Source organism: Scaptodrosophila lebanonensis, unplaced genomic scaffold (assembly GCF_003285725.1).
Source record: "Scaptodrosophila lebanonensis strain 11010-0011.00,11010-0021.00 unplaced genomic scaffold, SlebRS2 tig00000294-arrow-arrow-pilon, whole genome shotgun sequence".
NCBI lineage: Eukaryota > Metazoa > Arthropoda > Insecta > Diptera > Drosophilidae > Scaptodrosophila > Scaptodrosophila lebanonensis.
In genome coordinates, this window is record NW_022060639.1 from 5,663 (window position 1) to 294,020 (window position 288,358).

Below are 288,358 nucleotides of genomic sequence, written 5' to 3' on the forward strand. Positions count from 1 at the left end.
ATCGACTCGTCTCGTCATGCTGATCAAGAATATATATACTTTGTGGGGTCTGCCACGCCTCCTTCTTCCTGTTACATTTTTCAGCTCCCGCAAACCTAATATACTTCTGTACATTTCATGTACAGAGTATAACAAGAAAGGAATGCTAAAGTCGAGCAGACTCAACTCTTAAATACCCTGTACCACCCCACAAAAAAGTAATTAAATTAATTAATAAATTTAATTAAATTAATTAACTAAATTAATTTAATTAATTAACTAAATATTAACTAATTAAATATAAAATATTCCATGCATGCATACATACATTTAGATTTACATCAGAATCGTGCCTTATGCGTGTTTGTGTATTTGTACATATGTATGTATGTGTGGATTGGGCCTGGTTATATGGCTATAACTTTCTTTCCGATCATTCTATCATAATGAAACTTGGTATACGGATATATAATTACTAACCTAATGTGACTACCAAATTTTAGTTCAAAATTCTAAGAATTACGGGAGTTATAGAAAATCGGTAATAGGGGGGAGTGGGGGGTTGGATCAGAAAAAATGAACAAACTCGTCCTTTCTCGGTCTCAGGAGAATCTGTATACCAAGTTTGGTTATTCTAGCTCTTATACTTTCGGAGATCCTTGCGTTCATACAGACAGACAGACAGACAGACAGACAGACAGGCAGATGGACAGACGGACATGGCTATATCAACTCGGCTTGTCATGCTGATCAAGAATATATATACTTTGTGGGGTCTACCAAGCTTCCTTCTGTGTGTTCCATGTGCACTCGCACAAAACTAATATACCCTTGTACCCTTTGGGTACAGGGTATAAAAATGTATTAACAAAGACAATTGCTTTTCAATAATTTATTTATTTGTATAATATAAGTTTATTTACATATACAATACATATACAATTCATATTAAATATTAAATACGATGTGCAATTTTCATCATTTTGGAGTTAAGTCAATTTTATAATGACCCCATGCTAAAGTATTTGTTGGAGCACCATGTATAGTTTTTAAGTATCTCTGTTGCGCTCTCTATCGCGCCCTTTACTGCGCTCTCTTTGTGCATTACTTTTCTTATGCCGGCCCGCTGACTTGTAGCGGCAGCAGGCAAATCACTTGCTAAGTAATACTCGCACGTTCAACATCGTTTGTACAATTTTCCAAGCCATTAAAAGCCATATTAATAATTGAAAGAATACCGCGTCTCATTTAATAACTAGTTAAATATCGTTTGTTGCAATCGCTAAAAAGCTAGCGATTTTTCATTGGCGCCCGAGCAGTGACCTCGGTTTTCTTAAGATTATTTTCTCGTTTGTTTGCGGTCTTTGTGGCTTGGTTTTTGTGCGTGGTCGTGTGATTAGTACCTCGTTTGATTTGGATCTGGTGTCGTTTGGATACCATATACATACATTTATTTGGATTTGGAGCTTGGTGCCTTTCTGGATATCATCAACTACAACTGCTCGTTTGGACTGTGGAGCTGCTGTCTGCCCTACTTGTGGTACTGTCGTTTGGCTTGGCTAATGGGTGATCGTCGCTCGGAATCCAGGGAAGTTTCGGTGGACTCTTTTGAGAGCTTGCAGGTATTCTGTGCCAACAATTGAGCATAAAGCATTAATAAGTTTAATTGTTGCAAATTCGTGCAAGTGTAAAGTGGATAAAAATCTATTTACATACATACATACGTATGTACATATAGTACGTGTGTGCTTATGCCGACTCAATTTTTGGCACTTGATTTATTTTGTGCAACAACATTACATACGCAAATACATAATCATACATACATATTCACCAATAACCACTGCATGATTATATTATATGCATACATATACACACATACACCACACCTTGCATAAATTAACATAATTATACACCCTCATAAACATAACTACTAACAAAACCTCGAGGCAAAACAAACCACAACAATTAAAAAAGGGCTACTAAGCTGATTTTTAACATAAAAAACAAATTATTTAAAGTTATTTTGTTTCTATTGTGTTGGTTTTTTGGTGAAGATTTGTTGAATCAGCTGCATACATACAAACATAGCTTTGTTGTTGCTTACGCCGCTAGCGTAGCAAAAGAATTTTGTCGCTCTCTCTTTTGTGCGTGCCTTTTTTCGGCTACACTTGTCGCTGGGCCAACGAACTTCCCCCCGCTACCCGTTTGGATTAGCGTTGCCTACAAGCGTGCTTGCGGTAATCGACGCTTATTTTCTGAGTACATCTGAGACTGCTTGCAGATTTCGTTGTTGTTTGTGCGGTCGCTTGGACTGCTACTTTGCTTGCGTGCATACTGTATTGAGTGCGTGTGTACGTAATCTGTGTGCATTTCAGTTGGTCTCTAGCTGTTAGCGCGTTGTTATTTGCGAGGGCTCCGGACATCGGCAGCCAAACCTGCTTAAGGCGATGGCGCAATGCCTCGTGTCCCAAGCACAGGTTTTGGCAGCGATGGTCCCGGGAGTACATTTTGAGCCTCCAGGTGCGAGCGAAGTGGTTCCAGGAGGAACCCAACGTCATCGTGGGACAACTCGTCGTGGTGGCCGAAGACAACGTGCCGCCACAAAAGTGGGTACTTGGCAGGGTGGCCGACGTCGCCACGAGTAGCGGCAATCTTCGAAGGGCGATTCACCGGCTGGCGCCATTGCCCGTTGAAGGAGGATGTCCCTCCAAGGGGGCCGGTGTTGGCGCAGATGCTGTTTTAGATTAGGATAGTTTAAGAGAAATATTTGAATTTTAGTTTCGGGCGAAAAGAGAGCGTGAGAGCGGCCGTTTGCGGACGTCGCCTCGCGCCCCTTTTTCGACGCCTTAGGCTTAGTTTAGCATGTAAGCCGAATTTTGAAGTTAGTTATAAAATAGAACTAAATAGAAGCACATTTTCTATATTAAAGTTAAAAGCAAGCGTCCCAATCTTTTTTCGTTTTCATACAATTTATATAAAATCATATAAATTTTCATTGGCGCCCGAGCAGGGACTTGCTTGTTTTTTTAATTAAAAACTTTAATTTGTGCGGAATCGCGTCGGTCGTGTTGTTATTTCTGCACTGGGGATTGTGTGTGTTGCTGTCACGTCAACTGGATTATTGGAGGATGAGTCAAGTCGACCAAAATGAAGTTCCTGAGCCAATGTCGACTTCACAGGTACTGTGCTAAAGTTTGAAAGTGGAATTTAACCAGCGAATTGCTTATTTCGGCCTTCAACTTTCAACCTTTGGCACATACGTGACCATAATATAATACGGTAGATAGTTGAGCATAATTAACACAAATATAAATCGCATGTCGTACTAATATTAAATAAAAGTGAACCGCTATAGGCAATTATTTAAAGTGCCAATTTATTGTCGTTTTATTTTGTTATACATACATACATACATAAATATACATACATAGCCACTTTTACATACGGCATCCCCCCACGTCAATCTCAGCCAACCGTCGGCAGTTTTCGTTTGTTGCTTGCTCTCGTTGTTCTCATCAAATTCGCCGTTGTCGTTGTTACATATGTACATATATACCGACATACTCGCATACATAACTTAGCTAATATATTGCTGTCGTATTCGCGCTTAAGCTGCTGCATCTTTTGTTTGCCTGCGCTTCGCATAATACATGCATAAGAATTAGCTGTTCTGCTAACGCACACAAGGCATTTATTATAATTATTCTTTTCGTTTGTCGCCACTTTCGCTGCTGCTCCCAAAAGTATTGCCTTCGACGGTCAGTCAACTGCAGTTCTTCTCGTTTTCGTTCGCACTGCTAGACGACCATCTGTTGCGCTCCCCTACACTTGCTGAGAACAGCATATTATTTTCGATTTCTCGTTTGTCACTCGACAATTTTCGTTCGATCAAAGTTTAAAACCTTAAACCAATATGAGTAAGGACTTGATCGAAGAAGTTAAAAGGAAGCGCGAGGACTGTATGAGGAGTATATGTCGTATGCAACGGCAATTAAAAGAAGGCTCGATTTCGGTAGAGCCAATCGAGTTAGAATGCAGGTTAGAGCTTCTAACAACTCATATAGAAACTGCAAATATATTGCAAAGCAAAATTAAAGCAAAAGATACAGAAGATGACTACCGTGAAGAGTTGGAAGAAACTTGCATTATGACCAAATCCTTATTAAAAGGCCAGCTGGAAAAACTAAGAAGAAAAAGCATCGACAATTCAAGTTCGGCAAACGGTAGTGCACCGCCTACTTCAAAAAAGCCAAGGTGTCGATTGCCAGCGGTCGCTCTTCCAACTTTTAGCGGCAAGCATTCTGAATTTAAAAATTTCATGAGTCTTTTTAAAACTTTTGTTTACAATGATGACAAACTGCATGATATTGAAAAATTCAATCACTTAATATCATGTTTAGCTGGTGACGCTTTAGGCACAGTTCGCGCCTTCCAAGTGACGGAAGACAATTATAGCAAAGCCATTGAAAGTCTAAAGCGGGTGTACGATAATGACTGCCTAATATTTTTCGATAACATATCGACACTTTTCAATCTGCAAAAGATTTCCCAGCCATCTGCGTCAGCTTTGAGAAGCCTGATCGACACAGTGTCGGCCACCTATGACTCACTTCTGTCAATTGGTGACGACAAGAAAATCGCTAATGCCATTTTAATTTATTTAGTTATGGGCAAATTCGATCCTACCACAAAAAAGAAGTGGGAAGAGCAGCTCGACTACACGAAGTGTAAGGCAAAGAAATGTAGCGTGTGCCAACTTTCTCATCACACACTGCTACATATTTATACTGCTAGCACAAATCTTGCATTAGCATCACCCTCTCAGCCACCACATCTTCAAGATAGCTCTTCCACTTCGCACGGATAGAGTGGTTCTTGCAACAGCAGTCGTGAGCGTTAAAACGAAAAGTGGCGATTTCGTTTTAGCAAGAGCATTGTTAGATTCTCGGTCATAAGTCAACTTTGTGACTGAGGATCTAGCTCAAAAGCTACAGCTCATACGAGAGGATGCGTGTATGGTCTTGCGCGGCATTGGAGGCACCAATGCGCGTGCCAAGAAAAGAATTCATACAGTGGTGAAGTCGCGTGTCAATTGTAGCGAGTTTTCCGCAGCGATTTCCGATCAAGCGGTGAACACCAGCGGGTGGAGGGTCCCCAAAAATATTCAATTGGCCGATCCTCAATTCCATAAACCGCAAAAAATTGATATGCTAATTGGAGCAGAGTCATTCTTCGACTTATTGTCGGTAGGCCAAATAAAGCAAGGCCCTGAGTCTCCCACATTACAAAAAACGCTTCTCGGCTGGATAGTGTCAGGCAGATGCTCTACTCAACCTACAACGAGTATAGAAGGAGCAGTGAATTTAAGTTGCCAAGAAGAACAATTACTTTCGATAGACTCAACGATACAAAAGTTTTGGTCCATTGAGGACTTCGAAAGTTCTCTCACCTGAGCAACAGCTTTGTGAACAACAATTTGTTGATAATACAAAAATCTTGTCGTCTGGTCGATTTCAGGTACGGTTACCTTTTAAATCTGACCCAAAAAATCTTGGCTCGTCGTATGAAATTGCGAAACGGCGTTCTTTGTCGCTTGAAAGGAGGTTGTCAAAAGACCCTCAAATGAAAAGCATGTATCTGGAATTTATGGACGAGTATGTTTCGCTCGGTCACATGTCCTCAACGGACAACAAAATTCCAGATACTCCACACTATTTTATTCCGCATCAGTGTGTCCTGCGGCCTCAAAGCACGTCGACCAAGTTGCGTGTCGTTTTCGATTGCGTTGAATGATACCTTAATGGTCGGTCCAACAATTCAGGAGGAGCTTTATTCTACGTTGCTTCGTTTTCGTTTGCGAAAGTTCGCCTTAGCGGCAGACATTAAAAAAATGTACCGTCAGGTGATGGTGCACGAAGCAGATAGAAACTATCAGCTCATAGTGTGGCGAAGAGATCCGTCTGAGTCTTTGAAAATCTTCAGGTTAAACACGGTAACATATGGCACGTCGCCAGCTCCGTTCTTGGCGGTGCGGTGTTTAACAAGGCTGAGTGAAATGGTCCGTTCCTCACATCCAACAGCTGCTGAAGTTATTCGGAGCGACTTTTATGTCGACGATATGTTAACTGGTGCTGAAAGCGTTGAACAGCTAAAAAAGCTTCGAGCAGAAGTGTCGCACGTTCTTCAAAGTGCAGGCTTCGAATTGGCAAAGTGGTTTTCGAACTGCTCGGAACTGTCCGCATTTGATAGCACAGTTATTCCAGTAGCCACAGTCGACTCAGACCCAACCAAAACGCTCGGCGTTATGTGGTTGCCGAAGGAAGATGTATTTCAGTTCCAGTTGGAAAATTCCTTCCTAGATCTCCGCTCGACAAAACGGAACATATTATCGGTGACTGACAGGCTTTTCGATCCTCTGGGCCTACTTTGCCCGCTGATCACCAAAGCAAAAATGTTGCTGCAAGATTTGTGGCTACAAAAACTAGATTGGGACGAATCCATCCCTGAGAATCTTGGGACTCATTTAAGCAGAATTTGTTGAACCTCAGCTGTATTCAAGTCCCTAGATTCGTCCATACGCAGATACGCAGTCATCCATTCAAATACATGCGTTCTCCGATGCCTCAATGCGAGCTTATGGCGCCTGTATTTATGTTCGTGTTTCGAATGCGAATGGTTGGAAAGTGTCACTTTTGACCTCAAAATCCAAAGTAGCTCCACTCAAGACGAAAACTTTGCCTCGTCTTGAGCTGTGTGCAGCTCACCTTCTCGCAGATCTTTTTCATCAAGTCCGCCCCTTGCTTAATTTTCCAATAGACAAGATAGTTATGTGGACTGACTCGGAAATAACGCTCCACTGGATCAAGTCACATCCGTCGGCATGGTCAGTTTTCGTTTCAAACAGGGTTTCTCAAATCCAAGAGTGGTCCGAGAATGCAACGTGGCGACATGTCCCAACGAAATCCAACCCAGCAGACATCGTGTCCAGAGGATGTAATGTAGACGAGTTGCATAGCTATATATATATATATATATATATATATATATATATATATATATATATATATATATATATATATATATATATATATATATATATACTGATATATATATATATATAGAAAATCGTTAATAGGGGGGGAGGGGGGGGGGGGTGGATCAGAAAAAATGAACAAACTCGTCCTTTCTCGGGCTCAGGAGAATCTGTATACCAAGTTTGGTTATTCTAGCTCTTATACTTTCGGAGATCCTTGCGTTCATACAGACAGACGGAGAGACGGACATGGCTATATCGATTCGACTTGTCATGCTGATCAAGAATATATATACTTTGTGGGGTCTACCAAACCTCCTTCTGTGTGTTCCATGTGCACTCGCACAAAACTAATATACCCTTGTACCCTTTGGGTACAGGGTATAAAAAAAAATTTGTTCCATTTTACCTTTCTCGGTATTCGAACTCGCGTAAAGGGTGTAATTGTATATTTACATAGCAGTTGCGGTTGTGTGAGTGTATGTATGCCTATGCGCATCTATTCGCGGCTGTGTAAACATGTGTGCAGTCAACCAAAGCACCAGTATCAACAACAGCCGCGGGCAGCGCTTGAGCAGCGCTGCAGCAGCAAATATTATGACTATAACTTCTTGTTAAATCGGTCTATCATAGTGAAACTTGGCATACGGACACATAATAACCAACTGGGGGTACTTTCAAAATATTTGTTCGAAATTCCAAGAATTACGGGAGTTATATTTGCGGTAGAGAAGGGGGAGGGAGGGAAATTCCAAAAGACAACCAGGGCTAGATCGACTCGTCTCGTCATGCTGATCAAGAATATATATACTTTGTGGGGTCTGCCACGCCTCCTTCTTCCTGTTACATTTTTCAGCTCCCGCAAACCTAATATACTTCTGTACATTTCATGTACAGAGTATAACAAGAAAGGAATGCTAAAGTCGAGCAGACTCAACTCTTAAATACCCTGTACCACCCCACAAAAAAGTAATTAAATTAATTAATAAATTTAATTAAATTAATTAACTAAATTAATTTAATTAATTAACTAAATATTAACTAATTAAATATAAAATATTCCATGCATGCATACATACATTTAGATTTACATCAGAATCGTGCCTTATGCGTGTTTGTGTATTTGTACATATGTATGTATGTGTGGATTGGGCCTGGTTATATGGCTATAACTTTCTTTCCGATCATTCTATCATAATGAAACTTGGTATACGGATATATAATTACTAACCTAATGTGACTACCAAATTTTAGTTCAAAATTCTAAGAATTACGGGAGTTATAGAAAATCGGTAATAGGGGGGAGTGGGGGGTTGGATCAGAAAAAATGAACAAACTCGTCCTTTCTCGGTCTCAGGAGAATCTGTATACCAAGTTTGGTTATTCTAGCTCTTATACTTTCGGAGATCCTTGCGTTCATACAGACAGACAGACAGACAGACAGACAGACAGACAGACAGACAGGCAGATGGACAGACGGACATGGCTATATCAACTCGGCTTGTCATGCTGATCAAGAATATATATACTTTGTGGGGTCTACCAAGCTTCCTTCTGTGTGTTCCATGTGCACTCGCACAAAACTAATATACCCTTGTACCCTTTGGGTACAGGGTATAAAAATGTATTAACAAAGACAATTGCTTTTCAATAATTTATTTATTTGTATAATATAAGTTTATTTACATATACAATACATATACAATTCATATTAAATATTAAATACGATGTGCAATTTTCATCATTTTGGAGTTAAGTCAATTTTATAATGACCCCATGCTAAAGTATTTGTTGGAGCACCATGTATAGTTTTTAAGTATCTCTGTTGCGCTCTCTATCGCGCCCTTTACTGCGCTCTCTTTGTGCATTACTTTTCTTATGCCGGCCCGCTGACTTGTAGCGGCAGCAGGCAAATCACTTGCTAAGTAATACTCGCACGTTCAACATCGTTTGTACAATTTTCCAAGCCATTAAAAGCCATATTAATAATTGAAAGAATACCGCGTCTCATTTAATAACTAGTTAAATATCGTTTGTTGCAATCGCTAAAAAGCTAGCGATTTTTCATTGGCGCCCGAGCAGTGACCTCGGTTTTCTTAAGATTATTTTCTCGTTTGTTTGCGGTCTTTGTGGCTTGGTTTTTGTGCGTGGTCGTGTGATTAGTACCTCGTTTGATTTGGATCTGGTGTCGTTTGGATACCATATACATACATTTATTTGGATTTGGAGCTTGGTGCCTTTCTGGATATCATCAACTACAACTGCTCGTTTGGACTGTGGAGCTGCTGTCTGCCCTACTTGTGGTACTGTCGTTTGGCTTGGCTAATGGGTGATCGTCGCTCGGAATCCAGGGAAGTTTCGGTGGACTCTTTTGAGAGCTTGCAGGTATTCTGTGCCAACAATTGAGCATAAAGCATTAATAAGTTTAATTGTTGCAAATTCGTGCAAGTGTAAAGTGGATAAAAATCTATTTACATACATACATACGTATGTACATATAGTACGTGTGTGCTTATGCCGACTCAATTTTTGGCACTTGATTTATTTTGTGCAACAACATTACATACGCAAATACATAATCATACATACATATTCACCAATAACCACTGCATGATTATATTATATGCATACATATACACACATACACCACACCTTGCATAAATTAACATAATTATACACCCTCATAAACATAACTACTAACAAAACCTCGAGGCAAAACAAACCACAACAATTAAAAAAGGGCTACTAAGCTGATTTTTAACATAAAAAACAAATATTTTAAAGTTATTTTGTTTCTATTGTGTTGGTTTTTTGGTGAAGATTTGTTGAATCAGCTGCATACATACAAACATAGCTTTGTTGTTGCTTACGCCGCTAGCGTAGCAAAAGAATTTTGTCGCTCTCTCTTTTGTGCGTGCCTTTTTTCGGCTACACTTGTCGCTGGGCCAACGAACTTCCCCCCGCTACCCGTTTGGATTAGCGTTGCCTACAAGCGTGCTTGCGGTAATCGACGCTTATTTTCTGAGTACATCTGAGACTGCTTGCAGATTTCGTTGTTGTTTGTGCGGTCGCTTGGACTGCTACTTTGCTTGCGTGCATACTGTATTGAGTGCGTGTGTACGTAATCTGTGTGCATTTCAGTTGGTCTCTAGCTGTTAGCGCGTTGTTATTTGCGAGGGCTCCGGACATCGGCAGCCAAACCTGCTTAAGGCGATGGCGCAATGCCTCGTGTCCCAAGCACAGGTTTTGGCAGCGATGGTCCCGGGAGTACATTTTGAGCCTCCAGGTGCGAGCGAAGTGGTTCCAGGAGGAACCCAACGTCGTCGTGGGACAACTCGTCGTGGTGGCCGAAGACAACGTGCCGCCACAAAAGTGGGTACTTGGCAGGGTGGCCGACGTCGCCACGAGTAGCGGCAATCTTCGAAGGGCGATTCACCGGCTGGCGCCATTGCCCGTTGAAGGAGGATGTCCCTCCAAGGGGGCCGGTGTTGGCGCAGATGCTGTTTTAGATTAGGATAGTTTAAGAGAAATATTTGAATTTTAGTTTCGGGCGAAAAGAGAGCGTGAGAGCGGCCGTTTGCGGACGTCGCCTCGCGCCCCTTTTTCGACGCCTTAGGCTTAGTTTAGCATGTAAGCCGAATTTTGAAGTTAGTTATAAAATAGAACTAAATAGAAGCACATTTTCTATATTAAAGTTAAAAGCAAGCGTCCCAATCTTTCTTCGTTTTCATACAATTTATATAAAATCATATAAATTTTCATTGGCGCCCGAGCAGGGACTTGCTTGTTTTTTTAATTAAAAACTTTAATTTGTGCGGAATCGCGTCGGTCGTGTTGTTATTTCTGCACTGGGGATTGTGTGTGTTGCTGTCACGTCAACTGGATTATTGGAGGATGAGTCAAGTCGACCAAAATGAAGTTCCTGAGCCAATGTCGACTTCACAGGTACTGTGCTAAAGTTTGAAAGTGGAATTTAACCAGCGAATTGCTTATTTCGGCCTTCAACTTTCAACCTTTGGCACATACGTGACCATAATATAATACGGTAGATAGTTGAGCATAATTAACACAAATATAAATCGCATGTCGTACTAATATTAAATAAAAGTGAACCGCTATAGGCAATTATTTAAAGTGCCAATTTATTGTCGTTTTATTTTGTTATACATACATACATACATAAATATACATACATAGCCACTTTTACATACGGCATCCCCCCACGTCAATCTCAGCCAACCGTCGGCAGTTTTCGTTTGTTGCTTGCTCTCGTTGTTCTCATCAAATTCGCCGTTGTCGTTGTTACATATGTACATATATACCGACATACTCGCATACATAACTTAGCTAATATATTGCTGTCGTATTCGCGCTTAAGCTGCTGCATCTTTTGTTTGCCTGCGCTTCGCATAATACATGCATAAGAATTAGCTGTTCTGCTAACGCACACAAGGCATTTATTATAATTATTCTTTTCGTTTGTCGCCACTTTCGCTGCTGCTCCCAAAAGTATTGCCTTCGACGGTCAGTCAACTGCAGTTCTTCTCGTTTTCGTTCGCACTGCTAGACGACCATCTGTTGCGCTCCCCTACACTTGCTGAGAACAGCATATTATTTTCGATTTCTCGTTTGTCACTCGACAATTTTCGTTCGATCAAAGTTTAAAACCTTAAACCAATATGAGTAAGGACTTGATCGAAGAAGTTAAAAGGAAGCGCGAGGACTGTATGAGGAGTATATGTCGTATGCAACGGCAATTAAAAGAAGGCTCGATTTCGGTAGAGCCAATCGAGTTAGAATGCAGGTTAGAGCTTCTAACAACTCATATAGAAACTGCAAATATATTGCAAAGCAAAATTAAAGCAAAAGATACAGAAGATGACTACCGTGAAGAGTTGGAAGAAACTTGCATTATGACCAAATCCTTATTAAAAGGCCAGCTGGAAAAACTAAGAAGAAAAAGCATCGACAATTCAAGTTCGGCAAACGGTAGTGCACCGCCTACTTCAAAAAAGCCAAGGTGTCGATTGCCAGCGGTCGCTCTTCCAACTTTTAGCGGCAAGCATTCTGAATTTAAAAATTTCATGAGTCTTTTTAAAACTTTTGTTTACAATGATGACAAACTGCATGATATTGAAAAATTCAATCACTTAATATCATGTTTAGCTGGTGACGCTTTAGGCACAGTTCGCGCCTTCCAAGTGACGGAAGACAATTATAGCAAAGCCATTGAAAGTCTAAAGCGGGTGTACGATAATGACTGCCTAATATTTTTCGATAACATATCGACACTTTTCAATCTGCAAAAGATTTCCCAGCCATCTGCGTCAGCTTTGAGAAGCCTGATCGACACAGTGTCGGCCACCTATGACTCACTTCTGTCAATTGGTGACGACAAGAAAATCGCTAATGCCATTTTAATTTATTTAGTTATGGGCAAATTCGATCCTACCACAAAAAAGAAGTGGGAAGAGCAGCTCGACTACACGAAGTGTAAGGCAAAGAAATGTAGCGTGTGCCAACTTTCTCATCACACACTGCTACATATTTATACTGCTAGCACAAATCTTGCATTAGCATCACCCTCTCAGCCACCACATCTTCAAGATAGCTCTTCCACTTCGCATGCCATGCATGCGACTGCTTCGGATAGAGTGGTTCTTGCAACAGCAGTCGTGAGCGTTAAAACGAAAAGTGGCGATTTCGTTTTAGCAAGAGCATTGTTAGATTCTCGGTCATAAGTCAACTTTGTGACTGAGGATCTAGCTCAAAAGCTACAGCTCATACGAGAGGATGCGTGTATGGTCTTGCGCGGCATTGGAGGCACCAATGCGCGTGCCAAGAAAAGAATTCATACAGTGGTGAAGTCGCGTGTCAATTGTAGCGAGTTTTCCGCAGCGATTTCCGATCAAGCGGTGAACACCAGCGGGTGGAGGGTCCCCAAAAATATTCAATTGGCCGATCCTCAATTCCATAAACCGCAAAAAATTGATATGCTAATTGGAGCAGAGTCATTCTTCGACTTATTGTCGGTAGGCCAAATAAAGCAAGGCCCTGAGTCTCCCACATTACAAAAAACGCTTCTCGGCTGGATAGTGTCAGGCAGATGCTCTACTCAACCTACAACGAGTATAGAAGGAGCAGTGAATTTAAGTTGCCAAGAAGAACAATTACTTTCGATAGACTCAACGATACAAAAGTTTTGGTCCATTGAGGACTTCGAAAGTTCTCTCACCTGAGCAACAGCTTTGTGAACAACAATTTGTTGATAATACAAAAATCTTGTCGTCTGGTCGATTTCAGGTACGGTTACCTTTTAAATCTGACCCAAAAAATCTTGGCTCGTCGTATGAAATTGCGAAACGGCGTTCTTTGTCGCTTGAAAGGAGGTTGTCAAAAGACCCTCAAATGAAAAGCATGTATCTGGAATTTATGGACGAGTATGTTTCGCTCGGTCACATGTCCTCAACGGACAACAAAATTCCAGATACTCCACACTATTTTATTCCGCATCAGTGTGTCCTGCGGCCTCAAAGCACGTCGACCAAGTTGCGTGTCGTTTTCGATTGCGTTGAATGATACCTTAATGGTCGGTCCAACAATTCAGGAGGAGCTTTATTCTACGTTGCTTCGTTTTCGTTTGCGAAAGTTCGCCTTAGCGGCAGACATTAAAAAAATGTACCGTCAGGTGATGGTGCACGAAGCAGATAGAAACTATCAGCTCATAGTGTGGCGAAGAGATCCGTCTGAGTCTTTGAAAATCTTCAGGTTAAACACGGTAACATATGGCACGTCGCCAGCTCCGTTCTTGGCGGTGCGGTGTTTAACAAGGCTGAGTGAAATGGTCCGTTCCTCACATCCAACAGCTGCTGAAGTTATTCGGAGCGACTTTTATGTCGACGATATGTTAACTGGTGCTGAAAGCGTTGAACAGCTAAAAAAGCTTCGAGCAGAAGTGTCGCACGTTCTTCAAAGTGCAGGCTTCGAATTGGCAAAGTGGTTTTCGAACTGCTCGGAACTGTCCGCATTTGATAGCACAGTTATTCCAGTAGCCACAGTCGACTCAGACCCAACCAAAACGCTCGGCGTTATGTGGTTGCCGAAGGAAGATGTATTTCAGTTCCAGTTGGAAAATTCCTTCCTAGATCTCCGCTCGACAAAACGGAACATATTATCGGTGACTGACAGGCTTTTCGATCCTCTGGGCCTACTTTGCCCGCTGATCACCAAAGCAAAAATGTTGCTGCAAGATTTGTGGCTACAAAAACTAGATTGGGACGAATCCATCCCTGAGAATCTTGGGACTCATTTAAGCAGAATTTGTTGAACCTCAGCTGTATTCAAGTCCCTAGATTCGTCCATACGCAGATACGCAGTCATCCATTCAAATACATGCGTTCTCCGATGCCTCAATGCGAGCTTATGGCGCCTGTATTTATGTTCGTGTTTCGAATGCGAATGGTTGGAAAGTGTCACTTTTGACCTCAAAATCCAAAGTAGCTCCACTCAAGACGAAAACTTTGCCTCGTCTTGAGCTGTGTGCAGCTCACCTTCTCGCAGATCTTTTTCATCAAGTCCGCCCCTTGCTTAATTTTCCAATAGACAAGATAGTTATGTGGACTGACTCGGAAATAACGCTCCACTGGATCAAGTCACATCCGTCGGCATGGTCAGTTTTCGTTTCAAACAGGGTTTCTCAAATCCAAGAGTGGTCCGAGAATGCAACGTGGCGACATGTCCCAACGAAATCCAACCCAGCAGACATCGTGTCCAGAGGATGTAATGTAGACGAGTTGCATAGCTATATATATATATATATATATATATATATATATATATATATATATATATATATATATATATATATATATATATATATATATATATATATATACTGATATATATATATATATAGAAAATCGTTAATAGGGGGGGAGTGGGGGGGTGGATCAGAAAAAATGAACAAACTCGTCCTTTCTCGGGCTCAGGAGAATCTGTATACCAAGTTTGGTTATTCTAGCTCTTATACTTTCGGAGATCCTTGCGTTCATACAGACAGACGGAGAGACGGACATGGCTATATCGATTCGACTTGTCATGCTGATCAAGAATATATATACTTTGTGGGGTCTACCAAACCTCCTTCTGTGTGTTCCATGTGCACTCGTACAAAACTAATATATAAAAACTAATATATAATTGTACCCTTTGGGTACAGGGTATAAAAAAAAATTTGTTCCATTTTACCTTTCTCGGTATTCGAACTCGCGTAAAGGGTGTAATTGCATATTTACATAGCAGTTGCGGTTGTGTGAGTGTATGTATGCCTATGCGCATCTATTCGCGGCTGTGTAAACATGTGTGCAGTCAACCAAAGCACCAGTATCAACAACAGCCGCGGGCAGCGCTTGAGCAGCGCTGCAGCAGCAAATATTATGACTATAACTTCTTGTTAAATCGGTCTATCATAGTGAAACTTGGCATACGGACACATAATAACCAACTGGGGGTACTTTCAAAATATTTGTTCGAAATTCCAAGAATTACGGGAGTTATATTTGCGGTAGAGAAGGGGGAGGGAGGGAAATTCCAAAAGACAACCAGGGCTAGATCGACTCGTCTCGTCATGCTGATCAAGAATATATATACTTTGTGGGGTCTGCCACGCCTCCTTCTTCCTGTTACATTTTTCAGCTCCCGCAAACCTAATATACTTCTGTACATTTCATGTACAGAGTATAACAAGAAAGGAATGCTAAAGTCGAGCAGACTCAACTCTTAAATACCCTGTACCACCCCACAAAAAAGTAATTAAATTAATTAATAAATTTAATTAAATTAATTAACTAAATTAATTTAATTAATTAACTAAATATTAACTAATTAAATATAAAATATTCCATGCATGCATACATACATTTAGATTTACATCAGAATCGTGCCTTATGCGTGTTTGTGTATTTGTACATATGTATGTATGTGTGGATTGGGCCTGGTTATATGGCTATAACTTTCTTTCCGATCATTCTATCATAATGAAACTTGGTATACGGATATATAATTACTAACCTAATGTGACTACCAAATTTTAGTTCAAAATTCTAAGAATTACGGGAGTTATAGAAAATCGGTAATAGGGGGGAGTGGGGGGTTGGATCAGAAAAAATGAACAAACTCGTCCTTTCTCGGTCTCAGGAGAATCTGTATACCAAGTTTGGTTATTCTAGCTCTTATACTTTCGGAGATCCTTGCGTTCATACAGACAGACAGACAGACAGACAGACAGGCAGATGGACAGACGGACATGGCTATATCAACTCGGCTTGTCATGCTGATCAAGAATATATATACTTTGTGGGGTCTACCAAGCTTCCTTCTGTGTGTTCCATGTGCACTCGCACAAAACTAATATACCCTTGTACCCTTTGGGTACAGGGTATAAAAATGTATTAACAAAGACAATTGCTTTTCAATAATTTATTTATTTGTATAATATAAGTTTATTTACATATACAATACATATACAATTCATATTAAATATTAAATACGATGTACAATTTTCATCATTTTGGAGTTAAGTCAATTTTATAATGACCCCATGCTAAAGTATTTGTTGGAGCACCATGTATAGTTTTTAAGTATCTCTGTTGCGCTCTCTATCGCGCCCTTTACTGCGCTCTCTTTGTGCATTACTTTTCTTATGCCGGCCCGCTGACTTGTAGCGGCAGCAGGCAAATCACTTGCTAAGTAATACTCGCACGTTCAACATCGTTTGTACAATTTTCCAAGCCATTAAAAGCCATATTAATAATTGAAAGAATACCGCGTCTCATTTAATAACTAGTTAAATATCGTTTGTTGCAATCGCTAAAAAGCTAGCGATTTTTCATTGGCGCCCGAGCAGGGACCTCGGTTTTCTTAAGATTATTTTCTCGTTTGTTTGCGGTCTTTGTGGCTTGGTTTTTGTGCGTGGTCGTGTGATTAGTACCTCGTTTGATTTGGATCTGGTGTCGTTTGGATACCATATACATACATTTATTTGGATTTGGAGCTTGGTGCCTTTCTGGATATCATCAACTACAACTGCTCGTTTGGACTGTGGAGCTGCTGTCTGCCCTACTTGTGGTACTGTCGTTTGGCTTGGCTAATGGGTGATCGTCGCTCGGAATCCAGGGAAGTTTCGGTGGACTCTTTTGAGAGCTTGCAGGTATTCTGTGCCAACAATTGAGCATAAAGCATTAATAAGTTTAATTGCTGCAAATTCGTACAAGTGTAAAGTGGATAAAAATCTATTTACATACATACATACGTATGTACATATAGTACGTGTGTGCTTATGCCGACTCAATTTTTGGCACTTGATTTATTTTGTGCAACAACATTACATACACAAATACATAATCATACATACATATTCACCAATAACCACTGCATGATTATATTATATGCATACATATACACACATACACCACACCTTGCATAAATTAACATAATTATACACCCTCATAAACATAACTACTAACAAAACCTCGAGGCAAAACAAACCACAACAATTAAAAAAGGGCTACTAAGCTGATTTTTAACATAAAAAACAAATATTTTAAAGTTATTTTGTTTCTATTGTGTTGGTTTTTTGGTGAAGATTTGTTGAATCAGCTGCATACATACAAACATAGCTTTGTTGTTGCTTACGCCGCTAGCGTAGCAAAAGAATTTTGTCGCTCTCTCTTTTGTGCGTGCCTTTTTTCGGCTACACTTGTCGCTGGGCCAACGAACTTCCCCCCGCTACCCGTTTGGATTAGCGTTGCCTACAAGCGTGCTTGCGGTAATCGACGCTTATTTTCTGAGTACATCTGAGACTGCTTGCAGATTTCGTTGTTGTTTGTGCGGTCGCTTGGACTGCTACTTTGCTTGCGTGCATACTGTATTGAGTGCGTGTGTACGTAATCTGTGTGCATTTCAGTTGGTCTCTAGCTGTTAGCGCGTTGTTATTTGCGAGGGCTCCGGACATCGACAGCCAAACCTGCTTAAGGCGATGGCGCAATGCCTCGTGTCCCAAGCACAGGTTTTGGCAGCGATGGTCCCGGGAGTACATTTTGAGCCTCCAGGTGCGAGCGAAGTGGTTCCAGGAGGAACCCAACGTCGTCGTGGGACAACTCGTCGTGGTGGCCGAAGACAACGTCCCGCCACAAAAGTGGGTACTTGGCAGGGTGGCCGACGTCGCCACGAGTAGCGGCAATCTTCGAAGGCGCCATTGCCCGTTGAAGGACGATGTCCCTCCAAGGGGGCCGGTGTTGGCGCAGATGCTGTTTTAGATTAGGATAGTTTAAGAGAAATATTTGAATTTTAGTTTCGGGCGAAAAGAGAGCGTGAGAGCGGCCGTTTGCGGACGTCGCCTCGCGCCCCTTTTCCGACGCCTTAGGCTTAGTTTAGCATGTAAGCCGAATTTTGAAGTTAGTTGTAAAATAGAACTAAATAGAAGCACAATCGCCACCGCATCGTTTCGTCATTTTCTATATTAAAGTTAAAAGCAAGCGTCCCAATCTTTCTTAGTTTTAATACAATTTATATAAAATCATATAAATTTTCAGGTCAATATACGGCTTTAGCCAAGGACTTTGTTTAAAAGTGAGTACTTTATGAATTTTTGTTAATTCAAGACCATTCTGGAGGCAGAACTGAAGTTGTTTAATATGAATAATATAATTTTTATAGCCTGTACCCAAAGGGTGAAAGGCTATACTAGTTTTGTGCGCATGTATGTAACACACAGAAAGAGGCATGGCAGACCCCACAAAGTATATATATTCTTGATCAGGATGAGAAGACGAGTCGATATAGCCTTGTCCGTCTGTCCGTCTGACCGTCTGTCCGTCTGTCTGTATGAGCGCAAGGATCTCAGTAAGTACAAGAGCTAGGATAACCAAAATTGGTATCAAGGTTCCTATAAGCCCTAGGCAGAACGAATTTGTTTATTTTTTCTGATACACCCCCCCACTCCCCCGCAATTCGTATTTTTTCTTATAACTTCCGTAATTCTCGGAATTTAAAAATCAATTTTGGTAGGTACATACAGTTGCCAAATTTCATCATGATAGGTCAATTCTGAAGAAAGTTATAGCCATAAGTAAAATCGCTGCTCATGCGCTGCCAGCAGCTCTGTCGGCAGCGCTGCCCGCAGCTGTTGTTGTTGTTGCTTCTTTGGTTCAACTTTATGCTGCATACATACACGCATAAGTACGTACTGTAAATGTACGCTGTTTAAACTGAACATAAACATGTATTCTAATTTAATTTAATTAATTATTTTAATTAATTAATTCATTCATTTATTTTAATAATTTAATTTTTTAACATTTTTTTTTTTAATTTTTCCTTTTTGTGGAGAGTACAGGCTATTTTACTGTCGGGCTTGCTCGACTGTAGCGTTCTATCTTGTTTTTATTAGTTAAGTCTGCTAATAATTTTTTATGTTTCCCACCAGGGGGTATCTTATTTTCTGGACAGAATGGTAAGCTATTATGTTTATCATTAACTTTTTTGGGATATTCTAAGTCCACTTCAAGTATATAACCGTTGGCTTCTTTATCGGAAAGTTTTGAAATATTTAATAATCCTATTTCATCGGTATTTAAGAAGCGAAAGTCGGAAATAGGAAGTTCTTGGGACATAGCCCATCCATATAAATTATTAGCATCAATATATGCTAAAAAAAAACCTTAGCCTGTGCTGGATTAAAATTTTTTTAAATATTCATTATTAGCAGTTACTAACCTTTGGTTACATTGGGTTAAACCACCTCGGATAGCAACTTTTAAGAAATTGTATATATTAAGATCACTGATTTGCTCTAAATTTACTTTAGTAATTTTTAACATAGCATCCCAAGAAAGTGAGGGTGCTGTTACATAATTAATTGGATCTAAATTGTATATTTGTTTACAAATATTTCTAAAATTTTCAAAAATATCTGAAAGTATTAGAACATCACTTCGCAAATACAAAAGGAGATAGTCCTTTAATGATTTACATTGAAATGTACTCCAAACTTTATGGGCAAAGCTGTAATCTTTTATTGAACATTCCTCATCAGCTAAGGAATTATAAAAATGTTCTCTACTCGGTAAACAGGTATCATTCAATTTTTCCAATGTATCAAAATAGTCATACTGAAAGACACCTTTTCTACACATTAAGTCAAACTTTTGACCCTGGAACTAATTTTTTAATAAGTAAAAGTTATCCTTATCCATATAACTTGCTAAATTTTCTAAGCTAGATTTCAAAAATCTGTTACAATCTATGAAGTTTATATTATATAAATATCTATTATCTTTTACAACTTTTTTAGTTACTGTTATATAAAACTCCCTATTGCATGGAATTGCAGTTAAGTTTTTACCTAACTGACATATAAATAAATGTATGTCATACCTAGATAAATTATGAAAAACTACAGGGAAAGCTGGAAACTTAAATTTGTATTCATTTTTACAAGTGCTATGTATAGGCCCCATATACTCGCCATTAAAATAATTATCCCATTTTTGCCTCTCACCATCAGGAATGTCTTTTTCACAGGCACAGCATTTTTCATACTCCTGTAGGATTGCATCTGTGATGTCGAGTTCCTCCAATGGCTTAGCAGGTTTTGACCAGTATAGGTCATACAGTCTATCTGTTGTAGCTTGTAAGGCTAGACAAAACATATCCATACAATCCTTTCCTGAAAATGTAAAAGGTTTCAGATATTTCAAAACTTGTTTAAAGGATAAATGGTGATATAAATTACCTTCATATTGCCATGTTTCATTTAATTCAGGTCTATATTTATGCACTACATTGAATGAAACCGCGCAAGCAGTATGCTTCTGAGCCTTTGTAGTGGACGAAACATTGGGCGAGTTTAAAGATGCGCTATATCTCTCCAATACAGCCTCAATATCCGCATAGATGGTGACAGGTGGAGATCGTTGAGCAGCTCTTACTCTTTTTCATTATGAGTTTTATGGCCTTGGGTATACTAATGAAGGCATGACTCGCAAAAAGTACCACCTGATGAGTGACTCGCTGTAAACTGTGCCTTTAGGAGTCTTTTTGTGTCCGTTATCAGTGCATAATGGTACTGATGCTTTTAATCATTATAATCATTTTTTCTGTTTCGTATGATAAGATGGTCCAACGATCTTCGAACTTCCATCAGAGCGTTTTTCCAGAACAAAGATATTAACACTGAATTTGCGATTAATTGTTTCAAAACGAGCTATATCTGTTCTATCAACAGGGAAAGTCATTCCAGTAAAATCCAACGTCTCCCGTTCATATGTTATTTTGTTTGATGATATATCGTTTATCCTATATGTTTTTGTAGCCGTTAATGAATGCAGAGGCTCTTCAGGATATTTGCGAAACCTTATTGCAGCTAAAACTGTCCATTTAAAGCAATATGCATCATTATTCTTAACATTTCTTATTGCTCCTTTGGTTCTGATATTGGATGGCAAAGGGCAGTACGATGAAGCCCGAATGTGCTCCAATTTCGTAACTACCATTTCGAAATATGTAAATTTTTCAATTGCCCATCCACTATCGTTTTCTTGAAACTCACTTGATAATAAAGCAAGATTTTCAATTGTTTTATCTAATTCAGCATCAATTTCATCGATATTATAGATGCTATTTAATGTAGTGGCAAAGTGCTTTAACGATGCAACAATTCCTTCGTCTGAATTTTTCACGTATTCACCGAACAGTTTTAAGCTGTACTTAATAGCATTGTGCTCATTGATGCTTAGTTCGAACAGAGTTTTAATATCTTGCTTCGTGTGGTTATAAAATTCTTTTGCGTCTATTATATTTTCACGTTCACCCTTAATGCGATAAATTTTGCAGGGAAAATTACTTGTTGGTAAAATTACAAGGACGTTCTTGTTGTCATCTAGTTGCTTAAAAGCAGTATTTTTATGAGCTGAGCTTCTCAAATGAATTTTATCAAATTTAGCAGAAACTTTTGTTTTGCATATCAAGCAATCTACTTCGGGCTCAGATTCTTTCATTTTCTTCGAAGGGCGTAAGCTTGCGGTTTCCTCTTCTTGCACAGAAAAGGCCCTTTTACTAATTTTAGCTGCCGCCTCCATCATTGTGATGAATGCGTTCCTTGATCCTGAACACTCGGTGTAGTGTTCCTCAAAGGCTTCAACGCCTTCAATGGTGGTTTTGCATTGATCGCAAACAACATCTAATGCCATTTTTGTATTGGTTTTTTTAGTTTTTTTACATGGTAACAATTTTAAACACAACTTTTCAATCACGTTAACGCTTCTGCAGATTTTTTTTTTGTTTTTGCTTGAACAAAATATAAGTGCACTGGAATTGCAAGAAAAATATTTTTCTTATTTATTTTTAAAACTTGAAAAAACGTTGAGTGTTGTAGCGCACTGCTTACAGTAAACTGCAAGGGAACCGGAGTCGTTCCTCGCGTTTTATTCAGTAGCAGGTAAGAAGCAATGGACTTAGAAGGGCGGTGTTCTTTTTTTCTTTCATATATATTTTTCTCTTAACTCAAAAATCATAAACTCATCATTTTATGGTCTGTCAATTTCAGAGACAGTTAAAACACTTGACCATTTTCAAATCAACCCAAAGAAAAGTCATAAATAACTCTGCAGGTATTGAAACACATTGTGTGCTCAAGCACTAAACAATAGCTAACAGCTGAAGCTCCAAGTAGTATAAATATAGGAAAGCAACCTTTAAATGCGTTAAGAAAAACTGTGAAGATTGAAATCAGGAAGCATATTTATCAGTGAGTTTAATTTTATTTATTACGTTAATAATGATTACAAAACACAAAACTCGCATCAAAAGTAGTATAGATATGGTGTAGTTAGGATAGAAAAGCCTAGAAGCCATCTCCTTAATGAACTTGGACATTGTGCAATACCACTAACCATACAACATATAGATGGGTCATTTCATACAACGAAAACGTCCCATCAAAATTGTTAGCGAAAGCTCCCATAGCTGTTCGGGTATTTGCCGAATGGGAGCTGTCGCACTTCGGCTATGAGCCGACTCGGAGCTGTCGCATTCGTGCTCTCTGTGAGCGAATTTCATTTCATTCGCAGAGAGGCAGTCAATAGAGACGGTCGGTTCACGCCGCTTATGCTCTTTGTATGTGTGCGTGCACATATATATATGTATATGTTTATATGTATTTGTGCATTTGGTCTTTTGCTGTTTGCGAGCAGCAGCTTCAATTTCGTTTTCAGATTTTACCTGCTACATAGGCATGAGAATTTCATACACTGTTGCCATATTTCTGTCGCATTGTATTTTGGGATGTGTTATGTATGTGACCGGTCAGTTCGTTCACTGTCACACGAACTGGAGTCAGTTGGTTCGTAGACGTCTGTCACTTCACATCGCCCCGCGCAGCGATCATAATCAATACATATTATACCACACAATTGTCCACCAGCTGCAATTATAATATTCAATAAACAATACTACATAAGCAATGCGCGCATATCTAAATCTGGCGACGAGGATGGGATAAAATAAAATATTTAGAGTGCGTACATTGTTTAAAAGTTATGTGTACATACGGCTGTACATACCTCAGTGCATAATTACCCAACAACCGCGTGTTCACGAAATTGGTGCGAAAGGAGAACTCGCAAAAGACATACATACATACATACTCGTTACCGAGTGAGCGAAAAGCAAGCGGGGTGAAGAGGAAAATGCCATATTGTATGCAGCGTGGTCATTGTTGTGCGTAGCCGCAAACATACCAAGAAAAGTGCAGTAATTCGGAGTAACTGTTCTGCTGATAACGCATGGCTAGTCTAGAGAACAGCGACCAAGCATCGAGTAGTAGCGACGAGGCAGTCGTTAAAAGTGAAGGTGGAGAATCACATGTTACTGATCGAGTGAGTGCAAAAATTACTCACATGGCTGGGGTTGGAAGTCTGGAGCCGTTCGACTTGGGTCATCCGCACAAATGGTCAACGTATATGGAGCGCTTTAATTTGTTCCTGCTGGCCAATGATGTTAAAGAGGAAGAGCGGAAAAAGGCGGCATTTCTTACGCTTGCCGGAGCGCCCTTGTACGACCTTTTGACATCATTGGCATCTCCTAAACAGGTCAGTGAATTGAAATTAGCCGATATTTACAAAACTCTAACCGACCATTTGTCTCCACGTCCCTCCGAAATCGCCTCATTCTACCACTTTCACAAACGAGACCAACACGTGGATGAGTCCGTTAGCAACTATATGGCAGCACTTCGTACATTAGCAGTCGATTGCAAATTTGGAGCGGCGTTAGGCTTATGAGATGAAGGTCTGCAGAAAGGGTTCTTGGCAGATAAGGATTTGACTGTGCAACGAGCCTTAGAACGCGCCATGTCTAATGAAGCAGCAGCGATCAGTGCCATGGCTATTAGACAAACTGGCGAGGCCGTTCATATTATTAAGATGAATCGTTACCGGCATTCTCAGCGCGGTACAGTCAACAACAAATACGATGGACAAGTATGTGGCGGCTGCGGAGGCCGACATTCCCGCAAGCAGTGCCCCCACCATGATACTGTGTGCCATGCCTGCGGTCATAAAGGGCATCTTAAACGAGTCTGCCGTAGCCCTGACGCAGCGAAGTCGACTAGATCTATATCAACACCCAACTCACAGCAAAGACATCGAGGGATGTCAACACACAGATCGTCTCGTGGAGAATCTGTCAACAAAATCGTGCCGTTGGTAAATCAGAAGAGGTCAATTTCTCTTGTCATCAATGGGTGCACGTGTTCTTTTGAAGTGGATTCAGGGTCGCCAGTGACCATAATGACGGAAACCACGTTCAACAATATCTGGGCTCAAGGACAGCCAGATCTCGCCAAGTGTAACTTGGACCTAACGGATTACCAACGCAACCAAATTCCGATTAAGGGTGTCATTGATGTGTCAATTCGTTACAATCGTCGTAAGATTGACAATCTGCCACTGATCATCGCCAATGCTCAAATTTGGTAGGATCAAATTTGGTAGGATGCAACTGGTTCGACGCACTGGGCATACGCATCGAAGGCGTGTTTGCAGTCAACAGTGGCGTCAACATAAAATCCGTGCTCAGTGAGTATGAGCATTTAATCGCTACAGAACTGGGGCGCCATAACGGTCCGCCAGTTACACTGCATATCGATACGAGCGTCGCCCCTGTGCGTCTGTCACCGCGCCGTATACCTTTCGCAATCAAGGGTCTGGTCGAAGAAGAGATCGAGCGATTATGCAAACAAGGCATTTTGGAGCCAGTAGAATACTCTGCCTGGGCAACACCAATCGTGCCAGTCGTCAAAAAGGATGGATCCATACGCATCTGCGGCGACTATAAATCAACATTAAATAAAGCAATCAAACCTCATTGCTATCAAATTCCAGGCGTCAATACCCTATTAGCTTCGATCGAAGGAGGATCGATTTTTGCAAAAATAGATTTAGCACAAGCTTACCAACAGCTTGTAGTCGATGACAATTCAGCATTGCTTCAAACGGTATGCACACACAAGGGAGCATACAAAGTAACACGGCTACAATTTGGCATATCATCAGCGCCAGGGATTTTCCAGAGTTTCATCGAGAATTTTCTACAAAATATCCACGGCGTTTTGCCCTATTTTGATGATATAGTCGTAATGGGAAAAACAGAAGAAGAGCTTGCGGAAAGGCTCATACAAATGTTCTCGCGTTTTGACAAGGCAGGGTTACGCCTACGCAGAGACAAATGTCAGTTTGGAGTGCCATCAATAGAATTTTTGGGCTTCAAGATCGATGCATGTGGAATTCGGCCAACTACTGACAAGGTAAAGGCAATTCACGACGCACCAGCACCCAACGACAAGAAGCAATTACAGTCATTCTTGGGACTGCTAAACTTTTACCATGCATTCTTGCCACAAAAAGCAACCGTGGCGGAACCTTTGCATCGCCTCCTAGATAAGCATGCGCGCTGGAAATGGGACGGAGAACATCAGAGAGCTTTCGAAGAACTAAAGAGTTTAGTTACATCGAGCGACGTGTTAGTACACTACAATGAGGAACTACCATTAATACTAACATGTGACGCATCGCCTTACGGACTCGGAGCAGTCCTAAGTCATAAATTACCAGACGGCACTGAGAAACCAATAGCGTTTTATTCTAGAACGTTGTCAAAAGCTGAGCGGAACTACTCGCAAATTGATAGAGAAGCCGTAGCGCTTATATCAGGAGTCAAAAAATTCCACAATTATCTGTATGGCCGTTCTTTTACGTTAGTTACAGATCATCGTCCACTATTGGGAATTTTCAACGCGTCGAAAAGAGTACCGGATGTCATTTCATCAGTTATGCTGCGAAGATCAATCTTTCTCAATGCCTATAGTTATACACTGATACATCGTGCTGGATCAAAAATTGGAAATACAGACTTCTTGAGTCGTTGTCCAGTAGCATCAGAAGTAGAAACAGCAACTAGCGAGGACGTATTAATGATTGAACTGGTAGAAAAGCCAATCGTGAGTGCTGAACTGATTGCGTCCCAAACTTCGAAAGATATCAATCTCTCGAAAGTTTTAAACTGGGTGTTAAGGGGATGGCCCAGCACCAAAATTGACCCTTCGAGCAAATTATATCCATTCTACTGCCGTCGTAATGAACTCTCTGCTAATAGAAGAGTTATTGTGTGGGGGAACCGCGCAGTGATCCCGCCACCTGCTCGAGAAGCAATTCGCCACATCCAGGCATTGTGAAAATGAAGGCATTGGCCCGCAGTTATGTATGGTGGCCAAACATTGATGCAGACATCGAGCTCGTTGTAAAAGGGTGCATGGAATGCCAGCACAATCGCAATGAAAAAAAGAAAACTGCAACTCACCACTGGGAGTCAGCCAAACGCCCCTGGTCGCGTCTTCATGTGGATTTCGCTGGACCGTTCTTGGCAAGGTATTTATTTTGGTCGTGGACTCATATTCGAAATGGCTCGAAGTCGGCGTGGTCAGCTGAACCTCAGCAGCTGCCGCCATCAAATTTCTCCGACAGCTATTTGCCACCCATGGGCTGCCAGACGAGTTGGTATCAGATAATGGAACAGCGTTCACGTCGGAAGAATTCAAATTGTTCATGGAGCACAACGTTATAAGGCACATACGCTCAGCTCCATTTCACGCCGCTTATGCTCTTTGTATGTGTGCGTGCACATATATATATGTATATGTTTATATGTATTTGTGCATTTGGTCTTTTGCTGTTTGCGAGCAGCAGCTTCAATTTCGTTTTCAGATTTTACCTGCTACATAGGCATGAGAATTTCATACACTGTTGCCATATTTCTGTCGCATTGTATTTTGGGATGTGTTATGTATGTGACCGGTCAGTTCGTTCACTGTCACACGAACTGGAGTCAGTTGGTTCGTAGACGTCTGTCACTTCACATCGCCCCGCGCAGCGATCATAATCAATACATATTATACCACACAATTGTCCACCAGCTGCAATTATAATATTCAATAAACAATACTACATAAGCAATGCGCGCATATCTAAATCTGGCGACGAGGATGGGATAAAATAAAATATTTAGAGTGCGTACATTGTTTAAAAGTTATGTGTACATACGGCTGTACATACCTCAGTGCATAATTACCCAACAACCGCGTGTTCACGAAATTGGTGCGAAAGGAGAACTCGCAAAAGACATACATACATACATACTCGTTACCGAGTGAGCGAAAAGCAAGCGGGGTGAAGAGGAAAATGCCATATTGTATGCAGCGTGGTCATTGTTGTGCGTAGCCGCAAACATACCAAGAAAAGTGCAGTAATTCGGAGTAACTGTTCTGCTGATAACGCATGGCTAGTCTAGAGAACAGCGACCAAGCATCGAGTAGTAGCGACGAGGCAGTCGTTAAAAGTGAAGGTGGAGAATCACATGTTACTGATCGAGTGAGTGCAAAAATTACTCACATGGCTGGGGTTGGAAGTCTGGAGCCGTTCGACTTGGGTCATCCGCACAAATGGTCAACGTATATGGAGCGCTTTAATTTGTTCCTGCTGGCCAATGATGTTAAAGAGGAAGAGCGGAAAAAGGCGGCATTTCTTACGCTTGCCGGAGCGCCCTTGTACGACCTTTTGACATCATTGGCATCTCCTAAACAGGTCAGTGAATTGAAATTAGCCGATATTTACAAAACTCTAACCGACCATTTGTCTCCACGTCCCTCCGAAATCGCCTCATTCTACCACTTTCACAAACGAGACCAACACGTGGATGAGTCCGTTAGCAACTATATGGCAGCACTTCGTACATTAGCAGTCGATTGCAAATTTGGAGCGGCGTTAGGCTTATGAGATGAAGGTCTGCAGAAAGGGTTCTTGGCAGATAAGGATTTGACTGTGCAACGAGCCTTAGAACGCGCCATGTCTAATGAAGCAGCAGCGATCAGTGCCATGGCTATTAGACAAACTGGCGAGGCCGTTCATATTATTAAGATGAATCGTTACCGGCATTCTCAGCGCGGTACAGTCAACAACAAATACGATGGACAAGTATGTGGCGGCTGCGGAGGCCGACATTCCCGCAAGCAGTGCCCCCACCATGATACTGTGTGCCATGCCTGCGGTCATAAAGGGCATCTTAAACGAGTCTGCCGTAGCCCTGACGCAGCGAAGTCGACTAGATCTATATCAACACCCAACTCACAGCAAAGACATCGAGGGATGTCAACACACAGATCGTCTCGTGGAGAATCTGTCAACAAAATCGTGCCGTTGGTAAATCAGAAGAGGTCAATTTCTCTTGTCATCAATGGGTGCACGTGTTCTTTTGAAGTGGATTCAGGGTCGCCAGTGACCATAATGACGGAAACCACGTTCAACAATATCTGGGCTCAAGGACAGCCAGATCTCGCCAAGTGTAACTTGGACCTAACGGATTACCAACGCAACCAAATTCCGATTAAGGGTGTCATTGATGTGTCAATTCGTTACAATCGTCGTAAGATTGACAATCTGCCACTGATCATCGCCAATGCTCAAATTTGGTAGGATCAAATTTGGTAGGATGCAACTGGTTCGACGCACTGGGCATACGCATCGAAGGCGTGTTTGCAGTCAACAGTGGCGTCAACATAAAATCCGTGCTCAGTGAGTATGAGCATTTAATCGCTACAGAACTGGGGCGCCATAACGGTCCGCCAGTTACACTGCATATCGATACGAGCGTCGCCCCTGTGCGTCTGTCACCGCGCCGTATACCTTTCGCAATCAAGGGTCTGGTCGAAGAAGAGATCGAGCGATTATGCAAACAAGGCATTTTGGAGCCAGTAGAATACTCTGCCTGGGCAACACCAATCGTGCCAGTCGTCAAAAAGGATGGATCCATACGCATCTGCGGCGACTATAAATCAACATTAAATAAAGCAATCAAACCTCATTGCTATCAAATTCCAGGCGTCAATACCCTATTAGCTTCGATCGAAGGAGGATCGATTTTTGCAAAAATAGATTTAGCACAAGCTTACCAACAGCTTGTAGTCGATGACAATTCAGCATTGCTTCAAACGGTATGCACACACAAGGGAGCATACAAAGTAACACGGCTACAATTTGGCATATCATCAGCGCCAGGGATTTTCCAGAGTTTCATCGAGAATTTTCTACAAAATATCCACGGCGTTTTGCCCTATTTTGATGATATAGTCGTAATGGGAAAAACAGAAGAAGAGCTTGCGGAAAGGCTCATACAAATGTTCTCGCGTTTTGACAAGGCAGGGTTACGCCTACGCAGAGACAAATGTCAGTTTGGAGTGCCATCAATAGAATTTTTGGGCTTCAAGATCGATGCATGTGGAATTCGGCCAACTACTGACAAGGTAAAGGCAATTCACGACGCACCAGCACCCAACGACAAGAAGCAATTACAGTCATTCTTGGGACTGCTAAACTTTTACCATGCATTCTTGCCACAAAAAGCAACCGTGGCGGAACCTTTGCATCGCCTCCTAGATAAGCATGCGCGCTGGAAATGGGACGGAGAACATCAGAGAGCTTTCGAAGAACTAAAGAGTTTAGTTACATCGAGCGACGTGTTAGTACACTACAATGAGGAACTACCATTAATACTAACATGTGACGCATCGCCTTACGGACTCGGAGCAGTCCTAAGTCATAAATTACCAGACGGCACTGAGAAACCAATAGCGTTTTATTCTAGAACGTTGTCAAAAGCTGAGCGGAACTACTCGCAAATTGATAGAGAAGCCGTAGCGCTTATATCAGGAGTCAAAAAATTCCACAATTATCTGTATGGCCGTTCTTTTACGTTAGTTACAGATCATCGTCCACTATTGGGAATTTTCAACGCGTCGAAAAGAGTACCGGATGTCATTTCATCAGTTATGCTGCGAAGATCAATCTTTCTCAATGCCTATAGTTATACACTGATACATCGTGCTGGATCAAAAATTGGAAATACAGACTTCTTGAGTCGTTGTCCAGTAGCATCAGAAGTAGAAACAGCAACTAGCGAGGACGTATTAATGATTGAACTGGTAGAAAAGCCAATCGTGAGTGCTGAACTGATTGCGTCCCAAACTTCGAAAGATATCAATCTCTCGAAAGTTTTAAACTGGGTGTTAAGGGGATGGCCCAGCACCAAAATTGACCCTTCGAGCAAATTATATCCATTCTACTGCCGTCGTAATGAACTCTCTGCTAATAGAAGAGTTATTGTGTGGGGGAACCGCGCAGTGATCCCGCCACCTGCTCGAGAAGCAATTCGCCACATCCAGGCATTGTGAAAATGAAGGCATTGGCCCGCAGTTATGTATGGTGGCCAAACATTGATGCAGACATCGAGCTCGTTGTAAAAGGGTGCATGGAATGCCAGCACAATCGCAATGAAAAAAAGAAAACTGCAACTCACCACTGGGAGTCAGCCAAACGCCCCTGGTCGCGTCTTCATGTGGATTTCGCTGGACCGTTCTTGGCAAGGTATTTATTTTGGTCGTGGACTCATATTCGAAATGGCTCGAAGTCGGCGTGGTCAGCTGAACCTCAGCAGCTGCCGCCATCAAATTTCTCCGACAGCTATTTGCCACCCATGGGCTGCCAGACGAGTTGGTATCAGATAATGGAACAGCGTTCACGTCGGAAGAATTCAAATTGTTCATGGAGCACAACGTTATAAGGCACATACGCTCAGCTCCATTTCACCCGTCTACTAACGGACAAGCAGAGCAGATGGTACAGAGTACCAAAAACTATTTGAAGAAGTTTGGAAAGGACCAAAACATTGATCTGAGCTTGGCCAGATACTTATTTAATCAGCATTCAACCCCACATGCTACTACAAATCGCTCGCCAGCAGAGCTATTATTCAATCGCGGGCTTAAGTCATACTTTGACAAGATACAGCCGCATGAAATAACCTTTGGTAAGGTCGTCGATTCCGGTAATGCTAAACCTCTCATTACAGGTAGTCCAGTTTGGGTTCGTAATTGTTCACCTGAACATAAATGGATTGAAGGCGCAGTAACCGATCAAACTGGCCCAATCTCGTACAAGGTACGCCTATCCGATTCTAGAGTCGTCCGGCGACATCAAGATCAACTTCGTAGTCGTGTCAGCCCAGCTAATGTGTCCGACTGCGAACCTAAAAACACAGAAGCAACTATTTCGTCGTCTAGTGATACCGAGCCAAATATGTCCGATGTGGAAACTCAAAATGGATCAGGAGCTTTACAGCCTGAAGTTGCAACGCCCTCATCGGCAACACCACGAAGATCTCAACGGAAGAGGCAGGCCACTCAATTCTATGCTGCCTCTGGGTGTTAAGGGGTGTTATGTATGTGACCGGTCAGTTCGTTCACTGTCACACGAACTGGAGTCAGTTGGTTCGTAGACGTCTGTCACTTCACATCGCCCCGCGCAGCGATCATAATCAATACATATTATACCACACAATTGTTCACCAGCTGCAATTATTATATTCAATAAACAATACTACATAAGCAATGTCCGCATATCTAAAAGGATGCGTATGCAAGTGAAGTTTGTCAATATTGTATGGGTTATGCCTGTAATGCCTATAAAAGCACACATACATACAATTACATACATATGTATGTGTGCAAATGTTGTGTTCATATGCAGACACTTCATATATGAACGCGTGGCAGTAGCCTTGACATTGACATGACCTGCCTCAACTTATATTAATGCACAAGCAATTTTGTTGATAGACTATTTCTTATTTTTGTTTGACTTGCATATTAATTACAAAATATTTGGTAAAAATGTCAGATGGCATTTAAATCAAATTAATTCAAAAATCTTAGTTTAAAAATATTTTATTTTATTTATGTTTGTTTGGTCATCCGGCCAAAAGCAGCCAAAACCAGCAGCACATCATAGTTAATAAGTAACGTAAATAACTCAATGCAAAGTGCTCGTTTTCTTGTCACTTGCTTTGCATAGCAAGCCGAGCACTTAACGTTTCCTTTTGTTGCTTGCCATAAATTTGCATAGGCGCAGCCGCCACCTATGTACTAGTTATTGTCGCTAACTCTGCAAGTTAAGTTCGTTTTTCGTTATCGCATCTGGTACGGAGAAGCTAAGCTTTCCGTCTACCAGCATAAACTTTGTAAATCTCGGCGATCGCTACCTATGCAAAATAAACATTTGTGCACCTCTTTTAAATTGAACAATTTCGTTTTCGCTTATTTTGCAATTATTTCGCCAACATAATTTCGCATATTTGGAATCATAAAAAAGCTTATGATTATACATTTTGGTGACCCCGACGTGATTAATAATTCCACAAAACCTTGCTTAATCGCGTTAAAAAACAAAAGCGTACATAATTGAGCTCATTGTACACAAAAAATATTCATGTACATAAGTGCAAAAATATAAGTTCATAGTGCCTACTGTACCGCCAATAAGCAGCCGTGTGAAGCGACGTTTTTGAGGGCAACGAACATCAGCAGATAAAACAGTTATTCGCGCGCGTCATTTATCTCTGCTATTTTCGGTTTTCGGTTCTCTCTCGCGTTCACAATGTCTGAGAGCGACGGTCAAATGCGCGCCCTCCAAGCTGTCGCATCAGCTGCTGCTGACGTAGCTGATGCAGCGACGCTTGCGCCAACAGCTTCGACGTCAACAGCTGTGGGCAATGCAGTGCAGGCTACGAGCAATAGTGTTGAGTTTTATAAGCGCAAGGCGCAATCATTATATGCGTGGGCGCTTTCTATTCAAAATAAAATAAACGATTGTGAAATTGACAATATTTCAGAAAGTGAGCTGCGAAAACGTGTGGAAATGCTGCAAAGTATTCAGGCCTCTTTTAATTTGGTGCATGACAAATTAGAGGAGCTGGACTTTGACGAGATTGGCAGCAGTTTGCGCTGCAACTTTGCTGAGCTGGTGGTCTGCTTGGAGGGCCGCCTGCTAAATGCAATACAAAGGATGCAATCTGGCGCGCCGCCGTGTTCGACGCTTCGGCAAGATGATCAGTCTACCATTGTGATAACCCGGTCTCGTTTGCCTGAGCTTAAGTTGCCTACATTCAGTGGTGGATATACTTAATATGCAGATTTCGCTTCGATGTTCACATCAGTGATCGCCAAGGATCCAGATCTCTCCGATGTGGAAAAGTTGCAGCATTTGAGGTCAAGCTTAAGAGGATCTGCGTTGGACACGATTCGTGCGCTTGAGATAAGTGGTGCAAACTATTCAGTGGCGTTAGACCTACTCGACAAGCGGTTTAACAATAAGCGTCTTATTTTCCAGGCACACATCTCCGAGATTTTGGGCATTAAAAAGGCTGAAACTACAAGCAAGCTGCGAGAGTTGTCCGACAAAGTCAACGCAAATATGCGTGCACTGTTGAGTTTGGGCAATATGCAAGATGTAGCTGGCAGCATCGTCGTTCAGACAATTTTGGGCAAGGTGGATGCTGCGACGCAGGCAAAGTGGGAGGAAGCCGCCCCATTAAACGTTATACCGTCATGGGAGCAATTTGCGACGTTCTTGGATAGCAGGTGCCAAAAATTGGAAAACATCGAGCATGCAATGGCATCATATTCGTCGAATTATCAGGTGGGAAAGAATAAAAACACTAACACCAAACGCTCGTTTGTCGCCACTAACCCATCCGCAAATGGTTGTCTGTTTTGTTACAATAATGCACACGAAATATACAGTTGCCCACTTTTTGGTAATTTGTCGCCTGTACTTCGTTTAAAGGAAGCGAAACGCCTCTCTCTGTGTATAAATTGTCTTAGAAAGGGACACAGAATGAGAACTTGCAATTCTGGATCGTGCAGAACCTGTGGTGCCAAACATCACAGTTTATTGCATTTTAATAACTCAGCTGCCGTAAATTTGATGCCTGAGCAATCGTCCGCTTCTGACTTACACTCGCGGCCGTCTTCATTGTTACTGCCACGTAGCGCTCTCGCAGCTGTTTCGCCATCATCGCTTGCTTCATTGCCTGCCCAAAATCTCGGCTCAGATGTTGTGCTCTTGGCCACCGCTGTCATCAGCATTCAAAATCGCGCCGGGACTTGGGTACCCTGCCGTGCACTGCTCGATTCCGGATCACAGTTGCACATTATAACTTCGCGATTCGCTCACCGGCTCCAACTTCGAAAGACCAAGTCGTCGGCCTCTGTGTCTGGTCTTGGTGACGTCAGTTTCAAGTCTGATGGTTGCACTGTGCACTTATGTTTGCAATCATTGGTCACTGACTATTCCACAAATATTACTGCTTTGGTCGCTCCTTCCATTACTGAGAACCAACCAAATTTCACGGTTGACATATCTCATTGGGATATACCAAGCAATGTCCGCTTAGCTGATCCGGCGTTCTTCAAGCCACAGCAAATTGATATGCTTATCGGTGCCAATTTATTCTACGAGTTGTTGTGCGTAGGTCAGATTAAACTGGCTGATGGCCTGCCACTTCTGCAAAAGACTCGTTTGGGCTGGATAGTTACTGGAGGTGGCTCGCAGCGTCAGAAATCTGCTTTGGTTGCATCCAAGTCTCCGTCTACACAGGATTGCAATACACGAATCGAACAGATGGTTCGCTCTTTTTGGGAACTTGAAAGTGGTGTCGATCCGACTGTAAAACTTACAAAAGAAAAGTTCGACTGCGAGGAGCATTTCAAGGCTAATTACAGGCGCCTGCGTACTGGCGAGTATTCCGTCCGATTGCCTGTAAAGCTCAGTACAGATCTGCTTGGCGATTCCTATACGCAAGCCTATCGTCGGTTCATAAACTTGGAGCGAAAGTTAGAACGCAATCCACTTCTCAAAGCACAGTACTCTGCATTCATTAAGGAGTATTTGGAGTTGGGTCATATGTCGCTTGTATCGCCAGTTTCGCTAAATTTGTGCAAGTATTTCCTGCCGCACCATTGCGTTCTGAAGGAGGACAGCACAACGACAAAGTTGAGAGTCGTGTTTGACGGTTCCGCATCCACATCCTCTGGTCATTCTTTAAATGACATCCTAATGGCTGGTCCTTCCATTCAGTCAAAGCTCGCAAACACGCTTGTTCGATTTCGCACGTTTCCTATCGCTTTAACAGGAGACATCTGCAAGATGTACCGCTGCGTGCGAGTATCAAATCCGGATAGCTATTTTCAATGCATTCTATGGCGTGACTCGCCTCAAAAGCCTATTCAAGTTTTCCGTCTTGATACCGTCACTTACGGTACAAAGCCTGCCTCGTTTCTCTCCGTTCGCACTATGCATCAGCTGGCTGAAGATGAGCATGAGCTATTTCCTATTGGCTCCGATATCTTGCGCCGCGATTTTTATGTTGATGATTTAATCACTGGTGGTGCTTCTACAAACGAAGTCATAGAAATTATGAGACAAACCACAGGGCTACTTGCCAAGGCTAATTTCAAGCTAAGGAAGTGGTGCTCCAGCAATCCTGATGTGCTCAAACAAGTTCCGGAAGAAGACAAAGAAACTCTAGTTAAGTTTGATGATGGCAGCGACATAACAAAAACTCTAGGACTGTCGTGGGATCCTGCGACGGATTTATTCATTTTCACGTTTCTGCCAGCATTGACATCTGGTCGAATTTGCAAGCGCACTGTTTTGTCAACTATTGCCAGATTTTATGATCCGCTTGGCCTTATTGGACCAGTAATCGCAAAAGCTAAGATATTCCTGCAGGCGCTTTGGAGAGAAAGGCTTGATTGGGATGAAAGCCTTTCAGCATCATTGACAACATCTTGGCATAATCTTATTGCAGATTTTGAGCGCACAAAGCAGCTGAAATTTCCAAGGCTTGCACTTTCTGCTGGTGTTTCCATTGAAGTGCATGGTTTTAGTGATGCCAGCATAGATGCCTATGGAGCTTGCGTCTACATCATTTCGACCACGCAAGGCCAATCTCGTGCGGAGCTGCTGTGTTCCAGATCTCGTGTGGCGCCGCTCAAATCGTTGACCGTGCCCCGACTAGAGTTGTGCGGAGCCGTTTTGCTGGCACAACTCATAAACGAAATATCTCGTATGGAGTTAGTCGACTGCAAGTTTTATTGTTGGTCTGATTCTGCAGTAGCGCTATCTTGGATTCGCAGCGATCCATCCAGGTTTCAAATTTTCGTTTCCAATCGCATCGCAACTATTCAAGAGTTGACCTCTGGCATGGAATGGCGATATATTCCAACCGATTTGAATCCTGCGGACATACTTTCACGTGGAGCTTTACCCAGCGAATTAGTCCAGTCCAACTTGTGGCTACATGGTCCCGCATTTCTGACGAAAGATAAATCTTCTTGGCCAGAGTCTTGCAATTCCGTCTCGTCGCTTCCTGAGCAGCGCTCTAAAGTGTTTGTAAGCACCACACTGTGCGAAGACATTGCACAGCAATGCAAATATGTTAACACATTTGGAAAGCTGCAGCGCGTGTTTGCATATGTATACAAGTTCCTGCACCGTGTACGAATTCCTGGGCTATCGGTGGACTGCATCCGTCATGGTACACTGCTGTTGATGCGCTCAATTCAAATGTCTACGCTTCGGGACGAATACAAGACCTTGCAGGCCGGACACACTTTGAAATCGTCTAGCTCCTGTCTTTCTTTATCTCCGTTTCTCGACAGCTCTGGATTGATGCGCGTTGGTGGCCGTCTAAGTAACTCTGCGCTCGACTTTGAAGCCCAGCATCCAATTATACTTCCAAGGCGTCATCCAGTCACGCGTTCAGTCATTATACACTACCATGTCCGTAATCTGCATTCTGGACCTCGTGCATTGCTGGCCTCAATTCGGTTGCAGTATTGGCCAATTGGCGGTCGGAAAACAGTGTGCAGCGTAGTCAGCAAATGCACCATTTGTTTTCGAGCCAAGCCTCGTCTTGTGAAGCATGTTATGGCTGACCTGCCAAAGGATCGAGTTGATGCTTCACATACCTTTATGGTCACTGGTGTGGATTTTTGTGGGCCGTTTTTCTACAAAAGCGAGGTCCGCAATAAGGCACCAATAAAATGCTATATTTGCATTTTCATTTGCTTCGCCACCAAAGCTGTGCATTTGGAGTTGGTGAAGGATTTAACCACCGGAGCATTCTTAAATGCACTTAAACGCTTTATTTTGACGCGCTGTCGACCTACGAGGATCTGGTCTGACAACGCTACAAATTTCGTTGGCGCACGGAACGAGATGGCTGAGCTAAAGCGTCTTTTTGAATCCAGCGAGCACCTGCAGGCTGTGCAAGAATTTTGCCTTGCTGACTGTATTGATTGGCGTTTCATTCCGCCGCGCTCGCCTCACTTTGGTGGTCTATGGGAAGCGGCTGTAAAGACTGCCAAGCATCATTTCTACAGATCCGTCGGACTATCGCTGCTCGAATTTGATGAACTGCGCACGCTTGTATGCCATATCGGGGCAATTATTAATTCTCGCCCATTGTTATCCCTTTCAGAACATCCAGCAGATCTCGATGTCTTGACTCCAGCTCATTTTCTTGGTGCTGCTCCGCTGTCAACGTACGTTGAGCCTGATCTGACGAAGCTCAATTTCAATCGGCTGGATCGATGGCAGCGCGTGACGTACTACCAGCAGATATTTTGGGCTCGCTGGCGTGAAGAATACTTGACGCTTCTTCAACAGCGCTCAAAATGGCGAGTGTCGCAGCCTGGACTCTCCATTGATGATGTCGTTCTGGTCAAGGACGAGAATTTGCCGCCCCTCAAATGGCCATTAGCAAGGGTGGTCAGCCTCATCAGCGGTGCAGATGGCGTGTCGAGAGTTGCAGAATTAAGGACTTCCACTGGAACCATTCGGCGAGCCGTTCGCAAATTATGCCCGCTGCCGAAACAAGATGTTGTTGAAGACCCTGGTTCTTCAACAGGGGGAGTATGTTTGGTCATCCGGCCAAAAGCAGCCAAAACCAGCAGCACATCATAGTTAATAAGTAACGTAAATAACTCAATGCAAAGTGCTCGTTTTCTTGTCACTTGCTTTGCATAGCAAGCCGAGCACTTAACGTTTCCTTTTGTTGCTTGCCATAAATTTGCATAGGCGCAGCCGCCACCTATGTACTAGTTATTGTCGCTAACTCTGCAAGTTAAGTTCGTTTTTCGTTATCGCATCTGGTACGGAGAAGCTAAGCTTTCCGTCTACCAGCATAAACTTTGTAAATCTCGGCGATCGCTACCTATGCAAAATAAACATTTGTGCACCTCTTTTAAATTGAACAATTTCGTTTTCGCTTATTTTGCAATTATTTCGCCAACATAATTTCGCATATTTGGAATCATAAAAAAGCTTATGATTATACAATGTTCTTGGTAAAAATGTCGGTTGGCAAATTAGCCGATATTTAATATGAAAATAAGTACATTTAAGTGTCGCAAAATGTGGTAAAATTTGTAAAACAAGTTTAATTAAATAAATAAAAATACATATATGTTTATATGTATGTATGTACATCTTTTGATAATTTAATATATATTGTTTTTTTTTTTAATTCGCCGCTCAAATTTGTTACCGATCTAATATTGTATATGAGCAAACATATTACATCGGTATCCAGGGAACACCACGTGGAGGCCATCAACATTTTAATGAGAATGCTTTGCGTTATTTTGCAGGGTATCTCTTGCATAAGCTCTTGAAGAAACACGACTGCAAAGTGTGTTCAAATCTGTTGAAACCGTCCGATGAAGTCCAATGCACTTCCGAGAATTTAATACTAAATAAAAACTTCGGTTTCGTTAATAGTAACCTTAAACTTAAAGCTCCATTCGAAGAGTTTTTTACTTTAATTAAAATACACTTTGATGTTTTTAAACGGTATTTCGAGACAAAGTCTCACAGATTCCATTTGAAAAAAACAATAGTGCGTATTCATTACATCAAAGTTAGATAAATACGCATGCTGGTTTTCAGAGTCTGGTCCGTGTTATAATCACAGAACTCTATTGCTTAATGAGTTCATTTTGATTTTAATTAGAAAAAATTGTAAATGGATAACAGATGGGATTGCTGGTAGTAAGAACTCCGGGGTAGCTTGAAATAAATTAAAAATAATTAGGCAGTATAATTTGTTCTTACTTTATGTTTAAAAATATTAAATATTAAATATTTACATTGTAACGTTGTTACTCTGCCGCGGGTATGCTCGCCGGCCAGAGTATGCTGAAATAAATTAGGCACCCCAAAGTGCCGAGGTGTCCAACAAATAAAAGAGGGCGGTATGCCAAAACTTCTCCACGTGTTTCTTTAATATAACAAAAATGATACCGAGCGCTTCAGTGCGCGTTGGGCATGAGCCAAGAACCAGAAGGGAACTAACTAAAAACGAACTTAAAATTACCCGCCTTCATGGCTTACTATTCTTACAATTACTTATTAGCTTAAAATTACTCGTAATGACGCACAGCTGGTTGCTGCGCAACGCGTCGTTACACCTCCCCCTATCCCCAAAGGGGTCGAACGGCAGATGTGTAGCAGCTGGGTGGCAGCGCTGCCACCCCTCGCGTTTGGCCACCTGTCAACGCCACCTGTACCTTCACCGACAGCTGTTCGCTCTGTCGCATTGTTGTTTTCTGCATTTCCGCCGCGTGGTGCTGACGTGTCGTCATCCTCTGGATTCTGTAATGGGTGCTGTAGTGGCTGCTGTGGGACTGGCTGCTGTTGCCGTAGCTGTTTAGGGATCGCCAATGGAATTATCATACCGCCCATCTGCTGCGTCTCTGGTATATTCGGCGCTGTGTGTGTATCTCAGGCGGTGCGGTAATCTACATCGCTTCACATGGCCTGAAACGTAACAACAAACTTCGTTTAATTATGTTTGTAGGCTTACATGGGCATCTTCTTCGGTGGTGTTGCCGTTGCTGTTGTCGGTGTGGCTGCTACGAAGCCCTGGTTGCTGTTGCTGCTGTCGTGGCTGTCGTGACCGTGGCTGCTTTTGTTGACGCTGAGGAGTGGCCTGCTGTGGCTGCTGTGAAGCTGTCGGTGGCGTGGCCCTGGTGACCATACTAACGCTGCCTCTGTCGTCGCTCCCTTCGTCGGCTTCGCTGTCTTCTGCATTCACCGCTTTTAGATCCCGCACATGTGCCGTTCTACCTCTGCCGCCCGCTACTGGTCGCACACGCACTATAACTGGGGATATGAATGCTCGCACTGTGAATGGTCCATCGAAGCGAGGCGCCAGCTTGGCCGCAAACTGCTCGGCTGCGTTGGACAGGTAATGTTGTCGCACGAGCACCTCGTCGCCCAGTTTGGGTCGCCACTCGCGTCTCCGCAGATTGTACTGGCGTGCCTGATCCTCGCTGGCCACCCCTTGGTTTCTTCTTGCTATGCGGGCAACAAACTGTAGCAGTGTCGCGTGTGTTTCTGGGCTACCTGGTGCTGCCTCAGGGGCGTCAGGATCCCTGCCGTACAGTGTGTGTGGATGCCGTGGTTCTCTCCCAAATAGGATGAAAGCCGATGAGTAGCCCGTTGCGTCTGAAATTGCTGTATTAATGGCCAATTGTGCTTCCGGCAGTTGTTCGTCCCACGTGTTGTGCTGCCCGTCCGCCAGCTGAGCAATCAATGTTTTGACCGTTCTATTGGTCCGCTCAGTGGGATTCTCCTGAGGTGTGTATGGTGCCGTCAGTTGTTGCCGTATGCCTGCCTCGGCGAGGAACTGCTTCAGCGCGCGGCTCGTAAACTGGGCTCCATTGTCTGTAATGAGTTTTCTTGGTGTGCCAAACCGTGCCAGAATCCGCTCTCGCAAGGCCAGCTTCACTACCGCTGCCGTCGCCTTGCGGATGGGGACCAGTTCTGCCCATTTACTGAACTTATCGACCAGGACCAGTAGATACGCGTTGCCCCCACAAAATCGGCGCAGACGACGTCCCACGCTGCCTCCGCTGGTTTGAAGTGCATCTTGCCTGCCGTCAGCTGTTGCTGGGCCTTATAGCGTTGGCACAACAGACACTGGTGCACATACTTCGCTACGTCGCGATACAGACCAGGCCAGTGGTATCTGTCTGCAACGCGTGCACAGGTTCGGCGTACTCCCATATGGCCCGCCGTTGCGTCGTCGTGGCATTCTCTCAACACCTCCTGTCGTAGAGGCGCGGCCACGCATAGCCTCCATGGTGACACCACATCTTCTCCTAGCACGTGAGCGATGCGGCGGTACAGCCTGTCGTTCTGTATGGCGTAATCTGGGTACTTGCTGGGACTCTCCAACACCGCTGCCGTCAGCCGCTGTAACCATTTACAAGTTGGTGCTGCCTCTGACTCCACGCGTGCACGGCCGATCACCTCGCGTGGTTGTCGTGACAGTGCGTCGGCCACCAAATTCAAGGCTGCTTTTCGGTACTGGACATCGAAGGTGTACTGCTGCAGCTCCAAAGCCCAGCGTGCGATGCGGCCGGTGGGGCTCTCAATTGAGATAAGTGGTCGGTCACGACGGTAAAGTGATAGCCCTCCAGATAGTGTCGCAGCTTTCGGATTCCCCAAACAATGGCCAGGCACTCCTTCTCCGTGGCGCTGTAGGTGACCTCTGCTTTCTGCAGTTTCCTACTGGCGTTGAAAATCACGTGCTGTCGGCCTCCATGGGGATCTGTCTACGCTTCGGGACGAATACAAGACCTTGCAGGCCGGACACACTTTGAAATCGTCTAGCTCCTGTCTTTCTTTATCTCCGTTTCTCGACAGCTCTGGATTGATGCGCGTTGGTGGCCGTCTAAGTAACTCTGCGCTCGACTTTGAAGCCCAGCATCCAATTATACTTCCAAGGCGTCATCCAGTCACGCGTTCAGTCATTATGCACTACCATGTCCGTAATCTGCATTCTGGACCTCGTGCATTGCTGGCCTCAATTCGGTTGCAGTATTGGCCAATTGGCGGTCGGAAAACAGTGTGCAGCGTAGTCAGCAAATGCACCATTTGTTTTCGAGCCAAGCCTCGTCTTGTGAAGCATGTTATGGCTGACCTGCCAAAGGATCGAGTTGATGCTTCACATACCTTTATGGTCACTGGTGTGGATTTTTGTGGGCCGTTTTTCTACAAAAGCGAGGTCCGCAATAAGGCACCAATAAAATGCTATATTTGCATTTTCATTTGCTTCGCCACCAAAGCTGTGCATTTGGAGTTGGTGAAGGATTTAACCACCGGAGCATTCTTAAATGCACTTAAACGCTTTATTTTGACGCGCTGTCGACCTACGAGGATCTGGTCTGACAACGCTACAAATTTCGTTGGCGCACGGAACGAGATGGCTGAGCTAAAGCGTCTTTTTGAATCCAGCGAGCACCTGCAGGCTGTGCAAGAATTTTGCCTTGCTGACTGTATTGATTGGCGTTTCATTCCGCCGCGCTCGCCTCACTTTGGTGGTCTATGGGAAGCGGCTGTAAAGACTGCCAAGCATCATTTCTACAGATCCGTCGGACTATCGCTGCTCGAATTTGATGAACTGCGCACGCTTGTATGCCATATCGGGGCAATTATTAATTCTCGCCCATTGTTATCCCTTTCAGAACATCCAGCAGATCTCGATGTCTTGACTCCAGCTCATTTTCTTGGTGCTGCTCCGCTGTCAACGTACGTTGAGCCTGATCTGACGAAGCTCAATTTCAATCGGCTGGATCGATGGCAGCGCGTGACGTACTACCAGCAGATATTTTGGGCTCGCTGGCGTGAAGAATACTTGACGCTTCTTCAACAGCGCTCAAAATGGCGAGTGTCGCAGCCTGGACTCTCCATTGATGATGTCGTTCTGGTCAAGGACGAGAATTTGCCGCCCCTCAAATGGCCATTAGCAAGGGTGGTCAGCCTCATCAGCGGTGCAGATGGCGTGTCGAGAGTTGCAGAATTAAGGACTTCCACTGGAACCATTCGGCGAGCCGTTCGCAAATTATGCCCGCTGCCGAAACAAGATGTTGTTGAAGACCCTGGTTCTTCAACAGGGGGAGTATGTTTGGTCATCCGGCCAAAAGCAGCCAAAACCAGCAGCACATCATAGTTAATAAGTAACGTAAATAACTCAATGCAAAGTGCTCGTTTTCTTGTCACTTGCTTTGCATAGCAAGCCGAGCACTTAACGTTTCCTTTTGTTGCTTGCCATAAATTTGCATAGGCGCAGCCGCCACCTATGTACTAGTTATTGTCGCTAACTCTGCAAGTTAAGTTCGTTTTTCGTTATCGCATCTGGTACGGAGAAGCTAAGCTTTCCGTCTACCAGCATAAACTTTGTAAATCTCGGCGATCGCTACCTATGCAAAATAAACATTTGTGCACCTCTTTTAAATTGAACAATTTCGTTTTCGCTTATTTTGCAATTATTTCGCCAACATAATTTCGCATATTTGGAATCATAAAAAAGCTTATGATTATACAATGTTCTTGGTAAAAATGTCGGTTGGCAAATTAGCCGATATTTAATATGAAAATAAGTACATTTAAGTGTCGCAAAATGTGGTAAAATTTGTAAAACAAGTTTAATTAAATAAATAAAAATACATATATGTTTATATGTATGTATGTACATCTTTTGATAATTTAATATATATTGTTTTTTTTTTTAATTCGCCGCTCAAATTTGTTACCGATCTAATATTGTATATGAGCAAACATATTACATCGGTATCCAGGGAACACCACGTGGAGGCCATCAACATTTTAATGAGAATGCTTTGCGTTATTTTGCAGGGTATCTCTTGCATAAGCTCTTGAAGAAACACGACTGCAAAGTGTGTTCAAATCTGTTGAAACCGTCCGATGAAGTCCAATGCACTTCCGAGAATTTAATACTAAATAAAAACTTCGGTTTCGTTAATAGTAACCTTAAACTTAAAGCTCCATTCGAAGAGTTTTTTACTTTAATTAAAATACACTTTGATGTTTTTAAACGGTATTTCGAGACAAAGTCTCACAGATTCCATTTGAAAAAAACAATAGTGCGTATTCATTACATCAAAGTTAGATAAATACGCATGCTGGTTTTCAGAGTCTGGTCCGTGTTATAATCACAGAACTCTATTGCTTAATGAGTTCATTTTGATTTTAATTAGAAAAAATTGTAAATGGATAACAGATGGGATTGCTGGTAGTAAGAACTCCGGGGTAGCTTGAAATAAATTAAAAATAATTAGGCAGTATAATTTGTTCTTACTTTATGTTTAAAAATATTAAATATTAAATATTTACATTGTAACGTTGTTACTCTGCCGCGGGTATGCTCGCCGGCCAGAGTATGCTGAAATAAATTAGGCACCCCAAAGTGCCGAGGTGTCCAACAAATAAAAGAGGGCGGTATGCCAAAACTTCTCCACGTGTTTCTTTAATATAACAAAAATGATACCGAGCGCTTCAGTGCGCGTTGGGCATGAGCCAAGAACCAGAAGGGAACTAACTAAAAACGAACTTAAAATTACCCGCCTTCATGGCTTACTATTCTTACAATTACTTATTAGCTTAAAATTACTCGTAATGACGCACAGCTGGTTGCTGCGCAACGCGTCGTTACACCTCCCCCTATCCCCAAAGGGGTCGAACGGCAGATGTGTAGCAGCTGGGTGGCAGCGCTGCCACCCCTCGCGTTTGGCCACCTGTCAACGCCACCTGTACCTTCACCGACAGCTGTTCGCTCTGTCGCATTGTTGTTTTCTGCATTTCCGCCGCGTGGTGCTGACGTGTCGTCATCCTCTGGATTCTGTAATGGGTGCTGTAGTGGCTGCTGTGGGACTGGCTGCTGTTGCCGTAGCTGTTTAGGGATCGCCAATGGAATTATCATACCGCCCATCTGCTGCGTCTCTGGTATATTCGGCGCTGTGTGTGTATCTCAGGCGGTGCGGTAATCTACATCGCTTCACATGGCCTGAAACGTAACAACAAACTTCGTTTAATTATGTTTGTAGGCTTACATGGGCATCTTCTTCGGTGGTGTTGCCGTTGCTGTTGTCGGTGTGGCTGCTACGAAGCCCTGGTTGCTGTTGCTGCTGTCGTGGCTGTCGTGACCGTGGCTGCTTTTGTTGACGCTGAGGAGTGGCCTGCTGTGGCTGCTGTGAAGCTGTCGGTGGCGTGGCCCTGGTGACCATACTAACGCTGCCTCTGTCGTCGCTCCCTTCGTCGGCTTCGCTGTCTTCTGCATTCACCGCTTTTAGATCCCGCACATGTGCCGTTCTACCTCTGCCGCCCGCTACTGGTCGCACACGCACTATAACTGGGGATATGAATGCTCGCACTGTGAATGGTCCATCGAAGCGAGGCGCCAGCTTGGCCGCAAACTGCTCGGCTGCGTTGGACAGGTAATGTTGTCGCACGAGCACCTCGTCGCCCAGTTTGGGTCGCCACTCGCGTCTCCGCAGATTGTACTGGCGTGCCTGATCCTCGCTGGCCACCCCTTGGTTTCTTCTTGCTATGCGGGCAACAAACTGTAGCAGTGTCGCGTGTGTTTCTGGGCTACCTGGTGCTGCCTCAGGGGCGTCAGGATCCCTGCCGTACAGTGTGTGTGGATGCCGTGGTTCTCTCCCAAATAGGATGAAAGCCGGTGAGTAGCCCGTTGCGTCTGAAATTGCTGTATTAATGGCCAATTGTGCTTCCGGCAGTTGTTCGTCCCACGTGTTGTGCTGCCCGTCCGCCAGCTGAGCAATCAATGTTTTGACCGTTCTATTGGTCCGCTCAGTGGGATTCTCCTGAGGTGTGTATGGTGCCGTCAGTTGTTGCCGTATGCCTGCCTCGGCGAGGAACTGCTTCAGCGCGCGGCTCGTAAACTGGGCTCCATTGTCTGTAATGAGTTTTCTTGGTGTGCCAAACCGTGCCAGAATCCGCTCTCGCAAGGCCAGCTTCACTACCGCTGCCGTCGCCTTGCGGATGGGGACCAGTTCTGCCCATTTACTGAACTTATCGACCAGGACCAGTAGATACGCGTTGCCCCCACAAAATCGGCGCAGACGACGTCCCACGCTGCCTCCGCTGGTTTGAAGTGCATCTTGCCTGCCGTCAGCTGTTGCTGGGCCTTATAGCGTTGGCACAACAGACACTGGTGCACATACTTCGCTACGTCGCGATACAGACCAGGCCAGTGGTATCTGTCTGCAACGCGTGCACAGGTTCGGCGTACTCCCATATGGCCCGCCGTTGCGTCGTCGTGGCATTCTCTCAACACCTCCTGTCGTAGAGGCGCGGCCACGCATAGCCTCCATGGTGACACCACATCTTCTCCTAGCACGTGAGCGATGCGGCGGTACAGCCTGTCGTTCTGTATGGCGTAATCTGGGTACTTGCTGGGACTCTCCAACACCGCTGCCGTCAGCCGCTGTAACCATTTACAAGTTGGTGCTGCCTCTGACTCCACGCGTGCACGGCCGATCACCTCGCGTGGTTGTCGTGACAGTGCGTCGGCCACCAAATTCAAGGCTGCTTTTCGGTACTGGACATCGAAGGTGTACTGCTGCAGCTCCAAAGCCCAGCGTGCGATGCGGCCGGTGGGGCTCTCAATTGAGATAAGTGGTCGGTCACGACGGTAAAGTGATAGCCCTCCAGATAGTGTCGCAGCTTTCGGATTCCCCAAACAATGGCCAGGCACTCCTTCTCCGTGGCGCTGTAGGTGACCTCTGCTTTCTGCAGTTTCCTACTGGCGTTGAAAATCACGTGCTGTCGGGCTCCATGGGGATCTGCCAATAACCGTTTCGCAAGTCGATGCTGCTGATGTACTTTGCCTGTCGTAACTGTTCGAGAATATGTTGGATCCTCGGAATGGGGTATGCGTTTGGCTCCGAGCGCTCGTTCAGCTGGCGGTAGTCGATGCACATTCGCCACGCGCCATTCTTCTTGCGTACCAGGACTATGGGCGCGCTGTACGCGCTATCGGACCGCGCTATCGGACCGCTGGCCCTTCGCCAGCAACTCGTCAACCTCGTTGTCAATTACCGCTTGCATCGCCGGATTCCTCGGATAGTAGCGCTGTTTAATGGGCCTGTCGTCTTTCACGCGGATCGTGTGTGTCGCCACCGACGATACGCCCACAATGTTCTCAAAGCGTGGTAATTCCTCCTGAAGGAACGTGGCAGCCTGAGCAGTCTGTTCATCTGTCAGCGTAGCCGCCGATGGAGCAATTGGCTCTGTGGTCATCAATGCCGCACATCGTACTCTGCGGCGCGCCTGACGCCTTCTCCGCCATCGTCGCTCACGCACATCTCGCATCTCCAGCTTGTGGCTGCCGGCGGTGAGCGTACCATAGGCCTTCCTGATGAAATCCAGCCCTAGTGAGAGCTCGTCCTCGCAGCCCGGCAGTGTTAACAGTGGTATCGAGATGCATTTGTCGTCCGCTGTTATCGCCGTCATCGTCTCCTCGCAAACAGTTTGTCGCGAGCCGTTGGCCATCGACATCGACACCTCTACACTCCGTACATTCTCCCCACCTGGCTTTCTCAAGCGTCGTGCCAGCGCCGGGCTCACGAAGCTGCGAGTGGCTCCCGTATCCACCACCGCGTCGAGGGCAAGACCACCGCAATCCACCCTCAACACCATCACTCGCGAGCGTTCCGTATTGGCTGCATGTGGCGAGCCCCCCTGGCGTTTCCCGCTCTGCGGCGACAGCATTCGTTCGTTCGAATGCCCAGCCTACCGTAATCCCAGCAGTATAGTTGTTGTTGGTTTGGGCAACATTCGTTGTTGTGCCCCGCCATACCACAGCGTTTGCAAGACCGCCCCTGGTGTACCGACGAGCTCTGCATCTCGGGCCCGGTTGCTGTTGTTCGCGCGGGTGTAGTCTGTAAAGGGACAAAGTCTCGCCTGCTTAACTCACCACCAGATATGGGCTGCGTATTCGTTGGCTCCGGACGTCGGATCGGAAGCCCCCGTGGGCCCATGAACGCTGCCTGGGATGGCCCTGCCCTAATGGTACAGGCCGGAACCAGGCCCAACTCCTCCAGCTCTGCTGCTTGCCGTTTGAATTCGGCCACAGTATGGACATCCTGATGCCGTATCCTGATGTTGATCGCTGGTCGGCTGTTGCGGTAGATGAGCCTCAGCTGATCCTCTCCGGGCATGTCTGCATCGAGCATCAATTCCAGCATCGCTTGGACGTAGGTCGCAGTGGACTCCGACTCGCCCTGAAAGCGTCGTTGCGCATTCTGTCGCCACCGCTTAATGTGAGGAGCGGCCGGGTACGCTTCTAGCAGTTCCGCGCGGAACTCTGCCCACGACTGCGTCGGGCTTCGCCTTGTGCGGTCCCACGTCAGTGCCGCGCCCTCCAGAATGTTTGGTAACATCGGCACCAAATTATCTACCGGCTCCCCACTCACTTCCGCTTTCTCTTCTAGCCTGCGCAAGAATGCCCGTGGGTCCCCGCTGCCATCGAACCGTACTCCCCACTGTGCCACCTCCGTGCTCAGGGCTCTCCGCTCCGCTCGTGACATTGTCGAGTAGGCCGAACCAGCCGCGGGTGCGGTTGACACGGCTGATGTTGGCGCCTGTGGTTCTGCCACCGCCTGCGCGCTTGCGAGCGGTGACGCTGGAGTCGGTGCTGTTGAGTCATCTTCGTCAGGCGCACTACCAGCAGGCGCGGTGGAAGCGCAGACCTGGCTCGACAGTTTCTGGAACCCATCCTCCATAGCCTGGGCCACCGGTGGGTGTACTGAGCCAACGCAACTGTCACCGAATCGGCAATCGCTTGTGTCAGGTCCGCCGTTGAGAGCACTGGAGCCACTGTTGGCGTCGCTGAGGCTGCCGTGGGCTCGGTTGTGGTAGCTCCCGGCGAGGCCGCGACCGCTACCGAAATGGTCGGCACTGTCGCAGGAGTTAGTGGTGTCGTGTTTGCCTCTGTCACGACGAGCAGCCCCTCCGGTACGTCCTCTTGTTTCGGGACTCCCAGCCGTCCGCCGGGCACCGGGCTCAACTGACCTGTCGCCGCGGTACGCGACGACATGTTCTCGTAATACGCCGCTAGTTCTTCCAGGCGGGGTCGGTACTCTTCTTGGACCGACTTCACGAACGTTGCCAGCCGCACCCGCAAAGCCTCCACGGTGCCGGTCTCCTCGATGTCTAACTCGCGCAGCACCGTGCTGAGCTCTTCCTTCCGCAGCACACGTATCCAGCTCGTTCGTAGCATCGTAGGTCCACGCTCTCTTCCCTACTTGGTCGGATCTAACCTCACACTTCTTTGGGGTCCCTGCTCGGGCGCCACTTGTAACGTTGTTACTCTGCCGCGGGTATGCTCGCCGGCCAGAGTATGCTGAAATAAATTAGGCACCCCAAAGTGCCGAGGTGTCCAACAAATAAAAGAGGGCGGTATGCCAAAACTTCTCCACGTGTTTCTTTAATATAACAAAAATGATACCGAGCGCTTCAGTGCGCGTTGGGCATGAGCCAAGAACCAGAAGTGAACTAACTAAAAACGAACTTAAAATTACCCGCCTTCATGGCTTACTATTCTTACAATTACTTATTAGCTTAAAATTACTCGTAATGACGCACAGCTGGTTGCTGCGCAACGCGTCGTTACAACATATTAGTTAATACACTAAATAAGGTAATATTAAGTGGGGAACATGGATTTGACTTAATTTCAAACACTTATAAATAGTAATTATAATGTTATGCATTTTTGAAATTAAGTCATTTCAAGTCGACTTAAAGGTCCTATTAATTTACGACCCCATTAAAATGTTGATGGCCTCCGCGTGGTGTTCCCTGGATACCGATGTAATATGGTTGCTCATCTATATATATAAAACAGTTTGTCCTGACTGACTGACTGACTGATTGGTGATCAACGCACAGCCCAGCACGGTAAAGGCTAGGAAGCTGAAATTTGGACTCAAGTATCCTTTCATAGTCTAGGTCCCCACTAAGAAGGGATTTTGGAAAACTCGAGCTCCAAAGGGGGAAAACAGGCTCCAACGTTTGTATGAAAATTCTACAGTTTTCATCTGATTAACTTTAAACTTAGTTTGTATACTCTCAGAACAATTCCAAGTTTTTCTTGGAATACTTGGAATACTTTCTTGTATACTTGGTTTTTTCATATTTTTTTTGGGGCCTAAAATATGGGAGTTTTCCTGTAAAAAAAATGTTGGGGCACAAAAGCAAACCGCGTCAACAGCCCACAGCTAGGATGCTGAAATTTGGGCACAAATATCCTATCAGGGTGTAGATGCGCACTAAGAAGGGATTTTGGAAAATTCGAGCTCCAAAGGGGGGAAAAGTAACTCCAAAGTTTGTTCGAAAAATCCGCATTTTTCAACCGATCGACTTAAAACTTAGTTTCTAAAATCAATTAAAGAATGCAAAGAAAACTGCATACTCGGTTTTTAAAATTTTTTGTTGGAGCTTGAATTATTGGGGTTTTCTTGGGGCACAAAAGCAAACCGCGTCAACAGCCCACAGCCCAAACGGTAAGAGCTAGAAAGCTGAAATTTGGGCTCAAGTATCCTATCATGGTGTAGATGCGCACTAAGAAGGATTTGTTTGTTTCAAAAATCCGCATTTTTCAACCGATCGACTTAAAACTTAGTTTATAAAATCAATTAAGGAATACCAACAAAACTGCATACTCGGGTTATCGAAATTTGTGTTGGAGCTTGAATTATTGGGGTTTTAATATTTATTCACTATTTCAAATGAAAAGTTTGTGTTATAAATTTAGTCCGATCGATTTAAAATTTGGATAATGTAATCTACGTAACTAAATCTACAACTTTGCATTCAAGGATTTTCAAAATATGCATTTTACAAAAGCAGGCAGAACAAACAATACAAAATATCAAACAGTTGGGGACAACTAAGTATGCATAAACACACACACACATGCAAGCAGCTGTTCGTGTAGTTGCGTGCATTTCAAACGATTGAAATAGCCAAAGCAAAATGTGAGACACTAATGTGTGAATGTCCATAGATACATATGTATGTGCACATCTATGTATGTACATATGTATATACATATGTATGTATGTACATTCGTCTTGCACTGACAGAGCAAGAAATTTAATTAATTGAAAATTATATAACATTTTTAAAAGTAATTTTTTCTTTGTTAAGTGCATTTGGCATTAGTGTTTTCATTAATAACTTTATGCAGCAACAACAAATATCAAATAGTTGGGGACATCACATACACACACTCACACACAACAGGCAACAGTTCGTGTCTATGTGTGCGGTTCTCTACGTACGGTTGAAAAAGTAAAGAGAAACATATGTACATATGTATGTATGCCTGTGTATGAATATAGCATGTACATATGTACATTCGTATTAATGTATACATTGGGCAATCGAACACAGTTGTTTGATTGTAAAAAAAAAATAATGCTCTAAAAACAACAACAACTGCAAGTCATTAGCTCGCTCTTCTTTCGTTTTGACCATTTAATGTTAATTGCAAAGGCACAACGCCAAAAGTTTACAGTTACCGTCGCTAGGCAACGACTGCGTAAGCGATAGTAAAGCAGAAACCGAATAACGGAGCTACGCATATTCTGCTTCGCATTGCGGGCAGATGTATGTATGTATGTATGTATATGATTTGTTCTTATTGATGTCAATAAATAATTACATCTTGTTATTTAAATATTCTGCTTACTGCATTCAAACTTCGATATTTTGATGGTATCGGTACCAGTGCTTTTTGATCGTAGCTCATCGCTGCACGGCATTGACACGAGTGCTATGTTTCATATTCCGAGTTTGTGCGTGGCCGTATTGACTCAATATGGCACGAAAAGACTCAAATGTGAATTTAAATTTGGACTCAAGTATCGTTTCATAGTATCCATCATAGTGTAGAAGCACACTAAGAAAGGCTTTTGGAAAATTCTAGCTTCAAAGGGGGGAAAACGAGCTTTAAACAAGAAAGGAATGCTAATGTCGAGCAGGCTCAACTCTTAAATACCCTGTACCACCCCACAAAAAATTAATTAAATTAATTTTATTAAATTAATTAATTAATTTAATTTATTTAATTAATTAATTTAATTTAATTAATTAACTAAATTAATTTAATTAATTAACTAAATTAAATATAAAATATTCCATGCATGCATAGACACATTTACATTTACATCAGAATCGTGCCTTATGAGTGTTTGTGTACTTGTACATATGTATGTATGTGTGCATTGGGCCTGGTTATATGGCTATAACTTTCTTTCCGATCATTCTATCATAATGAAACTTGGTATACGGATATATAATTACTAACCTAATGTGACTACCAAATTTTAGTTCAAAATTCCAAGAATTACGGGAGTTATAGAAAATCGTTAATAGGGGGGGAGTGGGGGGGTGGATCAGAAAAAGTGAACAAACTCGTCCTTTCTCTTTCTCAGGAGAATCTGTATTGGTTATTCTAGCTCTTATACTTTCGGAGATCCTTGCGTTCATACAGACAGACGGACAGACGGACATGGCTATATCGACTCGGCTTGTCATGCTGATCAAGAATATATATACTTTGTGGGGTCTACCAAGCCTCCTTCTGTGTGTTCCATGTGCACTCGCACAAAACTAATATACCCTTGTACCCTTTGGGTACAGGGTATAAAAATATTAGTTATAGTGGTCATGTTCGTTTAACGAAATAGTTTGTCAAGAACAAAAATGTAACGGACTACTGAACAATTTTTTGTCAAGAACAGAAAATGTTCATTTAAATACCTTAAATGCCTTCCTACTGGTAACCTTTAAGGTGAAAACATATGGGTAGGTTATGCACACACAAAATAAATACAATTGGAAACATATTGAGCCGGGTTAAGACGGGCAATACCTGCTAGTATACAATATTAGATCGGTAACAAATTTGAGCGGCGAATTAAAAAAAAAACAATATATATTAAATTATCGAAAGATGTACATACATACATATAAACATATATGTATTTTTATTTATTTAATTAAACTTGTTTTACAAATTTTACCACATTTTGCGACACTTAAATGTACTTATTTTCATATTAAATATCGGCTAATTTGCCAACCGACATTTTTACCAAGAACATAAATAAAATAAAATATTTTTAAACTAAGATTTTTGAATTAATTTGATTTAAATGCCAACTGACATTTTTACCAAATATTTTGTAATTAATATGCAAGTCAAACAAAAATAAGAAATAGTCTATCAACAAAATTGCTTGTGCATAAATATAAGTTGAGGCAGGTCATGTCAATGTCAAGGCTACTGCCACGCGTTCATATATGAAGTGTCTGCATATTAACACAACATTTGCACACATACATATGTATGTAATTGTATGTATTTGTGCTTTTATAGGCATTATGAGAAACCCATACACTATTGACAAACTTCACTTGCATACGCATCCCAATATACAATGCGACAGAAATATGGCAACAGTGTATGAAATTCTCATGCCCATGTAGCAGGTAAAATCTGAAAACGAAATTGAAGCTGCTGCTCGCAAACAGCAAAAGACCAAATGCACAAATACATATAAACATATACATGTATATATGTGCACGCACACATACAAAGAGCATAAGCGGCGTGAACCGACCGTCTCTATTGACTGCCTCTCTGCGAATGAAATGAAATTCGCTCACAGAGAGCACGAATGCGACAGCTCCGAGTCGGCTCATAGCCGAAGTGCGACAGCTCCCATTCGGCAAATACCCGAACAGCTATGGGAGCTTTCGCTAACAATTTTGATGGGACGTTTTCGTTGTATGAAATGACCCATCTATATGTTGTATGGTTAGTGGCAATACATTATAAATCACTAAAATTAAGAATAATTATACATACTAAAAAATACTACGTTAAATTAAAATAATGCATAAGCAAACAATATGGTAACTCCTGTAAAAAGAACATGCTGGCAACTCAAAATGATAAAGAAGGGGGGTTGAGTTTGGAAAGCAGAAGCGTACGCATGTAAAGAAGGAGAGCTGCTTACAAAAAAAAAACGGAAATTAATTAATAAACTTAAATAAAGTATAAGATAAGAAAAATCATAAAACCTAGAACCATAAAACCATAAACATAGAACCATAAGGGCAAAGCTTTTTATTCACCCTTACAATAATCAGAAGTGGTGCAGAATCAAATAAACAATCGCCTACTCAACGCTAAAACGCATTTATAAGAAGAATAGAAAGAAAATGATGAGTGACAAGGATTGTGACAAATACACCGCCGACGGCCTAATACGGTTGTTAAAAACATATAACTGTCCAACGAATGGAAATAAATCTTAATTAATTCAGAGACTGATCGATGCCCAAAAGGATGACGAAATATTGCGAAGTAAGCACAGTACTGGAGTCAACGTCAGCAAGGCAAACGCGAAGGAAGAAGTAAAAAAGCAAGAAAACGTAAGCGACAACAATGTAGTACAGCAAGCCGACGAAAGTCCCGACTACGACACAAAGCAAGATAATGAAACAAACAATGACAACATGTTTAGCGAACAAATTCTGAGTAATTACCATAGCCAAACACCGTTAAGCAAATACAATGAAACACCGAAACGAGATAATACGGAAACTACAACAAGCAACAACAAAAATAACATTGGAAAAGCGAAATCTGAAAAAGAGGATTTAATGCTAAGGGAGAAAGAGGTATTGAAACGATAACTACAAGCCACAATGCGCGAAAACGAAATATTACAATTATTGATCAACAACAGTGAAGTTCCAACATCCTGCAAAAGCATTCCGTTTACACAACTCAAGGAATTTTTCAAACAAACTTTGGAGCTACTTTTCCCCCCTGTGGAGCTCGAATTTTCCAAAAACTCTTCTTAGTGAGCACCTACATTATGACAGGATACTTGAGCCTAAATTTCAGTTTCCTTACTTTTACCGTTTGGGCTGTGGGGTGTTGATTGTGTTTCAATTTTTTTTTTTTTAGTGTCTGAATTTGATCCAATGGGAGGTGACACAGACATTCAATTGTTCAAGCAGCTGATTTTTTCGGTACGATCTATGTATGTACAATTTGGACGAAAACAACGTACGTGCACTCATCGCAAACCGTCTCAAAGGCAAAGCCGTAAAATGGTTACAAAGCCGAAACGATTTGATGACAATCCCAATCAACGAATTGATCAATGAGATGGAAACTGTTTTTCAAAACAGGGAAAGTCTCCTATCACTTAAACGTAAGTTTGAAAAGAAGACCTGGCAACTTAATGAGTCTTTCCAAGAATATTTTTACGAAAAATTAATATTATCAACTAAATTAAACGTCGACAAAATTGAGTTACTCGAGCATATAATTGATGGCATTCCAAACTACAATCTACAAAAGCATACAATTGAAACCAGATTATACACACAAGATGGATAACAAGCAGAATATCGAGCCTTCAGCCAACGCAAATAGTCGTCAAATGGTCGTCAAATGCTTCAACTGTAACTCCATAGCCCCTGAATGTCGCAAGCCCAAAAGAACACCTGGAGCGTGTTTCGTTTGCAACAAAATGGGCCATATTTCAATAAACTGGACTTGGAACTACGAGAAAATATGAAAACCAACAACCAGTATGTAAGACTTATAGAGTACTTATTTATTAACAATACTAATGACATCATGAAACACCCTTTAGAAACACTAATTGACACTGGAAGCCCTGTCAGTTTAATATGTGAGGAGAATGTACCCAAGAAACTTATTGAAGACTATTCTTTTGTTCAAAATTATTACGGAATAAATAAAAGTAAACTTATAATCATTGGAGTAATAAAATGTAAAATCAAATTTGAAGATTTAGAATATAATAAAGAACTCTTTGTAGTTCCCAATGAAACAATGCAATATTCAGCTATATTGGGAACTGATTTTCTAGAAAAAGAAGGATTTGTATTAGTAAAAGAAGACCAAATATTTAGAAGGGTAAGCATAGGAAATCAATCTAAATATGAAAAAAAATGATAATTCAACGGAAGTAGCCGAAACGATAGAGCACAAAATAAATCAAAACAAAGCGAATAAATATATCGGTTTTTATGATAAACAAACAGAAAGGGCTATAGAAAAATGTGTAACAGAAGAAATACGATCTGCTCAAGAAAAGCTCACAGCAATAGAAGAATGTAATAATTTAATGGCTATTGATATAAATAGCGATGAAAATTACCCATTGATTAACAACACTAACATACATATAAACGACAAGACAAAATTACAACAAATATTTGTTCAACATTATTTAAAAAGTATCCGTCCTGAAAATCCAGCTACCAAATGTCAGTTAAAATTAAATCTAAACAATGTAAAGCCTTTTCACTTCAAACCTAGACGCTTATCATACAAAGAAAAAGAACAAGTGCAACAAATTATAGACGAGCTATTAGAAGAGAAAATTATAAGGCCAAGTCATTCTGAATATGCGTCACTGGTTGTACTAGTAAAAAAAAGAGTGGAGACATTCGGTTATGTGTAGATTATAGGACGCTTAACAAAGTTACACCCAAAGATAATTACCCACTGCCACTAATCGAGGATCTTATTGATAACTAGCAAACAAAGAAATTTTTACATTGTTAGACTTAAAGAGCGCATTCCACCAGATAGATGTTCATGAAGATTCAGTTAAGTACACATCCTTCGTGACTCCGTTAGGCCAGTTTGAATACTCCAAAATGCCCTATGGCCTAAGAAATGCGTCAGCAAAATTCCAGCGATTTGTCAACTATGTATTCGATGATATGATTAGACTCGGAAAAGTTGTCATATACTTAGATGACATCATGATTGCGTCGAAATCAGTTGAAGAACATCTTAGTACGCTAACGGAAGTATTTAAAAAATTAACATTAAATAAATTAGAGTTGAGACTAGACAAATGTAAATTTATGGAAGATAAATGCGAATGTTTAGGCTATATAATCTCGAAAGAAGGAGTACAGCCAGATAAGAAAAATATTGAAGCCATAACTAATTTTCTAATTCCTAAAAACTCCAAAGAAATCCATAGCTTCCTAGGGCTCTGTTCCTATTTTAGAAAATTTATCAAAGAATTCTCTATACAGGCCAAACCACTGTATAACCGTATTAAAAAGAATTCCAAATTTCAATTCAATGAAGAAGAAATACAGTGTTTTGAAAAACTTAAGCAAAAATTAATCGACGCACCAATACTCTCTATATATGATCCTTCACATGAAACTGAGCTACATTGCGACGCCAGTTCAATCGGATTTGGGGCAATATTATTGCAAAAAAAACATGATGGCAAAATGCATCCAATATTTTATTTTACGAAGATTTAAGATTTATCTGCATGGAACAAAATTCAAAATAATAACAGATTGTAACTCATTATCGTTAACCTTAAGCAAAAAGGAAATAAATCAAAGAATTGCTCGTTGGACCTTGGAGCTCGAAAACTATGACTACGAAATTGTCCATAAAGATGGACAGAAAATGAAGCACGATGATGCACTAAGTATTGTATTGTATTGGAAGAGAATTCGTTTGAACAAAATCTTTCCATTTGTCAAAACGAGGACACGGTTATATGCAACATACGCAAACAATTAGAAGAAAAAGAAAGCAATCTGTCTGAAATGAGAAACTGACTAATTTACCGCAAATTCAAAGGCAGAATACTATTTTATGTACCTAATAATATGGAACGAAACATTTTAACACTTTATCATGACCAAATGGGACACAGAGGGTGTGAAAAATTATACAATGTAATAACAAAGTCGTACTGGTTTCCCAAGTTAACTGAAAAAATCAAAGAACACATACGAAATTGTCTAAAATGCATAACATATTCACCGAAACTTTGTAAACGTGAAGGTTTACTATGCAGCATTCCTAAAGGTGATACACCATTTGAAATGCTGCATATTGATCATTTTGGGCCCATAAAATCACAAAAAGGACAAAAGAGACATGTACTACTAGCAGTGGATGCCTTTTCGAAGTTTGTTGAACTGTATGAAACAAAATCTACGGACTCTAAAAGTACAATTAAACATTTATCCGATTATTTCAAAGCATATAGCAGACCCAAGACTATAGTTTCTGACCGTGGAAGTGCATTCACTTCAAAGGATTTCGAAGAATTTTTATTGGCTAACAACGTAAAACACATAAAAGTAGCAACAGGTTCTCCACAATCGAATGGACAAGTGGAACGTATAAATAGATGTTTAGGACCAATGTTGGCTATATTAACAAGTGCAGGAACCACAAAATCATTAGATAATATACTTCCAGAAATAGAGTTTGCCTTAAACAACACTTTGCACAAAAGCACGGGAACCACCCCAAGTGAGTTATTATTCGGAGTAAGTCAAAGAGGAATTATCATAGACTTCTTAAAAGAACAGCTAGACGACAGAAAACAAGATAGAAATCTTATTGAAAGTAGGTCCAAGGCTAGAGAAATTAGGGAAAAAAGTCAAAAGTACAATGAACTATATAAAAACAAACGTAGAATCCATAAAACATATAGAAAAGGAGCATACCCGGAGCATGCAAAAAAATAATACCAAAATATAAAGGACCGTACAAAGTTAATGACATACTACCAAATAACAGATATGTTGTATCAGATGTCGAAGGATTTCAATTAGCACAGGTGCCTTACAAAGGAATCTGGGAAGCAGCCAATATAAAACCATGGATGAATATGGAAAATCATACGTCAGAAAAAGTAAGTGAAAAGTGAGATTCAGAGGAAGGAATTGAAAGTTATATGTCAGAAAAAGTAAGTGAAAAGCCAGATTCAGAGGAAGAAACAGAATATTATATGTTATATAAAGCGAGTGAAAGATTAGACTTAAAGGAAGAAAAAGAAAAGACAATGTCAAGTAAGGGAAGAATAAAATCAGGAAATAGGAATACTAAACCAATATTATAAAAGAAAGATAATGTAGCGCAAAATGTAGTAAAAGAAGTCGAAAATGGTGAACCAACAAAATCAATCAAAGGATCAATAGTAGGTGTTCCAGACGTGCTCCGGAGGGGTCTTCGATCCACTTGATATGTTTTTTGTTGAGCCGATTTGGCGCTGCTGTACCTTTCCCAAATAATTTAAGGTTCGCCAAGGTTGATTGTGTGTATGTGTGTATATTTGTATGTTATGTGTCGTGCGTGCCGAAATGACTGATACCATGCAAGTCCGAAATGCGAGTGCCTTGTTACAAAAAAGGGCATAGCTAATAATGCGTTATGCCGCTATGAGTGCGTTTGTTCTCTTTCGCAGAAGAGTTGAGTGAAAACATAAGTAAAAAACAAACGTAAATAAAGTTGCCAGATGGGCTACTTAACAAAAGTGAGTGATGTTACTTTACATATCAAATAGCGCTTATATTATTGTGTTGTCCTCCAACATCCTCCCCCCTTGAAAGGATCTACTTTCAAAAGTGAGAATTCGGTAACGGTGCGATCTTGTGAATAGGTCGACGAAAGGCTCCTTTGCTGGTTTTCAAATAAATCTTCGAATACAAAATAGAAATGCGTTAGTTGAGAGTTCGCTGACCAACTCGATATGAATCGCTTTCGAAGCGAAACAAACAAATACTGCTGCGTAGGACTTGTATGGCGCCCTTCCACGTATTCGATACGACGTCATAAACGGTCCGCAGAAATCTACGCCCGTGATCATAAAGGGGCGACAAGCTCGCAAGCGATCTGCAGGGAGATTTCCCATTACTTGCTGCATGAGACGAGGTTTGTACTTGAAACAGTGTGTGCATGCTCGTACAACCTGTCGAGCTAACAATCTGGCGTTTACGATCCATACCTTTTCTCGTAAGAGAGAAACAAGTACTTTCGGCCCAGCATGTAAATTTTGACGATGTAAATACTCTACGTATAAGCGACTGAAACGATGGTCTCGAGGCAAAATAGCTTGGAACTTAGCATCATAGGGAATTTCGGCCTTAGCTAACCTTCCGCCAACTCTCACAACATCTACAAACAATTCTCCTAGTTGCATTGAACATAAAAAGGGTGCAAGGCTTTGCAAGCTTGGCTTTAATTGTTTATTTTTCGCTAATAGAAGAATCTCATCACGATAGGCTGACTGTTGTATGTGCGCTACAATGCGCCAGAACGTTACACATAATTCTGAGGATTGTATTTGCGAGATATCTTTAACCCTTAAGTGGCAATTAGCGGAAACTCTGTTGAATACGCGAAATACATAAGACATGATTCTTAGTATTCGGATGTATGACGATGAGCGTTCGATGACAGTGTCAATGATTGAAGTTGTAGGCTGCAACTCTTCTATGCAGATCAGTGCAGCTCGTTTGCGCACTTCTGTAGGTGCAGGCAATGGCTCCTTAAGTTGTGGCCAGTAAATTTCCTCTTTCTTCAAAAAGTCAGGGCCGGTAAACCACATGTTGGTTTTCAGTTCCTCAATTGTGCATCCCCTTGAAATTATATCAGCAGGATTTTTAGCAGAAGGCACGTGCCTCCATTTTACGTCTCCAGAATGCGCCTGTAACTCAGCAATTCTATTTGCTACGAAGCAGTTTAGTTGAGACGAATGCATGCCAATCCACTGCAGCACAATTTTTGAGTCAGTCCAAAAATAAATATTGTTGATGTATTGGTCCAGTTTACTTTGAAATTTGCGAAAAGTTCTATTGAGCAGAACTGCAGCACATAGTTCCAGCTTCGGTAGTGTTTGAACCTTAATTGGCGCCACCTTTGATTTGGCTATAACCAAATGCACTTTAGTGTCTGTGCCAATCCTTGTGCGTATGTAAATGCAGCAGCCGTAAGCACGTTCAGAAGCGTCTGCAAATCCGTGTATCTCACTTCTGGCTAATGGCGATGTGCTTACGTATCGTGGAATTTTGAGACTTGAGCTGTTTTCTAAGTCAATCTTAAGTTCGTTCCACATCTCGACAAACCTTGCAGGAAGTGGGTCATCCCAGTCGAATTTCCGAATGACCAAGTCTTGAAGAAAGATTTTGCAGCGTATTACTATTGGCCCCATTAGGCCTAGAACATCAAAAATCCTTGCTATGGTTGACAGAACTGTGCGGCGTGTAGCAATGCCATCATGTTGCACCTTGTGTTGAAAAACAAAGCAGTCATGGCTCGGCTCCCACGCTAATCCGAGCGTCTTGGTTACAATGTTGTCATCATGGTGATCGATGGAAATCTCCTGATCCATTTGCTGGTCGTTGATGAGCTCGCACGAGTTGCTAGTGAATTTTGTCATTTGCAATCCGGCATTGTTCAGAATTGCAGTCAGTTCATCCTTTTTTCGTTTAACTTCTTCTAATTTGTCGGCTCCTGTAAGTAAGTCGTCAACATAAAAGTCAGATCGCAATACTGCCGCACCTATTGGAAACTCTGAATCAAATAGATCAGCTAAATGAAATAAACACCTTATGGCAAGAAATGGCGCGGATGATAGACCGTATGTCACAGTATTGAGCTGATAGACTCGTAAGTCGTCTTCTTGATTTGATCTCCACAATATCATTTGAAATTGCCTGTCGCGTGGGTCGATGACGAACTGGCGATACATTTTCGTAATATCTCCTGACAGAGCGTATTTGTGCAAGCGAAAAGCAAGAAGTGATGTTATAAGATCTTGTTGTATTGTTGGTCCAGTCATTAGGCAATCGTTTAGCGATATTCCTAAGTTCGTCTTTGCTGACCCATCGAATACGACTCGCAGTTTTGTTGTCAAACTATCTGGCCGTAATACACAATGGTGTGGGATGAAAAAGTGTTGTTTAGTACGATCAAAGTCAGGGATGAGTGTCATATGACCTAGATCCTCGTACTCTTGCATAAAATTAGCATATGCCTGCTTGAGTTTTGCATCGCGCTCAAGTTTTCGTTCGAGAAAATTAAAACGCTTGCGTGCGATATCGTATGACTGACCAAGATCAAACGATTCGATTCGGAATGGAAGACGTACACTGACGCGGCCATCGCTAAGAGCTGATACGGTTTTGACAAAGTGATTTTCACATTTTTGTTCTTCATCAGTGAATTTGGCTGGTGAGCTCGTATACTCCTCGACATTCCAAAACTGTTGAACAATTTTATCTAGCGCTGGCTCTTCCTTTACGAAATAACATGAATAGTTTTGGTTCCTCGGCTGAATGCCTTGACCGCCTACTATCCAACCGTATGCAGTGTTTAATAAACATGGCATGCTGTTGCCTAGCGATATTTTTCCTTCGCGAACAGCATCGAAGAAACTTTCCGTGTAGAAATAAGGATCGGCTAACTCGACGTGGGGTGGAAACTGCCATTTTGATATTTCCAAATTGCGATTTGGCTGGTTACTGCAAATGGACTTTATAACAGCAAACGTTGATGGCCATTCGAAATCCGATATACGCGATTTCAATGTTGTTTGAACTGTGAAATTGATCCTTTGAGGAACTTCCGAAATACCGCATACTGAGCTTGAGACTCGACATTTCTCTAACTTGAGCCGTTTAGCAGTTTCTTCAGTCATGAAACTTATTTCTGAGCATGAATCTAGCAAAGCGCGTACTATGTGATAGTCACCGCATTTGCTCTTGATTTGTATTATTGCAGTTGGGAGAATGCCTCTAGTAGACGCTCGAACTACTAACGATACATTTCCTTGTTGGGCCGATGAATACGGCATAAACGATGGCGTCGTAAATGATGACGGCATAAGCCCGCTATTCGGATTAGCGCTGGCTGTAAGAGTTGGTCCTTGCGACCTTTGCTCAACTTCCGCGAAGTTGTGCAATAGTGAATGATGCGGTGAATGGCACACTTTGCAGCGTGACTTTGACTGACACTGCTTTTGGTTGTGGTTTTTACGAAGGCAATTAAAACAAAGTTGATTCCTTTTTACCCATTCTTTTCGTTGTCCCAAAAGTAACGCAGTGAATGCAGGACAAGACGAAATGTAGTGCTCTGATGAGCTGCAGAAGACACAAGTTGCTTTGCTCGTGAGGAATGTCTTGGATACATTGCTGAACTTAGCCTTATGCTTGACATCTGGCGTATTTAGTCGCCCTAAGGGTTTGGAACGACTTTCTAGAAATCTACATCTGTGCGTTAATGTAGTACAACAATTTTCCCAAGATGGCAAAGATTCAAAAGTCTGCTTCTCGTCGTAATGAAGCTTGGTGTCTGCGTCGACTTTGGATAAAACCATGTGAATCATAATTGAATTCATAACATCCTCAGCTTTACCTAATGACAAAAGCGACGCTCGCATGGCTGAGACAGAATCAATTAGTTTCTGCAGCATCGTCGCATCAGGATTGGTCATCTTCGGCAGACTGAACAAGCTCGATATATAATCAAGGAATATGAGTACATCGTTGTCATATCTCTTTTTTAGTTGACTTAGCGCCTTGGCATAGTTCCCTTCAGAGACTTGAAATACCTGCACGACTTCTAATGCGGGGTCCAGACAAACAGTTTAGTAAATAATTAAATTTGTCAATTACCGAGATTGAACTGTCGCTTTCAATAAGGTTGTTGTATGCGGCTATAAATCGTTTATAGTTAGCATACTGGCCATCAAAGGTTGGAAGTTTAATCTTTGGGAGCCTACTCTGATGGACAGCAGTAATGCTTGATGTAGAATTTAGAAACGTCGACTCAGAAACAGTTGTTCGCCTTTTCTCGTTGATAAACGTGACAATTGCTGCCTTTGTTGCGATAAAAAGTTCTTCAATGCTAGACCTGCCTGTATCCCTGTTATGGATGTCCTCGATTTGTGTTTGTATCTGCATAATCTGACGAAAATAGGACTCCAGTATTTGAAGGTTGCACTCAAGAACTGGTACTTCAGAACCAGCTCCAGTTGTGGTTATTCTGGACTTTAAACTTTCGATGTTTCTTTCCATTGTAGTTCTCTGCACACGAAGTTTGATCAAACGGGGATCGTTAACGTCGACGGCCGCAGCTTTCATAATTACGGCGTCGTCGGATTGACTCATTTTAATTTATTTATCTAAATTAATTACACGCAAAATTTAACCAACGCAGTAACACAACCTCAACAGGTCAACACTAATGCCACTTGAAGCTAAATCTCTTATGCAAATAATTTATTACAAATTTCACTAAGTGTTGTGCCACTGTGCGCTGAGCGCGTTAGGCGAATTTGGTTAAAACGAACTGAAAAGCAATGCACAACAACAAGAATCACAGCCTAGCGGATCTTTCTAGCGAGTTCAAATTTGCAACAACAACCACAATATTTGGCTGTACATCAGTTTAAGAATGCAACTGTATTAAATGTGTGTATTTACCGCTTGATTTTGTGCTCTTCTTTGAGCGCGCTTCTTACATGTTTCGTTGGCGGGAACAATATGTGGGTTGTTGAGAGGGGATGTGCGGAGCGGCGGGTGTAGACTGTCGAACGGTGAAATGCTGACGTCTCCGTTGCTGTTCTATCCAACGGCGTGGCCTTGGTACAGCGGCTAAGTTGACCACAGTGCCTTGTGCACTAGTTACAGTTGATTTATGTATATGTAGTTACAGATAATGTTCTGTCCAGCAGCTCGTTGCCCTGAACCAGACGATTACTATGGCGTTCCAATATTGTTTGGTAATCTGTATAGCAACTATACGATTTCATGAAATCGGCGAATTTTAATATAAAAAATGGAACGAGACTTATCTGTGTCCTGTCATGGTCGCCAAAATGTTCCAGACGTGCTCCGGAGGGGTCTTCGATCCACTTGATATGTTTTTTGTTGAGCCGATTTGGCGCTGCTGTACCTTTCCCAAATAATTTAAGGTTCGCCAAGGTTGATTGTGTGTATGTGTGTATATTTGTATGTTATGTGTCGTGCGTGCCGAAATGACTGATACCATGCAAGTCCGAAATGCGAGTGCCTTGTTACAAAAAAGGGCATAGCTAATAATGCGTTATGCCGCTATGAGTGCGTTTGTTCTCTTTCGCAGAAGAGTTGAGTGAAAACATAAGTAAAAAACAAACGTAAATAAAGTTGCCAGATGGGCTACTTAACAAAAGTGAGTGATGTTACTTTACATATCAAATAGCGCTTATATTATTGTGTTGTCCTCCAACAGTAGGAATAGGAAATCCTAAACCTGAGTCAAAATATGAATCTTACAATTCCGACGAAGAAAGTGAAAAGGCTAGTTTAAAAAACAGGTGCAAAAAATCTAAAAAAATACGAGACACTAACGAAGCACTTGCAGAAACTCAGAAATATTGCTTAAGAAATCGACCTACGAAAAAAACATTAAATTCATTTAAACACATGTATACACATAAAGTTAAATAAACGACAGGGTGTGTGATATCATTATCTATTGAAAAGAACAAGCTGGCAACTAAAAATGATAAAGAAGGGGGGTTGAGTTTGGAAAGCAGAAGCGTACGCATGTAAAGAAGGAGAGCTGCTTACAAAAAAAAACGGAAATTAATTAATAAACTTAAATAAAGTATAAGATATGAAAAATCATAAAACCTAGAACCATAAGGGCAAAGCTTTTTATTCATCCTTACAATAATCAGAAGTGGTGCAGAATCAAATAAACAATCGCCTACTCATCGCTAAAACGCATTTATAAAAAGAATAGAAAGAAAATGATGAGTGACAAGGATTTTGACTAATACACCGCCGACGGCCTAAGACGGTTGTTAAAAACATATAACTGTCCAACGAATGGAAATAAATCTGAATTAATTCAGAGACTGATGGGTGCCCAAAAGGATGACGACATATTGCGAAGTAAGCACAGTACTGGAGTCAACGTCAGCAAGTAAGTCAGCAAAGAAGTAAAAAAGCAAGAAAACGTAAGCGACAACAATGTAGTACAGCAAGTCGACGAAAGTCCCGACTACGACACAAAGCAAGATAATGAAACAAACAATGACAACATGTTTAGCGAACAAATTCTGAGTAATTACCATAGCCAAACACCGTTAAGCAAATACAATGATATGAGTGACATCGTCATAGTAAACGAAAAAGACACAAACAAAAATGATCAAAGCAACGATAGTAAGACCAGGGATGACAAAGAAAATAAGTTTTCCAACACAGAAACACCGAAACGAGATAATACGGAAACTACAACAAGCAACAACAAAAATAACATTGGAAAAGCGAAATCTGAAAAAGAGGATTTAATGCTAAGGGAGAAAGAGGTATTGAAACGATAACTACAAGCCACAATGCGCGAAAACGAAATATTACAATTATTGATCAACAACAGTGAAGTTCCAACATCCTGCAAAAGCATTCCGTTTACACAACTCAAGGAATTTTTCAAACAAACTTTGGAGCTACTATTCCCCCCTGTGGAGCTCGAATTTTCCAAAAACTCTTCTTAGTGAGCACCTACATTATGACAGGATACTTGAGCCTAAATTTCAGTTTCCTTACTTTTACCGTCTGAATTTGATCCAATGGGAGGTGACACAGACATTCAATTGTTCAAGCAGCTGATTTTTTCGGTACGATCTATGTATGTACAATTTGGACGAAAACAACGTACGTGCACTCATCGCAAACCGTCTCAAAGGCAAAGCCGTAAAATGGTTACAAAGCCGAAACGATTTGATGACAATCCCAATCAACGAATTGATCAATGAGATGGAAACTGTTTTTCAAAACAGGGAAAGTCTCCTATCACTTAAACGTAAGTTTGAAAAGAAGACCTGGCAACTTAATGAGTCTTTCCAAGAATATTTTTACGAAAAATTAATATTATCAACTAAATTAAACGTCGACAAAATTGAGTTACTCGAGCATATAATTGATGGCATTCCAAACTACAATCTACAAAAGCATACAATTGAAACCAGATTATACACACAAGATGGATAACAAGCAGAATATCGAGCCTTCAGCCAACGCAAATAGTCGTCAAATGGTCGTCAAATGCTTCAACTGTAACTCCATAGCCCCTGAATGTCGCAAGCCCAAAAGAACACCTGGAGCGTGTTTCGTTTGCAACAAAATGGGCCATATTTCAATAAACTGGACTTGGAACTACGAGAAAATATGAAAACCAACAACCAGTATGTAAGACTTATAGAGTACTTATTTATTAACAATACTAATGACATCATGAAACACCCTTTAGAAACACTAATTGACACTGGAAGCCCTGTCAGCTTAATATGTGAGGAGAATGTACCCAAGAAACTTATTGAAGACTATTCTTTTGTTCAAAATTATTACGGAATAAATAAAAGTAAACTTATAATCATTGGAGTAATAAAATGTAAAATCAAATTTGAAGATTTAGAATATAATAAAGAACTCTTTGCAGTTCCCAATGAAACAATGCAATATTCAGCTATATTGGGAACTGATTTTCTAGAAAAAGAAGGATTTGTATTAGTAAAAGAAGACCAAATATTTAGAAGGGTAAGCATAGGAAATCAATCTAAATATGAAAAAAATGATAATTCAACGGAAGTAGCCGAAACGATAGAGCACAAAATAAATCAAAACAAAGCGAATAAATATATCGGTTTTTATGATAAACAAACAGAAAGGGCTATAGAAAAATGTGTAACAGAAGAAATACGATCTGCTCAAGAAAAGCTCACAGCAATAGAAGAATGTAATAATTTAATGGCTATTGATATAAATAGCGATGAAAATTACCCATTGATTAACAACACTAACATACATATAAACGACAAGACAAAATTACAACAAATATTTGTTCAACATTATTTAAAAAGTATCCGTCCTGAAAATCCAGCTACCAAATGTCAGTTAAAATTAAATCTAAACAATGTAAAGCCTTTTCACTTCAAACCTAGACGCTTATCATACAAAGAAAAAGAACAAGTGCAACAAATTATAGACGAGCTATTAGAAGAGAAAATTATAAGGCCAAGTCATTCTGAATATGCGTCACTGGTTGTACTAGTAAAAACAAGAGAGAACGCTACAGTCGAGCAAGCCCGACAGTGTAATACCCTGTACCCAGGTAAACTTCCGTCACTGAGTTATATGCGCCCATAGCAGCAGCATAAAGAGGAAGAAGAAGAGCGAACTTGTTGCTGCAGTTTGGGGGGGTTGTACTGGTGAGAATTTGTTTTGCTAATAACTTTTCTTAGAATTGACCGAATTTGATAAAATTTTAAAAAACAGTAGATAATTATATAGAAATTATGTGTGCAAAGTTTGGTTTAGGTAGCATTTGAAATGTGGACGCTATTGACGAAATTCTGTAGCGGGGGAAGGGGGGGGAAATTAAAAAAAAAAAAATAAACTCGTCCTTACTCGGACCTAGGAGAATCTGGATGCCAACTTTGGTTATTCTAGCTTTTATAGTTTCCGAGATCCTTGCGTTCATCCAGACGGACAGACGGACAGACGGACGGACATGTCTAGATCGATTTCTCTCGTCATGCTGATCAAGAATATATATACTTTATGGGGTCGGAGATGCTTCCTTCTGTATGTTACATACTTTGCACAAACCTAATATACCCTTTTTACCCTACGGGTACAGGGTATAAAAAGAGTGGAGACATTCGGTTATGTGTAGATTATAGGACGCTTAACAAAGTTACACCCAAAGATAATTACCCACTGCCACTAATCGAGGATCTTATTGATAAACTAGCAAACAAAGAAATTTTTACATTGTTAGACTTAAAGAGCGCATTCCACCAGATAGATGTTCATGAAGATTCAGTTAAGTACACATCCTTCGTGACTCCGTTAGGCCAGTTTGAATTCTCCAAAATGCCCTATGGCCTAAGAAATGCGTCAGCAAAATTCCAGCGATTTGTCAACTATGTATTCGATGATATGATTAGACTCGGAAAAGTTGTCATATACTTAGATGACATCATGATTGCGTCGAAATCAGTTGAAGAACATCTTAGTACGCTAACGGAAGTATTTAAAAAATTAACATTAAATAAATTAGAGTTGAGACTAGACAAATGTAAATTTATGGAAGATAAATGCGAATGTTTAGGCTATATAATCTCGAAAGAAGGAGTACAGCCAGATAAGAAAAATATTGAAGCCATAACTAATTTTCTAATTCCTAAAAACTCCAAAGAAATCCATAGCTTCCTAGGGCTCTGTTCCTATTTTAGAAAATTTATCAAAGAATTCTCTATACAGGCCAAACCACTGTATAACCTTATTAAAAAGAATTCGAAATTTCAATTCAATGAAGAAGAAATGCAGTGTTTTGAAAAATTAAGCAAAAATTAATCGACGCACCAATACTCTCTATATATGATCCTTCACATGAAACTGAGCTACATTGCGACGCCAGTTCAATCGGATTTGGGGCAATATTATTGCAAAAAAAACTTGATGGCAAAATGCATCCAATATTTTAGTTTTGAATTAGAAACGCTGGGTATAATTTACGCGTTACGAAGATTTAAGATTTATCTGCATGGAACAAAATTCAAAATAATAACAGATTGTAACTCATTATCGTTAACCTTAAGCAAAAAGGAAATTAATCAAAGAATTGCTCGTTGGGCCTTGGAGCTCGAAAACTATGACTACGAAATTGTCCATAGAGATGGACAGAAAATGAAGCACGATGATGCACTAAGTAGAATATCTAATATACTTGTATTGTATTGGAAGAGAATACGTTTGAACAAAATCTTTCCATTTGTTAAAACGAGGACACGGTTATATGCAACATACGCAAACAATTAGAAGAAAAAGAAAGCAATCTGTATGAAATGAGAAACGGACTAATTTACCGCAAATTCAAAGGCAGAATACTATTTTATGTACCTAATAATATGGAACGAAACATTTTAACACTTTATCATGACCAAATGGGACACAGAGGGTGTGAAAAAGTATACAATGCAATAACAAAGTCGTACTGGTTTCCCAGGTTAAATGAAAAAATCAAAGAACACATACGAAATTGTCTAAAATGCATAACATATTCACCGAAACTTGGTAAACGTGAAGGTTTACTATGCAGCATTCCTAAAGGTGATACACCATTTGAAATGCTGCATATTGATCATTTTGGGCCCATAAAATCACAAAAAGGACAAAAGAGACATGTACTACTAGCAGTGGATGCCTTTTCGAAGTTTGTTGAACTGTATGAAACAAAATCTACGGACTCTAAAAGTACAATTAAACATTTATCCGATTATTTCAAAGCATATAGCAGACCCAAGACTATAGTTTCTGACCGTGGAAGTGCATTCACTTCAAAGGATTTCGAAGAATTTTTATTGGCTAACAACGTAAAACACATAAAAGTAGCAACAGGTTCTCCACAAGCGAATGGACAAGTGGAACGTATAAATAGATGTTTAGGACCAATGTTGGCTAAATTAACAAGTGCAGGAACCACAAAATCATTAGATAATATACTTCCAGAAATAGAGTTTGCCTTAAACAACACTTTGCACAAAAGCACGGGAACCACCCCAAGTGAGTTATTATTCGGAGTAAGTCAAAGAGGAATTATCATAGACTTCTTAAAAGAACAGCTAGACGACAGAAAACATGATAGAAATCTTATTGAAAGTAGGTCCAAGGCTAGAGAAATTAGGGAAAAAAGTCAAAAGTACAATGAACTATATAAAAACAAACGTAGAATCCATAAAACATATAGAAAAGGAGACTACGTAGCTTTAAAAATTTTTGTGAGCATACCCGGAGCATGCAAAAAAATAATACCAAAATATAAAGGACCGTACAAAGTTAATGACATACTACCAAATAACAGATATGTTGTATCAGATGTCGAAGGATTTCAATTATCACAGGTGCCTTACAAAGGAATCTGGGAAGCAGCCAATATAAAACCATGGATGAATATGGAAAATCATACGTCAGAAAAAGTAAATGAAAAGTGAGATTCAGAGGAAGGAATTGAAAGTTATATGCCAGAAAAAGTAAGTGAAAAGCCAGATTCAGAGGAAGAAACAGAATATTGTATGTTATATAAAGCGAGTGAAAGATTAGACTTAAAGGAAGAAAAAGAAAAGACAATGTCAAGTAAGGGAAGAATAAAATCAGGAAATAGGAATACTAAACCAATATTAGAAAAGAAAGATAATGTAGCGCAAAATGTAGTAAAAGAAGTCGAAAATGGTGAACCAACAAAATCAATCAAAGGATCAATAGTAGATATAGGAAATCCTAAACCTGAGTCAGAATATGAATCTTACAATTCAGACGAAGAAAGTGAAAAGGCTAGTTTAAAAAACAGGTACAAAAAATCTAAAAAAATACGAGACACTAACGAAGCACTTGCAGAAACTCAGAAATATTGCTTAAGAAATCGACCTACGAAAAAAATATTAAATTCATTTAAACACATGTATACACATAAAGTTAAATAAACGACAGGGTGTGTGATATCATTATCTATTGAAAAGAACAAGCTGGCAACTCAAAATGATAAAGAAGGAGAGCTGCTTACAAAAAAAAAAAAACGGAAATTAATTAATAAACTTAAATAAAGTATAAGATAAGAAAAATCATAAAACCTAGAACCATAAAACCATAAACATAGAACCATAAGGGCAAAGCTTTTTATTCACCCTTACAATAATCAGAAGTGGTGCAGAATCAAATAAACAATCGCCTACTCAACGCTAAAACGCATTTATAAAAAGAATAGAAAGAAAATGATGAGTGACAAGGATTTTGACAAATACACCGCCGACGGCCTAAGACGGTTGTTAAAAACATATAACTGTCCAACGAATGGAAATAAATCTGAATTAATTCAGAGACTGATGGATGCCCAAAACGATGACGAAATATTGCGAAGTAAGCACAGTACTGGAGTCAACGTCAGCAAGGCAAACGCGAAGGAAGAAGTAAAAAAGCAAGAAAACGTAAGCGACAACAATGTAGTACAGCAAGTCGACGAAAGTCCCGACTACGACACAAAGCAAGATAATGAAACAAACAATGACAACATGTTTAGCGAACAAATTCTGAGTAATTACCATAGCCAAACACCGTTAAGCAAATACAATGATATGAGTGACATCGTCATAGTAAACGAAAAAGACACAAACGAAAATGATCAAAGCAACGATAGTAAGGCCAGGGATGACAAAGAAAATAAGTTTTCCAACACAGAAACACCGAAACGTATCTCGTTACGGAAACTACAACAAGCAAGAACAAAAATAATATTGGAAAAGCGAAATCTGAAAAAGAGGATTTAATGCTAAGGGAGATAGAGGTATTGAACCGAGATCTACAAGCCACAATGCGCGAAAACGAAATATTACAATTATTGATCAACAACAGTGCAGTTCCAGCATCCTGCAAAAGCATTCCGTTTACACAACTCAAGGAATTAGTGTCTGAATTTGATCCAATCGGAGGTGACACAGACATTCAATTGTTCAAGCAGCTGATTTTTTCGGTACGATCTATGTACAATTTGGACGAAAACAACGTACGTGCACTCATCGCAAACCGTCTCAAAGGCAAAGCCGTAAAATGGTTACAAAGCCGAAACGATTTGATGACAATCCGAATCAACGAATTGCTCAATGAGATGGAAACTGTTTTTCAAAACAGGGAAAGTCTCCTATCACTTAAACGTAAGTTTGAAAAGAAGACCTGGCAACTTAATGAGTCTTTCCAAGAATATTTTTACGAAAAATTAATATTATCAACTAAATTAAACGTCGACAAAATTGAGTTACTCGAGCATATAATTGATGGCATTCCAAACTACAATCTACGTACTCAAGCCCGTATGCAACGTTTTAAAAATACAACGGAACTACTTGATGCTTTCAAAAGCATACAATTGAAACCAGATTATACACACAAGATGGATAACAAGCAGAATATCGAGCCTTCCGCCAACGCAAATAGTCGTCAAATGGTCGTCAAATGCTTCAACTGTAACTCCAAAGGACATATGGCCCCTGAATGTCGCAAGCCCAAAAGAACACCTGGAGCGTGTTTCGTTTGCAACGAAATGGGCCATATTTCAATAAACTGTAGCAAACGCAACGACTTGGAACTACGAGAAAATATGAGAACCAACAACCCGTATGTAAGACTTATAGAGTACTTATTTATTAACAATACTAATGACATCATGAAACACCCTTTAGAAACACTAATTGACACTGGAAGCCCTGTCAGCTTAATATGTGAGGAGAATGTACCCAAGAAACTTATTGAAGACTATTCTTTTGTTCAAAATTATTACGGAATAAATAAAAGTAAACTTATAATCATTGGAGTAATAAAATGTAAAATCAAATTTGAAGATTTAGAATATAATAAAGAACTCTTTGTAGTTCCCAATGAAACAATGCAATATTCAGCTATATTGGGAACTGATTTTCTAGAAAAAGAAGGATTTGTATTAGTAAAAGAAGACCAAATATTTAGAAGGGTAAGCATAGGAAATCAATCTAAATATGAAAAAAATGATAATTCAACGGAAGTAGCCGAAACGATAGAGCACAAAATAAATCAAAACAAAGCGAATAAATATATCGGTTTTTATGATAAACAAACAGAAAGGGCTATAGAAAAATGTGTAACAGAAGAAATACGATCTGCTCAAGAAAAGCTCACAGCAATAGAAGAATGTAATAATTTAATGGCTATTGATATAAATAGCGATGAAAATTACCCATTGATTAACAACACTAACATACATATAAACGACAAGACAAAATTACAACAAATATTTGTTCAACATTATTTAAAAAGTATCCGTCCTGAAAATCCAGCTACCAAATGTCAGTTAAAATTAAATCTAAACAATGTAAAGCCTTTTCACTTCAAACCTAGACGCTTATCATACAAAGAAAAAGAACAAGTGCAACAAATTATAGACGAGCTATTAGAAGAGAAAATTATAAGGCCAAGTCATTCTGAATATGCGTCACTGGTTGTACTAGTAAAAAAAAGAGTGGAGACATTCGGTTATGTGTAGATTATAGGACGCTTAACAAAGTTACACCCAAAGATAATTACCCACTGCCACTAATCGAGGATCTTATTGATAAACTAGCAAACAAAGAAATTTTTACATTGTTAGACTTAAAGAGCGCATTCCACCAGATAGATGTTCATGAAGATTCAGTTAAGTACACATCCTTCGTGACTCCGTTAGGCCAGTTTGAATACTCCAAAATGCCCTATGGCCTAAGAAATGCGTCAGCAAAATTCCAGCGATTTGTCAACTATGTATTCGATGATATGATTAGACTCGGAAAAGTTGTCATATACTTAGATGACATCATGATTGCGTCGAAATCAGTTGAAGAACATCTTAGTACGCTAACGGAAGTATTTAAAAAATTAACATTAAATAAATTAGAGTTGAGACTAGACAAATGTAAATTTATGGAAGATAAATGCGAATGTTTAGGCTATATAATCTCGAAAGAAGGAGTACAGCCAGATAAGAAAAATATTGAAGCCATAACTAATTTTCTAATTCCTAAAAACTCCAAAGAAATCCATAGCTTCCTAGGGCTCTGTTCCTATTTTAGAAAATTTATCAAAGAATTCTCTATACAGGCCAAACCACTGTATAACCTTATTAAAAAGAATTCGAAATTTCAATTCAATGAAGAAGAAATGCAGTGTTTTGAAAAATTAAGCAAAAATTAATCGACGCACCAATACTCTCTATATATGATCCTTCACATGAAACTGAGCTACATTGCGACGCCAGTTCAATCGGATTTGGGGCAATATTATTGCAAAAAAAAACATGATGGCAAAATGCATCCAATATTTTATTTTACGAAGATTTAAGATTTATCTGCATGGAACAAAATTCAAAATAATAACAGATTGTAACTCATTATCGTTAACCTTAAGCAAAAAGGAAATTAATCAAAGAATTGCTCGTTGGACCTTGGAGCTCGAAAACTATGACTACGAAATTGTCCATAGAGATGGACAGAAAATGAAGCACGATGATGCACTAAGTAGAATATCCAATATACTTGTATTGTATTGGAAGATAATACGTTTGAACAAAATCTTTCCATTTGTCAAAACGAGGACACGGTTATATGCAACATACGCAAACAATTAGAAGAAAAAGAAAGCAATCTGTATGAAATGAGAAACGGACCAATTTACCGCAAATTCAAAGGCAAGATACTATTTTATGTACCTAATAATATGGAACGAAACATTTTAACACTTTATCATGACCAAATGGGACACAGAGGGTGTGAAAAAGTATACAATGCAATAACAAAGTCGTACTGGTTTCCCAGGTTAACTGAAAAAATCAAAGAACACATACGAAATTGTCTAAAATGCATAACATATTCACCGAAACTTGGTAAACGTGAAGGTTTACTATGCAGCATTCCTAAAGGTGATACACCATTTGAAATGCTGCATATTGATCATTTTGGGCCCATAAAATCACAAAAAGGACAAAAGAGACATGTACTACTAGCAGTGGATGCCTTTTCGAAGATTGTTAAACTGTATGAAACAAAATCTACGGACTCTAAAAGTACAATTAAACATTTATCCGATTATTTCAAAGCATATATCAGACCCAAGACTATAGTTTCTGACCGTGGAAGTGCATTCACTTCAAAGGATTTCGAAGAATTTTTATTGGCTAACAACGTAAAACACATAAAAGTAGCAGCAGGTTCTCCACAATCGAATGGACAAGTGGAACGTATAAATAGATGTTTAGGACCAATGTTGGCTAAATTAACAAGTGCAGGAACCACAAAATCATTAGATAATATACTTCCAGAAATAGAGTTTGCCTTAAACAACACTTTGCACAAAAGCACGGGAACCACCCCAAGTGAGTTATTATTCGGAGTAAGTCAAAGAGGAATTATCATAGACTTCTTAAAAGAACAGCTAGACGACAGAAAACATGATAGAAATCTTATTGAAAGTAGGTCCAAGGCTAGAGAAATTAGGGAAAAAAGTCAAAAGTACAATGAACTATATAAAAACAAACGTAGAATCCATAAAACATATAGAAAAGGAGACTACGTAGCTTTAAAAATTTTTGTGAGCATACCCGGAGCATGCAAAAAAATAATACCAAAATATAAAGGACCGTACAAAGTTAATGACATACTACCAAATAACAGATATGTTGTATCAGATGTCGAAGGATTTCAATTATCACAGGTGCCTTACAAAGGAATCTGGGAAGCAGCCAATATAAAACCATGGATGAATATGGAAAATCATACGTCAGAAAAAGTAAATGAAAAGTGAGATTCAGAGGAAGGAATTGAAAGTTATAAGCCAGAAAAAGTAAGTGAAAAGCCAGATTCAGAGGAAGAAACAGAATATTGTATGTTATATAAAGCGAGTGAAAGATTAGACTTAAAGGAAGAAAAAGAAAAGACAATGTCAAGTAAGGGAAGAATAAAATCAGGAAATAGGAATACTAAACCAATATTAGAAAAGAAAGATAATGTAGCGCAAAATGTAGTAAAAGAAGTCGAAAATGGTGAACCAACAAAATCAATCAAAGGATCAATAGTAGATATAGGAAATCCTAAACCTGAGTTAGAATATGAATCTTACAATTCAGATGAAGAAAGTGAAAAGGCTAGTTTAAAAAACAGGTGCAAAAAATCTAAAAAAATACGAGACGCTAACAAAGCAGCAAACTCAGAAATATTGCTTAAGAAATCGACCTACGAAAAAAATATTAAATTCATTTAAACACATGTATACACATAAAGTTAAATAAACGACAGGGTGTGTGATATCATTATCTATTGAAAAGAACAAGCTGGCAACTAAAAATGATAAAGAAGGGGGGTTGAGTTTGGAAAGCAGAAGCGTACGCATGTAAAGAAGGAGAGCTGCTTACAAAAAAAAAAAACGGAAATTAATTAATAAACTTAAATAAAGTATAAGATATGAAAAATCATAAAACCTAGAACCATAAGGGCAAAGCTTTTTATTCACTCTTACAATAATAAGAAGTGGTGCAGAATCAAATAAACAATCGCCCACTCAACGCTAAAACGCATTTATAAAAAGAATAGAAAGAAAATGATGAGTGACAAGGATTTTGACAAATACACCGCCGACGGCCTAAGACGGTTGTTAAAAACATATAACTGTCCAACGAATGGAAATAAATCTTAATTAATTCAGAGACTGATCGATGCCCAAAACGATGACGAAATATTGCGAAGTAAGCACAGTACTGGAGTCAACGTCAGCAAGGCAAACGCGAAGGAAGAAGTAAAAAAGCAAGAAAACGTAACCGACAATAATGTAGTACAGCAAGCCGACGAAAGTCCCGACTACGACACAAAGCAAGATAATGAAACAAACAATGACAACATGTTTAGCGAACAAATTCTGAGTAATTACCATAGCCAAACACCGTTAAGCAAATACAATGATATGAGTGACATCGTCATAGTAAACGAAAAAGACACAAACGAAAATGATCAAAGCAACGATAGTAAGGCTAGGGATGGCAAAGAAAATAAGTTTTCCAACACAGAAACACCGAAACGAGATAATACGGAAACTACAACAAGCAACAACAAAAATAACATTGGAAAAGCGAAATCTGAAAAAGAGGATTTAATGCTAAGGGAGATAGAGGTATTGAAACGAGAACTACAAGCCACAATGCGCGAAAACGAAATATTACAATTATTGATCAACAACAGTGAAGTTCCAACATCCTGCAAAAGCATTCCGTTTACACAACTCAAGGAATTAGTGTCTGAATTTGATCCAATGGGAGGTGACACAGACATTCAATCAATTCACTACAATCTAAGTACTCAAGCCCGTATGCAACGTTTTAAAAATACAACGGAACTACTTGATGCTTTCAAAAGCATACAATTGAAACCAGATTATACACACAAGATGGATAACAAGCAGAATATCGAGCCTTCCGCCAACGCAAATAGTCGTCAAATGGTCGTCAAATGCTTCAACTGTAACTCCAAAGGACATATGGCCCCTGAATGTCGCAAGCCCAAAAGAACACCTGGAGCGTGTTTCGTTTGCAACGAAATGGGCCATATTTCAATAAACTGTAGCAAACGCAACGACTTGGAACTACGAGAAAATATGAGAACCAACAACCAGTATGTAAGACTTATAGAGTACTTATTTATTAACAATACTAATGACATCATGAAACACCCTTTAGAAACACTAATTGACACTGGAAGCCCTGTCAGTTTAATATGTGAGGAGAATGGACCCAAGAAACTTATTGAAGACTATTCTTTTATTCAAAATTATTACGGAATAAATAAAAGTAAACTTATAATCATTGGAGTAATAAAATGTAAAATCAAATTTGAAGATTTAGAATATAATATAGAACTCTTTGTAGTTCCCAATGAAACAATTCAATATTCAGCTATATTGGGAACTGATTTTCTAGAAAAAGAAGGATTTGTGTTGGAGCACCCTACTTAGCTTCTAAGCCTTTTCTTTGTGCTCTCTATCGCGCCCTTTACTGCGCTCTCTACTGCGCTCTCTTTGTGCATTACTTTTCTTATGCCGGCCCGCTGACTTGTAGCGGCAGCAGGCAAATCACTTGCTAAGTAATTCTCGCACGTTGAACCTCGTTGTACAATTATCCAAGCCATTAAAGCAATATTAATAATCGAAAGAATACCGCGTCTCATTTAATAAATAGTTAAATCTTGTTGTGCAATCGCTAAAAAGCTAGCGATTTTTCATTGGCGCCCGAGCAGGGACATCGGTTTTCATAAGATTATTTTCTCGTTTGTTTGCGGTCTTTGTGGCTTGGTTTTTGTGCGCGGTCGTGTGAAAACTTTTCGTTTGTTTGAGGCTGGTGTCGATTGGATACTATATACATACATTTATTTGGATTTGGAGCGTGGTGCCTTTCTGGATATCATCAACTACAACTGCTCGTTTGGATTGTGGAGCTGCTGTCTGCCCTACTTGTGGTACTTTCGTTTGGCTTGGCTAATGAGTGATCGTCGCTCGGAATCCAGGGAAGTTTCGGTGGACTCTTTTGAGAGCTTGCAGGTATTCTGTGCCAACAATTGAGCATAAAGCATTAATAAGTTTAATTGCTGCAAATTCGTGCAAGTGTAAAGTGGATAAAAATCGCTTTACATACATACATACGTATGTACATATAGTACGTGTGTGCTTATGCCGACTCAATTTTTGGCACTTGATTTATTTTGTGCAACAACATTACATGCACAAATACATAATCATACATACATATGCATGTACATACATACTCGCCAATAACCACATATACGTATAACCATACATACGTCATACCTTGCACAATTTAACACATTATACACCCTCATAAACATAATTATTAACAAAACCTCTAGGCAAAACAAACAACAGTAATTAAAAAAGGGCTATTAAGCTGATTTTTAACATAAAAAACAAATATTTTGAAGTTATTTTGGTTCTATTGTGTTGGTTTTTTTGGTAAAGATTTGTTGCATCAGCTGCATACATAGAAACATAGCTTTTGTTGTTGCTTGCGCCGCTAGCGTAGCAAAAGAATTTTGTCGCTCTCTCTTTGTGCGCGCCCTTTTTCGGCTACACTTGTCGCTGGGCCAACGAACTTCCCCCCACTACCCGTTCGGATTAGCGTTGCCTACAAGCGTGCTTGCGCCTATTTTCTGAGTACAGCTGAGACTGCTTGCAGATTTCGTTGTTGTTTGTGCGGTCGCTTGGACTGCTACTTTGCTTGCGTGCATACTGTATTGAGTGCGTGTGTACGTAATCTGCGTGCATTTCAGTTTGTCCCTTGCTGTTTTAGCGCGTTGTTATTTGCGAGGGCTGTTAGGAAAGTTCGGCTTTCATTTTCTTTGATTTGCAACTTGATTAGAGTTTATTTTGGTTATACTCTACCATGTCGGAATCTGAAAAGCAACAAGTAGTAGCTAAATCTAGTTCTAAGTACTAGTACAATGCTTGCAGAAATTTGATAAGGTTAGCGCTGACATTGCTCGTATGAGAACAGCATTTCAGTTAAAGACAATTTCGTTTGAACAAACAGAACTCGAGTGCCATCTCGAGCTGTTGGAAGGTTACATAGAGAAAGCAATGGCGCTTCAGGCAGATTTGGATAGTCTCAATCAAAGTAACGATAGTAGAGGGCCACTTGAGGATTTGTGCATTTCAACTAAGGCGTTGTATGTGAAGGCAACGAAACAAAAAGTTGAAAGTCAGACTTCTCATGACTGTTCTATGATGGCCAGTCAACGGTCCCAGTTACCCAAAATGCGGCTGCCTACATTCAGTGGAAAGCATGCCGAATTTAAGAATTTTATGTACTTATTTGAAAGCCTAGTTCATGACGATCCTTCGTTGACCAACGTCGAGAAGTTTAATCATTTGGTGTCGTGCTTGTCAGGTGAGGCTCTAGGAGTTGTGAAACCGTTTCAGTTAACGGACTGCAATTACTCGAAAGCCATTGCTAGCCTCAAGTCTGTGTACGACAACAAATGTTTGATATTCTTCGACACTATCTCGCAATTGTTTGACATCTCAAGTATGACCAAACCTAATGCGTCTAGTTTGCGGTCCATCATTGACACTGTTTCTGCCATTTATGCGTCTTTAGCTTCGTTGGGAAGTGAAAACGACATTTCGAATGCAATGATCATACATATGGTTATGGCCAAAGTTGATCATGTAACCAAATCTCGTTTTGAGGAACAGCTCGACTATGACAAGTTGCCTTCTTGGGATGACTGCGCTAAGCAGTTAAACAGGCGTTACCAATATTTAGCGGCTGAAGAGACAACTCGGGTTCCAAATAAACCGCGAGTAGAACCTGCAAGAAATAGTAAAGCTTCGTTTTCTTGCACAAAGGGTCCTTCAAAGCCTTCAAAACCGATCTCGAAGTGCACATACTGTAGTTCTGCGGAACACAATATTTATACTTGCACTTCCTTCGGTTCTATATCTGTTATGCAGCGATTTGAGTTCGCCAAGACTCAAAAAATGTGCCTCAATTGCTTGAATGTGGGTCATGTAGTTTCCAGTTGCAAGGCGTCCAAGTGTCGGGTGGGTTCAAAACCACACCATTCGTTGTTGCACAGATACTCTGTAGCTGTGCCAAATTCACCCGCTCCACACGCAGTCGCACCTCCAGAAGCGTACTTAGGTCACGTTTTAAGTGCCGATCAAGTAATTCTTGCCACAGTAAGTAATTCTTACCATCCTGCTCGTGTGTTACTTGATGGCGGCTCACAGTTGAACCTCATGACTGAGAACCTTGCGCAGCGCCTTCGATTAAAGCGTAAAGACACAGCTGTGAGTATTGTAATGGCAGGTGGAACCACTACTGGTAGTTGGCACAAGGTGTGCGCTGACATTCAATCTCGTTTGAATTCTCACATCTTTGGCACTGATTTTTGGGTTCTTAAATCTTGTCAGCCTGGTAACTTTGTACCCACATCGAATTGGAAAATACCCGCAAACCTTGAGTTGGCTGACCCAGAATTCTATAAGCCAGCCAAGGTTGATATTCTCCTAGGCGCTGAACTTTTTTACAAGTTATTATGCGTTGGGCAAATCGAGCTCAATTCCTGTCTTCCATTGTTGCAGAAGACATTGCTGGGATGGGTTGTTGCTGGAAGATATACAGGGCAAATACCTCCTCAACAATTCAGCGTTAACGTTGTCGCTCAAGTTCATGATTGTTCTCTCGACACCTTAGTTCAACGCTTTTGGGAACTCGATCGGAGCCCAAATGAGTCGAAGGCTGTGCGCCAGACAGCTGAACAAAAGGCCTGTGAAGCTCACTTCACCAAATCAGTACAGCGCCTGTCTACAGGACGTTTTCAAGTCGAACTTCCGTTCAAATCCGATCCCGCTGTACTAGGGCTTTCCTTTCAAACTGCTGAAAGACGATTTTTGCAACTTGAGCGCAAACTCGCAAGAGACAAAACTCTCCATGACATATACCATGACTTCATGAGAGAGTATCGTGATCTTGGGCATATGTCTGCTCTTGAATCTCCTCCTCCAGGACACACTACTATATTCCTCATCAGTGTGTCCTGAGACCTGAAAGCACCACAACCAAATTGCGTGTGGTGTTTGACGCTTCTAGTAAAACGTCAACGGCCCTATCATTAAATGACACTTTAATGGTTGGGCCGACTATTCAGAGGGAGCTTTTATTATTTTATTTTTGGTCGAATAAATACGCAATTACTGCCGACATCTCCAAGGTGTACAGGCAAATAAACGTGTCTGAAAAAGACAAAAATTACCAGCTCATTCTTTGGCGAGAAAGCGCCTCTCATGAGCTGTAGTCCTTTAAGTTGAACACTGTCACATACGGGACTGCATCAGCGCCATTTTTAGCTGTGCGCTCGTTGTTTGAATTGGCAAATATTTATGCTCGATGTCACCATGTCGCGTTAAATGTCATTAAAAATTGTTTTTATGTTGACGACATGCTGGCTCCTCATAATGATGTATTTCGTTACCATCTGCATGAGGATAGCTTTACTTGGTTGAAGCCGACAAAGCGGAATATATTATCTCGAGCAACTTGTCTGAGCAACTTGGACCTTTGTGCCCCATCGTCACAGCGGCCAAAACTCTGTGGCAAGAGCTGTGGCGATTTAAGATGTTAGTTGGGCTGCTAAAGCAACAGATTTGGGTGATAAATACTCGTAGGGTGTAACGACGCGTTGCGGCAGAGTAACAACGTTACAAGTGGCGCCCGAGCAGGGACCCCAAAGAAGTGTGAGGTTAGATCCGACCAAGTAGGGAAGAGAGCGTGGACCTACGATGCTACGAACGAGCTGGATACGTGTGCTGCGGAAGGAAGAGCTCAGCACGGTGCTGCGCGAGTTCGACATCGAGGAGACCGGCACCGTGGAGGCTTTGCAGGTGCGGCTGGCAACGTTCGTGAAGTCGGCCCAAGAAGAGTACCGATCCCGCCTGGAAGAACTAGCGGCATATTACGAGAACATGTCGTCGCGTACCGTACGACACCGCTAACTCCTGCGACAGTGCCGACCATTTCGGTAGCGGTCGCAACCTCGCCGGGAGCTACCACAACCGAGCCCACGGCAGCTTCAGCGACGCCAACAGTGGCTCCAGTGCTCTCAACGGCGGACCTGACACAAGCGATTGCCGATTCGGTGACAGTTGCGTTGGCTCAGTACACCCACCGGTTGGCCCAGGCTATGGAGGATGGGTTCCAGAAACTGTCGAGCCAGGTCTGCGCTTCCACCGCGCCTGCTGGTAATGCGCCTGACGAAGATGACCCAACAGCACCGACTCCAGCGTCACCGCTCGCAAGCGCGCAGGCGGTGGTAGAACCACAGGCGCCAACATCAGCCGTGTCAACCGCACCCGCGGCTGGTTCGGCCCACTCGACAATGTCACGAGCGGAGCGGAGAGCCCTGAGCACGGAGGTGGCACAGTGGGGAGTACGTTTCGATGGCAGCGGGGACCCACGGGCATTCTTGCGCAGGCTAGAAGAGAAAGCGGAAGTGAGTGGGGAGCCGGTAGATAATTTGGTGCCGATGTTACCAAACATTCTGGAGGGTGCGGCACTGACGTGGGACCGCACAAGGCGAAGCCCGACCCAGTCGTGGGCAGAGTTCCGCGCGGAACTGCTAGAAGCGTACTCGGCCGCTCCTCACATTGAGCGGTGGCGACAGAATGCGCAACGACGCTTTCAGGGCGAGTCGGAGTCCACTGCGACCTACGTCCAAGCGATGCTGGAATTGATGCTCGATGCAGACATGCTCGGAGAGGAGCAGCTGAGGCTCATCTACCGCAACAGCCGTCCAGCGATCAACATCAGGATACGGCATCAGGATGTCCATACTGTGGCCGAATTCAAACGGCAAGCAGCAGAGCTGGAGGAGTTGGGCCTGGTTCCGGCCTGTACCATTGGGGCAGGGCCATCCCAGCCACCGTTCATGGGCCCACGGGGGTTTCCGATCCGACGTCCGGAGCCAACGGATATGCAGCCCATATCTAGTGGTGAGTTAAACAGGCGAAACTTTGTCCCTTTACAGACTACACCCGCGCGAGCAACCGGGCCCGAGATGCAGAGCTCGTGGGTACACCAGGGGCGGTCTTGCAAACGCTGTGGTATGGCGGGGCACGACAACGAATGCTGCCCAAACCAACAACAACTATACTGCTGGGATTCCGGTAGGCTGGGCGTACGAGCGAACGAATGCTGTCGCCGCAGAGCGGGAAACGCCAGGGGGGCTCGCCACATACAGCCAATAGGCGAGCCCACGCAGGAAAACTAGTGGCAGAACGCTCGCGAGTGATGGTGTTGAGGGTGGATTGCGGTGGTCTTGCCCTCGACGCGGTGGTGGATACGGGAGCCACTCGCAGCTTCGTGAGCCCGGCGCTGGCACGACGCTTGAGAAAGCCAGGTGGGGAGAATGTACGGAGTGTAGAGGTGTCGATGTCGATGGCCAACGGCTCGCGACAAACTGTTTGCGAGGAGACGATGACGGCGATAACAGCGGACGACAAATGCATCTCGATACCACTGTTAACACTGCCGGGCTGCGAGGACGAGCTCTCACTAGGGCTGGATTTCATCAGGAAGGCCTATGGTACGCTCACCGCCGGCAGCCACAAGCTGGAGATGCGAGATGTGCGTGAGCGACGATGGCGGAGAAGGCGTCAGGCGCGCCGCAGAGTACGATGTGCGGCATTGATGACCACAGAGCCAATTGCTCCATCGGCGGCTACGCTGACAGATGAACAGACTGCTCAGGCTGCCACGTTCCTTCAGGAGGAATTACCACGCTTTGAGAACATTGTGGGCGTATCGTCGGTGGCGACACACACGATCCGCGTGAAAGACGACAGGCCCATTAAACAGCGCTACTATCCGAGGAATCCGGCGATGCAAGCGGTAATTGACAACGAGGTTGACGAGTTGCTGGCGAAGGGCCAGCGGTCCGATAGCGCGGTCCGATAGCGCGTACAGCGCGCCCATAGTCCTGGTACGCAAGAAGAATGGGGCGTGGCGAATGTGCATCGACTACCGCCAGCTGAACGAGCGCTCGGAGACAGACGCATACCCCATTCCGAGGATCCAACATATTCTCGAACAGAACGACAGGCTGTACCGCCGCATCGCTCACGTGCTAGGAGAAGATGAGGTGTCACCATGGAGGCTATGCGTGGCCGCGCCTCTACGACAGGAGGTGTTGAGAGAATGCCACGACGACGCAACGGCGGGCCATATGGGAGTACGCCGAACCTGTGCACGGGTTGCAGACCGATACCACTGGCCTGGTCTGTATCGCGACGTAGCGAAGTATGTGCACCAGTGTCTGTTGTGCCAACGCTATAAAGCCCAGCAACAGCTGACGGCAGGCAAGATGCACTTCAAACCAGCGGAGGCAGCGTGGGACGTCGTCTGCGCCGATTTTGTGGGGGCAACGCGTATCTACTGGTCCTGGTCGATAAGTTCAGTAAATGGGCAGAACTGGTCCCCATCCGCAAGGCGACGGCAGCGGTAGTGAAGCTGGCCTTGCGAGAGCGGATTCTGGCACGGTTTGGCACACCAAGAAAACTCATTACAGACAATGGAGCCCAGTTTCCGAGCCACGCGCTGAAGCAGTTCCTCGCCGAGGCAGGCATACGGCAACAACTGACGGCACCATACACACCTCAGGAGAATCCCACTGAGCGGACCAATAGAACGGTCAAAACATTGATTGCTCAGCTGGCGGACAGGCAGCACAACACGTGGGACGAACAACTGCCGGAAGCACAATTGGCCATTAATACAGCAATTTCAGACGCAACGGGCTACTCACCGGCTTTCATCCTATTTGGGAGAGAACCACGGCATCCACGCACACTGTACAGCAGGGATCCTGATGCCCCTGAGGCAGCACCAGGTAGCCCAGAAACACACGCAACGCTGCTACAGTTTGTTACCCGCATAGCAAGAAGAAACCAAGGGGTGGCCAGCGAGGATCAGGCACGCCAGTACAATCTGCGGAGACGCGAGTGGCGACCCAAACTGGGCGACGAGGTGCTCGTGCGACAACATTACCTGTCCAACGCAGCCGAGCAGTTTGCGGCCAAGCTGGCGCCTCGCTTCGATGGACCATTCACAGTGCGAGCATTCATATCCCCAGTTATAGTGCGTGTGCGACCAGTAGCGGGCGGCAGAGGTAGAACGGCACATGTGCGGGATCTAAAAGCGGTGAATGCAGAAGACAGCAAAGCCGACGAAGGCAGCGACGACAGAGGCAGCGTTAGTATGGTCACCAGGGCCACGCCACCGACAGCTTCACAGCAGCCACAGCAGCCCACTCCTCAGCGTCAACAAAAGCAGCCACAGCGGCAGTCCGGGCAACAAAATCGGCCATATCAACGAGCACGACGACAGCAGCCACGGTCACGACAGCCACGACAGCAGCAACAGCAACCAGGGCTTCGTAGCAGCCACACCGACAACAGCAACGGCAACACCACCGGCGTCCACCAAAGCGGGAACAGCAAAGCTGCTGTTCTAGCCGAAGAAGATGCCCATGTAAGCCTACAAACATAATTAAACGCAGTTTGTTGTTACGTTTCAGGCCATGTGAAGCGATGTAGATTACCGCACCGCCTGAGATACACACTCAGCGCCGAATATACCAGAGACGCAGCAGATGGGCGGTATGCTAATTCCATTGGCGATCCCTAAACAGCTACGGCAACAGCAGCCAGTCCCACAGCAGCCACTACAGCACCCATTACAGAATCCAGAGGATGACGACACGTCAGCACCACGCGGCGGAAATGCAGAATACAACAATGCGACCGAATGACAGAGCGAACAGCTGACGGTGAAGGTACAGGTGGCGTTGACAGGTGGCCAAGCGCGAGGGGTGGCAGCGCTACCACCCAGCTGCTACACATCTGCCGTTCGATTATGGCGCGGTGAAGGAAAATTCGAAAACACCACCGATCGGGCCGTTCGACCCCTTGGGGAAAGGGGGGGGGGGGTGTAACGACGCGTTGCGCAGCAACCAGCTGTGCGTCATTACGATGCCAAGTAGTTGTAAATTAATAAGTAATTGTAAGAATAGTAAGCCATGAAGGCGAGTAATTTTAAGTTCGGTTTAGGTTAGTTCACTTCTGGTTCTTGGCTCATGCCCAACACGCACTGAAGCGCTCGGTATCATTTTTGTTATATTAAAGAAACACGTGGAGAAGTTTTGGCACACCGCCCTCTTTTATTTGTTGGACACCTCGGCACTTTGGGGTGCCTAATTTATTTCAGCATACTCTGGCCGGCGAGCATACCCGCGGCAGAGTAACAACGTTACAAGGGTTTGCTCAGCAGTTTCACATAACTGCCTTCGATGCAAGCCCAAGTTAGTTGAGCAAATAATGAGAAATTTGCCAGGTGAACGCCTCCGAGAAGGTCGACCTTTCAGGGTTTGTGGACTCGATCTTTGCGGCCCATTCCATGGTAGCTATCGCATACGCGGAAGACCGCCCGTTACAAATTACGTAGCGGTATTCGTTTGTTTTGCCTCGAAGGCCGTTCACCTCGAACTGGTAGCTAATTTATCCACTGATACTGTCCTTAACGTCTTTACAAGGTTCATCGGGAAGCGCGGCCTGCCGGAAATGGTCTTCAACGACAACGTGACGAGCTTCGCGGGAACAAGCGGCTTGCTGAGGGACATGCCGCCGGCTTTCGAGCGGAGAAAGGACGCCCTGACGGACTATGCGGCAGAGCGACGAATCGATTGGTGGTTCATTCTTCCCCGACATCTTCACATAGGAGGATTGTTGGAGGCAGTGGTGCTGCTAGGCGACCAGTCCACGATGTTGGCGGTGCTCCGTGTAGATTTGAAAGACCGGGAGTCCTTCAAAGGGGCCGGAATGTTGGAGCACCCTACTTAGCTTCTAAGCCTTTTCTTTGCGCTCTCTATCGCGCCCTTTACTGCGCTCTCTACTGCGCTCTCTTTGTGCATTACTTTTCTTATGTCGGCCCGCTGACTTGTAGCGGCAGCAGGCAAATCACTTGCTAAGTAATTCTCGCACGTTGAACCTCGTTGTACAATTATCCAAGCCATTAAAGCAATATTAATAATCGAAAGAATACCGCGTTTCATTTAATAAATAGTTAAATATTGTTGTGCAATCGCTAAAAAGCTAGCGATTTTTCAATTTGTATTAGTAAAAGAAGACCAAATATTTAGAAGGGTAAGCATAGGAAATCAAACTAAATATGATAAAAATGATAATTCAACAGAAGTAGCCGAAACGATAGAGCACAAAATAAATCAAAACAAAGCGAATAAATATATGGTTTTTATGATAAACAAACAGAAAGGGCTATAGAAAAATGTGTAACAGAAGAAATACGATCTGCTCAAGAAAAGCTCACAGCAATAGAAGAATGTAATAGTTTAATGGCTATTGATATAAATAGCGATGAAAATTACCCATTGATTAACAACACTAACATACATATAAACAACAAGACAAAATTACAACAAATATTTGTTCAACATTATTTAAAAAGTATCCGTCCTGAAAATCCAGCTACCAAATGTCAGTTAAAATTAAATCTAAACAATGTAAAGCCTTTTCACTTCAAACCTAGACGCTTATCATACAAAGAAAAAGAACAAGTGCAACAAATTATAGACGAGCTATTAGAAAAGAAAATTATAAGACCAAGTCATTCTGAATATGCGTCACCGGTTGTACTAGTAAAAAAAAGAGTGGAGACATTCGGTTATGTGTAGATTATAGGACGCTTAACAAAGTTACACCCAAAGATAATTACCCACTGCCACTAATCGAGGATCTTATTGATAAACTAGCAAACAAAGAAATTTTTACATTGTTAGACTTAAAGAGCGCATTCCACCAGATAGATGTTCATGAAGATTCAGTTAAGTACACATCCTTCGTGACTCCGTTAGGCCAGTTTGAATACTCCAAAATGCCCTATGGCCTAAGAAATGCGTCAGCAACATTCCAGCGATTTGTCAACTATGTATTCGATGATGACATCATGATTGACATCATGATTGCGTCGAAATCAGTTGAAGAACATCTTAGTACGCTAACGGAAGTATTTAAAAAATTAACATTAAATAAATTAGAGTTGAGACTAGACAAATGTAAATTTATGGAATATAAATGCTATATAATCTCGAAAGAAGGAATACAGCCAGATAAGAAAAATATTGAAGCCATAACTAATTTTCCAATTCCTAAAAACTCCAAAGAAATCCATAGCTTCCTAGGGCTCTGTTCCTATTTTAGAAAATTTATCAAAGAATTCTCTATACAGGCCAAACCACTGTATAACCGTATTAAAAAGAATTCCAAATTTCAATTCAATGAAGAAGAAATACAGTGTTTTGAAAAACTTAAGCAAAAATTAATCGACGCACCAATACTCTCTATATATGATCCTTCACATGAAACTGAGCTACATTGCGACGCCAGTTCAATCGGATTTGGGGCAATATTATTGCAAAAAAAACTTGATGGCAAAATGCATCCAATATTTTATTTTACGAAGATTTAAGATTTATCTGCATGGAACAAAATTCAAAATAATAACAGATTGTAACTCATTATCGTTAACCTTAAGCAAAAAGGAAATTAATCAAAGAATTGCTCGTTGGACCTTGGAGCTCGAAAACTATGACTACGAAATTGTCCATAGAGATGGACAGAAAATGAAGCACGATGATGCACTAAGTAGAATATCCAATATACTTGTATTGTATTGGAAGATAATACGTTTGAACAAAATCTTTCCATTTGTCAAAACGAGGACACGGTTATATGCAACATACGCAAACAATTAGAAGAAAAAGAAAGCAATCTGTATGAAATGAGAAACGGACCAATTTACCGCAAATTCAAAGGCAAGATACTATTTTATGTACCTAATAATATGGAACGAAACATTTTAACACTTTATCATGACCAAATGGGACACAGAGGGTGTGAAAAAGTATACAATGCAATAACAAAGTCGTACTGGTTTCCCAGGTTAACTGAAAAAATCAAAGAACACATACGAAATTGTCTAAAATGCATAACATATTCACCGAAACTTGGTAAACGTGAAGGTTTACTATGCAGCATTCCTAAAGGTGATACACCATTTGAAATGCTGCATATTGATCATTTTGGGCCCATAAAATCACAAAAAGGACAAAAGAGACATGTACTACTAGCAGTGGATGCCTTTTCGAAGATTGTTAAACTGTATGAAACAAAATCTACGGACTCTAAAAGTACAATTAAACATTTATCCGATTATTTCAAAGCATATATCAGACCCAAGACTATAGTTTCTGACCGTGGAAGTGCATTCACTTCAAAGGATTTCGAAGAATTTTTATTGGCTAACAACGTAAAACACATAAAAGTAGCAGCAGGTTCTCCACAATCGAATGGACAAGTGGAACGTATAAATAGATGTTTAGGACCAATGTTGGCTAAATTAACAAGTGCAGGAACCACAAAATCATTAGATAATATACTTCCAGAAATAGAGTTTGCCTTAAACAACACTTTGCACAAAAGCACGGGCACCACCCCAAGTGAGTTATTATTCGGAGTAAGTCAAAGAGGAATTATCATAGACTTCTTAAAAGAACAGCTAGACGACAGAAAACAAGATAGAAATCTTATTGAAAGTAGGTCCAAGGCTAGAGAAATAAGGGAAAAAAGTCAAAAGTACAATGAACTATATAAAAACAAACGTAGAATCCATAAAACATATAGAAAAGGAGACTACGTAGCTTTAAAAATTTTGGGGAGCATACCCGGAGCATGCAAAAAAATAATACCAAAATATAAAGGACCGTACAAAGTTAATGACATACTACCAAATAACAGATAAGTTGTATCAGATGTCGAAGGATTTCAATTATCACAGGTGCCTTACAAAGGAATCTGGGAAGCAGCCAATATGAAACCATGGATGAATATGGAAAATCATACGTCAGAAAAAGTAAGTGAAAAGTCAGATTCAGAGAAAGGAATTGAAAGTTATATGTCAGAAAAAGTAAGTGAAAAGCCAGATTCAGAGGAAGAAACAGAATAGTATATGTTATATAAAGCGAGTGAAAGATTAGACTTAAAGGAAGAAAAAGAAAAGACAATGTCAAGTAAGGGAAGAATAAAATCAGGAAATAGGAATATTAAACCAATATTAGAAAAGAAAGATAACGTAGCGCAAAATGTAGTAAAAGAAGTCGAAAATGGTGAACCAACAAAATCAATCAAAGGATCAATAGTAGATATAGGAAATCCTAAACCTGAGTCAGAATATGAATCTTACAATTCAGATGAAGAAAGTGAAAAGGCTAGTTTAAAAAACAGGTGCAAAAAATCTAAAAAAATACGAGACGCTAACAAAGCAGCAAACTCAGAAATATTGCTTAAGAAATCGACCTACGAAAAAAATATTAAATTCATTTAAACACATGTATACATATAAAGTTAAATAAACAACAGGGTGTGTGATATCATTATCTATTGAAAAGAACAAGCTGGCAACTAAAAATGATAAAGAAGGGGGGTTGAGTTTGGAAAGCAGAAGCGTACGCATGTAAAGAAGGAGAGCTGCTTACAAAAAAAAAAAAAACGGAAATTAATTAATAAACTTAAATAAAGTATAAGAAATGAAAAATCATAAAACCTAGAACCATAAGGGCAAAGCTTTTTATTCACTCTTACAATAATAAAAAGTGGTGCAGAATCAAATAAACAATCGCCTACTCAACGCTAAAACGCATTTATAAAAAGAATAGAAAGAAAATGATGAGTGACAAGGATTTTGACAAATACACCGCCGACGGCCTAAGACGGTTGTTAAAAACATATAACTGTCCAACGAATGGAAATAAATCTGAATTAATTCAGAGACTGATGGATGCCCAAAACGATGACGAAATATTGCGAAGTAAGCACAGTACTGGAGTCAACGTCAGCAAGGCAAACGCGAAGGAAGAAGTAAAAAAGCAAGAAAACGTAAGCGACAACAATGTAGTACAGCAAGTCGACGAAAGTCCCGACTACGACACAAAGCAAGATAATGAAACAAACAATGACAACATGTTTAGCGAACAAATTCTGAGTAATTACCATAGCCAAACACCGTTAAGCAAATACAATGATATGAGTGACATCGTCATAGTAAACGAAAAAGACACAAACGAAAATGATCAAAGCAACGATAGTAAGGCCAGGGATGACAAAGAAAATAAGTTTTCCAACACAGAAACACCGAAACGTATCTCGTTACGGAAACTACAACAAGCAAGAACAAAAATAACATTGGAAAAGCGAAATCTGAAAAAGAGGATTTAATGCTAAGGGAGATAGAGGTATTGAAACGAGAACTACAAGCCACAATGCGCGAAAACGAAATATTACAATTATTGATCAACAACAGTGCAGTTCCAGCATCCTGCAAAAGCATTCTGTTTACACAACTCAAGGAATTAGTGTCTGAATTTGATCCAATGGGAGGTGACACAGACATTCAATTGTTCAAGCAGCTGATTTTTTCGGTACGATCTATGTACAATTTGGACGAAAACAACGTACGTGCACTCATCGCAAACCGTCTCAAAGGCAAAGCCGTAAAATGGTTACAAAGCCGAAACGATTTGATGACAATCCGAATCAACGAATTGCTCAATGAGATGGAAACTGTTTTTCAAAACAGGGAAAGTCTCCTATCACTTAAACGTAAGTTTGAAAAGAAGACCTGGCAACTTAATGAGTCTTTCCAAGAATATTTTTACGAAAAATTAATATTATCAACTAAATTAAACGTCGACAAAATTGAGTTACTCGAGCATATAATTGATGGCATTCCAAACTACAATCTACAAAAGCATACAATTGAAACCAGATTATACACACAAGATGGATAACAAGCAGAATATCGAGCCTTCAGCCAACGCAAATAGTCGTCAAATGGTCGTCAAATGCTTCAACTGTAACTCCATAGCCCCTGAATGTCGCAAGCCCAAAAGAACACCTGGAGCGTGTTTCGTTTGCAACAAAATGGGCCATATTTCAATAAACTGTAGCAAACGCAACGACTTGGAACTACGAGAAAATATGAAAACCAACAACCAGTATGTAAGACTTATAGAGTACTTATTTATTAACAATACTAATGACATCATGAAACACCCTTTAGAAACATTAATTGACACTGGAAGCCCTGTCAGTTTAATATGTGAGGAGAATGTACCCAAGAAACTTATTGAAGACTATTCTTTTATTCAAAATTATTACGGAATAAATAAAAGTAAACTTATCATTGGAGTAATAAAATGTAAAATCAAATTTGAAGATTTAGAATATAATATAGAACTCTTTGTAGTTCCCAATGAAACAATGCAATATTCAGCTATATTGGGAACTGATTTTCTAACTGTAGGAGGATTTGTATTAGTAAAAGAAGACCAAATATTTAGAAGGATAAGCATAGGAAATCAAACTAAATATGATAAAAATGATAATTCAACAGAAGTAGCCGAAACGATAGAGCACAAAATAAATCAAAACAAAGTGAATAAATAAATCGGTTTTTATGATAAACAAACAGAAAGGGCTATAGAAAAATGTGTAGCAGAAGAAATACGATCTGCTCAAGAAAAGCTCACAGCAATAGAAGAATGTAATAATTTAATGGCTATTGATATAAATAGCGATGAAAATTACCCATTGATTAACAACACTAACATACATATAAACAACAAGACAAAATTACAAGAAATATTTGTTCAACATTATTTAAAAAGTATCCGTCCTGAAAATCCAGCTACCAAATGTCAGTTAAAATTAAATCTAAACAATGTAAAGCCTTTTCACTTCAAACCTAGACGCTTATCATACAAAGAAAAAGAACAAGTGCAACAAATTATAGACGAGCTATTAGAAAAGAAAATTATAAGGCCAAGTCATTCTGAATATGCGTCACCGGTTGTACTAGTAAAAAAAAAGAGTGTAGACATTCGGTTATGTGTAGATTATAGGACGCTTAACAAAGTTACACCCAAGATAATTACCCACTGCCACTAATCGAGGATCTTATTGATAAACTAGCAAACAAAGAAATTTTTACATTGTTAGACTTAAAGAGCGCATTCCACCAGATAGATGTTCATGAAGATTCAGTTAAGTACACATCCTTCGTGACTCCGTTAGGCCAGTTTGAATACTCCAAAATGCCCTATGGCCTAAGAAATGCGTCAGCAACATTCCAGCGATTTGTCAACTATGTATTCGATGATATGATTAGACTAGGAAAAGTTGTCATATACTTAGATGACATCATGATTGCGTCGAAATCAGTTGAAGAACATCTTAGTACGCTAACGGAAGTATTTAAAAAATTAACATTAAATAAATTAGAGTTGAGACTAGACAAATGTAAATTTATGGAATATAAATGCTATATAATCTCGAAAGAAGGAATACAGCCAGATAAGAAAAATATTGAAGCCATAACTAATTTTCCAATTCCTAAAAACTCCAAAGAAATCCATAGCTTCCTAGGGCTCTGTTCCTATTTTAGAAAATTTATCAAAGAATTCTCTATACAGGCCAAACCACTGTATAACCGTATTAAAAAGAATTCCAAATTTCAATTCAATGAAGAAGAAATACAGTGTTTTGAAAAACTTAAGCAAAAATTAATCGACGCACCAATACTCTCTATATATGATCCTTCACATGAAACTGAGCTACATTGCGACGCCAGTTCAATCGGATTTGGGGCAATATTATTGCAAAAAAAACTTGATGGCAAAATGCATCCAATATTTTATTTTACGAAGATTTAAGATTTATCTGCATGGAACAAAATTCAAAATAATAACAGATTGTAACTCATTATCGTTAACCTTAAGCAAAAAGGAAATTAATCAAAGAATTGCTCGTTGGACCTTGGAGCTCGAAAACTATGACTACGAAATTGTCCATAGAGATGGACAGAAAATGAAGCACGATGATGCACTAAGTAGAATATCCAATATACTTGTATTGTATTGGAAGATAATACGTTTGAACAAAATCTTTCCATTTGTCAAAACGAGGACACGGTTATATGCAACATACGCAAACAATTAGAAGAAAAAGAAAGCAATCTGTATGAAATGAGAAACGGACCAATTTACCGCAAATTCAAAGGCAAGATACTATTTTATGTACCTAATAATATGGAACGAAACATTTTAACACTTTATCATGACCAAATGGGACACAGAGGGTGTGAAAAAGTATACAATGCAATAACAAAGTCGTACTGGTTTCCCAGGTTAACTGAAAAAATCAAAGAACACATACGAAATTGTCTAAAATGCATAACATATTCACCGAAACTTGGTAAACGTGAAGGTTTACTATGCAGCATTCCAAAAGGTGATACACCATTTGAAATGCTGCATATTGATCATTTTGGGCCCATAAAATCACAAAAAGGACAAAAGAGACATGTACTACAAGCAGTGGATGCCTTTTCGAAGATTGTTAAACTGTATGAAACAAAATCTACGGACTCTAAAAGTACAATTAAACATTTATCCGATTATTTCAAAGCATATAGCAGACCCAAGACTATAGTTTCTGACCGTGGAAGTGCATTCACTTCAAAGGATTTCGAAGAATTTTTATTGGCTAACAACGTAAAACACATAAAAGTAGCAGCAGGTTCTCCACAATCGAATGGACAAGTGGAACGTATAAATAGATGTTTAGGACCAATGTTGGCTAAATTAACAAGTGCAGGAACCACAAAATCATTAGATAATATACTTCCAGAAATAGAGTTTGCCTTAAACAACACTTTGCACAAAAGCACGGGCACCACCCCAAGTGAGTTATTATTCGGAGTAAGTCAAAGAGGAATTATCATAGACTTCTTAAAAGAACAGCTAGACGACAGAAAACAAGATAGAAATCTTATTGAAAGTAGGTCCAAGGCTAGAGAAATAAGGGAAAAAAGTCAAAAGTACAATGAACTATATAAAAACAAACGTAGAATCCATAAAACATATAGAAAAGGAGACTACGTAGCTTTAAAAATTTTGGGGAGCATACCCGGAGCATGCAAAAAAATAATACCAAAATATAAAGGACCGTACAAAGTTAATGACATACTACCAAATAACAGATAAGTTGTATCAGATGTCGAAGGATTTCAATTATCACAGGTGCCTTACAAAGGAATCTGGGAAGCAGCCAATATGAAACCATGGATGAATATGGAAAATCATACGTCAGAAAAAGTAAGTGAAAAGTCAGATTCAGAGAAAGGAATTGAAAGTTATATGTCAGAAAAAGTAAGTGAAAAGCCAGATTCAGAGGAAGAAACAGAATAGTATATGTTATATAAAGCGAGTGAAAGATTAGACTTAAAGGAAGAAAAAGAAAAGACAATGTCAAGTAAGGGAAGAATAAAATCAGGAAATAGGAATATTAAACCAATATTAGAAAAGAAAGATAATGTAGCGCAAAATGTAGTAAAAGAAGTCGAAAATGGTGAACCAACAAAATCAATCAAAGGATCAATAGTAGATATAGGAAATCCTAAACCTGAGTCAGAATATGAATCTTACAATTCAGATGAAGAAAGTGAAAAGGCTAGTTTAAAAAACAGGTGCAAAAAATCTAAAAAAATACGAGACGCTAACAAAGCAGCAAACTCAGAAATATTGCTTAAGAAATCGACCTACGAAAAAAATATTAAATTCATTTAAACACATGTATACATATAAAGTTAAATAAACAACAGGGTGTGTGATATCATTATCTATTGAAAAGAACAAGCTGGCAACTAAAAATGATAAAGAAGGGGGGTTGAGTTTGGAAAGCAGAAGCGTACGCATGTAAAGAAGGAGAGCTGCTTACAAAAAAAAAAAACGGAAATTAATTAATAAACTTAAATAAAGTATAAGAAATGAAAAATCATAAAACCTAGAACCATAAGGGCAAAGCTTTTTATTCACTCTTACAATAATAAAAAGTGGTGCAGAATCAAATAAACAATCGCCTACTCAACGCTAAAACGCATTTATAAAAAGAATAGAAAGAAAATGATGAGTGACAAGGATTTTGACAAATACACCGCCGACGGCCTAAGACGGTTGTTAAAAACATATAACTGTCCAACGAATGGAAATAAATCTGAATTAATTCAGAGACTGATGGATGCCCAAAACGATGACGAAATATTGCGAAGTAAGCACAGTACTGGAGTCAACGTCAGCAAGGCAAACGCGAAGGAAGAAGTAAAAAAGCAAGAAAACGTAAGCGACAACAATGTAGTACAGCAAGTCGACGAAAGTCCCGACTACGACACAAAGCAAGATAATGAAACAAACAATGACAACATGTTTAGCGAACAAATTCTGAGTAATTACCATAGCCAAACACCGTTAAGCAAATACAATGATATGAGTGACATCGTCATAGTAAACGAAAAAGACACAAACGAAAATGATCAAAGCAACGATTGTAAGGCCAGGGATGACAAAGAAAATAAGTTTTCCAACACAGAAACACCGAAACGTATCTCGTTACGGAAACTACAACAAGCAAGAACAAAAATAACATTGGAAAAGCGAAATCTGAAAAAGAGGATTTAATGCTAAGGGAGATAGAGGTATTGAAACGAGAACTACAAGCCACAATGCGCGAAAACGAAATATTACAATTATTGATCAACAACAGTGCAGTTCCAGCATCCTGCAAAAGCATTCTGTTTACACAACTCAAGGAATTAGTGTCTGAATTTGATCCAATGGGAGGTGACACAGACATTCAATTGTTCAAGCAGCTGATTTTTTCGGTACGATCTATGTACAATTTGGACGAAAACAACGTACGTGCACTCATCGCAAACCGTCTCAAAGGCAAAGCCGTAAAATGGTTACAAAGCCGAAACGATTTGATGACAATCCGAATCAACGAATTGCTCAATGAGATGGAAACTGTTTTTCAAAACAGGGAAAGTCTCCTATCACTTAAACGTAAGTTTGAAAAGAAGACCTGGCAACTTAATGAGTCTTTCCAAGAATATTTTTACGAAAAATTAATATTATCAACTAAATTAAACGTCGACAAAATTGAGTTACTCGAGCATATAATTGATGGCATTCCAAACTACAATCTACAAAAGCATACAATTGAAACCAGATTATACACACAAGATGGATAACAAGCAGAATATCGAGCCTTCAGCCAACGCAAATAGTCGTCAAATGGTCGTCAAATGCTTCAACTGTAACTCCATAGCCCCTGAATGTCGCAAGCCCAAAAGAACACCTGGAGCGTGTTTCGTTTGCAACAAAATGGGCCATATTTCAATAAACTGTAGCAAACGCAACGACTTGGAACTACGATAAAATATGAAAACCAACAACCAGTATGTAAGACTTATAGAGTACTTATTTATTAACAATACTAATGACATCATGAAACACCCTTTAGAAACATTAATTGACACTGGAAGCCCTGTCAGTTTAATATGTGAGGAGAATGTACCCAAGAAACTTATTGAAGACTATTCTTTTATTCAAAATTATTACGGAATAAATAAAAGTAAACTTATCATTGGAGTAATAAAATGTAAAATCAAATTTGAAGATTTAGAATATAATATAGAACTCTTTGTAGTTCCCAATGAAACAATGCAATATTCAGCTATATTGGGAACTGATTTTCTAACTGTAGGAGGATTTGTATTAGTAAAAGAAGACCAAATATTTAGAAGGATAAGCATAGGAAATCAAACTAAATATGATAAAAATGATAATTCAACAGAAGTAGCCGAAACGATAGAGCACAAAATAAATCAAAACAAAGTGAATAAATAAATCGGTTTTTATGATAAACAAACAGAAAGGGCTATAGAAAAATGTGTAGCAGAAGAAATACGATCTGCTCAAGAAAAGCTCACAGCAATAGAAGAATGTAATAATTTAATGGCTATTGATATAAATAGCGATGAAAATTACCCATTGATTAACAACACTAACATACATATAAACAACAAGACAAAATTACAAGAAATATTTGTTCAACATTATTTAAAAAGTATCCGTCCTGAAAATCCAGCTACCAAATGTCAGTTAAAATTAAATCTAAACAATGTAAAGCCTTTTCACTTCAAACCTAGACGCTTATCATACAAAGAAAAAGAACAAGTGCAACAAATTATAGACGAGCTATTAGAAAAGAAAATTATAAGGCCAAGTCATTCTGAATATGCGTCACCGGTTGTACTAGTAAAAAAAAAGAGTGTAGACATTCGGTTATGTGTAGATTATAGGACGCTTAACAAAGTTACACCCAAAGATAATTACCCACTGCCACTAATCGAGGATCTTATTGATAAACTAGCAAACAAAGAAATTTTTACATTGTTAGACTTAAAGAGCGCATTCCACCAGATAGATGTTCATGAAGATTCAGTTAAGTACACATCCTTCGTGACTCCGTTAGGCCAGTTTGAATACTCCAAAATGCCCTATGGCCTAAGAAATGCGTCAGCAAAATTCCAGCGATTTGTCAACTATGTATTCGATGATATGATTAGACTCGGAAAAGTTGTCATATACTTAGATGACATCATGATTGCGTCGAAATCAGTTGAAGAACATCTTAGTACGCTAACGGAAGTATTTAAAAAATTAACATTAAATAAATTAGAGTTGAGACTAGACAAATGTAAATTTATGGAATATAAATGCGAATATTTAGGCTATATAATCTCGAAAGAAGGAATACAGCCAGATAAGAAAAATATTGAAGCCATAACTAATTTTCCAATTCCTAAAAACTCCAAAGAAATCCATAGCTTCCTAGGGCTCTGTTCCTATTTTAGAAAATTTATCAAAGAATTCTCTATATAGGCCAAACCACTGTATAACCTTATTAAAAAGAATTCCAAATTTCAATTCAATGAAGAAGAAATACAATGTTTTGAAAAACTTAAGCAAAAATTAATCGACGCACCAATACTCTCTATATATGATCCTTCACATGAAACTGAGCTACATTGCGACGCCAGTTCAATCGGATTTGGGGCAATATTATTGCAAAAAAAACTTGATGGCAAAATGCATCCAATATTTTATTTTTCGTAGAGAACCACTGAGTTTGAAGCAAAATATCACAGTTTTGAATTAGAAACGCTGGCCATAATTTACGCGTTATGAAGATTTAAGATTTATCTGCATGGAACAAAATTCAAAATAATAACAGATTGTAACTCATTATCGTTAACCTTAAGCAAAAAGGAAATTAATCAAAGAATTGCTCGTTGGGCCTTGGAGCTCGAAAACTATGACTACGAAATTGTCCATAGAGATGGACAGAAAATGAATACTTGAATTGTATTGGAAGAGAATACGTTTGAACAAAATCTTTGCATTTGTCAAAACGAGGACACGGTTATATGCAACATACGCAAACAATTAGAAGAAAAAGAAAGCAATCTGTATGAAATGAGAAACGGACTAATTTACCGTAAATTCAAAGGCAGAATACTATTTTATGTACCTAATAATATGGAACGAAACATTTTAACAAATGTGGGTTTACACAAATGTATTTTATTCAGTTTAATTTTCAGTGCTTTAATTATTTAACGATAATATTAGTATTTAAGTTTACGTTTACAAAAAGGTTTACTTTAGTTTACTGTGTGAAAGATGCACACAACACACGATTACTATAAAACTCAACTTGACGCCTTAGCGGACGTATAACACAACACTCTCCTTTGAACGACGAACAACGAGTGTCGTTCACTTGTGTCAACAATCCTATCGAAGGGTAATATCGATTACCATTCTCTTACTACCCTGTACACTGCAACTCCCATCTCCTGCCTATCCTACATTCGGCCTTCCTGATCCTTTGTTCGTCCCGAACAATTCACCCTTTTTCATAAACTCTGCCGCTGTTGTAGTACAGTTTGGTCCTTCCTGTTTGCCTACTTTCTGTACCTCATATCTTCCATGATTCATTTTCTTCACAACTTTATAAGGTCCAAAAAATTTAGGGCGTAATTTCATGTTCGTTCCGTACTGTGTCCTTTTGATGGCTACTAAATCACCAATATTATAAACTGTTTCGACTGTTCTTTTCTTATTAAAACTTTTCTTATTTTCTTTCTGGATCTGTTCGATATTTCCTTGTGCTATTTTTCTTATTTCTTCACGATCTTCCTGAAGCTCTTCAATATCTATGTCCTCAAGCAATGTTCTAATATCTTTATCTTTTGTTTTCATATCAACTCCAATGAGTATTTTAAACGGGGTATATTTTGTGCTTCGTGGTGCTGTATTATTTAATATTTGCTGCACCTTATCCACCTGTGTATACCAATTTGCTGGATTGTTCTGACATAATTTGTTTAACATGGGTATGACGATTTTGTGTACACGTTCCACTTGACCGTTTCCTCGTGGCATACCGGTTGCTATATGTAAAAGTTGAATTCCCTCGTCAAGGCAATATTCAGAAAACGCGTTTGAAGTAAATGCGGACCCCCTGTCTGCAACAATTCGCCTGGGATTCCCGAATACCGATGCTTGTTTTCTCAGCCTATCAAGAACTTCCTCTGTCCCTGTTGATTTTGTAGGGTAAAGCCACACGAATTTTGAGAAACCATCAATAACTGCCATTATGTGATTATATTTTTTTTTCGTGTCCGTAAGAGGACCAACATGATCAATATGAAAGGTTCCTAGTGGCTCTTGGGCTTTGTCTATTGGCGTTAGCAAACCCTCTTTTTTACCACGTTTAGCTTCTGCGATCAAACATTCCACACAACTGTTTACTATTATTTCAATTTTTGGCTGGATCCCATGTATATAGTGTTGCGATAGGACTTGTCCTCGTGAGCGGGACGGCCCCAATTGTCCGTCCCGTGCCAAAGTTGGCATTCATAATCCCGAGGCGTTGTGTGTTCAATTCTTTATTCCAATTTTAACTGTTCGTTTACATTTTTACTTAAAGTAAACTAAGCTAAGGCCGCGTAGCTGCGCTGCCCGATACGCCGGCAGCGGAGCGGCTGCATTATATACTAGCTTATATACTCAGCGCTGTTGGCAGCGAGAGCGCGAGAGAGTATGTTATGTGCACTTGAGGTGGCTGACACTAATTGCACTGACGCTGCGCTTATGTCGCCCAATGCATGCGCGATCATATTACGTCGCGTATGGATTATGCTTAGCTCTTGAGTTTGTATAAACATTGCAACAAAGTGTTACAGTGTGTATTCCTTATGTGTGCACACTACATCTCCCTCCTTTTGAAAAATAACGTAATATTATGAAGTTATTTTCTAAATTATTTATCTATTAATTTCATGTATATCTAGTTATATATATAATTTTTTTTTTTTTATTTATTAATATTTATATATATTTATGCTATGGCCATACACAAGGCCATACTTCAAGTTACGAATTAAAAATCTTTAACCTATCCTTATGTACTGTTTGTTTTTTTTTTTGTGTTTTGCGTTTTGAGTTTGCGTTTTGCGACCATATACCTGTAACAATTAATCTAGCCTAGAGCGATAAGGTACTGCTCTAACCGTTTTTTTTTTTTTTGCACAAATTAATAATTAGAGAATCCTATTTTCTGTTTCCAAGTCCATAATGAACGTCTTCACAGGACCGTACTTCAGAGTAAAACATTCAAAAATATATTTGTGTAAAAGCTAACCACTGACGATTGGCGATTGCTGACCCAGCATTTTGAGAATGCCAATGAACAGGGTCTTGAACGTATCGTCCGTAGAGACTCCTTTTAGTTAACTCGTCCTTTAATCGTAAGTACTTTGCAAAGGTACAACTGAAAATGCCATTCAAAAATGCACTAATTCATATACAGACAATCTATGCAGACAAAATAGCTTCTTCTTTTATTTTTACTTGGGTCACCGGGTCGAGTAGCGCTACTCTTATTAAATTTATTATTTATTGCCCATATTTTTAAAGTATCTATTGAACTAATTCAAAGATCTTTTTCCACGGTACCTCTTTGAGTGTGGTCGATTCTGTATATACCGGCTTGCCTTTCAAGCCTTTGGAAAAAACTGACCTAAGTCGAGAATTCCATTGGTACATATATAAATCGCCAACATCATATTACTTGACGTATACGTTGTCGTATACGTTGGGCTTTGAAGCTTTTATTTTATGGATTGCTTAGGCAATTTCCATTTTTCTATTCCTGCGCAGGATTTTTGTCTACCTTGCCATCTTGCATACTTTTCCCTTTTTGCAATTTTATTTATTTTTTTTTTTTATTTTTATTCTTTGATGGTTATTCTTGATAACTCATCAGTTATTTAGTTCTTCTATTTTTTTTTTATAATATGTGACATAACTTCGCTTAGCAAATTTGTCAAAATAAATTCAATTATAATACGTTATATTCTGCTCTTTGAAATAAAAATCCGACAAAGGCAAGTACTGTCTTTAGCTTCAGCCAAATATTTATAGCCTGATACAACATTCATATGCGGCCAATGTAGCCAATAGGCCTGCCATGATTATATCTTTTCATGCAGGAAACAACGCGAGGCAAAGTTGTGGAACATCTGCGCCACCAAAATTATTCGATCAAAATTCAAAAATTTGGTATATATTTGGTATACCACAGGCATATAATCGCAACTTTTTGTACGCCTTTTTTTTTTTGCGTATATGATTTACAATAATTATATTTGTGTATTAATTAATTTTTTTCTTTTTTTTTTTTGAATACAAAAATATTAAGAAATGTTTCTTGCTTAACTTAAATTGAACAATTTTCCTGCCTATTTGTTCGAACAGCTTTACGGGCTGTACCTCTAATCGGGCAGAAAAGGTTCCGCTCAATTTTACAATTTTCCTTATTAATTATTTGACAATTTTCTTATTGGCTATTTTTTAAAATTTTTCTTACATATATATATTTTAACTTAAATATGCATTACAAATTTTGCATTATAAGTTTTTATCTTTGCTTAATCATTAAATTTTCCTCTGGTGTCCCTTTTTGGATTGTCGTCTTGTGGCGTCCGCATCAGCTGGACGTCGCCGACTCCTGGCACGCTGATGCTCCATCGATGGCGTGAGTGGCGGTGTGCCCCTCGCGCTTGTTGATTTTGTGGCTTGTATTCCAACGTTGGTGCGAAAGGCGGTCTTATGCCTTTCGCACTTGTTGATCTTTTCAAATTAGATGGGTCCTTGATCCTCCAGGATCACTGTCATGGTCGCCATGTTGCGATAGGACTTGTCCTCGTGAGCGGGACGGCCCCAATTGTCCGTCCCGTGCCAAAGTTGGCATTCATAATCCCGAGGCGTTGTGTGTTCAATTCTTTATTCCAATTTTAACTGTTCGTTTACATTTTTACTTAAAGTAAACTAAGCTAAGGCCGCGTAGCTGCGCTGCCCGATACGCCGGCAGCGGAGCGGCTGCATTATATACTAGCTTATATACTCAGCGCTGTTGGCAGCGAGAGCGCGAGAGAGTATGTTATGTGCACTTGAGGTGGCTGACACTAATTGCACTGACGCTGCGCTTATGTCGCCCAATGCATGCGCGATCATATTACGTCGCGTATGGATTATGCTTAGCTCTTGAGTTTGTATAAACATTGCAACAAAGTGTTACAGTGTGTATTCCTTATGTGTGCACACTACAATAGTATGCTTTCTCAAGAATATCTCTAGTCTTTTTAACACCGAAATGACCTTCTCTGTGTGCGATGCTTATAATTTCATCCTGCATTACTTCTGGCACAACCAACAATTCTTTGTTTGCATCTTTGTATAAGATGTCGTTCCGTACAAAAAAGTCTTCATACACGTCAGAGTTCCTCAATACAGTTTTTATAGCTTTCACCCAATGGTCTTTATCCTGGGCCTCTTTTAATCTATATTTTGTAGAATCCTCAATTAAAAGACACGACAGCCGACTGAGAGCATCTACGTGCCTCATTTGACTGCCTGACCTATGCTCTACTTCGTAGTTGAACTCCTGCAAAAATAGCGCCCATCTTGCTACTCTAGTAGGTACGTCTTCTTTTTTTAATGTCATAGCGAATGCGTTACAGTCCGTAACAATTTTAAACTTTAAACCAAGGAGGTATACCCGCCACTTCCTAATAGCATTAACTATTGCTAGGACTTCAAGTTCATATGAGCTATATTTCTCTTCACTTTGTGTTGTTTTACGGCTCATATACTCAATTGGATGGAACAACTGGTCCTCTGGGTTTTTTTGCATTAAAGCTCCCCCGAACCCATGTTTGCTGGCATCGGTGTGTACCTCGGTATCCGCGGATGGATCATACATCCTTAAAATTGGTGCCTTAACTATCAACTGTTTAAGATATTCAAAAGCGATCACACCATCTTCCTTTAATTCGATGAATTTACTATCTTGCGTATGTGTCTTCCTAAGTAGGTCTGTCAATGGCTTTGCCTCTAGAGCATAGTTTCTAATAAATCGGCGTAAATAGGATGTAAGCCCTAAGAATCTGTGCAAGGCTTGCCTAGTTTTTGGAACAGGATAATTCACTACTGCCTGCACTTTATCTTCGGTTGGTGATATTGCCCCATTCTCAACTACATACCCCAAAAAATGTATGTTTCTTTTCAAGATTTGAGCTTTCTCCCACTTAATACGCAAACCAGCTTTTGTTGCCACTTGTAAAAACTCTTCAAAGTGATCAATTCCTTGCTCCACACTTTGTGTTGGAATGACAATGTCGTCCATATACACGATGATTTTCTTTGATTGAATCAAGCTCCTTAATACAGCACTGATGTAACGACAAAACACTGCTGGCGAATTTGAGATACCAAAAGGAACATGGGTAAACTCATATTGCCCATTATGGGTCACGAAGGAAGTAAACTTTCTGGAACCCTCTTCGATTGGCACATGAAAAAATCCGTTCATTAGATCCAGAGTTGTAAATATTTTTGACCCCTGTAGTTGTTCAAGCACGTCGTCTATTAATGTCATAGGAAAATTGTCCTTTTTTATTTTTCTATTTAGCCTCCTAAAGTCACAACAAAATCTCTTCGAGCCGTCTTTCTTTGACACCAGTACCACTGGAGAAGCGTACTCTGACGAACTCGGTACCACGATCCCTTGGTCTAACCATTCCTGAAGCTGCTTTTCTATAAAGCACTTATTTTCAAATGAAGTTCTCCGTGGATGTTGGAATATAGGCACGTCATCCTCCAAAATAATTTTCATTTCAACTGGTGATTTGATTACCTTCTTCGGAGCATACTGGGCTATTAAGGTCTCTACTTCCTTTCTCTGCAATATTGGTAAATGATTTAAATCGACTTTAGCTTCATTAGATTTGTCAGTTAGAGCTTCCTGAACACACATCCCTTTGAATGGCTCAGCCCATTCCTCTGTTTTGCATAAAAACTTGACCCCATTCGAGCTGAATAACATATCAACTGACCCAAGTACATTATTCCCTATAATAGCTGTATATTCCAAGTCCTTTTGTTTGATGACGTTAAAGGTAACTCTGAAACATATGTTGCCTATTTTCATGCTGGTTTCGAACTCTCCCATGGTTACAATCACGCCTTTTCCTATGCCTCTCAACTGTCGTGAATTTCTTTTTAGACGCACATCATTTAGTTTTTCAAATAAATCCTCTCTAACAATGCATAGTTCACACCCTGTGTCAATTAAAGCTTGAAACTCAAAGCCAGCAATGGTGCATTTTTTATAAATTGGGCCTGCCTTTTCGTTCCCAACTTTCAACACAGCTGCTTGTTGATTTCTTGTACTATCCTGTTTTTGTTGGCACTGTTTTGCCAAATGCCCCGTTTTGTTACAAATAAGTCATTGGCTCACTACAATTTTTTGCAATGTGGCCTTCTGTGTTGCAACGAAAACAGCGCTTGCTTCCCTGGATTTGGTTTCGCTTTGGTATATCCTCTTTGCCTTTCTTGACAAAATTCGTTCCCTCTTTAATTGAAAACTTGTCTTTGTTTAGGCTACTTATTTTCTCATACACTTCTATTTCCAATTTTAGTTCATTTAATGTTCTAGCACGATATAAACATGATTTGTTGATTCGACTATCCTGTATTCCATCTATGAAATAGTTCACTAAGCTTTCCTCATCTAGACTTATTGGCTTTCCTATTTCTATCAAACTGTATAAGTATTCCATCAAAGTTTCACTATTATGTTTATGTCTACGTCTTAATAACTTGTGCACATCTGCTGCGCACATTTGCTTTCCAAACTCCTTCTTCAACATTGCCTGCAGTTTATGCCAACTGCGCACACCTGTCAGCCCTCTAGCATATATTTTTGCAGCTCCACTTAACAATTGTTTAGCGTACACAAATTTCTGCAAGTCGTCCCACCCAACAGTGATCGCAACATCCTCAAATTCACTTAACCATTGATTAATGTCAAGCTGAGCCGTACCCGAGAATGAAGAAATACTGTCTTGCACATCTCGCAATGTAAAGCGCGAACAGCTGATCCCTACATCATCGCGAGCGGCTTCAAACACACTTCCTGAAGAACTGTTGTCGTTTCCTACTTCATATGCCTCTTCTTCTTCTTCTTGTACATCTAAATGGAAATGTTCTAAGAGCCTATCTTGCAGTATGCTTTTCCTGCCAGTTGTGCTTAGCCCCAGCTCGTTAAGCTTTTGCTTAAGGCATTGCACATTCAATGCCAAAATTGATTTTGCGTCCATGTTGGTGCAAGTTTCACTCAATATTACAACAATAATGCAAACAACTAACAACGATCTTAACTTCTATAGTTAGTAAAGAAAATTTTTGTTGTAGCAAATAAAAATAGTTGGCAGTTTGGTTTCAAATACAAACTGCTTGTGCACTACTTTTCACCACACACGCTAAATAATTTCTCACCACAGTTTTACTGTTGCCATCTGCGTCCAACCACGCTGTTAGTATGTGTGTATGTGTTGTCACTTCTTTTTTGTTGTTGCAGCCCGCTAATTTGCACAAAAATAGCGTCCTTCGACTGCAACTCCCTCGACGTGGCAGCTCCTTCGATGTTGCTCAGGTTCTTGCTGCAACCTGCAGATCAACAAGCGTACACACCAATTCTGTACCGAGTTGACTCTGCGCCCTTCAGTTGCAGCTCCCTCGACGTGGCAGCTCCTTCGATATTGCTCAGGTTCTTGCTGCAACCTGCAGATCAACAAGCGTACACACCAATTCTGTACCGAGTTGACTCTGCGCCCTTCAGTTGCAGCTCCCTCGACGTGGCAGCTCCTTCGATGTTGCTCAGGTTCTTGCTGCAACCTGCAGATCAACAAGCGTACACACCAATTCTGTACCGAGTTGACTCTGCGCCCTTCAGTTGCAGCTCCCTCGACGCTGCGGCTAATTCGTCTTTGGTTAACTTCTTACTGCAACCTGCAGATCAACAAGCGTACACACCAATTTTGTACCTAGTTGACTCTGCGCTCTTCAGTTGCAGTTCCCTCGCCGCTGTCAAAAAATTCTGCTGCGTCCTTCAACCACAACTGCTTTGCTTTGTGTTCCGTTAGAATTCACATTCCATTAGCTTGCCCTTGAATTGTTGCTCGCTCGTCGTCTCACTCACTCTCACTTGCAACTCTTCTCTCTTAGTCACACTCACGTGGTTTTTATAACGGTGCCGCGTTTCGCAAAATTCGAAGAATTGTGTACATACAGACATACAATATATAAAGTTTGGTGTACGTTAATGCGCACATATGCAAACGTTTGTAAAATACACGCACTTATGAAAAAATCTATCTCGGACGAGCCCCCAATATTTGTGGGTCTACACAACTGTTTTTTATTCAGTTTAATTTTCAGTGCTTTAATTATTTAACGATAATATTAGTATTTAAGTTTACGTTTACAAAAAGGTTTACTTTAGTTTACTGTATGAAAGATGCACACAACACACCATTACTATAAAACTCAACTTGACGCCTTAGCGGACGTATAACACAACACTCTCCTTTGAACGACGAACAACGAGTGTCGTTCACTTGTGTCAACAATCCTATCGAAGGGTAATATCGATTACCATTCTCTTACTACCCTGTACACTGCAACTCCCATCTCCTGCCTATCCTACACAAATAGTCGTCAAATGGTCGTCAAATGCTTCAACTGTAACTCCAAAGGACATATGGCCCCTGAATGTCGCAAGCCCAAAAGAACACCTGGAGCGTGTTTCGTTTGCAACGAAATGGGCCATATTTCAATAAACTGTAGCAAACGCAACGACTTGGAACTACGAGAAAATATGAAAACCAACAACCAGTATGTAAGACTTATAGAGTACTTATTTATTAACAATACTAATGACATCATGAAACACCCTTTAGAAACACTAATTGACACTGGAAGCCCTGTCAGTTTAATATGTGAGGAGAATGTACCCAAGAAACTTATTGAAGACTATTCTTTTGTTCAAAATTATTACGGAATAAATAAAAGTAAACTTATAATCATTGGAGTAATAAAATGTAAAATCAACTTTGAAGATTTAGAATATAATAAAGAACTCTTTGTAGTTCCCAATGAAACAATGCAATATTCAGCTATATTGGGAACTGATTTTCTAGAAAAAGAAGGATTTGTATTAGTAAAAGAAGACCAAATATTTAGAAGGGTAAGCATACGAAATCAAACTAAATATGATAAAAATGATAATTCAACAGAAGTAGCCGAAACGATAGAGCACAAAATAAATCAAAACAAAGTGAATAAATAAATCGGTTTTTATGATAAACAAACAGAAAGGGCTATAGAAAAATGTGTAACAGAAGAAATACGATCTGCTCAAGAAAAGCTCACAGCAATAGAAGAATGTAATAATTTAATGGCTATTGATATAAATAGCGATGAAAATTACCCATTGATTAACAACACTAACATACATATAAACAACAAGACAAAATTACAACAAATATTTGTTCAACATTATTTAAAAAGTATCCGTCCTGAAAATCCAGCTACCAAATGTCAGTTAAAATTAAATCTAAACAATGTAAAGCCTTTTCACTTCAAACCTAGACGCTTATCATACAAAGAAAAAGAACAAGTGCAACAAATTATAGACGAGCTATTAGAAAAGAAAATTATAAGGCCAAGTCATTCTGAATATGCGTCACCGGTTGTACTAGTAAAAAAAAGAGTGGAGACATTCGGTTATGTGTAGATTATAGGACGCTTAACAAAGTTACACCCAAAGATAATTACCCACTGCCACTAATCGAGGATCTTATTGATAAACTAGCAAACAAAGAAATTTTTACATTGATAGACTTAATGAGCGCATTCCACCAGATAGATGTTCATGAAGATTCAGTTAAGTACACATCCTTCGTGACTCCGTTAGGCCAGTTTGAATACTCCAAAATGCCCTATGGCCTAAGAAATGCGTCAGCAACATTCCAGCGATTTGTCAACTATGTATTCGATGATATGATTAGACTAGGAAAAGTTGTCATATACTTAGATGACATCATGATTGCGTCGAAATCAGTTGAAGAACATCTTAGTACGCTAACGGAAGTATTTAAAAAATTAACATTAAATAAATTAGAGTTGAGACTAGACAAATGTAAATTTATGGAATATAAATGCGAATATTTAGGCTATATAATCTCGAAAGAAGGAATACAGCCAGATAAGAAAAATATTGAAGCCATAACTAATTTTCCAATTCCTAAAAACTCCAAAGAAATCCATAGCTTCCTAGGGCTCTGTTCCTATTTTAGAAAATTTATCAAAGAATTCTCTATACAGGCCAAACCACTGTATAACCGTATTAAAAAGAATTCCAAATTTCAATTCAATGAAGAAGAAATACAGTGTTTTGAAAAACTTAAGCAAAAATTAATCGACGCACCAATACTCTCTATATATGATCCTTCACATGAAACTGAGCTACATTGCGACGCAAGACTATAGTTTCTGACCGTGGAAGTGCATTCACTTCAAAGGATTTCGAAGAATTTTTATTGGCTAACAACGTAAAACACATAAAAGTAGCAACAGGTTCTCCACAAGCGAATGGACAAGTGGAACGTATAAATAGATGTTTAGGACCAATGTTGGCTAAATTAACAAGTGCAGGAACCACAAAATCATTAGATAATATACTTCCAGAAATAGAGTTTGCCTTAAACAACACTTTGCACAAAAGCACGGGCACCACCCCAAGTGAGTTATTATTCGGAGTAAGTCAAAGAGGAATTATCATAGACTTCTTAAAAGAACAGCTAGACGACAGAAAACAAGATAGAAATCTTATTGAAAGTAGGTCCAAGGCTAGAGAAATTAGGGAAAAAAGTCAAAAGTACAATGAACTATATAAAAACAAACGTAGAATCCATAAAACATATAGAAAAGGAGACTACGTAGCTTTAAAAATTTTGGGGAGCATACCCGGAGCATGCAAAAAAATAATACCAAAATATAAAGGACCGTACAAAGTTAATGACATACTACCAAATAACAGATATGTTGTATCAGATGTCGAAGGATTTCAATTAGCACAGGTGCCTTACAAAGGAATCTGGGAAGCAGCCAATATAAAACCATGGATGAATATGGAAAATCATACGTCAGAAAAAGTAAGTGAAAAGTCAGATTCAGAGGAAGAAATGGAAAGTTATAAGTCAGAAAAAGTAAGTGAAAAGCCAGATTCAGAGGAAGAAACAGAATATTATATGTTATATAAAGCGAGTGAAAGATTAGACTTAAAGGAAGAAAAAGAAAAGACAATGTCAAGTAAGGGAAGAATAAAATCAGGAAATAGGAATACTAAACCAATATTAGAAAAGAAAGATAATGTAGCGCAAAATGTAGTAAAAGAAGTCGAAGCTGGTGAACCAACAAAATCAATCAAAGGATCAATAGTAGGAATAGGAAATCCTAAACCTGAGTCAGAAGATGAATCTTACAATTCAGACGAAGAAAGTGAAAAGGCTAGTTTTAAAAACAGGTGCAAAAAATCTAAAAAATACGAGACACTAACGAAGCACTTGCAGAAACTCAGAAATATTGCTTAAGAAATCGACCTACGAAAAAAATATTAAATTCATTTAAACACATGTATACACATAAAGTTAAATAAACGACAGGGTGTGTGATATCATTATCTATTGAAATAAGCAAATAATCGGGACGATTAAATGTCAGGATAGCCGAATTGTAAACAAATCATTACTATTTAAATCAAATTAATGTTGTATATACTTGGACATTGTTCAATACATTATAAATCACTAAAATTAAGAATAATTATACATACTAAAAAATACTACGTTAAATTAAAATAATTCATAAGCAAACAATATGGTAACGCCTGTAAAAAGAACAAGCTGGCAACTCAAAATGATAAAGAAGGGGTGTTGAGTTTGGAAAGCAGAAGCGTACGCATGTAAAGAAGGAGAGCTGCTTACAAAAAAAACGGAAATTAATTAATAAACTTAAATAAAGTATAAGATAAGAAAAATCATAAAAGAACCATAAGGGCAAAGCTTTTTATTCACCCTTACAATAATCAGAAGTGGTGCAAAATCAAATAAACAATCGCCTACTCAACGCCAAAACGCATTTATAAAAAGAATAGAAAGAAAATGATGAGTGACAAGGATTTGGACAAATACACCGCCGACGGCCTAAGACGGTTGTTAAAAACATATAACTGTCCAACGAATTGAAATCAATCTGAATTAATTCAGAGACTGATCGATGCCCAAAACGATGACGAAATATTGCGAAGTAAGCACAGTACTGGAGTCAACGTCAGCAAGGCAAACGCGAAGGAAGAAGTAAAAAAGCAAGAAAACGTAAGCGACAACAATGTAGTACAGCAAGCCGACGAAAGCCCCGACTACGACACAAAGCAAGATAATGAAACAAACAATGACAACATGTTTAGCGAACAAATTCTGAGTAATTACCATAGCCAAACACCGTTAAGCAAATACAATGATATGAGTGACATCGTCATAGTAAACGAAAAAGACACAAACGAAAATGATCAAAGCAACGATAGTAAGACCAGGGATGACAACTGTGTGGGACAACTGTGGGGGATTTGGCTGTTGTTATCCCAGGCGTACCCACCCTGCCTGTATCCAAATGCCAAATGTTTCTTGGATACCCTTAGGGTGGGTACGCCTGGGATAACAACAGCCAAATCCCACACAGTTGTCCGATGCCACAATTTCTGTCCGTCTGCACGTATATAATCTCCTTTTAAGTAAGTCACGAAGGTGCGGATGTAGGCCCTTCGTTTGCGACTGCCATTTGGAACGACGCTGGGCAATGTGTGCTATAAGGGGATTCCAATGCGAGAGTTTCGTGCGTTTCGTTTTTGTTTTGGTTTTTGTTGTGTTTCTTGAGTCAAGTCACTGGGCTGTCGCAGTAGTTTCATCGTGCTTGCCTGGTGGACATAGAGTATCGGTGGCCCAGGATGACAAGTAAAGTCCCCTGCGATGCACCGATACGCACGATGAGCTAGAGCAGATGGTGGACAGAGAAGAATTGATCGCAATGAAACAACCTTTTAATTTGTTGACTGCCTTTCATCGCCGCCAGGGCGATAAATGTAGCAGGCAACGAATAGTGCAGGATTGTGGCGTAGGGCAGCTGCAGAAGGCGTAGTAATTTTAGGAGCCGTGTTTGGGTTCCGGCTGAGTGTGAGTCTCAGCCCCTATATACAGATGTTTAGAGAAACATGCGTTTTTTTTTTTGTTTACATTTTAATAAGTTGTTACGTTGCATGAATGGCTACATTTTCTTGGATTTGAATGTTTTTTGTGCGTGCATTAATTCAACGTTTTTTTTTTGCATTTATTGCCGTATTTATTCGCGTAATTATCTATTTATTATCTACGTATAGTTTTGCCCATATAATTTTCCATTTTTGTTGTTGTTATATATTGTAATGCAAATTGGTAGTGCATAGTTCAAACTGCGAGCTTGGCGCTCAAGTATCGATTTGCGCTTATCGACACATGCGCCACCTATCAACAGCTGTTTTTACAAGATCCATGCTGCCGCAGCCAACTTCAAGGCTTCAACCGCAACTAACTTTAAGGAGTTGTTCTCTTCCTGGTTTGCGCTGGACCGACACGGTTGTGTTCTCCGCTGATGCGGATCTTTTAAGCATCTCCATATGTGTAAATTAAATCCTTAAGTATTTGGGCCATCTGCCTGTTTTGATCGCCATTGAAGGCTAATAAAGTGAAGTAAAGGAAAGCTGAGTTGAACGGCGCAATTATTTCTTTGGCGCTGCTGTTAATTCTTTGAAAGTGGACCCTTCTCTGACAAGCGTCGACGAGCGCCACGAGCGCCTCCGCTATACAGATTTGTTGCTGCAGCCACTTCGCCAGCCGCCACGCTGCCGGTCCCTGCTGCTTTACACACCTGCCCGCTATTGTTTTGCGTAGCAAATCGCCGGTCACCGCTCGGCCAAAGGGCGATTTACGCTACATTGGTGTCAGATGTGGGGTTATGTTCGATCACCGCGAGGGATCCTAGCCACACAAAATGCCGAAAACTAAAAATAAAGCAAACGATAAGTGTTGGCAAGCCATCGATAGCTTGAGCCAAACAGTGAAGGCCATGCACGAGACATGGCGAGAAGTTACCCAAAACATGCTACGTGTTTTAATAGGAGTCCTCGCTGCGCTTATGCCGAACACAGGAGGGAATGATCAGGAGTCTGCTGCACCGCATCTGGCTGCTGCTTTAAACACTGACGTGCCAACCAGAGAGGCCACTCAGGCAGCAGCCCATGCAATGCTCCAGCGGTTGGAAATACAGCCGCCGTCGTCCTATTCAACGTGGACACGTGGGAACCAACCTGTTACGCTAGGAAGGCAGCTGCCAGCGCCCACCACGTCCACGCCGGATCGAGACGCGCACCAGCACCAAAGTGCTGGCTCCATGGCGCAGGCGGCCATATCTGCTGCGTTTAATGCTGCGGCCCACGCTACGACCACCGAACAGACGACGGGACAACGGATGGTAATAAACGGAGACGCTCTGGCTGAAAATGTGTCTCCGGAACCGCAGCGTGCCATGCAGTTGCCCAGTCAACTTTTGTCGACGCTCGGATGCCCACCGCTGTCAAACAACGCTCCGGCCGCAGGAGAGAAGACTGTGCGTAATGACTGTTACCAATCGAAGACGCCACAAGCTGCTTGGTCTGCTGCCGTTGGCCCTGAATGGCAATCCGCTGCACGTCTGTCGGCACCGCAGCCCCCACTAGCGAATGACCGCTTTCTACAGGGCCGCCACCCATCGCGCACAGCCTCACAATTCCCCCACAGCGCTGCCAGATCAGGCAGACCCTTTGAGTTATGTTTTGACACTGTTGGAGGTCAGCGCCCTCCGTTCAGCCCCAGTATGCTGCCCGCCTACGATGGCAACTCGCCGTGGCCGGACTATGAGCGCATAGTGGACACGTTGGCCGAATTTTATGGCTGGACTGATGAGGAGAGGCGGATCGGCGTCGCGTTGAACCTCAAAGGACGCGCACTAAAGCTATACAACACATTGCCCGGCTGGCCAGGCCCACCCTATGACACACTTTGCACAGCCATGCGAAGATGGTTCACGCCCAGTCAGGAGTCATACCTTCAACAATTTTATGGTCGGCGGCAGAACCTGCGCGAGACTCTGGAGGATTTTGCGCTGGATCTGGAGCACTTGGCGCAAAGAGCGTTCGGCAGCGTACCTGAAGCGCTGCTTAATTTGACACTCGTGCGACAGTTCGTAGAAGGAGTTCGTGAGTCGGCTTTGCAAAGCACTTTGGCCGCGCAAGGGCCCCGCGACCTGGCGGAAGCCCTCGGAATAGCTAATCGGGTGTACACTCAATGCATCCATAAGACAAGTAAGCCCATTTTCCAGGTCGAGCAAAGCAGGCCACCAGTGTTGATACCGGCACGAAAGAGACGTCCCCGGAAAGGTAAACGTGAGGCTGCCCAACCGCCTCGAGGAAACTCGGCGGGAAATGTGCGGATGCCAGTTCTCTGAGGCGGGAATTGGCATCTTTCATCAGCGCCTCGCCCGTATCGCAGCCGCCGCAAGTTGATGTAAAACCTGTCATCGTCGATGCTTCCGTTCCTGTAGTAGGCACTCCCCTAGCACCTGTGTCAGACAGCATCCAGGAGAAGGAAAGCGTATTAGCTGCGCTTTTCCGAGAAGCCCACGAGGTCAACAATAAGGCAGCTGGCGAGACGGAAACTTCCAGTCAGACCGTCGAGTATCAGGCACCAGCTTCCGTGGCTACGACAAGCGACACACCAAAAGTAGCTTCAACTCTATTTCCGGTCCATACGCAAGGCAGCCAAAGCCTGCACTGCGTCGTGATCCTACAGGATCGCCCCGTGCCTATGGTTGTAGATACAGGAGCCGCCGTTTCGCTGCTAAACTACAGGCATGTGAACCAACCAATGCAGACTACGCCTTGCGATGTGGTGCTGAAAGGCCCGTCTGCCGAGACATTTCGAGCTACCAAGCGAGCAACAGTAAGATTTCGGCTTGGCAAGCGAACACTCGGCCATGACTTCCTTCTTGTTGGTGGCGACACACCCAGCTTGCTCGGCATTGATTTCTTGCTACAACAGAAGGCCGTGGTGAGTTTAAAAAGGCTGTGTCTAACATTTGGCGGCAGCGCCATTCCTCTTTTCCCCCCAGGGCGAGCCGTAGACAACATGCTGTACCTTACATCGCCAGTTTGTCTGCCACCAAGCTGTGACGCATCTGTGCGAATCACCTGTGCCGCAGTCGAACCTCAAGGGAGCGTGATTATAGAGCCGGCTGCCCAGTCTGAGCTGCCGCCTGGCGTTATGGTTGGCCGCACGCTTGTGGATACGACTAAGGGAGATATGACATTGCGATTGCTGAATTTGACTGCACAGGAGCAAGTACTTCCGGCTTTTGCTGCGCTGGGCCGCCTGGAGCCAGCAAGTGTGCTGCACGACGATCCGCGGCCCGCGGTTCCTCCTGACATCGAAAACTGGGATTCTCTAATTGACGAAGGGCTGCCGCCATCTCTGCGACAATCGTTACTGGAACTACTGCACAGATATCACCACGTTTTCGCGTGGAAAACCAGCGATTTGGGACGCACCGGCTCCACCAAGCACAACATTGACACCGGCCAAGCGCGCCCAATAAAACAGCCATCTCGTAGAATTCCACTGGCCCGTAAAGACGTGGTCTACAAACTGGTTGAGGATATGAGCGCTCGGGGTGTTATTCGACCGTCTACAAGTCCATGGTCATCTCCCGTAGTGCTCGTCAAAAAGAAAGATGGGTCCATCCGTTTCTGTGTAGACTATCGCCGACTTAATGACGTAACCATGAAGGATTCCTATCCTTTGCCAAAAATGGACGACATATTGGCCACGCTACATGGTTCCCGCTGGTTCTCTACTATGGACTTGCAAAGCGGATATTGGCAAGTCGAAATGGACGAACAGTCGCGTCCAAAAACGGCTTTTGCGTGCGACGCTGGACTTTTTGAATTCAACGTCATGCCGTTTGGGCTATGCAATGCCCCCGCCACGTTTGAGCGTCTGATGGATGGCCTATTCTCAGATGTGGCCTGGAAATCCATCTTGGTCTACCTGGACGACGTCATCGCGCATTCGCGTACAGAAGAAGACCACTTAAAGCATCTGGAAGACATTTTTCGTCGCCTCGCAGAAGCTGGACTGAAGATGAACCCCCAAAAATGCAACTTCTTCCAATCTGAAGTTGACTATCTTGGCCACGTGGTTGGTCGCAGTGGCCTGAAGGCCAGCGCATCGAAAATTGAAAGAGTGGTCACATGGCCAACTCCGTTAAACAAAACCGAAGTCAGATCTTTTCTAGGACTCTGCTCATATTATCGCAAATTTATTGCAGATTTTTCTACCATTGCACGACCGCTACACGCGTTGACAGAGGCTAAGCGTGACTTTTTATGGGACGAAGCAGCTACTGGCGCCTTTGAGTCGCTGAAAACTAAGCTGACATCGGCTCCCATACTGGCGTTTCCAAGTGAAACTGGCGAGTTCATACTGGATACTGATGCCTCCGACAGCGGCGTGGGCGCAGTTCTTAGCCAAATCCAAGAAGGCGTCGAACGTGTCATCGAGTACTACGGCAAAACCTTGCAGCCGGCCGAGCGCAACTACTGCGTCACACGACGAGAGTTACTAGCGGTAGTGAAAGCCACCAAACACTTTCATCACTACTTGCATGGGCGCGAATTCTTACTGCGCACGGACCATGCTTCATTGATCTGGCTGTGCAACTTCAAAGAGCCAGAAGGACAGATAGCCCGTTGGATCGAGCGACTGCAGCAGTACAACATGCGCATTCAACACCGTGCTGGTACCCAACACGGTAATGCAGACGCTCTATCACGGCGGCCATGCGGGGATTGTCGTACTTGTGAGCGAGCTGAGCGACGCGATGGACACTTCGTGCTGTTCACCCAAATCATGGCAGCCAGTTATGCGCAGCAGCAAGAAGCTGACAAGACACTGGCCGTCGTCCGCCAGTGGGTATCCAGTGCAAAACGCCCACCAAAATCTACCTTGTGGGGCAAGTGCCCTACCCTGAGAGCATTTTGGCACCTTTTTGATCGCTTGCAGCTTGATCAGGGTGCACTTACGTTGAAGACGACTAGTGGTGTTCCCGTGCTCGTGGTTCCTGAGGCACTCATTGATGACAGTATTCGCAGCATTCACAACTCTACGACCGGCGGACACTTTGGTGTAAAGAAAACTCTGGCCAAAGCGAAAGCTCGATTTTACTGGATTGGCCAAAGCTCGGATGTCGCACTCTGGTGTGCACGATGTGACGTTTGCGCCGCTCGTAAGGGCCCTTCACGCAAAACCATCGGGCAATTACAGCCCAGCGCTATCGGCAGCCCATTCGAACGGCTGGCGATCGACATGCTGGGGCCACTGCCACTCACCCCACGCGGCCATCGCTACATTGCAGTGGTGATGGACTATTTCACTAAATGGCCCGAGTGTATTGCACTACCAAACCAAACTGCTGACACAGTTGCACGCGCACTAATCCAAGAAGTCTTTTGCAGGTTTGGCGCTCCATTTATTCTCCATTCAGATCAAGGTCGCAACTTCGAGTCGGAACTTTTCCAATGCTGCCTGCGCCTCCTGGACGTGGAAAAGACACGCACCACGCCCCTACATCCCCAGTCTGACGGTATGGTGGAACGATTCAACCGTACCCTTTTGGACTACTTGGCCAAATTCGTCTCTGCTAGTCAGCGTGACTGGGACGAACTCTTGCCCCTCGCTATGTGGGCATACCGCTCAGCAACCAACGAAGCCACCGGATTCTCCCCGGCTATGCTGGCGCTTGGCCGTGAACTGCGGCTCCCTTGTGAGTTGACTTACGGCCTGCCATGTAATGACGAAACGCCCTACCCTATCTTCGTGGAGAACTTGCGCGAACAACTCAAAACGGTTCACACGGTGGCGCGTCAGCAGCTGCAATCAGCTGCCGCCAACAACAAGATGCGATACGACATGAGAGCGAATCCCAGGGAGTTCGTGCCCGGCGACAAAGTCTGGTTATATGCACCCGCCCGCAAAGTGGGTCGTTGCCCCAAGCTGCAGTCGGACTGGATTGGACCTAGCCTGGTCGTGCGTCGCATATCGGATCTTGTGTACACGGTGCGCCTGCCTGGCAAGCGATCTACAAAAACTGTGCACGTCAACCGTCTCGCACCCTATGGAGAAGATGGTCAAGATGTACTCGGCCAGGAGTCTCGAGTCTCAGCGGGGGGTAATGTAATGCAAATTGGTAGTGCATAGTTCAAACTGCGAGCTTGGCGCTCAAGTATCGATTTGCGCTTATCGATACGCCCACATGCGCCACCTATTAACAGCTGTTTTTACAAGATCCATGCTGCCGCAGCCAACTTCAAGGCTTCAACCGCAACTAACTTTAAGGAGTTGTTCTCTTCCTGGTTTGCGCTGGACCGACACGGTTGTGTTCTCCGCTGATGCGGATCTTTTAAGCATCTCCATATGTGTAAATTAAATCCTTAAGTATTTGGGCCATCTGCCTGTTTTGATCGCCATTGAAGGCTAATAAAGTGAAGTAAAGGAAAGCTGAGTTGAACGGCGCAATTATTTCTTTGGCGCTGCTGTTAATTCTTTGAAAGTGGACCCTTCTCTGACAAGCGTCGACGAGCGCCACGAGCGCCTCCGCTATACAGATTTGTTGCTGCAGCCACTTCGCCAGCCGCCACGCTGCCGGTCCCTGCTGCTTTACACACCTGCCCGCTATTGTTTTGCGTAGCAAATCGCCGGTCACCGCTCGGCCAAAGGGCGATTTACGCTACAATATATATAACACTATTTTGTGTTTGTTTTTGTTTTGAGGATTTGGTTGTTTATTATATGTATGTATATAATTATAGAATTTTACATTTGATTTCGGAGGTCCCCCGGAGTCTTGAAAGGAATTCATAACCAAAAAAAAAAAAATAAAATAAATATTAGAGAATTAAATAATTGTGGGGACGGTTTGCGGTGGAGCACGATCGTACGGCTACGCATCGAGGTGTCATACACCATCTCTTTAGTCCATCGTCTCCATTGGAGGTACGCGCCATGCACTCGCTTATTCCCACACATGGTCAGGATCTCGTCATCGCATCCTTGCGAAAGCTCAGTGTCCACCTGGTAGCGACCGGCAAGTACATCAATCAAGTTGACAATGCGAGAAGAGAACGCTGAGTTCAAGGAAGATTCGTCTAACACTGGCATCGACATCATAACGCGCACAGGCTAGCCACGACGATTCAGTTTTTGGGACATTTTCAAGCCATCTTCGGTGCGCGAGTGTCCGCCCACTTGGGTGTTTGCGGTGGTGTTACATCGGGCCGGTCGTGGACAAAAGCTCGAATTGGCAGCATCGGATAAGGGCGCTAAACTTTAAATTTCGCATGAGCGCCATATAGCGGTACCGAGCGAGGAGCCGGGGTGGCAACTGCGGTCGCACAGGCGCAGAGTTGCGGTCCGATGGTAGTCGAGAGAGAAGGAAACGAGAGGCTACAAGAAACGGATGAAAAGGGGAAAAGGAGGAAAAAATCCGAGGCACATGGCATCCGGCCTATAAAAGGGGAGTCGTAGCACGAGAGGAAAAGGCGTCCGCTAGCTCGCCAAAGAGAGCAGCACCAGCAGCGAAAGTCCACGCCAGTGCCAGCTGCACACCACCATCAACAGCGGTAGCAGCGCACCATTGGAAGCATCAGCACCATCATCAGCGGGTGCCAAGGGTGGTGCCCTTAACGACAGCAGCGGCTACTATCAGCAATAGCGCGGCCAGCAGCTTCCCCGGCAGATCCAGCAACAGCGGCAAATCCAGCAGCATGGGAGCAAGCAACGGGCGCCAGAAACGGCCGCACCGACAGCACCAGCAACGCCAGTAGCAGCGCTAATACCAGCACCAACAACGTCAGTCTGCGCCATCAGCAGCGGAGGAAGTTTCAGCGGTGAGTCCGTTCCTTGGCCACGCACCGGTTACCTTTTTTTTTGAGCTGCAATTGCCAGGCAGTCGTCCTACGCGTCGTTTTATTGATAGAAGCTGCTACAGCAAGGCAGCAGCCCAACATGCTCCGCGTACCCGCCTGCCAATAAAATAAGATATATAAATACATATAAATTATACCTGCAAGCACCCTCCCTAATGTACATGCACATATACATACATTCGCAATTTATATACACACATAAGATCCAGATTATTTTCATAGACTTCACTGCTTATTAGTAACCCGTATTGGCTGTTGGCAAGCCTTCGTCGTATTGTTATACTCTGTACATGAAATGTACAAGAGTATATTAGGTTTGCGGGAGCTGAAAAATGTAACAGGCAGAAGGAGGCGTGGCAGACCCCACAAAGTATATATATTCTTGATCAGCGTGACAAGACGAGTCGATCTAGCCCTGTCTGTCTGTCTGTCCGTCCGTATGAACATCTGGATCTCAGAGACTATAAGAGATAGAGACAACAAATTTTGCACAAAGATGCGTTATGTGTGTATTCTATACGAGTTTGTTTTATTTTTTTAATTTCCCCCCCCCCCCCACTTCACCCCTATGGGGGTTTCCCGATTTGCCATTCGTATAATCGCCTATATCTCGGAGACCATAAGACCTAGGAACATCACATTTTAGTCCAAGGTGCCTTGTGTGAATACGCAGAAAACGTATATTTTGGAATTACCCTCCCTCCCCCCTCCCCCACGCAAATGCGATTTTCTCTAACTCCCGTAATTCTTGGAATTTCGAACTAAAATTACAAATACCCCCAGTTAGTAATTATGTGTCCGTACGCCGAGTTTCACTATGATAGACCGATTTAACAAGAAGTTATAGCCATAAATATATTTGCTGGTGCAGCGCTGCTCAAGCGCTGCCCGCGGCTGTTGTTGATGTTGCTGTTTGGTTGACTGCGAAAATTCTTACACAGACACGAATTGATGCGCATAGGCATACATACACTCACACAGACGCAATTGCTATGTAAATGTGCAATTATACACCCTTTACGTGAGTTCGAATACCGAGAAAGGTCAAATCGATCATTGAATTTTTTTTTTATTTTCTTAATTTTTTTTTATTTTCTATAATTATTATAAACATATGTACAGAGTATTTCAAAGTCGGGACACCCGACTTTAGCTTTCTTACATGTTTTTTTTTTATGTTTTATAATTGCATTTTCGTTCATAATCTTTACACCAAATTCATGTACACAAATAATTGTTAATATTTACGTTTATTCGCATTAAAATGTACTATATATGCATTTTTGAATTTTGTTTTGTTATTGCGCGTCGAATTTATTGTAAGTGATGGCATTTTGGTTAAAATCGATGGAGGAACCGTGTTATCGGTTATTGTACGACTCACGCGGGCATAGGGTTGGAACCACACACCCAAGGAGAATTCCGATGAGCCAGCCGGCGTTGCCCAAGAGGAAAAGCGTAGTCGTAACAAAAGCGAAATCCGAAAAAGAGGATTTAATGCTAAGGGAGATAGAGGTATTGAAACGAGAACTACAAGCCGCAATGCGCGAAAACGAAATATTACAATTATTGATCAACAACAGTGCAGTTCCAGCATCCTGCAAAAGCATTCCGTTTACACAACTCAAGGAATTAGTGTCTGAATTTGATCCAATGGGAGGTGACACAGACATTCAATTGTTCAAGCAGCTGATTTTTTCGGTACGATCTATGTACAATTTGGACGAAAACAACGTACGTGCACTCATCGCAAACCGTCTCAAAGGCAAAGCCGTAAAATGGTTACAAAGCCGAAACGATTTGATGACAATCCGAATCAACGAATTGCTCAATGAGATGGAAACTGTTTTTCAAAACAGGGAAAGTCTCCTATCACTTAAACGTAAGTTTGAAAAGAAGACCTGGCAACTTAATGAGTCTTTCCAAGAATATTTTTACGAAAAATAAATATTATCAACTAAATTAAACGTCGACAAAATTGAGTTACTCGAGCATATAATTGATGGCATTCCAAACTACAATCTACGTACTCAAGCCCGTATGCAACGTTTTAAAAATACAACGGAACTACTTGATGCTTTCAAAAGCATACAATTGAAACCAGATTATACACACAAGATGGATAACAAGCAGAATATCGAGCCTTCAGCCAACGCAAATAGTCGTCAAATAGTCAACGAAATGGGCCACATTTCAATAAACTGTAGCAAACGCAACGACTTGGAACTACGAGAAAATATGAAAACCAACAACCAGTATGTAAGACTTATAGAGTACTTATTTATTAACAATACTAATGACATCATGAAACACCCTTTAGAAACACTAATTGACACTGGAAGCCCTGTCAGTTTAATATGTGAGGAGAATGTACCCAAGAAACTTATTGAAGACTATTCTTTTGTTCAAAATTATTACGGAATAAATAAAAGTAAACTTATAATCATTGGAGTAATAAAATGTAAAATCAAATTTGAAGATTTAGAATATAATAAAGAACTCTTTGAAGTTCCCAATGAAACAATGCAATATTCAGCTATATTGGGAACTGATTTTCTAGAAAAAGAAGGATTTGTATTAGTAAAAGAAGACCAAATATTTAGAAGGGTAAGCATAGGAAATCAAACTAAATATGATAAAATGATAATTCAACAGAAGTAGCCGAAACGATAGAGCACAAAATAAATCAAAACAAAGTGAATAAATAAATCGGTTTTTATGATAAACAAACAGAAAGGGCTATAGAAAAATGTGTAACAGAAGAAATACGATCTGCTCAAGAAAAGCTCACAGCAATAGAAGAATGTAATAATTTAATGGCTATTGATATAAATAGCGATGAAAATTACCCATTGATTAACAACACTAACATACATATAAACAACAAGACAAAATTACAACAAATATTTGTTCAACATTATTTAAAAAGTATCCGTCCTGAAAATCCAGCTACCAAATGTCAGTTAAAATTAAATCTAAACAATGTAAAGCCTTTTCACTTCAAACCTAGACGCTTATCATACAAAGAAAAAGAACAAGTGCAACAAATTATAGACGAGCTATTAGAAGAGAAAATTATAAGGCCAAGTCATTCTGAATATGCGTCACCGGTTGTACTAGTAAAAAAAAGAGTGGAGACATTCGGTTATGTGTAGATTATAGGACGCTTACAAAGTTACACCCAAAGATAATTACCCACTGTCACTAATCGAGGATCTTATTGATAAACTAGCAAACAAAGAAATTTTTACATTGTTAGACTTAAAGAGCGCATTCCACCAGATAGATGTTCATGAAGATTCAGTTAAGTACACATCCTGATCGCTCAGATCATCCAAAGTTGCCGGTAGGCAAAGTGAAGGGGTCCCTCGTCGCGACGATCAAATCAAAGATATATGTGTGTATATAAGTACCCTTGTACTTATATGCACGAACGCACTGGCTTGTGTATGAAGAGCACCGAAACGAAAAAAAGTAAACTGCACAAATCGACTTCCAATTTTCAAGTGCTTTATTGCTAGCCATGCAAGGCTTAGCATACGCATAACATAATGTGGACAGTAACTTAACAGCGACCAAGAGACTAACATAAACAGCTGTTATTACAAATTAACATTTATGAGCGCTTACAACTAATTAGTTACAAACGGCTTAAGTCTACAATTCAATGATAATTCATACAACTTATATCTACAATTCAGATTATTTCAACAAACTTAAATCTATACTTAAGTATAAAGGCATGAAATGCCAATACATCGGCCGCGTTGAAGCGATTCGCTTCAAAACAGCTCGACTGGCAGAGGCGCCAAGCGATGAATTGCCCTCTTAAATTCTCCTGCCTTCGTCCGTACTATCGCCACGCGCACTTTTCCATCTGCGCCTTTTATCGCCTCTTGGACGACTCCCAGCATCCACTGCTGAGGCGGCGCGTTGTCCTCGTGGACGAGTACGATCGTTCCGTTTTCCAGATCTGGCCGACCCACTGCCCACTTTTGGCGCTGCTGCAGGCTCAGCAGGTAGTCTTTTGACCAGTCTGCCCAAAACCGCTGCTTGATGTCTGAGATCAGCTGCCAGCGTTGCAAGTAGGTCAGCCTGTCGTCTCTCACGGGCTGCCCTGATCCGGTTGGCAGCGGCACGAGCGTTCCGCCTACGAGTAGGTGAGATGGAGTTATCGCCTCGCCGTCGTTGGGATTGGCTCCGTTGTCCTGCCGCAGCTTGGCGCTTCCTATTGCCTTGAGGAGGAGCCCCTTTGCCGACTTTACCGCCGCTTCCCATAGGCCGCCGAAATGCGGCGCTCGAGGGGGAATAAACTGGAACGTTATTCCCTTGGTGGCAGCATACGACCTGATGGCATCGTGGTTGCTGATGAAAGTGGCCCGGAACTCCTCCAGCAAGCGCGCTGCACCCACAAAATTGGTGGCATTGTCGCAATATAGCCGCTTGACTGCTCCACGGCGACCCACAAACATCTTAACTGGCGCTCTGCCACGTATCCCCAGCGTGACAGGAATTGGACCACAAAAGTCCACTCCGCTGACTTCAAATGGCCTACATCCATATAGCTGATCAGCAGGTAAATTTACCATTATTTGGTTGGCTAGTATTGGCTTGTATCGAAAACAATGCACACACTGCCGAACCGCTTGCTTAGCGTTTACCAGCCAAGTATTCTGGCGAAGAATAGCCAAGAGCGCACGATGGCCTGCATGGCAATTGGTAAGGTGCAAGTATCGCATATATAAATTAACAAATCGCCATCCCTTTGGCATGAGTAATGGGAATCTCGCATTGTGGGGCAACGGCGCTTTAATAAACGGCCGCCAACTCGTACCAACATCAAAGTTCGCTTTCCATACTGATACGGACTCAGAAATGGATTAAGCTTTTGGTACGACGGTTGCAGGATCACCGACTTGTCTAATTTGACTATTTCGGCTGCGAGAGCAGTATGCTGGATCACGTGCACAATAGCCAAAAAGGCGAAGTGCAATTCAGCCGAAGTTGGCACAAGCGATATGTGTCCTGACCCCTTTCCGCTTATAAATCGAAACATGTACGACACTATGCGGAGAATTTTTAAGTACGACGACGATCTTTCAATTAAATCCAAAATTGGATTTGAAGCATTATCGGCCGCAATAAGAAACGTCGCATTCTTCCGCTTCTCCAGCACTGATTGCTCTTTGGTCAACTTAATGTGAGATTTAGTTGGCCAAAGGTTCTGGTCATTCTGTAAAAACTTTGGACCAGCAAACCAATGTGAATCAATCAATTCTGCAGTGGTACAACCACGCGAAGTTAAGTCAGCTGGATTTTCTGCAGTCGGTACATGGCGCCAAGTGGCGTCTGATGTCAATTCCTGTATGGTAGCAACTCTATTGGCGACAAATGTATTCAAATGTGAAGGATGAGTTTGCAACCAATGCAGGACTACCTCTGAATCACACCAAAATACGATTTGGTCAACAGGCACATGGAGAAGATGCCGAGCTTTCTCCCACAAATTTGCTAGCAACTGTGCTGCGCACAATTCTAAGCGTGGCACCGACTTTGTCTTCAGAGGCGCTACCTTCGACTTTGCAGTCAGCAACTTCACAGTTACTGTGTGCTCTCGCTCAATTCGCAGGTAAATACAGCACCCATAAGCCCTTGTCGATGCGTCGGCAAAGCCATGAACCTGACACTTTGTGCCTTTGGTGACGCCAACATATCGGGGAATGCGTATAGCTTCAATCTCACAAAATGACTGCGCAATTGACTGCAAGTCGGACAGTAAATGGTCGGGAATTTGGTCATCCCAAGCGGATTTTTGAAGCCAAATTTCTTGCATCCGAATTTTTGGTCGAGTGATAATCGGACAAAGTAAACCAAGAGGGTCGTATAATCTGGATATAAACGATAAAATCGAGCGCTTGGTGGGGGCAATGTCTATCGACATGTTCGACATCGAATATTTAAAAGCGTCTTCACGCGGGCTCCAAATGAGCCCCAACGTCTTCGTATCCTCTTGATGGCCGATCACCATTTCGTCAGAAGGCGACGCTTTAAATGTTTCACAATTTGATGCCCATTTCGTTAAGGTGAAACCGAATGATTCGAGCACTGAAACTAGCTCATTCCGTAGCATTCGCAATTCTTCCACTGTGTCTGCTCCAGATAGCAGATCATCTACATAGAAATCGCTAGCCAGCGACTTTGATGCGAAAGGATGGGAAACCGCATGTATCTCACTCAGGTACTTTAAGCAACGAATTGCCAAAAAAGGTGCCGAAGCAGTAGCGTATGTTACCGTGTTTAAACGATACAAGTGGAGTGGTTCAGTGGAGTTGTTTCTCCAAATAATAAGTTGTAAATTGCGATGCGATTCGTTGATTTCGACTTGTCGGTACATTTTTGCAATGTCTGCCGACAGGGCGAATGGATGAAGTCGAAATCGCAACAATGTTGAGTATAGACATATCTGTATGGTTGGACCAACCATCAGGAGGTCATTTAAAGACAATTGTGAATGTTTTCTCGCAAAGCACTTGTTCTGGGGTGTACAAACTCTGATCGGACAAATTTAGAACTTCTTCCAACTCCCAGAATTTACGGATGAGACTATCTAGTTCCTGACATTCTGGATTTGACAAAGAGCTTTGATTTAAGCTCGCGATGTTGATGGCGGCTCAGTTGACCCCGCAGAACGGCAACGGCCAGCTACAATCCAGCCAAGTGCCGTAAATTGCAAAGCCGGCGAGTCACTGGTACCCTTTATTTGCCCTTCTCGTAGCAAATCAAAAAATGCATCTGCCCCAAGTAGCAGATCTATGCGTTGCGGCCGATGGAATTGCGGATCTGCCAATTCACAATCGTTAGGCACGTCAACGTCTACTACCAGTTTTTCAGTCTGGTACGAAGAAATGTTATTCAACACTGCAAATTCTGCCGTCAGCTCAAATTTGTCAATTCGAGAAGCTTTAGAAGTTTGAACGATATGACGTACTTCAGACTTTCGTTTGCCTATGCCTAATAAACAAATGTCTTTGCGCTCCCTCTTAAGCTTTAGGACTCTGGCCAAGTCCTCGGTCATAAAATTGACCTGCGAACCAGAGTCTAAAAGTGCCCTGGCTAATTGGTAGGAACCTGACTGGTCCATTACCTTAACAATTGCTGTTGCTAAGATTACTTGGTCAGTCACTGTCGTGGCGTGGTTTACCGCCGACGTTTGCGTTGGTACTGCCGATTGTGCTACCAACGTGTGACTAGAAGCCGCAGCTTGCGAAATGTTCGAACTATATTCGTACTTGTGCAAGAGCGTGTGATGCGGCTTCGAACAGACTCTGCAACAACCAGACTTGCGGGATTTAGTCGTATGACCTTTTCGAAAACAGTTTATGCACAACTGTACCCGTTTCACACATTTAAAACGCTCATCTCTAGCGATCGCTGAAAATTGAGGACATACTTGTACGTAGTGGTCATTCGACTGACAAAACGGACACTTAGGGGTCAATGGCTGACTTGGCTGTGCTACTGCCAACGCCGTTTTACCATTCCTTCTTGACCCATCGGAACTTGGCTTCTTAGGCCGGCCAGACGATGCCTCCTCAGCAGACAGATGCTGGTAGCGTTTATTAAGAGTGGCCTCGCATTCTTCCCAAGATGGAAGTTGACTGTAGTCAAGGCCCTCTTCCCATTTGGATCGAGTGATGGAGTCAACTTTAGCCATAACCAAATGTATGAGAATGACGTTCGCTATTTGCTTCTCATCACCCAATGACAACAGCGATTCATAAATTGTCCTTACATTATCTATTAGGGAGCGCAAAGATGAAGCAGACGGCCCTTGCATTTTGGGCAAGTCGAACAGCTTGGACACGCTGTCGAAAACGATTAGGCAACTATTGTCATACACTCGTTTTAATGCTGCTAGCGCCTTTGGATAATTGGCATCAGTCACTTGATAAGCTTTGACTGTGCCAAGCGCTTCTTTGTCCAAACAAGAAAGCAAGTGATTAAATTTCTCTATGTTCGTCAGAGATGCGTCATGGTCACCCAAGTTTTCGAACAGACCAATGAAATTTTTGTACTCCGAATAATCGCCACTGAATTTTGGGAGTTTCATCGACGGCAGCTGCTTGCTATGGCAACCTGATCCAAACATTGTAGAGTTTGCCAGGCTATCCCTATGAGGCTTAGGCCGAACACCTTTACTCATGAGCAGCGTTTCTGTCGTGACGCCCAAATTTTCTAAATCTGCTCTTGAGGCTAAGGCCGGATCGATTTGATCCAACTCTTCCTGCAGATTGAACGCTCTGTCAATATATCTGGTTAAAATTTTCAACCGGCACTCCATTTCAACAGACTCAATGGGCTTAATGGCATTTTGCACGGAATCTTTAATGCGTTCTATATCTCTGACAACATTGTTGTGTGATTGCAATAATGCATCGAACTTGCTCGACTCCAAATCATCCGACAGCTTGCCGTAAGTTTGCTTGCTGCGTTTTGATGGCATGTTTGTAGCGAGTCTTTAAATGTTTGCACAAGACTAAAGTGTATAAATGTATAATTGGGCTATGTCCAGAAAAATATACACAATGTACAAAAATATACACAAATGTATACACTGTATACTATTGGCAACAAAGCGCAGGCGCAAAGTTTTAACTTTGTATGGTAAATAAATGTAATGTCTACAGTTGTGGCCAGCACTGTACGCACGTATAAACCTATGTATGTACGCAAATATGTTAACAGCAGCTGACAAATAACAGAGGCGAGAGACGCGCAGCTGTTAGAATTAATGCTGAACAAATGCACACTGCACGACAGCAGCGAACCCACGCAACAACAATATGTCCGTAAGGGAAACGAATGACGTCGACGCTAGCTGAGCGACGCACGTCGACGGCTGAACTTGCAAGCAACGCAAGCAGCGCAAAGAACAATTAGCACAACAAGAACCACAGCGCAATTAGCAATTAGTCCAGCAACAACAAAGCACAAGCAAGCGAAATTGTCTCTAGCTTGCAGTTGCTAGACCAGTGCGGCAATAACGAAGAGAGCGCAAAAAGCAGAATCCAAAATTAAACGGCACAGAAGAAAGGCGCGCTGAACTCTAACTTTGGCGCTTTCAAATTCTTGCGGTACGTTGGTATAATAAATGTCCAAAGTACAGCAGCTATATGTACATATGTACAAGCACAAATGTATATACATAGGTATTTATATATATGTGTATATATACATGTATGTATGTATGTATGTTGGCAAATTTGCATGTATGTATGACCAAATGAAAATTATGCACTCATGTATTTAAAAGTTTACTGTATGTATACGGTATGTGGTAAAAAACAAATCGAATGCCATGTAAATTGCGGCCTAGTCATGCGAAAGCATTGAACGCATACACTCACATACATATGTGCCTTTATAGACAATTAACATATGGATGTACATATGTATGTGCCAATTCCAATCAGACAGATTTGGCCGCTATTTAATTTGCACTCGTTACCTGTGTATAACTTCCCTGTGGAATTGGGCACTGCATCGCCAGCTACCGCAAATAGGAAAGTCCAAACCAAATCTCCAGATACACAACCAGATGGCAGGAATGACTCCAGACCCAATGTCCAGTGTCCAACAAGTCACCACGATGAGTCCACACGGGGGTGCCAAAATGATCGCTCAGATCATCCAAAGTTGCCGGTAGGCAAAGTGAAGGTGTCCCTCGTCGCGACGATCAAATCAAAGATATATGTGTGTATATAAGTACCCTTGTACTTATATGCACGAACGCACTGGCTTGTGTATGAAGAGCACCGAAACGAAAAAAAGTAAACTGCACAAATTAGTTACAAACGGCTTAAGTCTACAATTCAATGATAATTCAAACAACTTATATCTACAATTCAGATTATTTCAACAAACTTAAATCTATACTTAAGTATAAAGGCATGAAATGCCCATACAACTCCGTTAGGCCAGTTTGAATTCTCCAAAATGCCCTATGGCCTAAGAAATGCGTCAGCAACATTCCAGCGATTTGTCAACTATGTATTCGATGATATGATTAGACTAGGAAAAGTTGTCATATACTTAGATGACATCATGATTGCGTCGAAATCAGTTGAAGAACATCTTAGTACGCTAACGGAAGTATTTAAAAAATTAACATTAAATAAATTAGAGTTGAGACTAGACAAATGTAAATTTATGGAAGATAAATGCGAATATTTAGGCTATATAATCTCGAAAGATGGAATACAGCCAGATAAGAAAAATATTGAAGCCATAACTAATTTTCCAATTCCTAAAAACTCCAAAGAAATCCGTAGCTTCCTAGGGCTCTGTTCCTATTTTAGAAAATTTATCAAAGAATTCTACATACAGGCCAAACCACTGTATAACCTTATTAAAAAGAATTCCAAATTTCAATTCAATGAAGAAGAAATACAATGTTTTGAAAAACTTAAGCAAAAATTAATCGACGCACCAATACTCTCTATATATGATCCTTCACATGAAACTGAGCTACATTGCGACGCCAGTTCAATCGGATTTGGGGCAATATTATTGCAAAAAAAAACATGATGGCAAAATACATCCAATATTTTATTTTACGAAGATTTAAGATTTATCTGCATGGAACAAAATTCAAAATAATAACAGATTATAACTTATTATCGTTAACCTTAAGCAAAAAGGAAATTAATCAAAGAATTGCTCGTTGGGCCTTGGAGCTCGAAAACTATGACTACGAAATTGTCCATAGAGATGGACAGAAAATGAAGCACGATGATGCACTAAGTAGAATATCCAATATACTTGTATTGTATTGGAAGATAATACGTTTGAACAAAATCTTTCCATTTGTCAAAACGAGGACACGGTTATATGCAACATACGCAAACAATTAGAAGAAAAAGAAAGCAATCTGTATGAAATGAGAAACGGACCAATTTACCGCAAATTCAAAGGCAAGATACTATTTTATGTACCTAATAATATGGAACGAAACATTTTAACACTTTATCATGACCAAATGGGACACAGAGGGTGTGAAAAAGTATACAATGCAATAACAAAGTCGTACTGGTTTCCCAGGTTAACTGAAAAAATCAAAGAACACATACGAAATTGTCTAAAATGCATAACATATTCACCGAAACTTGGTAAACGTGAAGGTTTACTATGCAGCATTCCTAAAGGTGATACACCATTTGAAATGCTGCATATTGATCATTTTGGGCCCATAAAATCACAAAAAGGACAAAAGAGACATGTACTACAAGCAGTGGATGCCTTTTCGAAGATTGTTAAACTGTATGAAACAAAATCTACGGACTCTAAAAGTACAATTAAACATTTATCCGATTATTTCAAAGCATATAGCAGACCCAAGACTATAGTTTCTGACCGTGGAAGTGCATTCACTTCAAAGGATTTCGAAGAATTTTTATTGGCTAACAACGTAAAACACATAAAAGTAGCAGCAGGTTCTCCACAATCGAATGGACAAGTGGAACGTATAAATAGATGTTTAGGACCAATGTTGGCTAAATTAACAAGTGCAGGAACCACAAAATCATTAGATAATATACTTCCAGAAATAGAGTTTGCCTTAAACAACACTTTGCACAAAAGCACGGGCACCACCCCAAGTGAGTTATTATTCGGAGTAAGTCAAAGAGGAATTATCATAGACTTCTTAAAAGAACAGCTAGACGACAGAAAACAAGATAGAAATCTTATTGAAAGTAGGTCCAAGGCTAGAGAAATAAGGGAAAAAAGTCAAAAGTACAATGAACTATATAAAAACAAACGTAGAATCCATAAAACATATAGAAAAGGAGACTACGTAGCTTTAAAAATTTTGGGGAGCATACCCGGAGCATGCAAAAAAATAATACCAAAATATAAAGGACCGTACAAAGTTAATGACATACTACCAAATAACAGATAAGTTGTATCAGATGTCGAAGGATTTCAATTATCACAGGTGCCTTACAAAGGAATCTGGGAAGCAGCCAATATGAAACCATGGATGAATATGGAAAATCATACGTCAGAAAAAGTAAGTGAAAAGTCAGATTCAGAGAAAGGAATTGAAAGTTATATGTCAGAAAAAGTAAGTGAAAAGCCAGATTCAGAGGAAGAAACAGAATAGTATATGTTATATAAAGCGAGTGAAAGATTAGACTTAAAGGAAGAAAAAGAAAAGACAATGTCAAGTAAGGGAAGAATAAAATCAGGAAATAGGAATACTAAACCAATATTAGAAAAGAAAGATAATGTAGCGCAAAATGTAGTAAAAGAAGTCGAAGCTGGTGAACCAACAAAATCAATCAAAGGATCAATAGTAGGAATAGGAAATCCTAAACCTGAGTCAGAAGATGAATCTTACAATTCAGACGAAGAAAGTGAAAAGGCTAGTTTTAAAAACAGGTGCAAAAAATCTAAAAAATACGAGACACTAACGAAGCACTTGCAGAAACTCAGAAATATTGCTTAAGAAATCGACCTACGAAAAAAATATTAAATTCATTTAAACACATGTATACACATAAAGTAAAATACACGACAGGGTGTGTGATATCATTATCTATTGAAATAAGCAAATAATCGGGACGATTAAATGTCAGGATAGCCGAATTGTAAACAAATCATTACTATTTAAATCAAATTAATGTTGTATATACTTGGACATTGTTCAATACATTATAAATCACTAAAATTAAGAATAATTATACATACTAAAAAATACTACGTTAAATTAAAATAATTCATAAGCAAACAATATGGTAACGCCTGTAAAAAGAACAAGCTGGCAACTCAAAATGATAAAGAAGGGGTGTTGAGTTTGGAAAGCAGAAGCGTACGCATGTAAAGAAGGAGAGCTGCTTACAAAAAAACGGAAATTAATTAATAAACTTAAATAAAGTATAAGATAAGAAAAATCATAAAAGAACCATAAGGGCAAAGCTTTTTATTCACCCTTACAATAATCAGAAGTGGTGCAAAATCAAATAAACAATCGCCTACTCAACGCTAAAACGCATTTATAAAAAGAATAGAAAGAAAATGATGAGTGACAAGGATTTTGACAAATACACCGCCGACGGCCTAAGACGGTTGTTAAAAACATATAACTGTCCAACGAATTGAAATCAATCTGAATTAATTCAGAGACTGATCGATGCCCAAAACGATGACGAAATATTGCGAAGTAAGCACAGTACTGGAGTCAACGTCAGCAAGGCAAACGCGAAGGAAGAAGTAAAAAAGCAAGAAAACGTAAGCGACAACAATGTAGTACAGCAAGCCGACGAAAGCCCCGACTACGACACAAAGCAAGATAATGAAACAAACAATGACAACATGTTTAGCGAACAAATTCTGAGTAATTACCATAGCCAAACACCGTTAAGCAAATACAATGATATGAGTGACATCGTCATAGTAAACGAAAAAGACACAAACGAAAATGATCAAAGCAAGCAACAATAGTAAGACCAGGGATGACAACTGTGTGGGACAACTGTGGGGGATTTGGCTGTTGTTATCCCAGGCGTACCCACCCTGCCTGTATCCAAATGCCAAATGTTTCTTGGATACCCTTAGGGTGGGTACGCCTGGGATAACAACAGCCAAATCCCACACAGTTGTCCGATGCCACAATTTCTGTCCGTCTGCACGTATATAATCTCCTTTTAAGTAAGTCACGAAGGTGCGGATGTAGGCCCTTCGTTTGCGACTGCCATTTGGAACGACGCTGGGCATTGTGTGCTATAAGGGGATTCCAATGCGAGAGTTTCGTGCGTTTCGTTTTTTTAACACTTTATCATGACCAAATGGGACACAGAGGGTGTGAAAAAGTATACAATGCAATAACAAAGTCGTACTGGTTTCCCAGGTTAACTGAAAAAATCAAAGAACACATACGAAATTGTCTAAAATGCATAACATATTCACCGAAACTTGGTAAACGTGAAGGTTTACTATGCAGCATTCCTAAAGGTGATACACCATTTGAAATGCTGCATATTGATCATTTTGGGCCCATAAAATCACAAAAAGGACAAAAGAGACATGTACTACAAGCAGTGGATGCCTTTTCAAAGATTGTTAAACTGTATGAAACAAAATCTACGGACTCTAAAAGTACAATTAAACATTTATCCGATTATTTCAAAGCATATATCAGACCCAAGACTATAGTTTCTGACCGTGGAAGTGCATTCACTTCAAAGGATTTCGAAGAATTTTTATTGGCTAACAACGTAAAACACATAAAAGTAGCAACAGGTTCTCCACAAGCGAATGGACAAGTGGAACGTATAAATAGATGTTTAGGACCAATGTTGGCTAAATTAACAAGTGCAGGAACCACAAAATCATTAGATAATATACTTCCAGAAATAGAGTTTGCCTTAAACAACACTTTGCACAAAAGCACGGGCACCACCCCAAGTGAGTTATTATTCGGAGTAAGTCAAAGAGGAATTATCATAGACTTCTAAATAGAACAGCTAGACGACAGAAAACAAGATAGAAATCTTATTGAAAGTAGGTCCAAGGCTAGAGAAATTAGGGAAAAAAGTCAAAAGTACAATGAACTATATAAAAACAAACGTAGAATCCATAAAACATATAGAAAAGGAGACTACGTAGCTTTAAAAATTTTGGGGAGCATACCCGGAGCATGCAAAAAAATAATACCAAAATATAAAGGACCGTACAAAGTTAATGACATACTACCAAATAACAGATATGTTGTATCAGATGTCGAAGGATTTCAATTAGCACAGGTGCCTTACAAAGGAATCTGGGAAGCAGCCAATATAAAACCATGGATGAATATGGAAAATCATACGTCAGAAAAAGTAAGTGAAAAGTCAGATTCAGAGGAAGAAATGGAAAGTTATAAGTCAGAAAAAGTAAGTGAAAAGCCAGATTCAGAGGAAGAAACAGAATATTATATGTTATATAAAGCGAGTGAAAGATTAGACTTAAAGGAAGAAAAAGAAAAGACAATGTCAAGTAAGGGAAGAATAAAATCAGGAAATAGGAATACTAAACCAATATTAGAAAAGAAAGATAATGTAGCGCAAAATGTAGTAAAAGAAGTCGAAGCTGGTGAACCAACAAAATCAATCAAAGGATCAATAGTAGGAATAGGAAATCCTAAACCTGAGTCAGAAGATGAATCTTACAATTCAGACGAAGAAAGTGAAAAGGCTAGTTTTAAAAACAGGTGCAAAAAATCTAAAAAATACGAGACACTAACGAAGCACTTGCAGAAACTCAGAAATATTGCTTAAGAAATCGACCTACGAAAAAAATATTAAATTCATTTAAACACATGTATACACATAAAGTTAAATAAACGACAGGGTGTGTGATATCATTATCTATTGAAATAAGCAAATAATCGGGACGATTAAATGTCAGGATAGCCGAATTGTAAACAAATCATTACTATTTAAATCAAATTAATGTTGTATATACTTGGACATTGTTCAATACATTATAAATCACTAAAATTAAGAATAATTATACATACTAAAAAATACTACGTTAAATTAAAATAATTCATAAGCAAACAATATGGTAACGCCTGTAAAAAGAACAAGCTGGCAACTCAAAATGATAAAGAAGGGGTGTTGAGTTTGGAAAGCAGAAGCGTACGCATGTAAAGAAGGAGAGCTGCTTACAAAAAAACGGAAATTAATTAATAAACTTAAATAAAGTATAAGATAAGAAAAATCATAAAAGAACCATAAGGGCAAAGCTTTTTATTCACCCTTACAATAATCAGAAGTGGTGCAAAATCAAATAAACAATCGCCTACTCAACGCTAAAACGCATTTATAAAAAGAATAGAAAGAAAATGATGAGTGACAAGGATTTTGACAAATACACCGCCGACGGCCTAAGACGGTTGTTAAAAACATATAACTGTCCAACGAATTGAAATCAATCTGAATTAATTCAGAGACTGATCGATGCCCAAAACGATGACGAAATATTGCGAAGTAAGCACAGTACTGGAGTCAACGTCAGCAAGGCAAACGCGAAGGAAGAAGTAAAAAAGCCAGAAAACGTAAGCGACAACAATGTAGTACAGCAAGCCGACGAAAGCCCCGACTACGACACAAAGCAAGATAATGAAACAAACAATGACAACATGTTTAGCGAACAAATTCTGAGTAATTACCATAGCCAAACACCGTTAAGCAAATACAATGATATGAGTGACATCGTCATAGTAAACGAAAAAGACACAAACGAAAATGATCAAAGCAACGATAGTAAGACCAGGGATGACAAAGAAAATAAGTTTTCCAACACAGAAACACCGAAACGAGATAATACGGAAACTACAACAAGCAACAACAAAAATAACATTGGAAAAGTGGTACGACTACGCTTTTCCTCTTGGGCAACGCCGGCTGGCTCATCGGAATTCTCCTTGGATGTGTGGTTCCAACCCAATGCCCGCGTGAGTCGTACAATAACCGATAACACGGTGCCTCCATCGATAAACAAAATGCCATCACTACAATAAATTCGACGCGCAATATACAAAACCGAATTCAAAACGTAAACAAACCAAAAAAAACTAACATAAACTAAAAGAAACGTAATGCAACAAAAAAACAAATAAACGGAAAACTCCCTCAAGCTATCCGTACGAATACGGATGACGGTAAAAGGAGATTATATACGTGCGGACGGACAGAAATTGTGGCATCGGACAACTGTGTGGGATTTGGCTGTTGTTATCCCAGGCGTACCCACCCTGCCTGTATCCAAATGCCAAATGTTTCTTGGATACCCTTAGGGTGGGTACGCCTGGGATAACAACAGCCAAATCCCACACAGTTGTCCGATGCCACAATTTCTGTCCGTCTGCACGTATATAATCTCCTTTTAAGTAAGTCACGAAGGTGCGGATGTAGGCCCTTCGTTTGCGACTGCCATTTGGAACGACGCTGGGCATTGTGTGCTATAAGGGGATTCCAATGCGAGAGTTTCGTGCGTTTCGTTTTTTTAACACTTTATCATGACCAAATGGGACACAGAGGGTGTGAAAAAGTATACAATGCAATAACAAAGTCGTACTGGTTTCCCAGGTTAACTGAAAAAATCAAAGAACACATACGAAATTGTCTAAAATGCATAACATATTCACCGAAACTTGGTAAACGTGAAGGTTTACTATGCAGCATTCCTAAAGGTGATACACCATTTGAAATGCTGCATATTGATCATTTTGGGCCCATAAAATCACAAAAAGGACAAAAGAGACATGTACTACAAGCAGTGGATGCCTTTTCAAAGATTGTTAAACTGTATGAAACAAAATCTACGGACTCTAAAAGTACAATTAAACATTTATCCGATTATTTCAAAGCATATATCAGACCCAAGACTATAGTTTCTGACCGTGGAAGTGCATTCACTTCAAAGGATTTCGAAGAATTTTTATTGGCTAACAACGTAAAACACATAAAAGTAGCAACAGGTTCTCCACAAGCGAATGGACAAGTGGAACGTATAAATAGATGTTTAGGACCAATGTTGGCTAAATTAACAAGTGCAGGAACCACAAAATCATTAGATAATATACTTCCAGAAATAGAGTTTGCCTTAAACAACACTTTGCACAAAAGCACGGGCACCACCCCAAGTGAGTTATTATTCGGAGTAAGTCAAAGAGGAATTATCATAGACTTCTAAATAGAACAGCTAGACGACAGAAAACAAGATAGAAATCTTATTGAAAGTAGGTCCAAGGCTAGAGAAATTAGGGAAAAAAGTCAAAAGTACAATGAACTATATAAAAACAAACGTAGAATCCATAAAACATATAGAAAAGGAGACTACGTAGCTTTAACAATTTTGGGGAGCATACCCGGAGCATGCAAAAAAATAATACCAAAATATAAAGGACCGTACAAAGTTAATGACATACTACCAAATAACAGATATGTTGTATCAGATGTCGAAGGATTTCAATTAGCACAGGTGCCTTACAAAGGAATCTGGGAAGCAGCCAATATAAAACCATGGATGAATATGGAAAATCATACGTCAGAAAAAGTAAGTGAAAAGTCAGATTCAGAGGAAGAAATTGAATGTTATACGTCAGAAAAAGTAAGTGAAAAGTCAGATTCAGAGGAAGAAATGGAAAGTTATATGTCAGAAAAAGTAAGTGAAAAGCCAGATTCAGAGGAAGAAACAGAATATTATATGTTATATAAAGCGAGTGAAAGATTAGACTTAAAGGAAGAAAAAGAAAAGACAATGTCAAGTAAGGGAAGAATAAAATCAGGAAATAGGAATACTAAACCAATATTAGAAAAGAAAGATAATGTAGCGCAAAATGTAGTAAAAGAAGTCGAAGCTGGTGAACCAACAAAATCAATCAAAGGATCAATAGTAGGAATAGGAAATCCTAAACCTGAGTCAGAAGATGAATCTTACAATTCAGACGAAGAAAGTGAAAAGGCTAGTTTTAAAAACAGGTGCAAAAAATCTAAAAAATACGAGACACTAACGAAGCACTTGCAGAAACTCAGAAATATTGCTTAAGAAATCGACCTACGAAAAAAATATTAAATTCATTTAAACACATGTATACACATAAAGTTAAATAAACGACAGGGTGTGTGATATCATTATCTATTGAAATAAGCAAATAATCGGGACGATTAAATGTCAGGATAGCCGAATTGTAAACAAATCATTACTATTTAAATCAAATTAATGTTGTATATACTTGGACATTGTTCAATACATTATAAATCACTAAAATTAAGAATAATTATACATACTAAAAATACTACGTTAAATTAAAATAATTCATAAGCAAACAATATGGTAACGCCTGTAAAAAGAACAAGCTGGCAACTCAAAATGATAAAGAAGGGGTGTTGAGTTTGGAAAGCAGAAGCGTACGCATGTAAAGAAGGAGAGCTGCTTACAAAAAAACGGAAATTAATTAATAAACTTAAATAAAGTATAAGATAAGAAAAATCATAAAAGAACCATAAGGGCAAAGCTTTTTATTCACCCTTACAATAATCAGAAGTGGTGCAAAATCAAATAAACAATCGCCTACTCAACGCCAAAACGCATTTATAAAAAGAATAGAAAGAAAATGATGAGTGACAAGGATTTGGACAAATACACCGCCGACGGCCTAAGACGGTTGTTAAAAACATATAACTGTCCAACGAATTGAAATCAATCTGAATTAATTCAGAGACTGATCGATGCCCAAAACGATGACGAAATATTGCGAAGTAAGCACAGTACTGGAGTCAACGTCAGCAAGGCAAACGCGAAGGAAGAAGTAAAAAAGCAAGAAAACGTAAGCGACAACAATGTAGTACAGCAAGCCGACGAAAGCCCCGACTACGACACAAAGCAAGATAATGAAACAAACAATGACAACATGTTTAGCGAACAAATTCTGAGTAATTACCATAGCCAAACACCGTTAAGCAAATACAATGATATGAGTGACATCGTCATAGTAAACGAAAAAGACACAAACGAAAATGATCAAAGCAACGATAGTAAGACCAGGGATGACAAAGAAAATAAGTTTTCCAACACAGAAACACCGAAACGAGATAATACGGAAACTACAACAAGCAACAACAAAAATAACATTGGAAAAGTGGTACGACTACGCTTTTCCTCTTGGGCAACGCCGGCTGGCTCATCGGAATTCTCCTTGGATGTGTGGTTCCAACCCTATGCCCGCGTGAGTCGTACAATAACCGATAACACGGTGCCTCCATCGATAAACAAAATGCCATCACTACAATAAATTCGACGCGCAATATACAAAACCGAATTCAAAACGTAAACAAACCAAAAAAAACTAACATAAACTAAAAGAAACGTAATGCAACAAAAAAACAAATAAACGGAAAACTCCCTCAAGCTATCCGTACGAATACGGATGACGGTAAAAGGAGATTATATACGTGCGGACGGACAGAAATTGTGGCATCGGACAACTGTGTGGGATTTGGCTGTTGTTATCCCAGGCGTACCCACCCTGCCTGTATCCAAATGCCAAATGTTTCTTGGATACCCTTAGGGTGGGTACGCCTGGGATAACAACAGCCAAATCCCACACAGTTGTCCGATGCCACAATTTCTGTCCGTCTGCACGTATATAATCTCCTTTTAAGTAAGTCACGAAGGTGCGGATGTAGGCCCTTCGTTTGCGACTGCCATTTGGAACGACGCTGGGCAATGTGTGCTATAAGGGGATTCCAATGCGAGAGTTTCGTGCGTTTCGTTTTTGTTTTGGTTTTTGTTGTGTTTCTTGAGTCAAGTCACTGGGCTGTCGCAGTAATTTCATCGTGTTTGCCTGGTGGACATAGAGTATCGGTGGCCCAGGATGACAAGTAAAGTCGCCTGCGATGCACCGATACGCACGGTTACCTAGCGCAGATGGTGGGCATAGTGGTCTGGAATTCCAAGAAGGAAACAGTTTGTGGGTTTTTTTTTGTATTTCTTACGTCAATTCGCTGGTGCACTGTCGCAGTAGTTTCATTGTGTTTGCCTGGTGGACATAGAGTATCGGTGGCCCAGGATGACAAGTAAAGTCCCCTGCGATGCACCGATACGCACGATGAGCTAGAGCAGATGGTGGACAGAGAAGAATTGATCGCAATGAAACAACCTTTTAATTTGTTGACTGCCTTTCATCGCCGCCAGGGCGATAAATGTAGCAGGCAACGAATAGTGCAGGATTGTGGCGTAGGGCAGCTGCAGAAGGCGTAGTAATTTTAGGAGCCGTGTTTGGGTTCCGGCTGAGTGTGAGTCTCAGCCCCTATATACAGATGTTTAGAGAAACATGCGTTTTTTTTTTTTGTTTACATTTTAATAAGTTGTTACGTTGCATGAATGGCTACATTTTCTTGGATTTGAATGTTTTTTGTGCGTGCATTAATTCAACGTTTTTTTTTTTGCATTTATTGCCGTATTTATTCGCGTAATTATCTATTTATTATCTACGTATAGTTTTGCCCATATAATTTTCCATTTTTGTTGTTGTTATATATATATAACACTATTTTGTGTTTGTTTTTGTTTTGAGGATTTGGTTGTTTATTATATGTATGTATATAATTATAGAATTTTACATTTGATTTCGGAGGTCCCCCGGAGTCTTGAAAGGAATTCATAACCAAAAAAAAAAAAATAAAATAAATATTAGAGAATTAAATAATTGTGGGGACGGTTTGCGGTGGAGCACGATCGTACGGCTACGCATCGAGGTGTCATACACCATCTCTTTAGTCCATCGTCTCCATTGGAGGTACGCGCCATGCACTCGCTTATTCCCACACATGGTCAGGATCTCGTCATCGCATCCTTGCGAAAGCTCAGTGTCCACCTGGTAGCGACCGGCAAGTACATCAATCAAGTTGACAATGCGAGAAGAGAACGCTGAGTTCAAGGAAGATTCGTCTAACACTGGCATCGACATCATAACGCGCACAGGCTAGCCACGACGATTCAGTTTTTGGGACATTTTCAAGCCATCTTCGGTGCGCGAGTGTCCGCCCACTTGGGTGTTTGCGGTGGTGTTACATCGGGCCGGTCGTGGACAAAAGCTCGAATTGGCAGCATCGGATAAGGGCGCTAAACTTTAAATTTCGCATGAGCGCCATATAGCGGTACCGAGCGAGGAGCCGGGGTGGCAACTGCGGTCGCACAGGCGCAGAGTTGCGGTCCGATGGTAGTCGAGAGAGAAGGAAACGAGAGGCTACAAGAAACGGATGAAAAGGGGAAAAGGAGGAAAAAATCCGAGGCACATGGCATCCGGCCTATAAAAGGGGAGTCGTAGCACGAGAGGAAAAGGCGTCCGCTAGCTCGCCAAAGAGAGCAGCACCAGCAGCGAAAGTCCACGCCAGTGCCAGCTGCACACCACCATCAACAGCGGTAGCAGCGCACCATTGGAAGCATCAGCACCATCATCAGCGGGTGCCACCCTTAACGACAGCAGCGGCTACTATCAGCAATAGCGCGGCCAGCAGCTTCCCCGGCAGATCCAGCAACAGCGGCAAATCCAGCAGCATGGGAGCAAGCAACGGGCGCCAGAAACGGCCGCACCGACAGCACCAGCAACGCCAGTAGCAGCGCTAATACCAGCACCAACAACGTCAGTCTGCGCCATCAGCAGCGGAGGAAGTTTCAGCGGTGAGTCCGTTCCTTGGCCACGCACCGGTTACCTTTTTTTTTGAGCTGCAATTGCCAGGCAGTCGTCCTACGCGTCGTTTTATTGATAGAAGCTGCTACAGCAAGGCAGCAGCCCAACATGCTCCGCGTACCCGCCTGCCAATAAAATAAGATATATAAATACATATAAATTATACCTGCAAGCACCCTCCCTAATGTACATGCACATATACATACATTCGCAATTTATATACACACATAAGATCCAGATTATTTTCATAGACTTCACTGCTTATTAGTAACCCGTATTGGCTGTTGGCAAGCCTTCGTCGTATTGTTATACTCTGTACATGAAATGTACAAGAGTATATTAGGTTTGCGGGAGCTGAAAAATGTAACAGGCAGAAGGAGGCGTGGCAGACCCCACAAAGTATATATATTCTTGATCAGCGTGACAAGACGAGTCGATCTAGCCCTGTCTGTCTGTCTGTCCGTCTGTCCGTCCGTATGAACACCTGGATCTCAGAGACTATAAGAGATAGAGACAACAAATTATGCACAAAGATGCGTTATGTGTGTATTCTATACGAGTTTGTTTTATTTTTTTAATTTCCCCCCCCCCTACTTCCCCCCTATGGGGGTTTCCCGATTTTCCATTCGTATAATCGCCTATATCTCGGAGACCATAAGACCTAGGAACATCACATTTTAGTCCAAGGTGCCTTGTGTGAATACGCAGAAAATATATATTTTGGAATTTCCCTCCCACCCCCCTCTCCCCCGCAAATGCGATTTTCTCTAACTCCCGTAATTCTTGGAATTTCGAACTAAAATTTTGGAAATACCCCCAGTTAGTTATTATGTGTCCGTATGCCGAGTTTCACTATGATAGACCGATTTAACAAGAAGTTATAGCCATAAATATATTTGCTGGTGCAGCGCTGCTCAAGCGCTGCCCGCGGCTGTTGTTGATGTTGCTGTTTGGTTGACTGCGAAAATTCTTACACAGACACGAATTGATGCGCATAGGCATACATACACTCACACAGACGCAATTGCTATGTAAATGTGCAATTATACACCCTTTACGTGAGTTCGAATACCGAGAAAGGTCAAATCGATCATTGAATTTTTTTTTATTTTCTTAATTTTTTTTTATTTTCTATAATTATTATAAACATATGTACAGAGTATTTCAAAGTCGGGACACCCGACTTTAGCTTTCTTACTTGTTTTTTTTTTTATGTTTTATAATTGCATTTTCGTTCATAATCTTTACACCAAATTCATGTACACAAATAATTGTTAATATTTACGTTTATTCGCATTAAAATGTACTATATATGCATTTTTGAATTTTGTTTTGTTATTGCGCGTCGAATTTATTGTAAGTGATGGCATTTTGGTTAAAATCGATGGAGGAACCGTGTTATCGGTTATTGTACGACTCACGCGGGCATAGGGTTGGAACCACACACCCAAGGAGAATTCCGATGAGCCAGCCGGCGTTGCCCAAGAGGAAAAGCGTAGTCGTAACAAAAGCGAAATCCGAAAAAGAGGATTTAATGCTAAGGGAGATAGAGGTATTGAAACGAGAACTACAAGCCGCAATGCGCGAAAACGAAATATTACAATTATTGATCAACAACAGTGCAGTTCCAGCATCCTGCAAAAGCATTCCGTTTACACAACTCAAGGAATTAGTGAATTTGATCCAATGGGAGGTGACACAGACATTCAATTGTTCAAGCAGCTGATTTTTTCGGTACGATCTATGTACAATTTGGACGAAAACAACGTACGTGCACTCATCGCAAACCGTCTCAAAGGCAAAGCCGTAAAATGGTTACAAAGCCGAAACGATTTGATGACAATCCGAATCAACGAATTGCTCAATGAGATGGAAACTGTTTTTCAAAACAGGGAAAGTCTCCTATCACTTAAACGTAAGTTTGAAAAGAAGACCTGGCAACTTAATGAGTCTTTCCAAGAATATTTTTACGAAAAATAAATATTATCAACTAAATTAAACGTCGACAAAATTGAGTTACTCGAGCATATAATTGATGGCATTCCAAACTACAATCTACGTACTCAAGCCCGTATGCAACGTTTTAAAAATACAACGGAACTACTTGATGCTTTCAAAAGCATACAATTGAAACCAGATTATACACACAAGATGGATAACAAGCAGAATATCGAGCCTTCAGCCAACGCAAATAGTCGTCAAATAGTCAACGAAATGGGACACATTTCAATAAACTGTAGCAAACGCAACGACTTGGAACTACGAGAAAATATGAAAACCAACAACCAGTATGTAAGACTTATAGAGTACTTATTTATTAACAATACTAATGACATCATGAAACACCCTTTAGAAACACTAATTGACACTGGAAGCCCTGTCAGTTTAATATGTGAGGAGAATGTACCCAAGAAACTTATTGAAGACTATTCTTTTGTTCAAAATTATTACGGAATAAATAAAAGTAAACTTATAATCATTGGAGTAATAAAATGTAAAATCAAATTTGAAGATTTATAATATAATAAAGAACTCTTTGAAGTTCCCAATGAAACAATGCAATATTCAGCTATATTGGGAACTGATTTTCTAGAAAAAGAAGGATTTGTATTAGTAAAAGAAGACCAAATATTTAGAAGGGTAAGCATAGGAAATCAAACTAAATATGATAAAAATGATAATTCAACAGAAGTAGCCGAAACGATAGAGCACAAAATAAATCAAAACAAAGTGAATAAATAAATCGGTTTTTATGATAAACAAACAGAAAGGGCTATAGAAAAATGTGTAACAGAAGAAATACGATCTGCTCAAGAAAAGCTCACAGCAATAGAAGAATGTAATAATTTAATGGCTATTGATATAAATAGCGATGAAAATTACCCATTGATTAACAACACTAACATACATATAAACAACAAGACAAAATTACAACAAATATTTGTTCAACATTATTTAAAAAGTATCCGTCCTGAAAATCCAGCTACCAAATGTCAGTTAAAATTAAATCTAAACAATGTAAAGCCTTTTCACTTCAAACCTAGACGCTTATCATACAAAGAAAAAGAACAAGTGCAACAAATTATAGACGAGCTATTAGAAGAGACAAGATAGAACGCTACAGTCGAGCAAGCCCGACAGTAAAATAGCCTGTACTCTCCACAAAAAAAGAAAAATTAAAAAAAAAAAAATTTAAAAAAAAATTAAATTATTAAAAAAAATTAATGAATTAATTAATTTAATTAAATTAGAATATATGTTTATGTTTAGTTTTAACAGCATACATTTACATCACGTACCTATGCGTGTTTATATGCGTGTATGTATGCAGCACAAAGTTGAACAAAAGCAGCAACAACAACAACAGCTGCGGGCAGCGCTGCCGACAGAGGCAGCGCATGAGCAGCGATTTTACTTATGGCTATAACTTTCTTCAGAATTGACCTATCATGATGAAATTTGGCACACGGACACATTAGTACTAACTGGATGTACCTACCAAAATTGATTTCAAAATTCCGAGAATTACGGAAGTTATAAGAAAAAACACGAATTGCGGGGAAGTGGGGGGGTGCATCGAAAAAAAACTCAAACTCGTACTTTCTCGGTCTTAGGAGAATATGGAAACCAAGTTTGGTTATTCTAGCTCTTATACTTTCTGAGATCCTTGCGTTCATACGGACAGACGGACAGACGGACAGACAGACGGACAGACGGACAGACGGACGGACGGACAAGGCTATATCGACTCGGCTTCTCATCCTGATCAAGAATATATATACTTTGTGGGGTCTGCCACGCCTCCTTCTGTGTGTTACATACATGCGCACAAAACTAGTATAGCCTTTCACCCTTTGGGTACAGGCTATAAAAATTATAAGGCCAAGTCATTCTGAATATGCGTCACCGGTTGTACTAGTAAAAAAAAGAGTGGAGACATTCGGTTATGTGTAGATTATAGGACGCTTACAAAGTTACACCCAAAGATAATTACCCACTGTCACTAATCGAGGATCTTATTGATAAACTAGCAAACAAAGAAATTTTTACATTGTTAGACTTAAAGAGCGCATTCCACCAGATAGATGTTCATGAAGATTCAGTTAAGTACACATCCTTCGTGACTCCTGATCGCTCAGATCATCCAAAGTTGCCGGTAGGCAAAGTGAAGGGGTCCCTCGTCGCGACGATCAAATCAAAGATATATGTGTGTATATAAGTACCCTTGTACTTATATGCACGAACGCACTGGCTTGTGTATGAAGAGCACCGAAACGAAAAAAAGTAAACTGCACAAATCGACTTCCAATTTTCAAGTGCTTTATTGCTAGCCATGCAAGGCTTAGCATACGCATAACATAATGTGGACAGTAACTTAACAGCGACCAAGAGACTAACATAAACAGCTGTTATTACAAATTAACATTTATGAGCGCTTACAACTAATTAGTTACAAACGGCTTAAGTCTACAATTCAATGATAATTCATACAACTTATATCTACAATTCAGATTATTTCAACAAACTTAAATCTATACTTAAGTATAAAGGCATGAAATGCCCATACATCGGCCGCGTTGAAGCGATTCGCTTCAAAACAGCTCGACTGGCAGAGGCGCCAAGCGATGAATTGCCCTCTTAAATTCTCCTGCCTTCGTCCGTACTATCGCCACGCGCACTTTTCCATCTGCGCCTTTTATCGCCTCTTGGACGACTCCCAGCATCCACTGCTGAGGCGGCGCGTTGTCCTCGTGGACGAGTACGATCGTTCCGTTTTCCAGATCTGGCCGACCCACTGCCCACTTTTGGCGCTGCTGCAGGCTCAGCAGGTAGTCTTTTGACCAGTCTGCCCAAAACCGCTGCTTGATGTCTGAGATCAGCTGCCAGCGTTGCAAGTAGGTCAGCCTGTCGTCTCTCACGGGCTGCCCTGATCCGGTTGGCAGCGGCACGAGCGTTCCGCCTACGAGTAGGTGAGATGGAGTTATCGCCTCGCCGTCGTTGGGATTGGCTCCGTCGTCCTGCCGCAGCTTGGCGGTTCCTATTGCCTTGAGGAGGAGCCCCTTTGCCGACTTTACCGCCGCTTCCCATAGGCCGCCGAAATGCGGCGCTCGAGGGGGAATAAACTGGAACGTTATTCCCTTGGTGGCAGCATACGACCTGATGGCATCGTGGTTGCTGATGAAAGTGGCCCGGAACTCCTCCAGCAAGCGCGTTGCACCCACAAAATTGGTGGCATTTTCGCAATATAGCCGCTTGACTGCTCCACGGCGACCCACAAACATCTTAACTGGCGCTCTGCCACGTATCCCCAGCGTGACAGGAATTGGACCACAAAAGTCCACTCCGCTGACTTCAAATGGCCTACATCCATATAGCTGATCAGCAGGTAAATTTACCATTATTTGGTTGGCTAGTATTGGCTTGTATCGAAAACAATGCACACACTGCCGAACCGCTTGCTTAGCGTTTACCAGCCAAGTATTCTGGCGAAGAATAGCCAAGAGCGCACGATGGCCTGCATGGCAATTGGTAAGGTGCAAGTATCGCATATATAAATTAACAAATCGCCATCCCTTTGGCATGAGTAATGGGAATCTCGCATTGGGGGGCAACGGCGCTTTAATAAACGGCCGCCAACTCGTACCAACATCAAAGTTCGCTTTCCATACTGATACGGACTCAGAAATGGATTAAGCTTTTGGTACGACGGTTGCAGGATCACCGACTTGTCTAATTTGACTATTTCGGCTGCGAGAGCAGTATGCTGGATCACGTGCACAATAGCCAAAAAGGCGAAGTGCAATTCAGCCGAAGTTGGCACAAGCGATATGTGTCCTGACCCCTTTCCGCTTATAAATCGAAACATGTACGACACTATGCGGAGAATTTTTAAGTACGACGACGATCTTTCAATTAAATCCAAAATTGGATTTGAAGCATTATCGGCCGCAATAAGAAACGTCGCATTCTTCCGCTTCTCCAGCACTGATTGCTCTTTGGTCAACTTAATGTGAGATTTAGTTGGCCAAAGGTTCTGGTCATTCTGTAAAAACTTTGGACCAGCAAACCAATGTGAATCAATCAATTCTGCAGTGGTACAACCACGCGAAGTTAAGTCAGCTGGATTTTCTGCAGTCGGTACATGGCGCCAAGTGGCGTCTGATGTCAATTCCTGTATGGTAGCAACTCTATTGGCGACAAATGTATTCAAATGTGAAGGATGAGTTTGCAACCAATGCAGGACTACCTCTGAATCACACCAAAATACGATTTGGTCAACAGGCACATGGAGAAGATGCCGAGCTTTCTCCCACAAATTTGCTAGCAACTGTGCTGCGCACAATTCTAAGCGTGGCACCGACTTTGTCTTCAGAGGCGCTACCTTCGACTTTGCAGTCAGCAACTTCACAGTTACTGTGTGCTCTCGCTCAATTCGCAGGTAAATACAGCACCCATAAGCCCTTGTCGATGCGTCGGCAAAGCCATGAACCTGACACTTTGTGCCTTTGGTGACGCCAACATATCGGGGAATGCGTATAGCTTCAATCTCACAAAATGACTGCGCAATTGACTGCAAGTCGGACAGTAAATGGTCGGGAATTTGGTCATCCCAAGCGGATTTTTGAAGCCAAATTTCTTGCATCCGAATTTTTGGTCGAGTGATAATCGGACAAAGTAAACCAAGAGGGTCGTATAATCTGGATATAAACGATAAAATCGAGCGCTTGGTGGGGGCAATGTCTATCGACATGTTCGACATCGAATATTTAAAAGCGTCTTCACGCGGGCTCCAAATGAGCCCCAACGTCTTCGTATCCTCTTGATGGCCGATCACCATTTCGTCAGAAGGCGACGCTTTAAATGTTTCACAATTTGATGCCCATTTCGTTAAGGTGAAACCGAATGATTCGAGCACTGAAACTAGCTCATTCCGTAGCATTCGCAATTCTTCCACTGTGTCTGCTCCAGATAGCAGATCATCTACATAGAAATCGCTAGCCAGCGACTTTGATGCGAAAGGATGGGAAACCGCATGTATCTCACTCAGGTACTTTAAGCAACGAATTGCCAAAAAAGGTGCCGAAGCAGTAGCGTATGTTACCGTGTTTAAACGATACAAGTGGAGTGGTTCAGTGGAGTTGCTTCTCCAAATAATAAGTTGTAAATTGCGATGCGATTCGTTGATTTCGACTTGTCGGTACATTTTTGCAATGTCTGCCGACAGGGCGAATGGATGAAGTCGAAATCGCAACAATGTTGAGTATAGACATATCTGTATGGTTGGACCAACCATCAGGAGGTCATTTAAAGACAATTGTGAATGTTTTCTCGCAAAGCACTTGTTCTGGGGTGTACAAACTCTGATCGGACAAATTTGGAACTTCTTCCAACTCCCAGAATTTACGGATGAGACTATCTAGTTCCTGACATTCTGGATTTGACAAAGAGCTTTGATTTAAGCTCGCGATGTTGATGGCGGCTCAGTTGACCCCGCAGAACGGCAACGGCCAGCTACAATCCAGCCAAGTGCCGTAAATTGCAAAGCCGGCGAGTCACTGGTACCCTTTATTTGCCCTTCTCGTAGCAAATCAAAAAATGCATCTGCCCCAAGTAGCAGATCTATGCGTTGCGGCCGATGGAATTGCGGATCTGCCAATTCACAATCGTTAGGCACGTCAACGTCTACTACCAGTTTTTCAGTCTGGTACGAAGAAATGTTATTCAACACTGCAAATTCTGCCGTCAGCTCAAATTTGTCAATTCGAGAAGCTTTAGAAGTTTGAACGATATGACGTACTTCAGACTTTCGTTTGCCTATGCCTAATAAACAAATGTCTTTGCGCTCCCTCTTAAGCTTTAGGACTCTGGCCAAGTCCTCGGTCATAAAATTGACCTGCGAACCAGAGTCTAAAAGTGCCCTGGCTAATTGGTAGGAACCTGACTGGTCCATTACCTTAACAATTGCTGTTGCTAAGATTACTTGGTCAGTCAGTCGTGGCGTGGTTTACCGCCGACGTTTGCGTTGGTACTGCCGATTGTGCTAACAACGTGTGACTAGAAGCCGCAGCTTGCGAAATGTTCGAACTATATTCGTACTTGTGCAAGAGCGTGTGATGCGGCTTCGAACAGACTCTGCAACAACCAGACTTGCGGGATTTAGTCGTATGACCTTTTCGAAAACAGTTTATGCACAACTGTACCCGTTTCACACATTTAAAACGCTCATCTCTAGCGATCGCTGAAAATTGAGGACATACTTGTACGTAGTGGTCATTCGACTGACAAAACGGACACTTAGGGGTCAATGGCTGACTTGGCTGTGCTACTGCCAACGCCGTTTTACCATTCCTTCTTGACCCATCGGAACTTGGCTTCTTAGGCCGGCCAGACGATGCCTCCTCAGCAGACAGATGCTGGTAGCGTTTATTAAGAGTGGCCTCGCATTCTTCCCAAGATGGAAGTTGACTGTAGTCAAGGCCCTCTTCCCATTTGGATCGAGTGATGGAGTCAACTTTACCCATAACCAAATGTATGAGAATGACGTTCGCTATTTGCTTCTCATCACCCAATGACAACAGCGATTCATAAATTGCCCTTACATTATCTATTAGGGAGCGCAAAGATGAAGCAGACGGCCCTTGCATTTTGGGCAAGTCGAACAGCTTGGACACGCTGTCGAAAACGATTAGGCAACTATTGTCATACACTCGTTTTAATGCTGCTAGCACCTTTGGATAATTGGCATCAGTCACTTGATAAGCTTTGACTGTGCCAAGCGCTTCTTTGTCCAAACAAGAAAGCAAGTGATTAAATTTCTCTATGTTCGTCAGAGATGCGTCATGGTCAACCAAGTTTTCGAACAGACCAATGAAATTTTTGTACTCCGAATAATCGCCACTGAATTTTGGGAGTTTCATCGACGGCAGCTGCTTGCTATGGCAACCTGATCCAAACATTGTAGAGTTTGCCAGGCTATCCCTATGAGGCTTAGGCCGAACACCTTTACTCATGAGCAGCGTTTCTGTCGTGACGCCCAAATTTTCTAAATCTGCTCTTGAGGCTAAGGCCGGATCGATTTGATCCAACTCTTCCTGCAGATTGAACGCTCTGTCAATATATCTGGTTAAAATTTTCAACCGGCACTCCATTTCAACAGACTCAATGGGCTTAATGGCATTTTGCACGGAATCTTTAATGCGTTCTATATCTCTGACAACATTGTTGTGTGATTGCAATAATGCATCGAACTTGCTCAACTCCAAATCATCCGACAGCTTGCCGTAAGTTTGCTTGCTGCGTTTTGATGGCATGTTTGTAGCGAGTCTTTAAATGTTTGCACAAGACTAAAGTGTATAAATGTATAATTGGGCTATGTCCAGAAAAATATACACAATGTACAAAAATATACACAAATGTATACACTGTATACTATTGGCAACAAAGCGCAGGCGCAAAGTTTTAACTTTGTATGGTAAATAAATGTAATGTCTACAGTTGTGGCCAGCACTGTACGCACGTATAAACCTATGTATGTACGCAAATATGTTAACAGCAGCTGACAAATAACAGAGGCGAGAGACGCGCAGCTGTTAGAATTAATGCTGAACAAATGCACACTGCACGACAGCAGCGAACCCACGCAACAACAATATGTCCGTAAGGGAAACGAATGACGTCGACGCTAGCTGAGCGACGCACGTCGACGGCTGAACTTGCAAGCAACGCAAGCAGCGCAAAGAACAATTAGCACAACAAGAACCACAGCGCAATTAGCAATTAGTCCAGCAACAACAAAGCACAAGCAAGCGAAATTGTCTCTAGCTTGCAGTTGCTAGACCAGTGCGGCAATAACGAAGAGAGCGCAAAAAGCAGAATCCAAAATTAAACGGCACAGAAGAAAGGCGCGCTGAACTCTAACTTTGGCGCTTTCAAATTCTTGCGGTACGTTGGTATAATAAATGTCCAAAGTACAGCAGCTATATGTACATATGTACAAGCACAAATGTATATACATAGGTATTTATATATATGTGTATATATACATGTATGTATGTATGTATGTTGGCAAATTTGCATGTATGTATGACCAAATGAAAATTATGCACTCATGTACCAACAAGTGTATATTAAACTTTATTTATTTAAAAGTTTACTGTATGTATACGGTATGTGGTAAAAAACAAATCGAATGCCATGTAAATTGCGGCCTAGTCATGCGAAAGCATTGAACGCATACACTCACATACATATGTGCCTTTATAGACAATTAACATATGGATGTACATATGTATGTGCCAATTCCAATCAGACAGATTTGGCCGCTATTTAATTTGCACTCGTTACCTGTGTATAACTTCCCTGTGGAATTGGGCACTGCATCGCCAGCTACCGCAAATAGGAAAGTCCAAACCAAATCTCCAGATACACAACCAGATGGCAGGAATGACTCCAGACCCAATGTCCAGTGTCCAACAAGTCACCACGATGAGTCCACACGGGGGTGCCAAAATGATCGCTCAGATCATCCAAAGTTGCCGGTAGGCAAAGTGAAGGTGTCCCTCGACGCGACGATCAAATCAAAGATATATGTGTGTATATAAGTACCCTTGTACTTATATGCACGAACGCACTGGCTTGTGTATGAAGAGCACCGAAACGAAAAAAAGTAAACTGCACAAATCGACTTCCAATTTTCAAGTGCTTTATTGCTAGCCATGCAAGGCTTAGCATACGCATAACATAATGTGGACATTAACTTAACAGCGACCAAGAGACTAACATAAACAGCTGTTATTACAAATTAACATTTATGAGCGCTTACAACTAATTAGTTACAAACGGCTTAAGTCTACAATTCAATGATAATTCAAACAACTTATATCTACAATTCAGATTATTTCAACAAACTTAAATCTATACTTAAGTATAAAGGCATGAAATGCCCATACAACTCCGTTAGGCCAGTTTGAATTCTCCAAAATGCCCTATGGCCTAAGAAATGCGTCAGCAACATTCCAGCGATTTGTCAACTATGTATTCGATGATATGATTAGACTAGGAAAAGTTGTCATATACTTAGATGACATCATGATTGCGTCGAAATCAGTTGAAGAACATCTTAGTACGCTAACGGAAGTATTTAAAAAATTAACATTAAATAAATTAGAGTTGAGACTAGACAAATGTAAATTTATGGAAGATAAATGCGAATATTTAGGCTATATAATCTCGAAAGATGGAATACAGCCAGATAAGAAAAATATTGAAGCCATAACTAATTTTCCAATTCCTAAAAACTCCAAAGAAATCCGTAGCTTCCTAGGGCTCTGTTCCTATTTTAGAAAATTTATCAAAGAATTCTCTATACAGGCCAAACCACTGTATAACCTTATTAAAAAGAATTCCAAATTTCAATTCAATGAAGAAGAAATACAATGTTTTGAAAAACTTAAGCAAAAATTAATCGACGCACCAATACTCTCTATATATGATCCTTCACATGAAACTGAGCTACATTGCGACGCCAGTTCAATCGGATTTGGGGCAATATTATTGCAAAAAAAACATGATGGCAAAATGCATCCAATATTTTATTTTACGAAGATTTAAGATTTATCTGCATGGAACAAAATTCAAAATAATAACAGATTATAACTTATTATCGTTAACCTTAAGCAAAAAGGAAATTAATCAAAGAATTGCTCGTTGGGCCTTGGAGCTCGAAAACTATGACTACGAAATTGTCCATAGAGATGGACAGAAAATGAAGCACGATGATGCACTAAGTAGAATATCTAATATACTTGTATTGTATTGGAAGAGAATACGTTTGAACAAAATCTTTCCATTTGTCAAAACGAGGACACGGTTATATGCAACATACGCAAACAATTAGAAGAAAAAGAAAGCAATCTGTATGAAATGAGAAACGGACCAATTTACCGCAAATTCAAAGGAAAGATACTATTTTATGTACCTAATAATATGGAACGAAACATTTTAACACTTTATCATGACCAAATGGGACACAGAGGGTGTGAAAAAGTATACAATGCAATAACAAAGTCGTACTGGTTTCCCAGGTTAACTGAAAAAATCAAAGAACACATACGAAATTGTCTAAAATGCATAACATATTCACCGAAACTTGGTAAACGTGAAGGTTTACTATGCAGCATTCCTAAAGGTGATACACCATTTGAAATGCTGCATATTGATCATTTTGGGCCCATAAAATCACAAAAAGGACAAAAGAGACATGTACTACAAGCAGTGGATGCCTTTTCGAAGATTGTTAAACTGTATGAAACAAAATCTACGGACTCTAAAAGTACAATTAAACATTTATCCGATTATTTCAAAGCATATATTAGACCCAAGACTATAGTTTCTGACCGTGGAAGTGCATTCACTTCAAAGGATTTCGAAGAATTTTTATTGGCTAACAACGTAAAACACATAAAAGTAGCAACAGGTTCTCCACAATCGAATGGACAAGTGGAACGTATAAATAGATGTTTAGGACCAATGTTGGCTAAATTAACAAGTGCAGGAACCACAAAATCATTAGATAATATACTTCCAGAAATAGAGTTTGCCTTAAACAACACTTTGCACAAAAGCACGGGCACCACCCCAAGTGAGTTATTATTCGGAGTAAGTCAAAGAGGAATTATCATAGACTTCTAAATAGAACAGCTAGACGACAGAAAACAAGATAGAAATCTTATTGAAAGTAGGTCCAAGGCTAGAGAAATTAGGGAAAAAAGTCAAAAGTACAATGAACTATATAAAAACAAACGTAGAATCCATAAAACATATAGAAAAGGAGACTACGTAGCTTTAAAAATTTTGGGGAGCATACCCGGAGCATGCAAAAAATAATACCAAAATATAAAGGACCGTACAAAGTTAATGACATACTACCAAATAACAGATATGTTGTATCAGATGTCGAAGGATTTCAATTAGCACAGGTGCCTTACAAAGGAATCTGGGAAGCAGCCAATATAAAACCATGGATGAATATGGAAAATCATACGTCAGAAAAAGTAAGTGAAAAGTCAGATTCAGAGGAAGAAATGGAAAGTTATATGTCAGAAAAAGTAAGTGAAAAGCCAGATTCAGAGGAAGAAACAGAATATTATATGTTATATAAAGCGAGTGAAAGATTAGACTTAAAGGAAGAAAAAGAAAAGACAATGTCAAGTAAGGGAAGAATAAAATCAGGAAATAGGAATACTAAACCAATATTAGAAAAGAAAGATAATGTAGCGCAAAATGTAGTAAAAGAAGTCGAAGCTGGTGAACCAACAAAATCAATCAAAGGATCAATAGTAGGAATAGGAAATCCTAAACCTGAGTCAGAAGATGAATCTTACAATTCAGACGAAGAAAGTGAAAAGGCTAGTTTTAAAAACAGGTGCAAAAAATCTAAAAAATACGAGACACTAACGAAGCACTTGCAGAAACTCAGAAATATTGCTTAAGAAAAAAAATATTAAATTCATTTAAACACATGTATACACATAAAGTTAAATAAACGACAGGGTGTGTGATATCATTATCTATTGAAATAAGCAAATAATCGGGACGATTAAATGTCAGGATAGCCGAATTGTAAACAAATCATTACTATTTAAATCAAATTAATGTTGTATATACTTGGACATTGTTCAATACATTATAAATCACTAAAATTAAGAATAATTATACATACTAAAAAATACTACGTTAAATTAAAATAATTCATAAGCAAACAATATGGTAACGCCTGTAAAAAGAACAAGCTGCCAACTCAAAATGATAAAGAAGGGGTGTTGAGTTTGCCTGTATCCAAATGCCAAATGTTTCTTGGATACCCTTAGGGTGGGTACGCCTGGGATAACAACAGCCAAATCCCACACAGTTGTCCGATGCCACAATTTCTGTCCGTCTGCACGTATATAATCTCCTTTTAAGTAAGTCACGAAGGTGCGGATGTAGGCCCTTCGTTTGCGACTGCCATTTGGAACGACGCTGGGCATTGTGTGCTATAAGGGGATTCCAATGCGAGAGTTTCGTGCGTTTCGTTTTTGTTTTGGTTTTTGTTGTGTTTCTTGAGTCAAGTCACTGGGCTGTCGCAGTAATTTCATCGTGTTTGCCTGGTGGACATAGAGTATCGGTGGCCCAGGATGACAAGTAAAGTCCCCTGCGATGCACCGATACGCACGATGAGCTAGAGCAGATGGTGGACAGAGAAGAATTGATCGCAATGAAACAACCTTTTAATTTGTTGACTGCCTTTCATCGCCGCCAGGGCGATAAATGTAGCAGGCAACGAATAGTGCAGGATTGTGGCGTAGGGCAGCTGCAGAAGGCGTAGTAATTTTAGGAGCCGTGTTTGGGTTCCGGCTGAGTGTGAGTCTCAGCCCCTATATACAGATGTTTAGAGAAACATGCGTTTTTTTTTTTTTGTTTACATTTTAATAAGTTGTTACGTTGCATGAATGGCTACATTTTCTTGGATTTGAATGTTTTTTGTGCGTGCATTAATTCAACGTTTTTTTTTTTGCATTTATTGCCGTATTTATTCGCGTAATTATCTATTTATTATCTACGTATAGTTTTGCCCATATAATTTTCCATTTTTGTTGTTGTTATATATATATAACACTATTTTGTGTTTGTTTTTGTTTTGAGGATTTGGTTGTTTATTATATGTATGTATATAATTATAGAATTTTACATTTGATTTCGGAGGTCCCCCGGAGTCTTGAAAGGAATTCATAACCAAAAAAAAAAAAAATAAAATAAATATTAGAGAATTAAATAATTGTGGGGACGGTTTGCGGTGGAGCACGATCGTACGGCTACGCATCGAGGTGTCATACACCATCTCTTTAGTCCATCGTCTCCATTGGAGGTACGCGCCATGCACTCGCTTATTCCCACACATGGTCAGGATCTCGTCATCGCATCCTTGCGAAAGCTCAGTGTCCACCTGGTAGCGACCGGCAAGTACATCAATCAAGTTGACAATGCGAGAAGAGAACGCTGAGTTCAAGGAAGATTCGTCTAACACTGGCATCGACATCATAACGCGCACAGGCTAGCCATGACGATTCAGTTTTTGGGACATTTTCAAGCCATCCTCGGTGCGCGAGTGTCCGCCCACTTGGGTGTTTGCGGTGGTGTTACATCGGGCCGGTCGTGGACAAAAGCTCGAATTGGCAGCATCGGATAAGGGCGCTAAACTTTAAATTTCGCATGAGCGCCATATAGCGGTACCGAGCGAGGAGCCGGGGTGGCAACTGCGGTCGCACAGGCGCAGAGTTGCGGTCCGATGGTAGTCGAGAGAGAAGGAAACGAGAGGCTACAAGAAACGGATGAAAAGGGGAAAAGGAGGAAAAAATCCGAGGCACATGGCATCCGGCCTATAAAAGGGGAGTCGTAGCACGAGAGGAAAAGGCGTCCGCTAGCTCGCCAAAGAGAGCAGCACCAGCAGCGAAAGTCCACGCCAGTGCCAGCTGCACACCACCATCAACAGCGGTAGCAGCGCACCATTGGAAGCATCAGCACCATCATCAGCGGGTGCCACCCTTAACGACAGCAGCGGCTACTATCAGCAATAGCGCGGCCAGCAGCTTCCCCGGCAGATCCAGCAACAGCGGCAAATCCAGCAGCATGGGAGCAAGCAACGGGCGCCAGAAACGGCCGCACCGACAGCACCAGCAACGCCAGTAGCAGCGCTAATACCAGCACCAACAACGTCAGTCTGCGCCATCAGCAGCGGAGGAAGTTTCAGCGGTGAGTCCGTTCCTTGGCCACGCACCGGTTACCTTTTTTTTTGAGCTGCAATTGCCAGGCAGTCGTCCTACGCGTCGTTTTATTGATAGAAGCTGCTACAGCAAGGCAGCAGCCCAACATGCTCCGCGTACCCGCCTGCCAATAAAATAAGATATATAAATACATATAAATTATACCTGCAAGCACCCTCCCTAATGTACATGCACATATACATACATTCGCAATTTATATACACACATAAGATCCAGATTATTTTCATAGACTTCACTGCTTATTAGTAACCCGTATTGGCTGTTGGCAAGCCTTCGTCGTATTGTTATACTCTGTACATGAAATGTACAAGAGTATATTAGGTTTGCGGGAGCTGAAAAATGTAACAGGCAGAAGGAGGCGTGGCAGACCCCACAAAGTATATATATTATTGATCATCGTGACAAGACGAGTCGATCTAGCCCTGTCTGTCTGTCTGTCCGTCTGTCCGTCCGTATGAACACCTGGATCTCAGAGACTATAAGAGATAGAGACAACAAATTATGCACAAAGATGCGTTATGTGTGTATTCTATACGAGTTTGTTTTATTTTTTTAATTTCCCCCCCCCTACTTCCCCCCTATGGGGGTTTCCCGATTTTCCATTCGTATAATCGCCTATATCTCGGAGACCATAAGACCTAGGAACATCACATTTTAGTCCAAGGTGCCTTGTGTGAATACGCAGAAAATATATATTTTGGAATTTCCCTCCCACCCCCCTCTCCCCCGCAAATGCGATTTTCTCTAACTCCCGTAATTCTTGGAATTTCGAACTAAAATTTTGCAAATACCCCCAGTTAGTAATTATGTGTCCGTATGCCGAGTTTCACTATGATAGACCGATTTAACAAGAAGTTATAGCCATAAATATATTTGCTGGTGCAGCGCTGCTCAAGCGCTGCCCGCGGCTGTTGTTGATGTTGCTGTTTGGTTGACTGCGAAAATTCTTACACAGACACGAATTGATGCGCATAGGCATACATACACTCACACAGACGCAATTGCTATGTAAATGTGCAATTATACACCCTTTACGTGAGTTCGAATACCGAGAAAGGTCAAATCGATCATTGAATTTTTTTTTATTTTCTTAATTTTTTTTTATTTTCTATAATTATTATAAACATATGTACAGAGTATTTCAAAGTCGGGACACCCGACTTTAGCTTTCTTACTTGTTTTTTTTTTTATGTTTTATAATTGCATTTTCGTTCATAATCTTTACACCAAATTCATGTACACAAATAATTGTTAATATTTACGTTTATTCGCATTAAAATGTACTATATATGCATTTTTGAATTTTGTTTTGTTATTGCGCGTCGAATTTATTGTAAGTGATGGCATTTTGGTTAAAATCGATGGAGGAACCGTGTTATCGGTTATTGTACGACTCACGCGGGCATAGGGTTGGAACCACACACCCAAGGAGAATTCCGATGAGCCAGCCGGCGTTGCCCAAGAGGAAAAGCGTAGTCGTAACAAAAGCGAAATCCGAAAAAGAGGATTTAATGCTAAGGGAGATAGAGGTATTGAAACGAGAACTACAAGCCGCAATGCGCGAAAACGAAATATTACAATTATTGATCAACAACAGTGCAGTTCCAGCATCCTGCAAAAGCATTCCGTTTACACAACTCAAGGAATTAGTGAATTTGATCCAATGGGAGGTGACACAGACATTCAATTGTTCAAGCAGCTGATTTTTTCGGTACGATCTATGTACAATTTGGACGAAAACAACGTACGTGCACTCATCGCAAACCGTCTCAAAGGCAAAGCCGTAAAATGGTTACAAAGCCGAAACGATTTGATGACAATCCGAATCAACGAATTGCTCAATGAGATGGAAACTGTTTTTCAAAACAGGGAAAGTCTCCTATCACTTAAACGTAAGTTTGAAAAGAAGACCTGGCAACTTAATGAGTCTTTCCAAGAATATTTTTACGAAAAATAAATATTATCAACTAAATTAAACGTCGACAAAATTGAGTTACTCGAGCATATAATTGATGGCATTCCAAACTACAATCTACGTACTCAAGCCCGTATGCAACGTTTTAAAAATACAACGGAACTACTTGATGCTTTCAAAAGCATACAATTGAAACCAGATTATACACACAAGATGGATAACAAGCAGAATATCGAGCCTTCAGCCAACGCAAATAGTCGTCAAATAGTCAACGAAATGGGACACATTTCAATAAACTGTAGCAAACGCAACGACTTGGAACTACGAGAAAATATGAAAACCAACAACCAGTATGTAAGACTTATAGAGTACTTATTTATTAACAATACTAATGACATCATGAAACACCCTTTAGAAACACTAATTGACACTGGAAGCCCTGTCAGTTTAATATGTGAGGAGAATGTACCCAAGAAACTTATTGAAGACTATTCTTTTGTTCAAAATTATTACGGAATAAATAAAAGTAAACTTATAATCATTGGAGTAATAAAATGTAAAATCAAATTTGAAGATTTAGAATATAATAAAGAACTCTTTGAAGTTCCCAATGAAACAATGCAATATTCAGCTATATTGGGAACTGATTTTCTAGAAAAAGAAGGATTTGTATTAGTAAAAGAAGACCAAATATTTAGAAGGGTAAGCATAGGAAATCAAACTAAATATGATAAAAATGATAATTCAACAGAAGTAGCCGAAACGATAGAGCACAAAATAAATCAAAACAAAGTGAATAAATAAATCGGTTTTTATGATAAACAAACAGAAAGGGCTATAGAAAAATGTGTAACAGAAGAAATACGATCTGCTCAAGAAAAGCTCACAGCAATAGAAGAATGTAATAATTTAATGGCTATTGATATAAATAGCGATGAAAATTACCCATTGATTAACAACACTAACATACATATAAACAACAAGACAAAATTACAACAAATATTTGTTCAACATTATTTAAAAAGTATCCGTCCTGAAAATCCAGCTACCAAATGTCAGTTAAAATTAAATCTAAACAATGTAAAGCCTTTTCACTTCAAACCTAGACGCTTATCATACAAAGAAAAAGAACAAGTGCAACAAATTATAGACGAGCTATTAGAAGAGAAAATTATAAGGCCAAGTCATTCTGAATATGCGTCACCGGTTGTACTAGTAAAAAAAAGAGTGGAGACATTCGGTTATGTGTAGATTATAGGACGCTTACAAAGTTACACCCAAAGATAATTACCCACTGTCACTAATCGAGGATCTTATTGATAAACTAGCAAACAAAGAAATTTTTACATTGTTAGACTTAAAGAGCGCATTCCACCAGATAGATGTTCATGAAGATTCAGTTAAGTACACATCCTTCGTGACTCCTGATCGCTCAGATCATCCAAAGTTGCCGGTAGGCAAAGTGAAGGGGTCCCTCGTCGCGACGATCAAATCAAAGATATATGTGTGTATATAAGTACCATTGTACTTATATGCACGAACGCACTGGCTTGTGTATGAAGAGCACCGAAACGAAAAAAAGTAAACTGCACAAATCGACTTCCAATTTTCAAGTGCTTTATTGCTAGCCATGCAAGGCTTAGCATACGCATAACATAATGTGGACAGTAACTTAACAGCGACCAAGAGACTAACATAAACAGCTGTTATTACAAATTAACATTTATGAGCGCTTACAACTAATTAGTTACAAACGGCTTAAGTCTACAATTCAATGATAATTCATACAACTTATATCTACAATTCAGATTATTTCAACAAACTTAAATCTATACTTAAGTATAAAGGCATGAAATGCCCATACATCGGCCGCGTTGAAGCGATTCGCTTCAAAACAGCTCGACTGGCAGAGGCGCCAAGCGATGAATTGCCCTCTTAAATTCTCCTGCCTTCGTCCGTACTATCGCCACGCGCACTTTTCCATCTGCGCCTTTTATCGCCTCTTGGACGACTCCCAGCATCCACTGCTGAGGCGGCGCGTTGTCCTCGTGGACGAGTACGATCGTTCCGTTTTCCAGATCTGGCCGACCCACTGCCCACTTTTGGCGCTGCTGCAGGCTCAGCAGGTAGTCTTTTGACCAGTCTGCCCAAAACCGCTGCTTGATGTCTGAGATCAGCTGCCAGCGTTGCAAGTAGGTCAGCCTGTCGTCTCTCACGGGCTGCCCTGATCCGGTTGGCAGCGGCACGAGCGTTCCGCCTACGAGTAGGTGAGATGGAGTTATCGCCTCGCCGTCGTTGGGATTGGCTCCGTCGTCCTGCCGCAGCTTGGCGGTTCCTATTGCCTTGAGGAGGAGCCCCTTTGCCGACTTTACCGCCGCTTCCCATAGGCCGCCGAAATGCGGCGCTCGAGGGGGAATAAACTGGAACGTTATTCCCTTGGTGGCAGCATACGACCTGATGGCATCGTGGTTGCTGATGAAAGTGGCCCGGAACTCCTCCAGCAAGCGCGTTGCACCCACAAAATTGGTGGCATTGTCGCAATATAGCCGCTTGACTGCTCCACGGCGACCCACAAACATCTTAACTGGCGCTCTGCCACGTATCCCCAGCGTGACAGGAATTGGACCACAAAAGTCCACTCCGCTGACTTCAAATGGCCTACATCCATATAGCTGATCAGCAGGTAAATTTACCATTATTTGGTTGGCTAGTATTGGCTTGTATCGAAAACAATGCACACACTGCCGAACCGCTTGCTTAGCGTTTACCAGCCAAGTATTCTGGCGAAGAATAGCCAAGAGCGCACGATGGCCTGCATGGCAATTGGTAAGGTGCAAGTATCGCATATATAAATTAACAAATCGCCATCCCTTTGGCATGAGTAATGGGAATCTCGCATTGTGGGGCAACGGCGCTTTAATAAACGGCTGCCAACTCGTACCAACATCAAAGTTCGCTTTCCATACTGATACGGACTCAGAAATGGATTAAGCTTTTGGTACGACGGTTGCAGGATCACCGACTTGTCTAATTTGACTATTTCGGCTGCGAGAGCAGTATGCTGGATCACGTGCACAATAGCCAAAAAGGCGAAGTGCAATTCAGCCGAAGTTGGCACAAGCGATATGTGTCCTGACCCCTTTCCGCTTATAAATCGAAACATGTACGACACTATGCGGAGAATTTTTAAGTACGACGACGATCTTTCAATTAAATCCAAAATTGGATTTGAAGCATTATCGGCCGCAATAAGAAACGTCGCATTCTTCCGATTCTCCAGCACTGATTGCTCTTTGGTCAACTTAATGTGAGATTTAGTTGGCCAAAGGTTCTGGTCATTCTGTAAAAACTTTGGACCAGCAAACCAATGTGAATCAATCAATTCTGCAGTGGTACAACCACGCGAAGTTAAGTCAGCTGGATTTTCTGCAGTCGGTACATGGCGCCAAGTGGCGTCTGATGTCAATTCCTGTATGGTAGCAACTCTATTGGCGACAAATGTATTCAAATGTGAAGGATGAGTTTGCAACCAATGCAGGACTACCTCTGAATCACACCAAAATACGATTTGGTCAACAGGCACATGGAGAAGATGCCGAGCTTTCTCCCACAAATTTGCTAGCAACTGTGCTGCGCACAATTCTAAGCGTGGCACCGACTTTGTCTTCAGAGGCGCTACCTTCGACTTTGCAGTCAGCAACTTCACAGTTACTGTGTGCTCTCGCTCAATTCGCAGGTAAATACAGCACCCATAAGCCCTTGTCGATGCGTCGGCAAAGCCATGAACCTGACACTTTGTGCCTTTGGTGACGCCAACATATCGGGGAATGCGTATAGCTTCAATCTCACAAAATGACTGCGCAATTGACTGCAAGTCGGACAGTAAATGGTCGGGAATTTGGTCATCCCAAGCGGATTTTTGAAGCCAAATTTCTTGCATCCGAATTTTTGGTCGAGTGATAATCGGACAAAGTAAACCAAGAGGGTCGTATAATCTGGATATAAACGATAAAATCGAGCGCTTGGTGGGGGCAATGTCTATCGACATGTTCGACATCGAATATTTAAAAGCGTCTTCGTATCCTCTTGATGGCCGATCACCATTTCGTCAGAAGGCGACGCTTTAAATGTTTCACAATTTGATGCCCATTTCGTTAAGGTGAAACCGAATGATTCGAGCACTGAAACTAGCTCATTCCGTAGCATTCGCAATTCTTCCACTGTGTCTGCTCCAGATAGCAGATCATCTACATAGAAATCGCTAGCCAGCGACTTTGATGCGAAAGGATGGGAAACCGCATGTATCTCACTCAGGTACTTTAAGCAACGAATTGCCAAAAAAGGTGCCGAAGCAGTAGCGTATGTTACCGTGTTTAAACGATACAAGTGGAGTGGTTCAGTGGAGTTGCTTCTCCAAATAATAAGTTGTAAATTGCGATGCGATTCGTTGATTTCGACTTGTCGGTACATTTTTGCAATGTCTGCCGACAGGGCGAATGGATGAAGTCGAAATCGCAACAATGTTGAGTATAGACATATCTGTATGGTTGGACCAACCATCAGGAGGTCATTTAAAGACAATTGTGAATGTTTTCTCGCAAAGCACTTGTTCTGGGGTGTACAAACTCTGATCGGACAAATTTGGAACTTCTTCCAACTCCCAGAATTTACGGATGAGACTATCTAGTTCCTGACATTCTGGATTTGACAAAGAGCTTTGATTTAAGCTCGCGATGTTGATGGCGGCTCAGTTGACCCCGCAGAACGGCAACGGCCAGCTACAATCCAGCCAAGTGCCGTAAATTGCAAAGCCGGCGAGTCACTGGTACCCTTTATTTGCCCTTCTCGTAGCAAATCAAAAAATGCATCTGCCCCAAGTAGCAGATCTATGCGTTGCGGCCGATGGAATTGCGGATCTGCCAATTCACAATCGTTAGGCACGTCAACGTCTACTACCAGTTTTTCAGTCTGGTACGAAGAAATGTTATTCAACACTGCAAATTCTGCCGTCAGCTCAAATTTGTCAATTCGAGAAGCTTTAGAAGTTTGAACGATATGACGTACTTCAGACTTTCGTTTGCCTATGCCTAATAAACAAATGTCTTTGCGCTCCCTCTTAAGCTTTAGGACTCTGGCCAAGTCCTCGGTCATAAAATTGACCTGCGAACCAGAGTCTAAAAGTGCCCTGGCTAATTGGTAGGAACCTGACTGGTCCATTACCTTAACAATTGCTGTTGCTAAGATTACTTGGTCAGTCACTGTCGTGGCGTGGTTTACCGCCGACGTTTGCGTTGGTACTGCCGATTGTGCTACCAACGTGTGACTAGAAGCCGCAGCTTGCGAAATGTTCGAACTATATTCGTACTTGTGCAAGAGCGTGTGATGCGGCTTCGAACAGACTCTGCAACAACCAGACTTGCGGGATTTAGTCGTATGACCTTTTGGAAACAGTTTATGCACAACTGTACCCGTTTCACACATTTAAAACGCTCATCTCTAGCGATCGCTGAAAATTGAGGACATACTTGTACGTAGTGGTCATTCGACTGACAAAACGGACACTTAGGGGTCAATGGCTGACTTGGCTGTGCTACTGCCAACGCCGTTTTACCATTCCTTCTTGACCCATCGGAACTTGGCTTCTTAGGCCGGCCAGACGATGCCTCCTCAGCAGACAGATGCTGGTAGCGTTTATTAAGAGTGGCCTCGCATTCTTCCCAAGATGGAAGTTGACTGTAGTCAAGGCCCTCTTCCCATTTGGATCGAGTGATGGAGTCAACTTTACCCATAACCAAATGTATGAGAATGACGTTCGCTATTTGCTTCTCATCACCCAATGACAACAGCGATTCATAAATTGCCCTTACATTATCTATTAGGGAGCGCAAAGATGAAGCAGACGGCCCTTGCATTTTGGGCAAGTCGAACAGCTTGGACACGCTGTCGAAAACGATTAGGCAACTATTGTCATACACTCGTTTTAATGCTGCTAGCGCCTTTGGATAATTGGCATCAGTCACTTGATAAGCTTTGACTGTGCCAAGCGCTTCTTTGTCCAAACAAGAAAGCAAGTGATTAAATTTCTCTATGTTCGTCAGAGATGCGTCATGGTCAACCAAGTTTTCGAACAGACCAATGAAATTTTTGTACTCCGAATAATCGCCACTGAATTTTGGGAGTTTCATCGACGGCAGCTGCTTGCTATGGCAACCTGATCCAAACATTGTAGAGTTTGCCAGGCTATCCCTATGAGGCTTAGGCCGAACACCTTTACTCATGAGCAGCGTTTCTGTCGTGACGCCCAAATTTTCTAAATCTGCTCTTGAGGCTAAGGCCGGATCGATTTGATCCAACTCTTCCTGCAGATTGAACGCTCTGTCAATATATCTGGTTAAAATTTTCAACCGGCACTCCATTTCAACAGACTCAATGGGCTTAATGGCATTTTGCACGGAATCTTTAATGCGTTCTATATCTCTGACAACATTGTTGTGTGATTGCAATAATGCATCGAACTTGCTCGACTCCAAATCATCCGACAGCTTGCCGTAAGTTTGCTTGCTGCGTTTTGATGGCATGTTTGTAGCGAGTCTTTAAATGTTTGCACAAGACTAAAGTGTATAAATGTATAATTGGGCTATGTCCAGAAAAATATACACAATGTACAAAAATATACACAAATGTATACACTGTATACTATTGGCAACAAAGCGCAGGCGCAAAGTTTTAACTTTGTATGGTAAATAAATGTAATGTCTACAGTTGTGGCCAGCACTGTACGCACGTATAAACCTATGTATGTACGCAAATATGTTAACAGCAGCTGACAAATAACAGAGGCGAGAGACGCGCAGCTGTTAGAATTAATGCTGAACAAATGCACACTGCACGACAGCAGCGAACCCACGCAACAACAATATGTCCGTAAGGGAAACGAATGACGTCGACGCTAGCTGAGCGACGCACGTCGACGGCTGAACTTGCAAGCAACGCAAGCAGCGCAAAGAACAATTAGCACAACAAGAACCACAGCGCAATTAGCAATTAGTCCAGCAACAACAAAGCACAAGCAAGCGAAATTGTCTCTAGCTTGCAGTTGCTAGACCAGTGCGGCAATAACGAAGAGAGCGCAAAAAGCAGAATCCAAAATTAAACGGCACAGAAGAAAGGCGCGCTGAACTCTAACTTTGGCGCTTTCAAATTCTTGCGGTACGTTGGTATAATAAATGTCCAAAGTACAGCAGCTATATGTACATATGTACAAGCACAAATGTATATACATAGGTATTTATATATATGTGTATATATACATGTATGTATGTATGTATGTTGGCAAATTTGCATGTATGTATGACCAAATGAAAATTATGCACTCATGTACCAACAAGTGTATATTAAACTTTATTTATTTAAAAGTTTACTGTATGTATACGGTATGTGGTAAAAAACAAATCGAATGCCATGTAAATTGCGGCCTAGTCATGCGAAAGCATTGAACGCATACACTCACATACATATGTGCCTTTATAGACAATTAACATATGGATGTACATATGTATGTGCCAATTCCAATCAGACAGATTTGGCCGCTATTTAATTTGCACTCGTTACCTGTGTATAACTTCCCTGTGGAATTGGGCACTGCATCGCCAGCTACCGCAAATAGGAAAGTCCAAACCAAATCTCCAGATACACAACCAGATGGCAGGAATGACTCCAGACCCAATGTCCAGTGTCCAACAAGTCACCACGATGAGTCCACACGGGGGTGCCAAAATGATCGCTCAGATCATCCAAAGTTGCCGGTAGGCAAAGTGAAGGTGTCCCTCGTCGCGACGATCAAATCAAAGATATATGTGTGTATATAAGTACCCTTGTACTTATATGCACGAACGCACTGGCTTGTGTATGAAGAGCACCGAAACGAAAAAAAGTAAACTGCACAAATCGACTTCCAATTTTCAAGTGCTTTATTGCTAGCCATGCAAGGCTTAGCATACGCATAACATAATGTGGACATTAACTTAACAGCGACCAAGAGACTAACATAAACAGCTGTTATTACAAATTAACATTTATGAGCGCTTACAACTAATTAGTTACAAACGGCTTAAGTCTACAATTCAATGATAATTCAAACAACTTATATCTACAATTCAGATTATTTCAACAAACTTAAATCTATACTTAAGTATAAAGGCATGAAATGCCCATACAACTCCGTTAGGCCAGTTTGAATTCTCCAAAATGCCCTATGGCCTAAGAAATGCGTCAGCAACATTCCAGCGATTTGTCAACTATGTATTCGATGATATGATTAGACTAGGAAAAGTTGTCATATACTTAGATGACATCATGATTGCGTCGAAATCAGTTGAAGAACATCTTAGTACGCTAACGGAAGTATTTAAAAAATTAACATTAAATAAATTAGAGTTGAGACTAGACAAATGTAAATTTATGGAAGATAAATGCGAATATTTAGGCTATATAATCTCGAAAGATGGAATACAGCCAGATAAGAAAAATATTGAAGCCATAACTAATTTTCCAATTCCTAAAAACTCCAAAGAAATCCGTAGCTTCCTAGGGCTCTGTTCCTATTTTAGAAAATTTATCAAAGAATTCTCTATACAGGCCAAACCACTGTATAACCTTATTAAAAAGAATTCCAAATTTCAATTCAATGAAGAAGAAATACAATGTTTTGAAAAACTTAAGCAAAAATTAATCGACGCACCAATACTCTCTATATATGATCCTTCACATGAAACTGAGCTACATTGCGACGCCAGTTCAATCGGATTTGGGGCAATATTATTGCAAAAAAAAACATGATGGCAAAATACATCCAATATTTTATTTTACGAAGATTTAAGATTTATCTGCATGGAACAAAATTCAAAATAATAACAGATTATAACTTATTATCGTTAACCTTAAGCAAAAAGGAAATTAATCAAAGAATTGCTCGTTGGGCCTTGGAGCTCGAAAACTATGACTACGAAATTGTCCATAGAGATGGACAGAAAATGAAGCACGATGATGCACTAAGTAGAATATCCAATATACTTGTATTGTATTGGAAGAGAATACGTTTGAACAAAATCTTTCCATTTGTCAAAACGAGGACACGGTTATATGCAACATACGCAAACAATTAGAAGAAAAAGAAAGCAATCTGTATGAAATGAGAAACGGACTAATTTACCGCAAATTCAAAGGCAGAATACTATTTTATGTACCTAATAATATGGAACGAAACATTTTAACACTTTATCATGACCAAATGGGACACAGAGGGTGTGAAAAAGTATACAATGCAATAACAAAGTCGTACTGGTTTCCCAGGTTAACTGAAAAAATCAAAGAACACATACGAAATTGTCTAAAATGCATAACATATTCACCGAAACTTGGTAAACGTGAAGGTTTACTATGAAGCATTCCTAAAGGTGATACACCATATGAAATGCTACATATTGATCATTTTGGGCCCATAAAATCACAAAAAGGACAAAAGAGACATGTACTACAAGCAGTGGATGCCTTTTCAAAGATTGTTAAACTGTATGAAACAAAATCTACGGACTCTAAAAGTACAATTAAACATTTATCCGATTATTTCAAAGCATATATTAGACCCAAGACTATAGTTTCTGACCGTGGAAGTGCATTCACTTCAAAGGATTTCGAAGAATTTTTATTGGCTAACAACGTAAAACACATAAAAGTAGCAGCAGGTTCTCCACAATCGAATGGACAAGTGGAACGTATAAATAGATGTTTAGGACCAATGTTGGCTAAATTAACAAGTGCAGGAACCACAAAATCATTAGATAATATACTTCCAGAAATAGAGTTTGCCTTAAACAACACTTTGCACAAAAGCACGGGCACCACCCCAAGTGAGTTATTATTCGGAGTAAGTCAAAGAGAAGTATCATAGACTTCTAAATAGAACAGCTAGACGACAGAAAACAAGATAGAAATCTTATTGAAAGTAGGTCCAAGGCTAGAGAAATTAGGGAAAAAAGTCCAAATTACAATGAACTATATAAAAACAAACGTAGAATCCATAAAACATATAGAAAAGGAGACTACGTAGCTTTAAAAATTTTTGTGAGCATACCCGGAGCATGCAAAAAAATAATACCAAAATATAAAGGACCGTACAAAGTTAATGACATACTACCAAATAACAGATATGTTGTATCAGATGTCGAAGGATTTCAATTAGCACAGGTGCCTTACAAAGGAATCTGGGAAGCAGCCAATATAAAACCATGGATGAATATGGAAAATCATACGTCAGAAAAAGTAAGTGAAAAGTCAGATTCAGAGGAAGAAACAGAATATCATATGTTATATAAAGCGAGTGAAAGATTAGACTTAAAGGAAGAAAAAGAAAAGACAATGTCAAGTAAGGGAAGAATAAAATCAGGAAATAGGAATACTAAACCAATATTAGAAAAGAAAGATAATGTAGCGCAAACTGTAGTAAAAGAAGTCGAAGCTGGTGAACCAACAAAATCAATCAAAGGATCAATAGTAGATATAGGAAATATAGTCAGAATATGAATCTTACAATTCAGACGAAGAAAGTGAAAAGGCTAGTTTAAACAAGATAGAACGCTACAGTCGAGCAAGCCCGACAGTAAAATAGCCTGTACTCTCCACAAAAAAAGAAAAATTAAAAAAAAAAAAATTTAAAAAAAATTAAATTATTAAAAAAAATTAATGAATTAATTAATTAAATTAAATTAGAATATATGTTTATGTTTAGTTTTAACAGCATACATTTACATCACGTACCTATGCGTATTTATATGCGTGTATGTATGCAGCACAAAGTTGAACCAAAGCAGCAACAACAACAACAGCTGCGGGCAGCGCTGCCGACAGAGGCAGCGCATGAGCAGCGATTTTACTTATGGCTATAACTTTCTTCAGAATTGACCTATCATGATGAAAATTTGGCACACGGACACATTAGTACAAACTGGATGTACCTACCAAAATTGATTTCAAAATTCCGAGAATTACGGAAGTTATAAGAAAAAACACGAATTGCGGGGGAGTGGGGGGGTGCATCGAAAAAAACTCAAACTCGTACTTTCTCGGTCTTAGGAGAATATGGAAACCAAGTTTGGTTATTCTAGCTCTTATACTTTCTGAGATCCTTGCGTTCATACGGACAGACGGACAGACAGACGGACAGACGGACGGACGGACAAGGCTATATCGACTCGGCTTCTCATCCTGATCAAGAATATATATACTTTGTGGGGTCTGCCACGCCTCCTTCTGTGTGTTACATACATGCGCACAAAACTAGTATAGCCTTTCACCCTTTGGGTACAGGCTATAAAAACAGGTGCAAAAAATCTAAAAAATACGAGACACTAACGAAGCACTTGCAGAAACTCAGAAATATTGCTTAAGAAAAAAAATATTAAATTCATTTAAACACATGTATACACATAAAGTTAAATAAACGACAGGGTGTGTGATATCATTATCTATTGAAATAAGCAAATAATCGGGACGATTAAATGTCAGGATAGCCGAATTGTAAACAAATCATTACTATTTAAATCAAATTAATGTTGTATATACTTGGACATTGTTCAATACATTATAAATCACTAAAATTAAGAATAATTATACATACTAAAAAATACTACGTTAAATTAAAATAATTCATAAGCAAACAATATGGTAACGCCTGTAAAAAGAACAAGCTGCCAACTCAAAATGATAAACAAGGGGGGTTGAGTTTGGAAAGCAGAAGCGTACGCATGTAAAGAAGGAGAGCTGCTTACAAAAAAAAAAAAACGGAAATTAATTAATAAACTTAAATAAAGTATAAGATAAGAAAAATCATAAAAGAACCATAAGGGCAAAGCTTTTTATTCACCCTTCCATTATTAAAGACCTCCCGTCCATCCTGCAGCATTCCCGTATACTAATGTATGCCGATGATGTAGAGCTAATTTTTTCGTATAAAGATCATCTTTATCAATCTCGTCTGCAGTACGATCTAAACTGTTTTTAACGGTCTTGCTTGGTCAACTACCTGCATACTAACTGTTTCATTGACAATATACCATTACAGCGTATATCTACAGTTGAAGACCTTGGAGTTCTTTTTGATCCCAAATTGAACAGATTCATTACACTCCTTGTTGGAGCTGGCACATAGTTATAAGTAGTTGTATGATAACATTGTTAGTATAAGAACTTAAGCTAAGAGGGCTTGTATGCGCGCGAACTTAATCTAAGTTAATTCCCTTAAGTTCAACCTCTTATACTTATTAGACGAAGTAAGTTCGGCTTTCAAGTGCACCGGCTTACGCGTTAGACTTAGCTTTTTAGTGTACAACTTAGCACTTGTGAAAATATAGTCGCCAGGAGCAGATCATTTAGATTAAAATTAATTTGAAAGAAACAATAGCTCGTGTTTTCATTACTTGTACGGTTGATAGATTTGCAATAGTCGCAGTGTTTCGCGACTGCCCTTTGATGCGTTGAACGCAGCAATTGATGCCGCACATTTGAATACAGCGACCGTCTCCTACATACTTATACTTTTATACAGCTGCTTTATAGAATCTCACAGTCGCGCAACTTATGTTATGGAGCGGTATCAAAGTTTTATTAAACGAACGTAAGAAATGAAAATATAAGGTTTTAATAAAAAACACAACCGTTTGAATTGAATGTCGAATTTATTCTCTACTTTAGATTTTGTCTTTACAATAATTGTGGCTTATTCTACGGGCTGATCCAGCGATTTTGCCCGTCCATTGATGTTGCAATTTGAGACGTCAGCAGTTTTGCAACGTCTGGAACTCATCCGGTGCTTTTGGTGGCAAACCGCCTGTTGATGTTGGAACTGTTGTTGTCCGCAGTTGCAACATTCCCAGGCTGTTGACTCGGGCTGGCTTTGCTGGTGCCGAATTTGGATCGGCACGTGTTGTGGACGTAACTACTAATTGAACTCAGTTTAATTTTTTGTTCTTGGAGGTTTTTTGGTTTTTGGATAATTCCGATTTCTGAAGGGTATAGGATGAATTTCGGTACTATTTGTAAACGGACTTCCATAATCGCATCTGCAATATCATTGATGTGAGTCGAAAGTAAGTCTATATTATGTTTAAATGGTTTAGATATTGAATTTGTTGGATCAATAAGTTTGAATTTGGCCTTGAATTTTATTGATATGTTCTGTAATGTTATGAAATCTTCCTATCATTTTTATAGCCTGTACCCAAAGGGTGAAAGGCTATACTAGTTTTGTGCGCATGTATGTAACACACAGAAGGAGGCGTGGTAGACCCCACAAAGTATATATATTCTTGATCAGGATGAGAAGCCGACTCGATATAGCCATGTCCGTCTGTCTGTATGAGCGCAAGGATCTCAGTAAGTACAAGAGCTAGGATAACCAAAATTGCTATCAAGGTTCCTATAAGCCCTAGGCAGAACGAGTTTGTTTATTTTTTCTGATACACCCCCCCACTCCCCCGCAATTCGTATTTTTTCTTATAACTTCCGTAATTCTCGGAATTTAAAAATCAATTTTGGTAGGTACATCCAGTTAGTACTAATGTGTCCGTGTGCCAAATTTCATCATGATAGGTCAATTCTGAAGAAAGTTATAGCCATAAGTAAAATCGCTGCTCATGCGCTGCCTGCAGCTCTGTCAGCAGCGCTGCCAGCAGCTGTTGTTGTTGTTGCTGCTTTTGTTCAACTTTGTGCTGCATACATACACGCATATAAACACGCATAGGTACGTGATGTAAATGTACGCTGTTTAAACTGAACATAAACATGTATTCTAATTTAATTTAATTAATTATTTTAATTAATTCTTTCTTTATTATACCCTGTACCTGTAGGGTAAAGAGGGTATATTAGGTTTGTGCAAAGTATGTAACATATAGAAGGAAGCATCTCCGACTCCATAAAGTATATATATTCTTGATCAGCATGACGAGAGAAATCGATCTAGACATGTCCGCCCGTCTGTCCGTCTGGATGAACGCGAGGATCTCAGAAACTATAAAAGCTAGAATAACCAAAGTTGGCATCCAGATTCTCCTAGGTCCGAGTAAGGACGAGTTTATTTTATTTTTTTTAATTCAGAGCAGTGTAAAGAAGCTACCACTAAGCTTCATTAAAAATCTTGGACCAACGTTTAATGAATCCAAGTAATCCCTTAGCCTTATTGACAATACTAGATATGTGAAGGTTAAAGTTCAATTTGTAAAATTTGTTAAACCACGTAAAGCAAAAAGAAGGAGTTGCTTCTGAACAGACTCAATACTTTCCTGATGCTTTCTATACTGCGTACACCAAACGCATGAGCAGTATTCAAGCACAGGGCGTACTAGAGCAGTGTAAAGAAGCTTAGTGGTATATGGGTCATTGAATTCCTTGGACCAACTTTCAATGAATCCAAGTAATCCCTTAGCCTTATTAACAATACTAGCTATGTGAAGGTTGAAGTTCAATTTGGAATCAAAAAGAACCCCAAGGTCTTCAACAGTCGATATACGTTGCAATGGCACATTGTCAATCGTATACGTCCCTAAATAAGGCAAGGTTCGGTGAAATGTCATGAACTTACATTTAGAGCAATTGAGGTGCAAGTGGTTACATGCAGATTGCATGCAGTTCAGATCATCCTGCAGGCTATGAAAATGAGAAGGGCCTTTGTAAGTCAGAATAAGTTTCACATCATCAGCATACATAAGAATATGAGAGTGTGACAAGGTAGAGGGGAGCTCATTAATAAATAATGTAAAAAGTAAGGGGCCAAGATGGCTACCTTGAGGCACACCTGATAACGCAAACACAGGCTTAGAAATGTGCGACCTAAGCAAGATCCGTTGGGTCCTATTTTTTTACATAAGACGAAATACAACTCAAAAAAGCGGAGGGAAATCCTATACGACTTAGCTTAAAGAGCAGAAGATCATGGTTCACAGAGTCAAATGCTTTACTAAAGTCAGTGTAAACGACATCAGTCTGCATTTTTAGAGTAAATGCTTCATTTACCAAAGAAGTAAATTCCACCAAATTGGTCGTAGTAGACCGTCTCTTTATGAAACCATGTTGAGCCAGAGATATGACAGATTTACAGAGGTGTTGCAAAGTGCTGCAAACTATTTTTTCAAATAATTTCGGTATGGCAGACAACTTTGCAATACCTCTGTAGTTTGAAATATCCGACTTACCACACTTTTTATGAAGAGGAATAATAAAAGATTCTCTCCAGATAGTTGGAAAGATTGAGAAACCAAGTGACAGATTAAAGATTGTAAGTAATGGCTGTAATAGGGAACTAGAACACTCCTTGAGAACACAACTAGGAATGTTGTCTGCTCCAGGACAGTATAAAAATTTTAAAGATTTGATAGCAGAAAGTAGACAGTTATTAGTAATTATGGGAACGTAAATAGTGTGGGAAGATGATATGCTATAAGGATAGGAGGAACTACTAGGGAGATTTCTAAAGTAGGGTGGTAAGTATCTTCAGGCACTGACAGGGGTAAAGACCTAGAGACTACAGCGCTACTAGGGTCAGTGATATAGACGAGATCAAGCATTTTGCTGAGGTGATTAGGTACAGAATTAATTTGAAACAAAGAAAGGTCCAACAGGCAATCCAAAAAATCATGTTCTTCTGAGGGCACCAAATAATTGGACTCATTGAAAAATGACCATTCTATGTTAGGCAAATTAAAATCACCTAGCACATAAACGCATCTCTGTCACGGAGATGAGTGAAATATGGATGGATATTCTCCAAAGCGAATATTAAGCGAAAAACGTCGCGAATCTAGTTTCTTGAATCCATACTTGACGTTGGTTTCGAAGAAAGAGTACTAGACTGTAAATCAACAGGGAGTGACAAAACGCGTTTTTTCCTGTTTTATATATAGAGATAACGCAACGTTTTAAGATAGACTATGTGCAAAAAAGGAGAATAATTATAAGGGTATATCCTAATTTTAAATTCACATTTGAGTCTATTCGTCCCATATTGAGTCAATACGGTTACGAATATACTCGGAATATGAAACACGGTACTCGTGTCAATGATGCAGCGATGAGCCACGATCAAAAAGCTCTGACAATTCTCATCTCAATTTGCTAGAGTAAAACTTTCGATAGTTGAAGCCACCGATACCATCAAAATATCGAAGTTTGAATGCAATAAGCAGAATATTTAAATAATAAAATCTAATTATTTATTGAGATCAATAAGAACAAATCATACATACATACATCTGCCCGCAATGCGAAGCAGAATATGCGTAGCTCCGTTATTCGGTTTCTGCTTTATTCATACTCAGGCATACGTCCACCTATATATACAAAACAGTTTGTCCTGACTGACTGACTGATTGGTGATCAACGCACAGTTCAAACGGTAAAGGCTAGGAAGCTGAAATTTGGACTCAAGTATCCTTTCAAAGTTTAAGTTCCCTACTAAGAAGGGATTTTGGAAAACTCGAGCTCCAAAGGGGGGAAAACAGGCTCCAACCTTTGTATGAAAAATCTTAACTTTATACTTAGATTGTATACTCTCAGAACAATTCCAAGAAAAACTGTATACTTGGTTTTTTGATATTTTTTTGGAGCCTAAAATATGGGAGTTTTCCTGTAAAAAAAATGTTGGGGCACAAAAGCAAACCACGTCAACAGCCCACACGGTAAAAGCTAGGATGCTGAAATTTGGGCACAAGTATCTTATCAGGGTGTAGATGCGCACTAAGAAGGGATTTTGGAAAATCTGAGCTCCAAAGGGGGGAAAAGTAGCTCCAAAGTTTGTTTGAAAAACTTAGTTTCTAAAATCAATTAAAGAATACAAACAAAACTGCATACTCGGTTTTTAAAATTTTTTGTTGGAGCTTGAATTATTGGGGTTTTCTTGGGGCACAAAAGGAAACCGCGTCAACAGCCCACAGCCCAAACGGTAAGAGCTAGAAAGCTGAAATTTGGGGTCAAGTATCCTATCATAGTGTAAATGTGCACTAAGAAGGGACTTTGGAAAATTCGAGCTCCAAAAGGGGGGAAAGGTAGCTCCAAAGTTTGTTTGAAAAATCCGCATTTTTCTAAAATCAATTAAAGAATACAAACAAAACTGCATACGAAATTTGTGTTGGAGCTTGAATTATTGGAGTTTTAATATTTATTCACTATTTCAAATGAAAAGTTTGTGTTATAAATTTAGTCCGATCGATTTAAAATTTGGATAATGTAATCTACGTAACTAAATCTACAACTTTGCATTCAAGGATTTTCAAAATATGCATTTTGCAAAAGCAGGCAGAACAAACAATACAAAATATCAAACAGTTGGGGACAACTAAGTATACATACACACTCACACACACACACATGCAAAAAGCTGTTCATGTAGTTGCGTGCAAACGATTGAAATAGCCAAAGCAACATGTGAGACACTAATGTGTGAATGTCCATACATATGTGCACATCTATGTATGTACATATGTATCTACATGTGTATGTTTGTACATTCGTATTGCACTGACAGAGCAAGAAATGTTAATTAATTGAAAATTATATAACATTTTTAAAAGTAATTTTGTCTTTGCTTAGTGCATTTGCCATTAGGGTTTTCATTAATAACTTTATGCAGCAACAACAAATATCAAATAGTTGGGGACATCACATACACACACTCAGACACACAACAAGCAACAGTTCGTGTTTATGTGTGCGGTTCTCTACGTACGGTTGAAAAAGTAAAGAGAAACATACATATGTATGCATGTGTATGAATATAGCATGTATGTACATTCGTATTAATGTATACATTGGGCAATCGAACACAGTTGTTTGATTGTAAAAAAAAAATAATGCTCTAAAAAGAACAACAACTGCAAGTCATTAGCTCGCTCTTCTTCTTTCGTTTTGACCATTTAATGTTAATTGCAAAGGCAAAACGCCAAAATGTTACAGTTACCGTCGCTAGGCAACGACTGCCTAAGCGATAGTAAAGCAGAAACCGAATAACGGAGCTACGCATATTCTGCTTCGCATTGCGGGCAGATGTATGTATGTATATGATTTGTTCTTATTGATCTCAATAAATAATTAGATTTTATTATTTAAATATTCTGCTTATTTCATTCAAACTTTGATATTTTGATGCTATCGGTGGCTTCAACTATCGAAAGTTTTACTCTAGCCAATTGAGATGAGAATTGTCAGTGCTTTTTGTTCATGGCTCATCGCTGCACGGCATTGACACTAGTGCCGTGTTTCATATTCCGAGTTTGTGCGTGAACCTATTGACTCAATATGGCACGAAAAGACTCAAATGCGAATTTAAAATTAGGATATACCCATATACTTATTCCTCCTTTTTTGCACATAGTCTATCTTAAAACGTTGCATTATCTCTATAAATAAAACAGTTTGTCCTGACTAATTGGTGATCAACGCACAGCCCACTGTAAAAGATGAAATTTGGACTCAAGTATCCTTTCATAGTATCCATCATAGTGTAGGAGCACACTAAGAAAGGCTTTTGGAAAATTCTAGCTCCAACGGGGGGAAAATGAGCTTTAAAAAATATTAGTTATAGTGGTCATGTTCGTTTAAAGAAATAGTTTGGCAAGAACAAAAATGTAACGGACTACTGAACAATTTTTTGTCAAGAACAGAAAATGTTCATTTAAATACCTTAAATGCCTTCCTACTGGTAACTTATAAGGTGAAAACATATGGGTAGGTTATGCACACACAAAATAAATACAATTGGAAACATTATATTGAGCCGGGTTAAGACGGGCAATACCTGCTAGTACATACATATGTATGTTTCTCTTTACTTTTTCAACCGTACGTAGAGAACCGCACACATAGACACGAACTGTTGCTTGTTGTGTGTGAGTGTGTGTATGTGATGTCCCCAACTATTTGATATTTGTTGTTTCTGCATAAAGTTGTTAATGAAAACCCTAATGCCAAATACACTAAACAAAGAAAAAATTACTTTTAACAAGATAGAATGCTACAGTCGAGCAAGCCCGATAGTAAAATAGCCTGTACTCTCCAATTATTAAAAAAGAAAATTTTTTTAAATTAAATTATTAATAAAAATGAATGAATTAATTAATTAAAATTAATTAATTAAATTAAATTAGAATACATGTTTGTGGGTTTACACAAATGTATTTTATTCAGTTTAATTTTCAGTGCTTTAATTATTTAACGATAATATTAGTATTTAAGTTTACGTTTACAAAAGGTTTACTTTAGTTTACTGTATGAAAGATGCACACAACACACGATTACTATATAACTCAACTTGACGCCTTAGCAGACGCATAACACAACACTCTCCCTTGAAGGACGAACAACGAGTGCCGTTCACTTGTGTCGACAATCCTATCGAAGGGTAATATCGATTACCATTCTCTTACTACCCTGTACACTACAACTCCCATCTCCTGCCTATCCTACATTCGGCCTTCCTGATCCTTTCTTCGTCCCGAACAATTCCTACTTTTTCATAAACTCTGCCGCTGTTGTAGTACAGTTTGGTCCTTCCTGTTTGCCTACTTTCTGTACCTCATATCTTCCATGATTCATTTTCTTCACAACTTTATAAGGTTCAAAAAATGTAGGGCGTAATTTCATGTTCGTTCCGTACTGTGTCCTTTTGATGGCTACTAAATCACCAATATTATAAACTGTTTCGACTGTTCTTTTCTTATTAAAACTTTTCTTATTTTCTTTCTGGATCTGTTCGATATTTCCTTGTGCTATTTTTCTTATTTCTTCACGATCTTCCTAAAGCTCTTCAATATCTATGTCCTCAAGCAATGTTCTAATATCTTTATCTTTTGTTTTCATATCAACTCCAATGAGTATTTTAAACGGGGTATATTTTGTGCTTCGTGGTGCTGTATTATTTAATATTTGCTGCACCTTATCCACCTGTGTATACCAATTTGCTGGATTGTTCTGACATAATTTGTTTAACATGGGTATGACAATTTTGTGTACACGATCCACTTGACCGTTTCCTCGTGGCATACCGGTTGCTATATGTAAAAGTTGAATTCCCTCGTCAAGGCAATATTCAGAAAACGCGTTTGAAGTAAATGCGGACCCCCTGTCTGCAACAATTCGCCTGGGATTTGTGGTATTCAGTTTAGACTGGAATATTTATTTTGTCCTCGAGTGTATTTGGCGATAAAGAAGGTAAGAAAAGAAGAAGAAGAAAACAAAACTCCGTTTTCGCTCTCCTAATAAACTCTTCTGATCTCTTCGGTCACCTTGGATAAGAGAGAGAGAGAGCTTTTAGCCAATGCAGCTTATCACTCTCAAGGTCTGCATACGTGCAAGCACGTGGCCTTCCAAAGCCTTTTAATAAGGTCAAGCTGAGCATTAGATTCATTGCTTGAGATCAGCTGAATGTGGACGGTCATACTTCTTGCCAAATCTCTATTAAAAATTTTGTAAAGTGCCCACGTGCAACATTTATTAATTATTATTGCCAAAAGTGCATAAAATTGTATAAAGAGATTTCGAGATTGCTTGGATTTCGGCGGATTAATATTCCACCCCTTTTCTTCGCTGGAAAGATTGTTTAATTTATTAAAGGAAGCAGAGTTGTATTTACACCAGGTAAATCAATATGGTTAGCTTCGTTCTGTTTTTAAAGTAATTTTTTTTGTTTAGAGATCGAGTTTCACAACCCCGAGCGGCAGGTATGGTGCTCAGGGTCAACTTGCTGCGGCTATAATCCCGTGCTGAAACAACGCAACAACTTTAATAATTTTGACTACACCGCACCGCAGATCCAGCAGCTACACGACTTTACTTTCTCGGCAACACCAGAAGTGCCTGTGACTAAGCCAGCAAATTTGCAAGGAATAGTACAGATAGGAAACGGTCTTTTGAATAACGAGCCTATGTTCATTTAAATTTTATTAACTTTGGCCATTTTATTCGGTTTTCTATGACACTTAATGTCATTGCAAAATACAAACGGTCGTCTTACTACAACGGTTGCATATTCAATAATAGTTAAATAGCTCAAACTAGCACATTTATTTGATTAGATATTTCAATTAAAACTTACAAAATCTATGATAATCGATTAGTTTAAAATTCATACTAAATTTTCTTTCTTTTTTTTTCTTTAAAAACAACAAAAACATGTACAATCCATCTACTTGATTGCATATGCAAGGCCACATAAATCAAAGTAATTAACAATGATATTCATGCATTAGGAATATATATATATAAATTTAATGAATTTCTAATGCAAATTAATAAGTTGTAAATGCAAAAGTCTGTGGTAATGTTAGCTGCGTCTTCGATTGAGCTCAACGATCACCAAGCTGAGTAAGTATGTACAAACACAGACAAATTAAAAGCTACAATTAACCTGAATCATTAAATTTACCAGATATATTTTACAATGCATATACCATATTATATTTAAATGTACTCATAGGATATGTGTATTTTTTTGCATATACAATCAGGCTAGGGTCTTAATGAACATAAATTCTGATTAGATATGAAATTAACTATGAAATTGTTTTGGAATAAATGAATAATATTTTTAATTTTGAAATCATGAATTGCTAACTGTATTTAATTTTAATTTTTTAATTTTAATTTAAATCATGGTTCTTCCCAATAATTAACTATTCGTATAAAGTTCCTATGGGGCAATACCTAAACAACTTATATTGCCATGGTCGGGTGGGTACAGACGAGGATGCTAACAACATCTATGCTCCTCACTAGATATGGCCAAATCCAATCCAATTCAGTAGGGTTTCAAGCACGATTATTCTTCAACTTTGGATTTTTATTTTATTGTCAATTGAACTGTTGGTTTTTTTTATTAATGTGCACTTAAACTATTGTGGTAGTGTAGTATGGCAGAAGGAGGTAAGAACCCCACCCCATATCCGGCGAGCTAAGTTAGAGCGTAGCAAGAAGTGCACTCCTTCCGAATTCTGCCCATGCAACAAAAATGGATAAATACAAACACCATATCTACCCACACACTACAGATTCCCGAATACCGATGCTTGTTTTCTCAGCCTATGAAGAACTTCCTCTGTCCCTGTTGATTTTGTAGGGTAAAGCCACACAAATTTTGAGAAACCATCAATAACTGCCATTATGTGAATATTTTTTTTTCGTGTCCGTAAGAGGACCAACATGATCAATATGAAAGGTTCCTAGTGGCTCTTGGGCTTTGTCTATTGGCGTTAGCAAACTCTCCTTTTTACCACGTTTAGCTTCTGCGATCAAACATTCCACACAACTGTTTACTATTTTTTCAATTTTTGGCTGGATCCCATGTATATAGTATGCTTTCTCAAGAATATCTCTAGTCTTTTTAACACCGAAATGACCTTCTCTGTGTGCAATGCTTATAATTTCATCCTGCATTACTTCTGGCACAACCAACAATTCTTTGTTTGCATCTTTGTATAAGATGTCGTTCCGTACAAAAAAGTCTTCATACACGTCAGAGTTCCTCAATACAGTTTTTATAGCTTTCACCCAATGGTCTTTATCCTGGGCCTCTTTTAATCTATATTTTGTAGAATCCTCAATTAAAAGACACGACAGCCGACTGAGAGCATCTACGTGCCTCATTTGACTGCCTGACCTATGCTCTATTTCGTAGTTGAACTCCTGCAAAAATAGCGCCCATCTTGCTACTCTAGTAGGTACGTCTTCTTTTTTTAATGTCATAGCGAATGCGTTACAGTCCGTAACAATTTTAAACTTTAAACCAAGGAGGTATACCCCCCACTTCCTAATAGCATTAACTATTGCTAGGACTTCAAGTTCATATGAGCTATATTTCTCTTCACTTTGTGTTGTTTTACGGCTCATATACTCAATTGGATGGAACAACTGGTCCTCTGGGTTTTTTTGCATTAAAGCTCCCCCGAACCCATGTTTGCTGGCATCGGTGTGTACCTCGGTATCCGCGGATGGATCATACAGCCTTAAAATTGGTGCCTTAACTATCAACTGTTTAAGATATTCAAAAGCGATCACTCCACCTTCCTTTAATTCGATGAATTTACTATCTTGCGTATGTGTCTTCCTAAGTAGGTCTGTCAATGGCTTTGCCTCTAGAGCATAGTTTCTAATAAATCGGCGTAAATAGGATGTAAGCCCTAAGAATCGTTGCAAGGCTTGCCTAGTTTTTGGAACAGGATGATTCCCTACTGCCTGCACTTTATCTTCGGTTGGTGATATTGCCCCATTCTCAACTACATACCCCAAAAACTGTATGTTTCTTTTCATTATTTGAGCTTTCTCCCACTTAATATGCACACCAGCTTTTGTAGCCACTTGTAAAAACTCTTCAAAGTGATCAATTCCTTGCTCCACACTTTGTGTTGGAATGACAATGTCGTCCATATACACGATGATTTTCTTTGATTGAATCAAGCTCCTTAATACAGCACTGATGTAACGACAAAACACTGCTGGCGAATTTGAGATACCAAAAGGAACATGGGTAAACTCATATTGCCCATTATGGGTCACAAAGGAAGTAAACTTTCTGGAACCCACTTCGATTGGCACATGAAAAAATCCGTTCATTAGATCCAGAGTTGTAAATATTTTTGACCCCTGTAGTTGTTCAAGCACGTCGTCTATTAATGTCATAGGAAAATTGTCCTTTTTTATTTTTCTATTTAGCCTCCTAAAGTCACAACAAAATCTCTTCGAGCCGTCTTTCTTTGACACCAGTACCACTGGAGAAGCGTACTCTGACGAACTCGGTACCACGATCCCTTGGTCTAACCATTCCTGAAGTTGCTTTTCTATAAAGCACTTATTTTCAAATGAAGTTCTCCGTGGATGTTGGAATATAGGCACGTCATCCTCCAAAATAATCTCCATTTCAACTGGTGATTTGATTACCTTCTTCGGAGCATACTGGGCTATTAAGGTCTCTACTTCCTTTCTCTGCAATATTGGTAAATGATTTAAATCGACTTTAGCTTCATTAGATTTGTCAGTTAGAGCTTCCTGAACACACATCCCTTTGAATGGCTCAGCCCATTCCTCTGTTTTGCATAAAAACTTGACCCCATTCGAGCTGAATAACATATCAACTGACCCAAGTACATTATTCCCTATAATAGCTGTATATTCCAAGTCCTTTTGTTTGATGACGTTAAAGGTAACTCTGAAACATATGTTGTCTATTTTCATGCTGGTTTCGAACTCTCCCATGGTTACAATCACGCATTTTCCTATGCCTTTCAACTGTCGTGAATTTCTTTTTAGACGCACATCATTTAGTTTTTCAAATAAATCCTCTCTAACAATGCATAGGTCACACCCTGTGTCAATTAAAGCTTGAAACTCAAAGCCAGCAATGGTGCATTTTTTATAAATTGGGCCTGTCTTTTCGTTCCCAACTTTCAACACAGCTGCTTGTTGATTTCTTGTACTATCCTGTTTTTGTTGGCACTGTTTTGCCAAATGCCCCGTTTTGTTACAAATAAAGCACACCATTGGCACGCTACAATTTTTTGCAATGTGGCCTTCTGTGTTGCAACGAAAACAGCGCTTGGTTCCCTGGATTTGGTTTCGATTTGGTATATCCTCTTTGCCTTTCTTAACAAAATTCGTTCCCTCTTTAATTGAAAACTTGTCTTTGTTTAGGCTACTTATTTTCTCATACACTTCTATTTCCAATTTTAGTTCATTTATTGTTCTAGCACGATATAAACATGATTTGTTGATTCGACTATCCTGTATTCCATCTGTTGGCGCAGATGCTGCTTTAGATTAAGATAGTTTAAGAGAATTATTTGAATTTTAGTTTAGGGCGAAAAGAGAGCGCGAGAGCGGCCGTTTGCGGACGTCGCCTCGCGCCCTTTTTTCGCCGCCTTAGGCTTAGTTTAGCATGTAAGCCTAAGTTGAAGTCAGTTGTAAAATAGAACTAAATATAAGCACAATAATCGCCAAATCGTTCGCATTTTCCGCATTAAAAAGTTAAAAGCAAGCGTCCCATTCTTTCTTTGTTTTTAATAATTTATATAAAATAATATAAATTTTCATTGGCGCCCGAGCAGGGACTTGCTTGTTTTTTTTAATTAAAAACTTTAATTTGTGCGGAACCGCGTCGGTCGTGTTGTTGTTGCTGCACTGGGGATTGTGTGGATTGCTGTCACGTCAACTGGATTATTGGAGGATGAGTCAAGTCGACCAAAGGGAAGTTCCTGAGCCAAAGTCGACTTCACAGGTACTGTGCTAAAGTTTGAAAGTGGAATTTAACCAGCGAATTGCTTATTTCGGCCTTCAACTTTCAACCTTTGGCACATACGTGACCATAATATAATACGGTAGATAGTTGAGCATAATTAACACAAATATAAATCGCATGTCGTACTAATATTAAATAAAAGTGAACCTATAGGCAATTATTTAAAGTGCCAATTTATTGTCGTTTGATTTTGTTATACATACATACATACATAAATATACATAGCCACTTTTAAATACGGCATCCCCCCCCACGTCAATCTCAGCCAACCGTCGGCAGTTTTCGTTTGTTGCTTGCTCTCGTTGTTCTCATCAAATTCGCCGTTGTCGTTATTACATATGTAAATATATACCGACATACTCGCATACATAACATAGCTAATACATTGCTGTCGTGTTCGCGCTTAAGCTGCTGCATTTTTTGTTTGCCTGCGCTTCGCATAATACATGCATAAGAATTAGCTGTTCTGCTAACGCACACAAGGCATTTGTATTAGAATTATTCTTTTCGTTTGTCGCCACTTTCGCTGCTGCTTTCAAAAGTATTGCCTTCGACGGTCAGTCAACTGCAGTTCTTCTCGTTTTCGTTCGCACTGCTAGACGACCATCTGTTGCGCTCCCCTACACTTGCTGAGAACAGCATATTATTTTCGATTTCTCGTTTGTCACTCGACAATTTTCGTTCGATCAAAGTTTAAAACCTTAAACCAATATGAGTAAGGACTTGATCGAAGAAGTTAAAAGGAAGCGCGAGGACTGTATGAGGAGTATATGTCGTATGCAACGGCAATTAAAAGAAGGCTCGATTTCGTTAGAGCCAATCGAGTTAGAATGCAGGTTAGAGCTTCTAACAACTCATAGAGAAACTGCAAATATATTGCAAAGCAAAATTGAAGCAAAAGATACAGAAGAAGACTACCGTGAAGAGTTGGAAGAAACTTGCATTATGACCAAATCCTTATTAAAAGGCCAGCTGGAAAAACTAAGAAGAAAAAGCATCGACAATTCAAGTTCGGCAAACGGTATTGCACCGCCTACTTCAAAAAAGCCAAGGTGTCGATTGCCAGCGGTCACTCTTCCAACTTTTAGCGGCAAGCATTCTGAATTTAAAAATTTCATGAGTCTTTTTGAAACTTTTGTTCACAATGATGACACACTGCATGATATTGAAAAATTCAATCACTTAATATCATGTTTGGCTGGTGACGCTTTAGGCACAGTTCGCGCCTTCCAAGTGACGGAAGACAATTATAGCAAAGCCCTTGAAAGTCTAAAGCGGGTGTACGATAATGACTGCCTAATATTTTTCGATAACATATCGACACTTTTCAATCTGCAAAAGATTTCCCAGCCATCTGCGTCAGCTTTGAGAAGCCTGATCGACACAGTGTCGGCCACCTATGACTCACTTCTGTCAATTGGTGACGACAAGAAAATCGCTAATGCCATTTTAATTTATTTAGTTATGGGCAAAGTCGATCCTACCACAAAAAAGAAGTGGTCTTAACAGACGCTACCAGCATATTGTTGCTGAAGAAGCTAGTAAAGCTCAAGCGAAGGGCAGCCAGTCGAGCAATAACACTCAGACTCAAAAAGTAAAAAATGCTAGCAGGATAAATCATTCGTTCGTTGCTGCCAAAAACGAACAGAATAACCTCAGTTTTGCAATTCAGCTGACCATTCGATTGGCAATTGCCAGGCATATATTGCCTTGTCAGTGCAGCAAAGGTTTGACTTCGCTAAAGGTGCGCCTTTGTGCATAAACTGTCTTCGACGAGGCCACACAGTAGCGAAGTGTAAGGCAAAGAAATGTAGCGTGTGCCAACGTTCTCATCACACACTGCTACATATTTATACTGCTAGCACAAATCTTGCGTTACCACCACCCTCTCAGCCACCACATCTTCAAGATAGCTCTTCCACTTCGCATGCCATGCATGCGACTGCTTCGGATAGAGTGGTTCTTGCAACAGCAGTCGTGAGCGTTAAAACGAAAAGTGGCGATTTCGTTTTAGCAAGAGCATTGTTAGATTCTGGGTCACAAGTCAATTTGTGACTGAGGATCTAGCTCAAAAGCTACAGATCAGACGAGAGGATACGTGTATGGTCTTGCGCGGCATTGGAGACACCAATGCGCGTGCCAAGAAAAGAATTCACAAGCGGTGAACACCAGCGGGTGGAGGGTCCCCAAAAATATTCAATTGGCCGATCCTCAATTCCACAAGCCGCAAAAAATTGATATGCTTATTGGAGCAGAGTCATTCTTCGACTTATTGTCGGTAGGCCAAATAAAGCAAGGCCCTGAGGCTCCCACATTAAAAAAAACGCTTCTCGGCTGGATAGTGTCAGGCAGATGCTCTACTCAACCTACAACGAGTATAGAAGGAGCAGTGAATTTAAGTTGCCAAGAAGAACAATTACTTTCGATAGACTCAACGATACAAAAGTTTTGGTCCATTGAGGACTTGCCTAATAATTCGAAAGTTCTCTCACCTGAGCAACAGCTTTGTGAACAACACTTTGTTGATAATACAAAAATCTTGTCGTCTGGTCGATTTCAGGTACGGTTACGTTTTAAATCTGACCCAAAAAATCTTGGCTCGTCGTATGAAATTGCGAAACGTCGTTTTTTGGCGCTTGAAAGGTGGTTGTCAAAAGACCCTCAAATGAAAAGCATGTATCTGGAATTTATGGACGAGTATGTTTCGCTCGGTCACATGTCCTCAACGGACAACAAAATTCCAGATACTCCACACTATTTTATTCCGCATCAGTGTGTCCTGCGGCCTCAAAGCACGTCGACCAAGTTGCGTGTCGTTTTCGATGCCTCTTGCCGCACGTCCACTCAGATTGCGTTGAATGATACCTTAATGGTCGGTCCAACAATTCAGGAGGAGCTTTATTCTACGCTGCTTCGTTTTCGTTTGCGAAAGTTCGCCTTAGCGGCAGACATTAAAAAAATGTACCGTCAGGTGATGGTGCACGAAGCAGATAGAAACTATCAGCTCATAGTGTGGCGAAGAGATCCGTCTGAGTCTTTGAAAATCTTCAGGTTAAACACTGTAACGTATGGCACGTCGCCAGCACCGTTCTTGGCGGTGCGGTGTTTAACAAGGCTGAGTGAAATGGTCCGTTCCTCACATCCAACAGCTGCTGAAGTTATTCGGAGCGACTTTTATGTCGACGATATGTTAACTGGTGCTGAAAGCGTTGAACAGCTAAAAAAGCTTCGAGCAGAAGTGTCGCACGTTCTTCAAAGTGCAGGCTTCGAATTGGCAAAGTGGTTTTCGAACTGCTCGGAACTGTCCGCATTTGATAGCACAGTTATTCCAGTAGCCACAGTCGACTCAGACCCAACCAAAACGCTCGGCGTTATGTGGTTGCTGAAGGAAGATGTATTTCAGTTCCAGTTGGAAAATTCCTTCCTAGATCTCCGCTCGACAAAACGGAACATATTATCGGTGACTGCCAGGCTTTTCGATCCTCTGGGCCTTCTTTGCCCCCTGATCACCAAAGCAAAAATGTTGCTGCAAGATTTGTGGCTACAAAAACTAGATTGGGACGAATCCATCCCTGAGAATCTTCATACAGTTTGGGACTCATTTAAGCAGAATTTGTTGAACCTCAGCGGTATTCAAGTCCCTAGATTCGTCCATACAGATACGCAGTCACCCATTCAAATACATGCGTTCGCCGATGCCTCAATGCGAGCTTATGGCGCCTGTATTTATGTTCGTGTTTCGACTGCGAATGGTTGAAAAGTGTCACTTTTGACCTCAAAATCCAAAGTAGCTCCACTCAAGACGAAAACTTTGCCTCGTCTTGAGCTGTGTGCAGCTCACCTTCTCGCAGATCTTTTTCGTCAAGTCCGCCCGTTGCTTAATTTTCCAATAGACAAGATAGTTATGTGGACTGACTCGGAAATAACGCTCCACTGGATCAAGTCGCATCCGTCGGCATGGTCAGTTTTCGTTTCAAACAGGGTTTCTCAAATCCAAGAGTGGTCCGAGAATGCAACGTGGCGACATGTCCCAACGAAATCCAACCCAGCAGACATCGTGTCCAGAGGATGTAATGTAGACGAGTTGCGTAGCTCCATTTGGTTTACAGGGCCACCCTTCCTCATGGAATCGGAAGAAAATTGGCCTGTGAATGCTCACTTCGAGCCGCCTAAAAATTCAGCTGCCCTAGAAATTCGTAAGTCTGCTGTAGTTTTACTCGCAGATCGGCAAGCCAATTATATTCTCGAAGTTATCGAAAGCTACTCGTCACATTCAAAATTGCTGAGGGTGTTCGTTTGGGTTTTTCGATTTATACAAAGGTGCAGAAAGGTCTCGAAGCCCTTTGATCCTATAGCCAAGCCAAGCGAACTCAATTTGGTATTCAACAAAATTGTTCAAGTCATCCAGAACAATGAGTTCGGTGACGAAATCGACAAGGTTCGAAAAAAGAGAACACTTAACGCTAACTTACAGCGTCTGAGTCCATTTCTACATGAGTTTAGAGAAGACGGTTTCTTGTTTTCCTTGCTGAGAGTGGGGGGAAGATTATTAAATGCTCCTATCCCGTACGAAGCCAAGTTTCCGTTGTTGCTTTCTAAAAAGTCGCAATTCATAAGATCAAGTGTCAAATTGCCATGCTGGCCCTAGATCGCTGGTGAGCCTGCTTCGTGAGCGAGTTTGGCTGGTTAACGCTCAGAAAGTGTGTCGCCGAACAGTACGTTCGTGCATCCTCTGCTTCAAATGGAAGCCCCGGTTGGCCTCCCAAGTAATGGGAAATCTTCCGGCAGACAGGCTCCAGCCGTTCCACCCGTTCGAAGTATGTGGTGTTGATTTTTGTGGCCCTATAAGCACAACGCTCCGCATCCGTGGCAAGCCACCGTATAAGTCGTACGTGGCTCTTTTCGTTTGTTTTGCCTCGAAAGCGGTTCACTTAGAGCTTGTGTCAGATCTAACCACTGATGCTTTTCTCTTGGCTTTTGAAAGGTTCGTCGGCAGGAGAGGCGTCCCTCGCAAAGTTTACTGCGACAACGCGACGAACTTCGTGGGAGCCGACAGGAAGCTGCAGGAGTTCCGAGCGAGATGGGAGAAGGAGGCGGAAGGCGTACGTGAATTCGCATCAAGAAAAGGATGCGAGTTTGCGTACATACCACCCAGAGCGCCTCACTTCGGCGGTCTATGGGAGGCAGGTGTCAAGTCTGCAAAGCACCTGTTCCTACGGACGGTGGGCAATGCGCTCCTGACCGCAGAAGAGCTCGGAACACTCCTGGCGAGCGTCGAGGCCGTGCTGAACTCTCGGCCACTGGGACCACTCAGCGCGGACCCCAGCGACGGCGAGGCGCTAACCCCGGGCCACTTTCTAATCGGACGGCCTCTTCTGGCGACTCCAGCTCCACCGCTCCCGGACATCGACAGCCAAACCTGCTTAAGGCGATGGCGCAATGCCTCGTGTCTCAAGCACAGGTTTTGGCAGCGATGGTCCCGGGAGTACATTTCGAGCCTCCAGGTGCGAGCGAAGTGGTTCCAGGAGAAACCCAACGTCGTCGTGAGACAACTCGTCGTGGTGGCCGAAGACAACGTGCCGCCACAAAAGTGGGTACTTGGCAGGGTCACCACAACTCACGCCGGGACAGACGGGAAGGTGCGGGTGGCCGACGTCGCCACGAGTAGTGGCAATCTACGGAGGGCTATTCATCGGCTGGCGCCATTGCCCGTTGAAGGACGATGTCCCTCCAAGGGGGCCGGTGTTGGCGCAGATGCTGCTTTAGATTAAGATAGTTTAAGAGAATTATTTGAATTTTAGTTTAGGGCGAAAAGAGAGCGCGAGAGCGGCCGTTTGCGGACGTCGCCTCGCGCCCTTTTTTCGCCGCCTTAGGCTTAGTTTAGCATGTAAGCCTAAGTTGAAGTCAGTTGTAAAATAGAACTAAATATAAGCACAATAGTCGCCAAATCGTTCGCATTTTCCGCATTAAAAAGTTAAAAGCAAGCGTCCCATTCTTTCTTTGTTTTTAATAATTTATATAAAATAATATAAATTTTCACCATCTATGAAATAGTTCTCTAAGCTTTCCTCATCTAGACTTATTGGCTTTCCTATTTCTATCAAACTGTATAAGTATTCTATCAAAGTTTCAGTATTATGTTTCTGTCTACGTCTTAATAACTTGTGCACATCTGCTGCGCACATTTGCTTTCCAAACTCCTTCTTCAACATTGCCTGCAGTTTATGCCAACTGCGCACACCTGTCAGCCCTCTAGCATATATTTTTGCAGCTCCACTTAACAATTGTTTAGCGTACACAAATTTCTGCAAGTCGTCCCACCCAACAGTGATCGCAACATCCTCAAATTCACTTAACCATTGATTAATGTCAAGCTGAGCCGTACCCGAGAATGAAGAAATACTGTCTTGCACATCTCGCAATGTAAAGCGCGAACAGCTGATCCCTACATCATCGCGAGCGGCTTCAAACACACTTCCTGAAGAACTGTTGTCGTTTCCTACTTCATCTGCCTCTTCTTCTTCTTCTTGTACATCTAAATGGAAATGTTCTAAGAGCCTATCTTGTAGTATGCTTTTCCTGCCAGTTGTGCTTAACCCCAGCTCGTTAAGCTTTTGCTTAAGGCATTGCACATTCAATGCCAAAATTGATTTTGCGTCCATGTTGGTGCAAGTTTCACTCAATATTACAACAATAATGCAAACAACTAACAACGATCTTAACGTCTATAGTTAGTAAAGAAAATTTTTGTTGTAGCAAATAAAAATAGTTGGCTGTTTGGTTTCAAATACAAACTGCTTGTGCACTGCTTTTCACCACACACGCTAAATAATTTCTCACCACAGTTTTACTGTTGCCATCTGCGTCCAATCACGCTGTTAGTATGTGTGTATGTGTTGTCACTTCTTTTTTGTTGTTGCAGCCCGCTAATTTGCACAAAAATAGCGTCCTTCGACTGCAACTCCCTCGACGTGGCAGCTCCTTCGATGTTGCTCAGGTTCTTGCTGCAACCTGCAGATCAACAAGCGTATACACCAATTCTGTACCGAGTTGACTCTGCGCCCTTCAGTTGCAGCTCCCTCGACGTGGCAGCTCCTTCGATATTGCTCAGGTTCTTGCTGCAACCTGCAGATCAACAAGCGTACACACCAATTCTGTACCGAGTTGACTCTGCGCCCTTCAGTTGCAGCTCCCTCGACGCTGCGGCTAATTCGTCTTTGGTTAACTTCTTACTGCAACCTGCAGATCAACAAGCGTACACACCAATTCTGTACCGAGTTGACTCTGCGCTCTTCAGTTGCAGTTCCCTCGCCGCTGTCGAAAAATTCTGCTGCGTCCTTCAACCACAACTGCTTTGCTTTGTGTTCCGTTAGAATTCACATTCCATTAGCTTGCCCTTGAATTGTTGCTCGCTCGTCGTCTCACTCACTCTCACTTGCAACTCTTCTCTCTTAGTCGCACTCACGTGGTTTTTATAACGGTGCCGCGTTTCGCAAAATTCGTAGAATTGTGTACATACAGACATCTCTATATATATAAAACAGTTTGTCCTGACTGACTGACTGACTGACTGACTGACTGACTGACTGACTGACTGACTGACTGACTGATTGGCAATCAACGCACAGCCCAAACGGTAAGAGCTAGGAAGCTGAAATTTGGACACAAGATCCCTCTTATAGTGAAAGTGAGCACTAAGAAGGGGTTTCGGAAAATTCGAGCTCCAAAGGGGGGAAAATGAGCTCCAACGTTTGTATGAAAAATCTACAATTTTTATCCGATTATCTTCAAACTTAGTTTGTATACTCTCACAAAGAATACAAAAAAAAACTGTATACTTGGATTTTCAATATTTTTCCTGGGGCATGAAAAAGGGGGGGTTTTCCGTGGAAAAATTGAAACACAATCAACACCCCACAGCCCAAACGGTAAAAGCTAGGAAACTGAAATTTGGGCTCAAGTATCCTATCATAGTGTAGATGCGCACTAAGAAGGGATTTTGGAAAATTCGAGCTCCAAAGGGGGGAATAGTAGCTCCAAAATTTGTTTGAAAATTCTGCATTTCGGAATCGATCAACTTTAAATTTGGTTTTTATAATCTATAAAAGAATACAAACAAAACTGCATACTCGGTTTTTCGAAATTTGCGTTGGAGCTTGAATTATTGGGGTTTTAATATTTATTCATTTTTTCAAATGAAAAGTTTGTGTTATAAATTTTGTCCGATCGATTTCAAATTTGGGTAATATAATCTACGTAACTAAAATTACAACTTTGCATTTAACGATTTTTAAAATATGCATTTTACAAATGCAGGCAGAACAAACAATACAAAATATCAAACAGTTGGGGGCAACTAAGTATACATACACACACACATACATACATACAAGCAGCTGTTCGTGTAGTTGCGTGCAAACGGTTGAAGTAGCCAAAGCAAAATGTGAGACACTAATGTGTGAATGTTCATTTGTACAAATGTATGTACATACATACATACATATGTATAAAAGTACATTCGTCTTGCACTGACAGGGCAAGAAATATTAATTAATTAAAAATTATTAACATTATAACATAAACATTTTGATGTTATTTTTTCTTTGTTTAGTACATTTGGCATAAGGGGTTTTTAGGACAACGGCCTACAAGGGCGAACGCTGGTTGGGCAGGGGGGACATTTCTCCCCTTAGAAAGAATTTCGCATTATGAATTACGCCAGCACCATATGTATTACATACGTACATACGTCTGTATGTATAGCATGTACATATGTATGTATGTACATTAATAAATATGTATGTACGTTCATACATTCTTATATGCATATATAGGTTTGTATGTATGCAGTGGGCCATCGAACACTGTTGTTTAATTGTAATAAATAGTGTTCTATGTTTTCAAATCAAAATTTTTAAAACAACAACAACAAGTTATTGGCTCGCAAATCTTCTTTCGTTTTGATAATTTACGGCTGTTAATTGCATACGAAAAATGCCAAAAGTTTACAGTTACCGTACACACACAAATACATTTGTATGTATGTATGTACATATGTGTACAGTGAACAATCGAATACAGTATTATAATCAATAACTCTCAAACGATGTTTTTCGATGTATTTGTATTCGACATGTATTACGATATATCAACACAAATATCGATATTTTCGATATATCGCATTTAATTTTATTATTGGGGTTTTAATATTTATTCACTTTTTCAAATGAATAGTTTGTGTTATAAATTTTGTCCGATCGATTTCAAATTTGGGTAATGTAATCAACATTATATCAACAAATTGGCATTCAACGATTAAAATATAGCAATATGTTTTTTACTTGCCATATATCAAATATCAAATAGTTGGGGACATCACATACACACACTCACACATACATACAACAAGCAACAGTTCGTGCCTATGTGTGCCCATGCATACATACATATGTACATGCATATGTATGTATGCCTGTATATGTATGTAGCATGTACATACAAAACAACAACAACTTCAAGTTGTTGGCTCGCACATCTTCTTTCGTTTTGACCATTTAATGTTAATTGCAAAGGCAAAACGCCAAAAGTTTACAGTTACCGTCGCAAAGCAACGACTGCGTAAGCGATAGTAAAGCAGAAACCGAATAACGGAGCTACGCATATTCTGCTTCGCATTGCGGGCAGATGTATGTATGTATGATTTGTTCTTATTGATCTCAATAAAACGTTGCGTTGCGTTATCTCTATATATAAAACAGTTTGTCCTGACTAATTGGTGATCAACGCACAGCCCAAACGGTAAAAGATGAAATTTGGACTCAAGTATCCTTTCATAGTATCCATCATAGTGTAGGAGCACACTAAGAAAAGCTTTTGGAAAATTCTAGCTCCAAAGGGGGGAAAACGAGCTTTAAAAAATATTAGTTATAGTGGTCATGTTCGTTTAACGAGATAGTTTGGCAAGAACAAAAATGTAACGGAGTACTGAACAATTTTTTGTCAAGAACAGAAAATGTTCATTTAAATACCTTAAATGCCTTCCTACTGGTAACTTATAAGGTGAAAACATATGTATGGGTAGGTTATGCACACACAAAATAAATACAATTGGAAACATTATATTGAGCCGGGTTAAGACGGGCAATACCTGCTAGTACAATATATAAAGTTTGGTGTACGTTAATGCGCACATATGCAAACGTTTGTAAAATACACGCACTTATGAAAAAATCTATCTCGGACGAGCCCTCAATATTTGTGGGTTTACACAAATGTATTTTATTCAGTTTAATTTTCAGTGCTTTAATTATTTAACGATAATATTAGTATTTAAGTTTACGTTTACAAAAGGTTTACTTTAGTTTACTGTATGAAAGATGCACACAACACACGATTACTATATAACTCAACTTGACGCCTTAGCAGACGCATAACACAACACTCTCCCTTAAACGACGAAAAACGAGTGCCATTCACTTGTGTCGACAATCCTATCGAAGGGTAATATCGATTACCATTCTCTTACTACCCTGTACACTACAACTCCCATCTCCTGCCTATCCTACATGTTTATGTTCAGTTTTAACAGCATACATTTACATCACGTACCTATGCGTGTTTATATGCGTGTATGTATGCATGCGTACGTATGTATGTTTATGAGGGTGTATAATTATGTTAATTTATGCAAGGTGTGGTGTATGTGCGTATGTATATGTATGTATATAATATTATCATGCAGTGGCGAGTATGTATGTATGATTATGTATTTGTGTATGTAATGTGGTTGCACAAATAATTTATGTGTTAAAAATTGAGTCCGCATAAGCATACACGTACTATATATACATACAAGTACTATATGTATGTACGTATGTGAATAGGTTTTGAACACCTTTCGCTTGCACAAATTTGCAGCAATTAAACTTCTTAGAGCTTTATGCTCAATTGTTGGCACAGAATACCTGTAAGATCTCAAAGAGTCCACCGAAACTTCCCTGGATTCCGAGCGACGGTCACCCATTAGCCAAGCCAAACGACAGTACCACAAGTAGGGCAGACAGCAGCTCCACAGTCCAAACGAGCAGTTGTAGTTGATGATATCCAGAAAGGCACCAAGCTCCAAATCCAAATAAATGTATGTATATGGTATCCAAACGACACCAGATCCAAATCAAACGAGGTACTAATCACACGACCGCGCACAAAAACCAAGCCACAAAGACCGCAAACAAACGAGAAAATAATCTTAAGAAAACCGAGGTCCCTGCTCGGGCGCCAATGAAAAATCGCTAGCGTTTTAGCGATTGACAACAGAAATCAATTGTTATTAAATGAGACGCGGTATTCTTTCAATTATTAATATGGCTTTAATGGCTTGGAGCGAAGTTGAACGTGCGAGTATTACTTCACAAGTGATTTTGCCTGCTGCCGCTACAAATCAGCGGACCAGCACAAGGAAAACGTACAAAGAGAGCGCCACAGAGAGCGCAGTAAAGGGCGCAATAGAGAGCGCAAAAGAAAGGCTTAGAAGTTAAGTAAGGTACTCCAATACATGTCATTACAATTATCAGTACCAACTTTCAAGTTTCTAACATGTTTCGAAATCGGCTGTCTAGCCCTATGTTCCACGCTAAAAAGTAAATGTTTTATTAAATTTTTAAAATTAACTTAAACAAACTTTATATATTTCATTAAATTTTTAAACAAGTAAAATAGCTAAAGTCGGGTGTCCCGACTTTGAAATACTCTGTACATATGTTTACAATAATTATAGAAATTAAAAAAAATTAAGAAAATAAAAAAAAAATTTGATCGATTTTACCTCTCTCGGTATTTGAACTCACGTAAAGGGTTTATAATTGCACATTTACATAGCAATTGCGTCTGTGTGAGTGTATGTATGCCTATGCGCATCCATTCGCGCTTGAGCAGCGCTGCAGCAGTAAATATATTTATGGCTATAACTTCTTGGTAAATCGGTCTATCATAGTGAAACTTGGCATGCGGACACATAATAACCAACTGGGGGTATATTGCGTGGTAGAGGGGGGAGGGAGGGAAATTCCAATATATACATTTTCTTCGTATGCACATAAGGCATCTGGGACTAAAATTTGGTGTTCCTAGGTCTTATAGTCTCCGAGATATAGGCGATTATACGAATGAAAAATCGGGAAAACCACCATAGGGGGGAAGTGGGGGATAATCAAAAAAAAAATAATAATCTTGCACAGCGTACACATATAACGCATCTTTGTGCAAAGTTTGGTGTCTCTACCTCTTATAGTCTCTGAGATCCAGGTGTTCATATGGACAGACTGACAGACGAACAGACAGACATTGCTAGATCGACTCGTCTGGTCATGCTGATCAAGAATATATGTACTTTGTGGATTCTGCCACGCCTCCTTCTGCCTGTTACATACATGCGCACAAAACTAGTATAGCCTTTCACCGTTTGGGTACAGGCTATAATAAAATATAAAATTGACGCAATTCTTCTTTCAAATAAGTACCACATAACTGTATATTAATTAAACAAACTTGACGAAAATTGTGTGTCGCCGAATGGGCAAGTGAGTTTGTTCGCGAAAATGTGAATGGTTATTTCATTATATTATATTATATTCATTTGAATATACAAGTACAATACGGACCAGTGAAACCAAATGTAAGTACATTTTTGTAATTTGTGAATTCAATTTCAAATACTAATTTTTGCAGCGCTTGATCAGAGATTACATATATGGCTATAACTTCTTTTAAAATCGGCCTATCATAATGAAACTTGGCATACAGACTCATAAAACAACTTTGTAGTATCTTACAGTAGGCACTACAAACCATTTCAAGTGTTTCGTGTATTTTTAAATAAATAAATTTTTAACGAGAAGTCTCTACTATCCCACTAACATGGCGTAAGTGAAAATTATACATAGGCGCTAAAGCTACATTTAAATTTTTAACAGGGATTATAAACCTGGCGATTTACCCTACCCAGAACAAGATGAGCGAAAGGCATTTTGCAAATTTCATTACAAAGGCTCATTAATAATATTTCTACCTTTGATGTTTTCACCTATTTTACTTGGCCGCGAGATTCTGGTAAGACAAAAATATTTACACTATATTATGCTTGTACCCAATTTGCCTATCTACGCCTATATCGGTCGGTCTTTCTTTCCGTTTATATCGAAAGATGTTTCGATTTAAGAATTACTTGGGATCAAAAGCTGAAAGTCCACGACTTGGTAGCACGAAAAATTACTTAGGAGTAGCTCGCCGGAAATCATATTAATGTACAGTTACACCAACACATCGCATTATATATTTTCGAATGTTAATCAACTATTACATCTGTATTGCAATATATCTCAGAATTAGAAACTATATATGGACTACGTCTGACCAACCACTCGTCTCGCTATTCTATTCAAGTCCTTTCAACCGGTATCACTCACATATGTCTACGCCGTTACACTATCTGACACCCGGGTATTCCGACTAGTCGTCGCTGGAAGTCCTAACCAATGCCACTCAGAGATACCTATGACTATACCTCATTTCACATTCGGCCATTCTGACTATTCATATGTCTCAGCTGAATCAAACTCCTCGTCATAAGACCGTAGGGTTGACTATCTCACCCTGGTCTTTACCCTTCGTAAACCGTTGTACTCACACTCCATGCTCGGCAACTTATCGGGTGAGAATCATATGCCTTGATTCAACATAATTCTTTTGGGAAAACTAAATATCGACAATCACATTTTAAAGTTCTAAGGCGTCTTGTCACATGTTGTTGTTTTAGTTGGAAAATGTCACACATAATTGAAAAAACGTTGTCGATTGCCAGTATATACCTTTATATCCTGTTTGTTCACAGTTTGTTGCAAGCTTGAATGGTCTGACCAGTATCGTATAAAAGCTCTTTTCAATTGCATGAATGCTTCCATTTCAGCAGCCCCCATCTTAAAAACCACAAATTTTCGTAGAAAGTGTGTTAGAGGAATTTGTAAAGCTCTGGCATTTTTGGCACATAAAAAATATTCACCGCGTCTGTCTTCTCCTTTCCAGGCCAAATAACTCGGAGCCATTTGTCCAAATAGGTTTGAGAACTGCCGTGTACAAGAGTACTTTGTACTCCAGTTTTAATGGTGGTCGGATGTTTATAGTGTAGCAGACAACGTACACAGCAGAGCACGTGATAGTATACCGGCATCAGTTTAGTCGGCTGGTGGGAGTGGGTTATATTGGGGGGTACCGCAACACTGCTCCCAATCGCATTATTTTATTTATTATAAATCGTGTGCTATTTTGAGGGAGAAGGGAAATGGAGTTCTAACAATCAGCGATAAGTTATAGGGGGTAAAAGAAAGAAAAGGGAGGCAAAAAGTATTAATAGAGGAAGCTTGCTACGGTAGGAACCATAGTGACTAAATGATTTCGCAATGGTGGTAATGAGCGGCTCCAGTATCCCCACTATTCCATGATCGTCATGCTGCATCTACAAAAATTGACGATCCCTAACCACACTACGGGTTTCCCAGATTGGATCACAGGTGGCACACATGACTCCCAAATTTAGACATGTCGATTTCATTATAAATTTATTCATATTAATAAAAAACAAGAGAGAACGCTGCAGTCGAGCAAGCCCGACAGTGTAATACCCTGTACCCAGGTAAACTTCCGTCACTGAGTTATATGCGCCCATAGCAGCAGCAAAAAGAGAAAGAAGAACAGCGAACTTGTTGCTGCAGTTTGGGGGGTTGCGCTGTAGAGAATTTGTTTCGCTAATAACTTTTCTTAGAATTAACCGAATTGGATAAAATTTTAAAGGACAATAGATAATTATATTAATTATGTCTGCAAAGTTTGGTTTTAGTAGCATTTGAAATGTGGACGCTATTGACGAAATTCTGTAGCGGGTGGAGGGGGGGAAAATTTAAAAAAAATAAATAAAATCGTCCTTTCTCAGACCAAGGAGAATCTGGATACCAAGTTTGGTTATTCTAGCTCTTATACTTTCTGAGATCCGTGCGATCATACAGACAGACGGACAGACGGACATGGCTATATCGACTCGGCTTGTCATGCTGATCAAGAATATATATACATTGTGGGGTTGTATCACAATAAAAAAATAAACTTGACCTGCCTAGGAACTTGGATACGAAGTTTGGACATTCTAGTTTTTGTACTTTCTGAGATCCTTGCACTCATACAGTCGGACGGTCCACTCGGATGTGTTCGACTTTTCGCATATTTCTCCTACTCTGTTTGCCACAAATGAGTTTAAACGGCCATCAGTTTTGATCCAAGTAAGGGCCGTCATTGAATCTGTCCATTAGAATCGCTCGTCGAAGGTTATTTGCATTTCGCTTTGCACTGCATCTGCTAATCGGCAGCCCATGACCGCTTCCAGTATCTCTAACTTTGGTATGGCTATATGCTTTAAGGGAGATACTCTAGCTTTGGAAACAATTTGGCATACATCGAATTGTTGAGAGTTGTATTTTATGTGGCATACTCGTAAGTACGCTGCTGCGGCATATGCTTTACTACTATGTAACGTGCACGGCATCATGTGATCTCGCCAACACCTCTGTCTACTATAGGGGTCCGGCTGTGTTTGCGGATTTAAATTACCCCACTAAAACCACTGCGCTGCAGTATCATCATCTGAAATAAGTACTTGATTAAACATATGTTTTATATCAGCTGCAAATGCTATTGGGTGCATTTGAAATCGTATCAGCACACCAAAAATTGAGGTTAACCAATCAGGGCCCGTTAGCAGGTTTTTGTTTAGAGAGGTGTCATTTCTCAATTCTCGCTTAGCTGTTTGCTAGGATTTTGTCAATTTCAGATTTCGCGTTTGCTAGTTGTGGGTCTCGTAGTAATTTACGTTCGAGACATTTCAACCGCTGTTCTACCATGGGACGACTCTCCGGTAAGCTTGGGTTGTCGGTTTTCCACGGCAAATTAATCTGAAAGTGATCACCGAATTTAGCTATAGATTTTGATATTTTGTCAAGAGCCAATTTGTCCGCCATAGACTTGGTTTTGTCTACTTTTGGCGCACAGCTTCCAAATCCTTCCAAGCTAAATTGACCATTCAGCATTTCTCGAAGGTCTTGGTTTTCAACTTGATAGCACACGAAGTTAGCTTTCTTCTCTTTTGCTTTGACGGGACCATGCATGACCCCACCCAATCTGGTTTTTGACAACATAGGCCCGTTGTCATTCGTATTAATGACAGCCTGTGATGAGATCAAATGCGTACCTGTTGTCCAATCAACAGCACTGGTTGTGTGTTTGTCAAAGTATGCATTTTTACAATTTTTGTGTACGGGTATTATTGTTGAATGGTGTTATAATCTACCAACTGCGCCGGCAGTTTTAACTTATTAATGAAATGGACATTTCCCATAACATACCTTTTGCCAGCACCACTTATGTTGACTTCTGCAGTTTCGGCCGTATTCTCATACCTGAACACTCCGCCTGTCCAGCTGGAGCAAAATGGTTCGGCCTTTCCTTTTATATCAACATCACGGGCTGTTTGAATGTCTAATAGTGTAGCAGTACTGCCGCCGATCAACAATGCCAAGACCTCTTTATCTCCTGTTGGACCATGGATTATAACCGGTATCATTTTTAGAAGTAAATTGTATTGACCTCCTGCACACAACCACTAAAACCCATTGGTTGGGATGTGGGTGTTTTATGCAGCATAGGATGATGGTATTTTTCACAATTCTTTATTTTGCTTTGCTCACGCTTTGAGCATTGCCCTTTGTGTTGTTTCAGGCAGCAAAAACATGCTGTACGGCTTAAGCCGGAAACTTGCCGGTATGGCAAAAGCGAAGGTCCAAGGTATTAATTCGCTTCCAAATGAAGCGATGTTATGAACATCAAAATGGCAGACTGTTTTCGGCTCGCATTGAATTTACGTTACAGAAGTTACAAAAAAGCGAACTGCACAGTCTGATCTCTGTTTTCTAAGTGCCTTTATTATCGAGTAATGCAAAGCTTATGCTTGCTCTCATGCGCAAGTGGATCGCATTCAAGAGCGCGAAAGAGCGACATACAAAAAAAAAAAAAAACTTACAGCTGTAAACAGCGCCTAACAATAACATATGTGCAAACAATTCAATTTTACTTAAATCTAAACTTCAAAACATTCTTAATATCTAATTGAATTTAATTCTCTTAAACTACACATGAGTCATACTTTTTGGCGCAGTCCCACCTTTTCTTTACAGTTTCGGGAAGTAGTTGCATTTTTCCAACGGATGTCGCTCTTTATTGCAAACTGGGCATTTTGAAGTTCCTCGCCCTGTTGGCCTTTGTCGCTCCTTTTCAGATTGTACATCATTTTGCCTCACTTCAGTTTGCACCACGTTGTTTATTGTAATCATTCTCTTATAGAATCCTATGTCCTGATACAATGTGCACTGTTGTTGTGCCCACTCAGCAAATAATTTGAAGTCACATTCAGCAGCTCTCTTTCTACGCAGTGTTATAAATGATCCCCATTCGCGTAGGTAACTTTCGCCAAGCTTATCGATAAGAGTTGCCAACAGTTTGCGAATATCGATAATGTTACCTTCGATAAATCCCAGGGCTGAGTTAATAATTTGCACTGCACAATTGAAGTCTTGGAAATCGTTTATGTCTGTTACACATTTGATTTTTGATGCCTTTTGCATTAACTCGAGTGCAACGTTTTCCGGAGATCCATAAATATTTTCCAGTATTGTCATTATTTGGTTTGTATTTTTTGCCGACATTAGCAAAAGATCCACCTCTTCACGTGCCGCTCCTTGGAGTTAGTTGCTCAAGCGATACACGTCCTCTTCTGCTGACAAGCCTCATTCTCTTCCTGAGGTCTCGAATTCCATCTTGAAATGTCGCCAACCCAAGTACGACGACCCGTCAAACTCAATTTTCCTATTTTAAAAGGATTGCCTTGTGAACATGTTTGAGATGCAGTTTTGAAGATTGCTTTCCATCTGCAGTGTCGGTGGTTGATTTTGTAGGACTTGTGGCAAAGGCTCCGGAAAACCCAAACTATTTTCGGATCACGCTCTCTCCATTTCTGTATGTTCAGACTCGAACGATATTACGTCTACAATTACTGACGCCATGCTGATGTTTTCCTCGTTTTCTGGCACTCCAGTTCCAGGAAATCGCATACACGTCGCATTGCGCTTACGCCAAGTTCTCCTGCGATACATTTTGCATGTTGCATTTTTTGTTGTTGGTTATATTCCAGACCAGCGAGTTTTCGGAGATCGCACTTGATAAAATTTTCAGTGACAAATTTGCGGTATAATGCAAAATGGACGTCGCGCAAGTTTTGCGACTTCGACTCGTCGATTTTGATCTTCTCTAATTCTGACCACTGCCACGTTCTGATATTTGATTTTGATTGTGGACTGTATTCTATGCGTTAACGATCCGGCTCGAAGGACCAATTTATGTTACTGCGTGTAACGTGCACGACCTCATGCGGTATCGGCAACACCTCTGTCTACTATAGGGGTCCGGCCGTGCTCAGGGCAAATGAGGGGGTTCGTTGGTGCTGCTTACTCCATGGCCGTCACATAAATAAAAATTCGTAGACAGATAAGTAATGAATCGAAAAGCCACTTGTACCACATTGAGATGCGCCTAATTTACGCGTTTGAAGAACTAAGATGAAAGTGTTCCTCTTCTATACCCTCCCTACCTGTAGGATCAAACAAATTATAGGACCCTACCTTTTTTATAATTGGTGTGAGATACTTTAGGTGCCCATATGGAAATTAAGTTATATCATGTTTCCTTCAAACATAAACGTATATAATTTGTAACGACGCACAGCTGCCAGCTACGCAATGCGTCGTGACGATGCCGATGAGTAGTTTTAAGTAGGTATAAGTAGTTGTAAGTTGAAGAGAGTTTGGAGTTAGTTCTGTGGGAGAGGCAAGCGAACGCGCATTGAAGCGCACCCTCCTATTTGACATTTGAGAAATAAAGAAACGTAAAGCATCATATTTGAGTGGTAATTGCGGGCTCGCTTTATTTCTGAAGTACCAAACCGAGAATTTTGCAGCGACTCTGGCCGACGAGTATACCCGAGCCAGAGCAACGTTACAAGTGGCGCCCGAGCAGGGACTGTGAAGTTACAGGTGCCGTCGACAGGTGGCCAAACGCGAGGGGTGGCAGCGCTGCCACCCAGCTGCTACACATCTGCCTTTCGATTACGGCGCGATGCTAACAAAATTTGAAAAACACCATCGATCGGGCCGTTCGACCCTTTGGGGAAAGGGGGAGTCACGTCCGTGTCCGTGTCAACCACATCCGCGGCCCACTCGACAATGTCACGAGCGGATCGGAGAGCCCTAAGCACGGAGGTGGCACAGTGGGGAGTACGTTTCGACGGCAGCGCGGGGACCCACGAGCATTCTTACGCAGGCTAGAAGAAAAAGCGGAAGTGAGTGGGGAGCCGGTAGATAATTTGGTGCCGATGTTACCAAACATTCTGGAGGGCGCGGCACTGACGTGGGACCGCAGAAGGCGAAACTCGACCCAGTCGTGGGCAGAGTTCCGCGTGGAACTGCTAGAAGCGTACCCAGCCGCTCCTCACGTTGAGCGGTGGCGACAGAATGCGCAACGACGTTTTCAGGGCGAGTCGGAGTCCACTGCGACCTACGTCCAAGCGATGCTGGAATTGATGCTCGATGCAGACAACAGCCGACCAGCGATCAACATCAGGATACGACATCAGGATGTCCATACTGTGGCAGAATTCAAACGGCAAGCAGCAGAGCTGGAGGAGTTGGGCCTGGTTCCAGCCTGTACCATTGGGGCAGGGCCATCCCAGCCAGCGTTCATGGGCCCACGGGGGTTTCCGATCCGACGTCCGGAGCCAACGGACACGCAGCCCATATCTGGTGGTGAGTTAAACAGGCGAGACTTTGTCCCTCTACAGACTGCACCCGCGCGAACAACAGCAACCGGGCCCGAGATGCAGAGCTCGTCGGCACACCAGGGGCGGTCTTGCAAACGCTGTGGTATGGCGGGGCACAACAACGAATGTTGCCCAAACCAACAACAACTATACTGCTGGGATTACGGTAGGCTGGGCATTCGAACGAACGAATGCTGTCGCCGCAGAGCGGGAAACGCCAGGGGGGCTCGCCACATGCAGCCAATAGGCGAGCCCACGCAGGAAAACTAGTGGCAGAACGCTCGCGAGTGATGGTGTTGAGGGTGGATTGCGGTGGTCTTGCCCTCGACGCGGTGGTGGGTACGGGAGCCACTCGCAGCTTCGTGAGCCCGGCGCTGGCACGACGCTTGAGAAAGCCAGGTGGGGAGAATGTACGGAGTGTAGAGGTGTCGATGTCGATGGCCAACGGCTCGCGACAGTGGACGACAAATGCATCTCGGTACCACTGTTGACACTGCCGGGCTGCGAGGACGAGCTCTCACTAGGGCTAGATTTCATCAGCAAAGCCTATGGTACGCTCACCGCCACAAGCTGGAGATGCGAGATGTGCGTGAGAGACGACGGCGAAGAAGGCGTCAGGCGTGCCGCAGAGTACGATGTGCGGCATTGGTGACCACAGAGCCAATTGCTCCATCGGCAAGGCAACAGCGGCGGTAGTGAAGCTGGCCCTACGAGAGCGAATCCTGGCGCGGTTTGGGACGCCGCGAAAACTCATCACAGACAATGTAGCCCAGTTTACAAGTCGCGCGCTGAAACAGTTCCTCGCTGAGGCAGGCATACAGCAAGAACTGACGGCACCATATACACCTCAGGAGAATCCCACGGAGCGGACCAATAGAACGGTCAAAACATTGATTGCTCAGCTGGCGGAAGGGCAGCACAACACGTGGGACGAACAACTGCTGGAAGCACAATTGGCTATTAATACAGCAATTTCAGACACAACGGGCTACTCACCGGCTTTTATCCTATTTGGGAGAGAACCAAGGCATCCACGCACACTGTACGGCAGGGATCCAGACGCCCCTGAGGCAGTACCAGGTAGCCCACAGACACACGCGACACTGGTACAGTTCATTGCCCGAATAGCGAAAAGAAACCAAGTGGTGGCCAGTGAGGATCAGGCGCGTCAGTATAATCTGCGGAGGCACGAGTGGCGACCCCAACTAGGCGACGAGGTTCTCGTGCGACTGCATCACCTGTCCAACGCCGCAGAGCAGTTTGCGGCCAAACTGGCACCTCGCTTCGATGGGCCATTCGCAGTGCGTGCATTTACTATATATCCCCAGTAATAGTGCGCTAACTACCAGTAGCGGGCGGCAGAGGTAGAACAGCAGATGTGCGAGATCTGAAGGCGCTGAATGCAGACGTCAGCGTCGCCGACGAGTGCAGCGACAGCGGCAGTTGCGCTGGTATGGGGACAATGCCACTGACAATCTTTCAACAGCCACAACAGTAGCCATCACAACAGCCACGACAACAGCAGCAACAGCGGCTCAATTCATATTGATCAAGATAGGTAGTTTGGTACTTAAAGACTAAAGAAGAAGTGATTTTACAAAATTGATTATAATTAGGAAATGAGAAAAAAATATATATATATTTATATATATATGAATAGTTAAATGTAATAACAATATGTAAGCCGTATTAAATTACTGGCGTTTTAGAAAAAAAGCAGATTGCTATGCAGTTGTTGCATTCAGTTTACGACCTTTTTGCATTTAATTTTTTCGGCTGCGCCGAACTCACAACATTCCGGATCCATCGATGTCAGCAGGCCTGTTGACGATGATTGGGTGTTGGTACAAATTTGCATATTATGTTTAAGGGCCTATGCAAAAACACACACACATAGCGCACCGAGGCTTAATAAAGCGTAAAAAGAAAACGGAATTAGATTTAACCTATGGTATTCAGATTATTTGCAAATATGACTTATCCCATCGATACACAGTTTGTGGTCTCCAGTAATGGGTTGGTCTCGTTTAGTGAGGCGCTGTTGGATTTAAAGCCATTTGAACTGGATGTTGATTTGGCAAGCGCCAGGTTTTAAAACGACAGATCAGCTTCTCTCATCAATCGCACATTGGAGTCAAATTTGGGGAATGTTTGGTAGAGCTGGTAACGGCTTTAGCATCAGTTCATGCTCTAGCAACTGAGCTAGCCGGGTGCGTCTTTAGCGCCAGCCTATGATGGGCCTTAACACACGTGTTACTTGCGCCGACGCTGCAATCTGGGCCTTTGTTAACGCACCACAAATTAGCTAATGCGTGGGTAGCTCAAAATAAAATAAAGGCCACCAATATTCGCCGATGCAGGTTCACTGGTGTAAATGGATGCTTGTTAGAAGCATGAAATAGTTGACATTTCACGAGGCTTGGTGTTAATGCCAAATTGCACAAAAGTATATATAATTTTCGCACTCTTCGTGGGATGATCAAAATAATCACAGTGGTGCTCTTAGGTGGGATTTTAAAATAGTCCGACCCCTTGAATAAATTGCACACTTTTTAAAATTACGACGATGTCTTTAGATTAAATACTTTGCTCTACCACGTGTCTTATTAAATATTATAGCTTTAGAGCGGCGTGCATTCAATCTTGAGTAAGACTTGAGAAGAATAAAATCATCTACTTAAGCCGGAAATCGAATTAGATTATGAAAGCTTATTTTTGGCAATTAAAAAGCTTTTGAATCCAACAGCTGCGCATGGGCAGTCGGCTGAGCGAGGGCTTTTAGAGTTGCACTTATACGGTCGCGTCCAAAATAAATGACCACGTTCCCTTTATTTGGGAGTTTTACGATAGGGTCCATAATAATTATTACTCGTTTTATTTAGGTCAAAATACTTGCACCCTCACAATATATAAAACATTTTGTCCTGACTGATTACTGATCAACAAAAAGTGCAAACGGTAAAAGCTAGGAAGCTGAAATTTGGACTCAAGTATCCTTCCATAGTGTAGTTGTGCCCACTAAGAAGGGATTTCGAGGGAATTCGAAGGGGAAATAACAGGCTCCATCGTTTGTATGAAAAATCTACAATTTTCATCTGATTAACTTCAAAGTTTGTATAGTTGTATATTTTATTTTTTATTTATTCATAATATCAATAATAATACTGTCGATTATATTATAAAACTTAATATTACAAAATAACTAAATTTAAAAGATAAGAAAGCCTAACACAAAGCTGTACAATGACGTCTATTAATGCCTCCGACACGTTGGGGGAATTTTATTTGCCAATTGGCCAGCTATGCTAGCTTGTATACTCTCAGAAAAATTCCATGAAAAACAGCATACTTGATTTATTGAAATTTTTCTAGGGGCCTGAAATATGGGCATAAAAGGAAACCGCATCAACAGCCCACAATGCAGATTCCTCTCATGAAAGTGCTTCGGCAGTATGATCGGGTGGCGATTTTCGAAATTAAGCGATGAGTTCTCCAAACGGCCACCGACACGAAGAAGTCCAGATTTGTGGAAGAACGGTGAAAGCGAAGCAAGGTTGCTAGATGGCTTTACCGGCTGCCTTGACTGCAGTGCCTTAAAATCGTCCCACAAATGCAATCTCTGGACGAATCTAAGGAACAGCTGAGTACCTTTTCGAATGTCAAAGGCAGACAGACCAGCCGATTTTATGCGATGCACAAATTTGTATATATATGCGCTGCATTGTATGAAACGAGTTCACGTACTTGCATCCATCCGTGATGTCGATGCGGGTCGTTGTAGCTAGTACAGAAGATTTGCGAAGTTCGAGAGTTGGCTTATTTGGAACGCAGGCTTCTGACCATGAATCTTTTGGCATTCTCAGAAATTCTGACCCATGAAACCAAAGTTCACAAGCGATAAGCTCGCCAGGTAGCGCTGCTCTCGAGAGTATATCGGCAGGATTCAGCGAAGTAGGAAAATAGCGCCAGCTCATGCCCTCAGTGTACTGCTGAATAGATGCCACGCGATTTGCAACAAAAACGTTAAGTGTTGATGGCTCGCTCCTGATCAATGACAATTCTACAGTCGAGTCACACCAACAATAGAACTGACACGAGAATAGCTCCATTTCCGCCAGATCTCTCATCAGGTGTGCCAACAGTGCAGCGCCGCATAGCTGTAACTTGGGAACCGTCAGTGTCTTCAAAAGAGCCACCCCAGACTTCGCAAACAGTTGCTGGCAGCAGGATTTGTCACGTGCCTTCGAAACTAGATGCACGCAGGCCCCATAAGCATCGATACTGGCGTCCGAAAACCCATGATCTTCTAGTTGAGCCTCTGGTAGTAAAGCTAAACGTGGAAATGCTGCGCGCTGCATACTGTCAAGATGATCGCACATGCTGAGCTACTTTGAGTTTAAAGATGATGGCAAGCTCCCGTCTCAGTCCAGTTTTTCTCTCCAAAGTTCATGTAGAAAGATTTTGGCTTTAGTTATGACTGGACCAATAAGACCAAGGGGGCCGTAAAGGCGAGCTATTGTCGAGAGGACCGAGCGCTTATTAGACTTAGATGCCGATTGAGTGGGCGAAAACGAAAATAGAAAACTATCAGATGAGGGATCCCAAGCGAGGCCCAATGCCTTTTTGATATCGCTGCCATCGTTGAACTTTAAGAACGTTTCCTTCTCTTGATCGGGAATGTCTTTTAACACAGCAGGAGCATTAGAACACCATTTGCGAAGTGTAAAATGGCCTTTAGCTAACAAGCGAACCTCCGCCACAGAACTGCCACCAGTGATGAGGTCGTCAACATAAAAGTCGCGCTGCAACGTCTGTGAGCCAACTGGATACGATTGGTGCTCATCAATGGCAAGCTGATGCATTGTACGAACCGATAAAAATGATGCAGGCTTCGTACCGTAAGTTACGGTATCCAGTTTGTATACTCGCACATCTTCCTTCGGGGAATCACGCCATAAAATGCACTGCATGTAGCTATCTGGCTCAGCGACGCGGACGCAGCGATACATCTTACAAATATCACCAGTTAGAGCTACTGGGAAAGTGCGAAATCTAAGCAGCAACGAGCAACATATGGTTTAATTCCAGATATTCCTTGATGAAAGCTGCATACTGGACTTTCGCCTGTAGATATGAGTCTCCCAAAAAATTCAGACTAAGTTTGATAGGCAAACGCACCGAATATTCGCCCGATTTAAGCCTTGAGAAGTTTCCCTTGTAATGCGTCTCGCAATCAAGCTCTTCCTTGGTACGCTTGGTTTGCGTAGTTGAATAATTCTCAACTTCCCAAAACTGACGAACAAGACTATCAATACTGGCAATTGTTTCTTCTTCTGTAGCTTGTGAAGAATGCGAAGAGAGTAATGTGGACGAATATGGCTTCCTACAACCACCAGAAGCAACCCAGCCGAGGCGAGTCTTCTGCAAGACTGGTAGATCCGGGAACGTTTTAACTTGGCCAATGCAAATCAATTCGAAAAAGATGCTTGCGCCAATTAATAAATCGATACGCCGCGATTTGAAGAAATCAGGATCACCCAATTGCAGATTTGAAGGTATGCGCCAAGTTGACGCATCGAACGAGAAGCTTTTATAGCAATCAGTGATCTTAGATGCAACCAACGCAGTGATGTTTGTAGAATATCCCGACACTCGTGACTGCATGTTAAAGTTGACTTCAAAGCCATCCGTAGCGAAACTGGAATCTCCAATTCCAGAGATATGTGTAATGGACCTTGACTTTCTCAAGTCAAGCTGATTTGCGAAACGAGATGTGATGATGTGCGACTGCGACCCGGAGTCGAGCAGTGCACGACATGGCACCAATGTGGCCGAACGATTTTTCACCATTAAATATGGCTGTAGCTAGCAGCACTACATCGCTACCGAGATTCTGGGCTGCAAGAGAGACAGGATATGCGGACGACGGGTAATCTGTAGCGCTGTGAGCAGAAGTGGATGGCATTGGCTCGGGCATGTGAGCAGTTGAGGCGGTAACCTGAGCATTTGATGCACTCGAGCCAGAATTTCCGTTATGAAATAGGGTGTGATGCTTTAAACGACATTTACGGAAACTGGAAGCAGTGAACACTCGACACTGATGGCCTTTTCGTAAGCAATTAAGGCAAAGTGTAAGCCTTTTTGCTTCTTAAAGGCGCAACGCAGGGGAAAAATTCCCAAACTGTGAGCAATTATAAATCATGTGACTTGCGTCGTCACAGAATACGCAACCAGGAGGATTGTTGTTAGTAGCAACAAACGATCTATTATTGGCGTTAGTAATTTTGTTGATCTTTCCAACCTGTGAGCTAGGCGTTTGTGTTGCCATAGCATGCTCCACATTTTCCATGGTCTGAAACCGCCGTTCAAGAAATTTCCCACGAAGGAATCGCGCCTTGTGATGTAGACTCTTCCCATCTACTTTGAGTTACGCTGTCTACCTTTTGAAGAAGCGTATGTACGATTAATGCCCGTAACTTGCCAACTGCTCCAGTATCCACTCTCTTGAGCGCCATTATCTCTGCGATGTGTGTCTGAAAAATCAAACGCTTGTTATTAAATCGGTTTTCAAGTAACTCTAATGCAGACGAATAATTGGCGTCACAAATTTCCAATGAACGAATCGTATCCAATGCTGCACCCCTTAGGCATGACCGCAGATGCTGAAGCTTCTCAATGTTTGACAAACTTGGCTCATTTTCGATGACTGAGGAAAACATTGAAAAGAAATCGCCCCACTCCGTATATGATCCACTAAAGGTAGGCAATTTCAGCTCGGGCAGTCGTACTCTGGTTGATGAAACAGCAAAAGGGTTCTGCTCGATCGTAGTTTCTGACCGTAGAGTTGAACAGGTGGGCAACTGAAAGTTGCGTAGGCGAATGTGAGATTTGATTCGCGTCTGCAAACTCGCCACTAATTCACAAAAGTCCTTTCGCAATTGACTGCCAATTTCATCGAAACACAATTCCTCCAGCTCGTCATGCACTAAATTAAATGACGACCGCAATTCATCGAGAATATTGTGATAGGTGGCCAATTCGTCACAGCTCAAAATATTAATTTTATCACCGTCCACGGCACTATGCTTCTCTTGCACATGTTGATAAATTGACTCCACCTTGCGCTTGTAGAATTGCAATTTATTAGCAGCAGCCGGCGGCGTGGTAAAAGATTCCTCGTTTGCCATATTGCACAACACAAAAAATCACCCTGTATTGAGTGCCGAATACAAAAGAACAAAGCAAGCGCAAGAAAGATAATTGTCTATCGAGTGCGCGCCAAGGTACAAGCGCGCGCGAAAAGTAACTGTTCGCGCTTATGTATATGCACACACCTATATATGCATGAGCGAATGCGTACATATATGTATGTATGCAAGTACCGAAATCAAAGCGCCGTAACGCGTCACTTTGTACAGTCTAGCAACCAAAACTAACTGTATGTATGTAAATGTAGTTGTTGACTTGCTTAGAACAACTGGCTTTTAATTGTTATGTATGTATATGCGTATGTATATAGGCGAGCAAGTAGCAGTGTAAGCATGTACATATGCAATCGCCTGATATTAACACGTTCACCAACACAACTTTAAACACATTTGCACGATATTTTAATACTCACTCCTAACCGACGATGGAGTATTAATCACGTCGGGGTCACCAGAAATGTTGACCTACAGAGCTTTTTCTGCAGGTATTTGCAGGTAACACGAAATGTTGAAAATTCAAATGCGGTTGCTGGCGCGTTTATTTAATGTTTTATATTGTGTGCGATGCAAGCGGCCCTTCGATGGCCGTGCGCTCGAGCCAGACACAATATATACGAAAACGAAAAGGGTATTGCCACGCGCTGCCGAGTTCGATAATGTTCAAAGAAATAGGTGAAGTAGCAACGACAGCTGACTTCCACAACGACGAAATAGCAACTTGCTTCTTTGAAGACGAAATATCAACTGACTGTACACAAACTGCAGCAGCATAATTAAAGTTGTGCAGAAGGCAAATGAGCAAAAGAAAGAACAAACGAAAGTAGCTGAGTGCGTACAAACAAACAAGTGTGGTGTAATAACTACGTTAAAAAACACTCATGCTGCGCAGAGCAATGCTACTCAAACTTTAAGTTACAATTTTATGATTTATGATGCGTTGACTGCTGGACCAAACAAAGGGTATATCCTAATTTTAAATTCACATTTGAGTCTTTTCGTGCCATATTGAGTCAATACGGTCACGCACAAACTCGGAATATGAAACACGGCACTCGTGTTAATGCCGTGCAGCGATGAGCCACGATCAAAAAGCACCGACAATTCTCATCTCAATTTGCTAGAGTAAAACTTTCGATAGTTGAAGCCACCGATACCATCAAAATATCAAAGTTTGAATGCAATAAGCAGAATATTTAAATAATAAAATCTAATTATTTATTGAGATTAATAAGAGCTCCGTTATTCGGTTTCTGCTTTACTATCGCTTACGCAGTCGTTGCCTAGCGACGGTAACTGTAACATTTTGGCGTTGTGCCTTTGCAATTAACATTAAATGGTCAAAACGAAAGAAGAAGAGCGAGCTAATGACTTGCAGTTGTTGTTGTTTTTAGAGCATTATTTTTTTACAATCAAACAAATGTGTTCGATTGCCCATACATTAATACGAATGTACATACATATTACATTCATACACAGGCATACATACATACATATGTGTGTTTCTGTTTACTTTTTCAACCGTACGTAGAGAACAGCACACATAGACACGAACTGTTGCTTATTGTGTGCGTGAGTGTGTGTATGTGATGTCCCCAACTATTTGATATTTGTTGTTGCTGCATAAGGTTAAACAAAGAAAAAATTACTTTTAACAAGAAAGGAATGCTAAAGTCGAGCAGGCTCAACTCTGAAATACCCTGTACCACCCCACAAAAAATTAATTTAATTAATTTAATTTAATTAATTAACTAAATTAATTTAATTAATTAACTAAATTAAATATCAAATATTCCATGCATGCATAGATACATTTACATTTACATCAGAATCGTGCCTTATGCGTGTTTGTGTACTTGTACATATGTATGTATGTGTGCATTGGGCCTGGTTATATGGCTATAACTTTCTTTCCGATCATTCTATCATAATGAAACTTGGTATACGGATATATAATTACTAACCTAATGTGACTACCAAATTTTAGTTCAAAATCGAAGAATTACGGGAGTTATAGAAAATCGGTAATAGGGGAGGAGTGGGGGGGTGGATCAGAAAAAGTGAACAAACTCGTCCTTTCTCGGTCTCAGGAGAATCTGTATACCAAGTTTGGTTATTCTAGCTCTTATACTTTCGGAGATCCTTGCGTTCATACAGACAGACAGACGGACAGACAGACAGACGGACAGACGGACATGGCTATATAGACTCAGCTTGTCTTGCTGATCAAGAATATATATACTTTGTGGGGTCTACCCTTTGGGTACAGGGTATAAAAATGTTATATAATTTTCAATTAATTAACATTTCTTGCTCTGTCAGTGCAAGACGAATGTACATACATACATATGTAGATACATATGTACATACATAGATGTGCACATATGTATGGACATTCACACATTAGTGTCTCACATTTTGCTTTGGCTATTTCAATCATTTGCACGCAACTACACGAACAGCTGCTTGCATGTGTGTGTGTATACTTAGTTGCCCCCAACTGTTTGATATTTTGTATTGTTTGTTCTGCCTGCTTTTGTAAAATGCATATTTTGAAAATCCTTGAATGCAAAGTTGTAGATTTAGATACGTAGATTACATTACCCAAATTTTAAATCGATCGGACTAAATTTATAACACAAACTTTTCATTTGAAATAGTGAATAAATATTAAAACCCCAATAATTCAAGCTCCAACACAAATTTCGAAAGTTTTGTTTGTATTTTTAAATGATTTTAGAAACTAAGTTTTAAGTCGATCGGTTGAAAAATGCGGATTTTTATACTCTGTACATGAAATGTACAGAAGTATATTAGGTTTGCGGGAGCCGAAAAATGTAACAGGCAGAAGGAGGCGTGGCAGACCCCACAAAGTATATATATTTTTGATCAGCATGACGAGACGAGTCGATCTAGCCCTGTCTGTCTGTCTGTCCGTCTGTCAGTCTGTCCGTCTGTCCGTCCGTATGAACACCTGGATCTCAGAGACTATAAGAGATAGAGACACCAAATTTTGCACAAAGATGCGTTATGTGTGTATTCTATACGAGTTTGTTTTATTTTTTTGATTTTCCCCCCACTTCTTCCCTATGGGGGTTTTCCCGATTTTCCATTCGTATAATCGCCTATATCTCGGAGACTATAAGACCTAGGAACACAAAATTTTAGTCCCAGATGCCTTATGTGAATACGTAGAAAATGTATATTTTGGAATTTCCCTCCCTCCCCCGTCTACCCCGCAAATCGTAACTCCCGTAATTCTTGGAATTTCGAACTACAATTTTGGAAATACCCCCAGTTGGTTATTATATGTCCGTATACCACTATGATAGACCGATTTACCAAGAAGTTATAGCCATAAATATATTTGCTGCTGCAGCGCTGCTCAAGCGCTGCCCGCGGCTGTTGTTGATGTTGCTGTTTGGTTGACTGCGAAAATGCTTACACAGACACGAATAGATGCGCATAGGCATACATACACTCACACAGATGCAATTGCTATGTAAATGTGAAATTATAAACCCTTTACGTGAGTTCGAATACCGAGAGAGGTAAAATCGATCAATTTTTGTTTTTTTTTTAATTTTTTTATTTTCTATAATTATTGTAAACATATGTACAGAGTATTTCAAAGTCGGGACACCCGACTTTAGCTTTTTTACTTGTTTAAACAAAGTTTGCAGCTACTTTTCCCCCTTTGGAGCTCGAATTTTCCAAAATCCCTTCTTAATGCACATTTACACTATGATAGGATACTTGACCCCAAATTTCAGCTTTCTAGCTCTTACCGTTTGGGCTGTGGGCTGTTGACGCTTTTGTGCCCCGACATTTTTTTTACAGGAAAACTCCCATATTTTCGGCTCCAAAACAAATATCAAAAAACCAAGTATACAGTTTTTCTTGGAATTGTTCTGAGAGTATACAAACTAAGTTTAAAGTTAATCGGATACAAATTGTAGATTTCTCATACAAACGTTGGAGCTCATTTTTCCCACTTTGGAGACCGAAACCTTTTCTTAGTGCTCACTTTCACTATAAGAGGGATCTTGTGTCCAAATTTCAGCTTCCTAGCTCTTACCGTTTGGGCTGTGCGTTGATTGCCAATCAGTCAGTCAGTCAGTCAGGACAACCTGTTTTATATATATAGAGATATACATAGATAGATATTGTAACGTGCACGACATCATGCGGTCTCGGCAACACCTCTGTCTGCTATAGGGGTCCGGCCGTGCTCAGGGCGAATGGGGGGGGGGGGGGGTTCGTTGGTGGTGTTTAGTCCATGGGCGTCACATAAATAAGCTGCTGCTATAGCAAATAAAAAAAAAAATAAAATATATATATATCGGCGCTAGTAACACGTGTGTTAAGGCCCAGCATGGGCAGGCGCTAAAGACGCGCCCGGATAGCTCAGTTGCTAGAGCATGAACTGATGCTAAAGCTGTTACCAGCTCTACCAAACATTCCCCAAATTTGACTCTAATGTGCGATTGATTGGTACAAAATCGCATAAGAGGAGAATAAAATCGTTAGCACTCAAATAAAACCTGAGCGCAGGCGAAATTTGTCAGGAACTGGATCTCTCAGTGTCAAAACGTCGCGTGCAACAAATTTTACGAGCCGATCAATTCATTTCATATGAAAAAAAAAACCGTCAAATGTGAACTACTTCCTCGGCACAAAGTTGCCCGCATGCACTATGCAGAGATGCATAAGTTTTGGGACCTGGAGTGGAAAAAAATGATTTTCAGTGATGATGGATGTAGATGGACCAGATGTGTATCAATATTATTATCGTGACCTCAGGTCCCCCAAACAAATGAAAGTGTCGCTCAATTTTCAAGGAGGATCGCTAATGGAGTGGGCCAAATTGGACGGATCACTTCTTCAAAACTTGGTTAGTTCAATGTCAGATCGCATGTTAAGAGTAATTAATAGTAATGGAGGACATATCTAAACAATTAACGCTAAAAACACAAGTATATCGAGATATAAATATAGTTTTTTGAATTTGATCAGTTCAATTATTTCGTTCAGAAAAATTTTCATTTAATTTTTAAAAAAGTTTCTTATAATTTCTTAAATATTACTAAACTGAATTTAAACTGTCATTTTATAAAGTTTAAGGAAAAATTACAATCATTTTAAAATATCGAAGATTTTTGTTTTAATTAAGGAAAATATGTTGATAAGGTGACTTATTTCGCAGGCCTTACATATGTATCTACATATGTATGTATGTACATTCGTCTTGCACTGACAGAGCAAGAAATGTTAATTAATTGAAAATTATATAACATTTTTATACCCTGTACCCAAAGGGTAGACCCCACAAAGTATATATATTCTTGATCAGCATGACAAGCCGAGTCTATATAGCCATGTCCGTCTGTCTGTCTGTCCGTCTGTCCGTCTGGATGAACGCGAGGATCTCAGAAACTATAAAAGCTAAAATAACCAAAGTTGGCATCCACATTCTCCTAGGTCCGAGTAAGGACGAGTTTATTTTATTTTTTTTAATTTCCCCCACCCCCTCCCCCCTTCCCACGCGACAGAATTTCGTCAATAGCGTCCACATTTCAAAATGCTACCAAAACCAAACTTTGCACACATATTTTATATATAATTGTCTACTGTTGTTCAAAATTTTATTCAATTCGGTCAATTCTAAGAAAAGTTATTAGCAAAACAAATTCTCGCCAGTACAACCCCCACAAACTGCAGCAACAAGTTCGCTCGTCTTCTTCCTCTTTTTGCTGCTGCATATAACTCAGTGACGGAAGTTTACCTGGGTACAGGGTATTACACTGTCGGGCTTGTTCGACTGTAGCGTTCTCTCTTGTTGACATTGCACGAGGCTTACCTGGTGTAAATACCAAAATATAAAAACATTCAAAATAATCACGGTGGTGCTCTTAGGTGGGATTTTAAAATAGTCCGACCCCTTGAATAAATCGCGCACTTTTTAAAATTACGACGATGTCTTTAGATTGAATAATTTGTTCTACCACGTGACTTTATTAAATATTATATGCTTTAGAGCGGCGTGCATCCAATCTTGAGTAAGACTTGAGAAAAAATAAATCATCTGCCTAAGACTGAAATCTAATCAGATTATGAAAGCTTATTTTGGGCAATTAAAAAGCTTTTGAATCCAACAGCTGCGCATGGGCAGTCGGCTGAGCGAGGGCTTTTAGAGTTGCACTTATACGGTCGCGTCCAAAATAAATGACCACGTTCCCTTTATTTGGGAGTTTTACGATAGGGTCCATAATAATTATTACTCGTTTTATTTAGGTCAAAATACTTGCAGCCTCACATGCGGCAGTAGTTATTTTAATTAAATTTGCACCGGGCTTCCACCTCCCCTCTACCTTGTCACACTCTCATATTCTTATGTATGTTGATGATGTGAAACTTATTCTGACTTATAAAGACCATACTCATTTTCATCGCCTGCAGGATGATATGAACTGCACGCAATCGTGGTTCTTAGCTAACCACTTGTACCTCAATTGCTCTAAGTGTAAGTTCATGACATTTCACCGAACTTTGTCCCATTTAGTCACGTATACGATTGACAATGTGACATTTCAACGTATCGACCTTGGGGTTCTTTTTGATTTCAAATTGAACTTCAACCTTCACATATCTAGTATTGTCAATAAGGCTAAGGGATTACTTGGATTCATTAAACGTTGGTCCAAGGAATTCAATGACCCATATACCACTAAGCTTCTTTACACTGCACTAGTACGCCCTGTGCTTGAATATTGCTCATGCGTTTGGTGTCCGCAGTATAGAAAGCAACAGGAACGTATTGAGTCTGTTCAGAAGCAATTCCTTCTTTTTGCTCTGCGTGGTTTAAGTTGGGATCCCAACCTCCGCTTGCCATCGTACTCTAGCAGGCTGATGCTTATAAACCTTCCTTCTTTAGAAAATCGTAGGACTGTTCTTGGAATAGTTTTTCTCCACAAGATAGTTATCGGTGAGGTTGACTCCTCTGCCCTGTTAGGTCGCCTTAATTTTTCAGTTCCTTGTAGACCAACAAGGAATTATTTGCCGTTCATATTGGCTAGATGCACAACCGATTACGCTGCGCACAATCGTTTTCGAGTCATTTGTTCCAATTATAATGAGCTTTCTCATTTACTTTCAACAGAACTCTCTCTTTATTCTATAAAAGTTCTCCTTTATAGTTATCTCCGTGGAAATCTCTGACCACATACTGCTGTGAGTCTGGCCAGCTGGACTGGCTTAAAACTTTCCCCCACCGGTTGGGAGATTTCCCTCTTTCTCCTTTTGTCTTTCTTGTCCCATCTTTCTTTTTCCCTGTTTCTCTCTTCCCCTCTCTCCCTCTTTACCTCTGTCTCCTTCTACTCCCTACTTTTTCTAATTAGCTCCTAAGTAGAATTAATTTTCCTCTTCTACATACTATTTGTTTAGATTGTCAGGTCTATAATGTCTCTGACCACATATGGCTGTGAATCGGGGCATAGCTGGCCAACTGGCAAATAAAATTCCCCCAACGTGTCGGGGGCATTTATAGACGTTATTGTACAGTTTTTTTGTAGGCTTTCTTATCTTTTAAGTTGAGACTTTGTTATATTAATCATATTTGTATTTTTAATTTTAAATCTTAATATATATATAATATGTTAATATCTATATATATGAAACAGTTTGTCCTGACTGATTGATTGGCAATCAACGCACAGCCCAAACGGTAAGTGCTAGGAAGCTGAAATTTGGACACAAGATCCCTCATATAGTGAAAGTGAGCACTAAGAAAAGGTTTCGGGCTCCAAAGTGGGAAAAATGAGCTCCAACGTTTGTATGAAAAATCTACAATTTGTATCCGATTAACTTTAAACTTAGTTTGTATACTCTCAGAACAATTCCAAGAAAAACTGTATACTTGGTTTTTCACCATTTTTCCTGAGGCATGAAAAAGGGGGGGTTTTCCGTGGAAAAATTGAAACACAATCAACACCCCACAGCCCAAACGGTAAAAGCTAGGAAACTGAAATTTGGGCTCAATTATCCTATCATGGTGTAGATGCGCACTAAGAAGAGATTTTGGAAAATTCGAGCTCCAAAGGGGGGAAAAGTAGCTCCAAAGTGTGTTTGAAAATTCTGCATTTCTGAATCGATCAACTTTAAATTTGGTTTTTACAATCTATAAAAGAATACAAACAAAACTGCGTTGGAGCTTGAATTATTGGGGTTTTAATATTTATTCATTTTTTCAAATGAAAAGTTTGTGTTATAAATTTTGTCCGATCGATTTCAAATGTGGGTAATATAATCTACGTAACTAAAATTACAACTTTGCATTTAACGATTTTAAAAATATGCATTTTACAAATGCAGGCAGAACAGACAATACAAAATATCAAACAGTTGGGGACAACTAAGTATACATACACACACACATATATATACATACAAGCAGCTGTTCGTGTAGTTGCGTGCAAACGGTTGAAGTAGCCAAAGCAAAATGTATGACACTAATGTGTGAATATTCATTTGTACACATGTATGTACATACACACATACATATGTATGTACAAAAGTACATTCGTCTTGCACTGACAGGGCAAGAAATGATAATTAATTAAAAATTATTAACATTATAACATAAACATTTTGATGTTATTTTTTCTTTGTTTGGTACATTTGGCATAAGAGGCTTTTAGGACAACGGACTACAAGGGCGTACGCATGTTGGGCAGGGGGGACATTGCTCCCCCTAGAAAGAATTTCGCATTATGAATTACACCAGCACCATATGTATTACATACGTACATACATATGTACATACGTCTGTATGTATAGTATGTACATATGTATGTACATCAATAAGTATGTATGTACGTTCATACATTCCTATATACATATATAGGTTTGTATGTATGCAGTGGGCCATCGAACACTGTTGTTTAATTGTAATAAATAGTGTTCTATGGTTTCAAATCAAAATTTTTAAAACAACAACTTCAAGTTATTGGCTCGCAAATCTTCTTTCGTTTTGATCATTTACGTCTGTTAATTGCATACGCAAAATGCCAAAAGTTTACAGTTAACGTACACATACAAATACATTTGTATGTATGTATGTGTACAGTGAACAATCGAATACAGTATTATAATCAATAACTCTCAAACGATGTTTTTCGATGTATTTGTATTCGACATGTATTACGATATATCAACACAAGTATCGATATTTTCGATATATCGCATTTAATTTTATTATTGGGGTTTTATTATTTATTCACTTTTTCAAATGTTTGTGTTATAAATTTTGTAAATAGTTCCTTGCTATACAGCTAGGAACTATTCACTATCAGAGGCTACACTTTATCCCGTGTAGAGCGTCTCTGAGAGAACAAAAAAGGAAACAAACCAATGCTTAAATTTCCAATTTCATTCTAATTTTATTTCTGAAATTCCTTCAGTATTTATACAGTTTTTGTCTTATTTACTAGGTTTTTCCTTATGTACTAATAATTCAATATTTTACTCTTTCTTATTTTCTAAACATTGTACTTATTCTAATTTTACATTTTTTGTCTTATTCTATCCTAACGGTGTCAAGTGGATTTCCCCTCCATATGTATATTTCAAGCCTTTCTTAAACGCAGTGTGCACCCACCCTTAAACGCTGTCGCGGTCCTATTTGCCTATGCATTTTCTGTTATCTACTATGCGTTGGTCTGTACCACTGCTGCATGCGGCTATTTTTAGACCGAGATTTGTTGTTTAGCCTATCTACTGCTTGTGCTCCCTATGCTAACTTCTGAGCTCTTGTTCACTTTTGTGAACATCTTGCGCAGGGCAAACCTAACTGTCGCTGGCGACTAAACTATGTTCACTTTTGTGAACAAATTTTGTCCAATCGATTTCAAATTTGGGTAATGTAATCAACATAACTATATCAACAAATTGGCATTCAACGATTAAAATATAGCAATATGTTTTTTACTTGCCATATACTTATCAAATATCAAATAGTTGGGGACATCACATACACACACTCACACATACATACAACAAGCAACAGTTCGTGTCTATGTGTGCCCATGCATACATACATATGTACATGCATATGTATGTATGCCTGTATATGTATGTAGCATGTACATGCAAAACAACAACAACAACTGCAAGTCATTGGCTCGCTCTTCTTCTTTCGTTTTGACCATTTAATGTTAATTGCAAAGGCAAAACGACAAAAGTTAACAGTTACCGTCGCTAGGCAACGACTGCGTAAGCGATAGTAAAGCTGAAACTGAATAACGGAGCTACGCATATTCTGCTTCGCATTGCGGGCAGATGTATGTATGTATATGATTTGTTCTTATTGATGTGAATAAATAATTAGATTTTGTTATTTAAATATTCTGCTTATTGCATTCAAACTTCGATATTTTGATGGTATAGGTGGCTTCAACTATCGAAAGTTTTACTCTAGCAAATTGAGATGAGAATTGTCAGTGCTTTTTGATCGTGGCTCATCGCTGCACGGCATTGACGCGAGTGCCGTTTTTATGCCCTGTACCCAAAGGGTACAAGGGTATATTAGTTTTGTGCGAGTGCACATGGAACACACAGAAGGAGGCTTGGTAGACCCCACAAAGTATATATATTCTTGATCAGCATGACAAGCCGAGTCGATATAGCCATGTCCGTCTGTCCGTCTGTCTGTCCGTCTGTCTGTCTGTATGAACGCAAGGATCTCCGAAAGTATAAGAGCTAGAATAACCAAACTTGGTATACAGATTCTCCTGAGACCGAGAAAGGACGAGTTTGTTCATTTTTTCTGATCCACCCCCCCACTCCCCCCCTATTACCAATTTTCTATAACTCCCGTAATTCTTGGAATTTTGAACTAAAATTTGGTAGTCACATTAGGTTAGTAATTATATATCCGTATACCAAGTTTCATTATGATAGAATGATCGGAAAGAAAGTTATAGCCATATAACCAGGCCCAATGCACACATACATACATATGTACAAGTACACAAACACGCATAAGGCACGATTCTGATGTATATGTAAATGTATGTATGCATGCATGGAATATTTTATATTTAATTAAATTAATTAAGTTAATTAATTAATTAATTTAATTACTTTTTTGTGGGGTGGTACAGGGTATTTAAGAGTTGAGCCTGCTCGACTTTAGCATTCCTTTCTTGTTCATATTCCGAGGTTGTGCGTGACCGTATTGACTCAATATGGCATGAAAAGGCTCAAATGTGAATTTAAAATTAGGATATACCCTTATAATTATTCCCCCTTTTTTGCAAATCGTCTATCTTAAAACTTTGCGTTATCTCTATATATAAAACAGTTTGTCCTGACTAATTGGTGATCAACGCACAGACCACACGGTAAAAGATGAAATTTGGACTCAAGTATCGTTTCATAGTATTCATCATAGTGTAGGAGCACACTAAGAAAGGCTTTTGGAAAATTCTAGCTCCAACGGGGGGAAAACGAGCTTTAAAAAATATTAGTTATAGTGGTCATGTTCGTTTAACGAAATAGTTCGTCAAGAACAAAAATGTAACGGACTACTGAACAATTTTTTGTCAAGAACAGAAAATGTTCATTTAAATACCTTAAATGTCTTCCTACTGGTAACCTTTAAGGTGAAAACATATGGGTAGGTTATGCACACACAAAATAAATACAATTGAAACATATTGAGCCGGGTTAAGACGGGCAATACCTGCTAGTACTTATATATTGGTGTAATAAGTGTGTACATAATCAATTATTCAAATGAACTAAAAAACTGTTAAATTCATTTTAGCAAAATATACAAATTTTCTGCGACAAGAAATCTTATCAAAGCAATTGCGTCTGTGTGAGTGTATGAATGCATATGCGCATCTATTCGTGTCTGTGTAAACATGTTAGCAGTCAACCAAACAGCAACATCAACAACAGCTGCGGGCAGCGCTTGAGCAGCTCTTGGGCAGCGCTAGAGCAGCAAATATTTTTATAACTATAACTTCTTGTTAAATTGGTCTATCATACGGGCACATAATAACTAACCGGGGGTATTTGCAAAATTTGAGGTCGAAATTCCAAGAATTACGGGAGCTACGATTTGTGGTGGAGAGGGGGTAGGGAGGGAAATTCCAAAATACACATTTTCTACGTATTCACATAAGGCATCTTCGACTAAAATTTGGTGTTCCTAGGTCTTATAGTCTCCGAGATATAGGCGATTATACGAATCGAAAATCGGGAAAACCCCCATAGGGGGAAAGTGGAGGGAAAAACAAAAAAATAAAACAAACTCGTATAGCGTACGCACATAAGGCATCTTTGTGCAAAATTTGGTGTCTCTACCTCTTGTAATCTCTGAGATCCAGGTGTTCATAGGGACAGACGGACGGACGGGGTCCGCCACGCCTCCTTCTGCCTGTTAAATTTTTTAGCTCCCGCAAACCTAATATACCTTTGTACATTTCATGCACAGAGTATAAACAAGAGACAACGCTGCAGTCGAGCAAGCCCGACAGTGTAATATCCTGTACCCAGGTAAACTTCCGTCACTGAGTTATATGCGCCCATAGCAGCGCAAAAAGAGAAAGAAGAACACGAACTTCTTGCTGCAGTTTGGGGGGTTGCGCTGTAGAGAATTTGTTTCGCTAATAACTTTTCTTAGAATTGACCGAATTGGATAAAATTAAATAAAAAAACAACAGTAGACAATTATATATAAATTATGTGTGCAAAGTTTGGTTTAGGTAGCATTTGAAATGTGGACGCTATTGACGAAATTCTGTCGCGGGGGAAGGGGGGGAAAATTAAAAAAAAAAATAAACTCGTCCTTACTCGGACCTAGGAGAATCTGGATGCCAACTTTGGTTAGCTTTTATAGTACAATAGATAATTATATTAATTATGTGTGCAAAGTGTGGTTTAGGTAGCATTTGAAATGTGGGCGCTATTAACGAAATTCTGGAGCGGGGGGAAAAGGGGGGAAATTAAAAAAATAAATAAATTCGTCCTTTCTTAGACCTAGGAGAATCTGGATACCAAGTTTGGTTATTCTAACTCTTATAGTCGAGATCCTTGCGTTCATACAGACAGACAGACGGACAGATGGACATGGCTATATCGACTCGGCTTGTCATGCTGATCAAGAATATATATACTTTGTGGGGTCTGCCACGCCTTCTTCTGTGTGTTCCATGTACACTCGCACAAAACTAATATACCCTATTACCAATTGGGTACAGGGTATAAAAATTAAATTACAAGTATTAAAAAAAATTTTTATTCATTTATTAAATTAATTAAGAAAATGTATTTAATACATACATATGTAAGGTTTTACATTAACATCACGCGTCTATGTCTATTTATATGCGTGTATGTATGTAGCACAACGTTGAACCAAAGCAGCAACAACAATTGCTGCGGGCAGCGCTGCAATCAGAGCATGGGCAGCGATTTCATTTATGGCTATAACTTACTTCAGAATTTACCTAGCACTAACTGGATGTAACTGCCAAAATTAATTTCAAAATTCCAAGAATTACGGAAGTTATACAAAACAAAAACACCATTGTGGGGGAGTGGGGGGTGCATCAGAATTAAAAACAAGATAGAACGCTACAGTCGAGCAAGCCCGACAGTAAAATAGCCTGTACTCTCCACAAAAAAAAAAATTTTTTAAAAAAATTAATTTATTAAAACAAGTAAAAAAGCTAAAGTCGGGTGTCCCGACTTTGAAATACTCTGTACATATGTTTACAATAATTATAGAAAATAAAAAAAATTAAGAAAATAAAAAAAAAAATTTGATCGATTTTACTTCTCTCGGTATTCGAACTCACGTAAAGGGTGTATAATTGCACATTTACATAGCAATTGCGTCTGTGTGAGTGTATGTATGCCTATGCGCATCAATTCGTGTCTGTGTAAGCATTTTCGCAGTCAACCAAACAGCAACATCAACAACAGCCGCGGGCAGCGCTTGAGCAGCGCTGCAGCAGCGCTGCATCAGCAAATATATTTATGGCTATAACTTCTTGTTAAATCGGTCTATCATAATGAAATTTGGCATATAATAACATAACACATAATAACTAACTGGGGGTATTTCCAAAATTTTAGTTCGAAATTCCAAGAATTACGGGAGTTACGATTTGCGGGGTAGAGGGGGGAGGGAGGGGAATTCCAAAATATACATTTTCTGCGTATTCACATAAGGCATCTGGAACTAAAATTTGGTGTTCCTAGGTCTTATAGTCTCCGAGATATAGGCGATTATACGAATGGAAAATCGGGAAAGTGGGGGGGAAAATCAAAAAAATAAAACAAACTCGTATAGAATACACACATAACGCATCTTCGTGCAAAATTTGGTGTCTCTATCTCTTATAGTCTCTGAGATCCAGGTGTTCATACGGACGGACAGACGGACAGACAGACAGACAGGGCTAGATCGACTCGTCTCGTCATGCTGATCAAGAATATATATACTTTGTGGGGTCTGCCACGCCTCCTTCTGCCTGTTACATTTTTCAGCTCCCGCAAACCTAATATACTCTTGTACATTTCATGTACAGAGTATAAACAAGATAGAACGCTACAGTCGAGCAAGCCCGACAGTAAAATAGCCTGTACTCTCCACAAAAAGGAAAAATTAAAAAAAAAAAAAAATTTAAGAAAAATTAAATTATTAAAAAAAAATGAATGAATTATTTAATTAAAATAATTAATTAAATTAAATTAGAATACATGTTTATGTTCAGTTTAAACAGCATACATTTACATCACGTACCTATGCGTGTTCATATGCGTGTATGTATGCAGCACAAAGTTGAACAAAAGCAGCAACAACAACAACAGCTGCGGGCAGCGCTGCCGACAGAGCTGCAGGCAGCGCATGAGCAGCGATTTTACTTATGGCTATAACTTTCTTCAGAATTGACCTATCATGATGAAATTTGGCACACGGACACATTAGTACTAACTGGATGTACCTACCAAAATTGATTTTTAAATTCCGAGAATTACGGAAGTTATAAGAAAAAATACGAATTGCGGGGGAGTGGGGGGGTGTATCAGAAAAAATAAACAAACTCGTTCTGCCTAGGGCTTATAGGAACCTTGATACCAATTTTGGTTATCCTAGCTATTGTACTTACTGAGATCCTTGCGCTCATACAGACAGACGGACAGACGGTCAGACGGACAGACGGACAGACGGACATGGCTATATCGACTCGTCTTCTCATCCTGATCAAGAATATATATACTTTGTGGGGTCTGCCACGCCTCCTTCTGTGTGTTACATACATGCGCACAAAACTAGTATAGCCTTTCACCCTTTGGGTACAGGCTATAAAAATAATGAATGAATGAATTAATTAAATTAAATTAGAATACATGTTTATGTTCAGTTTTAACAGCATACATTTACATCACGTACCTATGCGTGTTCATATGCGTGTATGTATGCAGCACAAAGTTGAACCAAAGCAGCAACAACAACAACAGCTGCGGGCAGCGCTGCCGACAGAGCTGCTGGCAGCGCATGAGCAGCGATTTTACTTATGGCTATAACTTTCTTCAGAATTGACCTATCATGATGAAATTTGGCACACGGACACATTAGTACTAACTGGATGTACCTACCAAAATTGATTTCAAAATTCCGAGAATTACGGAAGTTATAAGAAAAAACAGGAATTGCGGGGGAGTGGGGGGGTGCATCGAAAGAAAACTCAAACTCGTACTTTCTCGGTCTTAGGAGAAAATGGAATATGGAAACCAAGTTTGGTTATTCTAGCTTTATACTTTCTGAGATCCTTGCGTTCATACGGACAGACAGACGGACAGACGGACGGACGGACAAGGGGACAACTAAGTATACATACACACACATACAAACAGCTGTTCGTGTAGTTGCGTGCAAACGATTGAAATAGCCAAAGCAAAATGTGAGACACTAATGTGTGAATGTCCATAGATACATATGTATGTGCACATCTATGTATGTACATATGTATCTACATATGTATGTATGTATGTACATTCGTCTTGCACTGACAGAGCAAGAAATGTTAATTAATTGAAAATTATATAACATTTTTAAAAGTACTTTTTTCTTTGTTCAGTGCATTTGGCATTAGTGTTTTCATTAATAGCTTTATGCAGCAACAACAAATATCAAATAGTTGGGGACATCACATACACACACTCACACACAACAAGCAACAGTTCGTGTCTATGTGTGCGGTTCTCTACGTACGGTTGAAAAAGTAAAGAGAAACATATATACATATGTACATATGTATGTATGCCTGTGTATGAATATAGCATGTATGTACATTCGTATTAATGTATACATTGGGCAATCGAACACAGTTGTTTGATTGTAAAAAAAAACAAGTAAAAAAGCTAAAGTCGGGTGTCCCGACTTTGAAATACTCTGTACATATGTTTACAATAATTATAGAAAATAAAAAAAATTAAGAAAATAAAAAAAAAATTTGATCGATTTTACCTCTCTCGGTATTCGAACTCACGTAAAGGGTGTATAATTGCACATTTACATAGCAATTGCATCTGTGTGAGTGTATGTATGCCTATGCGCATCTATTCGTGTCTGTGTAAGCATTTTCGCAGTCAACCAAACAGCAACATCAACAACAGCCGCGGGCAGCGCTTGAGCAGCGCTGCAGCAGCAAATATATTTATGGCTATAACTTCTTGGTAAATCGGTCTATCATAGTGAAACTTGGCATACGGACACATAATTACTAACTGGGGGTATTTGTAATTTTAGTTCGAAATTCCAAGAATTACGGGAGTTAGAGAAAATCGCATTTGCGTGGGGGAGGGGGGAGGGAGGGTAATTCCAAAATATACGTTTTCTGCGTATTCACACAAGACATCTTGGACTAAAATTTGGTGTACCTAGGTCTTATAGTCTCCGAGATATAGGCGATTATACGAATGGAAAATCGGGAAAACCCCCATGGGGGGGGAGGTGAGGGGGTAAATAAAAAAAATAAAACAAACTCGTATAGAATACACACATAACGCATCTTTGTGCAAAATTTGGTGTCTCTATCTCTTATAGTCTCTGAGATCCAGGTGTTCATACGGACGGACAGACAGACAGACAGGGCTAGATCGACTCGTCTTGTCACGCTGATCAATAATATATATACTTTGTGGGGTCTGCCACGCCTCCTTCTGTCTGTTACATTTTTCAGCTCCCGCAAACCTAATATACTCGTGTACATTTCATGTACAGAGTATAAAAATGCTCTAAAAACAACAACAACTGCAAGTTATTAGCTCGCTCTTCTTCTTTCGTTTTGACCATTTAATGTTAATTACAAAGGCAAAACGCCAAAATGTTACAGTTACCGTCGCTAGGCAACGACTGCGTAAGCGATAGTAAAGCAGAAACCGAATAACGGAGCTACGCATATTCTGCTTCGCATTGCGGGCAGATGTATGTATATGATTTGTTCTTATTGATCTCAATAAATAATTCGATTTCATTATTTAAATATTCTGCTTATTGCATTCAAACTTTGATATTTTGATGGTATCGGTGCCAGTGCTTTTTGATCGTGGCTCATCGCTGTACGGCATTGACACGAGTGCCGTGTTTCATATTCCGAGTTTGTGCGTGGCCGTATTGACTCAATATGGCACGAAAAGACTCAAATGTGAATTTAAATTTGGACTCAAGTATCGTTTCATAGTATCCATCATAGTGTAGGAGCACACTAAGAAAGGCTTTTGGAAAATTCTAGCTCCAAAGGGGGGAAAACGAGCTTTAAAAAATATTAGTTATAGTGGTCATGTTCGTTTAACGAAATAATTCGTCAAGAACAAAAATGTAACGGACTACTGAACAATTTTTTGTCAAGAACAGAAAATGTTCATTTAAATACCTTAAATGTCTTCCTACTGGTAACCTTTAAGGTGAAAACATATGGGTAGGTTATGCACACATAAAATAAATACAATTGGAAACATATTGAGCCGGGTTAAGACGGGCAATACCTGCTAGTACTTATATATTGTTTTTGAATAAATCTACAGAACCACTTGTTGATTTAAATAAATAAATAAATAAACACATCTGTTCTTCTTCGTTTCCAAATTATAAGTCAGTTTATTCAAAAGTGTTTACATATAACAGGTGTAATAAGTGTGTACATAATCAATTATTCAAATGAACTAAAAAACTGTTAAGTTCATTTTAGCAAAATGTACAAATTTTCTGCGACAAGAAATCTTATCGCTGAAAAAACACGAATTGCGGGGGAGTGGGGGGGTGCATCGAAAAAAAACTCAAACTCGTACTTTCTCGGTCTTAGGAGAATATGGAATATGGAAACCAAGTTTGGTTATTCTAGCTCTTATACTTTCTGAGATCCTTGCGTTCATACGGACAGACAGACGAACGGACGGACAAGGCTATATCGACTCGGCTTCTCATCCTGATCAAGAATATATATACTTTATGGGGTCTGCCACGCCTCCTTCTGTGTGTTACATACATGCGCACAAAACTAGTATAGCCTTTCACCCTTTGGGTACAGACTATAAAAATAAACTTGACCTGCCTAGGTCTCAGGGGAACCTGGATACGAAGTTTGGACACTACTTTCTGTGATCCTTGCGCTCATACAGACGGACGGACATGGCTATGTCGACTCGGCTGTCACCCTGATCAAGAATATATATACTTTGTGGGGTCTGCCACGCCGATTAGGAGAATCTGAATACCAAGTTTGGTTATTCTAGCTCTTATACTTTCTGAGGTCCTTACGTTCATACAGATAACAAGAGAGAACGCTACAGTCGAGCAAGCCCGACAGTAAAATAGCCTGTACTCTCCACAAAAAAGGAAAATTAAAACCAGATAGAACGCTACAGTCGAGCAAGCCCGACAGTAAAATAGCCTGTAATCTCCACAAAAAAGGAAAATTAAAAAAAAAAAAAATTAAAAAAAATATTAAATTATTAAAAAAAACAAGTAAAAAAGCTAAAGTCGGGTGTCCCGACTTTTAAATACTCTGTACATATGTTTACAATAATTATAGAAAATAAAAAAAAATTAAGAAAATAAAAAAAAAAAATTTGATCGATTTTACCTCTCTCGGTATTCGAACTCACGTAAAGGGTGTATAATTGCACATTTACATAGCAATTGCGTCTGTGTGAGTGTATGTATGCCTATGCGCATCAATTCGTGTCTGTGTAAGCATTTTCGCAGTCAACCAAACAGCAACATCAACAACAGCCGCGGGCAGCGCTTGAGCAGCGCTGCAGCAGCGCTGCATCAGCAAATATATTTATGGCTATAACTTCTTGTTAAATCGGTCTATAATAATGAAATTTGGCATACGGACACATAATAACTAACTGGGGGTATTTCCAAAATTTTAGTTCGAAATTCCAAGAATTACGGGAGTTACGATTTGCGGGGTAGAGGGGGGAGGGAGGGGAATTCCAAAATATACATTTTCTGCGTATTCACATAAGGCATCTGGGACTAAAATTTGGTGTTCCTAGGTCTTATAGTCTCCGAGATATAGGCGATTATACGAATGGAAAATCGGGAAAACCCCCATAGGGGGGAAGTGGGGGGGAAAATCAAAAAAATAAAACAAACTCGTATAGAATACACACATAACGCATCTTCGTGCAAAATTTGGTGTCTCTATCTCTTATAGTCTCTGAGATCCAGGTGTTCATACGGACGGACAGACGGACAGACGGACAGACGGACAGACAGACAGACAGGGCTAGATCGACTCGTCTCGTCATGCTGATCAAGAATATATATACTTTGTGGGGTCTGCCACGCCTCCTTCTGCCTGTTACATTTTTCAGCTCCCGCAAACCTAATATACTCTTGTACATTTCATGTACAGAGTATAATGAATGAATGAATTAATTAATTAAATTAAATTAGAATACATGTTTATGTTCAGTTTTAACAGCATACATTTACATCACGTACCTATGCGTGTTTATATGCGTGTATGTATGCAGCATAAAGTTGAACCAAAGCAGCAACACCAACAAAAGCAGCGCTGCAGGCAGCGCATGAGCAGCGAATTTATTTATGGCTATCACTTTCTTAGAATTGACCTATCATGATGAAACTTGGTATACAGACAATCACTAACGGGATCTAGCTACCTAATTTTAGTTCGAAATTCCAAGAAGTTCGGGAGTTATGGAAAAAAACACGAATTGCGGATGCCAAGTATGGTAATTCCTTCTTGATGGATATTATGTTTAGTATTAATCGAAATCTAATTAAGGTATTATTGTAAAGCTAACACCACGGTCACACTCAATAAATATACACACTTCTACTAGAAACAGCGTGTAAGACACTACATAATTGGCGACGAGATAAAAAACAAAAAAGAAAAAGAAGTGCGAAGCGTACATATGCTCAGTTAATTGTACATACATAAAACACGTGTCAATACTTAATGCCAACAATTGTAAATACATACATTTGTTTAAAATGACACAAGCTGCAGTTACTACTACTACGTTATTACAAACGGCAACGCTACCAGAGTTCTCGTATGCAACGGAATCATGGTGCATTTGGAAAGAAAAACTGGAGATTCATTTGTGCGAAATAAAGTGCGAAGAGGAGGAAGTAAAAAAAACATTTTTGTTAAAATCAATTGGATCTGATCCATACCGTTTGCTACATAGCCTATCCAGTCCTGGCTCGCCGGTATCAAAAACATACAAAGATTTGGCTAGTTTGCTACTCATTACACACCACCAACAATTGTTTTTCATGAGCGTAAAAAATTGTATGCCGCTGTCAAAAGTGACTCTGAAAACGTGTCCCAATGGTTTGCTAAAGTTAAGCAACTGGCCATTAATTGTAAATTTGGTTCAAATTTGGACGACTTTGTGTTGGATCGCTTTGTCACAGGGCTTCCAGAAAATATTTTCGACAAATTATGTGAGGAAGATGAGTCCCTAACCTTGACAAACGCATTACGTAAAGCCACGATTATGGAAACGAAGGTCATCGCAAAGGCAACTGAAACTTCAAACATGAGTGCAGTCAACGAAGTACGGCACAAAGGGCAGCGCAGAAGTAACGGTCAGTACTACCAGACGTAGCAACAACAACAACAGCCGAAGCAACGAGAAGGCAGCGGGCAGTAACAACAACAACTACAAGAAGAACGTAAGGTAGCAGCAGAACGAGAAAATCACATGTTCACATTGTGGTTGGCGCAATCACAGCTCAAACTCGTGTCGCTTTAAGAATAGCGAATGCCACAATTGCGGTAAAATTGGGCACCTTGCGAACATATGCCGAAATAGAGATAAGAATATAAATTATGTTCACAATTTTAGCATTTTTAGTATTCTGTCAATGATTTCTCTGTTTACAGTTTAGCTTCAACGAATAACCACAACACTTATACTTTGTCAGTAAATATTGATAATTGTACAATGGATATAGCAGTTGATACTGGGTCTCCATGCACATTGTTCCCTCAGAAGCTTCTTGATGTGAATCAACGCAAAAGACTTGAGCATTGTAATACCAAGTTCATAAGCAAGCCCGACTGGCGATATAATTAAAACAATTGGTGAGTTTTATGCAAATATAACATACAACGGGACCACGAAACCTTTAAAAATAATTGTTACTCAAGGTAATAGTCAAGCCATTCTAGGTAGAGATTTCCTTAGAGAGTTTAAATTTGAATTCAGTCAAGTGAATAGCATAAATACTCAGAATATTGCAGAACAGATTAAAAGTGAGTTTAAAGATTTGTTTGATACCACACTTGGAACGTTCAGTTTAGGTGAAATTTCATTACCGATTGATATCAATGCTAAACCCATATTTTTCAATCCACGTAGCATTCCTCTTGCTTGGAAGAGCAAAGTTGAAACTGAATTAAATGATCTAATTAAAAAAGGCATTTTAGAACAAGTTGATCACTCAGAATGGGGTACACCATTAGTACCAATATTAAAGCCGGATGGCAAAGTCAGAATATGTGGTGATTATAAGGTTACAATTAACAAGTGGTTAGTAGAGTAGAAATATCCCTTACCACGCATAGAAGAAATATTTGCAGCATTAAGTGGCGGTCAAATGTTTTCAAAACTAGATCTGTCGAATGCATACAATCAACTTTTATTAGATGAAAAATCGCAACAGCTTTGTACTTGGAGTACACACATAGGTACACTGAAAATGAAGACTTCCATTTGGAGTTAAACCAGCAGCGTCTATATTTCAAAAGACAATGGAATCGATTTTGAGTGGTATACCTAACGTAGTTGTGTATCAAGATGACATTACAGTCACTGGAAAAAACGAACAAGACCATATCAACACTTTAAAGCTTGTTTTAGCAAGACTACAATCAGTTGGGCTTAGATTAAATTTATCCAAATGTAAATTTTTGCAAGACAAGGTATCATATCTTGGTTTCACAATTGACAAAAATGGTTTGCAAAAGAACATGGATAGGTGCGAAAGTGTATTCAATTGTCCAGTTCCCAGAAATATCACTGAAGTGAGAGCATTTATTGGCATGGCAAATCATTACTCTAAGTTTATAGCGAACTTCACACAGAAAATTAATCCTTTATACGCATTGCTTAAAAAGAATACAAAATTTCTTTGGTCGAAAGATTGTCAAAAATCTTTTGAAACAATTAAAGAAGAAGTAGTTTCTGATCAGGTTCTTGTACACTAGAAAAAGAGGCCTTAGCAATCATATTTTGTGTTACAAAATTAAAACAGTATTTACTTGGCCAGCATTTCATTTTAAAAACTGATTTTATTTGGTGAACAGAAAGGACTACCTCTTATGTCCTCAGCCAGAGTTCAGAGGTGGGCATTTATATTATCATGTTTTAATTATACCATAGAATACATAAACGGCAAGCAAAATGATGCAGACAGCCTTTCTAGAATTCCACAGTATGAAATGGTACAGTGCATTGAGGAAAGTAATTTTGTTAATTACACTGAGGCAAACAATCATCTACATTTAACTTTCAAAGAAACTGCTAGTGAAACTAGGCGTGATCCAATTTTAGCCACAGTTATGCAAGCAATTAACTCAGGTAAATTAAATTATCTCAAAGGCAAAGAGTATGATTCATTCAAAGTAAAAGCTCTTGAGCTTAGTATTGAATACGATTGCATACTATGGGGTTACAGAACAGTGATTCCTCTTAAACTTCAAAAATCAGTTCTTGATGAATTACATAGCCCTCATATGCGCATTGTAAAAACAAAAGGCTTAGCTAGATCTTATGTTTGGTGGACAAATATCGATTCAGATATAGAAAAGATGATAAAATTATGTCAGCATTGTGTAACGTGCACGACATAATGCGGTCTCGGCAACACCTCTGTCTATTATAGGGGTCCAGTCGTGCTCAGGGCTAATGGGGGGGTTCTTTGGTGCTGCTTACTCCATGGCCGTCACATAAATAAAAATTCGTAGACAGATAAGGAATGAATCCCAAAAAGCCACTTATATTACCTTGAGATGCGTCTACTTTATGTATTTGAAGAACCAAGATGAAAGTGTACTTCTTCTATACCCTGCCTACCTGTAGGATCGGAGAAATTATAGGATCCTACCCTTTTTGCAATTGAGGTGAGCAGATTGCTATGCTATTGTTGCACTCAATTTATGACCTTTTACACTTAATATTTTCGACTGTGCCGTACTTACAACATTCAGAGTCCATCGATGTCAGCAGGCCTGTTGACGATGATTGGCTGTTGATACTAATTGGCATATTATGTTTGCAACAATACACTCATAGCGCACCGAGGCTTTATAAGACGTAAAAAGAAAACAGAATTAGATTTAACCTATTAAATTAAGACTATTTGCAAGTATGACTTATCCCATCGATACAAAGATTGTGGTCTGTGTGCCACTTTTAATTAGGTGCGGTCAGATCTAATACCATCTGAACTGGATGTTGATTTGGCAAGCGCCATGTTTTAATACGAAAGATCAGCTTATAGTGCGCGCATTGGAGTCAAATTCTGGGGTTCAGTAGAGCTGGTGTTGGGCTTTAGCATCAGTTCATGCTCTAGCAACTGAGCTAGCTGGGCGTGTCTCTAACGCCTACCCATGCTGGCCTTAACACACGTGTTCCTAGCGCCGACGCTGCGATCTGGGCTGGGTAAGCGTACCAAAATTTCGCAAATGCGTTGGTAGCCCAAAACAAAAGCCCCCAATATATGTCGAGGCAGTTTCACTGGTGTAAAGGGATGCTTGTTAGAAGCATTAAATTATTGTAAATGCCAAATTGCACCAAAATATAAAAACAAACAAAATAATCACGGCGGCGCGCTTAGGTGGGGGTTTTAAAATAGTCCGACACCTCGAATAAATCGCACAGTTTTTATATGGAGACGATGTCTTCAGATTAAATATTTTGGTCTACCACGTGACCTTATTAAATATTATAAGTGCTTTAGAGCGACGTGCATCCGATCTTGAGTAAGACTTGAGCAGAAATAAATCATCTGCTTAAGCCGGAAATCTAATTAGATTAGGAAAGCTTATTTTTGGCAAATAAAAAGTTTGGAATGCAACAGCTGCGCATGGGCAGTCGGCTGAGTGCAAGGCTTTTAGAGTTGCACTCCTACGATCGCGTCCAGAATAAATGAGCACGTTCCCTTTACTTGGAAGTTTTACAATAGGGTCCATAATAATCAGTACTCATTTTATTTGGGTCACAATACTTGCAACCTCACACCACAGGTTTAATCTTGGCTACCAGCCTAAGATAAAAGCTGAAAAAAAAACAAAGGGTGCTTTTCGAATCTTCTTTACCAAATATCTTTGGCATGAAATTTTCCTATTTCTCTTCCTTTAAGATCTTCGAGGAGATAGATAGATTGGCCAAGCTTCTGCTTAATTCTGGCTTTGGTTCCTTTTGGGGCTAATTTTGCATTGAAATTAGTAGACATATTGCTCAAGGCAAAATTTCGTTTTATTACCTCTTGCCCCACCTCAAATGATCGTGGTCTACTTCTCAAATCATATGTTCGCTGATTCTTTTCGTAGGCTTTCGTTAACTGTTTTCCATTCGTTGAACGAATTTTCTGAAAATCATCAGCTCTTCCCAATTTCTCAATTCCTTCGCTGAGTAAGTCTAATTTCTTTAACAACTTATAATCTTGACCGTGAGTTATCATATGTTGGCCAAATACTACAAAGTATGGCGACATTCCAATTGACTGGTGGATTGAATTTCTTAATGACGAATTAATACTAGGTAAATATACGTCCCATGTCCGCTGATCGGTTAGTACATAAGCTCTTAACGCTGCATTAATAGATCGATTGACTCTTTCTGCAGCGTTTGATTGTGGAGCATATGCGCCTGTGCAAATGTGCTGAATACCGTACTTGGATATAAATGCCGCAAAATCATGGCTTTTAAATTGAGTGCCATTATCGCTTACAATTACTTCGGGTACTCCAAAACATGTAAATAGTTCTTCTCTCAGAAAGTCTATAACTGCCTTAAGAGAGGTAAACTTTGAAAAATGGTCAAGAACAATAAAAATTCCGACTTTTCCACTTTTAGTTGGAGGAAATGGACCAATGAAATCAATATATAATCGCTGAAAGGGTCTTTCGCTCGACACTTGATTTCCCATGGGTGGTTTAAGTCCGCATGTCGGGTGTTTGGATGTTCTACATATATCACACTTGCCTATATAGTCCCGCACATCACTAACCATTTTTGGCCAATAAAATCTACGTCGAATACGTTCAAGGCATTTGGCAATACCACAATGTCCTGACGATGGTTGATCATGAGCGGAGCTTATCACGTTATTACGCAATGCTTCTGGAACAAACCATTTCCAACTGTCCTCTTTATCTGCACTTCTTTCATGAAAACTGCTACGCCGATAGATGTAATTATCAATTACTCGAAAGTCTGGTAGATTAGATGACAAATAGTTATCTTTAAGCTTACTGTATTCGGGGGATTTAAAAGCTTCAGAATCTAAATCAATTTCTGGAAAGAGTTCAATCTCTACTACGTTACTTTCTTCGAATGAACGAGATAACGCATCTGCTACTACATTTTCGCTTCCTTTACGATGCTCGATGCTGAAATTGAATCCCTGCAATTTAATTGCCCATCTCGCCAATCTTCCACTCAAGTCAGCTTGGTTCATAAGCCAACGGAGGCTTGAATGATCAGTGACGACTTTGAAAGAGTGTCCTTCAACATACATACGGAATTTCTTTATAGCTAATACTACAGCTAAACATTCAAGCTCAATAACAGTATAGCTACGTTGAGCTTTATTTAATTTCTTCGACATATATGCGATAGGTCGCTCGCATCCTGTTTCGTCCAGTTGAGCTATAACCGCACCCACGCCATACATTGAACAATAAATTCTTTTTCTAATTCGGATGGACTAAAAATGGAGCTGTGCATAGTCTATGCTTGATATCGACAAATGCCGTTTGAGCTTGCCCATTCCATTCGAACGATTTGCCACGCGGTAATTCCGTGAGCGGAAAAATTACTGATGAATACTGGAAAATGAATCGCTGGTACCAACCAGTAACTCCTAGGAATCTTCTAAGTTGTTTGCGCGTCTTAGGCGCTGGAAATTCTTCAATGGCTTGAATCTTATCAGGGTTAATTTGAAGTGTACCTTCGCCAACAACATATCCAAGATAATCAACTTTATTTAAACAAAACTTGCTCTTACTAACGTTTATAGTAAGTCCAGCTTTGCGCAGTTGTGTGGATACTGTAGCAAGATGCTCTAAGTGCTCTTCAAAATTAGATGACATTATCAATAAATCATCGAGATATACTAATACATGTGATTTTAACTGATATGGTATAACCTGATCCATCAACCTACACATGGTTTGTGGAGCGTTTGTGAGGCCGAAAGGCATTCGTTTAAACTGATACAGGGGTCGATTCGGAATAGTAAAAGCTGTTTTTGCACGAGAATCCTGATCTAATCGAATTTGCCAAAATGCATCTTTTAGATCGATTTTTGAAATGCAATGCACAGGAGGCAGTCTACTAAGCAAGCCCTCTAGAATTGGCATTGGATATGCATCCTTGATGGGTACTGCATTAACCTTACGAGCATCAAGACAGAATCTAACTTTTCCTGGCTTGACGACGAGTGTGATTGGAGATAAAGGGTAAAACCTTTGCTTAATAGGTTTGGCATCTGCCGTGTCAATTGTATGCTCAACCAATGAGGTCTCCCCTAATCCATCACGTTCAGATGAGGGAAAGTAATTAATGACAGATTGTAATTTAAGTCTCTGAACATCGGATAGTAATAATTGGTTCGAATCTTCGTTTATTTCCACATTAATTTCGCTTATAGACCAAGTTGGTAAAATAGAAATGTGAAATATTTTCCAGAAATCCATTCCACAAATCACATTCTGTTGAATGGACGGTACTACTAGAAATTCAAAGTCTTCTTGAACTGAGTTATACGTCAAGGGTATTATTATCGTTCCAGCAACGCTTTGCTTGTGGCCGTCTGCTGTATGTACTACGCCTTTTATATAATTAAATTGCATTTGTTTGGAGATAACTTGTTCCGCCAGTGTTCCACCAATTACGCTTTTGTTGGCCCCACTATCTAAAAGTGCTAAATAGGAGGTGCCAAATATCTCTATGCTAGTAAAAGGGCGTATATCGTTACTTTTATATACAATGGAAGATATTTTAAATTGTTTTAAACGGTGTCTATTGAGCCAAAATTTACTCATGCGTAATGAAGAACGATGCTTTGGAACAGCATTGAAAATCTCAGCTTCCCGTTGCCTAAATTCTTGTAATCGTATATGATATGGTTTGAATGGAAAATTACTTGTTACGTATGGTGTATTATATGGTATGTCTGGTAATGCTTGAGATGAAACTGTATTTGAACCCAAGGCTAACGTCGGACATCCCCTATTGAAACACGGTGGACATCCTGTGCTGAGTTTTCCGATATCGGTGTACATTTAACACAGTTGGGCTTATAAGTATCAAGTAAGCCACACCCGTAGCAGAAAACACGACGAGGTTTTAAACAATTGCTCGTCACAGTTCCAACATTTCAACTTATTTGCTTGGTGTATCGCGCAGACCTGATCGACAATTTCAAAATCTTGTTCTGGTGGTTCATCAAAATTCTCTTCGTGATTGATAGAATTAATAAATCGCTTGGGATATGGTTTCGTTCTGAGGTGACGATAGAATTCTTCGTGGCGATGACATTCCTTACGTAAAGTGGCTAAGTGTGGTGTATTTACGTGCAATAATTCAAGTTTTAATTCTGGCTTTAAGTTATGTCCAACTTCTATAATTATGTCACTTTCTAACATGGGATCTCTTAATGAATCGGCAATTGCTAACATTGCATCGAGGAATTCGAAAAGCACTCATTATTGCCTTGCTTCCGACACCTCATTGCATTTTTAATATCTCGGTCAGTTCGCTGATCTTGATATCTCTCTCTCAAGCGGTTACACAACTCAAACCAATCCATATGGCCTACGGTCCTATGAACTTTCCAAAAGAAAGAAAGAGCAGGTCCGGAAAACAATAGATTTGCAAACTGGTACAATAACTCAAAGTTTCCATCGAAATATTGTGAAGTCAAACAATTTACTCTGTATATAAAATCTTCGATTGGGATGTCATTTGCCGATCCCGAGAATTTTAATTTCCAATTAGAAATAACATTTGAAATTCTATCAGGACGATCAATCGTAAATTCCTGTGTAGTGGCTCGAACATTGGCCGTTCTATTTCTTTGACTATGGTCGTGTCCAATGATTGAACGCGGACCACCTAAATGAATATCATTTTCCCATTCAAGTTGTGGCTCTTCTCGGGCTTCTCTTGAAAGGCCAGATAAAGACAAATTCCGTACTGCGGCGCTGATCTGGTCAGTTACTGACGCAGTAATATTTAGCCGATAGTTTTCTAAAGAATTAGCAATTATTTGTTGAATACGGTCTTCGGATATGGTATTAGTCTCGGAAGCCTGAACACCTGGTGCATGCCTTATGCGTGAACTAGATGATGGCTGCATATTTACTCTACTTGGAGTATTTCTATTTTGTGCTCTCGTTGCCTGCCGAGTTCTAGGGGCGGCACTTGACTGAGTGTTACCTACTGGAGCACGAGGTCTCCCAACGACACCTCCAGAATTTGATCTAGGTTGTGCCGAGAGATTATCGGAGCTCTGTGCGAACGTACAAGGCTGCCTACAAATTGGGCATGAGTTGTTATTACTCAACCACTCTGATAGACAGTTCCTATGAAACCTATGCTTGCAGACGGTTTCGGTGAAACCTATTTCTGAACTTGTGTCATTACAAATGGTACATATAACAGACTCGTTCGGTACGCCTGATAAGCTGACTAAGTCCTCGGTACTACGACGTACAGCCATGACTATGAATTAATGAAAAAAAGTTTTTTTCTTATAAGAGTATAACAATCTCGATGTATCGATAGATAAAAGATAGTTGCGAAAAATTTATTAAATGGGACTTATCCATAAGCACTCACACAACAATTTATGTATACATGCATAAAGCAGGGCATCTCAACGGAAAATACTGAAACTACTTAAAAATCAAATAGAATTACATTTCAAATTGAAGAGGAACATGCCGAAAATATCCAGCTTGAACAATCTCGATTCTATTTAGAATGAAATATAATACTTAAATACTTTATACTTGGAAAAGATTCGATTACCAATCAGATCTAATAGTCCTAAGTAATTAGATATTTAACGTAATATTTTACTTGAAAGATTTATGACTGCTTATTACAGCAGACATAAACTTACAATAATCTCGTATTAATTGACTACTGGTCTGACTACGGCAATAACCTTAAAGTCAGCTTCTCCTAGCTAGATTCAAAATATACGGTCGGAAACTAATAACAGAATATTGGATGATTATGCGTGGTTTAAGGAGAAAAGGAATATTAGAAGGGAATTTTGGGAAGCGCGGGGTGTTAAGACATGAAGCCTAAAATTTCTTCTTCTTCGGGCCCCACACGTTGAGCGCCATTTTATATTATGTAACGTGCACGACATAATGCGGTCTCGGCAACACCTCTGTCTATTATAGGGGTCCAGCCGTGCTCAGGGCTAATGGGGGGGTTCTTTGGTGCTGCTTACTCCATGGCCGTCACATAAATAAAAATTCGTAGACAGATAAGGAATGAATCCCAAAAATCCACTTATATTACCATGAGATGCGTCTACTTTATGTATTTGAAGAACCAAGATGAAAGTGTACTTCTTCTATACCCTGCCTACCTGTAGGATCGGAGAAATTATAGGATCCTACCCTTTTTGCAATTGATGTGAGCAGATTGCTATGCTATTGTTGCACTCAATTTATGACCTTTTACACTTAATATTTTCGACTGTGCCGTACTTACAACATTCAGAGTCCATCGATGTCAGCAGGCCTGTTGACGATGATTGGCTGTTGATACTAATTGGCATATTATGTTTGCAACAATACACTCATAGCGCACCGAGGCTTTATAAGACGTAAAAAGAAAACAGAATTAGATTTAACCTATTAAATTAAGACTATTTGCAAGTATGATTTATCCCATCGATACAAAGATTGTGGTCTGTGTGCCACTTTTAATTAGGTTCGGTCAGATCTAAAACCATCTGAACTGGATGTTGATTTGGCAAGCGCCATGTTTTAATACGAAAGATCAGCTTATAGTGCGCGCATTGGAGTCAAATTCTGGGGTTCAGTAGAGCTGGTGTTGGGCTTTAGCATCAGTTCATGCTCTAGCAACTGAGCTAGCCGGACGTGTCGCTAACGCCTACCCATGCTGGGCCTTAACACACATGTTCCTAGCGCCGACGCTGCGATCTGGGCTGGGTAAGCGTACCAAAATTTCGCAAATGCGTTGGTAGCCCAAAACAAAAGCCACCAATATATGTCGAGGCAGTTTCACAGGTGTAAAGGGATGCTTGTTAGAAGCATTAAATTATTGACATTGCACGAGGCTTACCTGGTGTAAATGCCAAATTGCACCAAAATATAAAAACAATCAAAATAATCACGGCGGCGCGCTTAGGTGGGGGTTTTAAAATAGTCCGACACCTCGAATAAATCGCACAGTTTTTATATGGAGACGATGTCTTCAGATTAAATATTTTGGTCTACCACGTGACCTTATTAAATATTATAAGTGCTTTAGAGCGACGTGGATCCGATCTTGAGTAAGACTTGAGCAGAAATAAATCATCTGCTTAAGCCGGAAATCTAATTAGATTAGGAAAGCTTATTTGGCAAATAAAAAGCTTTGGAATGCAACAGATGCGCATGGGCAGTCGGCTGAGTGCAAGGCTTTTAGAGTTGCACTCCTACGATCGCGTTCAGAATAAATGAGCACGTTCCCTTTACTTGGAAGTTTTACAATAATAATCAGTACTCATTTTATTTGGGTCAAAATACTTGCACCCTCACAATTGTCAAGAAATCAGTGCAAGTCCAGAGAAATCTATTTTAATACCCTGGCAACCAGCAAATTCGGCTTGGAGCAGGATTCACGTAGACTATGCAGGTCCGATCAATAACTTTTACTTACTAGTAATCATTGATTCGTACACTAAGTGGGTCGAGGTTTATAAAACAAAAGAAATAACATCGTCATTCACTATAAAATCTTTAAGAGAAACATTTTGGCGATATGGGCTAGTAGATACTATAGTCAGCGACAACGGTAGACAATTTACATCTAGTGAAGCAGTTTACTACAATGACATAGACATATTTTTACTGCACCGGGACATCCCGCAGAGAGAATTTTGTCAAAACGTTAACAAAATTACTAAAGGCTTCGTTAAAAGACAAAACGCAGCGTAATTTTGAAACAATCCTAAATCAATTTTTATTTGATTATAGAAATGCAAATCATTGTACAACGGCAGAGAGTCCATCGAAATTATTTTTTTGGTAGAGTTCTTAAGTCGCGATTCAGTTTACTGCAACCACTAAAAGTGAAAGAAGAAATATTCAGAAAACAGGAAAAAAGCATTTTGAACTATAAAGGTAAGAGAACAGTAGATTTTGACAATGGCGAACCAGTGCTTATACGAGATTATAGGGATCCAAATAAACCTAAATGGTAAAAAGCAATTATTAAAGAGCAACTTGGTCCTAGGTCTTATATCTGCACAAACCTTTATAATGATAAAATCATAAAACGTCATTGTAATCAAATGCGTAAAACTGAATATAATTATGATCGAAATGCATCTGAACAACTTTGTGAGAGAGAGATAGTTACATCTCCTAAATCAAATTATGAACAAATTAATATAAAAACTGATACTCCAGAAGAGAAAGTGATATCAGAACGTAACTTAAGACCACGAAAAGATAGCAAAGTTATTAAATTGTAACATTGAATTCATTTAAAAATGTAAAATATGAATCATCAATTATAGATTCATTGTTCGAAGTTATTTGTATAATGAATTCATAAGACTATGCTTTTCAAAAGTTGACAACTGTACAATGACTGATGAAATGGTATTGTATTTAAATTGTTAAGAGTGGAGGACCACCACCTATATGCGACGATGCAGGATGGCATCAAGGCAGGGTCAAGGCCATCGCTTGTCATGACAAGCGGTCAGCCGAGGCCTACAAGAAATCCATTGCAGCACTCGGAGAAGTGTATCCAGGTGCAAAATTGGTTGCGGTGGACTGGTGCGACATACCCAGCAGACCACGTGCCAGGGTCAGGGTATCGGCGAAACCAGAGAAGCCAGAAGAGATCCTGAAGGTGTTTCAGATCTGCAACCCGAGCATGAAAACGGACGACTGGAGCGTGGTCAAGGTAGAGGAGGCGGAAGGGACCACGCGCCAGATCGTACTCGTTATAAACAAGGAATCGGTGGACGAGCTGGCAAGATGTGGAAATCTGGCCAGGTATGGCTACAAATCGGTAGCCATACGTGTCTACCGAGGTGACACAGCGAGTGGTAAGCCCACCACACAAAACGCGGAACCAGCAGACGCAGAACCAGTCGTTCCAGGCAGTCCTGAAACAGAGGTCGCGTCGGATGATGAGGATATCCTTGAAGGATATTCCTCCGAAACCTCCGAACTGGCGAAAGGGTTCGCGACTTTAGGCCACGAGGATGAGGACTTCATCCTAGACGACGACGAGGCCGATAGGACAGTGGTGGAGATGGAGGTAGATGCCCTTGAGGTTTCTACAGATTAACCTCCACCACTGCAAAGCAGCAACAGCTGCCCTAATACATCGTCTGAGCAAAGACGACATCGACGTAGTCCTCATTCAGGAACCTTGGGTCCGTAGGGACAAGGTTTCTGGACTGGGGACGAAGGAGTATAAGCTGATCACAGCGAAGAGCTCAGGCAAGACCAGAACCTGCATTTTAATCAAGAAAAACATAAACATTTTTCTGCTATCCAATTTCAGTAATGAAGATAACACAGCCGCATGCATTGAGGCTAAGCCAAAGCCTCTAAGAATATGCTCAGCCTATATGGCTTACGAGGAAGCTAACCCTCCACCTCTGTTGACAAGACAGATAATAGAGGACAGCAGGCAGAACAACATTGATCTGCTCATAGGATGCGATGCCAACGCTCATCACACTCAGTGGGGTAGCACTGATACCAATGTACGGGGTGAGTCCATTTTTAACTACATCCTGTCTACTAACATACTTTTATGTAATGCTGGATCAGATCCAACTTTCGTGGTAAGGAACCGTAGCCAGGTTCTTGACCTCACTTTGGCGTCAGACGCACTTTACAATCGTATCTCCAAATGGAGAGTCCTATTAGAACACTCCTTCTCAGATCACAGATACATCCAATTCGAAGTATCTCTAAAGAATGAAAGACCAATCGCGATTAGAAATCCTAGACGCACAAATTGGTCTTTGTACTCTAATCACTTAAGTAACTTACTTCCATACTACCCTCCCGAGGGCCCAGACACAGTCGAATTCACCTCGTCGCTAATAAAACAATTCACCACAGCGTGCAACACCGCGCTGCAGAAATCATGCCCCACTGGGAAACCAAGAGGCAAACTCAAGCCTCCCTGGTGGACTCCACAGGTCAGTGAGGCAAGAAAAAAGGCTAGGAAACTCTTCAATGCAGCCAGATCCCAAGGGGGAGACCAACACTGGTATGCATACAAACAAAGCCTGTCAGAGTACAAGAAAATACTCAGACAGGCCAAACGATCTTCATGGCAGAACTTCTGCTCAGATATTGAGAACACCTCCGATGCCGCAAGGTTAAGGAAGGTCCTCTCTAAAACTCCCTCAACGCTAGGGTACCTTCAGAAGCCAGATAAGACTTGGACGACCTCGAGTCAAGAGTCTTTAGAGCTGCTTCTAGGCACCCATTTTCCCAGCTCTACAAGCATCAAACCAACCGGCCGTTCAGCAAGCGCTGGTCCATCTCAAACGCCACCCTATCTTCTATCTGAAAATAATATCAGATGGGCAATAAAAAGCTTCAAGCCCTATAAGTCTGCAGGGCCGGATAATATCATTCCGGCGCAGCTTATTCACGCAGGAAATACTGCCATCAGATGGCTGGCAGATATTTTTCACAAGATCTTCCTGACAAGGAATATTCCAGAAGCTTGGCTGAGATCAAGAGTGGTCTTCATACCCAAAGCAGGTAAAGCCTCGCACACTACCCCGAAAGATTTTAGGCCGATAAGTCTTTCATCTTTTCTATTAAAGACATTCGAGAGATTAATGGGTCTCTATTTGAGAAGTAAGATCCCCCTCTCAGAGCTTTCAAGCTCTCAACACGCATACTGCAAAGGCAGATCTACAGAAACGGCACTCCATGCTGTCACTTCGGGCGTCGAAAAAGCTCTAAAAATCAAACATTATACTCTAATCGCCTTCCTAGACATAGAGGGTGCTTTCAACAATGTGTCTCCAAGCGCCATCACAGGCTCACTCACCGATCTAGGGATGGACAACTCCATTGTGGAACTGATAAGACAGCTCCTTACTAGGCGGTCCATTAAGTCTACACTGGGGATGTCCACGGTATCCAGATATGTGAGTGGCGGAACGCCTCAGGGTGGGGTGCTCTCACCCTTCTTATGGAACGTGGCAGTTAACTCACTCCTACGATCCTTAGAAGGGATAGGGGGATGCCGCGCGATAGCCTACGCAGATGACGTGACCATTTCCTTCTCGGGTAAATTTCCCCAAACCTTGTGCGAACGCATGACTGACGCATTAAGCACACTTTCAACTTGGGCAACGTCAAGTGGCCTAAGTGTAAACCCCAGCAAAACTGAGCTGGTACTATTCACGAGGAAATACAAAATCCCATCTCTTCGTCCCCCATTACTAAATGGGGTACCATTAGCTTTCAACAGCTCAGCCAAATATCTAGGCTTGATACTAGATAGGAAGCTGGACTGGAACTTGAACATTGAAGACAGAGTGCGGAAAGCCACAATCGCACTCTATACCTGCAGAAAATCCATTGGACTGAAATGGGGCATGGCCCCCCATGTGGTCCACTGGCTATATACTGCAATAATCAGACCCATACTTTTATATGGTGTCTCCATATGGTGGCCATCCCTTTCGAAAAACTCATCTCTTCAGAGACTTAACAAAGTTCAGCGACAGGCTGAACTAACGATCTCGGGCGCTTTACGCACTACTCCAAATGATGCACTAGATGCAATTCTGGGAATACTCCCAATACATCTCATGGGAAAAATGAACGCCACGCTGGCGGCTCTTCGCATGAGAGAAACAAACCAGTGGTCAGAGGAATGCTTTGGTCATGCCAAAATTCTGAGGGGAAATGACAATATCCCATCAGTCACTGACCACTGCATCGCAGAAGAGTATCCACATACTCCTTTCCACACCATCATTCCCTCTAGGGAAGATTGGAACTTCGGCCCGCCAGGCCCAACCAATTCCATCAAAATATATACAGACGGTTCTAAGCTGGACAACCGCGTAGGCGGGGGTGTCTTCTGCGAAGAACTCGGAATCAGAAAAGCCTTCAGGCTACCGGATCACTGCAGTGTGTTCCAGGCGGAAGTAATAGCCATTCAAGAAGCTCTTCTTATACTGCCAAGCCCAGCCACACATACCAGAGAAATCTGCATTTACTCGGATAGCCAAGCGGCTATAAAATCCCTTAACGCCATCACGTCGAACTCGACGTCAGTACAGAACTGTCGCAAATCTCTTCACGAGATGGCAACACAGCTCTCTATATACCTCATTTGGGTCCCAGGCCATAGGGATATCGAGGGAAACTGCATAGCCGATGAGCTGGCAAGACACGGTACTACCGCCTCCCTCCTTCCAGACAAGGAGAGCGTCGGTACACCGATGGCCAGCTGTAAACTGTCAGTCCGAAACCACTTTGACTTGGTCGCCAATCAAATGTGGACCACCGACACAGACTCCTGTAAAATCACACGCCAAACATGGCCAATCCTCAACAAGAGACGATCTTCTGAACTCTGCAAACTGAGCAGAAGCCAATGCTCAGTCGTAATCAGAGCCATCACAGGGCACTGGCTGGTGGGCACCCATGCCGCCAGACTAGGGCTCCACCATAACGATTTCTGCAGAAGCTGCAGAGACGTGGAAGAGGAGGAAACGGTAACACACCTCTTCTGCGACTGCCCGGCCTTGTCAAGAACAAGACATCGATTCTTAGGAGACAGTCTCCTACCAAATCTATCGGCACTAGCAAACAAGAAGCCGATAGACATCTTCAAGTTCATCCAGGCAGCTGGATGGACGTAATACTCGCGCAGACATGCAGCCAAACACGGGTATTTTGGGAAGTGGACTTGTCCATGCGGTATCACAACGGGCCAATCTACAAGGCCTAAGTGAGTCGGGGTGCATACCCTGGCTGCCGCTCCGACCTACCTACCTACCTAAATTGTTAAGATAATAATGTCATATCACACTTTCACATGATGTATTCACAGCTTAAGTGGGGGCGTGATGGATATTATGTTTAGTATTAATCGAAATCTAATTAAGGTATTACTGTAAAGCTAACACCACGGTCACACTCAATAAATATACACACTTCTACTAGAAACAGCGTGTATACAGACAATCACTAACGGGATATAGCTACCTAATTTTAGTTCGAAATTCCAAGAAGTTCGGGAGTTATGAAAAAAAACACGAATTGCGGGGTAGTGGGGGGTGTATAGGAATATAAAAACAAGAGAGAACGCTACAGTCGAGCAAGCCCGACAGTGTAATACCCTGTACCCATGTAAACTTCCGTCACTGAGTTATATGCGCCCATAGCAGCAGCAAAAAGAGGAAGAAGAAGAGCGAACTTGTTGCTGCAGTTTGTGGGGGTTGTACTGGCGAGAATTTATTTTGCTAATAACTTTTCTTAGAATTGACAGAATTGAATAAAATTTTAGTAGACAATTATATATAAATTATGTGTGCAAAGTTTGGTTTAGGTAGCATTTGAAATGTAGACGCTATTGACGAAATTCTGTAGCGGGGGAAGGGGGGGAAAAATCCAAAAAATAAAATAAACTCGTCCTTACTCGGACCCAGGAGAATCTGGGTGCCAACTTTGGTTATTCTAGCTTTTATAGTTTCTGAGATCCTCGCGTTCATCCAGACGGACGGACGGACAGACGGACGGACATGTCTAGATGGATTTCTCTCGTCATGCTGATTAAGAATATATATACTTTATGGGGTCGGAGATGCTTCCTTCTGTATGTTACATACTTTGCACAAACCTAATATACCCTTATTACCCTACGGGTACAGGGTATAACAAGAGAGAACGCTACAGTCGAGCAAGCCCGACAGTGTAAAATCTGGATGCCAACTTTGGTTAGCTTTTATAGTTTCTGAGATCCTCGCGTTCATCCAGACGGACGGACGGACAGACGGACGGACATGTCTAGATCGATTTCTCTCGTCATGCTGATCAAGAATATATGTACTTTATGGGGTCGGAGATGCTTCCTTCTGTATGTTACATACTTTGCACAAACCTAATATACCCTTTTTACCCTACGGGTACAGGGTATAAAAATAAACTTGACCTGCCTAGGGCTTATGGGAACCTGGATGCCAAGTATCGTAATTCCTTCTTGTACCTTCTGAGATCCTTGCGGTCATACAGACGGACGGACTATATCGACTCGGCTTGTCACCCTGATCAAGAATATATATACTTTGTGGGGTCTGTCATGCCTCCTTCTGTGTGTTACATACATTTGCACAAAACTAGTATAGCCTTTTACCCTTTGGGTACAGGGTATAACTAGTATAGCCTTTCACCCTTTGGGTACAGGCTATAAAAATGAATGAATTAATTTGTAACGATGCGTTGTGCAGCTACCAGCTGTGCGTCGTCACGATGCCTGAGTAGGCGAGTAGTTTTAAGAGGTAATTTAAGTATTAGAAGAGGCTTGGCTTGGAGTTGGTTGAACGCGCATTGAAGCGCAACGACTTTTGAGTTTAAAAATAAAAGTGGCGCCCGAGCGATTCGACGGCGATGCGCAGCACGGAGATGACCGTAGAGGAACAGCTGAGAGCCTCCACGCCAACGGGCTGCCAGTAGTACGCGCCAACCTCCGCCTGGCGGGCGAAAAAGTGAGCTCGCTCGATGGGTACGAACAGGCGGCAACTAGCATATGCCAAGCAGTCTTGACACGGGAGCAGACGGCCGGTAATGGCGAACCAAACGTCACGCGTCCCACGCCAATACCACAGCCGGTGGCTGTTGGCCCAGCGGACACGCATCGACGAGGACCCACTGTAGATGTTGCGGGATGGGAGGACACAATATGGACGCGTGCCCGAACACTCAACAGTTCTACTGTTGGCGGCCGTGCTACCAGTAAACTGCGACGGTTTACTAGGAGATGCGGTCGTAGACACCGGAGCGACGCGCAGCTTTGCCAGCTTTGAAACGTACGGTCCGTGCGCGTGACTGTGTCAATGGCTGATGGGACACAGACGACGGTCCGTGAAGAAACGATGGCGACGATAGCGGTGGACGACCACCGAGTGGTAGTGCCACTGCTCACATTCCCTGGGTGCATCGACGAGCTCACGCTGGGGTTGGATTATGTCCGCGAAACCGGCAAAATAGTGACCGTGGGCCGCCGCCGACTGGAACTGCGAGAGGCGGGCGAGTGGCGGCCATGTGGGCGTAACTGTGGGGCTCGGCACGCAGCACGACAGATGTCCAAGTGGAGCCTTCCATAGCCGCCGCCGAATGAGAGACGAGCGGCCCATTAAGCAGCGGTATTATCCCGGAATCCCGCTATGCAGGCAGTGATCAATCAAGAACTCGACGAAATACTGGCAAAGGGCTGCATCGAGCGCTCTGACAGCGCGTGCAGCGCACCCATCGTGTTGGTGCGCAAGAAGACACGCTCCTGGAGGATGTGCATCGATTACCGGCAGCTTTACGAACGCTGAGACCCAGACGCGTACCCAATTCCGCGTATTCAATACATCCTGGAGCAACTACGCCAGGCCAAATATATAAGCAGCATCGATTTGCGGAATGGGTACTGGCAGATTCCAATGGAGCGTGAGGGCCAGCGTTTGTTCCAGTGGCGAGTGATGCCATTTGGCCTCCACTCAGCTCCCGCGACATTCCAAAGGGCGTTGGACAGCGTCATTGGCCCGGACATGACACCACACGCCTTTGCATACATAGATTTACATTTACATCAGAATCGTGTCTTATCGTGTTGGTGTACTTGTACATATGTATGTATGTGTACATTGGGCCTGGTTATATGGCTATAACTTTCTTTCTGATCAACCTATCATAATGAAACTTGGTATACGGATATATAATCACTAACATAATGTGGGTACTGTTGGATCAGGAGTTCCTAATTATAAGTTTAATTATAGATTGAATTATTAGAATGTAGTTATACTTATTGTAAACGTAATTTGTAAGCCAATGAATTTTAGTATAATAGTAAACGTACTGCATAAGCTTAAGTTAACATTGTAGCGTAAGGCGCGCTGTTAGAATGTAAGAAAAGCTCGCATTGTCGTAGGCCTAAGCACATGAAAAAACGAATATAACTGGCACTCGTGAAGCAACATCGAAGTAAGCAGCACGAATTTGTCAAAAATAAATTTCGCCTTTTCGCCAGCAACCCAACTGTCTCATTACCGCGGTCGAACTAAAATTTCGTTTGTATGTACATAAAAGTTACATACATTAAAAGTTTATGTATATGCTACCAAAATTCCAAGAATTACGGGAGTTATAGAAAATCGTTAATAATAATAATAACTCGTTCTTTCTCGGGCTCAGGAGAATCTGTATACCAAGTTTGGTTATTCTAGCTCTTATACTCGAGATCCTTGCGTTCATACAGACAGACAGACGGACATGGCTATATCGACTCGGCTTGTCATGCTCATCAATAACATACGTATATACTTTGTGGGGTCTGCCATGCCTCCTTCTGTGTGTTACATGTACACTCGCACAAAACTAGTATAGCCTTTCACCCTTTGGGTACAGGCTATAAAAACAAACTTGACCTGCCTAGGTCTTAGGGGAACCTGGATACCAAGTTTGGTAATTCTAGCTCTTATACTTTCTGAGATCCTTGCGCTCATACAGACGGACGAACGGGCAGACGGACATGGCTAAATCGACTCGGCTGTCACCCTGATCAAGAATATATATACTTTGTGGGGTCTGTCATGCCTCCTTCTGTGTGTTACATACATTCGCACAAAACTAGTATAGCCTTTCACCCTTTGGGTACAGGCTATAAAAACAAACTTGACCTGCCTAGGGCTTAGGGGAACCTGGATGTCAAGTCGACTTGAGTTGTGCTAATACAACTCCTATCAATATGTGTATCACTATTGGTCGTAGACGTGTTCAAATTGAACAAAAATTGAAAACTATGACTACCTAAAAAATCAAATATGCTCCTACTGCACCCTGACAGAGACCGTAGGCAAAACATAAAATCTCCTAACACTAATGAATTATCTAAACATATAAGCTTTATACTTTTGCAGGGTATATGTTGGAATTTTATAAACTACTAATAACCTTAAAGACCTATACTTTAGCATGGCATACTAAAATACTGGAGAACGCACAATTTCGGAATTAGCAAAGCACCAACCACTGGTGCAGCTGTATCTACATTGACTAACATTTTCAAATATTTCATTCCTAACGAATACAAGAATGCCTCTTTTCGGTCGGGGTCTACCAGTTACTTGCGGACAATCTATCATATGTTTCGTTTGAGAATGTGCAAGCCTCAAGGAAACATAAGATTGAAGATTTGTCAAAGTGAGTGTGCAGTAACTTTACGCTTCTTAGATTTTGTAGCTTTTGTTCTACATATGAATGTCGATTAGACTTGGGAGGGTCAAACGATCCAACTATGAAAAGGCCATCCGCACTTGTAGCTCTGCTACAAGCTACATATAATGCTTCACGTTGCATACGAAGAATTGTGTGGACCACCACTTTAATATATGTAGTTCCCTGACTTTTATGAATAGTTATACCTTCTGCAGGTATAAATGAAAATTGATTGCGGTCAATAGTAATTTGCTCATTTGATAAATACTGAAAACTTGTAGTCGTTTTCAAGACTGGGGTCCAAGAAGGCTCTATTCGATGTGGGTACTTAGCTCGAGCATTTACTCCTACACTGTCATCTAAGAATTTAATCCAAAGAATATGGGGGGAATTGGATGCATTGAAACCTACTTCCATTAAAACGCCTGTGGCTCCTTTGACGAACCCATCTGCTGTATCTACATTGACCGTCATCATATACTTTGCAATGGTTTTCAAAATCAGAGTTGTGCACAACTCTTGAGTTTGAGAAGATTTAAAGTTATTGATGGAATTTAATTTTTGTTGCTTTCTTTCAGCATTTAGGGGTGTCTTGATGATGTTCTGTAGCAACCGATTGCAATTTTACTGTATTAAAAGCATTTGTGTCCTCATGTTATTAACTGCTTTATCTCTATGAGTTCAAAAAACCTAAAACTATTCCACAGAGAACATCCATAAATAGCACTGTATGGATCATGCGATGCTGAAGTGGATTGGAATATTCATCGATCCCCTACAGGACGTAGTTGTCTAAGATCGCCGAAAACTAAAACAGATATTCCTCCAAATGGAACATTTCTGTTATTAAAAATTTGTTTGTGACGACTATCCAAATGGAGAACATTTTCGCACCGACCATTGAAATTTCGTCAATTATAAGAATTTCGAGATTCTATATTTGCACCTAATCTTTAAATGACGACCCGGACTGGTTCACTGGAAGTGAAAACATGGAATGAAGGGGGGAACCCCCAATTCCAAAAGCTGATTTTCCTGCGGGTCCGAAATTTATTTATTTATTTATTAACTTATCCTAGCGTTACAAGTACGAGATTACTTTTTAGTAGTCATTATTCTTATTCTTTTCGATTTCATTCAGTTAATTGTTAATTTAATTACAGGTTTAATTTAGTTTAAATTGACATTTAATATTACAATTACATTTAAGAGTTTCACAATTTGCCTTAGATTTAATTATTATTTCTTATTTTATATTAATAGTTTACTTAAATTAATAATTTCTAAAGTTGTTTCGTTGTGTGTGTTGAAGAGAATTTAGAAGTACTATTTCAAGTGTGCTTGATTTTTAAGTCTAAAGTGCGTCTCGCTGGTAATTGTCTTCAGGTTATGTGGAAGATCGTTCCACAGGCGAACAGCGTATATAAAAAAGTGCCTTACCGAGCTGGCTAGTTTATATCTTATGCAGACTAAATTATTTGTTCTTCTCGACGTGAAGAAGGTGATTTTTATAGCCTGTACCCAAAGGGTGAAAGGCTATACTAGTTTTGTGCGCATGTATGTAACACACAGAAGGAGGCGTGGCAGACCCCACAAAGTATATATATTCTTGATTAGGATGAGAAGCCGAGTCGATATAGCCTTGTCCGTCCGTCCGTCTATCCGTCTGTCTATCCGTATGAACGCAAGGATCTCAGAAAGTATAAAAGCTAGAATAACCAAACTTGGTTTCCATATTCTCCTAAGACCGAGAAAGTACGAGTTTGAGTTTTTTTTCGATGCACCCCCCCACTCCCCCGCAATTCCTGTTTTTTCTTATAACTTCCGTAATTCTCGGAATTTTGAAATCAATTTTGGTAGGTACATCCAGTTAGTACTAATGTGTCCGTGTGCCTAATTTCATCATGATAGGTCAATTCTGAAGAAAGTTATAGCCATAAGTAAAATCGCTGCTCATGCGCTGCCTGCAGCTCTGTCGGCAGCGCTGCCCGCAGCTGTTGTTGTTGTTGCTGCTTTGGTTCAACTTTGTGCTGCATACATACACGCATATGAACACGCATAGGTACGTGATGTAAATGTATGCTGTTAAAACTGAACATAAACATGTATTCTAATTTAATTTAATTAATTAATTAATTCATTAATTTTTTTTTTTAATAATTTAATGTTTTTTTAATTTTTTTTTTTTAATTTTCCTTTTTTGTGGACATTACAGGCTATTTTACTGTCGGGCTTGCTCGACTGTAGCGTTCTATCTTGTTTCATATAAATAACTTGGTTTTCTGCGTGTTATAATTCTGTGCTAGAAAATTAAAGTTCTCAGTTTTATCCAGGAGTTGAGGGTCAGATAGTATATCTTGTTTGCGTACGCTGTTATGGGTTGTCTACTTCTAATGTCAAAAATGAATCGCGCTATACTATTAAAGGCTACTTTAATTTTATTCAGGCTTACAGCATCACAGTTCGCGAAGATTTCAATACCATAGAATAATGAAGGTGTCAAGTAAGTCTTAGCAATTAGGAGCTTGAGTTTAACGGGAAGGAAATGCTGTATCAAAGACAGATGCCTTAGCGAACTATAAAGCTTTCCAACTGTTCTGTTTACATGATCATTCCAAGATAGTGTTTCGTTCATAGTTATACCTAAGTTGGTTACCCGCTCTACGTATTCGATATGCTCATTATTTAGCCTCAGTTTCTCTAAATTGAGTGTATTTACTTTCTTTTTGTATATCACTAAACATTTTGACTTTTTCGGGTTTACTTCCAATCCATTTAACCTCGCCCATTTATGTATCTCACAAAGATCGTCATTACAGGCATTAACACATTCAACAATTCTACTTAAAGGACGACTCACATACATTTGGACATCATCTGCATACATATGTAACTCACAGTTTGACACACAACATGGAAATTCATTTACATAGATGGAAAACAGAAATGGGCCTAGCACAGATCCCTGGGGGACTCCACGTTTAATTAACAAACAAGAGAGAACGCTACAGTCGAGCAAGCCCGACAGTGTAATACCCTGTACCCAGGTAAACTTCCGTCACTGAGTTATATGCGCCCATAGCAGCAGCAAAAAGAGGAAGAAGAAGAGCGAACTTGTTGCTGCAGTTTGTGGGGGTTGTACTGGCGAGAATTTGTTTCGCTAATAACTTTTCTTAGAATTGACCGAATTGAATAAAATGTTGTGCAACAGTATACAATTATATATAAATTATGTGTGAAAAGTTTGGTTTAGGTAGCATTTGAAATGTAGACGCTATTGACGAAATTCTGTAGCGGGGGAAGGGGGGGAAAATTCAAAAAAATAAAATAAACTCGTCCTTACTCGGGCCTAGGAGAATCTGGATGCCAACTTTGGTTATTCTAGCTTTTATAGTTTCTGAGATCCTCGCGTTCATCCAGACGGACGGACAGACGGACGGACATGTCTAGATCGATTTCTCTCGTCATGCTGATCAAGAATATATATACTTTATGGGGTCGGAGATGCTTCCTTCTGTATGTTACATACTTTGCACAAACCTAATATACCCTTTTTACCCTACGGGTACAGGGTATAACAAGATAGAACGCTACAGTCGAGCAAGCCCGACAGTAAAATAGCCTGTACTCTCCACAAAAAAGAAAAATTAAAAAAAAAAATTTTAAAAAAATTAAATTATTAAAAAAAATGAATGAATGAATTAATTAAAACAATTAATTAAATTAAATTAGAATACATGTTTATGTTCAGTTTAAACAGCATACATTTACATCACGTACCTATGCGTATTTATATGCGTGTATGTATGCAGCACAAAGTTGAACCAAAGCAGCAACAACAACAGCTGCGGGCAGCGCTGCCGACAGAGCTGCAGGCAGCGCAGGAGCAGCGATTTCTTTCTTCAGAATTGACCTATCATGATGAAATTAGGCACACGGACACATTAGTACTAACTGGATGTACCTACCAAAATTGATTTTTAAATTCCGAGAATTACGGAAGTTATAAGAAAAAATACGAATTGCGGGGGAGTGGGGGGGTGTATCAGAAAAAATAAACAAACTCGTTCTGCCTAGGGCTTATAGGAACCTTGATACCAATTTTGGTTATCCTAGCTCTTGTACTTACTGAGATCCTTGCGCTCATACAGACAGACGGACAGACGGACATGGCTATATCGACTCGTCTTCTCATCCTGATCAAGAATATATATACTTTGTGGGGTCTGCCACGCCTCCTTCTGTGTGTTACATACATGCGCACAAAACTAGTATAGCCTTTCACCCTTTGGGTACAGGCTATAAAAAGACGAACAACAATCCGAAGTGGCAACTGCTTGGTGGCGATTGGACAGATACGACTGGACTAAGTTTATTGCAGTGTCAGAGAAATTATATAGTCTTTTTAATTTAGTACATAGTATGGAATGATTTACGGTATCAAATGCTTTGGAGTAGTCAAGAAGGTTACCATACTGTTGTCCATTTGCGTGCGAATGTCATCAATGATTTTTATTAAAGAGGTGGTACAGCTCCTATTCTTCCTAAAGCCCGATTGCTTGTCGTTCAAGAGTGAATTTCCTATCATATAGTTGGTCATTTGGTACGTCATTAGATGTTCTAGTGCTTTTAATAGGAAAGGCAAGATTGAAATTGGCCTAAAATCATCTCCTCCCTTCAGGATAGGGATAATTTTTCCAAATTACCACTTATTTGGTAGGCTGGATGTTGTAAGAGCGGTATTAAAAATATGGGTAATATATTTTAGAGTATTCGGAAGCAGCAACTTTAAAAATTTGGGATCTAACTCGTCTAGGTCTATAGCATTGGACTTCACTTTTAGGATTGAATCTAGGACATCACATTCACGTACACACATAAAGATAAAACTAGTATCACAGCTTACTAACGATGTAGAGTTCAGGTACGCGTTTGCAATGGTTTCAGGTACTGCTAAGTGGACAAACTTATTGTTTAATTCATTTAAGTCAACGTCAGGACTTATAGAGGGTACATTTTTTCCAACTCCTATCCTTTTAATTTCAGCCCAAACTTGTCTGGTTGAAGCGGCTGAATTGAATTTAGATGAGTAGTGGGCACGCTTGGCATTGGTTATCTTCTGCCCAACTAAACGCCTCAATTTTTATACCCTGTACCCGTAGGGTAAAAAGGGTATATTAGGTTTGTGCAAAGTATGTAACATACAGAAGGAAGCATCTCCGACCCCATAAAGTATATATATTCTTGATCAGCATGACGAGAGAAATCGATCTAGACATGTCCGTCCGTCTGTCCGTCCGTCTGGATGAACGTGAGGATCTCAGAAACTATAAAAGCTAGAATAACCAAAGTTGGCATCCAGATTCTCCTAGGTCCGAGTAAGGATGAGTTTATTTTATTTTTTGGAATTTTCCCCCCCTTCCCCCGCTACAGAATTTCGTCAATAGCGTCCACATTTCAAATGCTACCTAAACCAAACTTTTCACACATAATTTATATATAATTGTATACTGTTGCACAACATTTTATTCAATTCGGTCAATTCTAAGAAAAGTTATTAGCAAAACAAATTCTCGCCAGTACAACCCCCACAAACTGCAGCAACAAGTTCGCTCTTCTTCTTCCCCTTTTTGCTGCTGCTATGGGCGCATATAACTCAGTGACGGAAGTTTACCTGGGTACAGGGTATTACACTGTCGGGCTTGCTCGACTGTAGCGTTCTCTCTTGTTTAAATTGCAAAAAGTGGGCCGACGTCTTATACCGTTTCCACTTTTTATATGCATCGTCTCTACTTTTAATTGCACTATCGATATCACTGTTAAACCATGCATGTTTAAGAGGCTTGACAGTTTTCTGTCGCAGAGGCCTAAAAGTGTTGAACAGATGCTGAACGTTCTCATTGAACAGTTCAAGCTGCTCATCTACAGTGGGCTTAGTGTATATGTCATCAAAGTTTAGGTTATCGCAATAGTCAAGCAGTAACCTATAGTCAATGTTCCTGAAGTCCCTATACGTAATTGAATGGTCACTTTGTTCTAAGAAGATATCGTACGTCAAGAAAATCATGTCGTGCTTGGATAAGGCTAGTACTGAGAGCTGGTCCAAAAGGAGAGTTTTGTTGGTGTCATTAACGAAAAATACGTCAAGAAGCGTATCACAGGTATGAGAGAAGCGTGTGGGTTCAATGGTGTTTACAAGTTTCATGCCAAGGGATACCATATCATCCTTTAGCTGTCGTTCCGTGAGCATATTGCTGTTGAGATCTCCAGCCAGGATAATATTAGCGTACTTTATAGACACAGTGGAAAAAACATCCAAAAATTCATTGTACTCAGTGTGCCTATTCGGCCTGTATACACATCCGAGAATGATGTTTTCCATATTTATGTGGGTTGAGATATGCAGACACAAATACTCAATGGTACGGACTGCTTACAAATAACACGACATTTAAGATTATTTTTCACATATATGACTTATATGACATATATGATATATGAAAGAACCCTAATTATGGTCTTGCTGTTCGCTGTGGAATTATGTCTTAAGTTATTTTGAACCATAAGACAAACAACCGCCTACGCACTATAGAAAAAACAACAAGACTTAACAATATGCAAACTAAACTACGTACATTTACATTTAAGCTTAGCCGAAACTTGAACCTTGTAAAAGTTCGCTTAGCTAGAACTAGAGTTTGGTTGAGAGGAAGAGTTACATGTAGAAGAGGGAGGAAAGGGAAACCCAACAACGCGAGCGAGCTTAAAAAGCTTGGAACAGTACAATTTTTGCAGTTGTGGGGTTGCAACCAGGCCTACGATTATAAAAATGTGAGAGGGATTGAAAAATTGCTGATATAAGTCTACTTTTGCGAACGATGAGAGAGGAGTCGAAAAGAAGATGTGAAACAAGACGGTTGCATATAAAAGACGAAAGACGAAACGACGCTGTTATTCAACTAAATAATTCAATTAAACATTTTCTTGTACTACAAATTCATAATTATATTCATTAAAACTATTTTAACATATTAAATTGGAGCCTTGGATCCTTTATTTCCGTTAAAAGAATCCCAGGTCCCACATATTTGGGGGCTCAACCAAAGAAAAAGTGAAATTAGCACTTGCGTCGTTTTCACTTGTGTTAGCCACTTGAAAGCTTAAGTAATGAAATAAAAGTGTATAACAATTCAAAATATACAAATTAAATGGCATTAAGAATCGTGGACATATACACCCAAAAGTGCGAATAAATTATTTCCAATAACGCATTCTAGTGTACACACATACATATATGTTTATATGTAAAGAAATCGCGTGATAACTGGAGCCGGCGCGTAACGCTTTTGGTGCAGTCACAGAACCACAAAGAAATGCGTTGTTTAATACATACATATATGTATATGTACAACACATACAAAAACGCAAAATGACGCGACTAGTTGATTTTGAAAGAGTTCGGGATATGCTCCGAAATGAAAAGAAGAAAAATGTTGATTTGCTTCACAAATTTGTTTTTGAAAATAATGGTGATAGCAAAAATCGCGAACGTTTACGTGCATTTGAAGGATTTATATTCGATCAAAACGACGAACTGTATGCTTCTAAAATAGAATATGTTGCAGAACATTTAACAAGCAATGATTTAGTGGTGATTTGCAACTTATTAAATTTGCAACACAACAACAACGATGTTATGCTACACATATTTCAAAACATGCAAAAAGGAAATTTGTTTGCCGACGCCGAGCTAGTTGCCAACGAAGACAATTATAACGAGAGCGAAAGAGAAGAAGCAGATGAGACAGCTAGTAGCATTAAATCTGGTGACACGAATACAAGAAGTAACGACATATACGTTACTCCAGGGATGCAAAACAAACGAATGAGCTATCAAAACAAAGCTGTGGAAGCCGACAGTGTAGCACAAAATATTAGCACTACTCCCAATATAACAATGCCGAGATTTGCGTTAAATTTTAGAGACATCGAAGATTCAATAAGATCGTTCAGTGGTGATAATACTCTGTCAGTTGAAGTCTGGTTGGAGGATTTTGAGGACACCGCGTCCATTATGTATTGGGACGACTTGCAGAAATTTATTTTTGCAAAACGTTCTTTAAAAGGATTGGCAAAAATGTTCGTGATGAGTGAGCGAGGTATTTCGAATTGGCAAGCACTAAAACAAGCCCTTTTAAGCGAATTCAAAACAACAACAAACAGCGCGCAACTGCTTAAGCAACTGAGTGAGCGAAAAATGAAAAAAATTTGAAAATTTACAAGAATATTTCCTTGTTATGAAAGAGTTAGCTTCGCGCGCTGATATTGACGATGGTGCACTAATGGAATATGTCATAGATGGTATAAATGACATGAGCGTTAATAAATCAATATTATACGATGCAAACAACTTAAAAGAATTTAAGCAAAAGTTGAAATGTTATGAAGTTATGAGATCAAAACGTGAAAATAACCAACGTAATGAAAACAGAAATGTGGTAAACAAAAGCTCTGTGCTAAGCAAGAATACCAATGTGGCAATTAATACAGATAAAAAAGAAATAAAATGCTATAATTGCGGGGCCAAAGGACACACATCAGTGAACTGCATAAATAAAAGCAAAGGCAAAAAATGTTTCAAGTGTAACAATTTTGGCCATATCGCGAAAGATTGTGATGTAAACAAAGATGAACCAAACCCGATTAATACTCGTAAAATAAAAGTCGATCACACATTTATGTGCAAAGATATTGAAATGAATGGAAAACATTATACCTCTCTAATTGATACGGGTAGTAAATATAATATAATAACAGAGCAAACATACGAAACTCTTAATAATCCAACCCTAAGCGAGTGCAGTCTGTACCTAGTTGGTTTTTGAGACAAAAATGATCAAAACAAAGGCAAACTCGAAACAGCTTTTGTTATAGACGATGAAGAATTTATTCCAACATTCTTAGTTGTGGACACAGAATTTCTTGATGTTGATGTAATTTTAGGTGAACATTTTTGTAAGCAAGCTGAAGTGAAAATAAACTCTAACGGTGTAACAGTTTCAAAAGTACAAAATGACTCAAATGAAATAAGCACATTAATGAAAATAGACGTTCTGAATAAACATGAAATCGATATTGACATCGACTTCAACGCAAGTAACGCTGCTAAAGGTAAAATTTTTAATTTAATTAAAGACTACAAGCCAGAAAATATCAAGAGCACAAATATACAAATGCGAATCATTATGAAAGAAGACATACCAATTTATTCACGACCTCACAGATTGCCCTATGCCGAACGATGTACCATTGATGACCAGATCGAACAATGGTTAAAAGAAGGTATTATAGAGTCATCTAAATCCGAGTACAGTAGTCCAGTGGTATTAGTCAAAAAACGAGATGGCTCACCACGTTTGTGCATCGATTACAGACGTATAAACAAATGTATTGTACGAGATCACTTCCCCCTGCCGTTGATTGAAGATCAGTTGGATAGACTTCAAGATGCTCGAATTTTCAGTACAATTGATCTTCAAAATGGGTTTTTATACCCTGTACCCGTAGGGTAAAAAGGGTATATTAGGTTTGTGCAAAGTATGTAACATACAGAAGGAAGCATCTCCGACCCCATAAAGTATATATATTCTTGATCAGCATGACGAGAGAAATCGATCTAGACATGTCCGTCCGTCTGTCCGTCCGTCTGTCCGTCTGGATGAACGCGAGGATCTCAGAAACTATAAAAGCTAGAATAACCAAAGTTGGCATCCAGATTCTCCTAGGTCCGAGAAAGGACGAGTTTATTTTATTTTTTGGAATTTCCCCCCCCTTCCCCCGCTACAGAATTTCGTCAATAGCGTCCACATTTCAATGCTTCCTAAACCAAACTTTGCACACATAATTTATATATAATTGTCTACTGTTGTATAAAATTTTATTCAATTCGGTCAATTCTAAGAACAGTTATTAGCAAAACAAATTCTCGCCAGTACAACCCCCACAAACTGCAGCAACAAGTTCGCTCTTCTTCTTCCTCTTTTTGCTGCTGCTATGGGCGCATATAACTCAGTGACGGAAGTTTACCTGGGTACAGGGTATTACACTGTCGGGCTTGCTCGACTGTAGCGTTCTCTCTTGTTTCATGTTGATGTAGAGAAAGATAGCCGCAAATATACTTCGTTTGTTACACACAATGGCCAATATGAATTCTTAAAAGTTCCATTCGGTTTGTCAAATTCTCCAAGTGTTTTCCAACGTCATGTCAATGCTATATTCCGAGATTTAGCAAGAAAAGGAATAGCATTACCATACATCGATGACGTTATTACCCCTGCAAAAAATGAAGACGAAGCGGTATCAAACCTAACAGAAGTCATTCAACGTTGTTCAGAATATGGACTCATGATTAACCTAAAGAAATGCCAGTTTTTAAAGTCAAAGATTGAATTTTTGGGTCATGTTATCGAGAACCAAAAAATAAATCCATCTCCTGAAAAGACTAAGGCCGTAACGAACTTTATGATACCATGTAATTTGAAGCAGCTACAATCATTTTTGGGTCTAGTTGGGTATCCGAAAATTTATTCCCAATTTTGCTACGATCGCTAAACCACTAACAGATTTAACTAAACAAGACGTAAAATTCAAAATCGAAGAAAATGCTCTGTTCGCAATCCAAAAGTTGAAGAAAATAATAACCGAAAAACCAGTTTTAAAGATTTTTCATCAACAGCATGAGACAGAGCTTCACACCGACGCATCAATTGAAGGGTATGGCGCAGTCCTTCTACAAAAGTCACCCGATGACGGCTATCTACATCCGGTTTACTACATGAGTAAGAAGACTACAGACGCCGATAAAAAATTGTCTAGCTACAATTTAGATATTTTGGCTGTTATTGAGGCCTTGAACAATTTTCGAGTATATCTCCTGGGAATGCATTTCAAACTGGTGACCGATTGTAATGCTTTCGCCAAGACATTGGAAAAAAGGAACCTATTGCCGACAAGAGTTGCCCGATAGACTCTACTTCTCGAGGAATTCGATTATGATGTGGAACACAGGTCAGGCACACGCATACATCACGCCGATGCCCTAAGCAGATATCCTATCATGCTGATCAACAACGACAACGTACTCAGTAGACTTAAATGTGTCCAATTAAACGATGACGAGCTAAAAGCCATTATTGATATCCTCAAAAATAAGACGACACACAACAATTACTTCATGAAGTCTGGACTTTTACATAAGTTGGTAGATGATGATGAACTTATAGTGGTTCCCTTAGGCATGCAACACAAAATTATCAAACAAGCACACGAGAGAGGACACTTTTCTGTCAAAAAGACAAAAGAAATACTTGCAAAAGAATTCTATATTCCACGAGTCGACGAAAAAATCCAAAAGCAAATCAGTTACTGTATCCCATGTATAACGTCGAACCGCAAGCAAGGAAAAAAGGAAGGTGAACTTCATCCTCTTTCAAAAGATGAAGAACCGCTCACGACTTACCATATTGATTTTTTGGGACCACTCGAATCCACACACAAGCAGTATAAGCATATATTTGTAGTCACCGACGGTTTTACGAAGTTTTGCTGGTTGTATCCGACCAAAACAACGTCTGCCAAAGAGGTAACAACACGTCTACATGCTCAAAGTATGATCTTCGGAAGTCCATTGCAAATCATTTCTGATCGAGGCTCTGCATTTATGTCCGACGAATTCAAGCAGTATTGTGAAGGCGAAAATATACGGCATCATGCAGTTACGACAGGCGTTCCACGCGCAAACGGTCAAGTCGAGAGGCTTAATGCAATCATTATACCTGTTAACGATCAATTCTACATTCTGCAGAAGCACTCAAAAGACGCCATTCGAGTTGCTTATCGGTACAAAGATGCGTACCAAGTCCGATTTGAACATTCAACAAATGATACAAGACGAGATGATCCAAACGTTTAACGATGGTCGAGATGAGCTTCGTAAGAAGGCCAAGGAGCAGATTTTAAAGATGCAAAATGAAAACAGAAAGATGTATAACTTACGACGCAAACCTGCTAACACCTATAAAGTTGGAGACCTTGTTGCTATTAAACGTACGCAACTCGGTGGGGGACTAAAGTTAAAACCAAAATACTTGGGTCCATACCAGATCACAAAAGTAAAGAGCAACGACACTTACGACGTAGTAAAAGATGCAGCATCTAGCGACGGTCCAAGACAAACAAGTACTTGTGCCGAGTACATAAAACCCTGGATTTCGATCCAATACGACGACGACGAAGACTTGGCAGCATTCGGGTCGAATGCTGTGTAGGATGGCCGATATGTGGGAATGGGTCTGGCAACGTAGTGCCAACAGCCCACCAAATTCACCACATGCATGAACAATAGATGAAGTCGAACGATGACAGGAGTCGAATATAAAAGACGAAAGACGAAACAACGCTGTTATTCAACTAAATAATTAATTCATACGATTCTTCTATATTACTATCTGCATTTATATTTAAAACATTCACTTGAGAATTTAATTCAGGAAAAGCTAAAACCCTATACTCATTATCTAAAACTGCCAGATTTTCTATATTTTCGTCACTAACTTCCTCATTTTCCATGGCCTAAGCGCGTCTTCTAAATCTTCTAACACATTATATTGACAAAAGTCCTAATGGAATCTGTATTTTGATTATAAATTTCCTCGCAATTTCTTTGAACTAATTCCGTCTGTTCATCTCTCTACGGTAAGAAAAGATTAGAAGTTCCCTAAAGTAGTTATGTCTGTCCAAATTGACATTGAAGTTCCTATACCGAATTATACACGACTTGGTCCTTTTTCTAACAAACCCACTACCATCGCGGAGAGGAAGAAAAACACTGCCTAGGACCTCATTTGTGGACCACTTTGGCGAGTTGCTCTGAGGCTTTTCGAAAACTATAAAATGCTGCAAAATCGGCTAAACACAGGCCTTCGAGACTATCTGGTCGGTGTATATAATGGTCGAGAAGACCTACTACAAAAATGTCAGTGGAGTCCTGAGGCAAATTTTGAAGCTGTTGTCTAGACTTGCGCATTCTAACTCGATGCTCTGGAATTGAAGTATTTATGTAAACTTCTGCGTTGCTAGTCTGAGACAGTCGCATTCCTAGACAACAATACCCGGCTTCTTGAGCGAAGATCTTAGTGCCTGATGCTATATTTATGACTAATATGCAACAGTTTTGGTCTGATGGTTAAATCGCCTCTGTGAATCTCGTTCACGACTTCACGCATCAGTTTCGGACTTGCCCTTTGGCTCTTAATTATATAATTAATAACATAACTGCAGTACGCATAAGGGTCCAGAATAAACTGAATATCCATGTTGGCCCTTATCATTGACAAAATGTGTTTATTATAGCGTTAACTTTAACGTTCTCTTCAGAAAAATTTGTGGTTTTTTCAAACCAGACCTCGTTCTACAATCCTTCTAATAGGATTGTCCCTAACTTGTGACCTATGAACCCTGTCCTGCTCTCTTTCTCAAATCTTACGGCCTTTTAATTAGCTTATTATTTAAAAACAAAGCGTGCTATCGGCAAAGCCATAAAAATCGGTAAGTTGACACAAATAGGACAAAAAAAGAAAGCTGGGTTTGCAGATCACAGGACACAAGTGGACACACCTTTGGTATTCCTCTGTTGACGTTGAGGAAGTATTGGCCCACCCATCCTTGGTCATTCATATCCCAAAACAATTATGCGAATGACCACTTCAGACCTCTACATGCTGCGGCTAGCGGAAATCATAAGACCGAAAAATTTAAGCAATCATTATAATGTTTTTATTAAAAACTAAATTCATTGAACACCTTGTCTTTTCGAAGTTCCCTATATAACCTAAATTTATCCAACGGCAAGTTAAAACTAGTTTTCAAGTCTTTCGCATTAACTTTTACGACGAAATCAAGCCTATGAACATTTCTAATTAAATATCTAGTAGAAAAAAAAATATATATATAAGTAGGTATAGCAAAGTGAGTAGAGCAATTGGCGTGGCTGGAAGAAATGGTTATTTATATTCAAATATTAAAGAAATTAGGGTAAGAAAATATAAACAAATATTTGAATTATATAAATTCATGCATTTTCCCCTTTTGGGATGTTTATGTGCGTGCCGATAATAGGAGAATTATGAAACAAAAGCCAAGAACTGGCATAAAGGCGTTAAGTTTGTTTTTATGCCTAGCAGGCAAGCCTGTGTTCCAATTGAACAGCTGATCACTTCCGTACGCATGCACGCAAGTAAGTATGAAAAATAAAAATTAAAACGGCTGTACTTACAGTTTTTGTCCAACGTCGAAAGATCTTTCGGGGGGGACGCGCTGTGTGGGCTCACCGCTGCTTGCATGCATAATTTTTGGTACTAAAGTTTATGTTCGATATTTACTGGGTGGGCTTTAACTTGTTTTTTTTTTTAAACAAACCAGGTAAAAAATTGTCGCCATGCACATACACATTTGTAGTTAAAGAATTTTGCTTTGTGTATTATTTTTTTTGTTTTCACTTAGGTATATTCTTTTCCACTTCATCACGCCATGCCGAGTTACTTTGCTCGCGTTGTTACACATATGTACATTTAAATTTTTGGATTTAACACAGGGAAAAAAAAAAATTAAAGATTAATAAGCGCACTAGAGAAGTTCATTTTGCGCTGGACATATATATAAATATATATGTAGATATATATATATAATGTTGCCTTTAAAGGTTGGGGTAGGCTAATTTATGCCTTTTTCTTTCTCACGGGCCTCCAGCCAAAAGGTAGGCACCAACACAACGGGGCTTTGCCAATTGCCCAGGCACAGGTTTCACCGAAGACTACAAAAAAATCACTCGCACTCCGTTATTAGGCGACGTCCGTCATAGACGATATGACCCACGAAACTGCAGAGGCGGTTCTTCTCGCCGTTCCAGTGGCCTGATCGGAAAGCCGATCTTACCTTTGGCACGCCTTCGTCTGGCGTACCCCTCCCTTAGCCTAGTCGCTGCATTAGCATGCGCGCCTCAAAGTGACAGGCAAAGGTTAATGCCCTATTGGATTGGACTAATTATTAAGTGCCAATTCCGATGTCCGGAAGTGGCACCATGCAGAAAAATCCTTTCGACAATAGAATCCTCCAATTTAGTTTTCGCCAATTTATATACTTTTTATTCGCTGTTAATACAGCAACGATATTTCGTTGTAGGTTATAGCTACAAATGTAATCTGTATAACCAAAAAGTTGATAACCCCGTCAGCGTGGATAAGGCACAACCTTCCTCTAGGCGATCTCGGAGTAAAAGAAAGATCCGGATGCTAAGGCCAAGCAAGAAAACTTTCTTTCAAGGTTAAAGGTAGGGCCACTGACAACTCGCAAATATTGCCACTGTGCAACAATGAAAATAAACAATAGGTGGCTGATAGCCGTGTAGTTGCAGAAATTTAACTCCCTTTAAAATAAATAAAAACAATTGAGAAAATTTGTTTATCTTGTTAACTAAGGCCAGAAAAAAAAAATGTGATCGTAGGCAGTTGACGCTAAAACATAACGCTAATTCAAATCGTAACTACACAAGCAGTGTGTGTACATAAGCAGCCGAAGCACTGCTTGACCAAGGTAGTGCAATAGAAAAAAAAAAATACGATATTCACTGCCAGCGTCGTTACAAAAGAAAGACAATAAAATTCAACTATATTCAATGTCCCGATATTATTAGGCATTTAAGGTATTTAAATGAACATTTTCTGTTCTTGACAAAAAAATGCTCAGTAGTCCATTACATTTTTGTTCTTGCCAAACTATTTCGTTAAACGAACATGACCACTATAATTAATATTTTTTAAAAATGTTATATAATTTTCAATTAATTAACATATCTTTCTCGGTCACTGCAAGACGAATGTACATACATACATATGTAGATACATATGTACATACATAGATGTGCACATATGTATGGACATTCACACATTAGTGTCTCACGTTTTGCTTTGGCTATTTCAATCGTTTTCACGCAGATTACATTACCCAAAATTTTAAATCGATCGGACTAAATTTATAACAAAAACTTTACATTTGAAATAGTGAACAAATATTAAAACCCCAATAATTCAAGCTCCAACACAAATTTCGAAAATCTAAGTATGCAGTTTTGTTTGTATTCTTTAATTGATTTTAGAAACTAAGTTTTAAGTCGATCGGTTGAAAAATGCGGATTTTTCAAACAAACTTGTAACGACGCGTTGCGCAGCAACCAGCTGTGCGTCATTACGAGTAATTTTAAGCTAATAAGTAATTGTAAGAATAGTAAGCCATGAAGGCGGGTAATTTTAAGTTCGTTTTAGTTAGTTCTCTTCTGGCTCATGCCCAACGCGCACTGAAGCGCTCTGTACCATTTTTCCCCAATTAAAGAAACACGTGGAGAAGTTTTGGCATACCGCCCTCTTTTATTTGTTGGACACCTCGGCACTTTGGGGTGCCTAATTTATATCAGCATACTCTGGCAGGCGAGCATACCCGCGGCAGAGTAACAACGTTACAAACTTTGGAGCTACTTTTCCCCCCATGGAGCTCGAATTTTCCAAAATCCCTTCTTAGTGCGCATCTACACCATGATAGGATACTTTTACCGTGTGGGCTGTGGGCTGTTGACGCGGTTTGCTTTTGTGCCCCACTATTTTTTTGCAGGAAAACTCCCATATTTTAGGCTCCAAAAAACCAAGTATACAGTTTTTCTTGGAATTGTTCTGAGAGTATATATGTATATATACGTAATTAATTAATTAAATTAAATATAAAATATTCCATACATGCATACATACATACACTTACATCAGAATCGGTTCTATTCGTGTTGGTGTACTTGTACATATGTATGTATGAATGTGTGCATTGGGCCTGGTTATATGGCTATAAATTTCTTTCTGATCTACCTATCATAATGAATCTTGGTATACGGATATATAATCACTAACCTAATATGGCTACCAAATTTTAGTTCAAAATTCCAAGAATTACTGGAGTTATAGAAAATAGTTACTAGGGTGGAGTGGGGGGGTGCATCGGGATAAATGAACAAACTCGTTCTTTCTCGGTCTCAGGAGAATCTGTGTACCAAGTTTGGTTATTCTAGCTCTTCTACTTTCTGAGATCCTTGCGTTCATACAGACAGACAGACAGATGGACAGACGGACATGGCTATATCGACTCGGCTTGTCATGCTGATCAAGAATATATATACTTTATGGGGTCTACCACGCCTCCTTCTGTGTGTTCCATATACACTCGCACAAAACTAATATACCCTTGTACCCTTTGGGTACAGGGTATAAAAACAGAACAAATGGTTTTTTCGGCAAAATCAATTTATTTTATTCAAAATAGTCTCCTTCTGCTTCAATACATCATTTTGAATGATCCAAAAGCATGTCGAACGATTGTTTTAGCTCGTTGGCCGGTATGGCCGCCAGTATGCCGGTGCAATCATTTTCAATAAATAATTGGTCACAAGCGTCGATCGTTTGAGCAATTTTTGGTCGTCAGTCAATTTGTGCGGAACAAACCGTGCACACACCTTTCGAAAGCCCAAATGTTCGGTCAAAATGCGATAAATCGATGTTTTGGAGATGTTCAATTCCATTTCCATCAATTTCAATGATGATTTCGGATGATTTTTAATGAATTCACGCACTGTTTCGATGGAATTTTCGGTGATCCCGAATTTTGATTGGCCTACATGCTGTACGTGATAGGCAATCATCCCCATAAACTTGTTCCATCAATTGAAACGTTTCGGTAAAAGTTTTACCAATTTAAAATCAAAATTTAATGTTGGCTCTCATTTTCGCATCGATAACACAAATATACACTTATATGCAATAACTTCACTTCCAATCGCTGAAATGTCATGAAATTCTCACTGGACAATCAAACGCGCCAGTCGACATATAGATAGCGCCACCAGGGGCGCTAGATTCCAAAAGTCCTGTTTACTTTGGAAAGCACCTTGTATATTGATGGAGGCATTTGAAACGTTTTTGCTCATGAGAAGGTAACTGGCCAAAGCTTCGGAATATCTCCGTTGCTTATGACAAACAAATAAACAAATTATTATTATTAAAGATATTGATTTAAGCAAATTGTACGTCTGCGTGTGGTTGTTAGTGTGTGTAAATGTGTTCAGTACAAATTTAAACCAAAGCATAACTATCCCCCCATAGAGGGGAAGTGAGTGGGAAAATCAAAAAAATAAAAGAAACTCGTATAGCGTACACACATAAGGCATCTTTGTGCAAAATTTTGTGTCTCTATCTCTTATAGTCTCTGAGATCCAGGTGCTCATACGGACGGACGGACAGACGGACAGACAGGGCTAGATCGACTCATCTTGTCACGCTGATCAAGAATATATATACTTTGAGGGATCTGCCACGCCTCCTTCTGCCTGTTACATTTTTCAGCGTCCTCAAACCTAATATACTCTTGTACATTTCATGTACAGAGTATAAAAATGATATTAGCAAACGACAAAGCATATGTCTGATGAAAAAAGAACAGCCAAATGTAGCGGATAAGGTAATAAAGAATAATAAAAAGAGCACTTACGTATTCGACTCCGAATCCCACGGCGAAAGACCTGTCTGCGGTGTTCGGCAGGCTTTGCTGAAAAAAAGTTGTTTCTTTCTTTTTCTTGCATTATATAAATGCACTCATTAAAACACTCATTTTCGATCAAACAGCGAAAAAAATATATAGCAGAACAAGTAAAAAAGCTTTATTCGGGTGTCCCGACATTGAAATACTCTGTACATATGTTTACAATAATTATAGAAAATAACAAAATTTAAAAAAAAATTGGATCGATTTAATCTCTCTCGGTATTCGCATATATACAAAGCAATTGCGTCTATGTGAGTATATGCATGTCTATGCGCGTCTATTCGTGTATGTGTAAACATGTTTGCAGTCAACCAAAGCACCAGCATATACAGCTGCGTGCAGCGCTTGGGCAGCAAATATATTTATGGCTATAATTTCTTGGTAAATCGGTTTATCATAGTGAAACTTGGCATATGGACATATAATCACTAACAGAGGGTATATGTAAGTTGAGTTCAAAATTCCAAGAATTACGGGAGTTCCGATTTGGCGGATGAGGAATCGGTACTTAAAATTTGGAGTCCCTGGGTGTAATAGTCTCCGAGATATAGGCGATTATACAAATGGAAAATCGGGAAAACCCCCATTGGGGAGAAGTGGGGGGAAAATCAAAAAAGTAAAACAAACTCGAATAGCGTACGCTCATAAAGCATCTTTGTGCAAAATTTGGTGTGTCTATCTCTTATAGTCTGTGAGATCCAGGTGTTTATACGGACGGACAGACAGACAGACAGACAGGGCTAGATCGACTCATCTTGTCACGGTGATCAAGAATATATATACTTTGTGTATATACTAATATATAATATATAAAATAATATATCCTGTACATTTCATCTTGTAAAAAAAAAAACAAATGTTAGCAATAACTATATGCATGCTCTTTAACTTTAGAAGGGAGCAACACGTAACTAACTACCAGTCTTGCCTCTTACAGATTGCCGCACTGCATAACCTCACTTTCTTATTTTTCACTGCAGGCTCATTTTATATGAGGAATTTAAGCTAATAGCCAATTGACATTCTTTCCTAGAGCGTATAAAATAAGAAAACTGGCATCAGGAAACAAAATTAAACTAATTAGGCGGTTTCTTCCCTAGCATGCTTGATCCACTTTGTGTGTCCCTTAGATCAACCAAGGAAAATAATAATTTGCGACTGGCCATGAGCGCAAGGTCCATCGGCGTATATATTCGCGCACCAAATGCTGGGCTTAAAGTTCTCGTGTCCGCCAGCGAGTACGAATTAGGTTTTTCGGACAAGTATTCAAGAGCGGTTTAATAAATAGTTCCAGACATAGCGATCGGTATGTAGCGCTCCAGACCTAGTGCTGAATCTAAATGTGAGCGAACAGAAAAACGACAACTAAGTAATAGGCACAACAAAATAAAGAATAAGTCTGCAATTAAAATATTTACTCTGTTCGGCAGCAAATTTAAGAGACAATACTTTGCCAACATAACTGGCATCCAAGTGAAGAAATGGCAGTATCTTCCCTCACTGATTTATATGAGCCCATAACAGCAGCAAAAAGAGGAAGAAGAAGAGGGGGGTTGCACTGGAGAGAATTTTTTTCTCTAATAACTTTTCTAAGTAGATAACTGTATATAGATTGAGTGTGCAAAGTTTGGTTTATGTAGCTTTTGAAATGTGGACAGTATTGACGAAATTCTGTAGCGGGGGAAGGGGGGGATAAATATAAAAATAAAATAAACCCGTCCTTTCTCGGACGTAGGAGAATCTGGATACCAACTTTGGTTATTCCAGCTTTTATAGTTTCTGAGATCCTCGCGTTCATCCAGGCGGACAGACGGACATGTCCAGATCGAGTTCCCTTGTCATGCTGATCAAGAATATATATACTTTATAGGGTCGGAGATGCTTCCTTCTGTATGTTACATACTTTGCACAAACCTAATATACCCTTTTTACCCTACGGGTACAGGCTATACAAATTCGTAGACAGATAAGGAACGTATTCAAATCCACTTGTACTACACTGAGATGCGCCAACTTTACGTATTTGCAGAACTAAGATGAAAGTGTTCCTCTTCTATTCCCGCCCTACCCGTAGAATTTTTATACCCTGTACCCAAAGGGTACAATGGTATATTAGTTTTGTGCGAGTGCACATGGAACACACAGAAGGATGCGATATAGCCATGTCCGTCTGTCTGTCTGTAGTGTTAGTGATTACATATCCGTATACCGTATATATAGTTTCATTACGATAGAATGATCGGAAAGAAAGTTATAACCATATAACCAGGCCCAATGCACACATACATACATATGTACAAGTACACAAACACGCATAAGGCACGATTCTGATGTAAATGTAAATGTATATGTATGCATGCATAGAATATTTTATATTTAATTTAGTTAATTAATTAAGTTAATTAATTTAATTTAATTAAATTAATTAATTAATTTAATTACTTTTTTGTGGGGTGGTACAGGGTATTTAAGAGTTGAGCCTGCTCGACTTTAGCATTCCTTTCTTGTTATAATTGAGGTGTGAGATACTTTAGGTGCCGATATGGGAATTAAGTTATATCATGCCTCATTCAATCATAAGCGTATAAATTTATAGAAAATTCATATTTTGAAAAAATTCATATTGATCAAGATAGGTAAGTAGTATACATTTAGGAAAGCAACCTTTAAATGCGTTAAGAAAAACTGTGAAGATTGAAATCAGGAAGCATATTTATCAATACTCAATCGAACCCAAAGGGTTTGCTTCGCACTTCGTGCTCGAATCGCATCAAAGTAGTATAGAAATGGGATTGCCACCCTTTTTCACCAAAACTCCCCACATTTAACAAGGGTGCCCACCATGTGGTGTCGTAGATATTAAAAGGATATTCACCACTAATTTCTAACTGATGACCCAATTAGACTTATCAAAACCTGTTATGCTACTCAATACGCCGTGGTTCATATTTCACTAAGAGAGATCCAATTCGAGTCTAATTAAATATCTTACGCTATCTTACGCAACTCAACTCCAACTTACTAAAAATAATTGTAAATTGTACCACTGATCCGAATATGTAATATTTCTACCAAACTACTAACAAAATTAGTTTAACTTGTATGGGGAATATATCAACCTCAATACATAAAGACATATTTGCAAGTTGTATCAGGATCCGAACCACTAATCGAAATAAATTCAATTTTTTGGTACGAGCATGATCCTGTCCACTAACCTAATTGCTTTAACTTGTAAATAAATATCACATGCAGCTCAATACTTCTTGCTCGAACGCATAACCGAACCCTTAGGGAGTTTTGATAAATATGCTTCCTGATTTCAATCTTCACAGTTTTTTTTAACGCATTTAAAGTTTTTTTTTCAAATTTTAAAAATAAATAACAAAAATATTTTTCAAAGTGGTTTGCACAAATCACAATTCAAGTGCAATTTTATTTTGTTCAAAAAAAAAAAAAGAAACAAGAGAGAACGCTACAGTCGAGCAAGCCCGACAGTGTAATACCCTGTACCCAGGTAAACTTCCGTCACTGAGTTATATGCGCCCATAGCAGCAGCAAAAAGAGGAAGAAGAAGAGCGAACTTGTTGCTGCAGTTTGTGGGGGTTGTACTGGCGAGAATTTGTTTCGCTAATAACTTTTCTTAGAATTGACCGAATTGAATAAAATTGTAAACAACAGTAGACAATTATATATGAATTGTGTGTGCAAAGTTTGGTTGAGGTAGCATTTGAAATGTGGACGCTATTGACGAAATTCTGTAGCGGGGGAAGGGGGGGAAAATTCCAAAAAATAAAATAAACTCGTCCTTACTCGGACCTAGGAGAATCTGGATGCCAACTTTGGTTATTCTAGCTTTTATAGTTTCTGAGATCCTCGCGTTCATCCAGACGGACAGACGGACGGACAGACGGACGGACAGACGGACAGACGGACAGACGGACGGACATGTCTAGATCGATTTCTCTCGTCATGCTGATCAAGAATATATATACTTTATGGGGTCGGAGATGCTTCCTTCTGTATGTTACATACTTTGCACAAACCTAATATACCCTTTTTACCCTACGGGTACAGGGTATAAAAAAAAACAAGTAATAAAGCTAAAGTCGGGTGTCCCGAATTTGAAATACTTATAGATGTCTGTGTAAACATGTTAGCAGTCAACCATACAGCAACATCAACAACAGCCGCGGGCAGCGCTGGGTAGTGAAACTTGGCATTCGGGTACATAATAACCAACTGGGGGGAGGGGGGAGGGAGGGAAATTCCAAATTATACATTTTCTGCGTATTCACATAAGGCATCTTGGACTAAAATTTGGTGTTCCTAGGTCTTATAGTCTCCGAGATATAGGCGATTATACGAATGAAAATCGGGAAAACCCCCATAGGGTGGAAGTGGGGGGGGGGGGGGGGGGGGGGTAAATCAAAAAAATAAAACAAACTCATATAGAATACACACATAAGGCATCTTTGTGGAAAATTTGGTGTCTCTATCTCTTATAGTCTTTGAGATCCAGGTGTTCATACGGACGGACAGACGGACAGACAGACAGACAGACAGGGCTCTTGTACATTTCATGTACAGAGTATACAAAGAAAACAGCAGAAACGTTAACTTGATTCAGTGAAAAAAATAAAACAAAAGTTGTTTTTAAAATTGTTAACATTTAAAAACAAGTAAAAAAGCTAAAGTCGGGTGTCCCGACTTTGAAATACTCTGTACATATGTTTACAATAATTATAGAAAAAAAAAAAAAAAATTTTTTTTATTTGATTGATTTTACCTTTCTCGGTATTCGAACTCACGTAAAGGGTGTATAATTGCACATTTACATAGCAATTGCGTCTGTGTGAGTGTATGTATGCCTATGCGCATCAATTCGTGTCTGTGTAAGCATTTTCGCAGTCAACTAAACAGCAACTTCAAAAACAGCCGCGGGCAGCGCTTGAGCAGCGCTGCAACAGCAAATATATTTATGGATATAACTTCTTGTTAAATAGGTCTATCATAGTGAAACTCGGCATACGGACACATAATAACTAACTGGGGGTATTTCCAAAATTTTAGTTCGAAATTCCAAGAATTACGGGAGTTACGATTTGCTGGGTAGAGGGGGGAGGGAGGGAAATTCCAAAATATACATTTTCTGCGTATTCACACAAGGCATCTTGGACTAAAATTTGGTGTTCCTAGGTCGTATAGTCTCCGAGATATAAGCGATTATACGAATGGAAAATCGGGAAAACACCCATAGGGGGGAAGTAGGGGTAAAAATCAAAAAAATAAAACAAACTCGTATAGCGTACATACATAGGGCATCTTTGTGAAAAATTTGGTGTCTTTAGCTTTTATAGTCTCTGAAATCTAGGTGATCATACGGACGGACGGACGGACGGACGGACAGACGGACAGACAGACAGACAGAGCTAGATCGACTCGTCTCGTCATGCTGATCAAGAATATATATACTTTGTGGGGTCTGCCATGCCTCCTTCCGCCTGTTACATTCTTCAGCTCCCGCAAACCTAATATACTCTTGTACATTTCATGTACAGAGTATAAAACAAGTAAAAAAGCTAAAGTCGGGTGTCCCGACTTTGAAATACTCTGTACATATGTTTACAATAATTATAGAAAATAAAAAAAAAAATTCGATCGATTTTACCTCTCTCGGTATTCGAACTCACGTAAAGGGTGTATAATTGCACATTTACATAGCAATTGCGTCTGTGTGAGTGTATGTATGCCTATGCGCATCAATTCGTGTCTGTGTAAGCATTTTCGCAGTCAACCAAACAGCAACATCAACAACAGCCGCGGGCAGCGCTTGAGCAGCGCTGCAGCAGCGCTGTATCATCAAATATATTTATGGCTATAACTTCTTGTTAAATCGGTCTATCATAATGAAATTTGGCATACGGACACATAATAACTAACTGGGGGTATTTCCAAAATTTTAGTTCGAAATTCCAAGAATTACGGGAGTTACGATTTGCGGGGTAGAGGGGGGAGGGAGGGGAATTCCAAAATATACATTTTCTGCGTATTCACATAAGGCATCTGGGACTAAAATTTGGTGTTCCTAGGTCTTATAGTCTCCGAGATATAGGCGATTATACGAATGGAAAATCGGGAAAACCCCCATAGGGGGGAAGTGGGGGGGAAAATCAAAAAAATAAAACAAACTCGTATAGAATACACACATAACGCATCTTCGTGCAAAATTTGGTGTCTCTATCTCTTATAGTCTCTGAGATCCAGGTGTTCATACGGACGGACAGACGGACAGACAGACAGACAGGGCTAGATCGACTCGTCTTGTCACGCTGATCAATAATATATATACTTTGTGGGGTCTGCCACGCCTCCTTCTGCCTGTTACATTTTTCAGCTCCCGCAAACCTAATATACTCTTGTACATTTCATGTACAGAGTATAAAAAACTATAACCCAATACAAAAATCGCATTAGCAGTTGTTTGTGATCAATGCAAGACCAACATTGAAAGCGTTGAAGCCTTTGATGAACTCTATGCTGAGTGTTCGGACAAAGGAACGCATCCACCACAATGATGGCGGCGGCAGCTAAACTTAAAACAAGAAAGGAATGCTAAAGTCGAGCAGGCTCAACTCTTAAATACCCTGTACCACCCCACAAAAAAGTAATTAAATTAATTAATTAATTAAATTTAATTAATTAACTAAATTAATTTAATTAATTAACTATCTTCGAGAGAGTTGTTGTCAGTGAAAGACGTGTTTACTTGCGCTCTGTGTTTTTATACCCTGTACCCGTAGGGTAAACAGGGTATATTAGGTTTGTGCAAAGTATGTAACATACAGAAGGAAGCATCTCCGACCCCATAAAGTATATATATTCTTGATCAGCATGACGAGAGAAATCGATCTAGACATGTCCGTCCGTCTGTCCGTCCGTCTGGATGAACGCGAGGATCTCAGAAACTATAAAAGCTAGAATAACCAAAGTTGGCATCCAGATTCTCCTAGGTCCGAGTAAGGACGATTTATTTTTTTTTTTTAATTTTCCCCCCCTTCCCCCGCTACAGAATTTCGTCAATAGCGTCCACATTTCAAATGCTACCTAAACCAAACTTTGCACACATAATTTATATATAATTGTCTACTGTTGTTCAAAATTTTATTCAATTCGGTCAATTCTAAGAAAAGTTATTAGCGAAACAAATTCTCGCCAGTACAACCCCCACAAACTGCAGCAACAAGTTCGCTCTTCTTCTTCCTCTTTTTGTTGCTGCTATGGGCGCATATAACTCAGTGACGGAAGTTTACCTGGGTACAGGGTATTACACTGTCGGGCTTGCTCGACTGTAGCGTTCTCTCTTGTTTTTTATTATTTTTGCCTTCTAAATCAGCTTTTAATTTGTGCATTATTGTTTTACTTTGTGAATTTTTTATCTATTAGACCATTATTGTGCTCAGTTTTTTGGTTGTGCATTTAACAGGTATTTATTTAATACTTTTATTGTTTCGGCGTCAGTGCACTGCACTTTGTTTTTGCAATTATTTTGCATTTTGCTTTTAAGCAGCTATCTTTGCTTGCAAAAAGTTTGTGTGTGTGTTCGCGGTAGCCCTCTCTTTGTGCGTCTTCGCTCCCACTCAGCCTTGTTGTTGTTGCTTGTTTGCTGCAGTACCTAAAAGCTTTATCTCAGTGCCGCTTAGTTTTTTTTTTCTCTGTTTGTGCTTTGTTTGCAATTTCCCCTATGCCTTCTCCTGCTGAAGTCGCAGTAGCCCCATTAATGGAACCTCCTGCAGTAAGCAAGTCAGCAGTTGCCTCGAAAGCTTCTAAAAAATCTTCTAAAAAAGCTTGCACTGCCAAATCCCCTGCCAAATCCCCTGCACTATCCCCTGTAGTTTCATCAGTTACTGCTGAAAGTGCGTCAATTCCAGCTCTTCCTCAGCCTTCGTCTCTTAATGTGATAGCTCCCCGAAAACAAGTTTTTGTATCTAGATTATCTTCTGATACCACTTGTGAATCCTTAGCAGCCTATATTGCTAGTAAATCGACAGCTAGTGTGTCTATTTCGAAGTTTAGTTTTGCTGAGCCCCGTGAAATAGCCTCGTTTAAAATAAGTGTTCCGCCGGAAGCTTTTACAATTATATGTGATCCAAAATTTTGGCCTCCACATATGATTGTTCATGAGTTCAGGCAGAAAAAACGAGTTTCGTCACTGCCTGTTGATTTACAGTCCAATCTTTCTTCGAAACCAACGTCAAGTTTGGCTTCAAAAAACTAGGCTCGCGATCCTTTTCGCTTAATATTCTGTATCAGAATGTTAGGGGTCTTTTGTCCAAGCTTGGCAATTTATTTTTGAGCAGTTTTTCTTTCGATTCGAATATTATTGCGTTTTCGGAAACGTGGTTAAACCCTACGATTTTTGATAACGAAATTTTATCAGATGACTTTTGTATCTTTCGTCGTGATCGTCCGAGTCGTCGAGGTGGAGGCGTACTGATTGCAGTCAAATCCAACCTTCGGTCGGAAATCATTGATGTAGATGTGCCAAATGATGTTGAATTTGTTGCTGTTAAAGTAACTTTTCCGTCTTTTGTTCTATACATCACTTGCTCGTACATACCTCCCTCTTCTGATGTTCAGGTTTATATGCAACATATAACTTGTATTAAAGAAATTTTTACTCATCTTCGTGACAGCGACGCGTTTGTTGTGGTAGGTGATTTTAATTTGCCCAACATAGAATGGTCATACCTCAATGAATCAAATTATTTGGTGCCCTCTGCAGACCATGAATTTTTGGATTGCCTGTTGGACCTTTCTTTGTTTCAAATTAATCATATACCTAATCACCTTAGTAGAATGCTTGATCTCGTCTATGTCACTGACCCTAGTAGCGCAGTTGTCTCTAGGTCTTCACCCCTGTCAGTGCCTGAAGATACTTACCACCCTACTTTAGAAATCTCTCTATCATTTTCAAATCACACCTTAATTCCTACACTTAATTCTAATAAAACAAGTCGTTGCTTTCACAAAGGAAATTTTTCTTTGCTTAATGAACTTATTTTAGCAACTAATTGGTCTTTTCTGTATAGTGCGGTTGATATCAACATAGCCGTTAAGTTTTTCTATGACACTATTAATGCTCTTTTTGAAGTCTGTATCCCAAATTGTGTCATATCGTCTGCGTCATCAAAACCTCCGTGGTTTTCGCCAAGACTTTCAAACTTAAAAAATGTTAAATCTAGATGCTTTAAAAAGTATAAGCAGTCGGGCCTATCTATTGACTGCTATAAATACTCTATAGCGAAATCCAATTTTGTCCTTCTTAACTCACGGTGTTATAATAATTACCTTGCCCGATGTAAGATACAATTTGCACAGGACCCTAAACAGTTCTATAAGTTCGTTAACTCTAAACGTAAAACTGCTTCGCTACCTTCATCATTTTTCCTTGGTGACAAGAAAGCCAGCAATGATTCTGAAGCTGCTGACTTGTTCGCCAACTTCTTCCAGTCAACTTATTCCTCTGTCTCTATTAGTAATACCTCTTATCCTTAAAGCATTTCATCTTCCCACACTATTTACTCTCCCATAATTACTGATAGTTGTCTACTTTCTGCTATCAAATCCTTGAAGTCTTCGTACTCTCCTGGAGCAGACAACATTCCTAGTTGTGTACTCAAGGAATGTTCTAGTTCTCTTTTACAACCATTGCTTAAACTTTTTAATCTGTCGCTTAGTTCTCCAATCTTTCCAGCTATTTGGAGAGAATCTTTTATAATTCTTTTATAATTTATAAAAAGGGTGGTAAGTCTGATATTTCGAATTACAGAGGTATTGCAAAGTTGTCCGCTATACCAAAATTATTTGAAAAAATAGTTTGCGGCACTTTGCAGCATCTCTGCAAATCTGTCATATCTCCTGCTCAACATGGTTTTATTAAGAGACGGTCTACTACGACCAATTTGCTGGAATTTACTTCTTTGGTAAATGAGGCATTTATTCTAAAAATGCAGACTGATGTCGTTTACACTGACTTCAGTAAAGCATTTGACTCTGTTAACCATGACCTTCTGCTCTTTAAGCTTAGCCGCATAGGATTTCCTGCCGATTTGTTGCGTTGGATTTCGTCCTATTTAAAAAACAGGACCCAACGAATTTTGCTCAGGTCGCATATCTCTAAGCCCGTTTATGCATCATCAGGTGTGCCTCAAGGTAGTCATCTTGGCCCTTTACTTTTTACATTATTTATTAATGACCTCCCCTCTATCTTGTCACACTCTTATATACTTATGTATGCTGATGATGTGAAACTTATTCTATCTTACAAAAACCCTCTTCATTTTCAACGCCTGCAGGATGATCTGAACTGCATGCAATCTTGGTACATAGTAAACCGCTTGTACCTCAATTGCTCTAAATGTAAGTTCATGATCTTTCATCGAACTTTGCCCCTCTTAGTCACATATACGATTGACAATGTGCCATTGCAGCGTATATCGACTGTTGAAGACCTTGGGGTTCTTTTTGATTCCAAATTGAACTTCAATCTTCACATTTCTAGCATTGTAAATAAAGCTAAGGGTGTACTTGGATTCATTAAACGATGGTCCAAGGAATTTACTGATCCTGATACTACCAAACTTCTGTACACGTCTCTAGTACGCCCTGTGCTTGAATACTGCTCTTGTGTCTGGTGTCCACAGTATAGAAAGTATCAGGAGCGTATTGAATCTGTTCAGAAGCAATTCTTGCTTTTTGCTTTACGCGGACTTAACTGGGATCCTAATGTTTTGATGCCATCGTATTCAAGTAGACTATTACTTATAAGCCTTCCATCTTTAGAAAATCGTAGGACTGTTCTTGGAATAGTTTTTCTCCACAAGTTAGTTATCGGTGAGGTTGACTCCTCTGCCCTGTTAGGTCGCCTTAATTTTTCAGTTCCTTGTAGACCAACAAGGAATTATTTGCCGTTCATATTGGCTAGATGCACAACCGATTACGCTTTGCACAATCGTTTTCGGGTCATTTGCAGTAATTATAATCATCTTTCACATTTACTTTCGACAGAACTCTCTCTCTGTTCGGTAAAGATTATTCTTTATAATTATCTTCGGGAAAATCTCTGACCACTTCTGCTGTGAGTCGGGGCATAGCTAGCCGGACTGGCATTTAAATTTTACCCCACCGGGTTGGAGATTTACCTCTTTCTCTGTCTTTATATCTCTCTTTCCCTCTTATTTTTTTCTTTTTCCTCATCAGAATCGTGCCTTATGCGTGTTTGTGTACTTGTACATATGTATGTATGTGTGCATTGGGCCTGGTTGTATGGCTATAACTTTCTTTCCGATCATTCATTCTTGGTATAAGGTTATATAATAACTAACCTAATGTGACTACCAAATTTGAGTTCAAAATTCCAAGAATTACGGGAGTTATAGAAAATCGTTAATAGGGGGGGGGGAGTGGGGGGTGGATCAGAAAAATGAACAAACTCGTCCTTTCTCGGTCTCAGGAGAATCTGTATACCAAGTTTGGTTATTCTAGCTCTTATACTTTCGGAGATCCTTGCGTTCATACAGACAGACAGACGGACAAACGGACATGGCTATATCGACTCGGCTTGTCATGCTGATCAAGAATATATATACTTTGTGGGGTCTACCAAGCCTCCTTCTGTGTGTTCCATGTGCACTCGCACAAAACTAATATACCCTTGTACCCTTTGGGTACAGGGTATAAAAAGGGCCTTTTCTGAACAAGAAGAGGAAACCGCAAGCTTACGCCCTTCGAAGAAAATGAAAGAATCTAAGCCCGAAGTAGATTGCTTGATATGCAAAGCAAAAGTGCATGCTAAATAATATAAAATTCATTTGAGAAGCTCAGCTCATAAAGATAGTGCTTTGAAGCAACTAGATGAGAAGAGAATGCAAGACCTGATTTTAATAATGGTGGAATATTACAAGGGGGTTCCCGATTCTTTTGAAAATTATGAAAATGATGTTTTTGAATTGTTTACTAAAGGCTCGCATCATAGAAATTTATCTATTATAGTGGTAACACAAAATATCTATATATATAAAACAGATTGTCCTGACTGACTGACTGACTGATTGACTGATTGGCAATCAACGCACAGCCCAAACGGTAAGAGCTAGGAAGCTGAAATTTGGACACAAGATCCCTCTTATAGTGAAAGTGAGCACTAAGAAGGGGTTTCGGAAAATTCGAGCTCCAAAGGGGGGAAAAGTAGCTCCAAAGTTTGTTTGAAAATTCTGCATTCTGAATCGATCAACTTTAAATTTGGTTTTTATAATCTATAAAAGAATACAAACAAAACTGCATACTCGGTTTTTCGAAATTTGTGTTGGAGCTTGAATTATTGGGGTTTTAATATTTATTCATTTTTTCAAATGAAAAGTTTGTGTTATAAATTTTGTTCGATCGATTTCAAATTTGGGTAATATAATCTACGTAACTAAAATTACACCTTTGCATTTAATGATTTTTATACTCTGTACATGAAATGTACAATAGTATTAGGTTTGCGGGAGCTGAAAAATGTAACAGGCAGAAGGAGGCGTGGCAGACCCCACAAAGTATATATATTATTGATCAGCGTGACAAGACGAGTCGATCTAGCCCTGTCTGTCTGTCTGTCCGTCTGTCCGTCCGTATGAACACCTGGATCTCAGAGACTAAAAGAGATAGAGACACAAAATTTTGCACAAAGATGCGTTATGTGTGTATTCTATACGAGTTTGTTTTATTTTTTTGATTTCCCCCCCCCCACTTCCCCCTATGGGGGTTTTCCCGATTTTCCATTCGTATAATCGCCTATATCTCGGAGACTATAAGACCTAGGAACACCAAATTTTAGTCCAATATGCCTTATGTGAATACGCAGAAAATGTATAATTTGGAATTTCCCTCCCTCCCCCCTCTACCCCGCAAATCCTAACTCCCGTAATTCTTCGAATTTCTAACTCAAATTTGGTAAAACCCCCAGTTGGTTATTATGTGTCCGAATGCCAAGTTTCACTACCCAGCGCTGCCCGCGGCTGTTGTTGATGTTGCTGTATGTTTGACTGCTAACATGTTTACACAGACACGAATCGATGCGCATAGGCATACATACACTCACACAGACGCAATTTTTTTTTATTTTCTATAAGTATTTCAAATTCGGGACACCCGACTTTAGCTTTATTACTTGTTTTTTTTTTTTTTTTTTTTTTTTTTTTTTTTTTGTTTGAACAAAATAAAATTGCACTTGAATTGTTATTTGCGCAAACCACTTTGAAAAATATTTTTGTTATTTATTTTTAAAATTTGAAAAAAACCTTTAAATGCGTTAAAAAAAACTGTGAAGATTGAAATCAGGAAGCATATTTATCAATACTCAATCGAACCCAAGGGTTCGCTTCCCACTTCGTGCTCGAATCGCATCAAAGTAGTATAGAAATGGGATTGCCACCCTTTTTCACCAAAACTCCCCACATTTAACAAGGGTGCCCACCATGTGGTGTCGTAGATATTAAAAGGATATTCACCACTAATTTCCAACTGGTGACCCAATTAGACTTATCAAAACCTGTTATGCTACTCAATACGCCCTGGTTCATATTTCACTTCCAACTAGAGATCCAATTCGGGACACACAAAGTGGATCAAGCGTGCTAGTGAAGAAACCGC

The 288,358-nt window shown here is 40.3% G+C and overlaps 1 protein-coding gene across 1 annotated transcript; it reads left to right on the plus strand.

The window, feature by feature from the left end:
• Positions 1 to 72,179: 72,179 nt before the first annotated feature.
• Positions 72,180 to 84,577, plus strand: LOC115630074 (TBC1 domain family member 5 homolog A-like). The gene is made up of 3 exons (XM_030526698.1): positions 72,180 to 72,569; positions 77,551 to 78,358; positions 84,435 to 84,577. Exons 1-3 carry the CDS (start codon positions 72,180 to 72,182, stop codon positions 84,575 to 84,577), a joined length of 1,341 nt encoding a protein of 446 aa, XP_030382558.1.
• Positions 84,578 to 288,358: the final 203,781 nt, after the last annotated feature.

Excerpts from the sequence above, each read along its gene's own strand:
- LOC115630074 (XM_030526698.1), top strand. The coding sequence starts at position 72,180 with ATGGATGCCCAAAACGATGACGAAATATTGCGAAGTAAGCACAGTACT. Across the intron at positions 72,570-77,550 it reads CGTTACGGAAACTACAACAA|AGACTGATCGATGCCCAAAA; the intron begins GCAAGAACAAAA and ends TAATTAATTCAG. Across the intron at positions 78,359-84,434 it reads GGTCGTCAAATGCTTCAACT|ACTACACCCGCGCGAGCAAC; the intron begins GTAACTCCAAAG and ends GTCCCTTTACAG.